At 39.7% G+C, this 288,358-nt stretch overlaps 1 protein-coding gene, 1 non-coding gene and 1 pseudogene across 3 annotated transcripts; 1 reads left to right on the top strand and 2 right to left on the bottom strand.

The window, feature by feature from the left end:
• The first annotated feature begins 99,964 nt into the window (after positions 1 to 99,964).
• MPPED2 (metallophosphoesterase domain containing 2) lies at positions 99,965 to 283,035 on the top strand. Of its 2 annotated transcripts, none has more exons than XM_040980303.1 (7): positions 99,965 to 100,283; positions 105,822 to 106,070; positions 152,650 to 152,831; positions 196,212 to 196,437; positions 274,929 to 275,044; positions 278,861 to 278,974; positions 281,661 to 283,035. In XM_040980303.1, the coding sequence occupies exons 2-7, from the start codon at positions 105,943 to 105,945 to the stop codon at positions 281,777 to 281,779; spliced, it is 885 nt and encodes a 294-aa protein (XP_040836237.1). In that variant the 5' UTR covers positions 99,965 to 100,283; positions 105,822 to 105,942; the 3' UTR covers positions 281,780 to 283,035. The 2 variants fall into 2 exon arrangements, with proteins under 2 accessions (XP_040836237.1, XP_040836236.1); XM_040980302.1 differs by lacking the exon at positions 99,965 to 100,283 and adding an exon at positions 102,175 to 102,249.
• Positions 139,627 to 139,733, bottom strand: LOC121156584. The gene has a single exon (XR_005883888.1). It is a non-coding gene; the product is annotated as a U6 spliceosomal RNA (small nuclear RNA).
• On the bottom strand, positions 214,213 to 272,537 carry LOC121156477 (annotated as a pseudogene).
• Positions 283,036 to 288,358: the final 5,323 nt, after the last annotated feature.

Genomic DNA, 288,358 nt, shown 5'->3' with positions numbered 1-288,358 from the left:
AATCTACTCCCTCCTGAAACTATGGTGGGAAAATGACTAAGAAGGAAGATTAAATATTCATCGGTTGTCACATGACATCCTGACAAAAGAACAAAACTCAACTTTCTCTCTGAAATATAATAAAAGTGTATCAGACATGAATAAATATGAGTATTGGGTTTCTCCACAGATAATTAATGTTACATGATATTTTTAACCAAATACTAAATAATAATTAACATTTTTGCGAATTTGGAATAATTTGAGCAGATGCACTGAGACCAATATGGCCCAGAATTGGTTCAGGAATATGGTTCAGGAATAGTCGGATCATGATTGTCAAATCCTAAGGAGGAATTAGTCTCTGACTATACTGCCTATAGGAATGAATTACTGTTTGATCTTTACTAATCTTTATCAAAACTAAAAGAAGAAAACAAAATATTGAATCTTCACAATGTAAGGGAAAGAATTTCTTTGCATTAGAGAGAAGAGGCTCAATTCACTGTCGTCATTATGTTAAGTCACCACTACCTTTACATCAAATATACTTAGATCATTACATCTAAACAGTATTTGCTTTAATAACATACTTAATATGAGCACCTGCTGAGTCTTCCCATGATTTTTTCTCTTTTTCCCCACTCTCCAGACCCATCTGTGCCATCACCACCACCCACCTGTGGAGCTTACTGAGTACAAATATGGCCGCCTATAAAAGTAGAGGAACTGAGATTCACTGTCTGAGTCTGAATGGAAAAAGTGGAGGAAGTTGCATTTCTTTGATAAGTATTATTTTCCTTATCTGGAAAATGGGAGTAATATCACATAGGTAAGTAGAAACATACCTGGCATATAACATGCACGTGATCAATAGCAGTCATCACTCCATGATATCAATTGCTATTGAAAGGAAAGGATATAAGACATGATCTCTTCTCCCTGGCAACTTAAACTTCATTTGAAATGGAAAGACTTACATATAAGATACAAACAATGGAATCTGGATTGCACTAATTGCATAATGATTCAGGCAGACAGTAGACAGGAAAGAAGTTCTTCGTGGTAGAGCGAGTCAGGAAACAATGCTTGCAGAAGCAGAGCCCCAGCAGGGCTTCCAATGTGGGCAGGAAGAACAGGGGTGTGTTCACAATAATAAGGCTGGCATTCACAAGGCACTGTGGGCACAGAGAACCAAAGGCATGCAATCCCTTAAGGAGTCAATGAAATCTTTTATTGAGTTACATTTGTCGGTGTATACCAGCCTTTCCTGCTCTATGGTTTGGCTTTCCAGGATTTCAGTCACCAACAGTCAACTATGATGTAAAAACTTTCCATTTTACATTCCAGAAATAAGCAACTCATAATTTTAAGTTGTGCATCATTTTGAATGGTATGGTGAAATCTCATATCATCTTTCTCCATCTTACCCAGGGAAGGGGATTAATGTATCCACGCTGGGTCTACCTCATGCCTTCGGTCGTCACCCAATAGATATGAGTCATGAGATCAACTCTCATGGTTTTCCAGTGCTTGTGATCAAGCCACACCTGCTTTACTTCTTAATGACTACAAGCTGGAAGTGCAGTGCTCCTGACAATCTGCGTATGACAAAGAAAAGCTGCAAAGTTCTTTCCTTAATTGAAAAAATTTAAATTTACAATAGATGGATATGGATGGGCAAAATGTCACTGTATATATAGGCTATAGTACTATCCAAAGCTGAGGTTATTGGAACATATTCTCTGTGGTTAGAGGGGTTTAACATACTCACAAATTATGAAATGTAATCTTGTATTTTAAATAGAAGAAGTCCATGAAGGCAAATGTTCCTAGGATTGACATGTATCGTAACTTATACCTCACTTGGCCAGCCTACTCTTGAAGGACTTTGTGACCCAAATTAAAAAACGATGGAATTGAATAGAAAAAAAAAACCCTCAGTATTATTTTAAGGAGAGTTCTTTGTACCAACTGAGACTTTTTTCCCCAATTCTTCCAAACTTGCCTGTCATTGTAGCTTACAAAATCCTTCCAAGCTTATTCTAGACTCTTCAATGATCTGGAGGCCAGTCCTTCAATACAGGATCCAGGAGCAGGTGGTCCCTATCTGTGCCCAGGAGTTCCTGGGCTGTCACCAGATGTTCAATTGAAACAGATGTCACTGATTCTTATCCTTCAGAAAAAGCAAGAAAGCAACCAGAAGCTATGGCAGAGTCCTTCCCAGAGTTCTCCACACCACTGGAGAAGGGACATCAATATCATTCCTCACTGGAGACAGATAGAAAAAAAAAAGCCTGAGGATTATTTTGTTTCACATAAAAAGCTTGAAATTACCTCTCATACATTCTTCTTTGTTGAAAATTAAGTGTTGTCTTTCTACACTTGCTGTTCCCAAATCCATTACTGATAGCAATAAATGAATAAATGGACTTGGTGATTTAAGATTCTCTTGTTTCAGGCTGAGCTCAGTAGGCTAGAGGCTAAAGTCTTTGCTTTGCACATGCGTGGATCACTTATGGGCACTGGTTCTAATTCTGGCGGCCCCACCTCCCATGTACCTTCCTGCTTACGACCTGGGAAGGCAATTGAGATCAGCCCAAAGCTTTGGGACCCTGCACCCGTATGTGAAACCCAGAAGAAGCTCTGGGCTCCTTACTTCGGATCAGTTCAGCACCGGTTGTTGTGGCTACTTGGGGAGTGAATCATTGGATGGAAGATCTTCCTCTCTGTTTCTCCTTCTCTCTGTATATATCTGACTTTCTAACAAAAATAAAGCAAATCTTCCCAAAAAATACCCATTGTTTTTTTTAAAGACTTCCTAGGTAGTATTTTAGAGCCAGATATCACCAATGTTTTAAAACCTCAAGCACTTTGTTCTCTTGCTAGCTTTAAAAAGAAAGCTAATTGAATACTCACCACCAATTTTTTCCCCTTCTTCTTCCACTTAGCCCTTTACCTGTGCACAATCAGTGGTCTTTCATAGGGTATTTTGTAGTTTCTGTTCTTCCGCTTAGTCATTCTATGGTAGTTTTCACCAGAGTTCTATATCCTTCTTTTTCTCTTTTTATATTATTGACTTGTGAGGAGCACTTTCCAGATTTTACTTGTTCTTGCATCTGTATGAGGCCCGTGCCTTTACATAATCATGATCCATCCATCTGTATACAAGAACGTCATTGCTTCACCGTGGTCATGCGCTATGTCTTCAAATCAGTGCCATTCAGCTCACTACTGCTGAACCTTTGAAGTGTTCGCTCTTGATTTTGTATTTCCTAGCTACTAAATTCTAATTTCACCTGAAACCTCAGCTTTGAGTCCTAGCTTCAGATCCTTCTTGATTTTCACGTACTACATTAGACTTGACTTTTCAATTGGACTTTGATATTCTCTGATCAACACTGGTCCTAGAGAATCATGCTTTACTTCCTCTGCTGAGACATGTCTATTTCCTACCTACGTTTCATGGAATCAAACATGCTGACTTACTAGCCTTACAGAAAGCAAAACTGGAGAAATGGTTCCTTTTATCATATCTACACATGGGAATCCTAAATCATTAAGCCAAATGTCTCTGTTAAGTTTCACATTCTTGTGGCCATCTCTTTACTGCTATTTCTTCGTAAGAAGTGCCATGTTCTCTGCAACATGTACATAGTAGAATTGACCTTCCTTTTTTTTTTCCTTCCTTGATTCCTTGGCCTTACAGTCCTTTAAGGTTCCCAAATTTGACACTTGGTTTCACCCGCAGAAAAGGGATTTTCATCACTACTATCTTTATGGGCTCAATACTATCACTCCACCTCTTACTTAAACTGTGTTATTCTTTTTTTCCAGAAGAGTTTGTCACCAACTAATATGTACACAAAGCTGTCAGAGTTCTCTAGCAAGACAAAAGAGAAATAATAATATAATCAGAAGGTATAGTATTCATTGAAGACCCAAACATGTCCCTTTAGCCCCTGTAACTTTTTACCCTAATCAACAATGTAAAGATTGCCAAAATATGATTTAAAAAAAGACCTAAACATGATGAAAGTTAGCTTATACAGGAAATTTCATGTACTTCTCTTCCATTCTGGTCCTAGCACAAGGTGCAGCCTCGAACACTGCAGAAGTGAAGGTAAGGAGGACCCAGGAACGATGGGATTTTCATGTGTCTTCTTGGGAAGACAAAACTGCATTTTTTAGTCAGTGAAGAGCTGCAACAGATTACAAATCTGGAAAAATCTGATTCGTATTTGGTAATGTTTTGATGTAGGAGGTGGCAGAGGCAATGAGGGAAGGTTATAATATTTTTGAACAGGGAAATTAACCTTTAACCACTGTCTTTTACCCCTCTAGTAGCTACATTCCCACTTCTCTTTCTCATAAAATCCACACAGAAAAAAGTGATCAACAGCTCTCAAAGACTCAGGACATCAGCACTGATTATACCAAAGCAAAATTTTAATCTCATATCCCTTTGCTGATGATTGACTTAAGGATAGTCACAGGATTCATGTTTGTCCAGTGTGCTAGTAACTTCTTAGAAAGACTTCTGTCCAGATAAAAAATGAGAATATGACATCTACAAGTACAGCAGCTGTCTTGTGATTATAAGGAGGGAAACTTGACTGAAAATGGCCAAGAGGTTGTGCAAAACAGAGCAGAAGAGAAGGAATCCTTAATGACATCACAAATTTGTTAATCCACCTCCAGGTCCTTGATGACATCATAGGTTTTAGTTAACATCATTGAGTCATCAAGCTGACCCTGAAACCACCACGCTTTGAAATCCCTGTCATGCGAGATAATAAGTAACCTAACTCTATGGCTATTTCTGGGTGATATGAGTAGCTATATCCACCCTGACATATAATGGATTGATTAACTACACACATGTTTGACTGAACTTATTAAGTTCACGTTTTAATTGTGGCATTTTACCCTCTGGAGAGCTTATACAAGGGGCTTAAACTATCTGGGCTTCAATTTCCACATCTGGAAATTTGCAAAAGAAACAATGCTGCTTACTTTATAGTATTTAAGCAACAATAACAACAAAAATGTGCAATGATAGCAGTTAGAATATTATAATATTATAATGACTGTTGCCACATAGTGCAGTTTAAATCATTGCTTGTGATGGAGGCATCCCATATCAGTCCCAGCTTCTGTACTTCAGATTTAGCATTCCAGCTAATATGCCTGGGAAGGCAGCAGATAATGTTTCAAGTACTTGATTTCCTGCCATGCCTGTGGGAAACCAGGATAGTATTCCTGCTTGTCTTGGCCCACATCTGGCAGTTGCATGTATTTGGTGAGTAAATCAGTGCATGGAAGATTCTCTCTCCCTATCTACACCCGCTGCCCCCCATCTCTTTGTCACTCTGCTTTTCAAATAAACAAATCTGTAAATCGTAATATTCTGATGTATGGCAAGTACTGAGTGAACACTGTCCACACAGACACTTTTATTAAAGCTTTTACTAAATTTACTTCTGGATAAATAACCTTAGTTCCAGACATACTAAGTAATCCATTCAAGATGACTGAAAGTACTGAGAGTAGTCTCAGATTCAGATGCAGCAGTGGACTGAGTGAAAGTCTCCTGAAGTTATCCAGAACGCAAAACCTTAAATCCATCAGGGTCAGAAATGTTTGCAGATGATAAGTATTCAGAACCTGTCTCATAATAAAATTTAATTTGAGACAGCATTTTTAATTTTATAATTTAGAACAGCTCATATTAGAAACTGTAGTTCAACCTTATGCAAAAACTTTGAGGTCAAATCTTCTCTTCTAAATAAATCAATCTTAATGATCCGGTCCATACAAACACTACTACCAAAGACAGTGATTACTGAATAAATTGTGTGTATTTAACAGATCATATATAATGAAATAGAAGGTCCAGTGGCTGCTTGGGCAGCTGCTGGCCACCATCAAGGGTAGGGAGAAGAGGCATCTTTCCCTGCCCAGGTCCAGTTGCTGTTCAGGTGGCCCAAGTGCCAACAGCACTGGGTGAAATCCTGGGGCGGCCTGGCAGTCTGCTCTGGGGCCTGAGGGACTGCACAGGTGAGGGAGAGTGATAACCTATGGATTCATGCCCTAGTGAGGAATAGCTGCTGAGGGACATCCTTGGATAAGGCAACCATATGTGTAGGTAAGGAATGGCTCCAGAAGGTCTCCCAAACACAAGGCCACCATACTTGTAGGTAAGTGAGAGGACTGAGACCCGGTGGCTTGGAGAGGAGAGACTGGAAGACCTTTGTGAGTCAGACCAGTGAACAAGACCACATGGGAGTTCTAAGCTGGGTTTGTTAGCATGGAATATTGCTGACCGCCATACGCCAGCCCACACGAAAGCTAGAGCTGTGGGCCTGTCTGGCAGGGTTAGATCCTAGCACCTGACAGTGAGTGTCACAACAGTGGGTGGGTCAGACAAGGTTAGGCCGTAACACTAACCAGCACACAAAAGAACAAGATCTGGGGTAGATTCTGTGGTGGACATATGGGCCTAATCCTCTGGAAAGAAAAGTCCTACTGATTAGCTTAAGAGTTGAGGTGGTAAGGGGCTGAGATAGGCGTGACCATGGAATCTGCCAACACTCACGGGTACTGGGGCTGGGAACAGGCTAGGAATAGGTCCAGGCTGCAGCATCAGCATGTTCACCCTAAAATGGAGTGTGGCGTGAGCTGGGCTATAACACTCACCAAATGTTATAAAATGGCCTGAATTGGAGGAGCAGACTGTGCCAAGCTACGAGCTTGGCACCCACTGACATGTGTGAGATCCTGGTCTGAGAGTGAGCTAAGGGAAGGGGGTAAACCTGGGCTACTTTCCCATTGGGTCATAGCTCCTGCTGGTGAACACCTGGTCCAGGCCTGGGTAATCCGCAGGCTGGACAAGGTAGCTCTATCCATTGGCTACTGTGTGGGTTGTTTTGGAAGGGGGCACACTGTGCAGGGACGAGTAAACTTTAGCCCACTGGCAAGTGCAGAAACCAGGCTGGCGTGCAGGTAATTCTGGGCTAGGCTATCATACCTCCCACTTTGCATGAGCCAGGGATGGGAGCAGACTGAGCAGGGCCAGGTTCCAGCACCCACCAGTGTTGAGAGTGGGAACTGGTGGCCAGCCAGGTCAGGCCAGGCTGCAGCTTCCAAAGACAAAGGCCAAAACAGCGGAAGGGCTATGCCAAGCTGAGTCAGAGCCACCACTGGCATGCACTAGATCTGTGGCTGGGAACAGGCCTAACTGGGGATATAAGGGGATGCCCTGGCTAGGTTGTGGCTCCCACAAGTGAGCGAGTGGGAAATAAGGGCTGCGGTCTGGTCTGGACATGGCTGCAGTCTTCCTCAGCATGGATGTGGACTGGGTCTGGGGTATGCCAGACTGGGCTAGACTACAGCACCCACTGGAGCTTGTGAGAACCAGGATGGGTGTAGGATGTGCTGGGCTAAGTCTCTGTACTTGCTGAGCTATGTGTGAGCTGGGACTGGGTGTGGACCAGTAATGGCTGGGCTGTAATACCAACACTGAAAACCAAAATGGTGAGAGCCAGTCAGAAAAAATTGCTGTTTCTGTGAGGATGGAAAGTGGACTAGGTAGGGCTGACCCATGGACCCCACTGGTGGGCACGAGAACTGGCACTGGGAGAGGATCTAATGGATGAGCTTGGCAACTCCTCTGTTGGGACACAATTCTTGCAGGTGAGCACAAGAACCAAGATGGGGGCCCAGCATGACACCTAGCTACTAAAGTCCTTTCCTTGCATGCCCTGGGATGCCATATAGGCACCAGTTCTAATTTAGAAGGCCCCACTTCCCATCCAAGCACTGTGTTTGTGGCCTGGGAAAGCAGTTGAGGACAGCCCAAAGCATTGGGACCCTTGTACCCATGTGGAGACCTAAAAGAAACTCCTGCCTTCTGATTGGCTTTGGATTGACTCAGCTGCAGCTCTTGCGACAGCTTGGGGAATGAACCACCAGACAGAAGATCCTCCTCTATCTCACCTCCTCTATATATCTACCTTTCCAATAAAAATAAATACATCTTAAAAACAAACAAGCAAAAAAGAACCAAGACAGTGAGCAGCTTAGACCAGGTCAGATAATGGTACCCATTGCCAATACATTTTGCTCAGGTCTGGGGCAGGCCAGGCTAGGCCAGTTTATATCACCTGATGGCAAATCTGAGAACCAGAATGGAGAGTCAGTCAGGCTGGGTTGGGCTGCCAACACAATACCAGCCAGTTTACGTTAGGGCCAGGACTCGGGCTGCTTGGGATAGCAAGACTGGCCTAGGGTTTAGCCTATACCAACGTGAATTGGAACTGGGGTGGGAGTGTCAGGCTACAGCACCCACTGGCAAATGCTGAGATGAGGCCATGCCAGGCTGGGCGGCAGCACTCAACCAGCACACGTGAGATCCAGGAGTAGGGACCGAACACAGTGGGGGCTTTGTGTCCCCCCATGCTGGGCCACTACTCTCCCTGGTGAGCGTGAGAGCTGGGATCTAAGGCAGATCAGGCTGAGCAGGTTTACAACACCTGTTGGCCTGCATGTGAACTGGACTGGGCAAAAACCAGGCTGGGTTGACTGTTCCTACTGGTGCATGCATACGCCAGAGTGGGTGGGAGTTGGTTGGTCTTTGTCACAATATCAGCTGGCAGATGCTGGCACTGGAGGTTAATTCTGTTAAGCTAAACTGCAGAACCACCTGGAAAATGCAAGATCTAGGAGTGGGAGTGGAACCATCAGGGAAACAGTGGCTATCACCCTCTTAGGCTACCACTCCCACTGGTGAACACAAAAACCAGGACTGGGGCAGGCAGGGCTAGACAGAGAGTCTCACCAGTGTGGACTGGAGAGTGGGGCTGGTTGGGTTGATCTAGACATAAATGTCCATTGACATGAATGAGAGCTAAATGGGATGTGGGACAGATAGGACCAGTCTGCTGTACATATTGGCAAACAAGGAAACTGGGCCAGAAGTGGGCCTGGTGGGGGTCTCTCCAATTATGCTGCAACTTCCACTGGTTTATGTGAAACCCAAGTGTGTGGTGGGCAGGATCAGGCTGGGCTGCAACACCCACTGGTTTGCATAGAAGACAGGACTGGAGACAGAAATGACTCAGCAATTGCAACCACCAGTATGAATGCAGACTGATTGAATCAATGAACTGTGCCAGAACCTGATTTGGCAAGCACGCACAAGAATCAAGTCTGGAATCAGCTCAGATGGAGTTTCTTTGGGGATTCCCCCCAACTGAATCGCTGGACTCAGAACTCCAACCATGGAGTAAATTTCATGTCGGATGGTCTGACTGTGGAGTGCGTGCGTCCAAGCTGGGCCTCCTCAGTGACGTAGAGCAGTGTACAGCATAGCCAGGTGCACATGGATGATATGGCAGTACATTAGAACCTGCAGAGGACACCTGGTACCGTACAGAGGACAGAACAAATTTTTCAACTACCACAACCAAGTGTTGTCAGTGAAAATCTGGGCAAGCGGAGACTCTAAGGTGGACTGTGTCAGCCAGTGGATTCTGGAACGATTTCATCGTGCTTGGAGTTGCAAGATCAGCAGCAATTCAGAACTGTTGAACTATCTAAACCACTTGAGCAATGCCCTCGGAGCATGCCCCACATCGGGTGGTATCCTGGGGTGGCTGTCCTCCATTCCAGGGTGCAGAAGTGTTTGGGAATCTGGGTGTGGTTTCTCCCTTTATCTCCTCCTCTCCCCCTCGCCCCCCGCCTGCCCCGATACAGGAAGAAAAAAAGAAAACGTGTAGACAATTATCTTACCCACTTTCCTCTAGGCCTTGACCCTTTACACCCTAAACATCTATGTTAAAATTATCAAAAAGAAAATGAAATGGAAAACACAATAGTTAGTAGCAATGGTATCTATTTAAGAGTCTGGTACATGGTATACTAAAATGGTTTGGTAAAATAATTGGTCTCAGTTCAGATATCTTATATTCAGGCCCAAGTTGCAAATAAATTGTGCCAAATCACTTTATTTCTTTGAGATTCATTTTTCCTTAGATGCAATATCGGATGAATAATAACAATATAACACAATTTTGATGGAAGATAATTGTATATAAAATAAAAATTGTTATGCAAACATTTCACTCACATCTTAGCTTGCATAAGTGGCTTACAATTTTACTTATTCAGCTTTAAAACTTTATAGATGTGGGAACAGTTCTGAGATAAATAGTTCTGCATTCCTTTTGATGACTTTCATGATTTCTTTCCATGTGTGTGTTGAGAAAACAAAGCATTAATGTGTTTTTCATCTTCACCCCCTAACAGTACATGGGCAAAAAAAAATACGTGCTGAATGTTGACAATTGTGAATTTCCAGTGAAGTAACAAAACCATTTTTGTGATAGTATTAAAGATGAGAGACCTATAGAAAGCTAACAAAATATTTTATGAAGAGATTAAAAACGTGAAGCCTATGGAAAATAAATTAATGCTAATCTATGGAAGAGAGGTAAGAAATCTGGACCAAAATATGAAAACCAAGGCGTTGGCAGGAAGAGGAACTTACTGTTCCCCAGAGGACACCTTGGAGCAATGTCCCCATCCCTAGCAGGGAGCGCTTTGATTCAAACTCACGCAAGCATCTCTGGCCAGCTGCTCCGCAAGTCCCGCCAGCTGACTGCCATCCTGTCTGTCACACCTAGTCCCCGCTGCTCTAGTTCTACCTGACTTCTCACTTCTTTTTCTTGCCTGCCTTGTATCTACCCTTCCTCTCCTTCACTGTATAAATATTTTCATATTTGCATCTCCGTTGTACAGGGACATGTGCGCGCGCACACACACACACACACACACACACACATACACACTATACTAAAAAATGAAAACCATTGAATTCAGTAAAACTCTATTGTATAGGATAACTGGCTGATATTATAATAAGATAACATCAATTATCTCTTAACTGCCAGAATTTTTTTCCTTTCTTTTTTAACCCTCTGGAGGCTTCTGCCAGCTAAGAAGTAACCAGGGTATTCCAGACTTTCTGATTTAGGAAAGAAAAACACAGCTGAAGTCAGTTTCTTGCGGAGGTTTTGGGAGAGCGTCTGTATTTGGACAAATACGGAATTTATCAGAATTGTCATGCCCTAATCCAAAGTTGATGTAGCTTTCAGGAAAGTAATGCGAATTAGAGAAAGAATAAAAATCATTGGATATGGCAGAATCACAGGAGGATTCCCTATTAAATTTTGTTACCAGAGAACGGAGGGTATCTATGCTCTCCTTTACTTAGGTAGGGTTAACAAGGAGGCAACATGGGGCACAAGTGATAGAGAGAAATGATTGAGCGTGTTAGTTTCCTGTTACCACTCTAACAAATTGCGCACATTTCGTGTCCTGTAACAATTCCAAGTTTTATTCTCTAATGGTTAAAGAAGTCAAAAGTCCAACCTGGGTCTCAATGGGTGAAAAGGAAGTTGTAGGGGTAGCTGAATTTGTCTCTAAAGCTCCAGGGGAGAATTTGCTTTCTTACCATGTCCAGCTAACCTCCAAGTGCCGGCATCTCACTTTGGGGCTAATTTGTTTCCTGGAAAGGGTAGTTTTGCTGTTGTATAGTTAAAAACAGCATGGAGACAGCTCTGATATGGAGCCTGCAGACACTGTGCTGTGAAACTCAGAACACAGCAGATGAGTGACATCACATGCCAGTGACCAAGAGTGGAAACGCAGGTGCTCGGGAAGCTGATGTTCATTTCAGTAGCTGCCAGATGGTGGCCAAGGACCAGGCAGTCCTTCATCCCTTAAACTTAATAGCTTTATGATACATAATCCCAGACTCTCCCAACCTCCCTCTGTTAATTTAGAAGCAACCTGAGAGAGAAAAGGAAACAGAGAGACTCAGATCCACCAAATTTGCCTGAAATTGACAAAGACAAGTGTTTTACCATCAGCAGTTTGAGGCTTACATTAAAGTAATGTATTGTCATAGGAAAAGAAACAAACATACTTCATGCTTGATTTAATTATCCAGTATTGATATTTCATGTATGTTAAACTCTCATTTTGAAAAAAAATTAGTGTGAAAATGTTTGCTTTTCTTACTGAACTCATTGGAAGTCTGCAGTCCCACCTAGCTTCCATTTCTTCCTTCAGACATCATGGGGGCGGGGGAAAGAAACCAATAGGTTCTAAATCTCAATCCCCATATCCCATCACTTTTAGAAGCTAGCAAGGGAGCAAGACTGAGAAACATGAAGAACAAAACAGGGAAGAACAAACCAGTATAGGAATGGATCATAAAGTTGACCACTTCTGCAGAAGACAGAGCTGGGCCTGTTTAGGCCTCTGGTAAAGCCTAGTACAGAAAGCTGCACACTTGAGTTAAGAAAGAAAGGTATACTTATCATTGGTCTTCTATTTTTGACCAGTTTAGTTGACCCACAGTTGCGGCCTCTCTTGCCCATTCTGGTTTGTAGGCTCAAATGCCCAGAGTGTTCCCATAAATATCCCATAAATCATTGGTCAGGATGCTAGAAATAGGATTAAAGTGAGATAAAATTGTTATCCTATTCCACATGCATGAAGTTGGCTGAGCCAGGGTCAGATACAACCAGGGCAACAGTGACTATGGCAAAAGGTGAGGCGGGGAGGACATTAAGTGGTACATAGAGGAGATTGGTATTAAAGATTATATGCAATTCAATGATAAAAAGTCAGGACTGTGTGACTGCAAGATCTGGGTGCCTTCCAAAACTCCGATGAGTTCACAAAAATATGTTTGGCATGGTGTAATTTAAGCATGAGTTTATTACTCTGGGCAATTAGTTGAAGATCTGATATTGATTTTACACTGTATCAGAAGTGAAGTATTATCCAACAGCCCTGTGTGTCTGAAGGCACAAATTCTTCCCTCATTAACTTCCAAAATGGGTTTGAAAATAAATACGCTAAGTATAGATTCCAGGACAGCTCTGCTGGGCAGAAAAACAGCATGAGTTACACTAGCGATTTTGATTTTTTTAGCAGTCAAGTTAAAAATGTGGAAAAAGAAACAAGTGAAAATAATTTTCACAATCTATTTTCAACTCATGGTTTCTAATTTACTACCCAACATTTTAACGTAATCAATAAGAAAAATTGCTAGAATATTTTACTTGTTTTGGTTTGCTCTTTCATACCAAGTCTTTTGAACCGGGTACATATTTTGCACTTACAAACAAATTTCATTTCAGACTGTATTTCAACGGCTCAGTAGTCAAGTGTGGCTCATATTTCCATTGTTTATGACCTAGAAGAGGTAATCTGGCAAAGGTAAAACCACTGCACTTTGGGATAAGATGCAGTAGGGAGGATTCTTACATACTTTCCTGACATTATGACTGGAGTCTATATTATTTCTCTCTAAAATAAACAAAATGTCAAATTGACAAGGTTCATGGCCAGAAATGATCAAGGACAGAAATTTGAAGACTAAACCAAGCCATACATGAATTTAATATTTCAGGGTTTATTTCCCCTGTCCCCATGTTTTAAAATTGAAAGACATGCAATTTTTGACTTAGAAAAACAAAGAAAACTAAGCACATTGACATTTAAACCATCGAAGAAATAAACAATTGAGACTCTAAAACTGAGTTACAAACAAGGTACTCGGTTTGTTTGAATTGTCACATGTATCTACCTTTGCTAGCACATTTACATATATATTTGTTTTCAAGGTTTTTTATTCTATACAGACCATGTAATTTATATAAAATTTGACAGATATGAACACTATAAGTTCTAGAACTCGATCTGGATTTAAATCCCAAGTCTACAATTTTGAACCAGTTGCTTAAGGTCCTTGATGGTCAACTTTACCTTCTTTGAAATGGGGATAGTAGTATCTATTCTGCAGCGTTATTGTAATCACTAAGATAAGATACACTGGAAACTCCGCACAGTGTGAGATACATACTAAACACTCAAAACTCACAGCTTTTACTTTCACTGGAAAAAAAATTCTAACAATAAAGCAAAGAGCAGATGTACATTTTGGCTTCAACTTTCCTTACAGCCTGTCAATTATACAACCCATGTATGGAAGTATGAATTACTGTAGGTGCCACTTCACTCTCTCATGGTCAGAAGTGTGTCTATCAGAAAGGGCATTTTTCTTTCAATGCTAGAAAAACAGTTCATAAAACTCAGTAAGTTCAAAGCAAGTTGGGTGGGAAGGTGTTATTTTCGCCCATATTCTTTTTTTTTTCTCTCTCTTATCTTCATATGATGGCTTGATTCCCATAACAGCCGAAATTAGCACTTTGATTTCCATATTGTCTCCTTTATATTAGAGATGATAAGGTACAGGAATGAAGAAAGGAATGTGAGGGGGAATTACCAAAGATAAAAAAAGGTATTCAACAGAACAGCCTTTTCCACTTACCACTTGGACTTACCACTGGCGAAGAGGAGCAAGTTTCTATCAGTCAGAGTGTTATCAAATCACAGCTGTGCCCCGAAACAGACATCTTCAGAGAGAAACCTCCAGCACGCCTTGTTCTACATCCTCTTTTCACTGCCCATTGGCATTGTAATGATAAGTACAGCAGTAATAATAACAAAAATAGCTAAAATTTACTAACATTTTCTGTGTTAGACATTGTGGTAAGCATTTCACACACACACTCTCATTTATTCAGTCAGGGGGTTGTCTTAGAGATATAGCAACTTAACATGGCTTAACTTGCCCACAGCGGGTAAATTGTGGAACCAGAATATCAGCAGAGACATTCTGAATCCAGGGCCTGCTCACAGCAATCCTCTGTGTGTCACAAAGGAGATTCAGCATATTTACAGTCTGGTAACAATTTCTTCTAGCTCTACTTTCAAAATATGTTTCCAACCCATTCATGTTTCTCCATCGTCATCAATATCACCTTAGTCTAAGCCATCATTGTCCCTTGTTGGAGAGTTGCAATGTTTTCCAATTAATCATCAACAATCCATGTCTCACATAGCGTCCAGGTGAACGTTTCAGAGTGAAGATCAGACCTTCCTTCTGATATTTCTATGTGTTAGCCCTCCATCTGTTTCATATAAATTTGAAGTCTTTATCATGATCTCTAAATCTGTGCCATCTGAGTGCTAATGACCTTCCCTTATCTCTTCTTCCCTCCTTCTCACTCATCACTTTTCTTCTCTTTGCTTTAAATGTATCATGTTTAATCTTTCTTTAGGTCATATACACTTACTGTTCCCTTATATTGTTACCCAGGTAAATACTTTTCATCCGCCTTGTGAGGGACACCTTTCCTCAGCACCCACACTAGCACCACCCGCTCCATTCTCCACTTTCCTATTTGTTCTCATGATGACCTGTTTTGTCTTCTTCATAGCAGTTACTGCTAGACAATATTGTTGATTCATTTATTTCTTAACTTTTCTCTTATTTTCTGTCATGTCTGCACCACCAGCAGACTATGATAGTCCATAAAGCCAACACTGACATGCCATATTCCTGGATTTATCTGCCAGGCCAATCACCTGGAAATTAACAGAAATGTCTTCAATAGAAATTTTATACATTAAAAAATGAATGAATGAAATCTATGATCAAAGCAGACTCCCTTTAGCACGGTTCCTGTAGTACTCCTATTAATTTCAGTACTGTAGTGAGAAATGAAATAGAACAGGAATACTGACAGAGAAGCTAAGCAGCGGTACGAATAAATGGACTGTGGTCCAGCTAAGGCCTGGGAAATCATCTTGCTGGCTTTGCCAAGGCAGGATTAGGGGAGACTCAAAATATTGCAGGTCTATTGCAGGATAATTTTTAAGTTCTTAATTTCATAGGGCCCCATAAATGAGGTTCTAAATACACAAATGGCCTTCATAGAAGCAAGGTTTCCACCCTTAGGAGAAACAGGAAATCTGACACAACCCATGTTAACCCTTTGCATGCTCCCTGTTTTATCTCTATCCTGAAGACTTTTTTCAGTTTCATTCTGTTTGTGTCACAAAAGAATACTTTGGCAATGGTTATATACCAGGTGCTGTATTCAGTACTTAGCTTTGTAAGTAAGGAAGGAATTTTGAATTTCTTATAATGAAACAAATGATCATGTGTGCTTTGTTCAATGAGTGTTTATGAACGGTGAGGCATTAAGCAGTATTTAAAATACCTATAATTTCAATAGAAGTGAAATAATTATACTATGTAGTTTTTTTTAAAATATGCCTCTGATACTTAAAATATACACTGAAAATGTCATGAAGGAAGTGGCTAATATTATTTACTTCCTAGTACTGGAATAACAAATGTTCTTCTCCATCTACTAACTTCCCCTCGTGTCCTTCCTTATTGTTCTAAGTCTTCCAACTTGGGTTATATTATGCTTAAAGAAGAAATTATTCTCAGATCACACATTTTTGTTATTTTCTTAACCACCAGAGGCTTAGATACAGCCCTACACCACAGTCTCTTCTCTCTTATCCATACCTACAGATAAGTTTCTGTTTAGAACACTATAGTCTCACAACACAGTTAAAATTTTTTTTTCTTAAAAGTGACACCTGTCTTTTCCTTCACATTTTATTAGTCTAAGCAAATCACACAGTTATACCCTGTGTGCTTGAGGAAAGAACTACATTCCTCCTGTAAGAAGATACCCCCTCCCCTCCTACACCTACCCAAACACACACACACACACACACACACACACACACACACACACACACACACACACACTCACACACTCACAGACACGCACACTTAGAGAAATCAAGCAGTCTACCACAGATTGCATGGTAACCCTGCAGATTTTCTGCAGTGAGTGTATAAATCATTTATTAACATAAAAATGCCTGAGATGTGGCTTTTAAAGGAACTTTATTTTTCTTGAGATACAAAAACACACTTAGCTAGAAATTATAGAAAATTTGACTTTCAATGGTCCAAAAAATAAAAAATTACTTTCTTACAGAATAATAACTTGGATAGCTGAGGATTTTGCGCTTTGATTTGCAATTCAGTCATGTCAGAACCAACTTCTCATTGACTCTCTCGACTTTTCCCCTGTGTTTACAGCCCATTTGCACAAAAGGCTGCTGTGGCTGTGGATGTAGCATTTCTAATTAAGGAAAGAGGAAGGGGATGGGGAAAACAGAACAACCACACCATCTCCTTTTATCAGGAAAGCAAGGATTTCCAGGACCAGCACGTGGAGCAGCTGATTACGCTCTGGCCTGCAGTGTCAGTATCACACATAAGCGCTGGTTCAAGTCTGGGCTGCTCCGTTTCCAATCCAGCTCCTTGCTTACGTACCACATGAAGATCCTTGCTCCTGGCTTCAACTTGCCCAGCCCTGACCCTCCTTGTCTTTGGGGGAGTGAACCCAAATGCAGGATCCATCGCTCTAGTTTTCTCTCCCTGAGAAAATTTTTCCCCAGAAAATGTGTTCTCATCTCCTATTGGCCAGTGATAACCATGAGGTTTAGAAAAGCATAAAAAATATTGCATGATTGGTGAAGAATAATCATTTTCTTTCCTGAGGCTTGGCATATTGAAACCTTATAATAATGAGTTATGCTAAAAAAAAAAAGTATTAGTGGCTGGAGCTTGACTTTGTGGCCAACACAGAGGCAAAGAGAATGACTGGTGATTCCGATAGACAGTGGAGCTAGAGCAAGAAAGGTAAGTGGACTTGTACCACAAAGGAAAGAATTCTGTTTGTGTAGGGAGTATAGTTTGAGAAAAGAATCAGTGTGATATGATCAAACAGTATTGACAAGTATCACAGCTTGGAAGATAGGACAGAATCATGTGACAGATCTTAGTAAAACTTTCACTCTCTTTATTTCATTTAATTTTCACAACTCCATGATGTTAGTGTTACTATTTTTCCACATTTTACATATGGAGAGTCTAGAGGTAACCTAAGCTGTTAAAGGTGCTGTTAAAATATATCTAGTAAATGCAGGACTAGGGCTGAACCTGAGTAAAACTGTAGTGCAGGAGAATCACTCTGCCCGCTGCCCACACCCACCTCCTTGTTTCATTCACAATTCAATCACACTGTCCCCTATGATGACTCCCAAGGAAGTTCTTTGTGATCATCGAAGACAAATTTAAAACCAAAGCACAGGGTGAGGATTTGGTATAGCAGTGAAGATGACAGCCCTGCTTACGCCTGAGTTAACACCTGGCTCTATACTGGATTCCAGCTTCCTGCTAATGAACATCCTGAGAAATAGCAAGTATCTGTTCAAATCCCTCAGTTCCTTCCACCAACGTGGGAGACCTGGACGGAGTTCTGGTCTGGGCTCAGGTCAGTCCAGGCATTTAGAAAGTGCACGATTGAATGTGATATCTCTCTTAGTTCTCCACATTTCAAGTAAAATAAATACATAAATAATTTTGTAAAATATGGAGACAGAACTCTTGGTTGTGTGCCAAGGAAATAAAAAATAATAGAAAAGGACAGAATTGGGATGAATATTGTGGAGATGGAATCATCCAAGGAACTGTTTCTCACATCCCATCTCAAATCAGAGCAAAAAAAAAAAAAAAGACTCTTTTAGAAGGTTCAAGACATTTTCTCCTTCCGTTCCAATTTATACTATCTGACATAAGCAAGGACCCCTAGGCAGACACCAAAAGCCAGACTGTAACTCATCCACTACAATGCACAGGTATAAGCTTAACTACAAGACTTCCTAGAAACATTTTTCAAAAGCTAGCCCAATGATTAAAAAGTATTATATTACCTGAAACACTAATAAATACTGGAAATAAAGACAGACAATAGATCTTTACCTTCGCACAGTACATTTTTTCCAGAATGCACAAGACCTAAGAGTCATAAAATCCTGTGCTTGCTCTATTTTTTTTTCTGCTCTAAAGATTTATTTAAATGGTTGCAATGGTTGTAAATGGTTACAATGCCCAGGGCTGGATCTAACTGAAACCACGAGCCAGGAACTTTTCCCAGGTCTCACACATGAGTGGCGGAGGATCAACCACTTGGTTCACCCTCCAGTGATTATTTCAGGCATATTAACAAGGAGTTGGATAAGAAATGGAACAGCCAGCACTCAAATTGGCACCCATATGGGATGCCCACATCATAGGCAATGGCTTTACCCACTCTGCCACAGCCCCATCTTAAACTTGTTTTAGAGATGGCAATTTTTTAGTTTCAACTCTCTGCATCCATATCCATAAAATTTCTTTATAAAAATCCAACTTCTTCCCCCACATTTTAAAAAACAGGTATAGATAAATAAAATTCATAAATCAATAGAGGCATCAGTATTCTAATCTTCCCTTCTAAAGCAATTTGATGCACTGAACTTTATTTTAGGGGACTACAAGTCAGTGTTCCTTAATAAGCACTATAGGTAGATGAATTCTTTATTACGTCAGACTGTTCAGAGCATCGCACAGTGCTCAGTATTCTCCATCACCAACGGTACCCTTAAATCATTCTCTCTCTCTCTCTCTCTCTCTCTCTCCCATTCTCACACACATCCACAATGGCACAAATGTCTCCATTCATTTGTAACCATATCCTCTTGAGAGCATTATTTCAGAATATTTTTTTTTCTCTCTACTCTTGACAAAAACATTGGTAAACTTGCAAAAGTGGAATTGGTACTAGCTTTTCTCCACAGAAAATTAATTTATTTCCTTATCTATAAAATGGCTGTAATTTTAATATCTACCTTATCCTACAGATGAAATTAAATGGTAAAATGCAATTCTTGATGCATAAACCCTTCCAGTTGAATATGCTTGCTGGATCCAAGTAAGTCAGATAAACTTTTCCACCCTCTTCTCTTTTTTTATTTTTCTAAAGATTGATTTTTATTGCAAAGTCAGATATACAAAGAGCAGGAGAGACAGAGAAGATCTTCTGTCTGATGATTCATTCCGCAAGCAGCTGTAGTGGCTGAGGCTGAGCCAGTCCGAAGCCAGGAGCCAGGAGCCTCTAATATATTATCTGACTTTATCCCACAGAGGAGGGAAGTCTTTAGGCCACCCATTATCCCACACAGGGTTCCAGGCCACAAGCAGGGAGCTGAATGGGAAATGGGGCTGGCCGGGTTAAAACCGGCACCCATATGGGATCCAGGCAAGGACTTTAGCTGCTAGGCCACGGTGCCAAGCCTCTACCCTCTTGTTCAGAAATGCTTAAATGGGTAAAAAGATTGGTAATTCACTGATCCATTTTCCATTTCTACATGTTGGCTCCTGCTCATTTAAGAAATCAGGTAACTTAAAGAAATATTTTAAGAAATTAAGTATAGCTTCATGATTGATATTAAGTAGGATATATTGGAAATAATAGTGGGAAAAGAGGAAAGCCCATTCCGGATAAGGTGAAAATTGCAGAGCGGTAATGTTATAGAGTTCTAAGAAGCTCGATTTCCTTGATCTATGGGTACACAGATTGGAAAATTCTAGGCTTTTTTAGAGAATAGTTACTGATTGAATTGAGGGTTAAACAAAATAACCAAAAAAAATGTTCTAATTGCTAAATCTGTATGGAATGTCTATGGTTGAATTTACTTAAAGAAGTAAATGACTTCAATTACAGAATATGTGTTCTTTTACGTATGGTGTCGACTGCCCACAGTAAGCTCAAGATGAATCATTATTTGTTTTTTAAAGTAATTTTATTTCTTTCAAAAGCATTAATTGACACCTGAATTTTATACATATTTACAGGATACTATATCTGTGGTTACCAATGGGTTGGAACCAAAGTAAATCTTCCAACCACTGAGTTCTGTCTGCAGACTCATACGCATAAAACTGATTTTGCCACAGAGATCAGCACACGACATGTGGAGCCATTCACAAAAACCATATCAAAGCCTGTAGCAGTGAAAACAAGGAAGAGAGAAAAAGGATTGTTCAGTGAAAAAGGACCCTGTTTTCAACATGCTATTTTTGTTTTAGGTAAATACAAGCTATTTTGTAAATATAAGCTATTGTAGTATGAAAAATATTTTATTAATTAAAAAAAATCAATCTACTGGATATTTCCTGTTATTTCTCTAAGATAGGTGCCACTCTATTCTGGGAGGCCAAGCTTTATAGACAAACCAACAGAACCCTTAGCTCTCTGGCTTCTAGTTGAATTGGGGCATGATTTTAGTGTGTCCTCAAAGACTGATGCAATGAAAGCTTGGTATCCATGTGGAAATACTGATTCGTGATGGGATCCTTAGCAGGTTGGGTGTAGCTGAAGCTGATTAAGGGTTTAAAAATGATTGATGTTTTTCTTTTGGGAGTACACTTTCTTGCTGTGGGAATTTCCACAAGAATGGGTTGTTGCAAATGAAACCGGAGTCTCCCCCAAGTCTCCCTTGCTTCCTGCCTAACATGCACTCCCACCATTGTTATACCGTTTTCCATAATGTCATCACAAGAGCAAAACAGATGCCAACACAATGCTCTTAAGTCTTCAAAACTGTGAGCTAAATAAATCTGCTTACAGAGTATACAGCTCCAGGCAATTTTAAAAATACAAAATATGAACAGACTATACAAATTTTAAAATACATGCAGAATAGACTAAATCAAAAGATAAGAAAAGGAGAGAAGTGATCCCTTCTGTTGTCTCCCTCATGGTGTGACTCATGGAGAATTGGCTACATTCCTCGGTCAAATGCCATAGCTTTTGCTTGGCAGACCCTCACACTTGTAGCTAGCACAGCACTTTGTAATCATCCCATATTCAAGGAATGGTTGCTTTGTCTTGTTCTTGTAGGCCCAGTCATGTTAAGTGGTAGTATCCCACTCTCAATAGCCATGAGTCTTGCACCATCCCTTCTTATCTTTCCTAAACTCTTCCACATATTTATTAATTAGCCTGCAATTAGTGAGTTTTGAGCATGTCATGTGTTTTATGCTGGAATTAGTATTACCATTTTGAAATTAGCCTCATAGTTATCTCTGAACTACATGACTGGCTCAGTTTCAACACAACAATTCCAAGTGTTGGGGATTTCAAATACCACAACTGAAGTCACAGCACTACCATTGCTTATGTGATTTCCAACAAGTTTCTTAATATTTCCACATCTTCCTTTCCTCTGGTATAAAGCATGATGGATATTAACTAATAAACTCCTCGTGCCAGTATGGTATTTCAAAGATTGTTTTAGCCTGGAAGGATACTTAACATATACTCTTCATGAACTCTGCATCATTCTTGGTAATGGACACTAAAAATATAGTAGAAATTGGAATATGTCTAAAGACGATTTTAGGTGAACCATAGCCTTAATTAAACAACTTTTGCAAGCAATTACAAATATAGTAAATTTCAACAAACTGTGGGTATGGTTTTAATAACGTTATTCAAAGCTTAATAGATTCCATTACAATTGGTGACAAACACATAGTGAAAAAAAAAAAAGATGATGCTTTTACAGCAGAATAATTGAAAAGAACTTAACAAAGGGACTCCTTACAAAGGTGCTGGCATGCCTAAGAGAAACTGCACAAAAGGATAAAATATCCCAGTGCTAACAACATTTCAGATCTGTTACCATCCTAGGGCCTGAATGGAAAACGGAGAGAAAATTAGGAGAAAATGGCAATCTGAACTTGAAGTTACCCATAGCCCTTGTTGTAGGAAAAGCTAGTCAACAAGTATTGCGGTCTTCCATAAATATCAATCCTAAGAAATGGCTGAAAACAATTATTTTTCTCCTTCCAATCTCATACTGAACCTTCCCTTTAGGAAAGGGTTTAGTCCTCCAGTTGACTCAGTCTGCAGCATTGCCCTCCCTGGAAACAAAACAGGATACAGAAATGTAGAAAAGTAGAAGACAGGCTTGAAAGTGGTCAGATTCCAGAATGCCCAAGACCAAGAAAAAAATGCAATTCTCTTACTTTTTTTTCTTTTCTTTTAAATAAAGATTTACTTTTTATTTGAAGGGCAGATTTAGAGTGAGAGGAGGAGAGAAATATATATATATCTTCCACCTGCTGGTAAATTCTCCAAGTGGCCACAACCATCAAAGCTAAGCCAAACCTAAGTCAAGATACAGGAGCTTCTACAGGATCTCACAGTAGCTGGAAGAGCATACCAAACACAAAACATCTAAAAAGAAGGAAATTATAGAGGCCCAGTTTGGCAGCCTAGAGGCTGGAGTCCTCTCATTGAATGAACCAAGATCTCATATGGGTGCTGGTTCATGTCCCAGCAGCCCCGCTTCCCATCCAGCTCCCTGCTTGTGGTCTGGGAGGATTACCCGAGGCCTTGGGATCCTGCTAATTTCAGATAGACTTTGACAGCATTGAATTGGATTAAAGGACATCTGGTTGGTATCCACTGGAGAATTACAGCCATGCGCATCTGGTCTTATAAGCACTCTTTTTTTATTTCTTACTGCTAATAAACACAAAATGAACAATAATAGCTAGATGTAGAGAATTTTAAAAGAACGTATCAGATACGTCTTTTGGGACAAGACTGCCAGATTGCAATCTGTTGTCTCCTTTGCAATTTTATCAAGCCCTGTTTCTTCCCAGTGGCATGACAGTAGTAAGTACATTTGACTTTTTGAGGTCTGAACCTTTCTCTTCTGCCAAATCATTCCACATTGAAGAATTAATTGATTGATGGACTGATTAAAATTTAAGAAGAAAACAGCCTGAAGAAAGTGCTTGCAATTATCTAGACCCATAAAAGACGTCAAGGAACACTGAAAATCACATTTGAACATTCACAGCAGCACTCTTATGTGACAGAGATGGCAATGCTGTCCCCTTGCATTCATTTACTGTGTAGATGTATATATGTACACATATACAGACATAATACATACTGACATATGCATGGAGCTTGTACAACCTAATACAAATATTTAGAAACATAAGTTTGTGCTTAATAGAAAGAAGCTTGAGAGCATTCTATTAATGTCAAGAAGGAGATAAGGTTACAATTAATGTTCCTCTACAGATTTGGACAGTACAATAAGGCAAGAAAAAGAAATACAATATATGAGACTTAAGAATAGACAAAAATGCCATTCTTTGCAATAGTAAGGATTTATTTACATAGAAGATTGAATAAAATCTATCGTTATTAAAATGTATGAGAATTCAGCAAGTTTTCTGGATATACAATCAATAGCATTCCAGTAACCAATCATTAAATAGTATGGAGACAATAAGATTACCATACAGAATAGAATTAAATTAAATCTTAAATTATCCATGGTATAAGAAAATTAATTCAATATTGATTAGCGACTAACAAGGGAAAAAAAAACCTCTCCACATATCAAACAAAAATAACTAAGTTTATGAATTCAAGATAAGGGAAAACTTTCAAAATGTACCAACAGCTCAGAGCTTCAAGGAATAGTTCGATAAGTCAATTTCTGTCATCACTTGTCATTCTCTAGTTATCACAAGACACCAAAAACAAAAGAAGACAAAAAATCGTGGACAGATAAGATATTCACAATGTACATAATCTGTGTGAAATTGGCATCACAATACGTAACTTCAAAGTACATGAGAGAACTCGCTGGACAACGAGGAAGCAATTGTGAATACACTTGGGAAGGGGAAGCAAACGAAGCAGATGAATTTTGAAAAAGGTATTCGATGTAGAATTTTTAAATGTTAACATTTTTGTCACAGTAGCTTTAGATTTCTTCTTTAAAATGTAAGTAATAAGGCATTACTGAAAAGACTGATATCCCCTTTGTCCTCAGTTCAAAACTGTCTGGTGCCCAGATTCATCTTGGAACTTAACAATCATATGCTGTGTACATGTAGTCCAGCACAGGCTGTTGTGTACACACAACAGGTAGATTAATAAATAGTTGAGCAGATACTGAGGTTAAAGTAAGGGCCCAATGCCATGGCTCAGTGGCTAAATCTTCATCTTGCATCCACAGGGATCCCACATTAGCAAATGGTTTGTGACCCAACTGCTTCACTTCCCCCCCAGCTCCCTGCTTGTGGCCGGGGAAAACAGTAAAGGATGGCCCAAAGCCTTTGGATCCTACACCCACGTGGGAGACCCAGAAGAAGCTCCTGGTTTCAGATCGATTCAGATCCTGCCACTGTGACCACTTGGGAAATAAGCAAGCAGACAGAAGATCTTTTTCTTTGTCTATCCTTCTTTCTGTAAATCTGCCTTATCAATAAAAATAAAGTAAATCTTTAAACAAATACACAAACAAAAAAATTAAAGTGAAAGTGGTCAGAGTACATTCGATCCTGGGTGAGCCTGACTGTAAAAGCCACACTCCTCTCATCATGAGTAATTATATGCCATTTCATGAACCATGAACAGCAAACCTAAGCAGTAGATTCAAACTTTTTGCTAGATCTGAGAACTCTATACTTTATTAGCTGGGAAGTGTGCATCTGGGGCCAAGCAAAGTCATGAGGGAATCAGGGCATCTGACAGTCAAATGTACAACTCCGGTGAATACACCTCAGGAAAATCCAAGACTGGAGCTTTCAAACACTCAGTCTGACCCTGTAATTCATCAGAGGTAGAATATAAATGTGGGTAGCAAAGAGCAGGAGTCCATGGTAGAAACAGTAGTAGCTCTCAGCATATGAAAATCCCAGCCTTACTTTACACAGTGCCTGGCATTTGTCAATCTGGAACTTGGTACCAGCACTACAAATGCTTAAAGGGTTGGGGAAGGACCTAACATCCTTACTAAATTAAATGATTTATGGCTATAGAAGATTTTCATTTTGCTTCATAGAAAGATGGAAAGAAAATTTGTCTTTCCACTCCCATTCCCCTGTTTTCTTCTCCATACTATATTAGTGACTGTCAACATGTTATCTCCAACCCTTTAAGCAGGTCATAATAGAACAGAAAATAATGACTGGCAAGATGTATTCCACCCATGGTTGCCTTGTCCACATAAAAGCCACCATTTCATTGGTGAAGGAATAAGAAGCATGATCTTTTTGATGAAAGTGGAAAAGGATTATAGAAAACATTAGCCAGCAGGCCTCACTGTGGGTCTACCAGATGGAGGCTTGATGAGGAAGAGAGATGAGCAGGTGAAAATAGCTTATACAGAGGTTAAAGAAGTCGATATAAAAAAATGAGACAAAGGTCCTGGGAGCATAGTAAAGCTCTTCAGCTTTCATAACCCCACCACAATTGTGTCAGCTTAGCTGGGTCAATTAGCTGCCTCCTCTATCTTCCTCTGTTGTTAATAATGGCCAATATCCTCTCCCTTTAAAGAATGAAAATGAGGGATTTGTGGTTATAGCAAGCTATCATTAAAAGCACATGAATTCCTAAAAGCCTCTGAAAATAAATTAGTCTTCACATTACCATCTGCAACCATTTCACCTCAGCTAGTGATCCCATTAGCCCTTGTGCACTCTAAATACGAGTGGGTTTAGATATTACTTAAGGAAAGATCTCCAAGGGAAATCAAGTGGTTGCAGGGATCAAAAAGAGAAATTCCAAAGGTGACTTCTCTACTCTCTTATCGCTCTAGAGTCAGGACCCCTATGCCACACGAGGGGCACCAGCTGGGCCATCTTTCAAAAATACAGACTCTACAGGACAAGACAGTAATACAACTTTAGAATGAATAGAAACAAGACTAAAGTCTCTACATTCAATGCAAATGTATTCTGCTTAAATTTGGTGAGTCACTACTTTCCAACAAACCAGGATCAGTTGAAGCCATTCCTTGGACCCCTCAGTAGCATCCAATGCTGTGGACAATACCTGCTTTTGAAATTTTGTGTCCCCTGTTGTACCAGGTTGGATAACGTCCCTCAAAAGCCTCAGAATGTGACCTTATTAGGAAACAGTCATCATTGAAGACTGAGAGGTAGATTTTCGGAATACTTGCGGCTTCCGCAATGCCGAGTTACTTGGCCTTGCACTTTCTCTGATCAATGTCTCGCTTGGACTCCTAGCCCTGTGCTAGGTTTCTTCTTGTTTGTCCTCCAGTCTGTCCATACTCATTCATTTGCTTCCTTCCATTATACTCATCATGCAGTTCGGCTTACACTCATACCACCACCAGTGCACACATGTAACTTCTCTCTGACTTCCTCTCTCGGCTTGCTCAGAGCACTTTAAACATATGTACCAAATCAAACTCAGTACCTCTCTCCTAATTTCACACTTTCCAGCTTAGGAATGTATGACAGTGCTTCAAAAGGTTCGTGGTAAAATGGAATGAATATATAACTTTGTGTTGCTGTAAAAATGTTTTGGCAAATTTATAATTATTTTTCATAATATGCAGTTTGCATAAACTTTTTAAATACATCTGGTGGAACATGCTGTTACATACCCTTCTCCTCCACTGCATAGGTCAAAGGCTGCAAACTTTTTCTCTGAACACCCAAATAGCACAGTTTTGATCAATTCGGTGAGTCACATTCTGTCACAATGACTCAATTCTACATTGACAGCACAATAGTAATCTCACAAAATATAAAACAAATGAATATGGCTGTGTTTCACTAAGATTTTACTTTAAAAACTAGCAGCAGGTAGGATTGGACTGAAACACTGTGGTCTATTCTGTAAAATGTTGGCCTATGCTGTTAAAGAATCCCCCTCCCCCAGTGTCACCCACCCATCAGCTGTGTTACTTACTACCAGCAAGAAATCTGCATTTAGCACTCTGCTGCCCATCACATTTCTCCCATAATACTCCAGTCCTAAGTATTTTGCTCCCTAGGCAACTTTCACCCATCCACTTCACATTTCCTCCACGATGTCTCATCCTCTTTTGCCCGGATCGCAGCATCACCTACTGACTTGTCTGCGCTCACCACTGTTGGCACTATTCCCTTTGTGCCCTGCGCATGTATCCAGAGTGATCACCTCAAGATGCAGATTCAGTCACGCCACTTACATTCAGTGGCGGATTATTGTTTTTGTGTTATAGACCTAGTTTAAACACCATCAACCATCTCTTCACAGCGCAGCTTTTACTTAACCCTCCAACTCCATCTCTGATTGATATATAGACCTATATCTTAATTTCCAACTCCTCTTATTTACCTATAGAGATAAACTTTACACATACATTTCCCCTTGCTTGCATACTCTTCATCTGTTTTTCAGTTAGTAAATTTTGATTCATGTTTCAAATCCAAGCTCATTTTCTGGGTGAATATTTCCTTGACAACCTGAACCAGAATATGTCCCTCAATTTTTGATTTCCTGTTCCCTCCCCTAGATAGATTATATGCCTCATGAGAACAGGAAACTCCTTTCCTTCTTTCTTCATCTGATTCCTTTCACCAAGCCCCGCAAGAGCTTAGTGATACAAATTTGTAAATGCACAGGAATTCAGCCACCTCTCAGCTGCGCTACGACTAAATATATTCCAACCTTCTCTATTTTTGAGAGATTTATTTTATTCTTATATGAAAGGCAGAGTTACACAGATGAGACACAGAGGCAGAGACAGATCTTCTATTTGCTTCTGCTCTCAACACTGAGTTGATCACAAGTTGGTAGCCACGAGCTTTGTCCAGGTGTCCACAGGGATACAGCGGCCATGGACTTGGGCAATCCTTTGCAGGGAGCTGGATTGGAAGTGGAGCAGCCATATGGGATGTCAACGCTGCAGATGTCGCAGGCTTAGCCTACTATGTCACAGACACTGTCAGCAGCCGAACCCACAGCAACCTTTCTCTGTTTCATAGATTGACGTTTTATCAGGTATGGTTTAACGTATGGTTTAGTATGTTTGCCTGGCATGAACTAGGAACTCCTTAACCTCTGTAGGATCTCTAATTATAAAGCCAAAAGTGTGTGGGTAAACTTCTATGCAGAGATGGCTTTTTTAAAAAAAGAAACTGGACTTTATATTTGGAAATGTTTTGGGTTTTTTTGTTGTTGTTGTTGTTCAGTCAATGATTGTGTAAATTTATAATTGGATTATATCAATTTATATTTTATTTTAGAGGCATGACAATTTTTAAAGATTTTTAAATTTTTATTGCAAAGTCAGAATAAAGAGAGAAGAAGGAGAGACAGAGACGAAGATTTTCTGTCTTCTCTCCCCAAGCAGCCACAATGGCTGGAGCTGCGCTGATCTGAAGTCAGAAGTCCAGAGCTTCTTCCGGGTCTCCCACGTGGGTGCAAGGTCCCAAAATTTTGGGCCGTCGTTGACTACTTTGCCTGGCCACAGGCATGGAACTGGATGGGAAACGGGACTGTCAGTATTAGAACCGGTGCCCATATGGGATCCTAGGGTATGCAAGGCAAGGACTTCAGCTGCTAGGCTACTGCATTGAGCCCAAGGCATGATAATTTACATATCTCTGTATATATATATATACGTATATATATGTATGTATATATATTATTTTTTAATATAGCAGCATGAACAAGATATTATTCTCCCTTAGGACTTCATGTCTTAGTGGACACCAGTGTAACTGTACTACATTATTGAGAAAGTACTCATGAAGTAATTGAAAGTAACAACTATCATCTGTCCATGATGAGTTAATTTGTCCACTGTGCTTGTTTGAAATGGTCTATTTTCAGCATAATGATGAAATTATATGCCTAGCCTCATTAGAACCTGGCATCATATCAAAATTACATGTGTTGAGTCTGACAAAGTAGTGAATCTTATTTGCATTCGTTGCATTTATGTTAAATGTTACACATACGGTGTTTTTTTTAAGAAGACTCCTTTCCCTGTGCTTTGGAAATTGTATAATGTCCAAGAAAAACTTCTGAATGTTAGTTGGGAGAGTCAGCCTCCGCTCTGCTTCTACTGCCAACCACCTTTCTAGTTTTGTGGCTAAATTATCTGCATGTGTTTCTTCCCCTATGTAATAATGAGAAAAGCAGCATTTCCTCTGGACTTTACAGGGGTGCTTTGAGACTCTAAGCTGACGACACGTGTGAAAGAATTTAAAGAGTATTCAAATAGCTGAAAATGCTATAGAAAAGCAAGGAAGAACTATTGTTATTATTAGCAATCAAATATTTGTCCACTTGAATAGTAATAACAAAATCCTGTGAACTGAATTATGTGTGAACAACAGAACTTTATTTCTGTCCAATCTAAAAGCTAACAAGTTCAGGGTCCAAGACACCAGCAGATTCTGTGTTTTATGAAGGCCAACTTCCTGTTTCAGAGGTAGTTCATTTTGCTCCAACCTCACGTGGTAGAAGGGACAGGGAAGGTCTCTGAGGTTTCCTTTATATATGGCAATTCATTCATTCATAAAAGCTTTCCCTCACAACCTCACCACCCAGCGTCCCCATCTCCTAATATGATTGTCTTATTAAGTTTTAGCACAGGCATTTGAAGTGGAGAGGGTAGGAACACTCGGGTCATAGCAGGATTGCTTAAGAAGACAAATCACACCTGGAGAACAGGCACATGCTATCTTGCAAATACTGGTGAATAATACTTGGTTGATGAGGAATGTCAAGTTAAAGGAGGAGAGTTATTTACTGACTATTAACCCAAACATCACTATTGTGCAATTTTTCTAAATAATTGAATAGTTGATAAAATGAAGACAAATTATCTCTAGGTTTAAAACCACCAAGAGAATAGTTTAAAATATTTCATTTTGGATAAAAACAAGTGAAAATCCAATCTAAAACTATTCATGTCACTGCTAATGGGATTTAATTGCATAATTTTGATGGGATGAAAGGTGGCCATGGGATTTAGGTGACTTAGAATGGATATAACCTTGGACCCCAGAAATTTTTCTAGAAATTCACTTAAACACATGATCAGTGATACCTTCAAAGTTTTGTGGCACTGGGAGTCAAGTCACTAACCGCATTGCTGACATCCTATTTGAGCCTGGACTGAATCCTGGTTACTCCAATTCTTTTTTTTTTTTTAAGATTTATTTTGGTTCTTGATTTTCTTTTTCATTTCTTCAGTGACGTATTAGTTATTCGATAGCATGTTATTTGATTTCATGGTGTTGTAAATTTCTTTCTGCTGTTGATTTTGTCTTGTGGCTATTCAGTTAAGTTGATGTACAGTAACTGTGTAATGGAGACTATGATATCCAGATGTGAGTATACAATACAGTATGCATCTCTACTTCTGATTCAAAGATGAACTCCCAATGAAACTGTTAACCATATCTTGACAATAGAAAGCTTGACTCTCTACCATTGTCGATGCCCACAATGATGGACTTATAACTGCTTATGAAGAACTATACTATTGCAATAATATAGGTAAAATCAGTGGAGGAAGTGGGATTTCAGGAGGGGGTAAAGGAAATCCAAGAATCTCTGAAACTGTATCATAAAATAATAATAATAATAATAATAATAATAATAGATCTTATGGGGATCAAAAACAAAAAATGATTTATTTTATTTTTATTGGAAAAGCAGACTTACAAAGAGAAGAAGAAACAAAGATCTTCCATCGGCTGTTTCACTCCTCAAGTGGCTGCAATGGCTGGAGCTGAGCTAATATGCAATCAGGAGCAGGAGCTCTTTTTCTGGATCTCCCACTTGGGTGCAGAGTCCCAAAGCTTTGGGTCATCCTATGCTGCTTTTCTAGGCCACAAGCAGAAAGATGAAGGGGAAATGGAGCAGGCATTCTAATGGGATCCTGGCACATCCAAGGCAAGCTTTTAGCCACTAAAGCCATGGCACTGAGCCACTAGGTGCTCCACTTTAATCCAGTTCCTTGTTAATATTTTTGGGCACCTGAATTCACGTGGGAGACTCAGATAAAACTCCTGGCTTCAGTGTGGTCCAGCATGGCCATTGTGGCCATTTGGGGAATGAGGCAGTAGACAGAATTTTTCTCTCATGCTCTCTCTTACACTGCCTTTCAGATAAATAAAAATATTTTTTAAAGTTATATGTAAAAATTCACAAGGATGAATTATACAAAAAAAAAATCACAATAATATCCCACTTAACACCCATTAGGATGGCTATTATAATAATATAAACAATAAATGTGAATAAAAAAGTGAAGAAATAAGAACTGTCATGCATTGTACAGGATTGGAATTTAGTGCTACACCACGGTAGGAAACAGTTCACTTCTCAAACTACTAAGCAGAGCATCCCCATATAACCCAGGAATCCCACTTCTAGGTATATATGTAAAAGAATCAAAGGATAAATTTAATAGATATTTGTGCATTTACATCCAAAGCAACAATATTTGTAATAGCCCAAAAATAGAAAACTAAATTTCTACCCTCAGATGAGCAGATAAACGAAATGTGTTTGAGTCAGATCCCAGTTTATATTGATTTGACTTAGAATTTTCTCTAGAATGATGAGAAATATGAAGAAATTAATTAATACTTCATATTTTTTATTTTGATCATCTCCTGAACTCCCTTACAATGCTGGGCAGAGCCTCAAAATACACAGGTTGGTCAGTCAAATGACCACTGTGTTAGAGGATCAATACTCTACAGTGTGCTGTGTTGCCAAATCATATTGTTATGGAAGTTAGGGTATTAAACACAGTTTAATTTAAGGTACTTTCAACTTGTGATGGTTTAAATAGGAAGACATCTGTATATCTCTATAAGGAATATTATATAGCTTCCAAATTTATTGAAATCTTATTAGTGTATTGCAGCATGAGCATTCCAAGTGAACATCATACAAAGTGAAACAATCGGATGCAAAAGAATTTTATTATTATTTGCATTATTTTTTTATTAATTGCATTGCATTATGTGACACAGTGTTATAGGCACTGGGATTCCCCCTACCCCTCCCCAAAACCTCTCCCCATGGTGGATTTCTGCACCTCGTTGGAATTAATTGGGACAATACTTTGCCGGCTTTACCTTCAGACCAGAGATGGTCGCACCAAGAAATCGTTGAACTCACTAGAACAATAAGATGCTGGACTTTATGCTTGGTAAATACTTCCAATGAAAGAACCTCAACTGAATTTGAATTTTGTTATTTTTAATAAGGATAGAGTTTCAATTTGAGATAATGAGAAAATTCTGGGCGCGGATAGCAGCTGTTGTTTAAGGTGAATATACTTAATGCTAAAGGGCTATACACTTCACTTGAAAGGATGCAATATGTTGTATTTATTTTATCATAGTTAAGGAGAATAAAAATCCACAGGGTTACACCATACCATTCTTTAAGTGGATAAAACAAGGAACAATATACTGGTTAGTAGTAGGGACTGAGTAAAGTTCCTGTGTTATGCAAATTCAATTCTATTCTATGAAACCACTGAAAATGAGGTGTCAGTCCAAAAAAGACTTATACAGGATTTCTTCTAGCAAGTGTACTCTAAATAGTCAAAAGCTAGAAATAGCCCAAGATTTTGCCAACAGAAGAATAGAAATTTTAACTAAATGATGACCTACAATGAAATTCTACTCAGCAATTAAAATTGAAACACAGTGAGAAACATCGTAGACAAATTCTAAAAGCCCTGTATTTAGCTAAAGAAGCCAAATATAAGAAATAAAATCACCACATTGTACCCTACAAAAATCAGCTCACAATGGACCAAGGACATAATCCTAAGACCTTGAAACCATCATATTACTAAAGGAAAACAAACAGAAAACACTGAAAGGCATTGACATAGGCAAAGACTTCTCGGATAAGATCCCAGAGGAACAAGCACAGGATAAATTAAGCTAAGAAACCTGCAGACAGCAAAGAAAATAGGCATCAAAAGGTAATTGACAGAATCAGAGAATATGTTATCAAAGTATACATCTAATAAAGATGTATGCATCTGCTAAATACTCAAGACAAAAACAATCACGCTAGTTAAGAAGGGTGCAAAGAATTTGAACAGGCATTTTTAAGGATGAAATACAAATAGCTACAGACACATAAAAAATTCGCAAGATAACTAGCATCTAGGAAATACAAAAAACACAACCGAGTTTTATTTCACTCCATTTAAAATTGACATCATCCAACAAATCAAAATATAGCAACTACTGATGAGAGTGTGGAGAAAAGGTAGACTAATGCACTGGTGGGAGTATAAACTAGTTCAATTAGACTGTGGAAAACAATCTGGATATTCCACACAGAATTTAAAGTTCATATTACCATATAATCCATCTATTATGCTGCTGGAGATAGACCCAACAGAAATGAAATCAGTGCATGAAATAATTCTGTGCACCCTGGGTTTGTTGCAGCTAAATTGGCCAATAGCTAAGATATGGAATCAATCTATATGTTCATTAACCAGTAACTGATTTTTAAAAATGTGGCACACATACAAAATGGAATACTAACAAGACAGAGAAAGAATGGATTATTGTCTTTTGGGATAAAATAGAAACAACTGGAGACTATTACGCATGGTGAAATAAACCAGAACACGCACACACACGCACAAAGTCATGTGTTTTCTCTGATTACTTGCAGATATTTCAGCAAAGTTAAAAAAAAATCCTTAGTGTTTATAAAGCTAAACTGATGACCTGCAATATAAGTGCTGTCTATGGTACCATCTGCAACCCTGTGGAACAGTTGCCTGCCTACATTTTACTTCTAGACCTCTTTGTTTAGAACAACATAGGTCCTGTGATTATAAAGTAGATTGAAAATATATTAATGCAAATTATCACAAGACGAAAAAGGAAAGAAAAGGAGGGAGGGAAAACATCATTATATTTTGGGGATCAAAGGATATCTGTCCTCAATATATTATTAAATGAGAATTATAATGATAAAGAAATAATGGCACCATTAAATAATTAAATAAATAAACTCAAGAATATTCAAAACTAAAGACTTGGAACTAATGTATGGAGCATGTAGAAAACAACAAAAACACCACTGGAAGGAGTCAGCATCATGCTTTAGCAAATTAAGCTGCTAACTACAAGGTTGACATCCCCCAAGGATGTTGGCTCAAATCTTGGCTTCTCTGTCTCTGACCTAGCTCACTGTGAATGCATTTAGGAAGGTAGTGGAAGATGATTGAGCCTCAAGTGATTGGGCCTGAGCCCATTTGAGGAGACTCAGAGAAGATCCTGACTCCTGACTTTGTTCTGGCCCAATCGTGGCCATTACAAACATTTGGAAAGTGAACCAGTAGATGGAGAATCTCTCTCTCTTTCTCTTTATCTCTTTCCCTCCCTCTTTCTGTAACTTTGCCTTTCAAACAACTAACTCTTTCTTAAAATTGGGATATGTGTGTTAGTTACAAATATATACAGATTTCAAATATTTTTGCACATAAATATTCTTTTAAATCCATTTTTTCTCAAGCGCTTTTTGAAGAACTCTCACATTTATGGATTTTGGTGTTGGTACATGGTTGCACTTGTTTGTAAGTCTTATTAGATTGCACAGTCCATATCATGGCATGAAAGTTTACCTCAATACAAGATTTTTAAGAAGGAATGTGTCTTTATTATTGTAGTGAGGTGCTAAAGGTAAAACAGGGACAATATAAAGTAATCAATGTTTCATAAGGCCACAGGGACTGACAAAAATCAAAAAGGAAAGGCACATGCTTGCATTGAAAGAAACAAGACTAGATTTGAACTGTAATACTGCAATAAGATAGAACAATTCAGCATGGGCGGAGGGCAAGGGGAGGGGAAGGGGGAACATCAAAACAAATAAATCTTAAAAATTTTTTTTCAAAACTCTAAACATCAAAAACTGAAATGACATTTAAATTTAATTTTATAAAGATGAAGGAAAAATTGATTTTTGACTTGCCTAAACACCACATTATCAGGTAGATGGATTTCAAGGAAACAACATTCAATTTTATTAACTTTTCTTTTTTCCCATGTTGTAAATCTATTTTGAAGCTATAATGACAGTTTTTCTTGAGAATTCCATTAGGTTTTTCTTAAGGAAGAACTCAAATCTAACTTTGAAAACAGACATCTCTGCAAAATTTAAGAACGAAGTCTTCCTGACACATCATCTGCAAGTCTCCTCTTTGTTCTGACAGAAAGAGAAACTTCTCTAATTATCAATTGAATAGAAAAACTGTAGAGCTGGAGTGACACATGTTTATTTTTAAACAAATATATTAATATATCTTGAATTATCTTAAACCCACTGATGACTCCAAAGATGGCAAAAGTGCAATATTTTAATTTTATTCCACCAAGCAGTATTTAGTAAAAACACATTGAATATGTAGCTTGATCCTTATGAAAACATAGCTGTCTTCTTAAATTCACACTTTTAAGCATATTCTTGATTTCTTCTCACTATCAATGTTGTATAAGTAAAACACAAGGAGAAAAATAAATTTTTTTCCACCTAGAAGTAGAAACACACTTTTATGTTCATGTACATTTCATTTCCTCTTTTTCTTCTTTCCTTTTTGATTTCTGTCAGGTGCAAAAATATTTGAAATCTATATATACAGGATTCCAAATAGGTGCACCTGTTCTACACCCAGTTACTCAACTTCTCATCCAGCTCCCTCTCTGTGACCTGGAAAAGCAGCAGACGATGGCCCAAATTTATGACCCTGCATGCACATGGGAGACCTGGAAGAAGCTCCTGGCTTCAGATTGGCTCAGCTCTGACTATTGTGACCACTTGGGGAGTGAGCCCAAGTGAATGGAAAGTTTATTCTCTCTGTCCCATTCTCTCTGTAAATATGCTTTTCTAGTAAAAATAAATAAATCTTTTAAAAAGTGGCTGTAATCCTCAAGGATAATAATAGAGCTCATGTGTAGAAAGAAAAGGGGAAAAAAAGGAGACCTGGGTGCTAAATACATATAAATTGTGCTGCTCAACCATCATGTGGTGACTGAACATCAGAAATAGTTTTATTGTTCTTGTTCATGGTCAGCTGGATGTTTGGGATGACTGGGACAGCGAGAAGAATGTGGAAAAGGTGGAAATGCCATCTTTGCAGTTGGCTGGTACTTCTTCCTGGGTTGGATGGTATAAAAAGGCTTCCCTCACTTGCTGAGTGGTTAGATGTCAGCTGATCTTGTCTGTGCTCCATGCAGTCTCTCTCTCCCATCAGCTATGCTCAACTTGTTCGTAAGTTCTCAGGGTTACTAAACATACACCGCGAAGCAAACACAAGGAAGCACACAACACCAGAAAGAAGGGATGAAGGGAAGCATAGCTATTTAGGAAGCATAGCTATTTGATTCAGAAGTATCTCAATATCCTTTCTGCTGCCACATTTCTGCTGCCTACTGGACAAAACAACTCCAAAAAGAAGATACAGCAGGTGATACAGATGTTTTGTAGTGTGGAGAGTAGATAAGTAAAAAGATGCTAGGAAGAAGGACAGGAAAAGTTTAGACAAAGGAGCAGACTATTTTTTTTTTTTGGCAAGGGATTGGGAAGTAATAAGATTACCGCCCCTGTTTCCGTGTACCATAGTTTTTTCTGTATCCACAAAGAGTGGTTTCCACTCAAGACAGCTACAAAGAAACTAATGTCCTAGAGGATGAGCAAGTATTTTTAAAAAGCAGACGACTTGGACATTTAAAGAAAGAGGGCTTTGTGGTTAATGCACTGTGAAACCCCTGGGAACCCTGTAAAAGCAACTGGGAGAAGGGGGAAAAGGGGACAGATGAATTGGGGAGCAGCGAGTACACAGATTAATTTGAGTATCTGGAATACATAAGAAACTTCCTGCAGCACTATCTGCAAATGATGAAGTAAGACAGAGAATCTAACTTCATCATTTCTAGTACAAACTTAATCAAGGAGTGATTTTTTTTTTCATGCCAGTACTACAATCGCCCCATATTTGGGAAACATGTGCATGTGTGTGCACAGGCTCTAGGTATCCTTATGGCAGGGGAGAGGTGTAGTTCTTAGACTCAACAAAGGAACTCCAAACTCCAGTAAAATTTGAAATTCATAAACATGAAATACTTTTTGATGTAAGTATTTCTCATACTTGGAAACCATTTCTACTAAAACATTCATTTTTTTATTTGATATTCAGTTTGAACTGAGGGTTTAGTATTTTATCTGGCAGCCTTAGGTTGGGGGAAGGAAATGGCGCAGACACTAACACAAGGCTGATCACAGCTAGTGTTAACTAATCAGTGATAGCTGATGAGTAAAGAAACAGTTTGGAAGTCAGTGAATCAGACATGTAATCTGGCATCCCTTCCATATGCCATATCGATTTTTCTTATTTTCCTCACTTCTCCCTCCTTCTTTCCAGTCCCTTTCATTCATTCGAATCCCTCTTCAGCATTTCTTACGTCAATACTTGTATATTTTCCTCATTCACATTTCTAGAGCTTCAGAATCTCCTGGTGCCAAACCAAGGGTGTCTATATATTTCCCTATCATTCTCTGACTGATCCTGCCAGTCAACTTTAAATTCACTACAAAATCAACATTTCTATCATTAACCGCATTAACCACATTTCCAGACTTTTTTTTACTTAATGAATGGGGATAAAATAGACATCCACTGTAATTATAGAGAGGGGATAGTTCAGTCACACTCTCAAATTCTCAACCTTGATGCTGAACCTGAAAGAATAACACCATCATTTTACAAATTGCAAATGAAGATGGCCATTAAGTAATATCAAATAAAATATTTAAATGTATTTGGATTTCAGAATCTGGGGTTGAGGAAGTCATAGTATAACTGATTATGGAAACCCTTGGGGTTTGTAAGAAAGGCTGCTCCTTTTAGTAAGTAGTGAATAAATATCAAAATGAAGTACTTAAAATTGGTTTACAATACACCTCAGTGCAGAGCCAATAAATTAATAAAACCTGATAAGTTTCCACATCCCTGGAGGGGTGAATATGCAGCTTGTAACATAAAGAATTCACAGCAATATCACAGAACAATGTAAGTTAATTTTTCCACTCCCAACATAGAAAGGCCCAGATAATTTTTCACTGCCAGGCCCCTTTTTAAAAATATATATGTGCTTCTTTAGTGCATGTTGCTTAGTAGTAATTTTCACGTCACTCTTTTTTTTTTCCAATCACTTTTGAGGAATTCCAACTTACAAATAAAGAGAACTGCCGGTGGCTTTTATCTTATTTACTCAAGGATTTTGAATGCACTCAGTAATCAGTAGGGTCCACTTATCCTGGTGTTGAGCAGGGAATTGCATACCCAGCTCCTATTACAGTTCATAAATTATTGTTCCCATATGTATCATGTAGAAAATGTACTCCAATGGGGCTTTGTTTGAGCATATATTCCTGCAGTTGGTAGTGCTAGGAATTGTACCAGAAATCTGGAAAAGCCCCATTAAAAGGCAATTCCTGTCTTCCCACTCCAATAATGCTGACCAAAGCAACTGAACATAAGGAGATAAATATGAGTTATTTTCCACATTGTGTATAAACATTGTAAATTTTAAAAAAGCATTTTACTATTGAACAGAGCATACAGTTCCCTAGAGAGTTCTATGTGCAAACCACTAAGACACGTCATGCAGACAATCCACCTTTATAATTCTAACAGTTTCACTTATTTTGCCTGAAAGTGGTTCTCATAGTTACAGCTTGAATGATTACAGACTTAAGGAATAGCATAAAGAAACAATTTCGTCTTTAGAGAACAAGTTAAACACTTTGACACTGGTAACACAGTGTTCAGAACAGGATCCACTGTCGACTTCAGTCATTTTACTTAATGACTCTAATTAAATGAAGTTGTTAGGCAGTTGGGGTAATTTCCAGGGTTTTCTCTTGGGGATGATCCCATGTCATAGAGGCTTATAAAGGTATTCCATAACGGTTTGTAATCAGTCTTCTATTTACTGATTTTCAGAGTACATCATACCATTCTTACCTGTCAGGTGGCTCTCCATCCAAGGAAACAACTCAACAGGAACACCTGAGCCGGGGAAGGTGATGTTAACAACAGTGCCAGACTCTTTGATAAATCAGACACTTTTTTTCCTTTTTTAAGGATCTTAATCGTTGGAGAAACATTCCATTTTTTCCTGTAGTTCTCACATACATGGGCTGTTTTATTTATTTACAAATAAGAGGTTATTTCTGAAAAAGTGTCTTCATCTAAACAGCTATCACATCAATTAAGAAAATCACAATATACAATAATTGTTCAAATATTGTTCATTAGAAATAAACAATCTAGCTCAAAAATGAAACAGTTGTCACTCAGATGAGAGAAAAGAGAAATATTTTGGTACTAGCAGTGAACCTTGGTTCTAATCATGTAAAATATGCCACCGGATTCATGAGCAGTTTCCTTCTTTCCACATATCCATTTAATCTTTATTAGAGAAGTTGATGAAGCCTTTGATGTTCCAAAAGTGCAATATGGAATGAATTAAACATCATTTTCACAGTCATGTGTGCAGATTTGAACTTGAGAGGGTTTTTTTTAAATCCACTCAACCAATGTCTAAAGCATTTTTCATTATTATTAGCATTCCCTACCAATCCCTTTCCTAGCGCGATGCCTTATTCTGATTAATGGACTAGTAGAAGGGACTACTTTTAAAAAATGATGTTTTGCTTTGAGTATCTATGAATGTTTAAAAAAACAAATAAAGTCAAGCATATAAAGGAATAGGGTGTTTTAGAAACAAAGGAAAACAACCAAGATGAGAGGAAAGTTAACTGTTCCCTGGGGAGAAACCCTAGTGGTTAAAGTGTTTCATCAGCAACAATACAGAAATTGTTTTAATGGTGTTTTGAACATCTTATTCTTTCAAAAATAATAGCCGTGCTCACAAAACACAAAGGTTGAGATCAGAGCTATCCATCTGGAAAGTTAGCATTTATTGAGAACCATATTTTATAATGTCTGTTAAAGGCAGTAGGGTAAAGATATGGAAACCATGATATGCATTCTTACTGAATCAAATATTTTTCATGCTAAACTGGTCTAATAATGTCGAAAACAATGAAGCTTATTCAGGATCCGAGGGGAAGTTTGCCATTTCGTACTCAGTTACTGGGCAAAAACCACATCACAAACCTTATTTAATAGCAGCTGAAGAGAATTCAACACGGAAGAGGAGCAAAAAAATGCCCGTGGAGTTTTCCTTTGCTTTCTTTTTCCAATTAAAATAACAATAGTTCTTGCTGCCTGTTTTTATTCTCGAGGCTTCAGTTTAAAAATGGAACTATACAAATATTTTGAGGGAGGCATTTTCTTACATACTGAAATGTGCTTCAGTTTTACTGTCTTTTGAACTGTGGTCATTCAATGCATATTACCATCACAAAAATGCCTTGGAGAAAAATTTCTAAGATTTGTCACACAGCAGAAAACTCCATCATGGAGATTGCTATTTGCAAGTGGATATGCAAGGTCCACCTAAGGCAACATCCGGGTTAGAGTCCTTAAAACTTCTGTCTCCTCTGGTCTAACCTACAGGTTGATGTCCTTCCACAAAATGTGTTGATTTGTCTGGATTAAGGCTGTTTGTCACAGCCCTTGCTTGGGGGCAGAAGTTTTGGGGTAAAACTTGTCATGATTTATGCACAAGAAAGGAAAACTCTGTGTATTAAATTAATTAGAATGTAGCCTGGAAAGGAATATTTTTGATAAGGGAAAACAGAAGTCTTCGCGTAAAGAGGGAAAAGAAGACAGAAAGGTTCAAAATACAGAGCTGCATTGTTTGCTGGGAGCCTGCTGCTTCTTTTATGCCTAACTGAACCATGCCAGGAGCCCTCTTGAATTTCTGCAAGAATACAGTTTCAGATCATCTGCATTCAGGGCCAGAGTCATGGCCCTGGAACCGATAATTGCCTCTGACAGGATTTAATTACCTTCTCTAGGACCTTTTCTCTGTTTGATTGGAGACCACCCCCTGCCTCCGATCAAATCAGACAGTAATAACACGCTGAAGCGCAGCAGCCAATCACGAGTCAAGTCTGAACAGTGACCTTGCTGAGCCGAAGCTGATTGGTGGTGTCAGCCTTGTCAACGGTGTCAGTGAACCATCAGACAAGAAAGAGCAAGGGGGGAGCAGCAGGGAGAGAGGGGGAGATAAGAGAACAGCATTAATGCTAATGGAGGCTGTCAGCATTCAAGGCTCCAGACCGCCTCACCAGCAATCGTGAACAAAAACAAAAATATTAGACAATTCATACAAGTCTGAAATATTACGAAAGGGCACAGTTTTGCTTCTCCAGTTTGGGGCGTCTATTCAAACTATGATTCACATGCAGTTCAGATAAAGTGACAGATACACTCACAGGATGAGACACAATAATTTTCATGGAAGTAAAATGCCCCCCAAAACTTAGCCAGATGAATTTGGAGAGTGACAGAGGGTAGAGTGGGGAAACAAACTACACGATTTTATTTAAGCTATAGGACTGAGTGTGCAAGTATTTAACATGCACCACATATCTGCATTTACTATTAACCTGACTTAGCAGTCACTTTAATTATTTATGACCATTTCAGGGAGGAATGTAAGCCTACCTATAATTTTAGCAAAGAATAATACATTCATTTATGGCCAATCTTTATGTACATAATTTTATGATAATTTATAGTAATACACAATTATAGTAATGCAGAACTGCTATAACCTAGACATAAAATTCATTTAACTTCTACTTTGTTTTTAGAAAAAAGGTACCTTCTCTAGAAAAGCAGCATACATTACTAATAAGTTATAATATGCAGAAAACTCCATTGCAAAAAAATGTAATACATTAAGAATGGAAAAGAAATGAAATGGATTATTTGGTTGGTATTAGAGTTTAATTTATTTCTATATTTGCGTGTAAATAACTTCTGCAAAGCACTATTTTGTTTCTGACTCCCGTACTTCTCTGCAAACATAGCAACTAGTAAGGTAAAATGCTTTTCCAAAGATATACTGAAGTTAGTCTTAATATAGAAACTCCAATTAATTTAGATTTAGGATATGTGGAATGTTTATCTGTTGAGATTCACAGTATTTTTCGTAAACTGTTTATAGAAACTGTAGTCTTCTTAAACTCTAAAGAAAGGAAGGGCCACTTTGTTCTAGCACCCTGGGACTTTAAACAAGTGGAATGCTATTTTTAAAAATAGGGGCCTGGTGGTAGCCTAGTGGCTAACGTCCTAGCCTTGCAAGCACCAGGATCACGTATGGGCACTGCTGCTCCACTTCCCTTCCAGCTCCATGCTTGTGGCCTGGGAAAACAGTAGAGTACAACCCAATGCCTTGGGATTTTGCACCCATGTGGGAGATCCCAAAGAAGCTCCCGGCTCTTGGCTTCAAATCAGCTGAACTTGAGCCACTGCAGCTACTTGTGGAGTGAACCAGCAGATGGGATATTTTTCTGTTTCTCCTCTTTGTAAATATAACTCTCCAATTAAAAATAAATCTTTAAAAAATAGTTTTGAGTCCAGCATAATGGTTAGTGATTAATCCTTCCCTTGCAAGGGCTGCGATCCCATATGGTTGCCAGTGCATGTTCCAGATGCTCCTCCTCCCATCCAGCTCCCAGCTTTTTGCCTGGGAGAGCAGCAGAGGACAGCTCAAAGCCTGGGGACCCTGCACACATGTGGGAGACTCAGAAGACACTACTTGCTTCAGGCTCAGGCAAGTTCAGTTCTGGCTGCTGTGGTCATTTCAGGAGTGAACAAGTTAGTGAAAAATTTTTTCTCCCTGTAAATCTGCCTTTGCAATAAAAATAAATCCAAAGGGGGAAAAAAATTGTATCAACTGATTCACCTTTGAAAGAAATTTCCACCTCATTCCCGCATACATCTCTGAGTCGAAGAATATTACTGCCAAGGAAATTGTAGAAGCTGATTTGGTGATTTTGATTCTTGTTCTACTGTTTACATACCTCTGTTCAAAAAATGTATTTGAATAAAAAAATTTGCTTTTGTTTTATCTACAATTATTTTCCTATATTGTTATGGGATTTAAAGGAATACTTATCAACATATGTGTATCTTACGTTGGATCAAAATATAAAATAGACTTGTTAAAATCATATAGTTATTTTAACTTTTAAAGGGGCTTGTTAAGATGATATGGTTATTTTAACATTTAAATGCACTTTCTAAAAGAACTTTTAGGAATCTAGTGCTACTTTGAATATATTGCTTATTATCAGAGCTCTATAGTTCGAACAAAATAATTAGAGGGAAAACATTGAACACAGGAAATCAAAAACACTAGAATTTAATTCCAGCTTTGCTATTGAGAAACTGTCCATTTCAGGTCAAGTTGGTCTGTCGTTATGGGTATTAGTTTTCTCTGCTACAAAAGCCAATTAATATAATGTTTGCTAAAGAGTTAAAAGTGTGTAGAGCACAGGTATAATTAGTGTACAGACAGGGCAACGGAGCCATTTAGCATCACAGGGTCATGGTTAGGCTTTAGTGAGTTTCATTCTGCCTCTATGCCCTTTAACCCCATTACGTAACACACTCTCACACCATTCAAAATGCACACACTCTCTCTTCATCACACACACACACACACACACACACACACACACACACACCCCTAAATCTTCTAAATATTAAGTCTAGATTCTTTCTGACCTCGCTTTTTGCCACTTTGAAATCCATCTATTACTTATACTCAGGAAGTGCTATTTTATTTTATTTCAATAGTTTGAAGTTTCCCAGTTGTAGACTCTACATCCATCATGCAATCGTACCTGTTTAATGAAACAGATGCTTAACAAATTATTCTTGAGCATGTCAAAATTAAGCTAATCTGTGCAAATTATGAGCAGTATGAAGTACTAGTTTATGTACTCTAATTTCTGTAGCCACTATCTGCAAATCTGGAATTTACCTGGCTACTTCAAAATGGATAATGGCAGTAAAAAGCAACTTAACCATTGGGTGCTTGGCCTAGCTCAGGGATGCTGGTTAGGACCTCCACATTCTGAGTTGAAATGGATGACTTTGATTGATGCCTTCTTCCCTACTCATGCTTCCTGTGAATGCAGACTTGGTAAGCAGCACCTGATGGTTCAAGTAGTTAGGACCTGCATGGAATTCCCAGTTGTATAAGGGAGCTCTCTCTGTGTCTCCATCTTTGTCTCTGTGTTGGCCTGTCTCTCTTTATGTCTATCCGCCTGCCTCTCAAATAAATAAGCACACACTTTAAACTGTGATTAAGCAACTAGGATCTGTCTATATATCTCAAATGAATATATCATAAAAATCGTTCCAAATAAAAGTTGTTTTGATAAAAAAATTTTCTGAAGTTCAAACATAGGAGTTATCGTCAAGCTGTTCACCAAAAATACATACATATTACAAAAAAAGCTGTGAAAGGATTTCAGACTTTTATGCAAGAAAATAAGCGTATCTTTTAATTCTATTTTTCATCAACTTTCTAAAGAATATTGATTTGTTTGTTCATTCGTTTATTATTTGAAGGAATTAGAGAGAGAAAGAAAAAGAATGATCTTCCCTCTTCCAGTGGCTCACTCCGCAGATGGCTGCAGTAGCTGGGGCTGGCTCAAGGAAAACCAGGAGCCTGGAACCTCTTTCAGTTCCCTGGCATGGATGGCAGAGACCCAAGCACTTGGGCCATCCTCTCCTGTCTTCACCCAGACTATCACCAGGGAACTGTACTGGAGGTGGTGCAGCTGAGATGCAAACCAGCTTCCACATGGTTGGACAGCTCCACAGGCCACAGCCCAACCAACTGTGTCACAAAGCCAGCACCACCATATGCTTTTGACAAACCCTTATACAGAACTTTGAAAATGAAGAAAAGTCTTTTTAAAAACATTTTTAAAGCATTGAAAATACCAAAACAAAGTCTTTCTCGATCCCACACATACAAAGGTTTTTATATCTCTACCCAAGTACCAATAACAATTTATTCCAGTGGATAAAAATACTTCACTTTTCACAATCTATCCCCAGTTGTGAACGAAAGGGCAAATGTTCATCCTTTCCTCTTGTGATCACAACTTCAACCTGCTATGATCAGAGGAGACTCAACAGAAAGGACAGGGAAGAAGCAAGTATTGTGCTTTCTCTCATTTCTTTAGCAACAGTTCAATCCTCACCATGGAAAGAGAATAATTAATACCCATCTGACTCCCCCTAATTACAGCCACAGTTTCTTGTTCTGTTCATTTGGACATGTTTTCCTCTAGAGAAAATAGCCTTTGCTTATCTCCACAGTTTATATTTCTTAAATGAACACTTTGGGAGTTGAAGAGATGCTATAATAGTCTTGTAATGCCTTTCCCCTTTTGTGCTAATCATTAGGAATCAAGACAAAGTTACTAGTTTTCTAAATGGGAGAAGGGATTTTAACAAATTTGCTCTTTTGTATTATTAAAAAAAAATCTCCTACTAGATTATGTGTCCCATCTTTTTTCTAGAGAAATGAAAAAAAAAAGATTTGCTTCTTTAAAAACCAAATATACACACACATGAGAAATGAAAGAGAAGCCACACTAACTTCTGGGTTATATCTTGGTTGCCTTTCCAGAACAATCCTTGTGTAATCTGAGATACACAGAAGAGTGACTCTAATTGCAAATTCAATCATCCTTGACTGAAGTTCAGAAATCAACCCCCAGTAAAATATGATGGTCATTCATTCCAAACAATAGAATGGTCAATATGTCACTGTCAGCATCTTAGTTAAGACCTATTTCAATACACTATAAATTCAAATATTTTAAGGGGCCAGGCAATTTTTTTTATTCTGTAAAAACCTGCCTAATATTCTCAGTAACCAAAACCATGATTGTAAGTTAAATACACTGTGAGGTTGCCTGGGACAGTGGAGAAAAATGATTTCAGACTTCTAATACCCTCCTTAATTCATATTGATCGTTAATATTACTTGTTCTGTTTGTGGCTTGGAAGCTTTTGTTTAGGAGTAAATCATCTGAATGAAAGGAGGAGAGAGTAATGTAGACTGAGATGGGAGAGGAAGAGGGACAAGAAGCTCTGGGTTTACTGACTTGTTCTAGAATCTGTTCTGTGATCATAGAATCCTGAAGTTCACTGCTCCTGCAAAAACTAGATGGGATTTTCAGTAGAATTTTCCAATACAATCCAGTTTGACATTATCTTCTCTAAGTCATGAGAGCATAATACAGAAGGATATAGCTCAGACATGTAATTAAAAATCAAAGTTTGCTAGAAAACTGATTACATGAATGGCTAATTTTTAAAGACTTACTCATTTATTTGAAAGACAGTGGCAAAGACATTTTCCATCCTGTGGTTCAGTCTCCCAAAGTCTGCACTGGAAAGGGCTGAGCCAGACTTAAGTCAGGAACCTAGAACCCCATCCGGGGATCCACAAGTTTACAGGAGCCCAAGAACCTGGTCCATCCTCTGTTGCTTTCTCAAGTACATTACAAGAGAGCTGAACCAGAAGCAGAACAACTGGGACTTAAGCAAATGCCCACAAGCATGCTGACATCACTGGTGGTGACTTAACCTGATACACTACAATGCCACCCCACTTGGATGGTTCTGAATTACGTTTCCAAGATGGGGAGATCTGAGGGTTGACTTAGTTCTCATGTGATGACCTGACTCCCAAAATAGCAGCTTCAAAGTCTCAGTCCTGAACTCTGAGGTTTTAAGACATTACTGTCTGGCTTAAACTTTTACAATCCTTAAATAAAATAGCTAAGCCTTGCACTGTGCAATCATACTACCATTGTTACTATTGCAACAATATTGGGGTTTGTCATTGTGTTTAGAAAGGGGTGTTTCTAAAAGGAATACATTGGATTAAGTGCATTGTTTATTTACTTTTGGGTTCACATATTAAAAGACCTGCATACAAAATGCTCAGAAATGCTTCCAAAACGAGAAACTCCAGTCAGGAGATTACTCAGCTGGCAAAATGGAAATTTCATGTTGCATAGACAGCTAATTGTGGCCTGCCTCTGGAATGACAGGTCTATAATTTTTGGTTTTGTGTGCATTGAAAGGCAGTCACCTTGACACTCAGTGGTCCATTATCCATTGGCCACCAACCATATGATGATGTTCATGGAGTGACAGGCCCTTTCCATTATGGATGATGCAACACACCATAATAGTTTATTTGAATAAAGCTCTCCTAAAGGAAAAAGAGAGAGCAGGTGCTTACACCTCCCCATGAGCAACAGTGATAACACCTTTAATTCCACAGAATCAACTTCTTTTGTTCTTATATAAAAACCACTAACCGTTACTCTTGGTGCTCTTTGCCAATATCCTTAAAATTCTCTAATATATCACCACTCTGAAATATCAATTTCACCTTTTTCTCAAGAAATGTCCCCATTACATTGTAAGAACTTGAATCCTGGTAATACCTTCATTCCAGAGATATCTTAACATATTGGTGCTTTTCCATTTTGGTAAACAGAGTTATCCATTCCACTGTTCTGAATCTTAAGCAGAGAAAGGAATATTATTACATCAATAATACTGATGAAGATGAAAATTTCCTGTCTGGTAATTTTTACACTAGTGCAACCTGATTCGAACCACAAGAGAGCTTCCTTGGGAAGAAACTAGCAAAATCTCTGGAAGCAAAACCTCTGGAAGACTGACCAGAGCGTACCCATTTCATCAAGTGTGTGTGAGTACGGTGTATCACACAGTCTGATTCTTTGTTTCTATTATTATTATTATTATCATTCTTATTATTATATGATACAATTTATAGGACCCTGGGATTCTTTATTTCAACTGGTATTTTTTGTGTCAAAAATAATTCACATTCCCTGCCATTGTGTCAATGTGTTATCCTACAGTTGTTGGAAATGGACCCTGTTCAATGTGTTATGAAGGAAGAAGGGAGATGTTGAAAACAAGTCCCATTGCCTAATTAGTCAAAACTCTAGCTAACTGATTTTTTGCTATTCTGACAACAAAGTGAGGAACAGAGAACTCTTTGGAGAAGTCATATCTGTTGATTAAATGCATAAAGATAGGCACTAGGCTCCACTAAATATAGACCTTGTCCACAGTGTGCTCAAATTTATTAAATCACACTACTGTTTCTTTTTAAGAGTTCAATACTTATTTTCCCACACTGCTTACATCAAAGTCACTTGCTGTATTAGTTTTAAAAGAATACTATTGGGAGTGAGTATGTATTGTCTTGCAGAAGGTTAGACTACCATCTGGGACAACTGTATCCCATACTGGAGTGGAAGCAATGGAGTCCCATCTCCATTTCCACTCAAGTCTCCTTACAACTTGCATTCTGAGAGATATTTCTGTCACCCATATGAGAAAGCTGGATTGAATTCAAGGTTCTTGGCTTTGGTTTGGTACAAGACTATTGCTAACATTTGAAAAGTGGCCAATAGGTGAAAGGTATTTCTCTCTCTCTCTCTCTCTCTCTCTCATTCTTGTATGTATTTCCCTGTGCTTCAAATAAAGTATTCCTGGGTCATATTCTTGAGTTATCACATCATATTTTCTTAGAATGTAATTAGACCAACAATTGCTCAAATATCATTGCCATATACCAAAACCAAATATAGGTAGTCCTGACTTTTCATTCATTTGTTTGCTTCTAGTCATTTTAAAATTCCACATGGACACTCACCCTTTCTTCTATGTGTATTTAGTAAAATGTTTTGCTTACTTCTTATTCAATTGGATATTGCATCAACTGAGAAATCCCAGGGCCATCATCTATGCACTTTTCTGCAGCAAATAACTAAAACACCATTTATGCCACAAAATAGCTTACATTTGAGGAATTGTGTTTTATCTAATTTCTTACCATTTATGAACAACTCCTATCAGTTTTAGTGGTGCTATCACAGGTCCACATTTTGATGTAAATTATTTATCCTACTAATGAAATGGCCAACAGTCTTCAAGTCAAGCTTAAGGCAGTAATTTCACACACATGTTGGTTAGAGGTTAATTTTTTAGATGCCACAACCAGATTTGTAATAATGAAATCTGCTGGGCAGATCCTATAAAATGCATTCCTCAGCCTCAAAAGAAAGAATCCCAAGTTTTAAAATTTATTGTGCTGGGATTTATGTAACCTTATGAATTGCGCTGAAATTTTAAGGAAGGGAAGAGAAAATACTTGTGTAAAATAAGATACAATGAGAAGATCATGGTGAAGGAAGAAAAATCAGGCAATTTTATAAAACATTTATATGAAAAATGTCTGGGAAATTTTCTCAATTAAATAAACTAATCAGTGGATTAAAAAATGAAATACTTGGGGGTTGGCATTACAGCGCAGTGAGTTAAGCCATCACTTACAATGCCAGCATTCCAGATTGCAATGTGGTAGCTGGGAAAGCATTGGAGGATGATCCTAAAGCTTCAACAACCAACTTCTAAAAGGGATACCAGGGTGGAGTTCCTGGCTCTTGGATTCTTCAGATATATATGACTATTATGGCCATTTGTGAAATGAGCCATGCCTGTCAAATAAACAAGTGAATCTTGAAAAAAAGAAAAAACTTGATCTTTTAGCATGTTATCTTTTTAAGGTCTCCATCCATAATACATGGGTTTAATTCTTATAGGATCTTATGCTCTATTTAAATCATTCATTCATTTAACCACAGTGAGTGGTTAAAGCAAAGTATTTTGAAGGAGCAGTGACTTTGTGATGTGATTCTCTCATATACAAAGCATCTTCTGCAGCTGTGTGACAAGTTTAATACTTTGGAACCTTCATTAATGACAAAGGAAAACGATATTATGAGATAGAATAAGGAGCTAATAGCTCATACCATGGGGGCTACTACAGGATAAAAATTGTATGGAGGGAAAGACACAATGTTTTTATGTTTGATAAGTTTGCCCCTATTTATTTAAATAAGAGAGTTAAATTCCCTCTCAACCATCAACATAATGCTGAATGACAACTTGGTAAGCAGAGTGGTAACTTCTATTAAAAAAAAAGGTAGAATGGGCACTTTGTCTAGTAGGTAAGATGCCAGTTGGGTACTCACATCTTTATTGAAGTGCCTTGGGCTTGAGGCATATCTCCACTCCCGATTCCAACTTCTTGCTAATGAGCATCTTCAGAAGAAACAGATGATGTCTTATGTGATTGGGCCCATGCCACACATGTAGGAAACTCAGACTGCATTCTTGGCACATTGGTCTGGCCCAGTTACACCATTGTAGGAATTTGGAACATATACTTGTGAATGAGAGATATCCGTCTCTCTCCCTCTGTCTTTGCCTCTCTCTTTGAAACTCAAATAAAAATTAATAAAAACAAAACAAAAGTGTATGTCGATATCCATTGACAAATACAGTGGTAAGGTTCATGGCAGAGTTACATGAAGGAAGGACACTTTTTTATTTGTATTTGTAAATAGAAGCAAGGTTTTTCCTGCAGCAATTGATGTTTCAGAAAATAGTTGAAGCCATGAAGGACACAGCACAAGTGTAATCTGAACCAATGAGCAGAAAGTCAGGCAACCCCTCAGTGGAGAAAATAGGTACTCAATGTATTGGGAAGAAAAAATTGTTACTGCTGTTAGGGATCCAATACTCCCATTCCATAGTTAACCACATCATCTCCAGCTCCCGCTCCATTTTCTCATGCATAGAAACTAGGTGTACATTACTTTGTTCCTGAGACCTGTTTAGATTTTTGCCTGTGCAAATCTGGGTCAGATATGTAAAATGTGAAGTGTAACCTTCTCAAAAGTGGATCCTGACATAAATCCTCAAATTATCCTGTGTCATCCATTTGTTCAATCTGTAAACTTCAGGAAATATTTTCGATTCTTCTACTCTGTCAAGGTCATTAATTTTCCTTTGTTTCTTTGCTGTGCACCTAGAATGGATCTTAGTCTTATGAGTCTCCTCTGTTGCAACTCCACAGCCCTTCATGTCTTCATCCATTTTACTCATAAGATTCTTTGGTTAGTCAGAAATAACCCCACAATTTTATGAACATTACATGGGTTCTAAATTTGCAGATTTCTTATATTCATATCTCATTTTAGTGTTTTATCTTTTTACAGATATTGATTAAAGGGTTAAAATATGAGCTATCATATCAGTTCTCTGTTTCTGGAAACTCTGATCATCACTTACTATAGAATACTCTAACTCAGCATATACATGCTTTTCACACAGCACAACATTTTATCTCCTAACACTATAAATATATTATAATGGATGGGACGATCACGTAAAATGTTTACATTTATGTAATTTTAAACCTGGAATGCACATAGGCCCACAATGAGAAACTATTAGTCTGTGTGAAGGAATTCTATTTCAACATGAATGAATAATTGCAACAGTGCCTAATATATGACTTCTACTTATTATCTGGGAAGTGGGGAAAAAAGACAGAGAGGCAGACACGTTTCATCTGCAGATGCGCTTCCCAAATACTTACAATGGCCAGGCTGTGCTGGACTGTGCTAAAACTGGGAGCAAGGAATGCAAACCAAAGCCCCCTACATGGGGGCAGGAACCCACTACCTCGTCTATTCCTACTGCCTCCCAGGATTGGCCACTGGGGTCAAGAGTCAGTGGTAGGAACCAAAACCAGGGCCTGCTATGTGAGACAGGCCTCTTCACAACTAGGCTGAACGCTCACTGCCTTTATTTGTCACTCCTTTTTTAATTCAGTTATTAAAAACATAACAAGTGTGAGGCTGTGGCACAATGGGTTAAGCCACTGTCCCGCAATGCCATCAAACGATGTGAACATAGTTACAGTTCCATCTGCTTCACTTCTGACCAAACTCCCTGCTAATGTTCCTACGAAAGCAGTGTAAGATGGCCTTGGTACTTGGGCTCCTTCCACCCATATGGGAGACCTCAGTGAACCTCCTGGCTTTGGCCTGGCCCAGCCCTCATGGATCAGCAGATGGAAGGTTCTGTGTGTGTGTGTGTGTGTGTGTGTGTGTGTGTGTGTGTGTGTGCGTGTGTGTGTGGGTGTGTGTGGGTGTGTGTGTGTTTCTCTCTTTAAGTATTTTTCCCCAAAAAAATAATATCCCATTTTATTGTAAAGTCAGATATATAGAGAGGAGAGACAAAGAGGAAGATCTTCTGTCCATTTCTTCACTCCCTAAATGGCTGCAATGGCCAGAGTTCGCCAATCTGAAGCCTGGAGCCTCTTCCAAGTCTTCCACATGGGTGCAGGGTCCCAAGGCTTTTGGCCATCCTCAATTGCTTTCCCAGGCCACAAGCTGGGAGCTAGACGGGAAGCAAGCCACTGGGTTTAGAACCAGCACTCATATGGGATCCCAGCACATGAAAGGTGAGGACTGTGGGTGCTAGGCTGCCACGCCAGGCCTTCTTCAAGTATTTTTTTTAAAGAAAAAAAAAAGATTATCAAAAAAGAGTGCTAATAGTTTCATTGATGTGTGTATGTTAAACACTAGGTAAATAGGAAAATAAAGTAATTTAAAATATATGTGAATACATTTTTCATGAGCTGCAGTAAACCAATTTTCATTCTAGATGAAAATCAGTGTACTTGGATCTGATTTGTTCCTGGTAGCCTTTTTGCTTAATTTGTAAAAGCAGATCATCGTTGAAGATACAGCTGCATTCATTTACATGCAATGAATCTGAGCCTTGAAAACGTAAATGCCTTCACTTCTAGTTTCTAGCCTAGCATGTAAGTAGCTGAGAAGTCTGGGTTCCACCTTATCAGGTTTAAAAAAAAATGGAACTTACTGAAAAATCAGTGCCAGACTTGGAATGATAAATGAATAGTTAGAAAAAAATCACAATTTACCAGAAGTCCATAACCAGAAATATGCAAGGTATCCGGCACTGGCATAGGAAGACTAGACCATATGTTGGGGGTTGGCTGTGGACAAATCTCAGATACAAAAACTCCACTGGAGCCCAGTTTTTACAGTGACTCACACTTGGTGAATTTTATCTTGAGGAATTCTAACAGGTATTGAAAGTAACCATCAGGGAAGAATCTCATCATGCTTCCAGAGGGAGAACATAAAAGGAATCACCTTGAAATATTTCAGAGCCTTTTTTAACAAGGAAAATTGTTTTGCCACTGCATGACCTGTTGGGGTTCTATCAAATACTTGTGGAGGAGAAATATTCAACTCCCAACCTCGCTAGATTCCCCATGGATTAAGGGAAACAACACAACTCCAGACTTCTCTGGAGTGGAGCTGAAAAGTCCTATTGATGTTCACCTCTGGCACTTGTGTGTGTGTGTGTGTGTGTGTGTGTGTGTGTGTGTGTGTGTGTGTGTGCTCGTACATATGCCTGTGTGTGCCTATGTATGTACCTGTGGAAGGGTGTGCTTACTCACGCCTGTGTGAGAGTAAAATGAAGAAATGGAAACAGCAAGAATACAAAGGAACAGTGCTGTCATTAGCAATATGTTATTATTGAACACTTGCATTATCCATAAAGTAGGATAGCATCATTTAAAGTGCAATCGGCTTAGTTATAAATGTATACTGCAAACTTTGAAGTAATCATTTAAAAAGCAAAAAGAGAAATTCTAAGCAAGAAGAGAAAATGGCATGAAATAAATGCTCAATTAAAACCCTAAATAAAAGAAAAGGTGTGGAAGTCAAACATAGAAGGAAGAACAAGAGAATTAAGTAGAAAATAGCAACAGATATAACAGCTATTAATCTAATACTGTCAACAACCACTTTTAAAATTGTTTTTCATGATATGATTCCATAGACACAGGGACTCCCCTCCACCACCCCTCATGCTCCCCCTCTTCCCCTACCCCCTGTTATAATAATAGCAGAGTCCTTCAGCAACAGTCACAGTCCAACATCATAGCACTGCAGATACAGGCAGTGGTAGAAGCTCTGGTATCCTATTGTCAAGGTGTATTTCACAGTTTCATTGGGAGGTCTCCTTTTTAAAATCAGTTATATTAGTTAACCAGCAGATTATAAGAATGGAGCAAAAAGCAACATCCAACTATGTTCTGTTTATTAGAAAAGCACCTTAAGGATATATATATATATATATATATATATATGAAGTAAATGGATAAAGATACATATTTCATGATATCCAATAATTCAAATATAAAAAACTGGAGAGCTTTATTAATTTTACACAAAGCAGACTGCAGACAAATGAAGACGGCCTGTAGGCAGAGCAAGAAGGGGCAGGGGAGGCACAAACTGCTCTTTATGGTACTGCAGTGATGAAAAAGTGTCGTTATATATTCGTTAAAATCCAGAGAACATGCAACCCTAAGAGAGAACCTTAATGTGATCTATGGGCTCTCGATGATAAAGCATTAATGTGAGTTCATGAATTCTAACAAAGGCACTGCTAGGAGAGGATTTTTGTAACTGTGCAAGACAGAGCTATTCGTGGAAACTCATGCCTCGTCTCTTTTTTTCGGGGGGGGGGGCGGATCCTGAGATGTCTCTAAAAAGTGATGTTTATTAATTTGAAAAAAAAAACCTGCATGACTTAGACAAGATCACACAGCCAAATATTTTGAAGAAACAATTTTAGGTTCTCATCTAGTATCTTTCCCCAGATCATAAGGACCCCCTTCCTCTGTCAGTCACTATTTTTGTTTTGAATTCAGAAAAATTAGAGAAAATATTTGTCACATTCCCTTCCCTGTGTAGTGTATAACTTATTCTTCAACAAGTAGATCATAATTTTCCAGCTGTTCCACCAGTTACATTCTGATCAATGCTATTTCATTAATGCGTTCTTCAGAATGAGATAATGGGGCTTAGGCTTACTTGAATTGCAGGATTTTCCTAGGGCCCCGACCTTATGTTTCAAGTGTTTATAGTTCAAGTGTTGTTGTTTCCTTTCCTCAGAGTATCTGATCTCTCTCCTCAGGTGCATGTGGTCTTCAGAAGCATCAAGATGATGATTTTCATTCCAAGAGTTGTTCAGTGCCATAAATTTTAATTTCTTGATGATCTGTTTAAGCATAATCTGTATTTCATTAGTATTACTTATTCCTCCCCAGAGAAAGCTACAGACATCTTGCATCTGTTTCTCATAGACTGATATAAATAACAAAGGTAAGCTGTCCGTATGAAATGACAGCACACTGTTTGGAAACGGTTTCCACTGTAGTCTTGTAAATGCAAACTCTTTTTCATTGAAGTTCATCTTCTATCTTTAAATTCTTGGTTATATAAGGATTTGTAAAAAGCTATTGTGAACAAACTTATTTATTACCATCCATATGCAATATCTGTAGACAGTTTAAGCTTCAGCAGGAAGTAATGTCTGGTGGTTTAGACGGAGTTCACTGAGGTTCTGTCCATTGGGTTGAAGAGCCAAAACCACTTCATCCTTAAGGCAGAAGCATTATTATGTTGAAATGTTCGCAAGTAGGCTAAATAGGAATCTTATTACTTAATATACTTCCATACCTAAATGAGAAACTTGAAGTAAAATTACTGTTTTATTTTTTTAATGTGGTAAGATATGATTAATGTAATTTCATTTGAAACATTATGTTTATGTGTGTTTTAAAATCTAGTTATGGGAGACAGGTATTTAGAGCAGTGGTTAAATGTCTGAGACCCATATCACAATACCTGCATTTAAGTCCTGCCTCTGACTTGTGACTCCAGCTGCCTGTCAGGACAGGTGTTGGGAGTCTGCAACGGTGACTCAGTCCTTGGTACCCTGGCATCCACATGGGGGACCTGGATGGCATTTGAAGCTCCTGCCTCCAGCAACAGTCCCAGTCCAGCCATGGTGGCTATGTGGGCAGTGAACCAGTGTATGAGATCTCTCTATACCTGAATTAATAAGATCACATTTTGATACTGAAAAAAGTAGAGAAAATCACTGAATAAAAGGAAAATATTTGGTTTTACTTTTGAGATCAGATTATAAGTTTTAGCTTAGTCATAAAGTATACAATCACACAGTCATCTCAGGGATAATGTTAGAATACAATAAGAAAAATCTTTCGACAATCGCACAACGGGAAGTTTGGGTGCCTCTGCTTTCCAGGACTCAGAAAATCAGAAAAAAATTAAATGCTATTTTGGTAAAGAAGGAAGGAGTAGTTGAGAGGTTTTGATTTTCTTTTGGTTTGGTTTGTCTTAAGAAGGTATTGAATAAAGTATCTCATCTAAAATAGTACTGAACCCCAATTAGACTGCCTTCATTCTGTTGCCCTTTGGTGTCTAATTGTAGACGTAAAAGCTGGGCTGAGATCTATAAGATGAGAAGAGAGCCAGGACTCATGATTAAAAACATTCCAGGCATAAAGAATATCATATGTACGGGCCCAGCGCAAGTGGTTAAGGTCCTTGCTTTGCACGCCCGGAATCCCATATGGGCGCCGATTCTAATCCCGGCAGCCCCGCTTCCCTTCCAGCTCCCTGCCTGTGGCCCAGGAAAGCAGTCGAGGACGGCCCAGAGCTGTGGGACCCTGCACCTGCGTGGGAGACCCGGAAGAGGCTCCTGGCTTCGGATTGGCGTAGCATCGGCTGTTGTGCTCACTTGGGGAGTGAATCATCAGATGGAAGATCTTCGTCTCCGTCTCTCCTCTCTGTATATCCGCCTTTCCAATAAAAAAAATAATAAAAAATAAATCTTAAAAGAAAAAAAGAATATCAAATGTAGAAGCCCTATACCTAGTGTACGGAAAAGAAAGGCCAGTGTAGCACCGATATGAAATCTATGTGGAAGCCTCATGTCACACGCCATAGAGTGTAAACACAGGGTAGACATTTGACCTAGGTGCTAAATTTTGTCGGTTCAGGCAAGGCAATCCTTCCTCCAGAGAGAAGGAGTAGAAAGGGTGGACTTCCAGTGGTATAGAAACCTTCTTCTTGTTCAATTTCTCTCAACCTCTCTCTCTCTCAACTTCTCTCTCTCTCTCTCTCTCTGAATAAATAAATAAATAAATAAATAACAGAAAAATTTTACTGAAACCGTCATTCATAAAAGCTTGAACAGCTTTATAGGGAAATTGAATGATTGTCTTAATGCCATTAAGAATTACAATAGGAGGGTCCAGCACGGTAGCTCAGCAGCTAAAGCCAGGATCCTATATGGGCAAGGGTTCCAGTCCTGGCAGCCCCACTTGCCATCCAGATCCCTGCCTGTGGCCTGGGAAAGTAGTAGAGGACGACTCAAAAAGTTGGAATCCTGCACCTGTGTGAGAAACCAGGAAGAGGCTCCAGGATCCTGGCTTCCAATCGGCGCAGTTCCAGCCATTGTGGCCACTTGGGGAGTGAATCAACAGATGGAAGATCTTCTTCTCTGCCTCTCCTCCTCTCTGTATATCTGACTTTCCAATAAAAATAAATACATCTTTTTAAAAATGAATTTAAATAGTGTGTGTGGAGTGATGAATAAAGCTGCCACCTGCAATGTCAGCATCCCATATTAGCAAGAGCTAAAGTCCCTGGTAGCTCTGTCCAACACAGCTACCAGTTAATGTACCTGGGAAAGAAGCAGAAGATGATGAAAGTCTGTGGGCCTGGCACCCACGTGGGAGATTTGGATGAATCTTCTGGTTTTAGCCTGGCCCAAGTCTGACCATTCAAGAAGTGAACTAGTAGATGGAAGATATCTTTCTCTCTCTCTTCTGTTGCTTAAAATTAATGAAACAAATATTTCTTTTAAAAATTTCAATAATGACAGCCTACAATTTACATATTACAAAAAGTTTTCTTTTGTTTTGTGTAATGGATTAATAAAGACAATAATTCTCCACAAAGGTAGTTTTGTTCCCCAAAAGACATTTGGCAATGTCTCCACTAAAAAGGTCATTTTGCTTATCATACCTTGGGTGGGAAGGGGTGGTGGTTATTGGTCAGGGGTGCTAACCTTGGCACAAGGCATTCTCTTTTCTCCATCTACAATGAAGAATTATCCTGATCCATAATGTCCATATCCCCAAGACTGACAAAAATCTGAGGCAACCTGTGACAAAGGGAAATTAAGTTATTGCTGTAGTACCTAGGCAAGGAGCACTAGTGTTCAGGTAAGAAATGGTGCTCATAGTGAAATGGGGAGACGGGATAGATCCCAGGTACGATTTAAAAGGAGATGATGGCATTTTTGCTTTGATTAGTAGCAGACTGCATCATTTAAATTATTGTTATTTCTAATAAAAGTGAAGCATTTTCTAAAGTCTTTTTTAAAAGATAATCAAAAGCTCACAAATAAGAAAGCAATGGCTAACATCTTAAAAAGAAAGTTAGGTCCAAAGACATGAGTCAAATATTTGAGATTATTGTTTACACTATATTTTCTCATTTAGGTGAGGTGGAGATACAGGGACTGACTTATGCTTTTATATATTTGTATAAAATTGGGGGGTCTCATTTTTCTTTTTTAAGATTTATTTATTTTTATGGAAAAGGCAGATTACAGAGAGAAAGAGATATACAGAGAAAGAGCTTCCATGTGCTGGTTCACTCTGCAAGTGAGCTGATCTCAAACCAGAAACCAGGAGCTAATTCTGGGTCTTCTGTGCAGGTGCAGGGTCCCAAGGCTTTGGGGCATCCTCTACTGCTTTTGCCAGGCCACAAGCAAAGAGCTGGGTGGCAAATGGAGCAGTTGGAACACAAAGCAGTGCATACGGGATCCCACTGGAAACAAGGCGAACTTTTATCCATGGGGTCATCACACCAGGCTCTGACGTATGCTTTTAATATTCTGAAGAGCTTTAAGAAATAAAGGAGTCCAGCAATTGGCATGAGTGCAAATTCCGCTGAGCCAGCTACCTCATCTTGGACCCAGAATGCCTACATCATGAAGACAGGAGAACTGGAGGCAAATCAGTGCTTCCAGAGACGCTACCTAGCTTGCAGCCATCTTGTTTATCCAGAACAGTTGCAGATGCAGAAACTGGATCAGGACCCATTGCTAATACTCAGGTGCCTGCTTGAGGCAAATGAAATTCTCCAGAGAAAGGCCGTGTTTTCCACAATTTTTTTTCCTCCAAGTTTTTTTCCAATCCAATGTAAAGTGAAACCTAATTAAATATGTGATAAAGCAAGGTAGATATAGATGTGGAGACGTACAGGCAACAATAAGAGACAAGGTAATACAACAGGATTATATTTAAAGAGATAAAATTCAGTACAAACGGTTTCAACCCAGGACTTAGAAGCTCTTTAAAAAGTAACAAAATTGAAGGGGCACATGAAGCAAAATTAAAATTCAACAATGGAGAAATTGAACAACTAAAAAGCCAACGGATGGCCGAATCATCTGAGTTGGGTATTTACTGAATCAGAAGAAATTAGCAAAGGTAAATCAAGGAAGGAAATTCATTACTTGCCTAGAGTAGGCAAGTAAACCTATGTTGAGTAAATTACAGCCTTAGAGAATAAGAGTTAATAAACAGAAGCAACATTGGAAGAGAAAACAGATAAGAGATTTGAACATCTGCTGAAAGATATCAATCCACAGATTCAAAAATTTCAACTAGTCCTGAGGGGACAATGAAATTACTTCATAGCTAGGCATATCCCCAAAGACAAATGATAGAGAGTGGGGATTACTTACTGACATAAGGAAAAGTGAGGTAAGAGAAATGGAAGGTAAGACTCTAATCCTGTAAGTATGATGAAATGGAACATAGTAAAGTTCATTAGCTAAATCAGGATTGTGGCCAAACAGTATGACAACTTTTTTAATTAAAACAATGCCTCAAGTGAAGCGGAGTGTGCCTGTTAAGTGTTTTCCCATCACAGGAGTCATCTATCACACATTATTACAGCCATCTCTTTGCTCACACGTTGATTAAACACTTTGAAAGTAAAAGTAATACCTTCCATCTTGTTATTTTCAGAGCAGTACCTGACAAATATAATGTTATCAATAAATTTTCATTATGTCCTGTAACACATCAGACTACTATTTGGTTGCTACAAAGGCCTATTGGGTCTTTAAACAAGATTCATGTTTGCTTAAGTGAAGGCTGAAAGAAGGCATCCTCAGGACAATGAAGTGACTCTGACTTTCATCCATTTTCTAAGCCCCATCTTTCGTCTTCCCATGTTCAGAGCATGTCTTCTGTGCTTGGAGTGAGCAAATAATTACAGGATAACCACTGAAGCACCAACATTAACAGCAGGAAAACAAAACAAAAAAAGGAGTTAACTCCCTTATAAACGGCTCTTCTAAAAACCCCACCCAATCAATGTTGATTACATCCATGGCTGCCACATCTAACTGCCCCTAGCATTGTCCAGTCCTCTGCAACTTCCTCTCTCATTGCTTCTATCTGCACTGCCATTCTCTCCCAACACCTAACAGACCACTAGGGTTATTTCTTCAATAGCAAAAAGTATATTCTCAGATGTCAGAAAAAGAAAACAGTTTCCCAGAAAACTATTATCACTACCAATTATGCTGTGTAGCATCATCATATATAATAGTCAAGTTTGTTAACTATTAAATGGATTTTTATGAATTAAATTTATAAATTTAGCTTCTTCATAAGTAGAAATTATAATATAATTATTCACAATTGTCATGGAAACAAATTTCTGAAACACAAGGACTCAGGAAATTCGAATATTTTAGGCATGTTACAATTCTTGTCAGTGTATTTCTGAATGTTCAGTCATCATTTATTGCTATGTATTTTTATTTGTTTTTCTTTTTCCAAAGGACATAAGATTCCCATTATGATCTGATTGTCTCCTTACCCAGACATTCTTGAAACTCTTACTAATTTTTATTTCCCTTGAACTTTCTAGAGAATTTATTTTAAAAGTTGTGTTCATTGAAAATATACAGTTTATTCTTTAGTATTTGGAGTCAGTGCTGATACATGTTTTTCCAGATCATAAAATCAGATTTTTAAACATTGAAATCGGAGGGTTGAGGAAGCTAATTTAGTGGAAGCCTACAAAATTAGTGAATTCTAGGTGTTGCTAACTACAGGAGTAATAGAATTTAGGCACTGAGTTTGACAAATCTGACTACTTAAGACAAATCTCACTTTTTAGAACACAAAATCTAGAGTTGCTATTATACTATTTCTAATATCTAGTATCCAATAAAAACTTATTGGACAAAGAAAAATTAATATGTGTGATCATTGTCAAAGGAAAGAAGCAGTCAACAGAAAACCATCCCATGATAATCTAGGTATTACAATTAGCAAATTAAGCTTTGTGTGTAATTCTACAAACATATTGAATGTTAGAGAACACACATGCACACTTTGTATGTATGAAATAATCATGGCCAAACTGGAATTGTATTAAATCCTGACAAAATAACACTTATGACATGCAGCATTAACAACACAAAGAGGACAATTTATACTGATCAAAGTATTGACAATTGGGGGATATAAAATTTGCAAATGTTTACATACCTACTAAAACAGCCTAAATTTGTAAAATCATAAGCATTACAACTATGGTATTAAACACCCCACTGTCATTAATTGATATAAAAACTAGATTTAAAAATTGTATATTCTAGAGGGCAGCATTATGGTGTAGTAGGCTAGACCTTTTCCTGTGATGCCAGCATCCCCTATGAGTGCCAAATTGTGTCCCAGCTGCTCCACTTCTGATCCAACTCCCTGCTAATGGCCTGAAAAAACAGTATAGGATGGCTCAATGCCTTGGAACCCTGCATCCACATGGAAGACCTGGAAGAGGCTCTAGGCTGACTAGCCCAACTTGAAAGTGAGCAAAACATTTGACAGACATTTTTCCACTAAAGCAGACATATAAATGACTACCAAGTAAATGAAAAGGTGATAAATATTTATCATCATGTTCTTCAAAAATTAAAAGTAGGATTACTGCATGGTCTAGCTTTCCAACTTCTTAATATTCACATAAAGGAGTTCAAATCATAATCTTAAATGGATACTGTAGTCTCACGTCGTGGTAGCATTATTCACAATAGCCAAGATATGAAGGCACTGAAAGATGCATAATATTCAGCATTAGAAAGAAAGCATACTATCATTGTAACAACATGTATGGACTTCAATAGCCAGTGAAGTCAACCAAAGAAAAACATTTATCTCATATGTGAGGTTTACAACAGTCCCATTTTCACAGAAATGTAATGCAATGGTTGTGGTTTTGGGGACACAGGAGTAGGAGAAAATAGAGAGGTGATGGCCAGATGTCTAATTTCAGTTATTTAAGACAACACGTGCACTCCATGGCACACAATTCCTGTATCTACCCATGATGTCACATGTATTTAAAAGTTTTCTAAAACAAATGGCTTGCAGTTAGTGTTTCTACCATGCACAAAAATTAACAGTAAATACAATTATGAAGTAGGTAGAAAGAAAGTTTGGGAGGTGATTGAGTGGTTATGGGTATTATGATAACAATGGGTCCAATGGTGTACACTCATCCTTAAATACATGCAACTACATACATTGAAAATATATATATAATACCATATATATCATATATATCAATCATTCTCTTTAAATAAATTTATAATAAATTTCACTGAAGTGAATTTACTGAATGCATTTTATAAGCAAAAGTAAATTTAATCCAAAATGAAATAATAAGTAAAGTATATATCAAGTAGAAAAATCAGCAGTTAAACATTTAGGCCTTTGAAAATATTAAGAAAAAATTGAAGACAGTAAAATTGATCATGAAGAGAACAAACACAAAGGCCATGTTTATTAAAAAAAAAAAAACATCTTTGCAGATGTCAAAAGGAAAATGTAGAAATGTTTAAAGCAACACCATGCAGGAACATTAGACATCTTAGATAAAATGGGATGCTTGGTCAGCCAACTTTCTCTCAAGAGAAATAACTTGTTGTCAAAATATTCCTAACAAAACATAAGATAAAAATGTAAAATAAAGTGAAAGATACTGGGTTCAAATATTTTCTTAAGTAAATTCTGTCAAATATCTAGGGAAGAAACAACACCAATTTTATACAAACACAGAACACAGATGAGAAAAAATACTCAATTTCATTTAACAAGCATACTCCTAATGCCCAAATTCAAGAACAAAACTAAAGAATGAACAAGTGAGTGAGGAAATAAGGAAAAGTTGGAAGAAAAAATTATAGGGCCTGTTTACTGGCTTAGTGCCTAAATCTTTGCCTTGAACGCGTTGGGATTCTATACAGCTGCCTGCTTGTGGCCTGGGAAAGCAGCAGGGAACAGCCCAAAGCCTTGGGATCCTGCACTGGTAAGGGAAACCCAGAAAAACTCCTGGCTTTGGATCAGCTGGGCTGTAGCCATTATGACCACTTGGGGAGTGAACCAATGGTAGGAAGACCTTTGTCTCTCCTTCTCTCTGTATATCTGCTCTTCCGATAAAAAGTAAATAAATGCATGTTTAAAAAAAAGAAAACACATGAGAGAAAAAGAAAACCTCAAAGATATATAAAGAAACCAAGTACAGAAATACATATAATGATGAAGCATCAAACCAGTTTGAAGTATCACGAATGCAATAGTCATTCAATGTTTGAAATTAACCAATATAGTAAAATATAGAGCTATATAAAGGGAAATATCTATAGTATTTAACAGATGGTTTAAAGTATCCCTCATTCATGACTAAGAACTCTCATCAGCATAAGGTACAGAAGAGAATCTCCTTTAAGTGCATAACTTTAAAAAAAAAGAAACAAAAACAGCTAATACGCTAAGATGTGCTTCCTCCTAAAACTGGTAAAAAAAAAAAATAAAAAGGAGTTTGGGCCCTGGCGCAGTGGCCTAGCAGCTGAAGTCCTCACCTTGAATGCACTGGGATTCCATATGGGCATTGGTTCATGTCCCAGCAGCCCCACTTCTCATCCAACTCCCTGCTCGTGGACTAAGAAAAACAGTAGAGGATGGCCCACAGCTCTGGGATCCTGCACCCGGGTGGGAGACCTGGATGAGGTTCCTGGCTCCTGACTTCAGATGGGCACAGCTCATACTGTTGTGGCCATTTGGGGAGTGAGTCATCTGACAGTAGCTCTTCCTTTCTGTCTCTCCTGCTCTCTGTGTATCTGTTTACAATTTAAAAAACTAATAAATCTTTTAAAAATAAAATGGAGTTTGATTCTACTCCCTTACTCAACATATGACTGGAGATTTAAGGAATAAAAAGATAAAAGAAGAATAAAAGTGGCTCTTTATGCAGAAGAGCATTTATATTTTAAAGATCAACAAAAAATGGTACCAGTACTACACACAAATTCAACAAGGTGTTAGATATGAGGTTAGTTTTAGAAAATCTGAGTTTTTCAGAATGGCCATTTTCCAGTAATTCAACCAAGTGCTAAAAACAAGTATAAAGGAAATGTTTGATAAATTTTTGTTGGCCTTTTAGAAAATGTGAAGTTGTCCATTTGTCCAAATACATATGAATCTTGAAGAGAGGTGACAATATAGAAAACAAGGGAATATATACTGTTCACAAGGAGTGTCTCATAAATCTCACTATGGCAACACTGAGAGACACTACAATGTCTTTCAGCATGCTATTGTCAATGTTGTAAGCAAAATAGAGTAAAATGCTTCCCAAAAGATTTAATGTGGGTTTTCAGCATATTTGAGCAGTCTAACAGCTTACATAGTTTCCTGAAACATGGGGGGGGGTGGGGAGTGATTTCAATTGCTTTGAAAATTGTTAAAATCTATTTGGTCTGTAAAAATATTTTTCACTTGAATAGAAATGGGATGTTGTGGTCTATCAAAGAATTAGGAAAATTGAATTATGATTTATAACAGGAAATGTTTAAAAATAAGATGTTTAACTAAAGCATAGGAATTAAAGTAATAAAGGTGAAAGACATCTACCTTGAAAACCAATAAAGAAACATGGAAATACATACCATGATCATAGATTTATATGATCAATTGTGTTAAGATGCTAATTCTTTCTATGTAACTATAGACTTAACACGAACCCTGTCACAACTGATAAAAAATTAATACAATCCCTGTTACAATTGATAAAAAATTTATAAGCTGATGTGTAGATTTATTTTAAGGAGTTGGTGTTATGGTTCAGGGGGTTAAGCTGCTGCTTCCATCCTATAAGTGGATGTCTCTTGGGATCTCAGCTATGCTACTTCTAATCTAGCTTTCTGCTAATGTTCTCCCTGAGAAGCAGCAGATAATGGGTGAAGTGCTTGGACACCTTCCACCCATGTGTAAGATGAGGATGGAGTTCCCTGATTTTTGGTTTTGACCTAACTCATTCTAAGCTGTTAGAAGAATTTGAGCAGCAAATTAGTGGAGGGAAGATCCTTCTGTCCTCACTCCATGCTCTGCCTTTCAAATAGATGAGAGTAAGCATTTGAAAAAATAATTCATATTGTGTAGTCTTGGCATATTAACAGAAATGTAGATAATTAGATATATGGAAAAGAATATAGAGTCTAACAATTGGCCCACTCAAATACAGTTAATTTTTGCCAAAGCCTCCAAAGCAATTCAATACAGAAAACAAAGTCTTTCTGTAAGTTGTTTTTGAACAACTGTATCCATATGTAAAAAAAAAAAACCGCAGCTATTATCTTACATCATGTACAAAAATTAATTTGTGTTTATGTATAGGCACAAATCTAAAAGTAAAACCATAAGCCTATTAGAGGAAAATATTAGAGATTATCTTTGTAAATTTAAAGTTAGCAGATTTATTAGGATGTATAAAATATCCATAAAAGAAAATGCGCATAGATCAAATGAAAATTTAAAGTTCCATTTTCCAAAATCACCATTTAAAATAAATAGTTGAGGGGTAGTCATGTGAAACAGCAGGTCAAACCACTGCTTGGGATACCCACACCCTGTTTCAGAGTGTCAGTTCAAGTCCCAGCTACCCTGCCTCCATTCCCCTTCCTGTTAATGCGTCCTGGGAGAGACCCAGATGGAGCTGGGGGCTCCTGGTGTCAGCCTGCTCATATGCTGGCTGCTACATGGAACTTGGGGAATGAGCCATCAGATGGTTCACTGTCACTTTTTCTAATCATTAAAAATGAACAGTCACAGACTTGAAAAAATCTGTTTATGAAAGATATATTCTGAAAATATAAAGAAGTCTCATAGCCACTTATTAAAAAAGATAGTCCAACTTAAAAATTGGGCAAAAGTTTCTTAAGAGACTGTTCAAAATATGAAGCTCTTTTAAAAAGGTACTCAACATTACTAGGCCTTACAGATATGCAAATTACAATCATAAATGAGATGCCACTTCACATCTACTAGAATTGTAAATGTTAAAGATCATGACAATATCAAATATTTGCTAGGTTGTGATAGAGTTAGAACTTTTATGCATTATTGTGAGAATACCAAATTGTCTGAATACCGTGGAGAAAGTTTTAGCAATTTATTATCAAGTCAAAATGCACCTTTGACCCGCTAATTGTATGCCTTTTTATTTACCAAAGAGAAATGAAAATCCATGACCCTAAAGCAACATAAGAATATTCATAAAAGACATATTTATAATACACTAATTGGAAAACAATAAAGTAAGTCTTGATATATCTATAAAATACAACACAAAATAGTCAACCACACTGGATATGCTAGACAAAGACAGCCAGATGTAAGTATACAAACTTACTATTCAACTTAAATGCTGTAATTTTTTATTCCATTTATTTTAGAACTGGTAAAAACTAATACACACCTGCTCCAGGGAATATTATTTAGCCATTAAAAATACTAACATTCCTCCATTTGAAACAAAATGGTAGATCATTATGCTAGAGATCATTATGCTCAGTGAAATAAGTGAATTCCAAATGGAAAAATATCATATGTTCTCCATGACATAAGTAGCCTTCATGAAAAATGCCAGATAGATGTATAGTTAAACAGGTACATACATGTTTTCGTCTAAAGAATCTTTATACTGGAGACAGACCCTGTGACCTCGGTCTGACACCATCACCACCGTCTTACACTGGCATCCCATATGGGAACCATGTCCTAGTTGCTTCATTTCCAATACAGTACCCTGCTGAAGGCCTGGGAAAAGCAGCAGAACATGACCCAAGAGATAAGGTCCCTGCTACCCATATGGGAGACTTTGAACATGCTCCTGGCTTCTGGCTTTGGTCTGGCACAGCCTGACTTTGGAAACAAACTGGGGAGCAAACCAATGGATAGAAGCTCTCTCTTTTGTCTTCCTTCTATGTATTTATTTCAAATAAATAAGTATTCAAAAAATGTTCATGCAATTAACCTATTAAAATCATATTTAGCCTCATGTTTCTATCTGTGTTCATACTGAGAACACACAACTTTTAAGAATCATATTTAAGGCTTACTTTGTCATTTCAGTATCTCATTCATAAGATTTCCTCTGTAATGAAGACTGGAAAGTTGCTCTTCTATACAACCATAGTTTATATAGGATTCATAACTCAAAGATATTTCCAAATAATCAAACTAGCAAACCAACAAATAAACTTCAAGACTTACAGAATTTAACAGCAAAAAATATGAAGACTCTATATTAAGAGTCACCATTTATAAGAATAGATCATAGAATTCTCCATTGCTATAATAAATGAATAAAGCTATGCAAAATGTCCTAATGTTAATCAATTTGTCAAGGTCTAATAACAAAAAGGAGTATTTAAAATGGGATTTTAATGCAAGAAATTGATGATGTGAATGACAGAGGAGCAGGAAAGCTGAAGAAGGAATGAATACTGGAGGAAAAGAGGGATTTGCAGCAACCAGATATGTACAGCATTCCTGTGCAATAGAGACAAAGGGGAAAGAGCCCAGGGGCAAAACCCAGGTGTGAACAACTCTTGGAAGCTTTATCCACAAAGGGTTTGTCTCGCGGAAGCTGGAGACAGGAGCAGATGCAGCTGTTCTGGAGACACTGCTCAGACAGAGAGATCTGGGTGTAAAATCCCCTGATTTCCCCCTCTTCCCACCCTCATACTCAGAAGTAGCTCCCATTGGCCAAAGCCAGCTGACATGGGAGCCTGGGAAACTTGAATTGCTGGGGATTTAAGAATTCTTAGATCCAAGGAGAGGATTATGTTTGGAATAGAGTAGGCAACGAAGGAAAAATAAAAGTATGCCTTGGCACAAAGCCTTATATTTCAGTTTTTATCAACTTGTTGAACTTTAGTTCTTTAGTTTCATGTTTGACATTGCAGTAAGCACAGATGTTTAATGTCAGAGTGATTGCTTATGGAGTTTTCTGTCTAACTTTCTCACTCCCATCAGAGGTGATCTACAACAGACCTAACGATTCTTAAACCTTAAGGCTGCCCCTGTTCTAGCCTCGTCTAAGACACGGGAAATAAAACAACTTGAATTTTTTTCCAATTTTATTCCTTTGTAAAATATAGGACCCCAAAAGTTGTATAAGCTTCTTCTGCCATTAAAAACATGAATTTTATCATTTCTTAAGCATTTCATGTCCTTTAATTATATCTAAGACAATGTCCTTCCATGAATTTCTTCTACTAACACTTGCTTCTTCAAGTGAAACTGGGATGGAGGTTCAGAGAATTTGATTTCAACGTTACCTAAAGCAGCATGTGAAATGTATTTCTCTTCTGGAAAAACCCCTTACCATGGATTCCAAAGTTTCCTGGGACCCAGGGAGGGAACGAGTGAATGAAAATGTTCAGCTGGTGGCCAGAACAACCCCAGGGGCTGGTGCCAAAGTTGAAGTAACAGTTACTCTACTGCAGTTAGTTGTTACATGAAACTGAATTCACTGCCTACAGATCTCTTCACTTTAAGAGACTCTGAAGCCGTTTCTTTTCCCCAAGCAAAATGTGAAATCTTTTGATTTTTAAATGATCTCTCTTAAAAAAAAAAGTTCATTTTAATGTGCTCTTAACAAATCACATCCAAATGCTGCACTGAAGCCTTGGGCTGCTAGCTCATAGGATTTGATTTACTGAAAATATGCATAACCTGAGAAATAAACAATCTTTGTAAGAAATTTGATTTTTCTGTTCCCAGTATTAAAAACAAGAGGAATAAGAAAATAAAGCTATTCCAAGAAACCTCTAACCAAATTCTCTAATTAGATTGTTACTGTTCATTATAAATTAAAAACCTGGTTGACAAAATCAGTTTAGTACCAATATTGTGTTTGGATATACATATGAGAAAGATGAAAGAGGCTAACAGATATATAACTAAATAGAGTATTTAATGTACACAGTAGCTAACAGCTATTGAGCTACCAATGTGAAAAACACAGTAGTTGGTGCTTTTGTCAGAGAGTCGATCAACAAGCATGTGTCAGGTCAGACGCTGTTCTTTCTGCTGGGATAAAGTAATGAACAAAACAGCAACCTACCTCCTAGGAATCTGAAGCTCATTGGATGCAGAGAAAATCAATATGTAAGCAAAAGATATCTAAGATGACTTGAGATATTCTGAAGGCAGGACACATTCTGCATGGTAGACCACAGTCATGAATATGGGTGTTCACTTACAATGTTCTAGAAGTCACTAGTCTCAGGAAGGCCTGGTGTTTCAGATGTAAGTATTAAGAGTCCCCGGAGCATGTCAGTGGAGGAGGAAGATTCCTGAATTGAAGGCTTGGTTGAAGGTGGGATGGATCAGGGAGTGGCAGGACTGTTATTGAATTTGAAAGATTTTGTGTTTATTTTCTTTTATTAGACTTGAAGTATAGCCTGAAGCAAGACCTCAAACAGAACTATCTTGGTGTGGAGCGAACAGAAGGCTACAGCCATTGGCACCAGGCACCACCTCAGTTATGATCATCTGCTGAGGAATCACCACCAAGTGACATATTCACGCCAGCACTATTCTCAAGTCTCCCACCGAATATCATAGCTGTGACTGCAATACTCTAAGGCCAGTAAGTATGTCTCTTTAGCTAGCCATGCGTCAATGTTTCAATATTGTAACGATCAGGCTGAGTTAACACATGTGTGTAATTCCTGCACTAAGTCTGAAATCTATCGTTTTTGCCATGAAGCATCAGTGCAAATTTCTAACCAGGGGAAAGAACAAATTAAACTTGGGTTTCCAGAAGGTTCCATGTGCAGCTGAGTGCAGAATGAAAGTTAAATGAGAAACTAGAGCCAAAGAGATCAGTTAGCAAGTTATTCCAAAAGAGGCAGAAGATGAAATAAGCACAGTAACTGCCCAAAGGATTTTGCTGTGAAAGTTAGAATCTGCCTTGATAGGAGAAAGATAATGTAATCCGTTCCTCCTTTAAACTGATTTGTTGAAGCTTTGTTTTGCTACTGAGGATACTAAGTGAATATATCACTGTCAGCTACACGCCCTGTGGGCAAATGATAAAATTCTATCCCTGTTTCCTCTTCAAAGAATAGACTTCAGAACTCTGGTATGAAGTGAGCTAGATTAGGAGTGAATTGCTGAGGTACTTGTGTGCTTTCCAGTGACAGATCTTCTATGAATCTTTGCCATGTTAACTTGGGAGACCAGAAAACATTCATACCTAACATGGGCAGTACTTTAAGACCCTCTTTAAAGACTCCTAAACTATACTTTTGTTTATTTTTAATAGCAACAGAAGAACACATCTTTGTTTTCTATTGCTTTAACTAAAGACCTAAAAAAAGAAGTTTTATTTCTTACATTTCTGGTGAATGGAATTCTTAGCATAAATTGTTCTTTTTGCTTGAATTTCCACATTGCTATGTGTGAACAATGGACTACAGAGTTTTCACAGGAGAGAGGGTCATCTATTCTTCTCTCCAATTCATTGTTACTCAGACACCAAAAAAAAAACAATCATTAGAGACTTTGTGGTAACTATTTACAATTTTTAAATTCATATTCATAGTAATTTTGAAGGCAACTACTGTGTTGAACAAATATGATATAATACCTAAGAATGTCAAAGGGTACTTGAAATTCTATTTATTTTTCATACCATCACTTCAAAGCAGTATCACTGAGTAAAAATTTTCCAATGTGGGCTTGGTGTAGTAGCCTAGTGACTAAATCCTTCCCTTGAAAATGCCAGGATCCCATATTGCATCAGTTTGTGCCCCAGCAGCCCTACTTTCTATCCAGCACCCTGCTTGTGGCCTGGGAGAGCAGGAGAGGACGGCCCAAAGCCTTAGGACCCTGCACCCATGTGGGAGACCCAAAAAAAGCTCCTGGCTCCTGGCTTCACATCAGCTCAACACTGGCTGTTGCAATCTCTTGGGGAGTGAACTGGCAGATGGAAGATCTTTCTATATCGAATTCTCTCTGTAAATCTAAATTTCCATTAAAAATAAATAAATCTGAAAAAAATTCAAATTCTCATAGCTTTTGTAAACTTGAACAGATTTCAATGGAATTCTAATTATTTTTAGAAGACACGAAATACCACATTTGTGATTTATTCGTATCTCAAAATATTTTGTTGAATCTTATAAAATCGACATTTTGTAAATAAAAATGAACATTGATCATTTTATAAAATGCACTCTACTAAAATCAGTATTTTTATTTCAGTGTTGATATTAAATGAACTTATTCATATTGCCTATTACATATTATTTTCTCTGTGAATAAACGTCAGAGCGTATAGAAACTTAAAGCGTCATTGTCTCTAGAACCTCAGATCTCAATAGATTCCCACAAAACTTCAAAAATAATTTATTTTCTATGTAGCTTCATATTAACAGCTTTTCTATATCTCTAGACCAGAAATATTACAAGAGCATAAAATTGTTATGTTCCTGATGTATAATATTTTTCTATTTTTATTATTATGGTTATTTTATGATACAATTTCAAAGAACTGGGATTCCCCTTAAACCTTCCTTAAACACCACCCCCACTGATTTCCCCTATATCATTACAATAGTATAGTTCTTCATAAACAGTCATAAGTCCATGGCAAAGAGTCCAACATCCTATTGTCAAGACATATTTAACAGTTTCATTGGCAGTCCATCTTTGATCTGGAAGTAGAGATGTATACTACATTGTATCCTCACATCTACTTATGATAGTATCCATTACACAGCTATTATGCATGCCCTTCCATGAAAAGCCACAGAAAACCAACAACAGGAAGAAAAATAGAAATTTACAATGCCTTGAAGTTAAGTAGCATGCTACTGAATGACTAATGTGTCTCTGAAAAAATGAAAAAGAAAATCAAGAACCTTTTGGCAGAAAATGTGCGTACATATGCCTTATGAGTCAGTAAAGAGCTTAATATGAAAATAAACTATTTGAATAAATGAAAGTAAAAACAAAAACATGTAAATCCATGATATAGTTTACAGTGATCTTTGTAAGTGAAAGGTGTTTTCTGTATGCAACAGATAGATGGGTTTTGTTTTTTGATCCAGTCTACTAATCTATGATGTTTGGCTCATGAGTTTAAGCCAATTATATTCAGGATTAATATGAATAAGTGGTAATTTGGTTCTGTCACTTTAGCAATGGGTTGTTCATTGTTTGATTTAGTCTTTTATTGCCATTTTACTGGGATATTCTTCACATTTGCCTTTGGTTTTGGTGGGTGCTATTCCTTTTCTCTGTCAAGAGAATGTCTTAAAGTATCATTTGTACAGCAGGCCTGGAACAAATTCTTGGAACTCATCTTTACTGTGGAAGAATCCGATTTCATTCTCCATGACAAAGGAAAGCTTTGCTGGATATTTTATTCTGGGCTGATAATTTTTTTTCCCTTTAGAATCTGTAATATGTAGCTCTATTCTCTTCTAACCAATACAGTTTCCTGTGAGAGTTCAACTCTGAGTCTGATTGCCATTTCTCTATATGTCAACTGATTTTTTTACATGTACGTGTAAATATCTTTTCCTTATGTTTAAGTGAAGAAAACTTGATTATCATGTGTCTTGGTGAAGATCGCTTTTGATCAACTCTTTTAGGAGTTCTGTGATCCTCCTGTATTCTGTTTCCTAATTCTTTCTCCATATTAGGAAAATTTTCCTTTATTATTTCGTTGGATATATTTTCAAACCCAGCTTTTATTTCTGTGCCTTCTGGAACTCCCATAACTTTTATATCTGGCTTTTTAATAGTGTTTCTTAATTCTTGAACACTCTTCTTACTTTGACTCAGTTCCTCTTCCAGCTTTTTTATTGTTTCACCACTGTGAGAATAAATGTCTTTTAATTTTGTGATTCTTTTTTCTGCCTCATTCATTCTATTATGGAAACTTTTCACTGATTTTTAATTAGCTCCATTGTGTCCTTTATTTCTAATAAATCTGCTTGATTTTGTTTCAGTGTTGCTGTTTCCTGAGTGAAATATTCCTTAAATTTCTGCAAGTGCTTCTCATTGTTAATAAGAAGCTTTATAACAAATTTTTAAAGTTCTTTACCCCCCAGTTCCTCAATGTATTCTTCAGTTAACTCTGAGATTGGCAAGGGCTTTTGCTACTTTGCAAAGGGGTCTTCAGTAATACCCATTGTGCCTTTGTCTCTCTCTCTCTCTTTTTTTTTTATTAGTTGCTTTGTATTTATGTGACACAGTTTTATAGGTACTGGGATTCCCCCCATCCCTCCCATTACCCTCCCCCCATGGTGGATTCCTCCACCTTGTTGCATAACCACAGTTCAAGTTTAGTTGAGATTCTTTCATTGCAAGCATATACCAAGCTTAGTGTCCAGCCTCTTATTGTCCAGATAAGTTCAACGACAGAGTATCATCCCGATCAATTAAAAGTCCCAACATAACATCAGCAACAATTTAAAACATTATGGAATTAATTGACATAGTATTGAGCAACCAATATATTAAAAAAAAAAAAAAGCAAGTTCTTAACCACATTCTGTGACTATTTCATTGACATTTCTATTTCAGTTTATATGCAACCGGGTTCTATACATCTTTAAATGGCTATAGATTACTGTTCAACTGTCTTGTGTCCATTTTCATTATAATATTTGGCATTTTATAGTGTTGAAGCATAATTTTGCTGAATCTGGCTTTTTTTGGGGGGGTAGTCTAGACTGGATTATAACTCTAACAAGACATATGTCAAGAGTTTAGGTGCAGTACAGTTTTAGGAGGGGTGCACAGAGAAATCCTCAATACCCTAATGAGGAGTTACTAATATTTCACATCTTCCTCACACCTGCTAGGGTGATGGAGGATTTCTCCGCTCTCCCGCCCCATTACGGAATAACATAGGGTCTTAAAAGTATATTAGGTTTTACAATTCTTTGATGTAAATCATAAGCAGTCTGACTCACATTGATTGTTGGTTCGTTGGTTACTTCACAATATCTTATTGTATGTGAGATAGGCTGTACAGGTACTATTTTTATATTGACATCATTTCATCTTAAATTAAGGCAAACATGTGGTATCTAATCTTTTGGGATTGGCTTATTTCCCTTAGCCTTATGGTTTCCAGTTGGGCCCATTTGGCTGCAAATAACTGCATTTTGTTTTTTTTAATAGCTGAGTAGTGTTCCATGGAGTAGATGAACCATAGTTTTCTTATTCAGTCTTCTGCTGATGGGCATTTCGGTTGCTTCCATGTTTTTGCAATTACTGATTGTGCTGCTATGAACATAGGGATGCATGTTGGTTTCTCATGAAAGAGGTGTTTTGGATATATTCCTAGGAGTGCTATTGCTGGATCATATGTTACTGGCACAAAGATAAAGAGGAGGATCAATGGAGCAGAATAGAAACAATAGAAGGGAACCCACACAGATACAGCTAAACAATCTTTGACAAAAAGACAAATGACAATCCAAGCAAATGGGAAGTTCTCTTCAATAAATGCTGTTGTGACAACTGGTTGAGAGCCTGCAGAAACAAAAAGATAGACCCACATCTCTCACCATACACTAAGATCAAATCTAAATGGATAAAAGACCTAAACCTACATCCAGAAACCTTCAAACTTTTGGAAGAAAATGTTGGAAATACCCTGCAAGATCTAGGGGTAGGTCCTGACTTCCTAAAAAGGACACCAAAAGCAATAGCAATCAATACTAAGATAAACAAATGGGACTACATCAAACTAAGGAGCTTCTACACAGCAAGGGAAACAATTAACAAAGTAAAAAAGCAACCCACAGAATGGGAGAAGAGCTTTGCGCACTACATAGGTGATAGAGGGGTAACCTCCAGAATATACAAAACAACCAAAATACCAAAACAAACAAGCCACTCAAAAATGGGCATGGGAAATGGGCAGACATTTCACAAAGGAGCAAACCCAAATGGCAAACAAACATATGAAAAAATGCTCAAGTTCCCTGGCAATAAGAGAAATCCAAATTAAAACACAAATGAGGTACCACCCAATGCCAGTAAGATTGGCCCACATACAAAGAAACACCAACAACACTTGCTGGCGAGGATGTGGGGAAAAGGGAACCCTACTCCACTGCTGCTGGGGCTGCAGGTTGGTACAGCCTCTATGGAAATCAGTGTGGAGAATGCCATTGTCTCTTTTTTTGCTCCTTGTCATCACACTTCTCGTTAGCAAATTCTTCTCATTAGGGAAGATTTCAAAGCTGTGTCACCCACAGGTCTACAGTTCGATTTTACTTACTGCAGTTGGTACCCAGTTCTTTGCTAACAGTTGCAGTTCTGGTTTCCACATGGTCTCCATAGCCCCAGCTCCTGGCTCACCATTCTCCACCTCCTATGATCCCGTGCTGAGTCTGTACCATTGTCTGTACAACTTTTCTCCTACTTCCAGTTCAAGTTGTTCCCAGGATTAGGGAGACACTAATGTGCTAAATAACTAGGTTTTTGGTGGTGCTGATCTTTCTGAAACCTGCTGGTTGTCAGGTCTGAGGGCCACTAGGAAGTATTTTGATTCATAGGATAGCAAAGTTGATATTATTTTATATACATACACACACACACACACAAAATTAAGTCCATATCTCTTACCATAAATGAAATTAACCCAACATGGATCAAAGAGCTACATTTTAGATCTGAGACTGAAGTCCTCATCCATACGAGATGTTGGCAGGCAGTCAAAAATTCAACTTGCTACTCCATACGAGCACCAGAAAGAGGAACTTTTACACACTGTTCATGGGATTGTAAATTAGTATAGCTACCGTGGAAAAGAGTATGGAGATTTATTTGTTTAAATATTTATTATTTTTACATTTAAAGGCAGATTTACAGACAGAAGGAGAGACAAAAAGCAAGATCTGCCATCTGCTGGTTCACCAAAGGGCCACAATAGCCAGAGCTAAGCTGATGCAAAGCTAAGAACCAGGAGCTTCCTCCAGGTCTGCCACATGGAGGCAGGGTACCAAGGACCGGACCACCCTTTGCGGCTATATCAGGCCACAAGCAGGGAGCCCGATTGGAAGTGGAGCAGCGGAGTCCAGAATTAGCAACCATATGCAATATCAGTGCTTACAGGAGGAGGAATAGACTGTTGAGCCACTGTACCAGTCCCAGTATGGAGATATTTAAAAAACTAGATATAGATTTGCCATATGATCCAGCAATCCCACTATTGAGTATGAACATACTGCGTGAAAGAACCTACTGATTAACTGTGATGCTTTCTGCCTGTCTTGTTGACATGTAAAAATTCTAAAACTATTTGATTATCTTTACAATGGATCCTTGATTATCACTGCCACAGTGTATTGCTTCTTTATTTGTCCAACAGAAACTTCACTAAGAAGTTGAAATTTCACCTAGTAGTATCAATCTATTGGAAAAATCTACTTTTTTCTTCTCGTTTTCTCTGAATTACAGCTTCCGATAACCCCTAAAGGGTGAAAAACCACCTATCGAATTCTTTCACTCTTTTTAACAAGTGGATATTTTCAATTTGGCATGTATCATACTTAAATGCCAAGTCCTGAACATAACACATGATGCAATAGGGCATAGATTATCCTAACTGTTCTGGTAAGTGCTATAAAAGAAAAAGTCTGTGAGTAATTCTCATAATTTGGCCCATTTACAACACTAGAATCTTTTTCTTGACAAAGAAAATGCATTTTTGCCATCAAATGATTAGTGTCTCCTTTAGTTATTTCTCGTTAATATCCTTAAGTATTGTAGTCTTGAGAATTGTAGTTTTTCTAGAAGCAGCAAGTTATATAGATTTTCTATTGGAATCACACTGTTAGCAGAGCAAAAAAAATATTGTAGCTTTAGTACAATCTACCTAGTCTTTCTCACTTCAAAACTGGGCTGGCAAGATGAATAAACAATGAAGATCAAGAGTTGTTTACTTACAGAATTCGCATCACAGTCTTTTTTTGCCACAAAAGTTCACTATTCTAATCAATAAATTTTTTTGTTTGTTTCTTTTGGCAGAACATGCATATACTTCCTATTCTTACCTAAATATTCCTATAATAAAAAATAGCAGATAAGAAAAGGAACTGAATTTTAAAAAGCATAGTAGAGAAGGGGCTTGAAGAAGCAGGACTATTATGAAGGAAGCAACAAAAGACTTAGGTGAGGCTAGGGACTTGCTAAGAAATTTGTAGACCCAAATCACACCCACAAGCACTGGCTTGGATACTGGCATGGCACTGCCAGTCCACATCCTGGCTGCAGTTGGGCAATCTCAGACAAGCTGTTTGCCCTCTGGGTCTTAGTTTACTTGTTGATAAAATGAATATAAGAAACACTGTGTATGGGGTTAAGAGAACTGAATGTGATGTCCCAGGTAAAGCACTTACTTCCTGGCTTTGATTCCTTGCTAACGAATGTTAACCATCAAAGTGACAGCTGCATCTTAGTAATTTCTTTTCTAACCTTCATGGTAAAACTCCCCAAAATATATGAATAAGTTATTATCTTTGGCAACAGTTTTTGGAAAATCAGAAGAACAGTACAGAATCAGATTAAACCAAACTATTTGGAGTACATAACTATCAAACAATTGTAACTTCATTAAGTGTAACTTTGAAAGTCAGGCATTTCCAAGGTCTACTTTACACTAGGTGATATTGAACAATTTATCTAATCTTCCCTCTTTTAAGATTTTTACAGAAAGGCCCGGCACGATAGCATAGTGGTTGAGGTCCTTACCTTGCACGCACCAGGATCCCATATGGTTGCTGGTTCTAATCCCGGAGGCTCTGCTTCCCATCCAGCTCCCTGTTTGTGGCCTGGGAAAGCAGTCGAGGACGGCCCAAAGTCTTGGGACCCTGCACCCGCGTGAGAGACCTGTGAAAGCTCCTGGCTTCAGATTGGCTCAGCTCCAGCCGTTGCGGTCACTTGGGGAGTGAACCATCGGACTGAAGATCTTCCTCTGTCTCTCCTCCTGTCTGTTATCCGTCTTCCCAATAAGAAAAAAGCATATAAATCTTTAAAATAAAAAAGATTGTTATAGAAAAAAATCATAATAACCTGGAGGATACTAAGTATACTGTAGGCATTCAATAAATGTCAGATATTATTTTTAATTGAGGGAAGTGGCCAATGAATACAGTCAGACCATAAAATCAGAAAAAAAATTAACATACAGCATACTTAATTCAACAAACTTTTGCATTTGCTCTAAGATCGAAATTGTGAAGCCTTTGACTAAAGCAATATTTCTGATTTACTCCATTTCTTTGGATCACACGCATTTTTCAGTTTTGTCTTAGAAATATAATCTTCTACTACTCCAAGAAATTTGAAATTGTGTTCCAATAAGATTTTTTAAATCCCTCCCAACAACCCTATGGGCCTCATTATTAAGCCTTTTGCTATGTGTCCTACACTGAGTTCTCACAGCAGAACTGAATCAGGTCCCTCAGTTCTCAGAAGATGTTAGACACTGTTACTTAATAAACAAAACAATTGTGTTTCAGAGAGGTGAAGGGAGCTGCCTCTAAAGCTAGTCAAATATGTTACCAAACTAAGTTAATTACTTAGCAGATATCACCTTGTTTAATTCTTGGCCTACTCTTCAGAGGCATATTACCCTTAATTTTATTTATAGATAAGAATATTGAGTCACAGACCTTCCTTGTCCAAGCAATAGTCACTAGCTACCTGTGGTTAGCTCTATTTTAAAGCAAATACAATTTAAAAATCTGTTCCTCAAACAATCCAAATTTCAGGTGTTCCAGAACACTACTGCATTATTCAGTTCAAATTATAGACTATAGAACATCATCTCAAAAAGTCTGTTAGCATTGCCCTAAGAGTTTAAGTGTTTCATCTAAGTTCCAATGATGAACACTTGGTCTAACCAATGTTGAAGTCTAAGGATGTTAATTCTGAATTTGTCCTCTTACCTTAACCAAAACAGAAATGTCCTTATTTTCACATCCAAATTCTTTCAGTTGTTCACGATTTCTTCACACACACACACACATCACAGATACACACATACATATACACACACATACACAGCGACACATACAAACACCCACAAACACACACACACACACAGACATTTTTATACAAATATGTGTATCTCCCTTGAAGAATTATTTATTAAACAATAGTTTCCAATCTTAGAACATTCATGTATTATTTCATGATTTTTGACAATCCACATGAAGACTGCACCAATACTCACTTAATTTTACATATTTACCCATGTGTGAATTTGAATTTATCTAAAATGTAACATATCTATAATTAATATCTTCACTATAATAAGTTTTATAAGAATGAATAGAATGAAAACCAAATATTTTATAATACTCTGGTAAGAAACAAAAATATTTTCATTTTATACAACTATATTTGTATATTGTATAGGGGCTAAAATTATACTAATGTCAATCAGATTGCTTTCACTTGTCCTAAGTCCAATTACTGAAAAAGAATTGATTTTCTCTTAATGTGATACAATGGCATTCTTCAATATTTCCATAGAACCCCCCAGGATTCTCCTCCATGCCCACCAAAGAGCTAGGAAGACTAGAACTACAGGAACCCACTGGAGAATCTTGAGAAATACAACCAAGTAAGTTTGATGTGTCTCTGTAGGTATTTGTTATGCTAAATTAATGCAGACAGTGAAATCAAAGTTATCTGAAGAAGTGACTCCTCTAGTTCAAATTAAGGCCAGTACGTGGGGCTGGCTGCACCAGGCTAGCCTGTAGTACCCACCAGCATGAGCTGAAACTGGGACCCAACCAGGCTACAGCACACACTGGTAGATGCTGAGGTGAAACAAGCCATGCCTCTGGGGTGGGTGAGTGCTGCATCTGTGAGCCCCAGGGGTAGGGGATCTGGAGGGGTGTGGATCACCTGGCCTGAGTCCTTGGGCCCACCTGTGAGAACTGGTTCTCCTCAGAGAAAAGAACAGAGTATGGCAGGCCGTGATGCATATGGAGGATATGGCAGTCCATTTGGGTCTGCTGAGGACGACAGGTACCATAGCAGAGGAAGGAGGACAGAACAAATTGAACTACCCCAGTCAAACAATGACAGCAAAAAACTGGGCAAATATAGACTCTAAGGTCAACTATGTCAGCCAATGGACATTGGAAGGATTTCCTCATCCTTGGATCAGCAAGATCAACAGCATTTCTGAACTGTACAAACCACTTGGGCAGAACCCTTGGAGTGCCCACTACATTGGGACTGAGCTGATAGTGGGTGGCTGTTTCCCATCCCCGGGTACTAGGGCAATTGGGAGGCTAGGCATGTCTTCTCCCATATATTCCTCCTTCCCTAGAAGCAGGAAGAAGTAGAAAAATCGGAAACAATCATTACACCTACTTTTCCCTAACCCTGATTAACTATGTAAACATCATCAAAAATAAAAATTTTAATTAAAAAAAAGAAGAAAAAGGGTTATGCGCAACGTATCAGTGGCTAAATGCTTGCCTTGCACTCACAGTGAGCCCATGTGTGTGATGGTTCATATACCAGCTGCTCTACTTCCCATCCAACTCCTCACTTAAGGCCTGGGAAAGCAGTGGAGGATGGCCCAAGCCCTTGAACCCTGTGCCCACGTGAGTGACGCAGAAGAAGCTCCTGCTTCAGATCAGCTCACCTCCGGCCTTTGTAGCCATTTGGGGAGTGTACCAGTGGATGGAACATTTTTCTGTCACTCCTTCTCTCTGTATATCTGCCTTTCCAATAAAAACAAATAATTAAAAAAAAAGAAGTGAGTTCAACTTTTGCAGAGAAGAATCAGAATGACAATTGTATACGCAAAAATAGCTATTGCTGATTCGGGGCTGGATATGAGAAAATGCAATACTATAGCCTTTGCAGTTTCATAAATGGTACTTGTACAGGAGGATATAGTAACTCATATTGTTATAACTGTTTAAAATCATGCATATAGAAAAACAAGCATATGCGCATGCACACATACACACGCTTCTCAGGAGGCTCATACTCCAATGGGGTGACTGGTTTATCATATTCCCCAATATTAGCTATACTATTTAACTATTTATCTGTATGTATCATCACCATCACCTGATTTTTAAGCCTTGGTGCCAGCTTTGGCCTTCGGTTGCAGACTCCTTCACCTAATTGTCCTGGGTTAATCCTTGTTTCCATTGTTATAAACTCTTTCCTACCTGAGGATCTTTGCATCTATTAAAGCTTCTTCCTTCAGCAAATCATTCCCCATTCTGCCTGGCTGAACTCAGTCTTCAGATCATTGAGAAGCCTTCCCTAAAGTCTGATTTAAATGAGCCTGTCTGAACCTAAATCTAAAAATATAAACCTACATCTGTAACTGTCATCAGTCACGCAGTGGCCTACCTGTCTTTGTGTAGTTAAGATTAAGAAATTCCACAGGTATAAACAAAGTTTTGTCCTGGAACAAATCCAAGTGAACATGCTCTCCAATGACTAAATAAAGACGTCATTTTAATGTTAGTTATTTCCCATTCTTTGTGAAAATGTGGATTTAGAAGGCAAATAATAAAGGAAGAGACAGAGAAAGGTCTCTCATCATCCAGTACATCCCTGAAATGCCTATAATAGCCAGTGCTTGGCCAGGCCAAAGCTAGGAGTTTGAAACTCAGACCAGGTCTTCTGTATAGGTGGCAGAGATCCAAGTATTTGAACCATCCTCAATGTCCTCCCCCAGTGCACATCACAAAGAAGCTAGAAACAGAAGCCAGAGTTGGTTATGAACCCAGACATAACAATACGGGATGAAGGTGTCTTATCCAGCATCTTACACATCAGACTAAATGCCATTTCCATAGACAAATACTCTAATCTTGTATTATCATAGAGAAGATAGGATACATTGTATTCACATGATAGAATACAGAGGCAAGTCATGTACACATATTGAAATTCTAAAATTATATGCTTGGACTCAAACCTAAGTACTCTGCTGTGATATTCAGGCATCCCAAAGAGTGGTTTCACTGATGTGCCAAATGCTTGCTCATCCCTGTATCTCTTTTTCTTTGTTCTCTTGTGCTTACTTAACTCTAAGATGTTTTGTATTGTTCATCTCATTATGGTCCAATACATGTACCGGCTGAGAGAATGATGAGCTACTAATTAATGACATAAGATTATTACACAAACAAAGTGAAACTTAACTTTTTCATGTGCCCTGAAATTTTTCATGTCTATGTTCATTTTTTTCATGGAACTAAATTGGTCCCTGTGACAAAAGGACCTCTTAATAATCCTTAGTAGAATTAACTCGTTTATTCTGTGTTACATTTGTGGTTACGTTTTAATCCCCCTCTATCTTGCTCTACAATAAATTTCGTGAGTTTGCAAATCAATTCTTCCAGGATCCATCAATGTCTCCAAATAATTGTAATGACTTCTAATGCTAACCTCCTGGTGTTGAGCCTAACATCACAATTTAGGATATAATCCTTCCCCAAACTGCCTTTATTTCTTCAGATTTCCAGGCTTCCCTCATTTCTGACTATCTGGATATAAATGTCAAAGTTACTGTTACCTTTTCAGGTTTGATAATTCACCAGAACAATCTGCAGAACTCATAAATTCACTATATTAAACCATTACAGTTTCATTACAATCAGAACCAACAGAAGGGTACAGCACAAGGCCAAATGTCTCAGAAGACCCTGAGACAAAAGCCTCCTTGTTCTTAAAATGAATATTAGCCAATCAGTACACCATTGTGGAACAACCCACCAAGTACACCAACCAGGAAAACTCACCTGAGCTTCAGTGTCCAGAGTTCACATTGGATTTCATTATAGCGACATAATTGTCCAATTGTTGCCTATGTGACTCAATCTCTAAACCTAGATTCAGTCCTAGAAGTTAGTCTAACATGAGGTTATAAAAACCTCATAGTTCTGGGCCCGGCGCGGTGGCACAAGTGGTTAAGGTCCTCGCCTTGCACGCCCGGGATCCCACATGGGTGCCGGTTCTATCCCTGCAGCCCCGCTTCCCTTCCAGCTCCCTGCCTGTGGCCTGGGAAAGCAGTCAAGGACGGCCCAAGGCTTTGGGACCCTGCACCCGCGTGGGAAACCCAGAAGAGTCTCCTGGCTTCGGATCGGCATAGCATCGGCCGTTGCTCTCACTTGGGGAGTGAATCATCGGATGGAAGATCTTCCTCTTTGTCTCTCCTCTCTGTGCATCCGCCTTTCCAACACAAAAATAATAAAAATAAATCTTTAAAAAAAAAAACCTCATAGTTCTGTTCTGAATATATTTTCACTTTTATTACTATTTAATTTAAACTATATATAAGCCCCCTGGAATCATCATCTTAGCTCAAACTACAGCCCAATCTGACAGATTTTCCATGAGTAAGATATTGCTCTCACTGTAAAATGCGAAGGGTAGGGAGGTTACTTTCCAGGAACCAAAGACAAAGGCTATACCCTTTGCTACACAATGACTCGTAGCGGGTACAAAAGTACCGAAAGTCAACTGTACAATGGCACTGACCTCTTCACTTTTGCATCTGTTCTTTCTTTTTTTAAAGATTTAATTATTTTATTGGAAAGGCAGATATATAGAGAGGAGAGACAGAGGAAGACCTGTCATCTGATGGTTCACTCCCCAAGCAACTGCAACAATTCAAGCTGAGCCATCCAAAGTCAGGTGCTTCTTCAGGGTCCCAAGGCAGGTGCAGGGTCCCAAGGCTATGGGCAATCCTCCTCTGATTTCCCAGGGCACAAGCAGGGAGCCGGTTGGGAAGCAGGGTTGCCAGGATTAGAACCGGAGTCCGTATGGTATCCCAGCATTTACAACGCAAGGACTTCAGCCACTACACTATTGCACTGAGCCCCTGCACGAGTTTTCCATACCCAGGTTAGTCTCCTGATTCTGCTGTATTTCGCTCACCAAATGAAGATAATAAGAACAGGTGCAAGAAAAAGAAGAGGAGAAAAACTCTTCTAATCCTTAAAATATGAGGGGCATCAAAAAGTACATGGGAAATTGAAGTAAAATTCAGTATTTTCTGAAATTCATATATTTTTACAAAAAGGTATGCATTTTTATTTTAAAAAAAAAAACCTTTATAAAATTTTGGAATTCTCGATTTTTGAAACATATACGAATTTTGCTTGCAAAGTTTGAAATTATAAAAGATGCTTGGCATGAATTCTTCATATTTTTTATATTCCCAGATTCAAGAAAATGATAATAAACTTACTTATCAAGGATATATTGTTTCAGTATATGGTGTGCATAAACAAACGTGATTTGATTGAAATCCCTGGGAAAATGTAAGTCTTGTGCTTAGGCTTTTTATGCCGCAGCAGAGATATCCTTTTTTTTTTTTTAAGTCCTCATTTCTCCTGTTTAATATTACAGAAAAATTTAAATGTTGAAGCATTGTTTTCCACTACTTGTTATTTTAAAAGGACTTATATTGCAAATAACTATAGCAAATTAAAAACTTGAATGAGCAGTGACAGGAAGGAAAAAGTCTCCTCTACATTTTCTATGCGTAGGGTCTCAGAATCAATGGCAATTTATTTCAAAGAAGCTCCTGATCCAGTCCAACGCGTGGATCTCACTCTTTTCAAGCGACTGAATAGCTTATTTGATTGAAAATGATTGAGGCAATTGCACATGTGTATATTAGGCCATGGCATTTGATACAGGTTAAGTGTATATGCAAAAGGAATAGAATTTGGGAAGAAATGGCCTTGAGCAATTTTTGCACTTTTTATTAATTTTCATTATTATGCCTCCACCTTGCTTCAAAAGAGAATTGCTATGGTTTGAATATGGTTTGTCCCTGCCAAAATTCACTCCAATTGTATCAGTGTTGAACTCTTAGGAGACGTTTAAGGGTTAGTTAGGTCTTAGGAGCTCCACTCGCTTAAAGAGATTAATGTAGTTCCCATATGACTGGGTAAGTTATCATAAGACTGATTGTTATAAAGGGAGATTGGGGCTTCCCCTTCACCCTTCTTATCCACAAGCTCCTCCCCATGCACCTGCCTTGCCTTTCTGTTTAATGATTATGATATAATTCAGTTCACAACTCATACAAGAAGCTAAGCAGTTGCTGGTACCACACTGTGAGACTTTCAGAATGAGATAAAAGGAACCTCTTTTCTTTATAAATTACCCAGCCTCAGGTATTTAGTTTTAGCAACACAGAATAGGCTAATTAATAAGGACTTTAAGGCAGCTCTGAATGTTTTTATAATTAACGAATCCCTGACTTAGGTTTGTGAGTATTTCCTAGACTGGATGTTAAACACTCAATTATTAAAATGATATTTAAAAAGACATAAAGACAGCAGCTTAATATCTTTTTAAAAAGATTTATTTATTTTTATTACAAACTCAGATACACAGAGAGGAGGAGAGACAGAGAGGAAGATCTTCCATCCACTGATTCACTGACCAAGTGACCACAATGGCCAGTGCTGAGCCAAGCCGATCTGAAGCCAGGAGCCAGGAACTTCTTCCAGGTCTCCCACACGGGAGTGCAGAGTCCCAAAGTCTTGGGCTATCCTCCATTGCTTTCCCAGGCCACAAGCAGGGAGCTGGATGGAAAGTGGAGCTGCTGGGATTAGAAATGGCACCTATATGGGATCCTGGCTTGTGTAAGGCGAGAACTTTAGCCAGGCCCACAGCTTAATATATTTAGACACCTAGTGAATTACTTTATTTTGAGGACTAATTCAATAATTTGCTAATGTGATTAGCACACAACGTACATATCTTATTTACAATTTAGTTGTGCTCAAGGATAGCATATAGGAAAATGTTTAAGTAACATCAAATGTGATCTGAATTCACATTTACTGATTTTGAACTTTCTGGCATCAAATTGTCATTCTACAAGCCACTCCTATTTGTTCTCAGAATATTTTTTTCTCCAAAGTTTTAATCTGAATGAGGGTGAAAAATTCAGGTGACATGAAGTTAGCCCTTCCTTCTGGGGAGTCCTGAGTGCCGCTGAGGGCTGTTTCTGCCTAATCTTTCCTGCGTGACTCCTGTACAAGGAGACCTACAGTCTCTGACTTGGCGTGTGCATGTGTTCTCCAAGGTTTTCAGTGTAAAGGATGATGCAGAATTGAGACCTCTGCATTTAGGTCATCCTCGTGGCAGGAGTGCCGCCACACCAGTAGCATCATAAAAGATCCTTCTAGTGATTAGTTCTCAGTTCTCTCAGTCTCTCTTCCTTCATCTCTATATCCTGACCTTACCATGTGAAATATTCCTATTAGTATAGCCAAGTAACAAAAACACCTCCAGCTTAATGATTCATAATGCGAATGGAAAGAAGTATTTTGCTCAAGTTGTAGGATAACACAGGGATCTGAAGAGACAGCTCAGCAGGGTTAGCTTTATTTTGCTCTACTGTTTGTTTGTTTGTTTGTTTGTTTGTTTTTAATGTCAAGGCTTAGCCCAGAGGATTCAACCTGCCCTACCTGGTCAACAAGACTTAAACAAGTAGGGATGAGGTCAGGTGGAGTTCCATGAAAACTTCTGACAATCTTGATATGGTTTGTCCTGCTTCTTGGTCAGAGAATGGTTTCTTAAAAGGCAGCTAGGGACCCAAAGATACATGCCCCAAGAAAAATCACCCCAAGGCGCCACCTCTTTGTGAGCTTACCTCTCTAGTCCTGCTGCACCTTTGGCTGAAGCACTGAAGAAGTTCCACTGAAGGATGCAGAAGAAGGAATACGGACATGCTCTCCACGAAAGTGAGTACAGTAGTTGTGACATCATGAGACAAGCAGGTAGATAAGGTATCTATTGTTATGGTCATCTTTGGGAAATTTACCCAGCCCTCTCAGTCTCTTGACTGATGGAATCCTGCTACTTTTCAATAAACTTCCTATTGTTGACCTTAGTGAAGGTCAGATTCTCCTACTTAAAATTAAAGAATCCTATCTAAAATCTGTTTTATTAACCCCTTGGCAAATAAATGTCACTTTAGTGCTGGATATTTAATTAATGTTACCATCAATGGGTCAGTACTTAGCCATCAATTGGTTGCTAGATACACCTACACAACTCAGAAATCTTTACTTCTCAGGAGAAAGACTCTATTTTGTCAAGCTTCACTCCCTTTGCTGTAAAATCAACACGATTATAAGAAAACAGTTGAGGCAGAGAAAGGTTATTTTGTTTACCGCAGAAAGCAACGGGGAGTGTGATGCTGCCAGAAACAGGTCTAGATGTTTCAGGCTGCAACTATTAAATCACATAGAAATACCAGGAAAAGATAAGCGACTTGAACCAGTGATTGCTAAACTAAACACTCTAGTGAGTTCAAAGAGCCCTTAGGGCCTGCTGTTTATTTGGAAATACAGAAGGAAAAAAGCAGTGAGAGCATGGCAGAATAGAATTCTAGCTACATATTAGCTTATGATGTTATCTTAACCAGCCTTGCTTGAAGAATTTACATATTAGGGAAAGATGAACTTAGGTATATGTATGTGTATTTGTATATGCTTAGATTTCTTTAATCATTTTGAAAAAACATTTCAGGGCATGTATGTACACATTTTAAATAACGTAAGTTCCAGAGCAGAAGTTTAACCTAGTAGCTAAGATACGTGCATTGTATGTTGGAGTACCTGGGTCCGTTCCTGGCTCTGATTCTTGATTCCAGCTTCCCACCAGTGCCAACCCTGGGAGGCATGTGGTGAAGGCCTGAGTGACTGAGTCCCTGCCACATCCATGGAGAGCTTGCATTGTGCATCTGACGCTTGGCTGTAGCCCCCAAGACCAGCCTTAGCCATTGTGGGCACTTGGGAAACTAGCCAGCGGATGGGAATGTGTGCCTGTCAAAACAGACACAGAGAAGACAAAACTCGAAACAAATGGTATATTCCAAACAATTATGCCATCAAAGTTACTCCCTAAAGAGAAAATAGTTTTGGCATAATAGCATATGAATAACAAATATGCATACTATAAAAATAGCAAATGAGATCATTAATATGTAGAATATTACGTTGCTGTACTAAACATAAAAATAGATAATGGAGCAGAAGATTGTGTTTGTAGGAATAGTCCTTCCCTCTTTCTGGAACTAATTGGTTAGTTTCCCTAAGAATTAGGGAAATTAAAAGAATTTTTTAAACTGCAACTGTGTGATTGACCACCCACACTCTTAAAACTCTTTTAAAGGAAACTTTTAATGGATTTTAAAAAGAAGAAAATACATGCTTGTGACGGTCTCCATGCCTGCGATTTTATCCATGATATTCTCACAGTTTAATTTTTACTATTAACTGATCACATGTTTTATGTACTTTCTTTCCCTAATTGCATTTCTTTTTTGCTCTTTTGGTTATGATCCAGAGGCCACACTTTGCAGTGACAATTTCATGGGCTGTTCTTTGTGATCACCGGCTGTGTTGTGAGAGCTGTTTTGGTCTTGCTTTTCTTCTTGCCTGTCAAAGGCCATGGAGTGCGGAGGCCTGAAAACACAGCCCAAATCAGCATGGGCCCCAGAGATTCTAAACAGCATCTCAGGAAAACTTGCAATGAGCCTTTTTTATACACAGCATTTCAGCTGTGGAAGAATACTTTTCATCTGAACCAAATGTTCTTAGATGGCATTTTGCAAACATAAATGATACAAGACACTGGACTTCATATCCTGTTTTTTATTATCCATTATAAACAAAACCACGACTAAAATCCAAGGAAAATCATACACGTTGTTTTCAGAGTCCCATGTCCTTGAATCTCTGATTTGAACCCCCCTTATGGCCTAAGCCATCGGAGAGAAAATTCTATGTCTGCAAAATCACTTACAGCAACTATTTTTCCAAAGAAATGATTCTTAAGTTATGTTACTGAAACATCTTTCATGGATTAATTTTGGAGATATTACTTTAATTGTTACTTTTTGTCTCATTTGTTAACAACTTGTTGCTGGATTCAGATGCACTGATGTTTGCTGCACGGAAGTTTCATAAAAATATGTTATTTTATACCATGATACTAGTTTTAAGACGTGACACTTTCATCTCTGTGTAAGTGCAGTGCTTCTAAGTTAAACAACGTACACAACGATCTATTATCTGCATTCCCTTTGCATTAGGTGTAACACTGGCACAGGAATCAGCCCCAGCTCCAATTTTTCCAGCTGTCCCTGTTGCCCTGTGATCTTCTGGTACACATTTTCTAGCCTGTTGGAAAAGGCAGTCTTCACCCCCCTCTTTGATTGTGTTTAGGCATCTTGCCAGCCTGAGACATGGATTAATACGAACAGAATCACAGACTTTTCTGAACATAAGTCATTGGCGTGTATTTAGTAGCATATACCGAGCAAGAAAAAGGCGGACCGTCGGTGCCTTTGTGTAGAGTCTGGGTAGGTTTTGATTTCACTCAAAGTCAAGAACAAAGCGACCTCTGACTTTTCCTCAAATTCAGCCCGTATGGAATGACTTTTAATGACTTCACAAACTGCTGGCCTTCAGATGACTGGAGGATTTTTTTTTTTTTTTTACTTCTTAAGTTTTCTCCTTCTATGACGTTTTACGATTATACCTTATGCTACAGTTCTATTTTTGTTCTTCATGTTTTCCTGAGTGCTTACAGTCTAGAGGGATTTTTTTTTTTTAATCATTTGGCCACCATCAAATGTGTTTTTCAGTTTGGGGATAATGTAGAGAGAAGCAGTGAGTGCTGTGCCAACATGGCATTCCCTATTGAATGAGCCAATTCCATCCCCTGAGTCTGAATAATTTAGAGGAGACGTGATGTCATTGTCTACTTAGAGATAAATGGGAAGGAGTCTGGGTGTAGAATTTTGGAGTGGCCTTTGTAATAATAGTAATTAAAAAGAGCATTACCTCATGTATTTAAACTTTTTGTGCATACCATGTGCTTTCCTCATTTCAACCAATATTACTCATGTAGGCCTAGTATTTCCGTTTCATTATTTTTGAAGCACTGTTTGATGACACTAACTTAACAGTGTCTCACAGTTCACTGCTTCAGTTTTCATCAGATTATTTTTTCTGGTTACACTAGACATTTTCATTATCAATTTCCATATTTCTTGAAGACAGGCAAGGACCAGTTTGCCAACAGCAGATTCAAATACCAGAAAATAGCTGATGTAGAACACATTTCTCTTTCCGTACAACCTTGGCTAAAAAAAAGTTTACAACTCGGGCCCGGAGCGGTGGCGCAAGTGGTTAAGTCCTCGCCTAGCACGCCCGGGATCCCATATGGGCGCCGGTTCTAATCCCGGCAGCCCCGCTTCCCTTCCAGCTCCCTGCCTGTGGCCTGGGAAAGCAGTCGAGGACGGCCCAAACCTTTGGGAACCTGCACCCGTGTGGGAGAACCGGAAGAGGCTCCTGGCTTCGGATCGGCATAGTATCGGCCCGTTGCGCTCACTTGGGGAGTGAATCATCGGACGGAAGATCTTCCTCTCTGTCTCTCCTCTCTGTATATCCGCCTTTCCAATGAAAAAATAATAAAAATAAATCTTTAAAAAAAAAAAAGTTTACAACTCAACAGGCCAACCCTTTGACACTCACACACACTATATTTAACTTGATAAGTGAATATGTATTATGAAGATTGAGGAGTACTGCAGACTTTCATGTGCAAATTTTAGGAAAAGGTAAACATCAGCCTTATACACTTCCATATACTTAATATTCAGCTGGTAAAAAAGTAGCAGCCATATCATTTGCCAAGGAACTTTCAAGTTCTAAATAATTCTGAAATCCTCCCCTCCCTTAAGAGCTTGCTCATGTTATCTCTGTCACATCTTGAACTTCTTGGTATCGGATGAATGCTTCTGATTCAGGTCCATTATATGTTCTGGATGACTCTGAAATATGTGGGCAAATTTTATATCAACAATTAGTAACAAAGTTTAAATATCAGTTAGTTATTACTATCAATGAACTCTCAGCTTCCCTGTTTCGCTGATGTGTTTAAAATGTCATAATTAAGATTGGATTGCAGGGAGCAAAACATTAAAATCCTGATTGGGCATTTTGGAATATTATTCATTTCTGTAAGCAATAAGGTCTAAGGTAATCTGTGCTAAATTAACAAAATAAATAGGCATCTTCTGTTTTTTCAAACATCGTTCCGTCAGTTTTCCAAACATGAATATCAATACTTGAGGGACTTTTAAAATATGTATCAGGACTACTGAATGCTAAAGGCAGCATCTCTTAAAAATAATCTCTATAATCATAAAATATATGAATATATGAAATTACAGTACTCAAAGAACTTCTAGTCATAGAAAGATGCTTAATAAAATGGAAAGGAATTCACAGGATTTTATTCAGATGGAAGAATAGTCTATATATAGGTGATGGGATAAGACGGTGAAATAGGTATTTTATTTCTTAATTTATATGGACTATTAATTTTGTATTAAGATATTAAAAATTAAATGATAAAATTATGTAACAGGCCCCATTCAGTAGCCTCATGACTGAAGTCCTCACCTTGCATGTGCTGGAATCCCATATGGGTGCCAGTTTGTGTCCTGGCAGCCCACCTCCCTTCCAGCTCCCTGGTTGTGGCCTGGCAAAGCAGTACAGGATGACCAGAAGTTTTGGAAGCCTACTCCCACGTGGGATACATGGAAGAATCTCCTGGCTCAGGAGATAAGCTCAATTCCTGCTGCTGAGGCCACTTGGGGAGTAAATCAGTGGATGGAAGAATCTTTCTGTCTCTCCTCTGAATATCTGATTTTCCAATAAAAATAAATAAACCTTTGTTTTTGAAAACCATGTAACAATGTCTTGCTATGTATTAGGCATTATTTCAAATTCCTTAAAAATTCTTCAAGTACATTATGTGGTAGGGTTACATCTCGTCATATCCAAGTGCCTGGATTTGAGTTCTGCCTCTGCTTCTCATCCAGCTTTCAAATAGGCAGTCAGTGACACAGGCCCAAGTATTTGAGCCTTTGCCACCCACGTGGGGGACAGGATGCAGCTCCAGACCCCTGGCCTTGGCTTGGCCTTGTGCATCTCTCTCTCCTTCCTCTCTCTCTCTCTCTTCCTTTAAGAAAAAAGAAAATTAAATAACTCACTTAATTCTAATATCAATTCTATGAAATGGGTACATTTATGATCTTTTTTTTTTCTACAAAGGATGAAACCATGGCAAAGAGGACTTAAGCAATTTATTCACTGTCACACAAATAGCAATAAGGAGAGACAGAATTAAAATACCGTTCTGCTCTCTGTTTCTGTTTTTATTCAACTTTTTGTAAAATACACTTCATTTAAAAACTACATAACAAACTAATAGCAAGGAACATTTAAGAATATTGATATTGCAACTGGAGTCTGAATTTCTTTTTGCTTGTTTATATTTTTCCATTTTTCATAAGGCAACCAATAGCATGATTTGGAAAGGGAAAAAAATTCTTCCTGAACTAAGCAATAAATAAGAATTTTAATGTAGTACCATGATTTTTCCCCTTCAAGCTACCATTCAGTAGCTCCATCTATATAATGCATCTAGTAAGACAGTGTGCCCTAATCTTAAACATTCCTTTGGGTGCAAATATTACTTTATTTATGAATGGTCATTCTAGAATCATAAGAAGAAATTAATGGAAATCTCAAAAATATAGAAATGCCAAGCAGAGAGATGAGTTAGAAAATAGATTTGTAGTTGTATTCATTCTATAACATTTTTTATACTTGCCGTGCATCGTTTCTGGGCCTTCTGGGTTGCTAAACATGATCATAGTGATTTAGTTTGTATCAATAAGTTAACTAGCAACTGGACATCATTCCTACAGTATATTCTTCAAGTCTCATAGAATTCGCATGGAACAATTCCAATGCTGAGAGAATAATGTTTTTACTTGTAGTTAATGTCTCTGCGTTCCTTCACTAGTATAATGCGGCTATTTAAACATCTCAATAATAATAATAACAATAAATCTTATGAATTATTTAAAATAGTGTGTGGAATATCAAGTAAAATGGATTAGCACAGTCATGAGGTGTTTAATTTTGGTCTATATAGGGACTTGTTGTTATTTCATATAAAAAAATTAAAGTAGGAAATAAGTGGGCTTCGATGCCACTTAACTGTCCCCATGTTCCATGTCGGGGCAAATGACACGGTCTTCTACTACAAACTTCACAGACTACACTTCGGTAGCCCGTGCTTTTTATAGACAATTTACTAAATATTTTTTATCTTTTCCTCTAGAAGTCTCCTGGCAAAGGTCATTATCACCTCCAAACCAGTAGCCCCCCACGTTCACTCCAGCACTCTAAAATCCATTCTCCATATTGGGGCGGGGCAGGGGGTGAAGTGAGGGAATCTTTGCAAAACACTAATCTAATCATTGCAAGCTTTCCACTTAATGTCTTCAAACAGCTTCCAGTGGCTCTTAAGATAAACTCACACACCTTGAACAGGGTCTTAGCTGTAACCTTCAAATATCCTTGGCATGGTCTTATAATTAGGACCTCTATCCACAGTTCCAGATTAGTTCCAGATTCTTCTTGCACTGAGTCTTCATTCTCAGTGCCCAATGAATGTGGCTTCTTTTTATACCAAAGACATCTTGAAACTTTTTTCCTCCACCCCAGAAGCCTTCACTGAACCTCAAACAACAGTTCTCCCCATTTTATATTTTCTTTGCTCCAAGTGCTTTTCTTTTCACAGTTATAGCATGTAGTTCTTTGTGCTATGGTCAGTGTCTCACCAAGTCTATGAGACTAAATTCAGCTATGCATTGCATAACAGTAAGGATATATTCTGACCAATGAGCTGTTGGGGAATTTCATTGTGTGAGCATCATATAATGTGCTTCTATAAACTGAACAGCTACCAAGTCACTGGGAGTACCATCTTACAGGACAATTGTAGAATATGTGTTATGTTATCAAAATGAATCTTGTCATATACTCATGACATGAGAAAACTCTCAGTGATTTTTGTTTGTTTTCAGTATAAGACAATTGGCATGGTTAAAGAGTTGTGCTTTCTTGGCACATAGTAGAGCTTTAACAATACATGTTTGGGTAGGCGTTTGGCAAAGAATTTAAATTGCCACTCGCGACACCTGCATCCTGTACCAGAACGTCTGGGTTTAAGTGCCTTCTGCACTGCCAAGTTCAGCTTCCCAATAATGAACACCTTCAGAGGGAGCAGGTGATGGGAAGTAACAGGAACTGCCTACTGCCTCCTGTGTGCAAGACGCAGATTGAATTCCAAGCTCCCGGCTTCAATGTGGCCACCGGTCCTGGTCCTAAGAGCATTCTGAAAGCGAGTGTAGTGTTTTGTTTGCCCTCTCTCCACTTTTAAAATGAAAGAATAAATAAATGCAGAGTATTCAAACCATTACACTAATTATAAATAACAAGTTTTATATTCTACTTGAAATTCAGTTTAAGGAAAGTTTTTTTTTTTTTTTGCTGAAAATAACATTATAGATTGCATTCTCAAAATATTGATTTATCTTTAGCCAGCTTGTGAAACTGAATTATTAAACTTTTTTTTAAAGGTTTAGTTATTTTTATTGCAAAGTCAGATATACAGAGAGGAGGAGAGACAGAGAGGAAGGTCTTCTGTCCAATGATTCACTCCCCAAGTGACTGCAATGGCTGGTGCTGCGCCTATCTGAAGCCAGGAGACAGGAACTTCCTCCAGGTCTCCCATGTGGGTGCAGGGTCCCAAGGCTTTGGGCCATCCTCCACTGCTTTCCCAAGTCACAAACAGGGAGCTGGATGGGAAGCACAGACACTGGGATTAGAACCGGTGCCCATATAGGATCCTGGCAAGTACAAGACAAGGACTTTGCCAGGCCCTGAATTATTAAACTTTAAATATCCTCTTACCTCTATTGTTTTCTCCACCGTGGTTCAAGAGAGATAACTAAAGCATTTATTTCAACAAAGATCCTCTCTTATTCCATGACAAGCCTGTACTGGTCATCCTAAATTCTACTTTTCCAAAATTGAGATATGTTATAGAGAAAGACTGGAAATATTAAGTTGATAACAATGATCATGTAAGCCTGTTTGGGGGGGATATTAAAATTAAAAGCACATCAAACTATGTTTACTTTCTTATTCAGATTTTTAAAAGTACTTGTTACATAAGCAATACTTCTCTAATTTAATGACACATGCTAGACCTTGACTAGTAGATATGGTAAAAAAAAAAAAAATCAACGTGAAATTTTAATGTTTGTATGCCTCCCAATGCTTACGATTTAAGTTTAGAGCAAAACTGGCTAAATTGAGTCTAAGCCAATTGAGTATAAAATTACTTTGTGAAACAAAATTTATTCACTTCTAGTATTTTTCTGAATCTTTTTTAAGTGATAAACATTTTGTGTAAGTTAACCAAAAGGAAATTTTAGTTGCAAAGAAAATAATGTATATAGTTATTCTGAGAACTTAAAGGAGGATCTTTTAAGAGAGATTAATCACAGAAATTTCTCTTGAGACTATATCTTAGTCTTGATATGCTTAAGTCCCAAATTTTACTCAGCACTCAATTTTGACATCTCTCCTGTATTTTTAGAAAGACTGTCCTTAAATGGACCTGATGTATAATACCCCATTTCACTGTGAACAAAAAAAAAATAGACTTGAAGGTCTTGTGAATTATTTCATGTTCCTAAGGCCATTTGCAAACCCATTAAAATGTGCTGTTTCCCGGCTCCATGGGAAGTCTTTAACTCTTACCCCTCCAACACTGGTTCATGACATCACATCCTTTCCTGCAGCTTCAGAATTTTCCTGCATTGTGAATTTGCCTCATTCACTGATGTACTTTCTTGACGTTGTCATTCACAGACCCTTGGCGCCTCTTAACAAACATTTCCAAGCCTCTACTCTGTGCATAGCATGTAAGGAAGAAAAACACATAGAGGGCAAAAGTCTTTCTTCCACACAGGCAGAGATCTATGATCAAAATATTTGAAATATGTAAATAATAATAAAAATAATTGCTGAACTGTGGAAATTCAGAATAAAAATAGTATATTGACTCAGATATTTTTGCTAATTGCAAGTTCCTAATTTTAGTTCCATTTAAAAAGATATGTATAATTTCTCATAATATGCTTCTTAGGCTTTGTGGAAATAATAAAAATATAGACAACTTTAAAAGGTAAAAAGGTTGTTATTTGCTATGAGAGTTTGATGGTGTACATGACTTTAGTGAAATTCAGTAACTTCAATGGTTTTTTTAAGAATAACAGAGTTGAATTGAACAGAATTGAACAGAGTTTTAAATTATATTCATGTCCCTGACACACGGTAAATTCTGTTCTAAACAGCAGATAAAAGCCAAGTCCAAATAAAGTGTTGGCCATCCAAAGGAAGCATCATTTGCTTTCCAGCCTTCCACACAGATGAACCACACCCCCTTCTTTCATGGTCTTCCACAATACATTCAGAAATCACACTTTAAAAAATATTTCAGTGGGCTATCAAGACGCGTGTTTCCCAGTTCCTTTAACAAAGTCACTGGAAAAAGAGTCCGGCTTTAGTTCCTCTAAGGGGAAACATTGGCAACACTTGTTTAAAGCTAATATTGAACTTGCCATTTGATTTTTGTCTTTTATTTTCCTTTATGTAAAATAAAATCAGTAAGAAACATAAGTCATTTGTGTAAAATACAAACAATAGTTCGTTGTTAGCATTTAAAATTAGATATACAATGACAATATTTGGAAGCTTCTGTGAGGGGAGAGTTCACAGCCAATCACTAAAAAAAATAAGTTTTCAGTATAGGTCTCTATAGAGAATATAATTTAACAGAATGCAATATGTTCCAATCTATGTAATGAGCATTATTTGAAAAGTGAGTTCTTCTTATTTCTAGTTGTCTTTTAAATTCACTGAAAATCTTACAGATTTTATTTAGTTACTTAATGGAAATAAAAATTCATAACAAGTCCAATTTGGCTACTACTGGATAATTAATTCATCAGCAAGGGACCCCATAGGGTCTAACTTTTTCTGCTCTACAAATTATGATTTGGGGCTTTTTATTCTCCCCTCCCCCCGCCCCAACTAAAAAAGCAAGGAATTTTCATCTACTTTGTAAAGGATCACCCACTTGATTTTTCATGCCACTAAATACCCTATGAAGATGCATGAGTAATACAGAACACATTATTACTCACTATGCGCATGTATTAGATTCAAAATCATATTCAAACTAGTTGCACTGTTTTGATTGATCACCGGCTTGGTTTATTTTAAATAAAATCATAGAACTTATTTGGCTAGTGATTATCTGGAGGGGCACTAATTAATCAGCCCAAACCATTGTAAAAATGAAAAATTTAGATAAGAGTGGTGCACTGGTAACACAGAGGGCAAAAGAAAGAAAACCAAGCTTTTCTTCAAAAAATGGTGGTAGTCAGTGTTTGCTCCTGGGCTGAAAAACAAAAGAAAACACAAAATAAAAGGACTCATTCACCCCTTCTTTGGGATTCTTTACCAACCACGCTTGGTGGGATTTGTTCTGCACAAGGAAAGGCCCGTCTGTGAGACACCTGCGTATCTGACAAGTATGGACACTCTTGCCCACACTGTATAATGAAATAAATATATTAGGAAGGCCATTTCCCTTTCATTTCAGCCAGGGCATCAGAGATGGGTTACTTAACATTCAAGTGCCAGAAAAGCCCATTGTAAAAGGGAAATATTTTTAAAGTGAATTCCGTTTGATCTCTCTCTGTGTCTCTCTCTCTCTCTCTAAATTTTTTTTTTTTTAACAGGGGCTCCTACCAGCCTCTTTCCTTTCCTCCCCAGACCTTGGAAACCAATTAGTTTCAGCACAGACCAGTTTGAAATGGCTCCCTTTTAATTTTTAGGGGATACAGTTTCAGTCAGGCTGTCTGGTCAGTTGTCACACTGTATACTTAACACACTTCTCTCTTGCACACACTTAGACTGGATTTCCCATTGGAGAATACACAGATCTTTAACTGTGACTCCTGGAAAGAAATTAGATCGAGTTGCTGGCCAAATCCTTCGGCGCTGACAATGGCACAACATCACAGGCCACCTCATTCCTCACACACAACACAGCCAACCAAGTTTTCCAAAAACCTCCTCGTCCTTGTTTCCTGACTTTCAGCATCTTCACATCTCTCCCTTTCCTTCCGTTGTTTGCATACAATTCTTCTACCTCCCAAAGAAGCAGAGAAAAGCCGGCTAACTTTGAATTTTCCAATGTTTTTGAAGTGTTTGTCTTTGGGGGGTGAAGCGGGGGAGGGATGTGTACGAATACTAAAAAAATAAATAGATAGGCAGATGAAGGAAATAATGAAGAGTGTTTGCCTCAGTTCATCTTCCTGTCCTGAACCTGCCTTAATTCATGGAGGTGAAAGAAACCATCAGCTTGGTTGGCCTTTTCTCTCTCGGAACAACATTGCAGACCGAAAAGAGGTGAGGTGTGTGCTGCCTTGGAGGGCTCCGGGAGGAACCGAACGCAGAGCTGCCCTACGAAAACCTCCGCTCAAGGATGGGAGGCAACCTAGGGTCGCCCTCCGAGGTCTGGGCGAAGCGCCCCAGCCTCTCCTCCTTGTCCCCGCAGCCGAGTTCTGCGCCTTGGAGCAGTGCCAGGACCACTGACAGCGCCTGGCAGGTCGATGGGTGGGGGGCCTGGGTGTTTCTTTTGCAGAGTCCGCCCATCTGGGGGGACATTTCCTTCATTTTCCAGGGACTCCGTGGCCCGTCCCCCAACCTCCGCATCCCCTATCTTTTTTTTTTTTTTTTTACGCCGATCACACATGATGAACTTGCAGCTCAGCTTCCTGCCGCCTGCTTGACCCGGGAGCACCAGCAGGCTGCCGGCCTCGCCCTTGGCTGCCTCCTCCTCTCGAAGCCCTGGGGCCTCGGGGAGCCAGTGGGGGTTCGAGAGGGCCAGGCCCGCAGGAGGGGGCGTGCAGGGGGTGCGGGGTCCCGCCGGGGAGCGCGCACGGAGCGGCGCCTCGGTCGCTCAGCTTCCTGGAGCTCTGCTCCTTTGACCCCAGTGGCAGTCCCTGTCACTGCACCGCTCGCGCTCCCTCCGGCTCGCCGCGCCCTCGCTCCCTCTCCTCGCCCCCTCGCTCGTTCTCTCCCCACAACGAGGCTGTCGGGGGTCCTTTCTTACTTCCCCCCCGCCTCTCCTCAGCGCCGCGCCCCCGGGTCCCCGCCCCAGCCCCGCGGCGGGACCTCCGGGGTCGAAGGTTCTGGCCCGCCCGCGCCCCTCGTCGCCCCCGCGCGCCCCCAGCGCGCCTCCAGCCGGCTCGGGCCGCTCGGCGATGGATCGCCTGCTCGCCGGGCGCTGAAGGCATCCCCGGGACCCGGAGCGCTGCCCGGGAAAGGTAATCCGCCCCGGGAAGGGAGGCGGAGGGCGGGGGAGGGGGAGGAGGCGGCCGGGCGCCCGGTGCCGAGCGTTAGAGGAAGGGGGAAAAAAATGCACACACAAAGCGGTGCGCGGGTGAGAGGTGCCTTGTCAGAGGCGCGTGAGAGGCTCGGAGGCTGCGGACCGCGGCTGCCCCGGTGCCCCTGACGCTCGGCGAGCGGCCCATTCGGGACCTGGGGAGGACTTCTCTTCCAGCCCCGAGCGAAAGCCAATTCTTTTGGCGGAGCTGTCTTCTCTCCCACTCCCCCATCTTGCCCCCTTTCTCTTCTCCCCTCCCCCTCAGCCTTCTGCACCCCCCGACCTCTTGGGGTCGGCACCTCGCTGACCCCGTCCTCCGCTGGGCTTTCTTCGGAGGGGAGGAGAGGAGTAGGGGTATCCACAAGAGGCTGGGGCGAACGCCGGCCCGTGGAGATGGGGGGGCTGGGGACGAGGACCGGGGCGAGCTGTTTACTAGAAAGTCCCGAGGTTGTATGTTCGAGCCGCGCCGGCCTAGGCCCGGGTGCATTGTGTGTTGGCCCGAGCCCCGGCTGCCCGCGGCGGCCCGAAGCCAGGTGCAGTGTGGCTGGGAAGGCGCCGCGCAGCTTTGTGCTCCGGCTCTGCGCTCCGTAGCCACCCCGAGCCGCCTGCGCGCGCGCCGCTCCCGCACGGGGCTTTTTTCTCACCCGGTGCCCGGCGCCCCAACCTCACTCTCCGCCACCGCCTCCAGTCTCCGCTCCGCGATCGCAGCCTGCGCGTGGAGAGACCCGGCGACCCGAGCCCGGGCCGGGAGACGGGGACTGCGCGGCAAGCAAAAAAAAAAAAAAAAAAAAAAAAGTAACCGCTGCCGCCCTATTTCTTCTCTACCGAGGCAGGAGTTTTCTTTACTGTTTGCCTGAAACAAGGTTATCTTTGTCAAGCTTTTGAATTCGGGGTTTCGCGGCCTACCAGGTGAAAGGGGCATCCACCCCAGCCCCGGAGGTTCAAGAGGGGATTGGAATCCATCAACGAGAAATATAAATCAGGGATGTCCCAGTGGGGTTGATTTATTGCACATGCATTCACCCACCCCCCCACACACACCCTAAATTAAGTGCAAATGCGGGTCATGAAAAATGTGTAATTGATTTGAGGTGCTGCAAACAAATGCACACAAATAGGTCAGGGTGGAAAACAAACAAAAACTTAAGTGGCAGGAAAAAAAGCTGCAAGAAAGTGAGGGTGGAGGGACTCCCCCTGCCTCCATTTCTTCTTCCAGCGCTCGCTGGCTCTCTCAGGTCCATCCCCCTTCGCGCTTCGGGCAAGCTGCCTGGGTAGCCGCAGGGCACAGAGTGGGCAGGCTCTGTCTCCGCTCTGTGGGCTCAGGGATGCCAGCGCGCCCAGGAGGCTGACGTCGGGAACTGGGGGCTGTGATGCCCCACCAAGGGTGGCGCGGCGTCAAAGCCTTTAGCTACCAGTGGTCATCAATCCTGCCCGGGGGGGGGGGGGGCTGGGGAGCACGAGAAAGGGGGGGATTAAAAATAAAAGAAATAGAAATAGGCAAGCGCCCAGGGGAACTCGGGGCTGGGAGCGCTAGCGCCGGCTCTACCAGCAGCTGGAGGCGACGGCGGTGGCAACGGGGCACTGGGCGAGAAAGGCTGGGTGGCTATTCCAAGAAGGAAGGGCAACGGAGGCAGAACCCGCAGGCCAAGGGCGGGAGGGTAGGGCGCGCGCACGTGCGTGAGAGAGAGAGAGAGAGAGAGAGACCGACCCCCATCCTCAGCTGCCCACCCCAGTTTTAAAACAAACAAACCAATCCAAAGTGGAGAATTCCCGCGCCCCCCACCCCGCACCGCCCCCACCATATATAGACTCCACGCGTCGCTCGAGGTGCGGGAGAAAAGTCTTGCCCTCCCATTCGGAAAGAATGTGTCAGTCGGGTGTCCGCAGTGCTGGAGACAAGTTCAGGTGTAAGTGCAGAGGGAGGGAGGGAGGCGGGGAGGGAGTGAGGGCTCTCGGTGGACCGAGGCACGTGGACCATCGTGTCAGCATCTTCCCCCACCCCTCGCAACTGTGCTGGAGAAGTCGCCGTCCGCCTGCGAGGCGTGTGGGCTTTGCTCCTGGATTAGAGGCAGGGATGCAAGAGCGTGAAAGAGCAGGGGCGTGAGTTTTAAGAAGGCACTGTTTCTGAGAGGCAGAGGAAGGAGAGAGTGAAATTTGGCAGAGTTGAAGGAGGGGAGTGCTCAAGTTCCTCCAGGCTCTGGGCTGGGCGATCTTCCTGAGATTAGTGGCTAAAATGAGCAACGGTGGTTTAAGGGTAGCGGTGGTGGCAATCGCGGGCTGCTGTCTTTTAGGCTATGCCGGGGGGTGCAAAGGTAGAGAGGTCGGGAGTCCTGGCTTTGAAACTTTGGCAAAATCAGACTTCTGGTGTCTAAGGGGTGGAAACAGACACTTAATTCCTCAGACTGCCAGCCGCCTTTGAAAAGTTTTCCAACTGGATCCCTGGGAAAGAGCATTGCTAGTCGTTTCCTTTAAGGAACAGGAAAGTGATTGCTGTCTAGGAAATGTGAAGTGTGTTCTCCAGTGATTTTGCTTTAAGAGAAAATCAGACTGATTCCAGCGTACAAGTTTGGCAGTGTTTGGTCCTTCTTGGATTTCTGTTTAGGTTTCTTAGGGCTTTGTACTGGATTCTTTTGTTTTCCAGAGTCAATGTGTTGAACTGTAAAAGGGATATTTCAGGAGAGGATACTGCCCTTTTGAAATATTGTGTGTCAAAAGTGAATTAAGTGTGAAGAGGGAGAGATACGCCCCCCACACACGTGAACACTTGGAAGGTTTTACAGCCTAAATATGTGAGGCATGAGAATAAAGCTTCTCATAGTTTTCTGCAGTGTCTCTTTCTGTGGTTTTCAGCTCCCCCCCACCCCCCAGGTTAAAGCAGGTGCCTTTGCCCATTGTCTCCTGTCTGAGAATCAGTAGGGGGATAAAAGAGTATTTTCCATGTAGTGTTTGTGTTTAATATTCTTGGGGTATGTTCATTTGGAGACTTAGGGAGGGGGAGGTGAACACAGCATTTTTTAAAAAATAAACCCTTTCTCGACTTGTCTGCAAAGGTGCTGTGAAAGTTTTGAAGCTCTGTACCTCAGTCTGACATTTTCTTCAAAGAACTCCAGATTAAAGAAGATAGACGCTGCAGGTGCACTGTTTCGATAAAACATTTGAAAGGGAACATGGCAAAGATGAATTCAAATGAGCCACCTAGTTAGCCCTTCGAAGTTACAGGGTGCTTGCCGGTGAAAGGATGTTCTGTTTGGATGGATGGAGCAGAGGTGCAGAGAGGCACAGATATGCTCACTGCTAGAGTAAGTGCTTGGCAGGTTGACGTTAGCATGAGGGGACCTCTTAGGACGGTGCATTGATCACCTTTTAAATTTGATGTCTTCTCTGCTTGCCTTGAAAGAACTTTAGAGCGTATCGTGCCAACTACAACTACTTACTGCATAGGTATTTAAGTATCAGACATGTGTGTTTTGTTTGTAGAATTCACTCCAGCATCATTCAAATCCTTCCCGGCATCAGGTGCAGAGATTGTTACCCAGAGGTCAAGGTGATCTGGACAGGAATTGAGTTTCCTTTGCTTCTGAATGTTCCGTGCTGCACACAATAGACATTGATGGAAGGAACATAAGAAATGCCAAGTAATTTTTATACGGTTCTCTAATTTATGCGAACACCAAGTTCTCTCATAGTCTGAAGAATGTGTATTTTTCCCCTCTGTGCTTTGATGGCTAACATTCTTTTTAATGACAGTCATTTCTATAACAGGAAGATGTTTTCATTTGTATTTACTTTTCAGCGCCACGCAATTATGCAGTTTTGCGCTTCAGTAGTGTCTCGGTACTTTGTGTCTCAAAAGAGAATTACAGTACTTAGAACAGGGCTGCAATTTGAAGCAGGTGTTGTGTTTTACTGTTATGCAAAATAACAGTAAAATATAATTGTGGGGGAAATTAAGGAAACAGCTGCAAACTTGGTATGAAAACTGCCACATTATGATTCGCAAGCAGTTCTTACAGATATCTTACATCAGAGGAGCAGGGAGTGATTTTTAATTTAGTTAATCCTACTGGCCTGGTTGTCTACCAACTGGTGCTTAAAGGACTTCTACCTCCCATGAAGTCTGAAAGAAGAAAGAGAACCCAATACTTTGCTTTAAAATACCAGATTTTAAACACTGGGGATTCAACTCTTGGCAGTTCAGTTATAGGTTAGGAACACAGGCAAGGTAGATGTTGTTTAGCAAGCTTTGCTAATATGAAGATGGCAATGATTTGAGTAGAATGCTGTGGAATTTCTTACCCCAGCTAGCATATGGAAGACTATACAAGCCCCGGGTTGTAAAATAATAAAATAAATGGCCTATGGCAGGCCATCTGCCTTTTGCTCGATATTTAAGGTGTTTCATGCCAAATTTAAATCTAATCTTATTACTCTAAATATTTTTATTTGAAATAGAAGCTAAGATTCCTGGAGCTTAATGGTGCACGTGGCACATGTATTCAGATGCCAAGTGCCTTATCTAAGAGTCTGGATTACTCCAGAAGTGTGTGCTACTCACTATTTCTCTTCTGCACTGATCAGTTTATAACAGCTTCCACACAAGAATTCACTTCTCTCAGTCTTGAGTTATCATACAAATAGATATTGTCATTTCTCAGCCTAGTGTAACAACTAGTATGATGACATTTATAAAAACAATCAGAACTGATGGATATTTTCAAATAAAGAAATCAATGATGAGAATTACTCAGCCCTGAGAATGAGGTGGTAAGTGTAATGGCTGTGTTTAATATTGTTCTGGCAGGTTCAGCGGAAGGGAGGAAATGAACCCATCCAAAGTGGTAGTACCACCATGGCTGTGTTTGAAGGCACTGTGCCACATTTACTGAAAGGATTTGCCTTGTCATAAAGTTCTTGGCCAGAAAGGAATGTATGTGTATACCAGGAATCATGTATTTTGGAAGCTGTTTGTGAAATACAAAGTTGGATTACTGCATTCATATTATGTGCCTGTTTATAGTTCTGTGCAGGTATCTGCTAGAAGCATAGTGTTTTGGGATTACTTTTGTCGTGGTATTGCATGGCTCTTGTAAGCACTGAGATTTCAAATGATTACCTGACACCAACTTTGTAAAACCCAAATGTTCCAATTAGTAGGGATGGTTTGGAAGAGTCTCCACTTTGAGCACAAACCATTTATAGCGGACACCATGGCAACTGAGGATGTGCCCCTTCCCTAATTCACACTAAGTGCCATCATTATAATTAAAGAGGAAATCTTCATTTGAAATCCATTGAGATGATTTGGTAATGCCGAGCAATGTCATGGAGTATAATGTCCACATTGAATGCAAGGAAGGAAGGAAGACAGGAACGGTTCTATCTACAAGGAAATAATACATATTCGTGTTTTTACTGACCTAATTTCATGTCTAGACATCACACTTCATATCGCTTAGAACTGTCTTTCTTTTTCTTCCAGAGACGCACAGTGGTATTGATGAGTAGATCCTTATATTCAGAGGTCAGCTGAAAAGCACCATGCCTGCTTCCATCTTTTGCTCCAGACAGTTGTGAATTGCTCATGCCTAAAGGGAGGAAGGATGGCACATGGGATTCCTTCTCAAGGCAAAGTTACCATAACGGTGGATGAGTATAGCTCAAACCCCACCCAGGCATTCACACACTACAACATCAATCAGAGCAGATTCCAGCCTCCACATGTGCATATGTAAGTATTACGCATGCATTTAAAAAAAAATTAGCAGTAGAGAAAATAAGAACATCCACTAATGATTTCGGCTAGGGATTATAAAAGGTAAATGATTTACAGAACAGATGCGTATCTGGGGTTTCAAATAAAGCTCAGAAGGAGTCCCTTACCTGTGTGTAACACTTCAAGTTTTCAGACCACTATCAGTGATAGGTCGTCTACATTTTGTAGATGAGAACAGAGAAGTTAGGACGGTTGCCTAAAGGGATTACGTTCCACAGTTTCCTGATTCCCAGTGCACTTTGCTTTTTTATTGTGTTACTTGTTTCCATGATAAGACAATTCTTTAAAAATTCTGTGGTTCCTCCCCCCACCCCCCAGCCTCACCTCACCCAGCTACCCCTTTACATTCAGCTGGGAAATAGGCCTAATTGGGACTAATTGTCTAGCTACTGCTCAATCCATTGTCTTGCCTGTTGCAAGCGAAACGCGTGCTGCATGCTGCAGGACTCAAACAATATGAAGAACAAAGGATTAAGGGACAGTGGAACAGTTGGTTCCAGGAATTGCACTTTTATCTCACTCCCTAATACTACTTAGGCCACATCAAGGCTTAAACTGTTTCAGAAACAAAGTGTGGGAGACGCAAGGATTTTGTAGCACCTGGTTGCACACCAACTTTTTTTCTTCTTTGCTCCTTTCCTTCAGGATGTGCTGGGCTTTCAGCAAAAGGGAGCAAAAGGTCACCATCTCTCTTGTTTATTCAAGGTCTGGTGCTTATTCACTCCAATGTCTAACATGAGTCTTTCATGGTAGGACTAAACCTCTTTGAAAACTATTGTTCAGTCAACACAGAAAGGAGGTTAGGGCTCTGTTGACTGTTTTTACCGCAGTTGGAAGAATTGTACTTGAGGTATGCTTAAGTCACAAGCTTTTTTTTTTTTTTTTAAGAAACTGTTTTATGTGGGCATTTGAAGAATTAGGAGAATTGTCCTGCTCCCACCCCCAAACACTCACACACAACCCACCACTTAAATTTAGAAACACCAGCCACACACAAAGGTCATTTCCTTGGCTGCTTTGGGACAGTGTAAATGCTAGGAGGCCGGTTTGCAGGAATATTCTGAAGAGCCACTCAGTTACCTAGGATGATTTTCTGCAAAGTGGTAGTGCTAAGACAGTGTGTTTAAACAAGAGCAAAAGGAACAGGTAGGAACAGCACACTTGCAAATGGTTAATGCTGAACTGTTTTTAAGAGTTTTGTACTTTGTTAAAACCAGAATGACAGATTGCTATCATGAGTTTAAGGAAAAGTTTGTAAGGTGCTATTTCTTAAAATGGGTCTTCTAAACTATCATCATGCTTTGTTTCAAATATTTTCTTGTTTCTGCTTATTCGTTTTGCTTCCAAGGTGCTACAGGTGTTTAGGATGCCATTAACTGTTGTGTTTCTGTGACTTTATCTGTCAGAACCTCGTGGGTCCTGTTTACAGCCGGGCAGATGAGTGCTGGGAAACCTCAGCTTAGTCCTCAGGCAGGAGATATCTCTGCTCATTTACTCTTTGGCATTAAGTTCCCACTGCCTGCAGATACTTTAAAACCATGTAGTAGAATGGTCTGCTTATGTCTAGTTACGAAAAGTATGAAGGGTCAAATTATATCTTTTAGGTGTGTGTGTGTGTGTGAAAAGAAGGCTTTCAAAATATGATTTTTGATGACAATCTAGACACCTGCATGGGACTTTTATCAGACTCGTTTTCCAGAAGACAGGGCTCACCCACAGTGTGGTCCGCTGTGTCTTCTCACTTTATTACCAGAGAGCATTTCCTAACCCACAGGCTCTAGCCACACAGGTTTGCGCCCTGTCACCTGAGCACACCATGGGCTCTTCCATCTTGGGGCCATTGTCATTCCTGTTTCATGCAGCAGCAACAGAGTTCTGCCATGCTCAGTAAGTACCTTAAAGCTTCTGCAGGTCCTTCCACTTCCAGACAGAAGCCCTTTTTACTTGTCTTCCCATTCCCAAAATGGTTGTGCCTGCCCAACATGACATCTTTGTTTAATGTGCATTTACTTCACACAACTTCCATGAGATTTTTTTTTTAATCTGTTGGCTATCTAGTGTACTTCTCTAACTAGTCATCTGCTCAAATCTACATTGCTTCTATTTCTTAAAGCAGGGACTGTGCTTCTGAACAAGTGGAACTAATTCAAAAATACCGACTCACTGATCCTTTAACTGTGCATTGAAATGAGAACTTTTTATCAATGCTTGCAGACTTTCCTTGGAACTGTTTTTTAGGTCACATCTTGATGTTAGTAAGGAGGTGTGTTTCATCAAGATGCTGGCTCACTCTCTTTTCAGCTTCACATTTTTTTTTAATTAAAGAATATGCTCTTGTTTTGTAGTCTTGACTAGACAGTGACTGATCTATACTAAGCATGTAGGTGTCATGATCTAGTAAAACAAAAACAAAGAAAAAGCTTTTGTCTAAATTTGAAACTTAGATTTCCTGGAAAATAATTACAAACATTTAGTCTGAGATTTCTTTAGGTTTTCCAGCAATTTTCAATGGGTTTTGGCAGAACTTGGTTCTTCTTTCGGAAGATCATTTTTTTCTACTTCAGTGGTTGGTCATTTATTTTTGATGGGATTTACTTTTTTCTTTCACCTACACCTGATGAAGTGCATGACTGACTCCTTGGCTTACAGTTAAAATTCCATTCCCTGTTTTCTTAGATACAACCTGATGTTGGTAAGAGTGTTCTCATCTTAATAAGTAACCCACTTCCTTTTTGAAACTTTGTGGCTGACTCTGAACAATCTACTTAATTTCGCTAGACCTCAGTTTACTCATCTGCCAACAAGTGCATCAGATGTTTCCTAAGGATCTTTTCAGTTGTAACCTATTACAATTAAGATTTCAGTTAAGACTATGTGTTGCTGTGTGGAGAACAAAGATAAAACACTGCCCATCCTCATCTTCCTGGAGCTCGTTATTGATTTTAGAGTTGACATTTCAACTGATTTTAGGAGGTCTTGCTCCTGTGAGTTCTAGTAAGACTGCCTTCCAGCTTTCTGATAAACACTGGTCTGAATTTCTGCTTGTAACACAATGATTTTTTTCTTAAAGAAGAAACCAATCCTATCTGACCTTGGGAAAGAAAATTAAATCACAGCTGAGGTTGGCAAACACAAATTTAACTTAAATTTGTGTTTCCTTTTACGGTGAATCTTGAACATACTAATGGATGTTATGATTGAAACCTAACAATTAACAAGGCTTTACTTTCTCATAACCCCTTCATCTTTTCCAAACAATATGTTAAAATAATTAGATCCTATTTTAATGAAGATGGAAATAGGTATTGAAAAAGCCAGGTCTTAAAATACCACTCAATTTTGTCTGTTTAATCATCCAAGGACTCATAAAATACTCCAAAAGAATTTTAGAAAGATAACTAGATTTCTTAGTTTTTTTCCTGCAAGATTTATGTTAGGGTAAAACCTGCTGTCCCACGTAAAGTAGAATGGCTGATCAGTCTACTGGGATTAGTTTTCTCATCTTTTATTGAAGAATGGGCTGCTAGGAAGCTGAAGTCCAATTTTGTCTTCCATTTTGCCACTTTCTTTGATTTGTCTATGCTGTTATTATTAACAACTTTGGGATGTTAAGTTGCGTTCCTTTACTCTTGTTTTAGGGAAACCACTTGCAATAGAGGTAATAACATCATCAGAACCAGCTTGTTGGGTTGTAACTGGCAACAGAGAAATGGCTTACCTTCTCTGTATTTTCTTTTTCCATCTGTAAAATGTGGATGACGAAAGCAGTGTCTACCTCAGAGGTTGTTGTGAAAATTAAAAGGATGAAACAGATATTAAATGTGAATTTTGCAGGTGTGCTTAGTCTGTGTCCAAATGGTAACTGCTGTCGTTAATGATCTGTTGCTTCTGGTTTTGTCAATTGTAAATTGTCTTCATTTGTTTTGTAAGTCGGTAAAGGTTAAATAGATGAGTGAACAAGAAAATGACTGATGAGTTTTGTGCTGTTTTACTTAAGGAGTCATCACCAGCATGGTACCAAGGAAGTTTTCCAAGTTGGGGTTTTGGTTGTAAGGCTTGGGAAAATGTAAGGCTAATTTAGTGCCAGTCAAGGTCCTAAACAGGCGCAGAGTACCTCACCTATCTGACTTACTCCATGGATGTAGCCATCCTGTGAGCCAGGTGCTGCCTGGTGTCTCTTTATGGAATCACAAAAATCTTTCTCCAGTTGGGTCGGACCTTGGTCCTTGGTCTCGATTCCCACTATCACTGTCCCCCTCACCCTATATTAACTAAAAAAAGCATCAGTGTGTAACCATCATCCAACTAGGATTGTATGCAGAGGGCCTGGTCTGGGAAACAAGGACCTGGTAACAGAATGTGATCTGAAAGCGGAGATCTCTATATAGATGTTGACACAGGCATGTCTGGATGATGATGGAAGAATTCTGGCCCTCAGTCTTCACATCTGTAAAATGTGTTCAAGGGTGTTTTATGATGGCTGTGGAAGTCAAATGAGATTTTATGACAGATAGTCATAAAAGGTGTTTGATAAGTAGATGCAGCCTAGTTTCTGTGGTTTTGTCCACTGGCCAATGAGTGTGCGATAAACATTAGTATCTTTCTTTCTGTGATCTGTGTGCATATAATGTGATTAGTTGAACTTGTATTCTTCTTATGCTGTTACATTGTGTGAAGTCCATCGTTGCGGCTTAGGCATTTTTAATCAAAAATGGCCTCTAGCCTAGGCTCTCAGGATGAACATTCTGTGCCATATTCTTAAACGTGTTTGATCTAAGGTGTTTATTTTTATCCAGTTCCAGAATGTGCTAGGAAGTAGTAACAGTTGATTTAGTGCTGGATTAGATATTCCTAGTTCAGAAAGAAAATTGCAGAGAAATGTTACAGAAAGCAGCCCTGTGACTTAAAAATATGTAAAAGTAGTAAAAAGATAAATAGCAACATTACGGTGACTATTTAGGGAATAATTTTGGAAATGAATTTACTTGAGGGAGTTTTGGATGAGGACCTGTAGCATTCTATTTTATACATTTTTGTATAATTTAGAGTATGTTTACATCAATTTTGTCATACTTATTTGATAAAAGCTATGTAAAGGAATGATAAAAATTTAATTTGCCTGCAAGCACTACTTTTTCTGCAAGATTTGCATTGAAGCCTTGCTTTGTTGCAAATATTCTGCTTTATTTTGGCCTTCCTTTTTTTTGCAGCACCATTTGTTTTCTTATGTATTCATGGTACAGGCCAAAGGCTGTGTTCATTGGCTCAGTATAATTTAACTTGCTTCTGTATGGGAAAACATGGATAATACTAGGATGTTGTCTTCAGCTAAGTCTTCTAATTGAAGGAATTTTTGCTTTAAAGTATCATCAAATTTAGTTTTTGAGAACATATGATCACCAGATAAATAGCCTGTTATAGTAGGCTACCTGACAGTGATCCAGTAACCAGCGTGCTGGATCTGTTGTGGTTGCTAATGAGTCTAGAATCTTCAGTTAGGATTGTTTCAGAATTTCAGCTTCTAAAACCTGATCACCGTTAGCAGCACCCTTCCCATTCTGACAATGCAGCATTTCTCCAATTTCTTATCTTTGCCTTTGTCTATTTAAAAGTAGGAATATGAATTCCACATCATTTATTATATTCCTTGGGGAAAGAGTATTTTTGTGAGATATGATAGGAATATAGTTGGGGGGAGGCAGAAAGAAATGAACCTTTGACATAGGGAACGGATGTATCAATGAAAGAATGAAAGTCTGGGGCCCTGTAAAATGGCACTTCACCAATAAGGTAGAAATTTAGTCTTTGCTTTAGAGCTGGCTGCATTAGCTGTTAGGAAGAAATTCTAAATACATATGCCTCTTGGTAAGCCACTTTCTCATTCTCATTACAGATTTATCACTGGCTTGCACATTAGCATGGCCATAATTTTTTTTAATGTTTTTCAATCTGAAATTCATCTTGGAGATGCTGAATGGCTCTTTTAGTTTGCAGTCGCATATAAACAGAGGGTATTTCTCTTTTCCTCTTCTCATTTCTTTTGCAAAATAAGTTCTTTTCTCATACTCTCCCCGAGGGTCCCCATCTTGTGGTCTTTGACAGTTGAACTTTGTTTTACAGCTGACTCTATTTGGTAGGGTTTTTTTTGTTTGTTTGTTTGTTTGCATTTGAACAATCAGAAGGCAGTCTGAAATTAGGCTTTTGTTGTTGTTCATATAGATTTGTCCCTAACGCTGTAAGTTGATTTTTTTTTGTTTGAGGTTTTGACGATCAACAGTTTTGGAGGGTGCAGAATTTTGACAAATCAAACGTATCTACCATGTTATACCTGGATTTTGAATTCTGAAAACAGTTGCCTACATTCGTTAAGTAAAGATGCATAGAAAAAGTGTGACCACGGTCAATGAAAGGACATACCCGTAACCTGAGGAGTTCTACGTTTACCTCGTAGGCATTGAATGTGCTTCCTGGTTTAAACAGTTTTATATTTTTTAACTTCTTCATGGAGGAGCTTGGTAAAATTATGTACGTGACAAGAGAAACTCAGCAAGCTATTCTGCTGTAGATGATCTGCATTTGAGACCCTGTAGGTTTAAGTCTGAGATTTTAGAGCTTGTAAAGATGAGAATGTAAATGCAAAAACAAAGCTAATGCCGCTGCATGTCCTGTGCCTCCCGTGACACATTCTGGGTAGTTCTGATCCATTTTCAAAAAGGAGAGAACGCTGACCAAGCCTTAGAAGGTATATTATTTAGCTTTTTTTTGTTTTAAGTTTGCCATCTTTTCCTAGCTCTCTGCTTCCCAGGCCTCTCCCTCCTCCTTTTCAGACTTTCAAAGTATTCTAGAAATTGATGTTTCTGTAGCTATTCTAGCATGCTTAGGCTATTATTTCAATATCAGTACCGAAAAAAAAAACAAAACCCATGACACTTTTGCAGACCACCATGTTAGTGGGCTTTATGTTTTCTTAACGTAAAAAGTGTACTTGGAGGCTTTGTGTGGAAATACTAACGCTGCAAGAGGAAACTCTGTTAAATTCATTGGCCTTTGCAGCGTTTGGGTCTGCATATTTTGTTCTGTTTTGCTTTGAATAAATTTTTGTTTGATTTCCATCCTATAGAGTAGTAAAACCTATGCGAATATAAAAATGGATTTTTTTTTTAGGGTTTTTCTGTGTCTTCTTTACGACAAATCCAAACTGTGTGCTTTATTTTTGGTTTAAATCTTTGCAGACCTGTTATGTACTGAAAGTGCCAAAGCTATTTTTAAAAAGACAGAAAAAATAACACCATAATTTAGGTAAGCAAACAGATACATTTTGCTGCTTAATACTATTTGAGCTTTGAATCTGGAGTGAGGATTAGGTCATTATAGAAATGTGTCTGTTGTTAGTAACTTCCTTAAACTATTGTGACACTGCGCAATAACGCGGTCTCTATGAAACCCATTTATTTCCTGTACAACAGTTATTAAAACCTATCAGATCAAAGAATTGCTAATTTCTGGACTGAGAAAATGTTCTTTCCTGACTTTCTTTGGGGGTATTTTTGGCATTCAAACTGACTAAGAAAAGTGGCTCCTCTGTGATATTCTGTTTTAGGTATTTGTCCCTAGACCAAGCTTCAAACTTTTTTCTTCATGGGCTCTTAACAATGTATTTTGAACAAAGACTTAAACCTTAACTCAAAATGTTCTGTCTCTACTAGTTAAGCAACCTCTGAACATTTTCCTAATTCCCTGAAGGTTTTACGCCTTTCACTCCACTTCAGACATTTTACCAGATCTGTTTAAGTTCGAAGTTTTATAAAATTTTTCTACATTTGGTTGGCTTTGCCTTAAGACTGCAAGGATAACCACAGATGTATATCAAACCGTATTAGACGCTTTTTAATTACAAAAATTGTACCCATTGCTCCTGTGCACTCGTGTTTAACATAAGATGCTCTTCAAAGTTACAGAACTATTGTGTACTAGTTCTGCCTCAGGAGTCCTTTAGTCTGAATAATTGTGCCCCTCCAAAACTGCTGCTGAAATTCTCCAAGATGACAGTATTCGGAAGTGAGGCCTTGAATCCAATAGGATGTTGGAACCTTTGCAAATAGGATTAGTGTCCATATGGGAGGCCTTTAGCACAGCTCTTACCCCTGTCCCCACGTGAGGACACTACGGTAGGGTACCGGCTGTGCACCAGGGAACAGTTCCTCATTAGACATTGAGTCTATTCATACTGGCTTTGGATTTCCCAGGCTCTAGAACTGTGAGAAATAACTTTCTGTTGTTTATCAGTAACCTGATTGGACCAGCACAGGTAGGTAGGCACAGCAAAGAAGTAGGAGATAGTGTTTTTGTGGAGAAGAGAAATGGGAATTTGTGAAGGGAAGAAGAAGACGGTTTGGGGGAGAATATACAGCAGGTCAATCTTGTGAGGTCATAATTATGTTGGCAGTAATGACAGACCAGATGCTTTCACTTGGGAGGGTCAGTATCCCCAAACATCAGGCAACAGGGAGGTGAGACTTTAATTGTATTTGGTTTCTTGGGTACAACTCAATGGAAGAATTAGAACTTAATACCCAGGCTCGTGAAGTAATTTGTGAACCCAAGCATTTGAAAGAACCAGAAAAATATTTTTGATAAATTGACTTTTTTTTTGACCACTGAGAAGGAATAATTCTAGACCTATTTGCATAATACCTTTTAGCTCACAGTTCAATATGTTTGAAAAAGTCTATTTGACAAATAGTGAACTAGGAACTGACTTATGAAAAATGTAAGACTCTATGCAGTTGCAGTCTCCCAAGGTTTACCATCTGTTGTAATCTAGGAGATTTACCATATGTTATTCTCAAATTTTGACTTTTATAGGTTAACGTGTTTTCATTTTGTTCTTAACCCCTGCACTTTAGGCAAAGCTGGTAGCAATGGAGTATATTTTGATTCAGCAAACTCTGAGAAAAAAATGGGGAAGGCTAAATTTTTGCAGATCTCAGAGTGGGAGAAAGTGTTAACTCCTAAAGGATATTAAGTTCTAATTCTTCCATAAAGTTGTTCAAAGACGAGTCAAATATTTCCCCCTGTGAAATATAAAGGCAGGATATTCTGTTCAGAGTAGTGGTGTAAGCCCTGTTTGATCCTCTCTGCCAGCCAACCCCTGAGAATTAAGAAGGGCAGTGATGCCCTCCTGGTAGGCTGTGTGTTCCACTTTGTGCCCCTTGCTGGTGGATGGCTCTTCTGTCTTACATCTGTCCATCCCTGCCCCACCATGATGTTAATGGCAGTCCGGCACGCTCCGCTGTTTATCTTGGAATTTGATACTGTCATCTTGGCAACCAAACAGGGACCTTTACTGCTCAAACTGTTTGTCATTTGTTGTTAATTATCTGTTACCATAAATTCTGCACTTTGAGAAAAAAAGAGAATGTTTTGAAATATTTCCTCCAGCATGTAAGTGGAGCTTCAGTTTCTGCGTACAAAAGAAAAGGAGGGAAAAAGAGCCCTTTAGAGAACTCATTTCAGGGAAATCAAGTGCCCTGGTTTTTCAGACAGGCTCTGTTAGAGCCTGGTGATTCAGCCAGGATTTGCACTGTGAAAGGACCTTTGCAAATTCAGCGATGGTCTGTGTTAATGAGAGGTGCCCCATTGGAGGAAAAAAAAATAATTTAACTTTCCACAAAGAGTTATGCTTTTATCCTATGCTCTTTATTCCATAATTATAGTGTGTATTTGTATGTGTGTGTGTGTGTATGTGTGTGTGTGTGTGAGAGAGAGACAGACAGACAGAGAGAACGCTTGTTCCCTTTAGCTGGCTCCTCCTTTTCAAAGGTTATTAAGACAGAGCCGTCCAGAGTGAAAGGTAGCTTCTGCTTAGCTGCTTTTATGGGGTGTTTATTTTGTCAAGTGTAGAATGAAAATGAATTTTTCTGGCCATTAGTGGATTTTAGTCATGCTCTCACACTCTGTGGGAAAGGTTGTGTCGCATTATAAATGGAGAATGCTGTTTTGTGAGGTGTTGTACCAGAGGCTGCAGAAGCAACTGCTGGATTAAATGAGCAGGTCAAGAGAGGGAGAGGGAGGGAGAGAGAGAGAGAGAGGGAGAGGGAGAGAAAGAGAGAATGAAGGCTTGTATTTTGGAGAGGGCGAGTTTGGGAGTGGCATAATTGCTAAGCAGAAATCTGGACACAATTAGAAAATACAAAAATATAAAAATATATCCAGATATAGTCAGTTCCCTCTATTCTGTCTTCCATGTGTACTTAAAATGTCTACTACAGATTCCTGCTTTTTGCAGTGGGAATCTTAATTTGCTTCCATTGGTAATGGTATGTGTTCTGTTAAATGATGTGAAGTGCTTACCTAGGCTTTTGGCATAGCGTCTGAGTACTATATGGTTGCTTCCATTATTAATACTACTCTTGTTTACTGTCATAGCTTCTATGACGTTAACACCTGAGCTTCAGTGGTTCTGTAGTTTGGAGGTAGCTTGGAGTCTTCATCCGTGTAGCTTTTTTATTTTATTTTATTTATTTATTTTTTGAGCTGTTAGGTTTGATGTGCTTTTTTTTTTTTAATTAGGAATTTTTTAGGGTTGTGCTGCCTCCTAAGGGCTTCCCACAGCAGGATGTAGGGAATAGGTCCCTGTTAACTTTCTGATAGCCTGGGGCACACACACAAAAACACTGAGCTCAGCTTCCTGCCTGCTGCCTGGAATGGTGTCACTGTCAAGGATGTGTCTTTCACCGGAGTTGTTGAATTTGCCTGGGTGAAATCGTTTGTCCAGATTCCTAAGGAATCATGACAACAATGTTATCACTGAAACAAAGCACCATCTGTAAATATTCTGCTTTGAATATTCTCATTTGGTTTTTTGTTAGTGTTTTTCAAAGTGGGTCGAGTAGGTGCGTGTGCCCTATTCCACAGCACAGATGACTATCAAACTTTAGAATTAGGAACAAAATATTAAATGGATTAAACTAGTGACTCAATAACTGTGAGTGTGAAGCTAATAGACTGGGAGAACGTAGTGAGCACCCCCTGATTGTTTTGGGGGAGGCTGGGAATTGGATTTTAACACTTTGGGTTTTTTTAGAGGTCATTAAAACTCTGATGGGATCAGATTACTTGACTGCACATCTGAAATCTGAAACTTGCCCTAAACCATGCAATTGAGTTAAGCTCAAAATTCAAGGCCTCCCCCTAAGACTGGCCTTTGGGTAAGCCTCATTGTTGATCACAAAATGATTTCCTTTGAGAGGAGCAAGACAACAGTGAGGTTTTTATGGCCAATTTTGTCTGCACATTGGTGCCAGCCAGACGTTTGGCAATAGTTAGTGCCAACTTTGATGATCTGTTCGCTGATGATTTTCCCAAGGTCTTCAAAACTGTCTGGATTCAGCGCTGACATTGGAGGCAGTGTGGATTCTAAGTCCAGCTTTCTAGGCATGCCTTCTGCATTTTTAGTTGTTTCTTTCTTTGAGTGGAGAAACACCGAGGGGTGTGGAAAAGCAGCAGGTGGACCTGCTACCTTCCACTTTTAGAATGCATAACCTTTACAGTATTCCTCCCAAAACTCTATTTTCTCCCAACACTTTTGTCAATTTCTTATCATATTTATTTGAAGGGGTTAATGAGAAGGAGCGACACAGAGAGATTTATTCACTGATTCGCTCCCCAGATGATCCTGATCACTGTGATTCGGCCAGGCTGATGCCAACAGCCAGGAATTTCATCCATGTTTCCCTCCTGGCAGCAGGGACCCAAGCAATTAGACCACCATCTGCTGCTTTCCCATGCACATTAGCAGTGAGCTGGAGCAGAAGTGGCGCATTCAGGACTCTAACCAGTGCCCATATTGGATGTTGCCATCATAGGTGGTGGTTTTACTAGATATGTTACAATGCTGGCCTCACCTTTGTCACTTTATTAGGAAATTTCTACCACTTTCTTTGGCTTAGGTGTCCATATATAAAAACCCAGGGTACCTACAAGTCATGGTTTCCCTTGGTTATAATTGACACCCATGCATGCTTTAATTTTTAAGTGAAACTTTTGTCTTCTGCTAAGCTATAAACATTATGAAGACTGCAAACCCACCATTTAGGGTTTTTGTTGTTGTTTCTGCTGCTATTGGCTGTATCTGCAATACCTTTCAAAGTACAGCATGTTGTAGACAGTCTATGAGTTCTTGCTGAATGAATGGGTGAGTGAGTGAGAGTTGAGTTTGTAAAATGATTCAGAAGATTAATAAGTGCTTCTGTAGGAAGTTGTGTTCCCTTTTAATCATCTATTCTTTGGAAAGAAAGTATGTAAACTTGCCGATATATTTGGCTTTGAAAAGGGTAACTTACGTAAGTCTCCCCGTATTTTTTTCAGGATGGAGTTGGATGAAGCTCAGAGTGAGTATTTCTGATAACTCCTGCACTAATGCTGTAACCTCTCTGCCTTCAGTTGAGCTTGCTTTGACTGTAGTAAGCGCTCATTTCTAACATAGGAAAAAATCCAAGTTGCTCTGTGAACTTGACCCTAAATGTTTGGGTTTTCTATATTCTCCTAAGAACAGAGACATCAGAAAATATATTGTTTCGAGTCCTTCTAAAATGCTTATTCATTGATCCTAGAGGAGTCATCAATTATTGGGTAGAAGAATGCAATTAATTACAATATAATCAGTCTACTCACCAGCAGTTTAACAACTTCCTTTAATGCAGAGGTGTTCAGTAAGTACATAAAGACTGTGTATTGTGAAAAAGCACACATGGATTTAAAATACTATTTGAGTGAAAATAAAGTTAACTTTGAATTATATTTGCCATAAACTTTTTCCCTTATGAGTGGTATTTTCTTGAAATGAAGGCCATGAAAGCAGGTGATCTAAGACTCCTATTTTCTGCATAGTTAGTGCAAAGCCATCTTTATTCTCTGCTCTTAGGGTGAGCAACCTTACCATGGTCTCTGAAATAATAAACTCTAAAGTTTGTGATCTGGGTTACATACAGGTAACACCACCATAACAGCACTAGCGTTATAGCAATTAGAACCTTTTAAAAGAAATTTCCTTAAAGGCAGAACAAGTAACATTCGAAGTCAGCATGTAGCAGAAATCTGATTATGGGTAACTGAAATACAAACTCTCTGAAAGCCAAATGATTGGAGTAAGAGACCCTAAAATAAAATGTCAGACTCAAGAAATACTTCTACATGGGGCACAAATTAAAAGAGGGGAAGTAGGAAGAAAAGTCTGCAAAACAAGCACTTTGGGACAAGATTTTTTTGTTTTTATTGATTACATTGCATGATGTGACACATAGGCACTGGGATTCCTCCCACCCCTCCCCAAACCCTCCCCCCATGGTGAATTGAAAGGGGTGACTGCTTTGAGGTTTTCTCCCTAACTTTCCCCTGTTTGCTAAGGATGGTGTTATGTAATTAGGGTACTGGAGTTGCCTTGTGGCTGAAGACCTAATTGAGTCTCTGAACTTGAATGCAGGGTTAGAGTTAGAGCGTTTTGCCCTGGAGGTAGAAGTCCTTTGATGAACCTGTCTCTTTGATAAAGACCTGCAGGGATTGGCAGTGAGATTGTTTCGGTAGAGAATGGTCCAGTAATTGAAGAGTCAGTGCTCCTTAGTATATGAAAATTGTTCTTTAAAACAGGGAAGACACGAAAATCCATATGCACAATCTAAATGAGTCTGTATTCAGCTTTATAAGTATGCACCGGACGCCAGTAGAAAACCGGAACACTCTCTCAGGATGCGGTTAGGGCCAAGCAGAATCTCATTAGGGACAGCTTCAAAGATCAGTTCCTCGTGTCCATAAAAACAAGTGTAAATTATCTGGTGCACGCCTGCTGTTAGCAGTTGCGGTGTTGCATTATGCATGATTCAAGATTGCACCGAGGAGACAGAGGCTGCGCCAAGCTTCGTAGGTTGTGCTGAGTTCCACGGTGTGTATGTGGCAATTGCTCCACCCACATTTATTTATTTATTTATTTGGTTGGTTGCTGAGATCTACATTTTGGAAATTTATGGATGTGTTTCATTGCACGGAGGGTGCCATATATAACCTGCCCCTATATTTTTGATAAATTGAAGTCAGTTCAGAGAAGCATGATAAGGTTCTGAAGTGTTTATATAAGCCACCAATCCGCTCAGATTTATGTATCTTGTTTTCTCACCTATGGAGCCAAATTAGGGGTCTACAAAAGGCTGCCTGGGCACATAGGGTTGGGTGTATTTGCTTCCGTCATTCCCTCCCTCTTTTTGGTCTCTTGTTTCGATTTTTAAAATGAGGTGTGAATGCTCAGTAGGATGAGAAAATGTAGTGAGCTTTAACATGTAAGGCATCAGTAAATAGGTTTGGAATGTATGCGTAGGGTGTGGATATACTCACAAGCATTGTTACATGAGAAGGTAGGGAAGTAACAGTGTCTGCCGTATAAGCACATGGAACCATACTACCAAAGCCAAATGTTGATATTCCTCTCACTGTCTGTGTAATTTGGGGGAGGGGAGTCAGTTATTTAGTCTCTCTGAGGGGAAAAATTGGCACCTCTCTCAAACAGCTGTTGCTTGCAAAGGTTAAATGGTTCATTTATGTAGCGTACTTAAATTCCCTGGAGACATAGGATGCGCTATAGAGGTGCTTGTTCGTGATGATGTTAGTAGTAGTGGAGTAGTAGTTGTAGCAGTAGCCAGAGTGGTGGTAGAAGGTAGAAGACTTTCCGGTGCAGCCAGGCCTGACTAGGTGTGGAACAGCTGGAGCCTGGGTGCACAGTTGAAATGTGTGCTGGAGTAGGCATACAAAGTGAAGTCAGAGCAGGTAATTCAGGAAACCACCACTTCAGGCTCCACTAGGAGGTTCCACTAAATAGAAAATATTGAATAGGTGTGTCCTCTTCTGGGCCAGATAGCCCAAGCAGGTAATTGTGGCATTTTGGGAAGAGGTTAATAAGTAGCAAGAAGGATACATCTTTTTCCTAACTGGAGTCAAAGAAAGTGCTTATAGCATCTTTTATTTCTCAAAACCTATTCCAGCACCAAAAAGCATATGGGAAAGATACAAAAAGAATAGCATTACATAGACTCATTTGATTTTCTTCTTTTTTCTTTCCTTTAAAAATATTATTATTATTTTAGATTTATTTATTTTTCTTGGAAAGTCAGATTTACAGAGAGAAAGACCTTCCATCCGCGGGTTTACTCCCCAAGTGGCCGCAAATGTCAGAGCTGAGTTGATCTGAAGCCAGGAGCCCTACAGGAGCTTCTTCTAGGTCTCCCATGTGGGTGTAGAATCCCAAGGCTTTGGGTTGTTCTCCACTGCTTTCCTAGGCCACAAGCAGGGAGCCAGAAGGGAAGCAGAGCAGCCGGATAAAGAATGGATGCCCATGGTCCTGACATGATAGCATTACGGCTAAAGTCCTTGCTTTGTACACACAGGGATGCCACATGGGCGCTGGTTCTGATCCCAGTGGCCCCGCTTCCTATCCAGCTCCCAACTTGTGGCCTGGGAAAGCAGTTGAGGATGGCCTAAATCTTTGGGACCCTGCACCCACGTGGGAGACATGGAAGAAGCTCTGGGCTCCTGGCTTCGGGTTTGCTCAGCTCCAGCTGTTGCGGCTGCTTGGGGAGTGAATTATCGGATGAAAAATCCTCCTCTCTTTTCTCCTCCTCTCTGTATATCTGCCTTCCCAATAAAAATAAATAAATCTTAAAAAGAAAATAAAATTGGTGTCCATATGGTTTCCCAGCACATGCAAGGCGAGCTCTTTAGCCACTAGGCTACCATGCTGGACCCGACTCACATGATTTAAATACACAAATGTTACGCATCTGTGACCTCTATTTTGAAATTTACATTTGTCAGTGTAGGGAGGAATAACTACTAATCTAACAAAATCAATTTCTATATTGTAAGTTTCATGAAGGACAGAATTAATGCTGGCTGACCTGGACTCTTCTGTGATATCCAAGTACTTGATAATTAAAAGCATCTTCCATAAATAAAGAGTCTTCATTATGTATTTATTTTATCATTTTTATCTCAGAATGAATTTGTTTTGAAAACGACATCTCTCTGTCCTCTTTAGAGTCATCTCTGCTACTAATGTGTGTGCCCCGACACTAATTAGCTGTGCTCCTTGCTTGCTTCAGTGTTTTTGCTTGGAATCTGCTGTAAATGCCAGGCACTAACCAATATGTTGAGAATGGGTTGTTGGCAACGCTCGTGTTTTGGCATTAAGTGATTGAGGCTGCATTTGGGCTTTTGCAGTCCTCTGATGGCTTTGCTTGAAAATTGGAAGCGCAGTCTGAAGTTCTTGTGTATGGGATAAAACTGCTTCTTCAGGGTCTTAGGAACCGCCAGCAGGAGAGAAAGGATATGAACAAGGAGTAGAATATTTGACGGAATGTTGATATCACTAAAAATGTTACAATCAGTGAACCAATACATATTTATTGGAAGGGGCATGGAGGGCAGAGTTCATGGTTTTGTGCTAGATAAATAAATTGTTATTGATTAACAAATGAATACATGAGTGCCTTCTTAGGTTCGGCAGTCAAAATAAGTAAGAACCATAAACCCTCTGGCCTTAGTATGCTGTGCAGATCATGTCTATTGAGAGAATCTGCAGCTTTTGACCTAAGTAAAATTTGACAAAACAATCACGTTTTAATAATAGCATAGCAAGTTTTCATATGTGTGCTGTAAGAAAATTAGTAAGTACATGACATGGTGGGTGAAAGTGGTGAGAGGTTGAGAGACACGATGAAGGTCACGTGCTACTGCTAGTTTTCACTATGGTTTGTCTCTTTATGATGCTTTAATGGCTGCAACTGCCCAAGAACCTTACAGTTTGGGACAGACATTAAATGGTTACTGAGTTGGAGGAGAGAACTTTTTCAAGAATTAGACAATAAGCTTTTGTGGAACATCTGACTTAGTTTACCAACGTTATTTCCTAGATTTTCCCCTTGGTGTGTATACCAGGATAGTCAAAAGGTCTTTAGACTTGATTCTTTTCCCAAAAATGAAAAAACGTAGGCTTCCCATGAAGGTAGAATGAACTGGAACGGTTACTTCTGTTTTGGAGAATCACATTTTACTTTGAAGACTTTTTACTGCTGTTACTATTCTGGTGTCCCCTGCATCCTTGTGAGGATCTGTCAGCATCTCCTGGCCTTCTGGACTCTACAAAACAACCGTCATTCCCCACTCAGTGATTGTGCACACTGGATGTGGGAGTTGAGAAGTGTGCAGCCATATGCTGTAGGCTTAGATGATGATTTGCATTCCAGGCAAATTGCATGGCTTCTGGCCCATTGCTTGCACTGGTTGGAGATGAGCAAACCTATATCTCACAAGGTTTTTTTCCATTTGGAGATATGAAAATGGAAGATTGGGTGTTTCAACCCAATATTTTTTTTTAAAGTTCACTATGAACATAGTTTTAAGATGATTATGGTGGAATACTGCTACTCACAGGTAAATCAAAGTCCATTTTTTAAGAGTATACTCGTGTTTATTCATCTTGAAAGCAGAACAGAGGACTGGGGAGGGAAATTTTCTGGTTCCTGGTTCACTCCCTAAATGCTTAGGGCAGGCCAAATTCAGGATCCAGGAACTTCATCCAGGTCTCCCATGTGGGTGGCAGAGATCCAAGTACTTGAAGTATCCATTGCTTCTCGGGTGCCTAACAGAAAGCTGGACTGTAGGCAGACAGAAGTGGGACTCTGTACATTCTCTTCCACATGGAGTGAAGGTGACTAAGGTGGGTTAACCTGCTGTGCTGCCGGACAAACCCCTGAAATCTCTAATTTTTCAGAAGTTTGCAGAGGTCACTTTTGGAAATGATGTGTCTGGTGAAAAATGAAAGGTTGATATGCAAGTCCTAGGTTATAGCTAGAAAGAAGTACAGAATTCTAGGTCTCTAAATCAAGTATCATCAAGTGACTATAGATAATGTAAAATATGTTCCTCCAGCAAAAGAAAGTCCTAGGAGACAGAATTTTGAATGATTTATCTATAAACAACAGGCAAATGCTAGAATGGATAAATTTACGTACCCAGACTGTATATTAGACATTATGTTCGTGTAACAAAACAATAAATAAAATCACACAAAATGCACAATTTTTATATTTGTTGAACATTTTCAATTAAAATTTTTTAAGTTTTAAGAAGCGGTGCTATTGTCCTTTTTTGAAAGGTAGTTATTGCTAAGTATATTTGGTGTTTGCATTACTTAGTCACTGTTGAAGTATGTCTTCTTTCAGTAGGCTTGACAAACTCTGTGGCCACAAATCACTCTACAAGGAGCATTTGTAGCTGCATATATTTTTTCTCTTGGAAAATGCTATGCAGCAGGTGTTTGGTATCATATTGAACTTCTTTTGGTAGCTGGACCCAAGATGACTTTGGCCATTATCCTTTTTGCCTAGGGTTCTGCAGATCCAGCTGTCTGTAGGGCTGTAGCTAAATGCTTTGGATGCTGGCAGCAAGACTGGCAGCTGGAAATTGGTTCAGTTGCTGCTGGTGAGTCAGTAGTACCTGTTAGATTTCTAAACACTGAGGCGCACAAGAGGGAGGATTCTTCCAGCCGTTTTTCGGGAAGTTCAGAGATGGCATCTGGCAGCAACTCTCACATTTAGTTGAAACTGTTGAATATCGCTTTCAGTTGAACTGCTGAACTTCATAAGAGGAAAATTATCTAATCAAGGCTGTAGTTTTGGTGATGATTAAAAATAGCAGCTCTGGAATACTAAGACTTTGACTTACTAAGCAGACAAGTTCATAAAATATGCATCGTGAAGATTCCCACTAGTGAATATATTGGTTGCAGCAATCTTCATTTCAATGCAGAAATTATATGCCTGTATTTCCTAGGGACAGACATTTTTTTGTGTGTTCACATGTAAAAAAAGGGAAAGTTGAAAGTTGAAGGTAGATGACAGTGCTTACCACATACGCTCGGCCATCCGAAAAACAAATAAAACACTGGGCATGTTTGCATGTGGGTTGAGCACCTCAAATAACAGTTGCTTCCACAGCTGACCTTGTTTTCAATTGAGGGCATGGAGAAGCCACATTAGTAAGCATATTGGGTCAACCCAAGGTTCATGTAACATCATTTTTCTTTCTAAGGAGATGAAAAGGTCTTTAGCTAGATTGTTTTCTTTTTGCACCTCACCGGGTAGGGGGTAGCATGATTTTTGCATGACTACAGATCTGCTCTACAAATAAGCACATTCAGTCTTTTGTTTAAAATGTAATCAGCAAGATTGCATTTGCATTGCTTGTAAGTGAATCACATAAGTGAAATTACATCCTCTGCATCTCATTTGGTATCATAAAATGTTATGGGATGCAGGCTGTTTTTCTCCAAGTAAAGTGTCTTGAGTTAGTATTAGAATGCTTGCTTTCATTTTCCTTTGTGACCAAATTTGTTGCATTCTGCAGAGCTAAGGCTCATATTTTCACGCACGTTAGTTGCTAGAGAAACACTTGTTCCGGCCTCCGAAATGAGCTACGATATTGGTTCAGTAGGGGGTAAATGGGAGTTTTAAGTCTATCTCTCGTTGTATAGCAAGTCATTGCTAATCACTTTCTGTTGCCTGTGAGAGCTTCTGCTTACTAAGAGTAAATGCGATTCAGTGTTCCTTGGAAGCACGAACCAATCTGAAGCTTTTCAGGCAGTTGGCTACAGAAAATGTTTTGCATAATTTAAAAAGTTAGCCCTTTTTTTAGTGACTGTTATGAAATACGTTTCTTAATTAGCTCTTTTGAAAGGCTTCCTCAAGGCAGAGGATTCCAAAGTCCTTTTGAGGTTCCCCTACCAATTTTCTTTAAAGTAAATAATTTAGCACAACAATAATAATTGCCAACCTCAGAAGTCAGTGATTTCAGTGACAAATGAGACTGCCCTGTTCGTAAATTGTTGCCCCTCTCCACTGAGATTTTCCTAATTCATTAATCTTTCAGATGGAAGTCAAAGCAAAGGTGTAAGTTCTTAGACACCCTGTTCCAATGTGGTTACCTACCAAGTCTCTGTTTTTAACAGCATTATTAAAAAAATCTAAAAGGCCACAGGCAGCTAACACACTGATTATACCATTTGCTTAAATGTGAAAACTGTTTTCCAAAAGTCAAAATCGTACACCAACACAATGTGGGTACTTGAGAACACATGACATCGTTGAATTTTGAAAGCAGTATTAAAAACCTACCTCACTGAGTTTGAATAGTGTTACAAAATAAGGAGAAATAAATGTAATGAATGGTAAATTAAAATATAAGGGTAGAGATTTTTTTTTCTTTTAAAAGATAATGTGAAGAATTCTAAATTAAAATGAAAGCTTTCTAAATTGTTTACAGTTTTTGCTTAATAATACTGGAAGGGAATTCAGTTTTCTGTTTTTATGTTATTTATAAATACGTCAAAATCATTTCATAAAAAAAGGAAGCAGTGTAATGTATTTTTAATTAAGACACTTTTGGGCCTGGTGGCGTGGCCTAGCAGCTAAAGTCCTCCTCGCATAGAACGTGCCAGGATCCCATATGGGCGCCGGTTCTAATCCCAGCAGCTCCACTTTCCATCCAGCTCCCTGCTTGTGGCCTGGGAAAGCAGTCAAGGATGGCCCAATGCCTTGGGACCCTGCACCTGTGTGGGAGAACTGGAAGAAGTTCTGGCTCTTGGCTTCAGATCGGCACAGCACTGGCCATTGTGGTCACTTGTGGAGTGAATTAGTGGACAGAAGATCTTTCTCTCTGTCTCTCCTCCTCTCTGTATATCTGACTTTGTCATGCAAATAAATAAATCTTTAAAAACAAATTAAGACACCTTTAGTTCAAGAATACCGTCCAAATATAGAAATGTTCATGTTTACTGTTTGAGGTAGCAAATTTCTACAAAGCAAAATATCTGTGTGACTAGTGTCAGTAGTGGTTTTACGCAGTTTTTTTTTTTTTTAAAGACATGTATCTTTATTGGAAAGACAGATTTACAGAGAGGAGAGACAGAGAAAGACCTTCCCTCTGCGAGTTTACTCTCCAACTGGCTGCACTGGTCAGTTGAACTGATCTGAAATCATGAGTTAGGAACTTCTGGGTCTCCCACACAGGTGCAGGATCCAGAGCTTTTGACCCATCCTCTGCTGCTTTGTAGGCCACGAGTGCTCAATGGGAAGTGGAGCACCTGGGATACGAACCAGTGATCATATGGAATCATGCCATTATCAAGGGGAGGCTTAACTAACTGAGCCCAATTTTATGTAGTCTTATAGATCATTTTATTTTAGGTTGCAAAATAGTATCATAGAATCATAAAAACAGTAGGTATTTTTGCAGTCTACAATTCTTGTTAATAAAAATTGAAGCCACCTTTGTTACCATTGCTTTATAAAATTAGTTTACAAGGAGGATAATTATCCAAATTGCAATCCCTATGGACTCCCAAGCGTCTCTCCACAGCACGCTGCTCCAGGATGTGAGACAACTGTCATTTTCCTTTAAATTGCTCTCCTAGGCATATTTCTCACTGCTAGTCATTTATGATTTCCTGAAAACTCCTCTCTGCAATTTGAAAAATTATCTTGATAATATTTCTAAATTGTTGACCTCCTTAAGTTAAAACATGTTTTTTTTTCTAGTTCTAAAGATATCTTTATCTTCTATTCCATAGGTCACTATTTTCTCATTGAAAAACATTAGGCATTCATATCCCACTTCAAATGAGCTGCTGCCCTTTGAAACTAGGTTCTATCTCTGGCTGTAATTGTCCAAATCAGAGCACCAGGTTTGCTAGCTATTTGAAAAAACTTACTTGGGACTGTAAAATATTTTTGGGTTTTCAATTTTTTCTTTTTAATTTTCTTTGTGTTACCAAGCTAAGATAAAAGAAGAAAGGGAGGGAGAGAGTATGAAAGGAAGGAGGGGAGGAAAGAAACAGAGGGAAAGAAAGGGAGGAAGAAAAGGAAGTAAGGGGAGAGAAGAAAGAAAAAATAAAAGAAACAAATAAATCTTTTGTAAATATAATTTACAGAATGATGTATAAGAAAAAAAGCTGGGAATAGCTTTGAGACAAAACAATATAGGATGAACCTAAAAACTGAATCTAAAAAAATTTTTTTTTGATGTGCAGTTGCATGTTACCGGTCAGAATCAGTTTCTTCTCTTTTTAAATACAGTTATAAAAATAAATAATTAAGGGTATAAGGAATGTGTGTGTGTTCTCCTTGGTGTTGTTATTCCTTATTCCTCAGTATCAACACTGCTGAGCTGCGAAATGACCTCTTTTGAAGCCAGTTCATGGACATTTGAGGAAAGATTTCTCTGTTTTTGAGCCAGAGAAATTATGTTCATTTATACCATCCTAGTAAAAAAAACAAAACAAAACAAAACAAAACAACGTGAGTTCCAGGTCAGTATAGCCTAGAAATAAAATTCACTGTTGAGTTCTCATATTTGGCTTTCACACTGTGGTCAGCAGCCCCTTAGACTCAACAGGCTTAATGTTTTCTTTGATTAGATCCGTCATAGTTATAGCCACAAGTTCTCATATTACTAATTCTTGTAACACATAAGCATGACTAGAGTAACCTCCTACTTATTCACCAAAAAATTAGACTGACTACAGAAAAGCTGACCTAAGAATTGATCTAAACAACCCATATTTTCAGAGGAAGTATGGACTATTGAGCACAGACACTGAAATTGTACATTCTGTTGTGGAGTGTGACATGATGGTTGATGAAGTGCTTACTAATTGGTTGCTTACGAAATAGCTTATCTTAAAGCTAATTATAAAATTATAAAAATTATTGGGAAATTATTATGGGAAAGTAACAAACGTAATATACTGTTTGGCAGTATATTTTTAACTAGAGAAGAACGTTTCCAAATGAACATGACTTATGGCTTTGTTTATTATTGCTTCAGTTAATTCAGAGATAGAACTCTCATCTGTGGATTCACTGCCCAAATACCTGAAGTGGTTGGGGCTGGGCCAGGTCAGATCCGGAGCCAGAAACCTAATAAGGGTCTCTGAGTGAGTTATAGAGAACCAACCAATGGAGTTATCCCTGCTACCTCCCACGTGTGCATTATTAGAAACCTGGAATTGGAAGTGGAGCTGAGACATGAACCCAGATCCTGCAATACAAAATGTGGACATCTCAACCAGTCACTTAACTTCTAGGCCAAATGCCCACTCTCTACTATAGCTCTGGGTTTTTATGCTATTTTGAAAGATCATTACTTGTCTTGATCTAATATCTGCTCTCGGTTGATAATTAGTTACATTGACACATTTCCAAAAGAATATTAAATTCTTATATTTCATAATGTACAAAACTGTAAAAGAAAAAAGTTTAAATTAGTACCTCGAGGTTTTATTCCTAGGCTTTTTGTCTTAACTTCATTAAACACTGCTTTTGGGAACAGCCCTCATCTTCTGTATTGTAAGGCATACACCCCAAGTTAGAACAAGGAAGCTAGCTTTAAAAAGACTAGTCAGCCCAAGAAAAAAAAAATCACAGAGTAACATTAATGTTATTATGGTCATTTATTATACTAAATGTAAATTGCCTTAATATATTGTCCTATTTTTCAGCAAAACTTTTTACAAGTAGGTTATTCTCTCTCTCTTTTTAATTTGGAAGGCAGAGTGCCAGAGAGAGAGAGAAAAAGAGAGAGAGATTGATTCTATATCTGTTGATTAATTCCCCAAATGTCCACAATAGTTGGTGTTGGACCCAGCCAAAATCAGGGGACAGAAATTTCATCAATCTCTGACACCAAAGTTTGCATGAAACTTGCTAGTTTGTCAAGAAGGCAGTGACAGATCCATGGATATTAAGGATGAGTTTTTCACTTTTCTTTTCCAAAACAATGCTCATGATAAAATCATGTGGAGTCATGAAGAAGCATGAAGTAAATACAATCCAGACCCACAAACATTTTGCAATAATTCCACTGACTGAGACTCTATAAAAGCATGGCTTATGATGACTTCTTTGTACAAAGGGAAACATGGATATGGAGGAATTAATTATCCAAAGACTGGGGAATGACATGAAGAAAAAACTGGATTGAGAAACAAGTTGTGTAGATCAAAGTTTCCTCTTGTAATATGAGCCAGCTGATTGTTAGAGCAGTCTCAAAGATCTTTGCATTTTTACGCATTCTGAATATTTCAGATAAAGTTTTGTCAAATTCCTAGGGTTAGTTCCTGCACTTTCCACTCACAAGGTGCAGAGATTGGTTGATAATATGGGAGATTTCTCTATGGAGACATTTTACACGTGGGAAAATTCAAGACTATTAACTTACTCACTTAACACCCAATTCTGAGTGGAAAAAATTTAACAAGGTTTTCTCAACATTGAAGTGTACTTGGAGACCTGTGGAAGAAAGGAATATTCTCAAAGGACATGTTAACAATGGAAATATTAAATAAAGATGTAGTGTTCTGGCCCTGTACTGCCTGGAATGAATAATTTTCTGCCCATGGGGATGTATTAGAGCTATTTTTTTGCATTGACTCCTGGGTAAGTTCACCCAAGGAGCATGTGAATGATGCCCGAGAGAATTTGGACCTGGGAGCCTCTAACTGTCAGCATTGCTGCTGACTCATGGTTTGATGCCAACATCAGAGTCTCCTTTTCCTCTCTATTAGATAAAAAGTGTGTCCCTAAAACTTTTCTCTTGTTAAAAATAAGTGAATTTATGTATTGTTTCATTTCACTGATCGAAAGAGAGTGGTAATATTGAGGTGGTATTTGGACTAATTTGCCTTCAAGTAGCATGAATTATGGTTGGGTAAACAGTTCAGAGACTCTAGACAGAAATTGTTTCTATTGGGAGGAAGAAAAAAAATACTAAAATACAAACCGACAAGCAAACAGCAACAATGAAAAAAAAAAAACCAAAAAAGTTTAGGTGGAGAAGAACTGTTTGTCTAGTTACACAGATCATGAAAAATTGAGAATTCTGCTGCTGAATAAAGTGGCATCTGGGAAGTAGCAGAGAAAGTGGAGTGGTCTAGACCAGCTAGGCTGGGGAATCCTGGAAACTGTCTGCTTTTTGACGCTATAGATGCTGCAAATTTAGAAAGGAGAAAAGATTGAATGTGTGGAGCTCTGCTGTAGTAAACTGAGCAATGCAGGGGCAGCAGATGCTGGGAGGCTTACGTGAAGGCGTGTAGGGGATTCTTCTTGCAGAGGGGAACGTGGTAGCAGACCTTGAAGAGATAGTCTGGAGTATCAACATAGGAATTTTGAAGCGTATGAATACTTAAAGAATGGAAGCAGTAGGTAGGTTATTCTTTCAGGGTGCAAGAGAGGTCGTGCCAGACAAGTCTAGGATGTACTAGGGAGTCTTTATTAACCAAGCTTGGTGGTGACAGGACCCAATAGAAATTAGCAAATGACAAGTCTATGTGGCAATCCAATCTGATGTGAAACCCTGAGAACAAATGGTCGTTACCGTGAAACCTATCTGTTACACTGAAGACCTATGTCACAGCTTCCCCAACAATGTAAATTATCCTAAAAGACATACAGCAAACAATCTAGACACACAAAGATGCAGACATTCACCTTTTCCTGGCTTCTCTGTCCATATTCCATGGCAGGTGTGGCTTTCAAGCTTGTGACCCTGAACTAGCTGCTGCGCTCACAACAGTTATTTTGGTACAAAAATACTTGAGATCTATGTATAGTTCTTTTTTTTTTCGTAATATTCATTTTCCATGAACTTTTTGAAGATCTCTTGTAGGAGCCTAGCCTTTAACAGCAAAGACACATGATTGTAGTCTCTGGAATTTTGGTATGATGTCAAAACTTTGTAATAGGAAGAAGGCTATCTGTAATAGGCAGAGGCTATCTGTCTACAGTGGAAATTCTGGAAATCAGAGGTTAATGTCAAATGATTTACCACTGGGATGCTGGAGACCTTGGTTTTTAGGATTTTCTGAATGCTACTTGAAGTCAAGGCCAGTTCAAGAGTAGTGGACATAAAACTGTAATGCTTCAGGGTAGAATGCTGGCATGGGAGCAGGGAGCAGAGAACTCAGCTGTTCTGTTGTTGGAAATGCACTGAGTCCCTGCAGGGCTCTAAATTGGGAAGGCTGCCTCAAGAAAAGCCAGCAGGTCCAGAAGCTTTTCCCCCAGCTTGTGGTTTGCTCATAGTGAACAAAACAAGCAGTGGAAATGAATCAACCTACTTCTCTTTCTTTCTTCCTTCCTTCCTTCCTTCCTTCCTTCCTTCCTTCCTTCCTTCCTTCCTTTCTTTCTTTCTTTCTTTCTTTCTTTCTTTCTTTCTTTCTTTCTTTCTTTCTTTCTTTCTTTCTTTCTTTCTTTCTTTCTTTCTTTCTAGGTTTATTTATTTTCATTGGGAAGGCAGACTTACAGAGAGGAGAGAGAAAGATCTTCCGTCTGCTGGCTCACTACCCAAATGACCACAACGGCGGCTTTGGGCTATCTTCCACTGCTTTCCCATGGCATAAGCATCGAGCTGGATTGGAAGTGAGCAGCTGGGACACAAACCAGCACCCATACGGGATTCCAGTGTTCTTAAGGGGTATATTAACCAATTGAGTCATCATGGAGGAGCCAGTGGTGATCCTAATTCTACAGTCTCTAGGCCTTTGACCTTATGTTTATGCTTATTTACAGTTGTGCTATCTGACTCCTTGAAAGAGTCGTTCTTCTTGCAATACATACTTTTGGTGCTGTCATTAGTGAGGTAGGGATGGTGCTTGTAGTTGCAGATAACATATGTAGTACTCAGAAAGCCTTTTGGCTTGGCTGTTTATTCCTTCTTCATGAGGCTTGCCTCAGAATTCTAGCTCAGCTTATTAAAAAGGCTGTTTTTACAAATTTGCTTATCATGATTTTCAACTTGAACTAAGTCCTTTTCTCTTTTTGAATTTTTTTCTAATTACGACAGTTTCAAAATTCTGGCTGTGGTGCCTAGAAAATTTATAAATGCCATCTTCACTGCTTAACTGGTAACCTTCTCTAGCAAAAATCCATGTTTGTTTGTTATAATGCAAGTTGTTTCTTCGGGCTATGCTACAATTTCTGAATTGAAATTTGGATCTTAAGGTGGTGATTTGGCATAAGCATGAAGGTGCTGAGTGAACCTTGATAACTGTGCTTTATGACTTTGATGTCACATTCTGCGTCCATAAGCAACCTCTACATTGTTTTTCCTCCTAACTCTTGCCCTATTATTTTTTCCTGAAAAAAATACAATGAACATGATATATCACTTAAAAAGTGGATTTTAAAGTGAATTTGGTGGCAAATGATGTTGTGTGGTGAGGGAACAGTGATTTGAGGAGATTAACTTTGTAGGAGAAGAGGAGAGAACGTATCAGGCATCTGTGCTCTTGGTTTGCATTGGAACAGTGACTTCAAAGGTGGGAGGTGTGTTTGCTCTTCCCTGCTCTCACTCTGAGTGGCCAGGGCTGTAGAGAAGATTATTTTATTTGTCTTAGAGGAGTTGCTGTAATTGTTGACCAGAATTGCTGGCATTTGGGGTTCACACATCACGGGACTCATGGTCTGCTGGCATTTGAAGAGCAGGACCCACGCTGTTTCTCACCTACGGTGAGAAGTTCTGTATCTAGTTCCACAAATGGCCTGGTTCAGGACCCCAGGCAGCCTCCATTGTTAGGACTGTGCATCTAAAATCTTTGTATGACATGACAGCTTAAAAGCCTTTTGGGGGAGTTCTGCAAAGGGTGGCGGTTGAAGGAATTATGACAAAACTAAGCCATGAAATATCCCGCAGATAGTGAAAGCTCCATAATAAGTACTCAGTAACACCGAAAATGCTGATGTTATGATGGCTTAAGTGGAGGGAAAAAAATTAAGAACAGATTATAAAATCTTGAATGCAGGGCAGTCTCAATTATGTAATGCAAAACAAAAAGAGAGATGACACCAAAATATTACTAATAGTTCTTTGAACTCTGAATTTTACTAAGGTTAATTATTCCTAACTTTAGTGCATATATGTCTCATAATTATAAGAGTATATAACTTTTTTGTAGAAAAAAAGTAATTCTAATTTTGGGAAAGTTCTTTGTGAATCTGGGCAGTTCTATTGTTCTTACCATCTTGGTTTCTTGGATCACTGCTGGTTGAATGAATTAGCACATTGCATTTTATAAAATAACACCTATTTGAGTCGAGCACTGAAGTGATGTACAAGCTTTGACAGTTTTAATAGTATCAGGTGAATGATAATTTTAAGAGATGCATTTGACTTATGAGTTGCAAAGTGGGGAGTCCTTTCCCAGGTCAGGTGCCAGATGCTTTATTATCTGTTTGTATGAGGCCTACATACAGAACACTTCATCAAGAGAGGTTCTCATACTTTGTTGACCTGGTGAAATCAGGGCAGTCTTGAGGAATTTTACAGATACAGAAATCACAGAAAAGCAGCAACCGTTAGAAATGGCTGTTGGTCCCTTGCACTGTGTTCACTGATTCTCAGCCTTCCTTCAGAGCATCCTTATGACGGATTCTTTATGTAAACATGAGAAAACTGTATATAAGTTGGGAAAACTAAAGCACAAGATTTACTAACTTGCCCATATTCCAGAAGTTGTCATTTTGGGTATTTGGGATCTAAATCTATGTTGTTGGTCTCCAGAACTTGCTATGCTCATAAAGTTTTCTGGGGAGTCTAGTAAAGTTCCTGCTGGAATTTATATTAACCATCTGTTTTTCTTTTAAATGAAATAAGAAACAGAAGCCAATGATATTTGGAACAGTAAAAACACCTGATAAAAGATAGCACTTAGAATTTTTAGAGCATTTTCTTTTCAACCATATTAAAACTATGTGGCTCAAACTAGGATTTCAAAAGTTTCTGAAATATTTAAAAGTGACTTGTTTGAAATATGTAAAAACTTTTGTTTTGTCAGGTTAGTGTTAAGTATAGAAACGCATTGGACTTTCGGGCAGTATAGTAGCGAATAAATCCACAGGTCAAAGAGACTGCCTTTAAGTAGGGTTTCACCATTTACTGCATTTTTGACTCTGGGGAAATCATTTAACCTCATTAGCCTAGTATTTCCCATCTGCAAAATGGGATTAATAGTATCAAGTTTATTAGGATTCTTGCAAGAAGTATTTGCAGTTATGTTCATAAGGTACTTGGCACAGAGCCCAAGTCATGGCCTTAGCATTCGCTGATGGTGGTGATTATTGTCATTCCTGAGAGTTGGGGAGCCTGGAGTCTGTGTATGGCTGTGTTGCTACTGTTAACCATGATGATAGGCTCCAAGGGGAATAATAAGAGTGCCCATTTTACCTGTAAATTGAATATGGGATGAAATACATATGCAACAGCTTTTAAACAAGTGTGAAGGCCTCTGTCCGTGTACCTGATCAATTTGGAAGGACACAGAGGCAACTGGATGCCCCTGCCCAGAAATCCAGTTTGCATAGAATTAGTTGAGTGGGTGCCATTCAGTGACAAGTAAAGAAAAGCTTTCACAAGGAGAGCTAGTAACACTATTCACGGATTTTTCTGATTTGTGGTCTCTCATCAACAAAGGGCCAACCCTGACTTGGACTGATGGAGAATCTAATCGCATCTTTTCCCAGACTGTGCCTTTTGGTTAATAAATCTGTCTGGGGTTTACCCCCTTCTCATGGGGGTGAGAAAAGGATAGAAAGAGCCCGTTTTCTCAACCCTGAAAGCTGTGGAAGCATCAGGGTAGCCATGTGTATGTGTATGTGTGTGTGAACTTGTGATTCTAAAAATTATCTACACCTTAAATCACCACTAGTGTTCAGTGAAGTTTTGCTTTGGCAAACTCACATCACATCAAAATTCCTGGCTACTCTCACATCCTGTCTACAGAACTGTATTGGGATAGCTGACCAGCCCTAGGTCCTGTACCAACATCTAACAGTCAGGACAAATGAAGAGAAATTGTATTCGAGTCCTGTTGCACTTACTGATGGATTCAAGATTCTCAACGTGTTTCCCTACCAAAGGTGGCGGGGTGACGGGGCAGAATAAGGCTTTGGCAGCAAAGGCTGTTTGGTGACTCGCTTTATTAATCTTTGCAGTCACTGCTTCTAACATCACCATTCACTCCAGATTCTGACAGCAATCACCTAGTGCCCACAGAAGAGTATTAGGTCCAGTGCTAATCAAATTTAATCTGCTTTTCTACAGTGGACTTCTGGGGCATTGCATATTATATGATGAGTCTTCAGCACTGTCTATTGGGTAAATCTGAAGTCTTGGTTGGTTGAAGCTAACTTTCTTATTCTTAGTCTTACTATTGTTATTTTAAAGAGCTAGTGAAAAGGGGGCTAATTTGAACTTCACATGCGCTCCTGGCCACCTCTCCTCAAAAGATGATTTAAAAACAGGCAATGAGCCAGAGATTTTCCAAGGGTAACTTTCTCGACATGGAAGAGAAAAATTATTGCCGTGCCCTTTAGCTAAGTACACTCACTGCAGCATTTATGGATAGCAGAGACCAAGTGTTCACCTCTTTGGGAGGAGGAAAACTTGAAACAGCCATAAGGGTCGGAGCTGGAATGACATCTGATAGTAAGACACAGGAAGTACCTGTAAGGGTTTGTTTTGTTTTTTAAGTTATGTGGCTGCCAAAAAGCCAAAGTTGACTAACCTCTTTTCCCTCTTAACCATCATTGCTCCAGGAGAGAGATAGCTTACGTTCCAAAGACCTCTGTAAGCCTCCACAATATGCCATTTTGCAAAGTGCATGCCTAGAGTGTAACATTCATGTGAGTGCAGGCAGGAGTGAAAAGAAACAGACAGAATTATGCAAATATGGTGGAGGAAGTCTTTTTAGTAAACTTTTAGTAAATGTTGACACACAGCTGTGCTTGAAGTTTATCCCCTTTCCAAAGTACCCAGCACTACTGTTCACTCTAACAACACAGGTGCTAACATTGAAACCACACAGAGATCAGCAAGACCCCTGTGTGAGGATGACATATTGTTCCTTCTTTTTCACTGTACCCTATAAAAGTATACAAGTGTTACATGTTAACAAAAAATTAAAATTTCCAGGAAATTGGCTAATTTGAAATAGAAACTATGAAATTGTAATTGGAGACCAGTAATGTAGAAACGACATATGACCAGGGACAGAAAGAAAGTGGACGAACCTGGTTATACTGGATTTAGTGTATGACTTTCAAGTATGGGTAGGGTGATGGAGTCTTGTGTGGATGGGTACACACTGACTTGCACTTACTCTCAAAGTGAGTTGTGTCGAGTTTGATCTGTGTAAGACGTGATCTGTACCTTGGGCTCATTCTCATCTAACACAGTTTTGTTAGTTATAAAGTTTTGAATAAACTATCTACTCGGCCTTGAAGGATTACTGAGCCACTTGAGTAGCTATAACTGTGTTTAGGATGATCTTATGTCCAAAGTAAAAATTAGTGCCTGGATGCATTCCTACTTGGTTGTAGTGTACCCTTAACACAAGTTCACAGAGAGAAGAAGTAAAAACTTTAACCAAGTTAAGAAAATTTAGAACACGTGACAATGTGTTGTTCTCCACATACTCACGTGAGAGACCCAGAAGTTCTTGTCTCCTGGCTTCTGTTGTGGCCACTTTGGGAGTGAACCACTGATGAAAGGTCATTCTCTCCTTCTCTCTGTAAATCTGCCTTTGCAGTAAAAAATAAATAAGTCTTAAAAAAAAAGAAAAGGAATGTGTTTGTTCTGTTTACCATCCTGTAAATGTGGCACTTTGACTTGCCTTCTTTGACATTTTCCTATCTCACTTCTCTTTCCTTTTCTGTCGAATGCCATTATGATGGTTCTCTGGTGAACTGTTACACTTCCTAGACCCAAGTAAAGACACCCCTTTTGTGGAGACTTCTCTATCCCAAATAGTACTAAATCCATCAGGATTTCTTACAAATCAAACTTAATAATGGTGACTGAGACTTGAGCACTTGATATGCAGTAGGGCCTTTTCAAAACAAATTTTAGCTTATTTTGCACTGCTATAACTGACTACAGATGAAGTAATTTACAATGAAAAATAAATTATCATTCTTCCGAGGCAAGGAATCCCGGTGTCAAGGAGCAGACATCAGGTGAGGCCCATCTTGTTGTGTCATTCTGTGCTGGAAGCTAACAGGGTAAGAGAGAAGTGGTTGATTTTCTTTTTAATAACAAACACTCTGGTGCTAAGAAAACCAGTATTGTGGTGTTGACATTGATCCATTTTTTTTTCATCTTATGACACAGTTTCATAGGCTCTGGGATTCCCCCAATCCCTCCAAAAAGCGCCCCCCCCACTATTGGATTCCTCCATATTGTTATAGTAGTACAGTTCACATCCAGTCATGAGTGGACCATGCAGAGAGTCCAGCATCTTATTGTCCAGATAAATTGAACAGTTTCATTGGTATACCATCCCTGGTCTGAAAGTAGAACTGGCAGAATATCATCCCCTCCAATGAAAAGCCACTACACAACTTCAACAACAAATTACAACACCATGAAGTTAATTGACATGGTATTGAGTTACCAGTATGTTAGAAAATGTAAGTTCTTAACCACATCCTGTGACTACTTTATTGACATTTCAATTTTAGTTTATACACAACCAGCTGCTATACACCTTAAAATGGTTGTAGGGTACTATTCAGCTGTCTTGTGTATATTTTCATTTTCACATTTAGCAGCTTATAGTATTCAAGCATGATTTTTACTGAACTTGGAGAATTTTAGCATAGTCCAAACAGGTTTATAACTCTAACAAGGCATATGTTAACAACTGAGGCACAGAACAGTTTTAGGAGGGGTGTGCAGAAAAATCTTCAATACCTTAGTGAGGAGTAACTAATCTTTGTGTCCTACCTAGTAAGGTATATGTGAGTCCAAGCTGACTGATTCCTGTTTGTTCTAAGCTTTCCTTATTGGTCCCTGTCTATATGATGTATTTTTTGGAGAGTTCCAGAGCAACACTGATGGTCATTGCAAGAGAGGGTAGAGAGCCAAAGTTGGAAGTAAGGACCAGAGAAAGCTCCTCTTCTGAGTTCTGAAGGAAGTTTACTGTTCTTCTGTTTCTGAAGACTGTTCAGGGCTCCTGGCTGTTGTTCCAATTACGTTAGATCCTGTGAGGAAGGATCTGGGCTTCTTCCATCCCATGTGGGAGGTCCAACAAGGAATGGATGTCCTCAGAGTTCTCGGCCTACGTGGACACTCCAATTCCTAGCAGTCTCCTTGGCAGTTGTGATGTAGTCCTTGGTGCCCATACTGATAGTCCTTGGTGAGGATCCAGGAGTGCCCAGGGTTGGGATACAAGCCTCCTCCTGTCGCCCTGCTCCACTCTGGGGTTCCCAGCTCTGTGCATATGACCTCCTGTTAAAAGGATGTCAGGATCGCTCTTGGATCCCACTGTATGTCTTTATAATTATTGCTAATGTCTAATGCAGATTCGAGTCTGCTGTCTGTAAGTTACCTGTTACACTCTTGATAGGTTACACTTAACGTCAAAAATATGGAACGCTTCATGAATATGCTTGTCATCCTTGCACAAGGGCCTTGTTAATCTTCTCTGTATCATTCCAATTTTAGTATATGTGCTGCCAAAGTGAGCATGACATTGATTCATTAATGAGAGTAGAGACATCACAACTCTTAAATGCCCCAGCCTTCAACTTTGTTGTATTAAGGATTAAGTTTCTAACACATGAACCTTGTGGGGGTGCAGTGGATAATACAATAGTAACTTCATACATATCACTTTATGGAGCACAAGTACTATAATTGGATGAGATAACTAAAGCTTAGAGAGATTTAATAATTTGTCCTTGGTTTCCTACCCTGGAAAATTGCAGGACAATGGTCCAAGGCACGTCTTATTAGTCTTTTAAGTGACCTAAAAGTGATGATACCCTAATCATTTTGTCCTTTTTCAATATATATACATAGTGATATAATTTATGACAACATAATTATAGGCTCTTGATTATATTTTGGTATGTGTGTTGTCCCAAGTGAAAATCTGAGGCTCAAGAAATCAGAATTGACATCTTAATAACTTCTATAAAAATGGTATTTTAAAAAATGTTAATTTTCATACAGATTCAAAATGAACACCTGTCAAATGTTTATATATCTACATAATGAAAGAAGGAATTGAAGAAGTTGCTATAGGTTTATAGGAAAACCACACGTGCATATGAGACAAAGGAGTGCTAAGGTGAATTTACAAGTGGGTAAAATCGAACAGGAGTCCATTGAACTGCCACTGAACAGAATTCGTTCATATCTGCACAAAAGGTTCATTTGGATAGCTTTTAGTTTACAAGTGACACATTTGTAAATTGTTATCACTTTCTTTCAGGGATTGGGTCATTCCCAGAAGCTCCAGCTTTCCATCAAAAGGATGTGTGCTGCCTGGTCTTAAGAAAATCATTGCATAGCAGAGAATATACACTTGTGTTTCAAACAGACCAGGGTACAAACCCAAACTCCCCAGCAAATGTGTGTGCTTAAGCTAATCTTGGAGGAGAGTATAAGAAAGCACACATACACATGCACAGAGACTTTGAAAGAAGTAAAGATACTGATTTTGTACTATCCTGGGCCCATAAGATATGTGCCCTGCCAAATAGTGTTAGTAAGTAGAGACCTTATGAATAGAGCTAACATATAGTTATTTCTAAACTAATGTTTGTTGAATGACTGAGTCAGGACTGGACAAAGTTTTTTCTTAGAAGGAGTTTGGATAGACCACTCCAAAATATGCCACTTTGGCATATTGATTATTTTGAGCTGAGCCACTTAGAAAACAGCAAATGCTGTGAGAGTTTCCTCTGACTCTCACCTATCTGCATAAAGATCATTCCTCCATGAGGAACGTGAGGAAGTCAGCTGTCATCAGTTTACTCCCTGGGACTTTTGTCAATCAGAGAAGACAGAGTCTTCTTACCAGGGCCAAGTCTAGAAGTTGACAACATTCCCAGAAAAATTTTGTAGCAAACTACTATGTCTCTCATCCATTCTTCTAAGCCCATTCATCTTTCCTAGAATTATTTACTATTTTGTATTGCCTATAGTCCTACCCACATCCGTTTCCCTATGAAAATGGCTTGTAAGCGCCTGAGTTTACCACTTTTCCAGTTTTCACTCCCCCATCCGTCTTACAAACTACATTTCAAATGTCCAAGTCATAATTGTTTTAGCCCTTGCAGTGTAGATGATGTTTGGTACAACTGTGAAACTCTGCTGGTTTATTTGAAAATAGCCATAAAAATATTGAAACAAGTGAGAGTAGTTATGTTCAGCATGTTACACAAGCAAACATAGGGTCAGGTCTTGTCTATGATTTGCTGACTCATAGACTAAATGAATAATATGGGTTATTCAGAAGTTTAAGGAAGAGAATGAACTATCTTATCTCTTAGAAGACCTTAGCAATGTTACTCAATAGAAACATGGGCAGAGTTGGGCTGATGTTCATGAGAAACTTAACACAACATTATACATTTCCTTTTGTAATTCGCTTAAATAAATTGACTTCTGGAATTTTAGTCAGGCATAGATTTGGTATTTTTCTTAACCACTTATTAATTTGGTGATCATGGACACAAAGCTTATCATGTTACAACTTGAATGCAGACCCTGAGAGGTCATGGGAGAACAAATCATGAAATGATTCTATCCAGGTAGTGTTTATTTTAAGAGGGAAGAACTTTTATGGCTTTTCAGATGTGTGTAATCTAGGGAATTTTTATGACTGATTGATGGAGCAACTTTTCTGACAGGGGATAAAGAGTTTGGGCAGGATAGATTTTTATTAACATGAAGCAATCTCAAGAAAAACAAGTGTTAAGTCCAAAAATTATTTTATTGCATTGGTTTTGATAAATCAATGAATACCATCATGCTAAGCACTCTTATGAACCAGCATTTATCTTGAAATGTACTATTTCCAACTCCTTTTTGCTGTAGATTTTACTGAATCTTGGAAAATAAGTCTATCAACTCAACAGAAAGTTCGAAAGAGAACACAGACCTTGAAAACCCAACTTAAATACAAGCACTTTAAAAACCACTTAGTCATGCAAATATGAAGTTACTGATTCTTCTGATAAGCACAATTAACTAAACAATGTAGTCCATTAACAACTACATGGGAAAAATTAAGCTTTGGAAAGCTTGGTTTTCATGAAGAAGGTAGAGAAAGAACTGCCTCTCATTTCACTTTTTTTTTTAATAGTTAAAAAAAGGCTCATATTATAATCTGCTGGAGCCAACATTTTTAGAACCCACACACAACATTAAAACAAATAGTAAGTGCTCATGATGGCCCTCAGTGTTCTTTCTACTGGGCTGAACTGGAGGATAGTGTGCAGAGTTTGAAAACGATCCATCTTTTGTTTGTCAATTTGCTAAGTGTCATTGATTTTAAAACTGTGTGCCACGTTAGACCAGATCTGCTCTTAGGTGTGTTTTGCGTGGTGGAAGAGGACAAAGTATGAGGTTAAACTGAAGAGAAGAGCAGATGCTAAGCTGATGAAAGGTACCCCCTAGCTCTGTGTCTTTGCCATATTACTTAAAAATCTGAGTCTCAGTTGACTCACAAAAGATGAGAAAAAACTGGGGCCTCTGTGTGTAAAGATTAAATGAAAATGATCCATGTAAAAGCATTGCACAGAGCCTGGCTTCCGTGTGAAAACTGCTGCTGTTCCTCTTCAGCATTTTGTTTGTTAGTGTGTTCAGCCAAAAATTTTTCTATGTTAGTGTCCTCATCAGTGCAAAATATGTACAAGACATAACTGGGGGAGAATTAATAGTGTAGGATATTGTTGTGCCTTTTTTGACTACATTTCCAGTCCTCCTTTGCAATATGTATTTACCCGATTATGATTACGGTTTTTGTTTATGATATCATAATCAATTTTCTACCGTCTTTTCTTCATGTTCTTTCTTTTCTGTTTTCTTTTTGACAAAGTTTCACTTTATCATCATATTCCTGGATTTTATTTTTACAGTCAATTCTGAGCCAAACTTGCCTCCAGTTTTCTCACCAACTAGTTTTCCTGAACTCAGCTTTTTTAATACCCCTTGTGTACATTTTCATTGTGTGAGTGGGTAGAGAACGTATTCTGAGGTTTCCAGGTGTCTGACAGTCTTATGCTCACAGTGAGATCCTCTGACATTCATCTCCCCATCCTATCAGGCTTTCCAATATGATACTCAGCATCACAGAATCTCTGCACCAGCCATCCCATACTAATTTTTTTTTAAATTCTCGAGGCATCCCTTCATTTCTTCCTGATATTCCACATTCCGTGATTATTTCAATCCCAACTCAAGTCTCAAGTCTCAGGCTGATGTTAGGCCGTGTGTGTGTGTGTGTGTGTGTGTGTGTGTGTGTGTGTGTGTGTGTGTGTGTGTGTGTGTGAGAGAGAGAGAGAGAGAGAGAGAGAGAGAGAGAGAATCACTTAGGAGTATTCATGCTTCTTCCCTGACACTTGATGTTAATATGCTGCTCTGGGCCTACTAGAATTCCCCATTCTTCTACCAGATACATATATTTTTTTCTTTATAGGACAGCACCTCAGAACTCCTTGAGTATTAGACTTTTCATGTCGTGTCATTGTAGGACATGGGCCATCTTAGAATTTGCTAACTAAGTCACATAGAAGATGCTTAATCAATACTAGTAACATAACTGACTGAGGAGTTGCCAGGCATGTTAGTAGGCATTTGTTGAGTAGTGAATTGATAGATTAAGAGTATGGTCCTTGAGGGCACTATCCCTATTGTTGCTGCATCTTCCTAGACTGAACAATGTACCTGGCATACAGGTGGGCACTTAATAAAACAGCATTGATTGTCCATTCAGTCGGTAGTATGGAATAATGTGCATTCAGTACATTGTCACATGCCTTCCTTTCTCAAATGCAAGACCGTATCCAGAATTTTAGGTCTAATTCATATGGTTCTAGCAATAGAAGAGCAGGAAGCTTTTAACCCTGAACAGTACATTTCCAGTGGAATGTTTATGACCCCATGATTTTCATCAGGAGAAGCTCCAGTGGCTGACAGAGTAGTTAGCTTGATGGGCATGCAAACACTTCAAATGGCAGCAGTCGAAGGAATGTGAATTCATATTGCATGCAGTGTTCAGAGAATTAAATTGTCACCACTTAATATTCATTGAATGTCAGCACTGTACTTTTGTACTTGAAAAAATAGACGAGACTCAGTCTGTGCAGTGGGCTTTGTTAGCTATAATTGGTTGGTGATAGAACAGTGTTGATACAGCAGTTCAGCAGTTAAAGGAAAGCAGTGCCCTTGGTACAAATGTGAATATATTTATACATCTGGATCTGTTCTGCTTACTGTGTTTCAGCACCATTACTGTTCCAGAAACTGATGGTTAAACAGGAGAATTTCAGTGGCTTGTAGTTACAGGAGAATGATAACCCCATCTCTGAAGCACCTTTCTTGAAGCATACATCCTTTCACTTTTATATTATTTGTAACTTGATTTCTTGCATATTTGCTTTCCTATACACTGGATATACCTGGAAATGCCATAACTGTCCACAGTTCCAGATGGCAGTTTCACTTCCATTCATGTAAAGTCTCACTGAATCTGATTCCATGTAGATGGAAGTGAACTGCATTTATCATCGCATTGAATATTTCAGACTGAAATACAGTGTTTCAACTGACTTCTGAGATCGAGTTGTTTCTGAAGTCTTTCACCAGTACTAGCAGTGGATAAACAGGTTGGCTGCTCAGGGGACCTTGTGTCCTTTGATTCACTCCTGTTTTAAGACTGGAGAAACAGAAGTTAGAAGAGGGCAAGTGACCTGCTCCTGTTTGTAACACTGATAGATGATAGTATTGAAAAGGCACACAAACCTCTGGAATACATACTAGAACTCTGTAAAGAGGCTCAACTAGCAACTAAAGTAATCCCTCCAAGAGACATGTGTTTGCAAACTCAATCAGCTTGTCCATGTGACCTGATAGCTGTGAGATCAGCTTCTATCTTCATCAGGATTCTAAGAAACAAATTTTTATAATATTGACTTTGGCAATGAATTTGTGTTATACACCTTTTTAAGTCTTTAGGAGACTCCTTTTAACTGGATAACATCATGTGCATTTGACGGAGTAGTATGAGGAGTGTTAGACCTTGGATTATTTTACAATTTCAATAATTTTGAGTAGTTTCTTTAGATAATAATTACTATTAGCACCTAGAGGACCGATCTACTGGCACTTTGAAATTTTAAAAAATAATTTTTATTCTAAGTGAGAATGTATTTCAGTCTCCAAAATTAAGTGCATGGGAAGTCAAATGAAATACAGATTAGGAAACCTGGGTTCTGATTCCAGTTCAGATTCCACTGGTGTTAGATAAGATGCATTTTAGTAGACAAAGACACTTCAAATATTTTAGTATTTTAATACGTGTGTGTTATTTTCCATATGTAGTTGGAAAATTAGGCTACATATCCGATTCCTGAAAGCAAAGCTGCCAATGTGGAAGAGCAATAAAACATTTAAGCAAAATTAGTTAATAGTTCAGGTTAATAAGGCAAAAACAACATAGATGATACTTAGAAGAGTGAAACACCAGATTAGATCATCTCTAAAATCCAGTTTGGAAATTCTGATTCCATTAATGTGTGCCTGCCTTTCATTTATTCATTGTTGGCCTAGCACGTTTTGCATACAAGTTCATCAAGCAGTGTGCCCAGATTGGACGTTGCAATATAACACGTATGCTTAAGTTTCATGCTACTTAAATTTTCTGAATAAAAAATTTTCAACATCACATTAGAAGGCTTTTAGAGATAAATTCAGTGAAATGCAAAAGCATAGCATCAGGATTTTTAAGTGGAATCGCGATGAAGTATATTAAATCCCATTAAAATATTTTATGAAGTTGATGTTTTATCCTCAGACTTTATTGTAGAATAACACCCATAGTCTCCAGAAAATCAAGTCACAATAAATCACCAGATGCCAGTCTTTCTGGAGCTCAATATGGCTTTCAATGCCAGATGAATTTGTTATTGTAAAAAGAAATAAAGGATATATCAAATAGAGAACTCCATGATGGAAGTAATAATGATACCTTCATCTTAATTTGTCTGAACACATGTATGATTTGTTAAGAAGACCTAATGTGTCAAGACTGAATAGGGAAGAATGGTTTAATTGTATGAATATGCAATGAAGGATATGAACATTTGATGGTCACAACTTTCAAGATGTAAGATTTAAGTTTTGGCACAAAAATTGGGAAATTCATTAAACAACAGTTGAAGGTTAGAACTAAGGTCTTTAGGAAAATCCACCAGTGTGCTCAGCATTGTCACCTCTCCATGGCCTGGACTCTGCATTGGTCTTTCTTTTATTATTATTATTATTTTTTTTATTGTTGCTTACATTGTATTATGTAGTACAGTTTTATAGGCGCTGGGGATTCCCTCCACCCCTCCCATACCCCTCCCCCCATGGTGGATTCCTCCACCTTGTTGCATAACCATAGTTCAAGTTCAGTTGAGATTCATTGCTTGCAAACACATGCCTAGCATGAAGTTCAGCGTCTTATTGTCCAGATAAGTTCAGTGGCCTCTTGGGGAGACCTTCTCTGGTCTGAAGATAGGTCTAACAGAGTAAAGATCCGGTCAGTTAAAAGCCCCAACAAGGCCTCAATATCAATATACAACATTATGGAATTAATTGACATAGTATTGGGTAAACAATATGTTAAAAATAATGCAAGTTCCATTCTTCGAAACCTCTGGGTTGAGACAGTATCAATGACAGGTTCAAAAAATAACAAACAACCATACAAAAATTACAGGTTAAATCAAGGCAAACATGTGGTATCTAATCTTTTGGGATTCACTCATTTCCCTTAGCATTATAGTTTCCAGTTGTGCCCATTTAGCCACAAAGAACTGCATTTTGTTTTTTTTAATAGCTGAGTAGTATTCCATGGAGTAGATGAACCAAAGCTTTCTTATCCAATCTTCTGCTGATGGGCATTTCGGTTGCTTCCATGTTTTTGCAATTACTGATTGTGCTGCAATGAACATAGGGATGCATGTTGGTTTGTCGTAAAACAGGTGTTTTGGATATATTCCTAGGAGTGCTATTGCTGGGTCATATGGTATGCAGATTTTGAGTTGTTTGAGTGTTCTCCAGACTGATTTCCATAGAGGCTGTACCAATTTGCAGCTCCACCAGCAGTGGAGTAGGGTTCCCTTTTTGCATTGGTCTTTCATGAATGGCTCATTGGTTCATGAGCTCATATGGATCATGAATTCCAACACTGAACATGGGGAGGGTTCTGATGAGTGTAATGTTTACGGAGAAGTGGATCACCAGCTTTCTGAGAACCCCAGACATTGTATCACTCAAGGGGAAGCTGGAGAAGCTGAGGTTACAAAATTAGAGAACATTTCAAAGGATTATATATAGACATTTTCAAATATCTGAGCTGTCAAATGGAAAAGGGACTTCATTTTTATTCTCTTGTTATTTCAGAATGTAGAACTAGGGTTAAGAAGGTATGACAGGAAGAAAACAAGTGTATTTATAGACTATATAATTACTTGCCCAGTACTGTGCTTGGTGTTGTGTTTGTGATTTCTTTTAATTCTTACAAACTCCCTGAGTTGTAGCTGTTATTATCTCTTCATAATACAAGCAGAAAATGAGATCATAGAAATTAAGTGATATGACTAATGTAACAGAAAAAGACTGTCAACTGCTGATTTAAATATTCACTAAATATTATATTAGACACTATTTTAAAGGTTCTTCATGCCTTTCTCATCTTGATAGCAATCTTAGGTTATTAGTACTATTGTTGTATCTTTTATATCTTAAGGCACATGCAGTAACCTTGCTTTGAATCATAGTCTGAATAAATACGAAATGGGATACAGAACCTTGAACAACATAGCAACTAGATGTATTACTTCCATTTTATAATAGCAAAAAAAAAAAAAAAAGAAAAAAGAAAGAAGCTTGAGTGAATTAAGGAACTTACACAAAATGAGTGACTAACCAAAAAAATGTTGCTTGGTCTTTAGGTCAGGTCTGTTAACAATGCTTAGCTTTCTCAGGGGCAGCAAATGTACAACACAAACTTTCCAAGGAGTAGAATAGGTAAAATCCACAATGGGCTGCACGTGAGGAGAAAAGTGAATTTACAGCTCCCTTTCTCTGAAAACCTTAGAATTAAGATTGATGCTAAACAGGCAGGGAAGGTGTAGGTGGTATTCAGAGATTATATAAAGCTTTGGACCAGGTGCCTCTTAAGGTTTTGTCCTGTTCTGGGATTTATAGTGGCTATGTTTTCTTCTCATCTTCCCATGTCATCTTGTTTTCCTTCTGGTGTACTTGAATGTATGAGCAAATCTCACTCTGATATTTCATTCTGGCTCTTGGGTTTATACTGCTTTGGTAAGACGCTCACTATTTGTCAAATATTTGACATATTATCCTGTGGAATATGTCGGGCCATTGGAGAAGTCAGCAGCTTATAGAGTGAGTGGTGAAGTTCTTAACTAAATGGAAAAATATGACGTGATGATCTTCACACGATGTGAACAGGTAGATCTACCAACTAGTCAAGATCTCTCTCAGTTGTACACTTGCAACGAAAAGGTTGAGCTCTCCTGATTTTTGTTTTCAAGTTATTTATCAAACTCCAAGTTTGGGAATGGTAGTTTTCCTAGAATTGTCTCAACTTTAATTATTTCTACTGTGACTTGCCTGCTTTACCAGACATGTTATTTTCAAGTGCCTTCCTCCCTGTGACACCTGGGTGATATTTGCTATTCCATCCTGCAGTGTGGCCCTGGTTTGCTACATTGTCTTGGGTCAGAACCCGTTTTTTTGCTTTGTCATTAGTCCTGTGAGTAAAAAGGAACCTCAGTGCCAGCTTGGCTGATCTGTATAATTTCTTCTTTTGTGCCATGACATTTGATACTGTCCTTGTACACACGGATCAATCCTCTACACATCTCCCAAAAATCTACTAATAGGAAGCAGATCTCTGCTCAACTTGCTGTCTGCTTTGAATTCACTAGCTTCTCTCTGTTGTAAGGTTGAATTTATTTTTTTGAAAGAGCTAAAGAGAAAAAGGGAAATATGCACACACACACACACACGCGCACACACACACACACACACACACACACACACACACACAGATCTTCCATCTACTAGTGTACTTCCCACAAGGTTGCAGCCACTAGGGCTGAATCAGGCTGAGGTGAGGATCGAGAAGCTTCATCTTGGTCTCCCACTTGGGTGGCAGGAGCCCAAACACTTGAGCCATCTTCCATTGCTTTTCCCAGGCCATTAGCAGGGAGCTTGATTAGAGTGGAGCAGCCAGAGCATGCGAGGTGCCAATATCACAGGTGGAAGCCTTATTCGTTGCATGACAATATCAGTCTCTACTTATTCTATTTCAATTTGAAATTGGGAAAAAAAAAAGCACTTTCTCCCATTTTCGTGTCCACATGCCTTTGTGTTCCTTGGGCTTCAGTGAATTTTTAAATTTAATTCTGCCAGATGTTTAAATGTTTCCCTAGGAGGTGAGAAGCTGGGCAATGAGGTTAAAGCAACTCAGAAAGTGGTAGATCTTCTCCATCTCAGAAAACCTATTTCCCAGTATGAAATTAAAATGGGAAGCAAAGCATGTACAGTGTGAGGATTAGTTGCTGCAGGGTGGGTGTTTTGGTAAATAGAGGCTTATTCACAGTGAAAGATTAACACCTGTACTGCCTTCTCTCAAAATGACTATGCTGTCCCTCTGGTAAACTGGGAGGGACTTGCAAAAAATTAAGATATAGCAGCTCAGCCAACTTATGCAAAGGAGAAAGAGATTGTGTCTATCGTTTTATTATTATTAGATTGATAACTGAAAATTAAATACATACATACATGATACTGAATGCCTTAAAATATTGGCTTACTAAATTCTATTTCAGTATTGACTGCTGAAGTATAAATACAGTTCATTCCACCCTAGTGAGTAACGTAGCTTCAAGTCAAAATATCACCTATGACTTTTAGAGGATGACAGCCATAGCAGGCAATAATCATTGATTCTCTGGGAGAACTTTTAGAAAATAGATGTTTGTAAGTTGAAGCCACTAAAAATCAGGATCTACAACTCTGCACCGGGAAGGAGGAAAAGCAACATTGGATGCAATCAGGAGCGTTTCCAGGTTACCACTGAGATCTCAGTGGATTAGTCAATTTTCTTCATGGTAATAAATAACATTAGTTTTAAATACATGCATTTACTTTTTAAGTTTTTTTTTTTATTATTGGATAGGCAGATTTACAGAGAGAAGGAGAGACAGAGAGAAAGATCTCTCTGCTGGTTCACTCCCCAAGTGGCTGTAATGGCCAGAACTGAGCTGATTCCAGGCCAGGACCCAGGAGACTCCTCCGGGTCTCCCATGTGTGTGCAGGGTCCTAAGGCTTTCTGCATCCTCAGCTGCTTTCCCAGGCCACAAGCTGGGAGGTGGTTGGGAGATGAAGCAGCCTGGACATGACCCAGTGACCGTATGAAATCTCAACACATGCAAGGTGAGGATTTAGCCACTGAGTTATCATGCTGGGCCAAATATATATATTTTATATATATGAAAGGAAGAGAAAGAGAGAGAGAGAAAGAGAGAGAGAGAAATAATCTTTTATTTGCTGCTTTACTTCCCTAAATGGCCACAACAGCCAGGGATGGACCAGGCCCAAAGCAAGAGATGGAAAGTACATCTGGGTTCTTCCATATGGGTGTAGTGCAGCTAGGACTCAGACCAGCGCTCTGACATGAGGTGTCGCTGGCTGCACAAGCAGCGTAACTAGTTGCACCACAAAACCAACCCGTCACATATATGTTTCTAATATGTACAAGAAAAAATTTTTTTGCAGGAGATGAACTTTCTTTGGGGTATCTAATTAATGGCCTGTGTAATGAGCTCACACTTCTTCCTGCTTCCTTTTCTGTCTTTGTCTCCCCATTTCTCATTTCTCTCTCTGTTCATGTCTTTCATTTCCCTCTTCCTCCTCTTCCTCTGTTCTACTTTTCTTCTGACAAAAACAAAATAGATAAATTGTTGAGTAAATATGAAACTACCCATGTTGCACAAGATGTCTTTATTTTTTCACTGAAACGTCATTGTTAAGACGGATTGATATTTTAAAAAGGAAAAACAAAAAGGGAATTAAACAAAGGCTTTAGAGGTTCCATGTACAGGCAGTATTTTTTTATTTTCCATGTGTTCTCTGCTGCATGTTAACTATCAAGAGTGAGACTGTGATATGAAATATTGTTCCTTATTTAATGCTTCACACTTTAATCTCTGCATTGCATATTTGCTTCGCTCATGACCTTCTCTTTGCATCTATAATGGCTTCTGTTCACCCGTAATCCAAAAATAAGCATATATTCCTACAAAGAAATTAAAGCAAGCTGTCAGGGTAGAGTTAATATAGTTAAAGCATCCTTAACTCTGCTACAAATCCTTTGAATAATTAAAACTGTATGCTTGAGGAGTCAGATTTGCATTTCTTTACCAAGTTTATTTAGTACACTTTGTTACACTCAATTAAATGAGAATGTTCTGTTTCATTTTCTTTGCTTTGGGTTGAACGTTTTGCCTTTTGATTCCTATGCCCTAGTGTAATTTCACAGTGTGTAGGTTTCTAAAACTATACATATATTAATGCATATGTAGACACTTATACACCCATTTAAAAGGCTTATATTTATACTGAAGAGAAACCTGCCCAAGACATTAGGGCGTTTCTTCTAGCATAAGGTATAACAGGGACTGCAGTTAATTCATCATGATAAAGAAAAGCTCGCTAAAATTATTTTAATAGCCTTTTTCTTTTTTTAGAAAAGCGAAAGCCCTGGTAGTTTGACATTGCTTTCCCTCTCCCAAATTTGACTTGTGACTGTCTTAGCAAAAACACCAAATACAGGTGTCGAATGTCTGTGGAAAGGAAATTAAATATAAGTTCTGTCTTTCTACATCTCATTTGGCAGAGTGGGTGCAGTCTGCGCTCTCTAATTTAGTTCACTGCTTAAGTTATGCATGCTTAATATGGAATAAATTAGTTATCCATCTCCTAACGAGTAGTGGGATCAATTGAAGATGAGAGAAAAATAGTGTAATTTTGCTTCCCCAGTTGGGGATTTAATATTCCTAAACCTCACTATTAATCTATCAGTTTCCTGAGTTTGTCCAACTCCATGTATAAAATAATCTTTGCGTTTAGTTTTTTTCCTACCAAGGAAGTAATAGTTTTGAGTTTTCCCAATTTTGTTGTAGATGAGTGGTGCTGTGCACCCCCAAAACATCCCTTGTTGTAATGGGTTTGTCTGGCTTTGCGTTGGTTTGTTTGGGTGCATTGTGGGATAATAGTCATTATGTATGTGTGATGTCATTTGCGACAGTTCTTATGTGTTTAACTGTTATGGGATCTGTTATGTTTACTTTAGGGTCGACCCCATCCCATATGATACTCCAAAACCAGCGGGCCACACGCGGTTTGTCTGCATCTCAGACACACACTCCAGAACAGATGGTATCCAGATGCCTTATGGGGACATCCTTCTCCACACAGGCGATTTCACCGAGCTGGGACTGCCCTCAGAGGTTAAGAAGTTTAATGACTGGTTAGGTAAGGAATGATTGCGTTCTGGCGGCCCCAATTAACCTTTCCCGTCCGAGTGTCACTCACTGTGTCCTAATTGAATTAGAGCACTTGGAAACCAGCTCAGCCATTTCTCGTATGATATGCGGTGGTGTCTAGCTTTAATCCAATTCTGTTAATTAAAGATGAATTTTTAGATATTTAATTTTACTGTGCATCCTTTCAGTGCCTGGCCTTGGCGGCTCTGGGGCAAAGGGATGGAAAGCTTTGAAACCGATCTCTTCTCACTCATTCTGCTTTAATGAGGGCATTCATTGGCACACATGAGACCAAGAATCATATTTTTAGTTCATTGGCTCTGCAGTCTTTCCCAGACATTATGATCAAAGCTATACAAATGACCTAGCAGGGAGAGAACATTTATAAGAAGGAAAGGAGGCTATGTAATTCCTGATATGAAGATCTTCCAGTAGAATGAATCTTGGAATAGCTTTGCTAAGGTGAATTGAACAGTATCCTACAGACCCTGAAAACCTCAAGCGGACACCTTGGTCCAAGTTCCAAAAACTTACGACTGTGAAACTACCCTGGTTATAGCAAGGAAGATGGTAGCAAACATTTGGCTGCTGTTGAGGCTACCATAAATGAATTTCTGCTAAGTACTGGGTCCTAGATGTGACAGTTGCCAAATGTTAGTATTGCATAGAGTTACTCTTACCTGAATTTAGAAGAAAGGTGTATGTAAGGAAGGAACTGCTGACATTCTAAGAGTCTCTGTAAGATAATCTCAAGACATTCTACTATTACTATAATAAAGAGGTGAAATTACTCTGGAAAACTAGTGTCATGAATAAGATGTCAGCAACAAATTACCCAAGGGATTTAGGCATAAAATTTAAAATTCTGTTTCCCACCTACCCAGAGCAGGATTGGAAATTTTTTTAAATTATTGGTTAAGCCATTAAAATGTGGATAATGAGATAATAGTCATTAAAAATGTTTACAAGAAGCCTGGTGACTAATATACCTGGTTTAATTTTTTTATGTTTCCTTGCGTATGTGTCACATGTTGTGTATAACTGATATCCGAGTTTGCATCTGCTGATTTACTTTTGGCTTTTTTGTCTAATAGTTTTGGCAAGAATAATTGTTTTGCATAATTTCTATGGTTTTTTTAATTGCAAAGTGATGCTCGCATTGCATTGTATTTCTCTATTTATAAAGATGCCTCTTCGAAAGCAAACATTTCAGTTGATATCAGTTTTCCCCCATGTAGCTTGTACTGAAATTATGCCTTTTGTGCGTTTTATTTTTTGCTTTTACTGTTTAATTTCTAATGGACGATGCCATGCATGAGTTAAATCACTGAGTTAAAGAATGTGAAACCTTTTCTAATTTGTGTTCCATATTGGCATCTTGCCTCCAGAGGACATTGTAGGTGTGTACTTCATGGGCTGTAAGTGAATATTAGCAGTCTTGCCATGAGCTTGACATCATTGAATGTTGGGTTTTGTTTTTGTTTTTTCATTGTGGGCTGTTTGAGTAGGTAGTCTGTTTTATTTAAAACATCAAGATACTCTAAATATCTTAGGATAACCTTCTTAAGTTTGCAAACCCCGTCAGGGATTCAGTGAATTCAGATGACACTTCTCAGTTTCATTTTGGCAGATTTGGGTCTACAATCCAGATCTTTTTGCTTCTATTGTCCTTTTTTTTTTTTTAAACTTCTAGAAATTTTGCTTTCAAGTACTTCTATCTTTTCATTCAGGCACTTTTATCTGTGAATTATTAGCAGCTATAATTATTTTGGGGTGAGTTTTGATAGTTGTATATGATTCTGTGACAACCAAATCTCAACATGGTAGTTACCGACCTGCACTGACGGTGTGAATTTGACATAAAGGGGACAACACTGTGGGAAGTGTTTACAGAAACACAAGACAGGTGAGATCCTGTTTAGAATCTTGTCTGGCTACTGACCTTGGGCAACTGAGTTAACCTCGCTTTTCCTCTTGGTTTCCTTCTGCAGAACCAAGAATTAATATTACCTTTCTTTCTGGATTGTTGTGCAGATTAATCAGTGAATGATTGCTGCTAGTAAGTTTTTGTGGGCCATTAATAACTGAATGGGGAATGTGGTGAATGAACCAGCAACAGATAATTAAAGGATAAAAACAAGAAAAGGTCAGAGGAATTATTTAGTAGATTAGAAGCAACACTTGGAGATTTTATAAAGGAAAATATAAGTGGAAATGTGCCTTGGCTAAGGAAATGATGAGGAAATAAAATGTGAAGGCCCAACTGCAGGGTCAGTTGCTTCTCTTTTCATGTCCCCTCTGATCTTGTAAGACGGGAGAGAGAGGTCTTAGCATGTGGTGTAGAAGATGAGACGAAAGAAAACCCTGGGATATGAGTAGAGCCATAGGGATCCCATGGAGATTGCCCAGAATAGCTCATTGTTACCCAGGCAACCTGTCAGGTCTCATGGGGGGGTGGGGAGATGGTGCGCGATTACACTCTGCCACTTGGCTCAGTCAGGAACCTCTCACCTGAAAAGGGTGCTTCCAGCAACAGCTGCCAGGTATTCTGGCAAAGTAGAGTCAGGGGTCAGATAAGGTTTGAGTTTTTGCCATTCGAGGGCATTCAGCTGTCACCAATTTAGGTCTCACACACTGGCAGATATTTCAACAAGTCTAGTGAGTCTGTATTGAGATCTCCATCGTTATACTCTCATCTAGACCTGTCTGATTATTGGAAACAGCTCCACTGTCCCCCAAACCTTTTGACCGTATTACTGGTTTCATGTGTTCCTGCTACAAGTCATGCACTTCTATAGCCATAACATACCTCTAAAGTTGTTATTGTTCCTCCCACTTTAGAGATGAGAAAACCTAAAAGCTCATCTAGGCTGATTTATCTAAGGACAGTTAATGGATAAGGATCGCATAAACACAAAGCAATTCACCTTGGCTGGTAAACCTGGGGCTCTCTGGCTGCAAAGCATGAGTCCTTTTGCTTCAGTGTAATGTGATGCTTTGAGTGGACTGGAAAGCTTGTAGCATTTTAGGCTTCAACTAAAAGAAATGCTGTAACTTCGGGCAGTCTGATGTGGAAGTTGAGAATTGCTATTTATCCAAGGTGGATGTGAAAGATCACTTAAGTAAAAGATGTATTGAAGCCATGACTGTCTTGAACCTCATCCTCACCTACCAGCTTAAGGCATAAGAATTGCATCATCACAAGTTTGCTGTTGATTCAGAGATGATAATCCCTGGTTAAAATGTGTATGTGTCACATGACAGGTACAAAATTCAAAGTTACTAGTACAAAGTAATTTATGAGATAAGCTAGCACAGGTGCAAAGCATGAAAAGGAATTACGACTGGTAAAGAATACAAGCATCCGGGAAGACCTGACTTGATTTGCTGCCTTTGATAGTTTTTGAACCTTGGTTTCCTCTTTTGTAAAATGGATGTCATATAATACCTAACCTTACGAACGTTGTGAGAGTGCTGTCTGTGATAAAGCTTGTACCATCTGCAACACACCCCCAGCCTATATACAGCTACAGCAAATAATGTACAGGAAGACAGCAAAACCAGTAGCTCAGACTCTAAAAGAAACTGGAAGGGTGTGGCAATGGTTTTTTAAAAGAAGCATAGGAGGTAGCAACAAAAATATGGGCACAAAGGCCAAATCTTTGCAGTTACACCAACTATGTAGAATATGAGGCCTGGAAGCGGCCTGGTAAATGACTGAGCCCATCTCCTAATTTGATAGAACTGGATTCCAATTAAATATTAATTTCAATGAATTGTCTTGGATCACTGAGATAATGAGTGGCCAAGCTGGAACTGAAACTTGAATGGGGCCGGTGAAGTGGTTTGGGTACAGGATGAGTTTATGTACAAAAGCTGTTTAGTGGAACTGCCTCTTCCTGTGCGTTTGCTATAAGAGGCCATTGTGGTTTATTTCCGTTCTATTTTATTTTAAATTTTATGGTACAATTCCATAGGTGCTTGTTTTCCCCCTACCCTTTCCCCAAAATCCCTCCCCCAACTTATTTCCCCATATTATTGCAATATGTGCTTATGAAGTACTGTACTTCATCAGTCCATCATTCTGTCATGACATTGCATTGTAAGTTTGTCCTGACATTGCATTGTAAGGTGAAGCATTCTAAGCATTTAGTGTAAGCAGTCCCAATGGCAGTTAACTGTAGCAGAGTAAATGGCCACATAATACACAGAAGAAATTGTATAAGCTCCAAATTTTATTGCACCTGACAATTCTTGCAATGCACAGATATCGATTTAAGCTGAAAAATCTTGTTTTCCATGGGTTTTCTGTCACCTGTGAACACTTGAATTAGAAATTATCTGTGCATCCAAACAGTTACATTTGCCACACATGGAGACATGAAACTTTAAATCCCTTATCTGCCACCCCGAAGGAGGCACCAGCATCCTTGTTTCCCCAGTCTGGCTGATCAGGATCCCCGCCTTCCATCCTCACCAATAAACTGCCCATTCCTCATCTAAACATGGTCCTTGGGGTTCTCTTAAAACCAACTCGGGATCAAAGACACAGGCGACCTCTTATTTCCAGAGACTACAGAGTTGAGGGAAACACACATGGAAATGTTTCCCAAAGAGATACTCTTAAAGTGATGGTTATATCCTGCAGTCCTGTTCAAACTTCAGCTTTGTTATGTGAGTTGAACTGAGGCCCTGCCACTTAACCATTGTAACATTTTTCCTTTTTACTATGGTAAAAATGTATCTCAACTACAGGCTTGTTTTAAAAATTAGTTTATTTGGGCCAGGTGTGATAGCCTAGTGGCTAAGGTCCTCACCTTGCACGGGCCAGAACCCCATATGGTTGCCCGGCGACTCTCATTCCCACCCAGCTCCCTGCTTGTAGCCTGGGGAGGAGTTGAGGACGGCCCAAAGCCTTGGGACCCTGCACCTGCGTGGGATATCTGGAAGAGGCTCTGGGTTCCTGACTTCAGATTGCCCCAGCCATTGCGGCTACTTCGGGAGTGAATCATCACATGGAAGATCTTCCTCTCTGTCTCTCCTGTCTATCTGACTGTCCAATAAAATAAATCTTTAAAAAGCTAGTTTATTAGCTCTGAAACACTTATCTGTTAAAATGTGATTTTTTTATTGCTTTTGATTAAATTCTAAACTTCAGTAGCTTCTAATACACTTTTCCAAAAGTTAATTTTGCAAGGCATTTCCCCCCTGTGTTAATTTCCTTCACGCTAGCCCCGTGTTCTTTGCATCTGTGCCTCTTTGATATTAATTCTATTCACTTAATTATTGTGCTTTTATCTTTGGAATATTCCCGTTCGCCTTCTCCTGGATTATTGCATTGTCAGTGTATCCTCATGAGTGGATGGTAAAGGTCTTGTCCTGTGGTTGCATGTCAATCTACATTCAGTTTCTCCCAAGTTCCCAAATGAAGTGGCCAACTTCATATGCATTTTCACAAAGCCTGTTTTGGCTTCCCGGAATGACCTTCTCCTAGCATTTCTCCATCATGACATCCTCTTTCTGGGTTAGTTGCTTCCCTTAACAGGTGGGTCAGATATCTATGTAGGCCTTAGCATGTTTGTATGTAGTCTGTCCATTCCAGATAACAAACAGGTATGTGACTAATGAGTGCTCTTCACATACATGGTTCTGAGTGCACAACATGGAACACAGTCAGTGTTCGCAAGTCTTTGTTGACCCAGTTGGTGAGCAAGTGAACATGAAGGTGTAGGGATTTTTTCCAACCACATTTTTTAAAAGATTATTTTTATTGGAAAGTCCAAAATACAGAGAGGAGGAGAGACAAAGAGGAATATCTGACTGCTGGTTCACTCCCCAAGTAGCCACAACAGCCAGAGCTGAGCCAAGCGAAAGCCAGGAGCTGGGAGCTTCTTCCAGATCTCCAACACAGGTGCAGGGTCCCAAGGCTTTGGGCCATCCTCAGCTGCTTTCCCAGGCCACAAGCAGGGAGTAGGATGGGAGGCGGAGCTGCTGGGATTAGAACCAGTGCTCATATGGGATGCCAGTGCATTCAATGCGAGGACTTTAGCCACTAGGCTACTGCTCTGGGGCCCCCATTTTTCTAACCTAAATTTTGAAATAAAGTAGTATTATACGTGTAGTGTCTAATCCTTCCCTTTCCTTCCCATTCCTCCCTTTTATCCTCAGGTCTAGTTGGGAATTGTTAGTGATTCCTACATACTGCACAGAATTATTTGAGAAAGTTTTGCTGTTGCTCTTTATTTTCCTATACTTTAATTGGAAAGACAAGGTTTTAGGGTGGCCTGTTATTTCAGCCAAAAGTTTGTAGATAGTGATCTAGTTGGGCAAAACTCCTTTTTAGTGTCAGCGCCATGAACTTGGCATTATGGTGTGTGCTAGGGCTGGACTGTCGGATAGCAGCACAGCATTTCAGATCCTTCAGGCTTACGAGGAATGACGAACATGCTCCTAAGGACAGTCTGAAAGAATTCCTGTCTGTGCAGGAATGTCACATTAGACACAGCCGTAGTTGAGTATGACTGTAACAAATGTCCCAGATGTCTTGCCATCGGCCTAACATTTTGCCTTCATAGCCTGAGCTATGGACTGTGTTCTGATGCTGAGTACTCTCTGTATTTATGTCTGATAACTTAGAAGATACAAGGTTATGGAAAGTAAACAGAATTACCTCTTTACAGAGATAATGACTGCTAATGTGTTTGCGTGGATTCTTACAGAAGGCTTTCTGTTCACTCCCCTACACAAATACTTATCACACACGCTGGTACCAAAATGAGCATAATTATAGTAGTACTGTTTTGTGTTTTTCCTCTTTACACACTAAAATAAACAATTTTGCACATCAGTTATATGGCAGAATACTTTTTTAAAAAAAGATGTAATATTGTAAGATACCCATATTATAAACAGTCTAACATCTGACATATATAAAATAGAAAACATGCATTCCTCTGCAATCCTGTCTCCAGGGTAATTACTATTTGGTGTGCGTGCAGCATTTCAGAATATTTTTGCCTTCATCTTTATTTTGAGTATCCTCAGTACTAAAAAAAAAAAAACTTTACCCTTTAAGGGCTTTTCATATAATTGTATTTTAAAAATTAATAGGTTATGCATATTCTCTTGTTACTTAAAAAATTAATGCATCATGCTCTGTGTCAGTGCAGAGTTTTTTAAAAAGGGTTTATTTTAATTTATTTATCCTGACTTTTATTACTTTACAACTAATATGGTTCCATTCTTTTATTGTTATATACTGGTGTGATGGACATCTTTCTGGCTTTAGTTTGCAATACCCTTAAGTATAGTTGTAGGATATATTCCTAGAATTTGAATTGTACCTTTATGCAATGTGTGTTTTTTTAAAAAATGTTTTTGCTACATATTGAGCAATTTAAATTTGTAATTTCTCTTTCATATTCTCAGTGATATTTAAGAATTTTCTCATATTATCTAATATTCTTATTAGCAGCAAAAATCTTCACTCTTTGAATTTTTTAATGACTACAAACTTTTCTAATTGTTGAACTTAAACTTTAAATAAAATGTTCATTGTAAAAAAATGTAGCTGCTGTTAGAGGTAAAACAAATAGCTACATATGTTACATTCGCATTTAATCACTGCTAATAGTTGCTATGTACGCTCTGACACGCGCCCCTGTGTGTACTGATGTATGAAAGGTATTATGGTCTCAGGTTAAGAGCCTGAATACTTGATTTAGTCTACCTACATTTAAGTTGTATTTCAATGTTGTGAATTCTGTGAACTCCAATTCATTCATGTGCAAAAGAAAATTATGAAATCTTAGCGTGTCCAGCCTTTAAAGGGGTTATGAGGTTAAGATCAAGGCTGTCAAACACCCAGTGAATGTTTCTTGCTGCTTTTATTTCCTATGGAAGCTTGCTGAGACTCTTTTGACTCCTTGGTTGAATTTCCCTTTGTCACTGATTGGACGAAGAAGGAAAGAATTAGGGAAGGGATAGCTTTATGGAAGGGGCCTTACAGCTTCTTGTGTCAGGCCCATTGGCCTGCGGCTGAGGGCAACGCCCAAGTCTGTGACATTGCCTGGCCACCAAAAACCCGATGCTGTCCCCTTCCCAAGCACCCCAGACTGAAAAGAGAGCCCTCCCTTAGATTGCAATGGGTGTCTGAGCCACATGCCAGAAGTCCGGACCTCTCATTTTCCTGCCCCTCTCTTGAAATTCCTGTCATCACCCTGGGTACTTTTTTTTTTCTTGTCCCTGCCACTTCAGTATCACCACCGCTTCCAGAAGCTATCCAACCACAAGCTCTTTTTTTAAATAACACATCATGCTTTAGCTAGCCTGTCAAGGTAATTTTCACTTACTTTTTATAAAAGACTTATTTATTTTTATTGGAAAAGCAGATTTACAGATAGAAGGACAGACAGATGTAAAGATTTTCCATTCTCTGGTTCACTCCCATGTGGCTGCACTGGCCAAAGCTGAGCCAATCTGAAGCCAGGAGTCAGGAGCTTCTTCTTGGTCTCCCACATGGATGCATGTTCCCAAGGCTTTGGGCTGTCCTCGACTGCTTTCCCAAGTCACAAGCAGGGAGCTGAATGGGAAGCAGAGCAGCCAAGACACAAACTGGTGCCTATATTTGATCCTGATGGTTAAAGAGGGAGAATTAGCTAATAAAGCCATTGTACCAGGCCCGATTATCACTTGCTTTCTAAAACTTCTTTTACACACAGTATTTTCCTGGCGTGGTTTGTACTTTGAAGGCTTTTAGTTTGGCAACAATTGGAGATTATTAAGAATTGGAGGTCATCCACTGGGCATATGTTATTTTTCAGTTGAAAAGCTGTGTTACAATAACAACTTTTATCTAGTAAAGTGCCTAGAATTTCTCAAAGAATAATTTCAGAAGTGATTTCAGCAGAAGCAACCACACTAGAATGTTTGATGTGTAACTTTATGATCACTAAGTAGTCATATGTAATAAAAAGGCCAATGTAGGGGGGTCTATGGGTGACAAAATAAGATGACGTTTCCCACTCTTCACCAAGCACACTGTATCACAGAGTTGACCCAGATGCTTGTTGCTCTGTTGAGAGTTCAATAGCTCTATAGCTTCTTACTTAATCTTTAACTTGCCTACAAAGCCAATATCTGACCCTCTGTACTTTTCAGTTTGGTTTCTCCAAGTATCACACTGCAATTTATTAAATATATTCATTTTCTATTTCAAATAATTTATATAGATTTCTTCTTCTGAGTGTGTCATTTTGGAATTTTACGGTTCATCCTTGAGTTACCTATATATTCTAATTACAGCACATCCTGTTGCATCATCAGCAGTCGTGTAAGACAAAAGCATTTACTTATGGAATGTATATTTAGCCTTTTTGTAAGACATCACTTAAGATACCTGCAGCTAGAATCAGAGTATCTGGGTTCAATACCTTGCTCTGAGTCCTGACTTCCACTTCCTGGGAAATTGGGTGCTGGGAGGCAGCAGCAATGTCCTATTCTCAACTTGAGAGGATTAGGGGACTGAACCCGCTGATGGGAGCTCTATCTTAAATAAAAGATGAAAAATTTTTTAAATGTGCAATTGCTTAATCTAAATGACACTGCACCATTTTTATTATCTACTTGTCTTTCTTCACATCAAGGAGTCTTTTCCTTTAAGTAAATTACTTCCTGGTGTAATGCACTTGTAAGTACTTTTTTCCCAAAAGGGAAAAAAAATAAGTTTAAAGTATAGTTAATCCTGATATAGAGTTAAGTAAACTACTAGGAAAAAATGCACTCAAACGTGGAATCATTGAATATGCTCAGATAAGGAAGATTGGATTTTGTTCCATTAAAATGATCATTCATGACCTGAGGACATGATGACTGGGTCTATGTGATCCATATGAACCTAATACTCCTAAGTTATGGGCAGCTATTTTCCTAAATTACGTTAATTATTATGCCTCTAATTTATATGACATCTCCCTTCCAAAGGACTCATAATACCTTTGAGTGAATTAAATCATTAGCGCTTATAATGTTCTGGGGAAGCCGATATGGGCAGACAGTATTATCCCTGCCCCACTGATGAATGAATAGATTGAGATCTAGAAAGGTGGAAGGATAGACTGGGGTCACATTGGAGCCAACACAAGAGTTGGGCAAGAGCTAAACTCACTAGTCCTTTACTCCATTTTTCCAGACTTTTGAGAAATAGATATGGGCATGACACAGATAATCATTGATTCAGTGCTCAGTAGAAAAAGCCAACTGAACACTTTGCTTAAAGAATGAATGAAAATTTTTGTACTGCATTAAGATTGTATTGCTATTAAAATCAAAAAGGAGCTATAGGAAGATAATCTTAAATGTCCCTAGCTTTTCCAGACCATCTTCTGCAAGAGAGAAAGCAGAGGCCCCAAGCGATGTCATCATGAATCTTAGGATCCTTACATCCCAGCGTGTTAGGGGACATCATCCTCAGATGGTTACTTGAATATGCTTTAACTGTCTTTAGAGCCAGGTTCTGCATTATAATAGGCTCTGAGACTGCAGAAATAGCAAGAGACTGAAATTATAGCATTCGGCATTTCGGCACGATTGTCTGTGTTATGTCACTATTTTATAAATGAAGCAGGGAGACCTTGTGGAGTTTAGATGTCATGATTACTAAAGAGATGACCAAGGCTCACTTTCCAATTGTCTTCTCTGGAATTGTCTAATAACGATAACTAATTTTTTAGAGCACTCACTATTGCCTCACCATTAACTGGCACTTACTCATTTAATCCTTCCAACACTCTGAAATTGGTTGATATTTTTATCACTATTTTTACTTTTAACGGTTTGCAGGAATAAGACCTTTTTGATGATGGAATTTTTCCTCATATTCATATTTCGTGAAATAAATTTTAGAAATGGTCAATCCATGAATTTATTTTTCATTTTTTATACTTTTTATTATTTTATGATACAGTTCCATGGGCCCTGGGATTTCCCCTACCCACTCAGGGTTAATATGAATAGGTGGTAATTTAATCCTGTCATTTAGAAATGTGTTGTTCATTGATTTACTCTTCAATTGCCATTTTACTGGGACATTCTTTACATTTGCCTTGGTTTTTGTGGGTACTATTCCTTTTCTCTGTCAAGAGAACATCATTAAGTATCATTTGTAGGGTAGGTTTAGAAGAAGTGTATTCTAACTTTTCCTTACTATGGAAGAATTTTATTTCATTTTCAAAGACAAAGGAAAGCTTTGCTGGGTAAATTTTTCTGGACCAATATTTTTTTTTTCCTTTTAGAATCTAGTATATGTTGCTATACTCTCTTCTGACCTGTAGAATTTCCTGTGAGAGAACAGCTGTAAATTTAATTGCCATTCCTCTGTATGTCAATGGGTTTTTTTCACGTGCACATTAAAGATCTTTTTCTTATGTTTGACTGAAGAAATCTTGATTATCATGTGTCATGGTGAAGATTGCTTTTGGTCAAACCTGTTGTGAGTTCTGTGCTCCTGATGTGGTTTCCCAATTCTGTCTCAAGATTAGGAAAGTTTTCTTTTATTATTTTATTAAATACATTTTTAAACCCAGCTTTTCTTTCTGTAGCTTCTGGAACTCCTATAACTCTTATATTTGATCATTTATAGTGTGACTTAATGTGTGAATACTTTTTTTTTTTTAGCTTAACCCAACTGTTTGTCCAGCTTTTTGATTGTTTCACAATTGTGAAAAGAAATATCTTCCAATTTGGAGATTTTTTCTTCTGCCTCCTTCATTCCGTTATTGAGACTTTCCATCAAATTTTTAACTTGCTCTATTGTGTTTTCATTCCCAATAGTTCGGCTTGATTTTGTTTCAGTGTTGCTATTTCCTGTGTAACATAGTCCTTGAATTATTTCATGTGCTTCTCATTGTTGATAAGAAGCCTTATAACAAGTATTTTGAATTCCGTACCCCCCATTTTCTCAGTGCATTCTTCAGCTAACTCTGAGGCTTGCAAAGGCTTTTGCTGTTTTGCAGGGAAGTCTTCAGTAATATTCATTGTACATCTGTTTTTTCTTTTGCTCTTGGCCATTATATTTCTGGTTAGCAGATTCTTCTTAGAGCAGGTTGCTAAGCTGTGTCACCCACGGGTCTGCAATTCAGTTTTACTTATTTTGCAGTCACTTGTGCCATAGCCTCCAGTGAGTCAGATCTGGGCTCTTATGTTAGATTTCCAGCATGGTCCCCATAGCTCCAGCTCCTGGCTCAGCACTTCACCTCCTGTGATCCCAAGCTATTGTTGCATCAGTCTGCACATTTCTCCCACTTAGGTTCGTGCATGTGCAAGAATTAGGGAGATATCAGGTGTCCTAAATAACTGTGCTTTGGCGGTGCTGACCTTGCAGGAACAAGCTGGCCATTAGGTCGAGGGCTACATGGACCTATTTTGAGTTGTAAGATGCCAAAGTTGGTATTATTTTTTATATGGAACCAGTGCAATGCACTTGAACTCAGTGAGTTCACTCCCAGATCAGTGCATGTGCCAGCTCACTGTTGTTCCTGCATTCTCAAAGTCTTTGCCACACCATAAAAAATGGCTCTTGATGTGTTGCTGCTGGAGTTCTTGACCTCCCGCTGTTAGGTCTGGAGCTACCTGCCCTTGTTTTTGGTGGAATTTGTAGGATGTCATGTCATTGCAATTCACTGAGCCAGAAATGAGTTCGTTCCCCGTTCAGTGCATGCACAGCCCTGTCCCATAGCCCTGGCCTTCCTACAAAAGATGGTACCCAATCCTGCTCTACTGGGGGTTTGGGCTGTGAAATCCACTCTGTTCTTGCACCGCCTATTTGGAATCTGCTGCTCTGTCTCCGTTCCTGGTGAAATCAAACAACCAGCAGGACAGGCAGTTCGTCTGGCTTCACCTGAGATCCTGGTGAACTCCCCTTTCCACCTGGCTGCTGGTGTGGTTCATATTGCCGCTGGCTGAATGCTGCTGAGATGTCTGTTCATTGCTACATCACCCCATTTTTTCAACTGCTTTCCTGTGTCCGTCAGTCTCCAGGTGCCCCTCTGCCATTGTTCTGTCCACTCCTGTTTCCTGGAATGTGTCCTCTCTCCTTCATCCTGGCTAATGTTTCTCTGTCTGTTTAAACATGTGCTTACCCTATTCGGCCATGTTGATTCTTCTAATCCATGAAGTTTAAAGCCTACTGAGGCATTTCAAGGTGGTTTCAAGTATCTGTTCAACTTCATTTTTCCTCACATTCTGTCTTACCTCCCTTTGTCTTGGGACGTGTGTATTTCCATTTCTTCTGTTGTTCCGTCTTATTGACAACAGTGAGTTTTTGGTCCACATCATTCCCAAGTTGAACCTTTTAGTTAGCATCTCTTCAGTATGTGCGTGTCTGTTAAAACATCGTCTCTTTGGTATGGTATATGTTCATATTCGTTATCTGTCTTCCTCTATTGAATGCAAGCTTTGTGCAGGTCTGGTCTGTTTTGCCATTGCAGCATAAGATCAAGGGAAATGTCTCCTTTTCTCCTTATTATTAATGAGGACATCAAATATATTTCTGCTTAACAAAGAATATTTTATCCTATTAGTCCCACTGCCTACCTATCAATCTTGCTACATGTGTATGTGTGTGTCTGTGTATGTAGTGTGTGTATAAAATCTCATTCATTGTTTAAATAATAATTCTTAAGTTGTTTCTGAACTACATATTTTAAAACACTGTTGAGAAAAAAGAATACAAACATATGAAAATTATTTCTGAGCATTTAAAAAACCCTCCAAGCGTAATGCTGTGCAACATTCTCTGGTAGAGGAGTTAGGATTCAGCCCACTGGCTCTAGAGTCAGATGCCTACCTTTGAGTCCCAGTGCTTCCACTTACCAGCTGTGTAACCTTATCTGATTAAGTTCTTGGTGTCTCTATTTTGCTTATTAAAACAGATATGAAGCAGCTTCAAAATGCTAATGGGAATTTTTTTTTCTTATCATTTAATTTCATTTTCCATGAAATTCATGTTCCCCCTCCACATTAGGAAATTTCCTGGCTTTTCCAGATGGCTGTCATTGCTCTTCCCACCCCATCACTCCCTATCAAGACCATTGCTCATACTGTTTGTAGGGCTCCCTGCCCCTTCTTCCAGCCCTGTGTCTCCGCAGAGCCCACTCTGAGCCTTCTGCAATAAACAGGCACTCTACTAATGGTATGCTTTCGCCTAATACTAGCCAAGCTTGAGTAAACTGAACATGTTGCTGCCCTGAGTATCAACAGGCTTTTGTACATCAGGGGAAGGGGTCACCAAACTGGAGGACAGTTTAAGCAGTGTCATTAGATACTGCCAAATGACATGGATGCATTGAGGTTTTCATTTGCTATAACATCCTATCCCATCATTGCTCATACTGTGGAGATCACGAGCTATATATCCACATCCTGCCATAGGTTTCTGAATAGTGAAAATCATCTTTGTACCAAAGTGGTCTTTTGATTTGGCTTTGAACTGGTTTGTAATGCATGCATCACTTCCCAGCTGGCCTGCATATTATTTCTGGGAATTTCGAATTCCCGTCGTCCCCTGGGCTTTTGAATGCCATTTCCCAGGTTCTTCAAGCTGCCATGAGAGTCCGTTTTGTCGCCAGTCTATCATTTGAATCACAAACTCTTGACGCCCCCTCCTTGCCCCACACTTTGACTGATAAATTTTCATTATTGGTTTTGCGTGAAAGTCTTCAGGGTTCTACTTGGCCTGACCCCTGTGGTCACTAAGTGATTACATGCACCAGCTGAGGTAATTTATTCACTTTGTTTTGGTGTGAACATGTCCCATGGGGCTTGTAACTGCTATAATCACTTGACCCTGGTGACTGTTAAATGCTTTAAACACAGTTATTTTAAATTTATAATTGTTTTCATTAAAAATCCCTCATAGTAACTTAAATGAACTTGCTGTCAACGTGGCATTATGTAGAGGGGAAAATGAAAATATTATGATGCAAATAATATAGTACTCATATGTAGCAAATCATTAGCTCACGCTACACAGTGTAACCTGGAGTCCTGCAAGGCAGATAAAAAGGCACTGTCCCCGTAATTCAATACATTCATTCCTGCATAAAGGAAGGTCACTAGCCTGGGAAGTGGAAATAGAGTGGAGTCCAGCGTGAAGTGCTAGAAGCGCCTCACATCAGGTCTGCTAAATGTGCAGACAGCCCCTTTCACACCCATGGATGGCTCCCATTTGCAGTAATTTTTGAAGAATTATTTGGTGAGACAGAGTAAAAGAGCACTCCCATCTCTTGGTTCATTCCCTGAATGTCTGCAACAGCTGAGACTGAGCCAAGCTGAAGCTAAGATCCAGAAACAGAATCCACATCAACCCCGTGGGAGGCAGGCACCCAAGTACTTGAACCCATCACTGCTGTTTACACATCTTTTTAAAGTGTTCACTAGTCCTAGTCATTTCCTAATTTATAGCGAATTTTTTTCTCTATCCTGTGATCTAACCTAGAATAATGCATTGCAATCAATTTTTTAAATGCAAAATAAAATCAAGTTAAATCAAAATGCTGTTTTTCATTTTCTTGCCTTAAGGAGGTAAGGAAAAATAATGAATACTTCATCCTTATATAATTAATATTTTGATCTACATTTCTAAATAATAATTATAGGAAAGAGCTGTATATGGTAAGTTGGTATTTTGCAAATACATTTATTGTCTCATTTAATCCTCTTAGATATACAGGAAATTCTTGGTCTCGGTCATGAAGCTGTAAGGACCTCTTTGCTCCAAAGTTTATGTCCTATGGCATATGGGAAAGCTGGGAGTCCACTGTCCTCAAGGCCAGGGGCCATGAGGAATGTATTTCTTTTGTGTCTAACTCTTACTTTCTCCTAACAAAAATCAGAAAATCTATTTAGATTAGAAAGTACTGAATCTGTGTTTTGGCTCCTAAAGCATTGCCTGATATCTTAGCTAACTTTAAAATTCAGTGAAGTTAGTAATAGGTGTTGAGTGAACAGGTTTGTTGGTTGGATGACTGCTGACTAGAAAGTGCCAAATAACAACATCAGAAGAGATGTGGAAGCTTGGGTTTGTGGCACTAGAAACTTGGACACCAGTTACAGTGAGTGAAGGCATTTTTTAAAGTTGTGGACTGAATGGTTTCTTCAAAGGCAGTCAATTAGTCAGCATTTATAATTTGACCTAAATAAGAAAAACGCATTTCAAAACTCATAGTTACATTCCTGTATTTGTTTTTGATTTTGATTTTCCTCTTTGTCTTTTATTGTGTCAGGTAGGAAGCAAGGTAGAATGGTTTGGGGGTTGGTAGTAGTTTTGCCTTTTCCTTTGAAAACATGTAATATTTTGCCAATATGTTTTTGTTAGTTAAAATTGCTGTTTATCCGTACGATGTCTTTGCACAAAGTTGAAACAGGTTTTCCTGGGGCCATGCGATACATTTGTGGTGAATGGCAGACAGCTTCTCCTTAATCTCCCCATATAACCAACACACACTGTGACAATTGTACAACTGAAAGTCTTTCCAATATCATACAACAGCCTTTAGTTGTCCATTTAGATTTGTCTTCCAAACATTTGTTTAATTTGATTTTTTTCTACCTTTGTTAATGATCTTATATTAGCATTTAAATTTTCACCATGTGTCCTTTTTTTTTTTTTAAGATTTGTTTTTATTGCAAAGTCAGATACACAGAGAGGAGAGACAGAGAAGGAGATCTTCCATCCTTTGATTCACTCCCCAAGCAGCTGCAACAGTTGAAGCTATGCCAGTACAAAGGCAGGAGCCAGGAACCTCTTCCGGGTCTCCCATTTGGGTGCAGAGTACCAAGGTTTTGGGCCATTCTCAGCTGCTTTCTCAGGCCACGAGCAGGGAGCTGGATGGAAGTGGAGCCACCGGGATTAGAACTGGCACTTATATGGGATCCCGGGTGAGCAAGTCGAGGACTTTAGTCGCTAGACTATTGCACTTGGCCTCCATATATCCTTTTGATCATCATTTTCATGAATAAGATTTTGAAAACAGAGTAGTTAGGTCATTTGTAATAACTTTTAAAAGAATAATTATAACAAGCTGTTAAGCTTTAAAGTCAATATGACACTTAGTTTTGAAAATTAGAGAACTTTCTTCATGTTCCAGAAAACAATTACTTTGAAGGGATATGATATTTAATTTTGGTTATTCCGATTTGATTTCTTATTTTTTGACACCAGGAATTTCGTTTAAAACCATGTTTAGTACATTCAACATGAATACTTAAAGAGATAATTGTAACATGCATTATTGATTCAACAGATTTACATTTTATTGCAAGTAGTTTGAATTTGAAGCGAGCATTATTTGAACAGTTGATTTTCAGAACAAGGAAAGAAATAGAACTGTGACTACAGTTTCAAGGTTGTACAAGATACTGTGTTATCTCCCTCATTTCTGTTACTCACGTGAATCGTACTTTTCCTCTTTCAGTTTTTCTTACTTATTTGGAATTGAAGTTGTAGTACAATTTCTCTGAACATGCAGAGAAACTTTCCTTGGCTTTGAGAGAGTCAATCATAAGACTTCAGAGCCCTCATTTCTTCTTCAGAAGTGGAGAATTCTGTTGTTGGATTTTTCACTTGCAGATTCTACACATTAATTACCCAGGGTTTTGTTTTGTTTTGTTTTAATGTTACAGTATGTTGCAGTTTGCATCTTCCCTTAAATTTTATTGTATTAATTTTTTAAAAATTCTTTATTTTTCAGGATACATTTCCTTAGGCTCGGGGATTTTCCTTTCCATCCTCCCTACTGCCTTCCCCCACTGTTTTCCCCTGTGATGTAGCAATAGTTTAGTCCCTCCACAACAGCCACAAGTCCGTCATTGTTCTGTTTATGTGTGTCCTGACATTGTAGTTATGGAGAATGGTATGAAACCAAGCCTGCTAGTGTCAAGATAGATTTAACAGTTTCATTGGGAGTCTAACGTTTATTTAGAAGCATACACGCATGCTGCATTGTATGTCCACTTCATAATCCAGTCCTAGCCCAGGATGTCCATTTGCGTTATGTACCTGGAATCTGGGACTGAAAATCAACTGAAAGGCACAGAATCGAATTTCTAGTGGTGGTAGCGGCAATAACAATAATAGCGTTAATGCTCCAGAGAATGAATCCTAGATCAGTCAGCTGTAATTTATGAATTTGATAGGATTTTAGGAATTTTCATTGTATATTCTTCATTTTATGAAGCTTTGCTTTGTAGAAAACCTTGATTCAGGAAGTTAGTAGCCTAAAAGTGACATATATGAACTCAGAAATAAATCGTCAAACTTGTATGTTTAATACTGTGAAAGCAAGTAAGCTACATGGTCCTTATAAGAACAGGTAGAAATAAAAAAAGTCCATGTATAGCTTTCATAGTACATACAGAACTTTCTTTTTTTTTTTTTTTTTAAGATTTAGGAGAGGAAGAGAGGAAGATCTTCTGTCTGCTAATTCACTCCCCAGGCAGCCACAACAGCCTAAGCTGAGCCAGTGTGAAACTCAGAGCTAAGAACCTCTTCCGGGTCTCCCATGCAGGTGCAGGGTAAAGGCTTTGGGCCGTCCTCGGCTGCTTTCCCAGGCCACAAGCAGTGAGCAGAATGGAAAGTGGAGCAGTCAGGATGCAAACCGGGACGCGTTTGGGATCCTCGCACATGCAAGTTGAGACTTTAACTCTAGGATAACACGTGGGACCCAGGAAATGCTTTTAAATAGTCAGAGATACAGCTTTGAGCCTGAAAACACGATTCTACAGAAAACGGTGTACACAGATGTGTTTCTAAATTTTTTGTTATGAATAAGCAAAAAAGTATGACAGAATAAGATGCCTTAGACTAAGATATCCAGAAGATTCCTAAGATCTCTTAAAAATATCTTCTGCAAGGTTTCATTTAGGTAAACATGGGTACTCCCTTTCCTATAGGAACTCCCACAACAGAGAAGGAGAGATCATATTATTACAGAGCAGGAGGGATCCCATTAGTAGTCACAGACATCCCTGCTTTCATTCCTGGTGTCTTTTCATCCGGGCCAAGTCACATTTCCACTATTCAGAGTTTGGTTTTCACCTTCTCATTGTACCCTGTCCCATTGCCTACACTTTTCAGGGATGGGGTATGTGTGATCCATTGGGCATAAAAGTCCCATTGGATCATGTGGGATGGCTCTGACAGGAAAAACATAGGTATGACTCAAAATTCAGTGTTTCTGGGCCTGACACGATAGTGTAGTGGTTAAAGTCCTCACCTTGCAAGCACCAGGATCCCATATGGGTGCCGGTTCTAATCCTGGCAGCCCCGCTTCCCATCCAGCTCCCTGCTTGTGGCCTGGGAAAGCAGTTGAGGACGGTCCAAGGCCTTGGGATCCTGCACCCTCATGGGAGACCTGGAGGAAGTTCCTGGCTCCTGGCTTCAGATCGGAGCAGCACTGACCGTTGCACTCACTTGGGGAGTGAATCATCAGATGGAAGACATTCCTCTCTGTCTCTCCTCCTCTCTGTATATCTGATTTTGCAATAAAAATAAATAAATCTTAAAAAAAATTCAGTAAATCTGTAGTAGGCTAATTTTTAAGTGGTAACTTGACGCATAAGTAATGCTGTAAATATCTAAAGAACAACTCTCCCCCCCCAGAGAGAGTGAGCGAGACATCATAACTGAGCAAAGCCTGTCCCAGACAGAGACTTACATGTCCTGAGGCTTATACTGCCACTTAACAGATTTGAACAGTTTGGAATTTCTGGAGGATAACTGCTTTGTCACATAGAATGTGTGCAATATTCTTTAACTCCATCTGTAGAATTTAACAAAGCTTCTCAATACTTTCTCCTTAAAATCCCTTTTAGCATACATGCATAATTGAGTCTTTTAAAAAAAAGGTGTTTATGGTATTAGTAAAATATACACAGTGTTCGTAATACTGTTTTTAGTGTGAAACACAGATACCCAACAACTAACAATGACTGTAAAAATGAAATCTCACACAGAGTTATGCCCTGCCTTCCCCATCAGCATGAACAATGCTTTGGGATTCAATGGAAGCTTTCCCATTGGGGATATGCTTTGAGAGGAAGGGAGAAAGGGAAGGATAGCAGCTCAAACAGCGGGAAGAGGGGGATCCCTGAGAATTTTAGTATAATGCATATTGTTGAAAGAAATTGTATCCCGTCGTAAAGATTAGCAGGCTGTGTAATTCAATTTAAAATTGGTCGGCGTGTCCTGACTACTATAATGCCTTCTTTCTTTTTTTTTGGTTTTTTGTTTTGTTTTGTTTTATCACCATACCATTATTTTATGTCGTGCTCCAATACAGAATGGAGCATACAGCCAAACTGTACAAAACCTCTTTCTGCGTTTTCACTCATTGGAGAAATTGTTGGTGAATGTAAGAGATTATCTTAAAATGAGTTAAGAAAATGCTTGCTCAATTGAATGCCTCCTTGTTCTCTCTCTCTCTCTCTTTCTCTCTCAGAAGAGGAAGAAAATTAATTTCTTCTGAGCAAGTAACCATTGAGAGTGAGATTCCTTTAAACACATTTGCTGGACACAGGACTTGGTTCTCAAAATTCCAGCGTTAGCACTTATCTACAGTATCATGGGCATTACTGTGCCTTTGAAAGCCAAGATGCAGAAGCTAATGTTAATACAAGACTGACAGATCTACATCTGATGGCAATTACCCGTACTAGGGGGTTAATAAATGTTCTTAGAATTACTGTCTTTATTTTCTTTATTATAAGAAAAATGGGCAGCTTCCGAGCTGAAGCTGTCCCTCCTGCTTCTTGCTACCAGCCTGGTGACTTGCTAATTAACTGTTTTGGCTCCAGAGCTTCATGGGCCCTGCTGAGTTTAATATTCATGTTAGGGAAATGCTAAATCCTGTGGCCAAAGCAGTAGAAACAAATTAGGTGAAATTCAGCAAACGCTTATCTAAGTACATTTGATGAACAAGACTTGAAGAGTTACAGAAAAATAATACTGAAACTTAGGCATATTAGAAGAGAATAGAAAATGAATGCATGTTACTCTTTTCCACATTTGTTTTGTTTTGCTAGTAGGGAGAGGTCTTAATTTTTTTTTTTCATGCTCTGAGGGAGTTTTCTGTGCAAGGGTGGCAGAGAAAGTTCATCACATTTGCTAGCTCTGATCAGTGAAAGGGGCTTCCTGAAACACTTGGTCAGGAAGGCTCCTCAGGCCACCTGCAGACTCACAAGAAGTGACGATTCAGTGGCAATGTCTCCCATGCTGTAGAGTGTACTCAGTCATATCACATATGTGAGCTATTCCTGCTTTTGGATTTCACAATCATACTTTATGGTGGGAAGAAAATAACTACAAGACCTGGTGCAATGGCTCACTGGCTAAATTCTTACCTTATAAGCGCCAGGGTTCTCATATGGGCACCGGTTGATGTCCAGGCTGCACTCCCCTTCCAGCTCCCTGCTTGTGGCCTGGGAAAGCAGTAAAGGATGGCTCAAACCCTTAGGTTCCTGCACCCTCACGGGAAACCTGGAAGAAGCTTCTGGCTCCTGGATTCTGATTGACTCAGCCCTGGCTGTTGTGGCCATTTGGGGTGTGAACCAGCAGACAGAGGACTTTTCTCTCTGACTCTTCTTCTTTGTGAAATCTGACTTGTCTTCCTAATAAAAATAAATGAATATTTTTTAAAAAGAACTACTGTGAAAAAATTATTTTGACATCAAATATATTATATTAATTATATTTTGACCAATTTCTGCCATTAGGGAGACCTAGACTTAGTAGGGTTCTAAAGTCTCCATCATTTTGTAGGCTGGTTCATGTCTGTTACACGAGGCCCTTGTTCTGCCTGTGAGGCAAGCCTAGGTTAGGACATAAATAAAGTTACCCTGGTGTTAAGGTATAGTAGGTAGAGCTGCTGCCTAAAATGCCAGTTTCATATCCTGACTGCTCCACTTCCCAAATCTGCTCCCTGATGATGACATGGAAAAAGCAGTGGAATATGGTCCAAGTGATTGTACCCCAGCTACCCATGTGGGAGACCCAGTTGAAGATCCTGGCTCCTGGTTCCTGGTTTCAGCCTGGTTTCACCCTGGTTCAGCCCTGGCCATTGGAGCCATCTGGGGAGTGAACTAGTGGATGTAAGATCTCTCGTTTTGTCTCTTCTGCACTCTCCCTGGTTCTGACTTTCAAATATAAATCTTTTTTTTAAAAAAAGTCAAGCTGTGAGGAAAACAAAAATACACATAGAATGGGTCATCATAAAGCTCATGGAAAATATATTTTATAAAAAATATATGGATTTAGAAATGCTTTTGCATTGAAGGAAAATTAGTTTTAAATTTCATTTTCCCATATACTTATCGAAGCATCCTCATGTAACATTTAGTGTTGCATAGGATTTAGGAAGAAAACAAACTTGAATTTGTGATCCTAAATCTATGAAGAATTACCTCTAATGAGGTTTAATTTTTTTGTATAGATTTTATTTGTTTCTTTTAATGTCAGAATTACAAAGATGGAGGGAAAGCTGGAAAGAGAGAGCTATCTTCTGTCTACTGATTCACCTCCAAGTCTCTGGGCACGACTAAGGCCAGAAACCAGGAGTTTCATCAGATCTGATGTGGGTGGCAGGAACCAAAGTACTTGGACCATGTTTTACTACTTTCCTATACATTAAAAGCAGGCTGAATTGGAAGTGGAATGGCCAAGACACAGACTGGCACTGATATGGAATGCCGGCATCGTGTAGAGCAGCTTTGCTTATTGCACCACAATATGGGTCCCTAGTCATCTTGCTTCAACTCAGAGTTTGACATGATGTCAAAGAGAAAGTTCTGTATTGCTATTACATGATCAAATTTCAAAAGTCTGAGAGCTTAGGCCATCACTCAGTATTATGTTTGGCAGATTTCTGTTTTAGAGGAGCTTAAGCTCTTTCTCTTAAACATCTAAAGTTGGGTACATTGAGACTTCTGATGACAGTATTGGAAGTGCCCTTTTCATGATCCTTGGTAGTTATTTGTTGTCATCAATTGGACCTGAAAAATGTGAAGACAGTTTGTTAGAAACTGAGCCTGTAATACATGATAGCAAGAATGCCCTACTAGACCTCTAGAGAGAGCAAAGCTTACCCTACTCCAAGAATCATCTCAGCATCCATTCCACCTTAATGGGTTTGAGCCCAAATGTTTGTGTGAGTGAACCAGGCTTAACGTTAGTTGGACTGAAAGATCTGTCTTGTTCTATATTCTAATACAGTTGGGGCAAGAGGCCTCCACTGATCCCTGTAGTGTAATGTTGGTCACTAAGATTTCATCTAATGAAATGATAACAAAGAAAAACAAATGTTCAGAAATTATTTTTCCTTTAGGTGATGGCCCACTGAGACCTACAATTTCAATATCTCCCAAGAAGAATCCTAGAATTTGACTGTTTAAAAAACTTCCCATATGGTGCCAACAATCAGATTAGTTTGGAAACAATCAGCTTGCAATTGCTATCAGGCCTTATAATAATGAAATAAATTGAACAATCCTGCTTCCTGGATTTATCAACTATGATTCCAAGAATTCCCTTCCCCTAACCTCAACCTATCTTCAAACATGGAAAACTCACCTGAATTTGCTTTCATTGATTCAAGTGTCTTCATACACTTTTCATGGCAAACAATTTCCTAAACTTCTCCATTACCTTTTGCATTATCAGCAAACCAATTTGCTTGTAAGTGGTGTGATGTTCTGTACACCATTTCCCATGCTAGCTTTGGAGATGAGACAAAAATCCCATCACAATTCCTGAATGTCTAAGCTTTCATGAACAAAGCATGAAAAGTTGGCGATGGTCAAGTAGAATGACTATTTAAGCAGATACTGCGGTCTCAGAGCAGGGCCTCTCAGGAGGCCTCTTCATCCCACACACTCCTGTGGCCCACCGATGTTTAACGGCATCCTCACCAGAGCATTCTGGTACTGCCTACCTGACATCTCTCAGTCAATGCATTGTGTTATGACGGATTCCAAAGGGAAGCCCGAGCAAACAACCAAATCACCCCTTAACAACTGTATTACCCGACTTCAAGGTAGCACCTATCCACCTCAGTCTTGTACATTTTTATTTCCTTATGGTTGCTATAACGTTACATCCCTATTATGCGTTCTTTAATAATGCACAAAATTGAATATATGCATTTTTAAAGATAATCCAACAGAAGAAAAGACCTTTAAAGTCTCTTGTTAAACTAATCAACCGTAAGAGGTTGCTATATTTGATTTTCTTACGAAAATTGAGAATTTAAAGAAACTGTGTTTGATATGCTGTTCTAGACATTTCTAGCATGTATGTGTGCATATGTGTGTAGGAATGCATGTATATGCATCTTGTCCTACCTTCTGTTTTCTTCATCTTATTACATGTGATCAGGGAAATCAGTTTCTCATCTCTGCAGATTGTTAACAAAAGGCTATTCGGACCAAAAAATGTTGATCCATCCACTTAAAGACACAGTCATTGATAGCCACATTTCAGTCATTTCCTTTGTTACTCTCTTAGATTGCACCTGTTAATTCCCTTTCCTAGCATTTACAGTAATCGGAGTCACCTCAACAGATACTCCTTTACTGTCTGATACTCCCACTTGAATGTAAGCCTCATGAGGACAGAAATACCTTACCATTTTGTGCATCATCTTTACTGATCAACACCAGTCATACTGTCTGCCAAATTGCAAGACGCCATGGAAAATTTGTTGAATGTTATAAATGACAATGATCATTTCATGAGAATTCTTGGACCCTATTTCATTATCAGTTTTCTTCTGCCTTCTGACAGAGTCACAGATCCAGCATTATTTATTGGGATCCATAAGCCTTCTGACTAGAAAATTAGGTAGAGATCTGATTGTTCAGGATTCTTAAAAAGAGCTTGATTTGAAAGGAAAAGGAGAGTTAATCCATAAAGTGAGTAAATCTGAGTTTGGAGATAAAAATGAAATACCACATAACAGAGTTAAAAAGAATGATATATTTTACAAAGAAAACCTGAAATCTCCCCAGACTTTCCTACTAAGGAATCAGCTTTACAAGCTTTGGGTCTGTTTGAACAGAAGTGATGAGTATTTTCAGTTCTGAAGAATTATATTAAACCCTATAAAACTACATCTTCCCCCTACCAGTGTATCCAATCTCCACCTTCCAGTCAAAACAGTTCAAAATAAGCAAATATTTTTAAATGAAGGTAGCCTTTTTTTTTTTTTTAATAAAAAGCTTCCTCTGTATCCAGGCATTTATGAGCCAGTAGTCCCAACTGTAGTTCACTGTTTCAGGAAAATATCCCCTATGAAAAAGGAAAGCTAGTATTTCAGAGACATGCAAAAATGAAACACTATAGCTGAAGTGAGCCTACATGTTATATAACATGTCAGCCTAAAAGAAATCTTTGACTCCAAATCTTGGAAAGTCGCCCGGGTAGTTGACAAGAAAGGTTACCATACTGGCTGAAGGTAAACAAATATATCCTTTTGCTGATGATGGAAAAGAAAGATAATAAAAGTGTGGATGATGGCACCACAAATGAACTTAACCTTTGCATTCCATTAAAGAGTGCCTTGATATGGGAAAATAATGATTGCATCTAGATAGGCTATCGTGTCTGTTGTCATCTTAAATAACTCTTTTGTTTAACTTCTCAACTAAGGTCACTACAGATGCCTTCAATGAATGAAGTGGAAGAAAACGGGCCCACATCATAATAGCAGATTTTTTTAAAAAGAGCAAAAATATTGTCCTAGCAGTGAAATTTGAGCAGTCCTCAATGTCAGTGAAATGCACAGGAGTAAATGAGTGTATATTCTGGGTGTCGTTTTCTAACACCAACTGGCAGTGGCAGATTAATTTTAAGAATCAGAATTCTTGGGACCAGTGGTGTAATGGGATAAGCCTCCACCTGCATTGCCAGCATCCACATGGGCACCAGTTCAAGTCCCAGATGCTCCACTTCTGATCCAGCGCCCTACCAATGTGCATGGGAAAGTGGTGAATGATGACTCAAATCCATGGGTCCCTGCCTCCATGTGAGAAACTTGGTGGAAGCTCTTGGCTCCTGGCTTTGGACCAGCACATATCTGACCATTGTCGCTATTTGGAGAATGAACCAGTGGATAGAAAATTCTTCCCTCTGTGTCTCCCTCTATGTAACTCTGCCTTACAAACACAACTAAATCTTTAAAAAATCGGAATTGCCTGTCCATTTCTAAGAACTAAAATTTCCAGGTGTGAAAAGTGAATTGTTTATTTCTGGGTCAAAAACTGGACCCTGTAAATGTGCACTTTGATAGAAAAGAGGGTCAGTCTGCCAATTCTGTGTTGCAGCAAAGTCATTGGGCGACCACGGAGGAGTCAGGTACACCTGCTAAGTCTCAGTTTCCAGTTTCATAGAAGGAGCGATTATGATCTCTGAGAACTCTGTTAGGTTGGACCGTCAGTAAGCCTAATTGGAGGATACGAGGTCAGGAGCACTCTGCTAGCCTTTGATTTTCTGTTGGAAGCAAAAGTAAAAAGCCAGCCCTGTGCATAAATTGGCATGGATTCTTTCATCTAACCCAGGGGCTTGGGACCCTGAGAAGATGCACATACATGTCTCATTTGAGTCTGAGCAGTAAACTCATTTGTAAAGAATGGCCTTCGCAAAGCCAGCTGTCAAAACACCAGTGTTTTGCCTGAAAGCCTAGGGCTGAAAACTTTCAGATGAAGGGAAACGATGAAGAAAAAATACAGGCACCTTCGTCAAATGAAGGTAATCCCTTCACATCTTGATAATTTGAGTTACCAAATCCTGGGCACATGTTAACATGCAACAACAATTCTCTTTTTTTCTGAAATTTCAACACTTTGTTTGGTGTATACAGCCCATTCATTAATGTATTTATCCTTCATGTATTCATTCATCAAACAAAAGTGAATGCTCACTGGGTATTGGCCAATGTCAACGCCTGCTTTTGAATGACCTCTTTATAACAGGATTTTAGAATTATATTTAGTTTGTTCACAGCAAATAAACGAAGTGCTTTCTGAGCTAGGTTGTTAGTGACATCCTAATAAAATAAAAATAGATTAGTAACGCATTAAGCCCATCCCGAATCCGATACCGAGATATCAACTGCTCATTCCACATGATTCTCAGCCAATATAAAAGTACTGTTTCATCACTCTTTCACTTGCTTTAACAGTAATTCCTGAAGTCTTACAGGAATACCAGGATGAAAACAGTCCCGCCTGAAATTTCTTAAGTTTTTCTTCAAGTGAAATACAGACAGCACTTAGCAAATTCTATGAAACTGCAAATCTATGAACTGCTAGCATTTGGGAAACTTGGAGCTCAAAATGGGAGTGAATTAGTGAATGGCTGATAGGGTTCAGCTCATAGTTTCCCACCCCACCCTGGGGAGCTTGGCCTCTGGTTTGTAGGCAGTGATAGAAAATGTGGGAGGATTTAAAGTGATTGTTGTGTGTGTGTGTGTGTGTGTGTGTGTGTGGAGAGAGAGTGTGTGTGTGTGTGTGTGTGTGTGTGTGTGAGAGAGAGAGAGAGAAAGGGAGACCAGGTATGTGCTTTAGTAAGATCATGCTGACTTCAGAGTAGGAGGGATTTTTGACAAAGGCTGTCCTTACAAAGTGCCACAGATGAGTGGCAAGGACAGTGGGCATCTACTTTCTCACAGTTTGGAGGTTAGGACCCTGAGATGAAGGTGTCCTTAGGTTTTATTTCTCCTGAGACCTCAGCTTGCAGATAGCTGTCTTCTCACTGTGTCCTCATGTGGCCTTTCTTCTGTGTTATCACATCCCAGATATCCTTGTATGTCCAAATTTCATGTTACAAGAATATCAGTCAGTCTGAATTAGGGCACCCAACCCACCATATTTAATATAATTGTGCTCTACAGATGATTTTCAGATGTAGTCACATTATGAGGGGCTAAAGAGGAAGATCATAGTATATAAATTTGAAGAGTACACAACTCAGTCCATAATAGAACTGAATCTAAAGGTAGGAGAAATCTACATGCTGTCAGGAGTTATCAATACATATGTTAAGCAGGAAAAATGGACATGTATTGTGATGAACAGCTTGAAGTTAACTGACCTCATCTGTCAGGGACAAGCACACTCGGGGAACAAGGACTACAACAGCTCTTTACAATTTGCTCTTAATTTGCTCTTTGGCTGGGGACGGTGCTCAGGGGATAGGATGTGTTTTCCATCTGATTACCGGGATTTCTTGAAATATTTCATTGAATTACTTAAGCCAGAGGTTCACAGAAATGCCTCAGGTCCTAAACAACTACTTAAGAAAAAAAAAAAAAAACATGGATTCAGGAAAAAGACACGGTGGAAATTTATCTCAAGCATTACTTTTGTGTTACTAAAAGTTGATTCTCTAGAAATTGGGGAACTGTAGATAAGGAAGAAAAATGCATAAAGTGATATAGACCTCCAACTCCATGGGTTGGAACCTTTGGCCTCAGAGACTATGATGGACTTCCCAGAAGTTGTCTCATCCAGTGGAATGGGACTAAACACTTAGCATTGCCTTCTCCTAGAAGAGAAAGAGGCTATGGCATTCTGCCACAATGCTGTTCCCAAAGAAAGACACTGTACACTGTTGGACTTGGTTTCCCAGTGGAACTAAAATCTCATCCGAGGGAGATTTCACTATTTTGCACCCTGCAGGAATTCTCAGCAGGTCTGATTAAGTGCAGTTAATATAAGAAAAGGAGGTTGCTATTGAAGGTTAAGAGAAAATAAAAAATGGGAGAGGAAATATATGTGGCCTCTAATCTTTCTACCTTTATGATTGTCACTACTGATCAAAAGAACCTTCCCAAAGAGGCTTCTGTATAAATTTTATCCTTAGAGTCATTTGTTAAAATTTTGAGTCATAAAATGAGAAAAGTCAATTTTATTGGTTCCTAAATTTTGTTCTATGCAGTTTTCTTTCCAGAGTGCAAATTATTAAAATTGACAGAAGATGTGTGTGCAAGGTAATATTCCCTTTCGTAGGCACTTCTCTAAATTTCAAGAGATTCGGTAGAGTGGATTAGATTATGTAGTGAGTAGAGACCCTGAAAAGGAAATAGAATTGTGTATTGATGCCTTCAGAAATATTATTTGATGGCAATAAAATATTCCATGAAATTCCCTTCAGAGGGAAGAAAATGGAGTTTGTTTGCAGTAATTGCATTTTCTAGCATTTGCTCTCACACTTTCCAATATAAGCGAATTGGAACCTGTGATTTGGTTTTGCTTATTGGCAAAAGTACCATGTAAATTGATCTGTGATGCATTTTAAGAAGATGCTTTGAAAGTTTGGAAATTGAGACGGTTTTTTCTTATTAGATTCTGAGAGTATTAGGGTTCATTTCTATATTTTAGTCTAATGTAATATTATCCAAATATGTTCTTTTTCAATTTAGTTTTAATCAAGTTCTAGAAGACCATTTTCATCAAGCCCCAGTGGCACTGTTAAGGCAGAGCTTTTATTTCCTCTGTCAACCCTCGGTTCTGGCTACTGCAGCTCAGCCCCTCAGAATCACTGCCCGTGATAGTCTACATTCATCTTCCCAAGAGCTGTTTCAGCATACAAAAATAATCCTATTTACTACGGAAAGATTTTTTTATTCTGATTTGTGAGGTTAAGGGGGGGAGGGCCTAAAAAGCCTCTTCAATTGTCATTTATTTTAAAAGATGTGCCCTTTATGCCTTGTGTTATTTTTATTTAATTTGATCTTCACCATAGTTAATGGTTTAAAATGCAAACAGAGAGGATTTATATTTATTCCTCTAATTATTCGATAGAATAATTGCCACTTATTTTATAATTATAGCTTGAAGGAATACCTTTTTCTCAGTTGCTTTTTAAAGGTTTTATGGGACTAAGGAGAATTCAGCACTCTTTTCATCATGCCATATTCTTTGCCAGTCAACAGTGGGAATGTATTAAATACATTTATTGAATATATTTTAAAGTGGTTTAAATGTAGGAGGTGGAACACTTATTCTGAATGACATTATGATGGCAAAGACAAAACAGATTTAGAATATAGTTGCTGTTTGTTTTTAAGGTTTCTTTATTTTTATTTGAAAGGCAGATTTTGTTTAGAGAGAAGGAAACAAATAGAGGCCTTTCATCAGCTGCTTCGCTCCCCAATTGACTTCAGTGTTCAGAGCTGAGCTGATCTGGAGCCAGAAGGAATTTCTTCCTGTTCTTCCATGTGGGTGCAGGGGTCCAAGGACATGTGTCATCCTCCATTGCTGTCCCAGGCTGTAAGTAGAGAGCTGGATGGGAGGTGCAGCAGCCAGGACACAAAGTGACACCTGTATGGGATGCTGGCGCTAGCAGAGAGAAGGTTGGCCCAATACACCACCATACCGGTCCCAGGGTAAAAATAGTCAGAATCATCCTTCCTGTGTTGGGTGTTGCATTCGTGTGTTTCCTAACCCCACTTTGTCCTAACATCTACTTTGTAACATAGATTGTGCAATTATACTTGTTCATGCTGTGCAAAAATCTGAAGTAAAAATAGTACATTTTGAGTGTGTGTTTCACAAATGATAAGCAACAGAACCAGGGACTTGATCCCAAATCTATGTGAGCCAAAGCTAGTGCTCTTATCTTTGTGCTGTACACTCATCAGAGTCAGGGATACCTCTAAGTTCAAGTGATATACACATTAATACAGCTAATTGACATGAAACTTGGCACGATCTCTACAAATTTTTTGTGACAATCCAATGAAACCCAGATTTTTTTTTTAATTGGAAAATCAGATATACAGAGAGGAGGAAAAAAACAGAGAGGAAGATCTTTCATCTGTTGATTCACTCCCCAAGTGGCTGCAACAGCCTGAGCTGTGCTAATCAGAAGCCAGGAACCAGGAGATTCTTTCAGATCTCTAACATGGGTGCAGGGTCCCAAGGCTTTGCACCATCCTCAACTGCTTTCCCAGGCCACAAGCAGGGAGCTGGATGGGAAGCAGGACTGCCAGGATTAGAACCAGTGCTGATAAGGGATCTTGGCTTGCGCAAGGCGAGGACTTTAGCCGCTAGGCTATCATGCCAGGCTCTTGCTTTTATTTTTAATATGTACTTACTTATTTAAAAGAGTTCTAGTAAGTGAGGTATAGACACAGAGGAAGAGAGACGGTACTCTTCCATACAGTGGTTCAATCCCTGGATGGCTGCAATGACCAAGGCTGGGCCTAACCAAAGCCTTGCGGGTGGCAAACACTTGTTGTGGGGCCCAAGCACTTGAGCCTGCTTACGCTGCTTTTTCCCAAGGTCTTTGGCAGGGAGCTGGATTGGAAGTAGAGCAGCCAGGACATGAACCAGCATCCTTATGCAATGTCAGCATTGCAGGCAGAAGCTCCACTCACAGTGCCACAACTCTAATTTCCAGAAACCTGATTTGTATTGAGTTTGTGAAGCTTGAGGGTGTAGATGGACAGTCTTTAGGAGTTTTAGATCAGCTTTCTGATAGATAGTATAAATGTTTTTAAACAAGCCAAAGCTCACATTTGCAAGAGAAAGTTTAGATAGTTTAGTGGAAGAGACTGCACGATCCCTGTGATCCAGCCTGGTAGTAATATTTATTTTTAATTGATGTTGGACTTCAGTGGATAGACATCACTGCAGCTTCACCTACAGAACATAGCATGTCCATCTGGATGGCGGCATGTAGAAACTCAGTTGGAAAACAAGAGGGACACTGCCATTCTTGTTTACTGCTGCATGGTTGTCTTTTAAGGAGTTTTCAGCGACTGGTTACGTATGCATGTGCTTTTGTATGTGTATGTGTATGATGTGTGTGTGTGTGTGTAAGTCATAATAAGTTAAATAGTGCAATAACATTTTGGCTGAAACAGGAATCCATAGTAAGAATTGATGATGATTGTCAGTCATATCTTTGAGCTGTTTCCTTGGTCCAAGAAGATCATATGTGCTAACCATGTAATCTATTACGCCATGGATTGCACTTCTTAAATATGTTACCTGTTCTCAGCGTATTGTACTGGTGACTGCTCAGGTTCAGAAGGCATCTGCTTTCCTGGAGGTTTGAGGGAGTGGATTTTGTCCCATTTGTGTGGACTAAGGCTTGTAACGGCCTCCATTGCCTTGGATTTCTTTTTATGGAAAAGGCTGAAGGGGAGGAAGGAACATTTCCACTGTGGCTCCCTCTGCCAGCCCTAACTGCTGCCTTGGACCTGCTGGACATTCACTCAGCATTCCTTGCATTCCCCAGGGGATCTGGCTCAGCGCTGACATCATTGTAATATAGTTTTCTGTGTTTAATATTTCTTAGACTTGGTTTTCCATTGCAAGCATGGAAGAAACCCTAATGCATGAGTTTCAGAGGAGAAGTTAGCAGTCTGAACCTGCTGTGTGGCTCCATCAGCATGTGTGAGTATTAACGATAGAGCTGTCAGGACTTGTGAAAATTAATGGAGCCTGACGGGGGACAGACTGAGGTCAGAGATGGAGCTTGCCCTGACTGAATGCTCCTTGTGGTTTGGCTGTCGAGGCCAGTAAGTGTAAACTGTGGAGCCAAGAGGGATTGTTAGGGATCCATTCACTCACGAGTTAGTAGGCGTTTGTCATCAACAACTGCCAAGGGTGCTTCTAGGTGCTAGAGGTGAAACTGGAGAAAGTCAGCTTTGTCCCTCTTGGCAGAGAGTCCCCTTGCTGCCTCGAGGCTAGACTCAGACCTTCTCTGCTCTTAGCCCCTGGTAATGGCCAGAGAAGAATTCAGATATATTGTCTGCTTCACTTAGCCCTGACCCTCTTTGTTGCAGCTTCTTACATAGGTGTTCTTTTTCTCCTTTCATCTTCCTGCAAGATTTTCTGCTTGGTCAGTTTCAAGCAGGTTGTTGTGATGCAGTACACAGTGGAATAGAAAAGTTTTAGTATTGGAGCATTTTCCTCGTCCCTGCTGGAGTTATGATATTAAAAATATAATCATTTTAAACAGGAAGCTTTCTCTTTTTCTTTATGCCTCCAGGGTGTGACAAGGTCCATTTATATTACTGATATTACGAACAATGTTTTCAAACAGGCCCCTGGCACTGTCCTATTCCCACTGAATGTTTCAGAAATGTGATCAAATTGCAATATCTTTTTTGTTTAGAAATAGTCCCCTTATATAGGTTTGAATCAATACATGCTTGACTCTTTTTAACCCCGGAAAGCTAGGCATTTCCTAAAACATTAGCAGAGGGAGATGGACATGAAGGTTTTGCCTGGTGAGTTTGATTTTCCTGGAATATGGGCACTGAAGCAAATTCTTCTTTTGTCCTGACTCTCTAGATCGGTTTTCTTTCCACTACAGAGTGAGCTGAACGTGTGTGTGTCTGTGCTGCCCAAGTGGGCACACGTGTGGGCTGTATGTGAATATTATGCAACAGATGTGTTTTGGGTTTTCTCCTTTTTTATGATTTATAAGTTAGGAGAAAGAAATTGTGTGGGCATAGTGAGTGGAAGTCTTAGAATTTGTCACCTTTACAGAATTGGGTTTTCTTTTACTTAGGACACTTGGCGAGTCATGTTTGCCTTTGAATGCCCTCTCATAAAGAGCTCCTCAGTAGTGCAGACTGATGCTTCCTTCTTGGCTTCTAAAAGAAACGATGGCAATTAGCCTTGCTTACCAGACATCTGGTTAGGTGGATTTAGACATTGGCCACAATCTGATGGGCTGCCTTGGTTGCCCCTGTTTCTCATACTTCTCATTCTTTGAGAGAGTTTGAGGAAACAGACATCTAACAAGTAGCAGACAGATTTCTAGGAAGAATTGACACTCTGGAACTCATGGTAGCTTATTTGGTTAATCTGAGCTTTAGTTTTCTTTCTCTCCCTCTCTCTCTTTTAAGAGAGAGGGAAAGGCAGAGGTTTTCCATCCGCTGGATCTCTCCCGAAAGGGCTACACTGGCTAGAGCTGGGTTGCTCCGAATCTGGGAACTAGAGCCTCTTCCAGGTCTTCCATGTGGGTACAGATACTCAAGGCCTTGGACCGTCATCCACTGCTTTCCCAGGCCGTAAGGGGAATAGCCACGACTCGAACTGGTGTCCATATGGGATAATGATGCTGGCAGCAGGAGGATTATCCTACTAAGCCACCCCAGTGGTCCCTGAACTTTTATAAGGAAATATTTGCTATAGTATTTTTTTTTTAATTTTTAAAATTCTCTTCATTATTTTCCAAGATACCTTGTTTGTGGGTATAGGGATTCTTGCCTCCCATTTTCTCCCTCTCCATTTTCCGCTCTCACCATTTACCCCCATATTATTACAATAGTATAGACCTTTATTAACAATTACAAGTCCTACATTCTGCTATTTAACTACATCTTGGAATTGCAGGCCTAAACAAAGATAGAAAATCTTGTAGCATATTGTCAAAGTATATTAACTGTTTCACTAGGATTCCTTCTTGTATTGGGGAGTAGAAATGCCTACTGCAATGTGTCTTCACTTCCGGTTGTGCTATTCTCCACCATACAGTTCGTCTACCAGCATATATGTACATGCTTGTTCACCAATATATCCGTTTTGTGTTTTGCATGAATGTCGTCCTATGTCAGAGAGAACATGGTATTAGCAATTTGCAGCAGAAAAATTGGTTGTAGCCACATGTTAGTTGCACTTGAGTTACATTAATCTTCATTAGGAGGAAGGGGAGGCCTTGCAATGGCATCATAGTTGGTTAGAGCAGGGTCTGTGCGTGTTTGTTTTGAAATCATGGTGTACGTATGCCCAACTCCTCGTGGCTGTGTTATCTTCCATCTAGTCCAATTTACAATGTTGTTTTACCTCTGCACTCACACAGATATTTGAATTATTACTTGGAACTCTATTGTCCTAACAATGTTTCATTCCAGTTCTCATAATATAGCCAATGAAATTTTAGTTTCTGAGACCTCCCATGAAGTTGGCATTCCCTTGCTTGGGTAAACTCCTAAATTCTCCTGAGAGCCAGTGAATAAGAAAGTACAGCAGGGCAGTTGCATTTGGAAAATGACTTAATCGAGCCAAGATTTGTGTTTTTATAGTGTGAGGCTGACACCGCCTTATGATCCATGGAGGAGAAGTCTGTGACATAGTCAAGGAAGCATCTGGAATAAAGAACTCTGTTTCGTGGTATAAACTTAAAGGGCCATCACTGCCCAGATTGGGAGAAAGGATTCCCACAAATGGGGTAATGGCAAGACTGAACTGAGAGCTAGACCTTCATCTAGACGTTGCAGGCTGTTACACGTTTGCAATCACCTGCCCTGGAAGCCAGAAGAGCTAGATCCTGTACTGTGACTGACACTAACTCAGCCTTTGATTTTGCTCAAACAACGGACAGCTTTCTTCAAATGAAATCTTTCCATACATCTGTAAAGGTGAGGCAAGAAGAGCTGCTCTGGAAAGCACAGGGGCAGGTCCCTCCCTTCGGCCCTGTGGTTTTCCTCTTGTTGTCTTGCTCCAGGCCTGGGAGACTTCACGGAACACAAATTTCAAGCCAGTAGATGAGAGTAGAAGCCACTGGAAATAACACATTCAGTATCCACGGTATTTTACAAAGGGGAGGCTAAGCTTGACCACAGTCTCCATATGTTTTCTTTCATGTTGTTATAGATTTACATCAGATGTATTCATTCTTTTTTTTTTTTTTTCATTACAAAGTCAGATATACAGAGAGGAGGAGAGACAGAGAGGGAGATCTTCTGTCCGATGATTTACTCCGCAAGTGACCGCAACGGCCAGTGCTGTGCCAGGAACCAGGAACCTCTTCTGGGTCTCCCACACAGGTGCAGGGTCCCAAGGCTTTGGGCCGTCCTCGACTGCTTTCCCAGGCCACAAGCAGGGTGCTGGATGGGAAGTGGAGCCGCCGGGATTAGAACCAGCACCCATATGGGATCCCGGTGCGTTCAAGGCGAGGAGGACTTTAGCCACTAGGCCACGCCGCCAGGCCCAGATGTATTCATTCTTAAAGATCTTACGTATTTCTATCAACCTGGACTGTTACTACATGCATACATACCCTAGATAAGCAGGTGCCTTTGAGAGAAACAGAGTATGGATGTTATCTCTCAGGAGTTACAGTACTCACCTGTGATAGAGGAGTCCAGTCTGGATCCTTTTTTTTCTCTGCGTATGGGAAGAGGTGTCTCAGAGAAGGAAGAAAGTTCTGTGTTTCAAGGCACATACCATACAGGGTTAGAATCCCCTTGGAGGTGGTGGTTGTGTTTGCACTGTGGACAAATCGAGGCTTCTGAGTTTCACTCACCTTTCCCTCTAGATCCAGATCTTACTGGCCATTAGTTTGAATAACATGGTGGACCTTGCTGTTTTTTCCCCTAGAAAAATTATATATATTTTATATTATTAATTTTATATATATATATGTGTATATATATATATGTCTCCAGCTTTGGATGCTTCTCTTCAGGATGGGTGATGTTGTCACTAGCACCAGAGTGCTTTACGTTTCCTTGAACTAATGCTTTCTTAGATGACCACTGGGAAGGATTGTCATGTTCATCATCATCCTTAAAGTCATAATAATAACATCAACAGCACAGCTAATAGCTGCTGTCCACTGAATGAATATCAGTTGCATTGGTGGAAGATATTGAGCCTAGTGGTTTTGATGCTGATTAAGATGCCTGTTTCACACAGGGAGGACCTGGACTGATTCCTGGCTGTTGGATCCTGACCATAGGTTTCTGCTAATGTGACTGCTGGGAAGTAGCAGTGAGGGCATGGCCAGCCATGTCATGTAGAAGACCTGCCGTGGGTTCTCCCCTTCCTACTCCATTCCTGGCCCAGATCTAGTCATTGTGGGCACTCTGGGAGTGATTTAGCAGATGGGAACTCTGTCTTTCTGCAGAACACAGGAGGGTGAAAGACAGGAATTCTGACACTTCATGTAAGAAGTTATTTAATCCTCACAGCTGACAGAATCAAGTGAGCCCACAGCTATGGTATTGTTCGGCCTCAAATTAATTTTATAATTATATAAAATTATACATGATTTTGCATACAATTTTATATACAATTATACAGACTTTATTTTTTCTGTTTATATTTAAGGAAACTGCAGTTTAGAAAGGATCATTGCAATGTTTTATAGTGTGACTGGATGGTGGAATGAGAAAATAAGGTACTTCATGAGGGGCTGAACTTGAAAGAAATGTCAATATATTGATCATAGTCCAAAATGACAAACTCAGTTTCTGGAATGCCCGGGAATATCTTGGAGACTCTTACAGGGGTGCATTCATTTCTGTAGTTACTCAATAAGTACCTACCATTTGGAAGAGATTGGATAAGTACTTGCCACATACAAAATCACAAATCATGATCCAGATCGAGCCTAGGGAAGAAAAGGCAAGTTGCATATAAGAAGCAGACTAAGGGGTCCCATACCCTAACTCAGATGACTGATCCTCCATTTTCAAGTGCCAAGATCCCATTTGGGAACCAATTTGTGGCCAGTTTCCATTCAGCTTCCTGCTTGTGGCCTAGAAAAGCAGCAGAGGATGGGCCAAAGCCTTGAAACCCTGCACTGATGTGAATGACCCAGAAGAATCTCTTGGCTCCTGGCTTTGGATCAACTCAGTTCCAGCCAAGGTGGCTATTTAAAAAATGAGCCAGAATTCCCTATCTCTATCTTTATCTCTATCTCTCTCTCTCGCTTTATCATCTCTATCCCTTCCTCTCTCTGTAAATCTGCCTTTCCGATAAAAACAAAATTTTTTAAAAAACAGACATGTTAAAGGAGAGTGAAAAAGTATTCAGTATTATCCGTAGATGTAGAGATGAAGGAGAGTGGTGCAGATAGAGGAGGCTGCAAATGAGATACAGTGCATGGTAGGCTGAGGAAACGGGACAGTGAGAAAGAATTCCTAGCCAGGGAAACGGAGGGGAGTAGTGAGTACTTGGAGTGCAGTGATGCCACAGTGGCATGATCAACAGAGCGATAAGGAAAAAGGCTCTCAAGAACATTTCAGGCAAACTCTTAGAGGAGAATAGAGATAGAAATCAGATTGCTTTGGATGAATTCCAAGTGCTCATTTGTCTGTAAGTTGTTAAATCAAGCAGTATAACTTCCCATTTGACAAAGCAAAGATCATTGAGGCAGGCATGAGAAGAAACAAGCACAAAGAGGTCTGTTGATTCCTGGATTCAGTGTTGTCCTGGTCTTTGGCTTTTCCAGAAAAATCTAGAAATAGTGAAAAAAATTTGGTTATTTTATGAACCTAAATTTAGCTCAATAAAAAAAAAAATTATGAAGTTAATTTGAGGCCTAACAATACCATGGCCGTGGGCTCACTTTAGTCTGTCAACTGTGAGTGTCTGGAACCCTCTCCTTGTAGTGAGATGTGAAATGAGGAAACATTTCAATGAGGAAACAGTACTAAAGGGTGTTCAGAATCAGAATCATGTGTGAGGCATGTATGTGTATACAGATGTCAAGTGTTGCTTATTTTTATCTCCATGAGTGGGAAAACAGATTCATTGCAGAGGAGGACTTAGCATATATACAGAGAAGTTCACAACGCCAGAGATGTCTAGATGAGAAGGTGTTAGTGGGAGTGGTAAGAATAAAACTAGGAGACTAATAATTAGAGAGATAAAAAGATGCAAAATACGGAGATTCAAAACTGAAAAGATCCTTTAAAAAAGAATTTATTTTACAGAGATGGAGAGATAGTGATAGAGATAGAGAGAGAGATAGAGAGAGAGAGAGAGAGAGAGAGAGAGAGAGGTTTTCTATTTTCCTGGCTCACTCCCCAAACAGCCACAATGACCAGGGCTGGACTAGGCTGAAGTCAGGAGTCAGAAACTTCTTCTAGGTCTCCCGTTTGGATGCAGGGGCCCTAGCACTTGGGACATTTCCTACTGCTTTCCCAGCCATGTTAGCAGGGAGTTTGATCAGCTGGGACTCAAACTGGCACCCACAGAAGATGTCAGTAGGCCCAACATGCTTTCACTGCAGTACAGGTCCCTGGGAAGACATTGCACACACGACTTTCTCCATATAATTGGAGATCATGGAGGCAGTGACAGTGAGTTTGAGAAATAAAGAGGAATCTGGAAAATGGCTACCTTGGGGAGTAAGGAATGCAATACTGTGGGAAAATTAGCAATTAGTGAGATTGCAGGTGACTTTAAATTTTCTGAGTATTAATTTATGGGACACCACTTAGTGCAGAAGATAGCAGAGCAGAAAGTACTCAAATGGCTTTGAGAGCTAATGATATTGCATATGGCCTGTAGCTGTAAGTTGAGTTGATGGGCTCCCTTCATATGTTTTAATCATTCACTTGCTGCTGTCATCACTTCGCTATATCTATGAATTTCCTGTGTTGCTATTGTCTCAAAATATATATAAAAATAGATAACTATATAGGTAGAAAACTATCATTACTTACATGACTATATTATTGTATTTTCCAAACATGCATCTTTTAAATATACCAGAGTATTTTTTTTATCCAAAGTTCTTCTCCAATGTACCTAAAGCAAGCTTGTCTACCATTAGCAGAACATGTACCACATCTCGGGAAGAATAGAGCTGTTCAGTTAGCAAGCATTCTTTAGGTCATTTGGAGCAAGGATTTTTCCATTTTACAATAGCTATAAGTGATCTGAGTTTTTTTTTTTTTTAATATTCAACCAAGTCAGCTTAGATGGTCGGATTTGAATAAAATGGATAAAGACAGGCACCTCTTTGTCTGACAATTTTTTAAGTGATGATGTTTGAATACCAAGAAGTTTGAAGCTTGACTGCAGAGCCTTCCAAATTAATCTAGTCTGGAAAAAATGAAAATGCCATCAAGTAACAGGAGATTTGTCAGCTGCCTGGTGTACACTTTTCATATAAAACATAAAGGTTGGCAGATTATAGATGAAAGGTCAGTTCAGAAAAAAAAAGAAAATATGTCAGACAATCTCATAACACAGGTAGCAGAAGCTGGAGGCTGGAAACTACTATTGGATCCTCAGAAAGAGATGAGTTTGCTGGCGAAGTGTAAATATCATTACTGTTTCTGCGGCTGTTCATTTTGGAAGCTACTTCTTTATGCTGAGTCTCCAAAATTTGATTTAAAAGACACCAAAGATACCTGTCTCCCTGACGAAAATTTACTTTGCAGCAATTTTATCAAAACCACTATGGAGGGGGAAAATGTACTTCAATTGCCCTGTGTCTTAGTCTCACCTGTTCCAAACCAGAGATTTAAAACAGGAGCAAATTGAGAAGCCAAGCTCTTGTAAGGGAGATGGTGCATACTGAGAGGGTCTGGAGTGATTTTTCTCTTCATGGATGATTAAGGAGTAACTGGACACCTACATGCAATCTGATATGCCCACGTAACTGCTCCAAAATTCATACAGATAGGATCTGCCTTGGAATAGCTTATTGTCCAGAAGGGCTTTGTAGTTTCCTCTGGCTTTGGGAGCACAGATGAATCTGGGATGCAGTATTAAAGGGGAGGGGTGTGGCTTGCATATCTGTAGGGTGGGAATGTGTGGTCCTGTTAATACATCTATCATCTGTTCTTCAAGTGCAGGAGACCTGTGATATAGCATCAGCATTCTGTCTGCACTAAACATCACCCTAATTGCAAAATTCATGTAAAGGCACGCTAAAGGAAAGGCTTTCTGATTTCTGCAAGTTTTTCAACATAGCCTCTCTTAATAGGCTCCCAGTTACATCCATTGATGCTTACCTCTGTGTTTGTACTTTCATCTTTCTGCAATTTTATACACTTTCTGACATTTTGTTTCTCTTTAAGACTTCTTCCCCCCCATAACATATGTCATATGTACAATTGCATCTCTATTTGAAACACAAAAATTAAAAATTAAAAAGATTAAAATATTAAAAACTAAGGAGTGGGCCCGGCGCGGTGGCGCAAGTGGTTAAGGTCCTCGCCTTGCACGCCCGGGATCCCATATGGGCGCCGGTTCTAATCCCGGCAGCCCCGCTTCCCTTCCAGCTCCCTGCCTGTGGCCCGGGAAAGCAGTCGAGGACAGCCCAAGGCTTTGGGACCCTGCACCCGTGTGGGAGACCCGGAAGAGGCTCCTGGCTTCGGACCGGCATAGTATCGGCCCGTTGCGCTCACTTGGGGAGTGAATCATCGGATGGAAGATCTTCCTCTCTGTCTCTCCTCTCTGTATATCCGCCTTTCCAACGAAAAAATAATAAAAATAAATCTTTAAAAAATAAATAAATAAAAACTAAGGAGTAATTAATAATGTTGTAATATATAATCTTCAATGTGTTTTGTTAGTTTTTTTAAAGATTTATTTATTTTTTGGGGGCCCAGCGTGGTGGCGCAGTGGTTAAGGTCCTCGCCTTGCACGCCCGGGATCCCATATGGGCGCCGGTTCTATCCCAGCAGCCCCGCTTCCCTTCCAACTCCCTGCCTGTGGGCTGGGAAAGCAGTCGAGGACGGCCCAAGGCCTTGGGACCCTGCACCTGCGTGGGAGACCTGGAAGAGGCTCCTGGCTTCGGACCTGCATAGCATCGGCCGTTGTGCTCACTTGGGGAGTGAATCATCGGATGGAAGATCTTCCTCTCTGTCTCTCCTCTCTGTATATCTGCCTTTCCAATGAAAAATAATAAAAATAAATCTTTAAAAAAATTATCTTCCTTACTGTTAAATTTTAAAAAAAAAAGATTTATTTATTTTTTATTGGAAACTCAGATTTACAGTGAGAAGGAGAAACAGAGAGAAAGATCTTCCAGCCGCTGGTTCACTTTCCAAGTGGCTGCAATGGCCAGAGCTGAGCCAATCCAAAGCCAAGTGTCAGGAATTTCTTCTGGGTCCCCATGTGGGTGCCATGGACCATCCTCTACTGCATTCCCAGGCCACAAGCAGGGAACTGCCTAGGAAATGGAGCAGCTTGAGCATGAACCAGCATCCATATGGGATCCCAGTGGATGCAAGGCAGGGATTTACACTAGGCTATTGTGTCAGGCCCAAAATCTGCTTCAGTATTATCAGATGCATTTTTGCTATGTTTCTGAGATTATGGGAATGCTCCAGTGTTATCTTTCAAGTTTGCTTTGCTGAAATTCAAGTGGATGAACCACAGAATCCCTGCCTCCATAATCCCCCATTTTCATCACCCCTAAAAAACTTCTCTTCCCTTCCAAACTTCCCTAAGGAAATCATAACATTCTGGCTTGCCAGCAAGGACGAGCTCTTACAACCAGTGTGTTCAATTTCCTATTAGTGGTCACATTACTTCCTCTCGGAATAGCAGGAAACATTAATTTTGCTTTGAATCCAGGATTCGGAGGACGCTAACATTATAGGCGCCATTGCCCTGCTGTTTTTTCTTCCGGAATGCAGTAAGATATAATGATTAGCAGCTCAACAGTGATGTCCAGGGGACGAGTTGTGACCTGGGAACAGGGGAAAGGGCTTTCATTTCAGGGTGGGGACAGCTACCAATCCTGTCTCCCTTTGGATTCTGGTTCTTAGGCCATCCGAGTGAGTTATTAATATGTATGATCAGTACATTATTCAAACATAATAAAGTATGCAGAAGTCTGGTATTTGGGTTTTCCTTTATGGCTTTCATTCTTCTTCCCAGAATTATCTCATTTTGATCAGGAAACTTTTGCATAAAAAGCACACACGGAGAACTCACATTTCCATACCATAAATATTAAAAGAGGGTTAAGCTTTACATCCCCTTCTCCGATCCCAATGGGAAGAAAGTTAGCCTTCTAATGAGAGGACCTTTAATAATGTTCTTTTTATTCAGAAGCCAAAAAGTAAACTTAACGTTAGAATCACAATATGAAATCGAATCATGTGGTTCCTTCCATTTATCCAAGTTGTGGAATGCTTGGTTATACCACATCTTTCATGTGAGTGCTATAGTAAAATTTTGACAATCTGAATCCTGAGTTGTTAAGAATAGTTGGTTGTTTCGTGTTTTGAAGGTTACTCTGGCTCTAGATCTTCTTTCAGGGATCATGATTTACTGGATCAGTATAAAGTGTAGACTTATCGCCATGTAGATTTTTCACAGTGAATTTGTAGCAATAGAAAAGAGACTTCTTTAAATGAAACTGGGGAATTTATTGCCTTCTTTGTAGCTTTTTAGCTTCTTCACAGCCTCACATCTTATGTTTATTGTCATGTGTTAGTATAAAGGAGTAGTCTTAAATTTTGGTTCACATGGAAATTTAAAGGAATGAATATGTGAGCTGTTTCAATTTCAGTATACTGTCTGCTAATCACACAGTCTTGGCTGTTGTACTTTGTGATGGGAAATGAATGTGCTAATTGATGCTCTTTTTTTCTTCTTTCAGGAAACTTGCCATATGAATATAAAATAGTGATTGCTGGAAATCATGAACTGACATTCGATAAGGAATTCATGGCAGACCTTGTTAAACAGGACTACTACCGCTTCCCCTCTGTGTCCAAATTGAAACCAGAGGACTTTGACAATGTTCAGTCCCTCCTGACAAACAGTATTTACTTACAAGACTCGGAGGTAACAGTGAAGGGATTCAGGATATATGGTGCACCTTGGTAAGTCTGAATTCCAACAATTCCCCTCTCTTGTTTTTAAGCTCTGTATCAAGAAAATATGGATCAGACTTGGCTACTTTAAATGACAATGGCTGGAGCAGAAGGAAACCTTGTGGTTTTATTTACAATAAAACACATGCTTTGATACTGGTGTAGAAAACAGCATTAGTTTTTCTTGGGATACAGATCCCTCTAGGCAAGATGGGAACAGGATGTGCATACGTTTATATGACCATGCTGCATAGGTGTCTGTGACCCACAGCTGGATCTCAGAGAAGGTTACCCACCATGCTGCACTTTGCTCAGATTCAGGTGCTCTGAATGATCCTTCAGCCTTCGTTGACTCCATTCCCCCCCCACCCCCTTTTTACAATGGATGTCATCACAAAGAATCTTGTGTAGATTACAGTTTTTCAACTCTCTCTATGACTAAGAATGACCAGCTCTGATGAAAGGCAATTTTGAAGTCCTACCTCCTTTGAAGACCCCGATTCTCTTTACTAAAATGAAATCCAGCAGTTTGTATTTTTAAGGTGCCAAGCAAGGCAGAATGGAAATTCCAGGTTGACAGCTCAGCACTAGAATTCTCAGGACTGAGGTCCAGAAGGCTGGAAGTAGACATCTGATCCTTTGAAATCAAATAAGAAACATTTCAATCTTGCCACTGTTCATTGTTGATTATTGGGTTGTAATGAAGTTTCTCCCCAGCAGCCGAGCCATAGTTGTTGTATCTTTAATGTGATAAAAAGAATACCTATTTCAGAGTTATTATGAGGATTACATAGGTGAAGTTTTCAATGAACTTGGAAAGGTGCCTGAAAGTTAGCTTAGGATAATAATTACCATTTTTCTGGCCTTGGCTCTGCCCCTCTGTATTTATGTCAACTTGGCCAAGTGACTCTGCCCTGGAGTCAGAATTTTTTCACCTTGAAAATATAAAATGAGAGATCTGATGATTATATCAGAGTATTCTGGCATTTATCCTTTGAGGACTCTATATATTTAGCAGAAAAACTCACCTTTACTTGAAGGTACCTCTATAGGACCAAGGCAGTACTCCTGCTAAGGCAAAGGTTTCCTGGGTACTTTTCTGCTAAAATTTTGGCTCTTTTCAAAAGTTGTAATCAAAGGTTATCTATCAGTCTTTGGCCCTCCAGGAAGTCAGCATGCACAATGTCGTTTGCATTCCTAGCATTGCTGTGACTAGCTCTTGACTAGCCAGCTTTTGCTCAGACAGTACCACTTCCTCCCCTTGGTAGCCTTTGTTCTGATCTGTTTTCAGAATCTTGACCCTGTTTGTCTCACATGCTTATTGAAAACTCTGCTATTGTCTGCAGTTAATCTGGGTGCAACCACCGTGGTGCAGAAGTGTGCTCAACGTTAATGCCTCAGTCAGAGCTGTGTACACTGAACCAGTTCGGATGTCTGTGGTGCTGGCTGTTGTTTCTCTTGGTAGTCAGCAATCAGGCCTCTTCAATTATGGCAGACCCCAAACTAAATTTTTCCTTAGAAACCGAGGTGGATAATCAGCGGATTTATATCCAACACTGTGTCTTCTCTCTTTTTGAAAAGGTGTATTTATTTTGTTATTTATTTGAATCACTGAGTTAGAGAGAGAGAGACATAATGTATTTAATTCACAGGACCTAATAAATAGTAAATGATAAAGTTAATATAACAAATGATATTAAAAGAATAAATAGCCTTCACTCACCCAAACTGGACAAGTATTCCAGGCCTTCCCTAGGAGTTGTAACTGATCATACCCATTGGGAAACCTGCAAGTCTGACTGCAGGAAGCACAGAGTGACTGGGGTGGTGGTGGTGGTATGCCAATTGCGGATTCAGAACTGCAGATCCAGTTTGTATCATGCTGCTTAATTAATATCTATCATTTTTAATTTTTTTTAAATGTGTGAGAAGATGGCAAGGTGAAAGAGGAAAAGAAAAAAAGTAGCAGAAATGAGTCCTGTGAAACTGTAGCTTGCCAGCGTACCGCGGGGTCAATAGAATGTTGATGTTTGTGTTTCTGGGTACAGAATCAGAGAGAGCCTTTCCAGCTCCACAGTCCACTCTGGAACACCATGCAGTCATTGAAGACAGACCTCTGATTTTCAGAGAAACTTCCTGTACTAGAAGATCAATCTTTTATCAGTATCATAGGATGATTTTTGAAAAATCTTTAGAAAGCACACAGCATTTAAGGGGATCCCTGAGTGAGCAGGGATCCCTAAATTGACTGCTGCTGAAATGATGGCAGCAACACACTTCTACCATTACCTGAGCTGACTGACATCTGTCAAAGGAGATGGTATAGCTAAACCAGATTACAACTGCCATGAGAGGGGAATGATCCGGAGTCCTGAGGCAGATCTTTCAACGGCTCAAGAAGTAATAAAAGAAAGCAGAGTAACCTGATTAATTTTTATGGTACTTCACACTGAAGTTTGTATGTGAACTGAGCAGATGGTATTTAAATATTTTATCTTAATATTGGGGAAAGTGGAAAAGCCACAAGACAGGTAGTATTCATTCATCTTCTGAAATCCTTTCCTGAATATATATTTTGGTATTTCCACAAAGCTTGACTTGGCTACTACTGGGCACCAATTTAAAATGAGGAATATCTCTGTTTGGGATTTACTATAACCAGTGGAATCACTGGCGCTTGATGTTTTGACCAAGAACACAGATGCTGATGAACAGAAAATTTCAGCCACATCAGGTGTTTTTGGAGATTCAGTAGTTGGGATACCGCTATGAAAATATTCTATTAAGATAAATATTCTCAGAATTATTGATAACATTAATATTAATATAGGAGTTTTGTATTTCTGGGCACAGTGGATACTTTTCTATATTCTGCCACTGATTCAGTCCTAGAACTTTAAATAAATTTGTTTCAATGTTTCCATGCCTCTATTTTTCCATCTTTGAGATAGGGGATAATGGTGGTTATGAAATTAGAATTAATGCATCCATAGCACACATCAGATTTCCTAAAACAGAATAAGCATTTGATAAGTGTTAGCTCTTGCTACTAGCATTGCCATATTGGTGTTTCCCCCTATACAGTTGTCAGCCTTCTTAAGGAGACTCTTATACCAAGAGTCAAATGGGATGAACTCCAGTCATATTTCACCCTTTGTTAATTGTATAACAGTGAATGAATCAATTGCCTTCTCTATTTATGTTCTTGATGAAGTAGGTCTGTCCTAATCTTTCTTATATGCTACCCACATTGGTCACCAAAGTTAGAATCTTCAAAGAGAATACTTATCTATTGGGCATGCCTTCTACAATCTTTCACCTCTTTTACTGTTAAGAAAAATGTTACTGGAATCAAAATTTGAAGGGAATTTACTTATAGTCACCATTTTTTCCCCTGCATAAGTTGGCTTTTTCTATCCCTGATAGTCTTCTACCGGAGAATGCTGTTTGGTAACCCAAAAGGTATCATTCATTAAATAATGTAAACTAATAATCACATCTGATTTCCATAGTTTTCTAATGGCTTTTATGTAGAAATTTAAAGTTCTGCATAACCGATATTGCTAGTGGCTTTAATTTAAAACAAATCAAATTAGGACCTTGATATGAAAATGTCCATCCTGTTAAGCTTCTCAGTTGCAACTCATGGTTTGTGACTTGATTTAGGTACAGAAAAGTAATAATCTGCATTCATTATATATTGTTAATTTGTACAATGGCCTGAAAACCAAAAAAGAATGAAAGTACTATTCCCTAATTTACATTTTAACAGGAATTAGTGTGTAGAAAGTAATTTACAGCACATCAGAGTGTTCACATGCATTTGCAACCAAAATGGGCTGTGATACTCATTACGTACCTTAGGAAGAGCATCTGAATGTGGTTTGGTGGGTCTGGAATAATTCAGTGGCCTAACTGAAAGGGATTGTGAGTGGGTGTGAGGGAGACAGACCCCTTGTCTGAGATGGAAACGGATACCCGTTCAAGGAGAGAAGAGCTGAGTTTCCTAGGATACCCCTGCCTCAGGAGGCTGTAAGCTGGGCCTTGCAGCTTGTGTAGTATGTTTCTTCACCACGTAGTTTCAACCACAATGTTGAATGTGGGAATCAGGAATCTTCTTACCGGTCGTAGACTTGCTTAACTTCTATGTGTCTTATTTTTTCTTCTTCATTTTTGGAGGCCAGTGGGTCTTGTACTGTCAGGCACTTAGGGGACTCTCAGACTGCTTTTCCCACAGTAGAACTCAAGGATCCCACTTCCCTCTAGACTTGATTCTCTGCCACCAAGTTAGTTTCCAGTTTCCTCTTTGTGACTCAGTGTCAACTCTGTGATGTCTTTCCCGTAGGCTGAAAGGATTAGACAGAGAGGACCAGATTCTGTGAGCTTTTCACTTCGGTGGTAACAAATTGCTTCTTCTACTGGAGTACAGGGGAGGTAGAATTTGGAAATCATTTTTGTGTATTTTGGGTTACTTTAACTAAAGCCAGAATTTTTGTGCCAGCACAGATTCAGCTAATTCACATCTGGGAGTTGGCACTTCAAATCGACCAGCCTCTTTGATTTCTGCTGTTCTTTTGAGATCAAGAGGGTGTTGGGAAAAAACAATCCACGTACTAACTGCTCAACAACAAAACTGCAGAAAGTAAAAAGTTCATATTTCACTGACTGGAATGAAGCAGTTGTGTTGTTCAGTGAGAGCCCACACCTTGTTCTCCTCTTGAACAGAAATACAGAGCAGGTCTCCTGTGGCTTTTAATGAATGTGAGTGGTGCTGATCTGTGTCCAGGAATTTGATCTCCAGGCTGACCAAGAGGTCAGGAACAAAGAGCACATTTTTTACTCACCTTAGAGTGGACCCAGGTGTAATTTGTCAGATTTAGTAACTGTGGAGGAAGTGCCTTAACTTCTACAGCAGTAAAATTAGATCAAACCTAGGCAATGCGATTTTAAAATAGCTGAAATGAGACAAGAAAGTCCATTGAGTTTTTGTTCCAAAGGAATTGTTAAAATAGGGGTTTTTCTGTTTTCTCTTCCCTCATTTCATATCATAAACATGTTGAGTTCTTTCTTCCATTCATTTAGATGTAATTTTCTCAGCATTTTTCAAAGTGGGAGCTGAGAGTTGATTCTACTCTATGCAGCATTTATAATTGTGTTTGCACACAAATAGCTACAAGGTTGATCGTGTTTCTTTGTTCTGATCAGTACAATAGTACTTTATGTTTACCCTGTCAGAGTAGCTTCAGATATTTTTATTTCCAATTATAAGTTTTGTAATGCATCATGTATTTTGCTGACAGTCTTCAAGTTCTTGAAATAGCGAGCAAATTAACAGCAGATACCGAGTGCAAGGATTAGAAAGCCAATTGGCAACTCATGATACAATTCGGATGTGCGGATGGGTGGAATGGGCTCATTTATTTTATTTTCACAGTCGTACTTTGTAATTAACTAGGGCAATGAAAAAAAAAAGAGAGGAAGGAGAAAAGGAATGGAAGAAAAGAAAAAAGAATCTCTATGTTGGCAGAAAAGTCTTTTCCTGCTGCAGAATTTAATGATACAAACAGTGTTAAGACTGTACTGTTTTCTGGGATTCCAGCTTTTATGCAGATGGTTCCATAAAGCTATTGGCTCAGAAAGAGATCGTGGTGTGTGTGTGTGTGTGTGTGTGTGTGTGTGTGTGTGTGTGTTAAACAAATATGCATTCTGCTTTTACATGATTCTGTTTAAAGGCTCAGGCTAGCATTTCATTTTCCTTGGCACAGGTCCTATAGACTCTCCCATTATGAAACCTATGGCTGTTCTGCCCTGGTCTAGAGTTACAGAGCTCTGTTTACATTTTTGACTGCTTCAGAATGCAGCTGACTGTTCTTAAAGCTGCACTGGATCGGATTCACTTCTGGTTTAACAACTGTCCTGTTTATTTGAAAAGGCAGAAAGCAAAATTGATCACTTAGCTTCCTACCTCCATTGATAGTCAGTAAATACAATTTTGAAGGCTGGTTTATATAGAGCTTATCAAATTGGATGCACTTTGGATCTTTCTACCAGTTCTGTACAGCTCAAATCTTTCCATCCCCGTGTCTTTATTTGCAGAATCTGAGTGGTATTAAACTAGGGTTTTTGTTTTTGCTTATGCTTCATATCAACCATTAGCATCACCTCAATTTTTTTTATACTTTCGGAGAGCAAGTTAATTGACAAACAACAATAACCTTACATTGGAAAGTATATTTTACTTGAAGAACTTTGAAATGTGTTGCGTCATTGAATCTCACGAGTCTTTAAAATAAGCAGTGTATGTATGAATAATAACAATAATCAACAGTGTAATGCTCACTTATAAGTTTTTATACATAACAAAAGCTGCTAGTCAGTGTTGCTTCCTTTTGATAAAGGAGCCCAAGATCAACAAAAGTTTTAGATAGCAAATGTGACTTTTCCAACATCACAGAGTTAATTTGAAGAGTGAAATGGGGCAAGAATCTGAAATTCCTTCACTGATTTCCTTTGATTACACTGGCTATTTTAATAACCACAGAAGTGTATCTAATTCTTGACCTGAAGCACCTTGGGAGGGGGCCCATGTCATCCTAGAAAAGTTAGCTCTTACCATCCACTTGCAAAAACAGTGCACACAAATGCAGCCAATATTTATCAGGAACTTTCAGGATTAAGTGGTAAGGCGTGCATTTAGGAAAAGACAGAAACGTAAAAGGAGCATAGGAAAGAAAAGATTCAGCACCTTGCATGTTATGCTCCTGAGACTAGGAATTTTAAAAAAGAAAATTTATACTTTATTGTGTTGTAAGACACGGGTCAACTACTCCTGGTCCTTCTTCTAAGAGAGAACTTCACACATAGCACACATCAGGAGTCAAGCATCGGCGGCATGTGACTTTTTCTCCTGAATCACCAACGAAGCAGCGAAGAAAGGTGACAGTCTGGGTATATGCAGCAAGAAGGCAGTGCTGGCGATGTGCCCCAGCTGCAGTGAGGCTTGGCAAAGGCCCACACACTGTGCTCAGAGGGATCTAAACCTTCACATTGAGATACTACCAGCTGGCTGCTGCTGGGCATTCCTTCATTTTCCTCATGTTTTGTTCACAGAATTCTTCCTTCCTTTGGTGCACAGTTGCTGCTAGTAGATAGTAGAAGATGATAAAGTGGCTGTATACTCCCTAAGGACAGGGCTTTGTTTGCCTTGCTCTCCATACTACCCCAATGACTTACAGTAGGTGCTAAGTCCCTAGCTAGTAAATGAATGAATGAATGAATGAATGAGTGGTGGTGGTTGTAAAGACACCGATGTGACTGATGAACTACAGACTCACACACAGGAGACACTCAAGTGCAAAACAAGTAAAATCTTTCCAATATGAGATTTTATTATATGTACGGTCAAGCATAACTATGAATCTACAATGTGGAAGACTGGAGATATTAGAGGAAATGGAATGGATCAAAGTCCTAATCTTTGTCCATGGGTTTCAAGCACAAACCTGGATCACTCAGAAACATAGAGCTTTATTGAGTCCCTCTTCCCTTACACCATGAGGTCTTTAGGCTAGCACAGGATGCCAAGTATTGTCCACATACAGTTATCATACTATTGCTTTTAAGTCTCACAGTAAGCAACAAATGAAATAATTCTGCCTCTGCTTCTGAGATGAGGACATTAAAGATTAGAGAAGTTAAATAACTTATCCAATAGCACTCATTAGAACTGCAAGTCAATCCCAGATATGTTGGCCAAGCTTTTGTTTTTTTATGACTTGTCATAGATTTTACACATGATTGAAAAAATCATGTATGTTAGGTTCCTGGTGCTTAGCAAATGCCCAATAAATGTTGTTATCCTCCCTGAAATGCAACAGTTATTAATTTTGTGGTGGCCATTGCTAATTATTTGTTTGCTTGATTAAGTTTTGGTTCTTTGGTGATATACCAGGATAGGAGATAAGAGATAAAAATTCACAGAAACAATGTGAATTGGAGACTTAGTTTAAGAAAATGTCTACTTTCATGTGTGTAGGTATGAAGATGGGTGAGAAAATTTTAAATGCGAATATTTTGCAGTTTCTTTGTATGGTGAGTGGGTTATGACCTGGTTAAGTAGAAATCATGTGGGGAAAAAAATTTATATATTTGCCACATTTGATCCGAAGGCATGGAAGAGTGAATAGATGTCTGTTAAACTGTTAAATGAAGACATATGGGGCATTTTTAAGGTCACTTACATGCACTATCATTTTCTATGTATGAATAACGCTTGGCAGTGTGTTTTCACCCAGGAAAAATAAAGGTGATGTTGAATAGTGACTATAAATTGAATGTGGAATGTTCCATGGGGGCCGCTCCTAGACGAAGTGTGTGGCAAATTTGAAAGCCTCTGGGTTAGCAGAATGTGTATAGATTCTGCAAGGAGCAGAAAAAGGTGAACTGTAAATCTGTTTTAATTCAGGAGAGAATATAAGAAGACTGTTTTGCTCAAGTATTAGAAAATAGCACCTTGGTTAAATTGTAAATACAGTTACCATGACTAATAATATCCACATATGAGATTTGCAGTAAGCAATGAGATGAAATGGCAATGAGAAGAGAAGCACCTGGTATAAAAGGACAAGTTAGCGGAAGTGCTTAGGATTGAGCCTAAATAAGATTCTTCTAAGATAAAATTTCCTACGACAGGATGTGAAGGGGCTGGTGATATGTGTGGATGAATTTAGGTATTTTAAGCCCTGGGTCTAGAATGGTGGGTTTATAACATGTATCAGTTTAAATAAAAAGTTGTGCCAAGCTTTCATGTAGGTCTACTCTAAATCAATACTGAAGGGTGAGTAAAATCAATGTAATGCTTGCAAAGGAAGAGTGGGGCGTGGCTAACGCTGATCTTCCATTTGTTTGCTGAAATTGATTATGTACTTCTTTTATATAGTGTATACAGAATCATTTTATATTCAAGTAAATGACTCTGATGGCTGCCTGGCTTAAGAAACAGTGATGACTGTTCTACTCACTATATTTCAACTTATTGTGTGTATTGAAATTCTGGGATACACTAAACGTGAATATAATACACTGTACTGATATTCTTTGACACGTGAGAAGTAGCTTAGAACAACATGATACTCTAAAGAGGATTATTGAAGATGTCTTAATGATTTAAAAGTCCACTTCCTAAACCACTATTCATAAATGGGTTTTTATTTTTATTTTTAATCAGTAATCAATAGAAAAAGTCTTCTCACTTAGATATTTTCAGAATAAAATAGAATACGTTAGAATAGAACCTCATCACAAAATTGTTGAGCAATGGGGTACAGTCTGTTAAGCTGCTGTTTAAAATACCCCTTTCCATATAATCACACTGACACAATTTCCAAGTACTCAATTTTAGACCCCATTTCTTATAACTGACTGGGAAGAAACCAGATGCTGACCTAAATACTTGGGTCCCTGCAACTAACATAAAAGATTTGGATGGACTATTCCTTCCAGGGCAGGTGGCTGACCAAGTCCGTTTGGGCCAAGCACCTACTGGTGTGCATAAGCTCTGCCACTCTGAGGTGACCTGATAGAAGAGCTTGAAAACAGGAAACCATCCCTGCCAGTGAGTGCAAGAATCAAGGCAGGGAGCAGTCCAGCAGCCCAGACCAGGCCAGGTTACAGTACCTGCTAACATACCTGTAGGTCAGATCTGGGGTTGAGCCAGGCTAGGCCAATTGATAACACCCACTGACAGATCTGAGAACCAGGACAGAGTGCAGGATAGGCCGGGTTGGGCACACACAAGCACATGTAAGATCTGGGAAGAAGATGGGGAGGAACGAGTCTGGTAGGGGTCAACAAGGACTCCCCTGCTGGACCACTGCTCCTAATGGTGAGCATGAGTCCTGGGAAGGGGACACACCAGGCTAGGCTGAGCTACAACACACATTGGCCTGCATGTGAGCTGAATTAGGAAGAAAGCCAGGCTGGGCTAAGCTATCATACCTACTGGTGCAGGCATGAGCCAGAGTAAGTGCAGACTGGTCGGGATTTGTGACAGCATCAGCTGGCAAGTGCTGGGAATAGGGGCAAGTCCTGTCAAGCTAGACTGCAGAACCTCCTGCAAAGTACAAGATCCAGGGCTGGGAGTAGGTCTAATAGGGAAACCATTGGCATCTCTCTGACGGGCTGCAGCTCCCACCAGTAGGCATGAGAACCAGGGCTGCGTGTGGACCTGCTAGACAGATGTTAGCACCCACCAGCATAAGTGTGAGTTGGATAGTTGGGTTGCCTGGGCTGAGCTAGGCTGCAGGATCCACTGGTGTGTGCAAAACACAAGTGGGGTGCAGGACAGATCAAACCAGGCTGTTAGACATACTGTCATGTCCAGGAACCATGGCCAGAGGCAGGCCTGGTGAAGGTTGTTGGGGGTAGCTCCAAATGGGTTAAATTCCCAAAGGTGTACATGATGAGTGAGTGTGTGTTGGACAGGGTTAGACTGGACTGCAGCATTCATTGGTTTGTGTAAGAAATGGGACTAGAGACAGAACTGAGTGGGCAATTGCAACCACCAGTGTGTGTAGGCTAATGTAGGTGATGAACTAAGCCAGACTTTATACTGGTTAGAACACACAGAGACAATTCTGGAGTCATCTCAAGCACAAGGTTTCTTTGGGAATCCCTGGCCAACTGAACCCCTGGGCTCAGCACTCCAACCACAGGGAGAATCGCAGGATCTGTGGTGTGTGTCAGAACTGAAGACCTCCTCAGTGGCTAAGACAGAGAAGTGGACAACGTGCCCAAACGCTCATGTGGAATATGGAAGTCCATTCAGAGGACATCTAGTACCATAGCAGGGGATAGAGGTTAGAACATATTGGACAACTCACCCAGCCAAGCATTGCCACCAAATATTTGGGTGAATGGAAACTCTAAGATGAACTATGTCAACCAGTGGACCTTGGAAGAATTCCCTGATCCTTGAAGGAATGAAAGCAGCAGCATTTCAGAACTGTTGAAACCACTTGAGCAGAACCTTCAGAGCGTGCTCGACGTTGGGGACCCTTGGAATGACGCTGGGTGGCTGTCCCCCACCCCTGAGTGCTGAGCCGGTTGAGATGTTGTGTGGTTTCTCCCTTTCTCTCCTCCCTTCATCCAGATGCAGGAAGAAAAAAAAAATGAAAAGAAAAGAAACTTCAAAACAATTGTCTCATCCACTTTCCCCTAATCCTCAACCCTTCCCACCCTGGTTAGTGATTCACTTGGGCATATATCCTTGTCAATTATGTGAACATCATACAAAATTTAAAAAAAAAGAAGATCTGGGTGTAGTGCTCCTAGCTTCAGCCTGGCTAAGCCTTGGGTGTCACAGTATTTGGGGAGTGAACTAGTGGATCAAAGATCTTCTTTCTGTCACGGTCACTCTGATTTTCAAATAAATTAATGAACCTTTCAAAACCATGCTCATGGAGGAGCTGTTTGGGCTAGCAGTGGTTAGGACCCCAATTAAGTAAGACCGTAAGGTCTGAGTACCTGAGTTAGTTGGCAATAAAGATGGCTCAAGTAATTGGGTTCCTTTCACTGACATTGGCAACCTGGGTTGTGTGCCTGGTTCCCGGCTTCAACCTGACCCAGATCCAGCTATTGCAAGTCTTTAACATATTTTAGCTGATGGGAACTCTATCTCTCTGCCTTTTGCCTTAAAAAAAGAGGGAATAATAACTTGATAATGGCAAAATTTTCTTATAAAGATGCTCCTGAATGCTATTTATCACCTCAACTCTTCCTTTGGTTTTATGATTTAAGAAAAATTGTGTAAAACTAGTTTTTTAAAAGACTCATGGGATTCATTTGTAGATTTTGCTTTTATATAACAAGTGAGTTTATATCCTTGTAAATTTATATAATTCAACAAGATTAAAACAGAAGCAGCAACTGGGAATGAAAATTTTAAGCTATGCTGATGCTGGCTCTGTTACAGTTCCTTAATGCTTGGCGCTTTTTAAGATGAAACAGCAAAGACTTGCTCCTTTCCTCAGCTAACTTCAGCATTCCTCTTAAAGCCTCAGCACTGTGAAAGAAGTACTTACCTTTCGGGTCACCAAAATGAGCAGACAAAATGGGAAACTCTGTGTGTGTGTGTGTGTGTGTGTGTGTGTGTGTGTGTGTGTGTGTGTGTGTGTGTGTGTGTGTGTTATACTGGAGATGACATTTGTGCTTTTAAATAGCTCTTATCAGGGGCAACTTGTGTGTGGTTGTTGGCTCCAACAGCAGGCTTCTGTGCCTGTGTTGGCTTCAACAGCAGGTCCACAGGCAGACATGAAAAGCAAGGACATTATCAGAGTCCTGTGTGCCTTCCTACATTCACAATGTAGATGCTGTGTGATGTCAATACTAATGAGAAAATCTGATATTATGCAGGGGAAGGATTTTTTAAGGTAATTGACTGTAATTCTATAGAGGTAGAACTTTGTTCTGAAAGATCTGAGAGAGAGAGAGGGATCACTTCTTAGGCAGTTTTGAAGTTTGACTATCCATGAAAGAGCAGGTTTGATGGGCTATAATGTTGCTTCTGAGACTGTGACTGTTGACAGTTATGAGTTTTCAAGAAGAGTCTTGCAAAGAACGGAATCATTTGATTATTGATAAAGCAGTATGTAAATATGACAGAGAAAAATCCATTCTCTTTGTCTCATTTGAATATATTGAATTAAATATTCTTGTGCTGAATGAGATCTAGAAAGCTTTTGTGGGTTTTTTTGAGTCTGTACAAACAAAAAAGAAAAGAATCAAGAGAAAATAGTTAATGCAAAAAATTATCAAGGATAGAAATCATGCAAGAAGTCAGAGTCGCGGTTCTTAAGGTTATTTCTCTTAAACTGTAAAAACTCTTATTAGTTATTTTCTCTTCCTGGAAGTTCTATTTTATTTCCTCCTCTCATTTTACATTTCTTGTAATTTTCTTGCTGTGAATAAGTTTCATTTTATTCTCAGAAAAAAAAAAGATAATAACATCTGGCTGCAAACTATGTACCTAGGGGTAATATTGAATTAAACTCTCCTAACTCCATCCTGTCAGCATATATTTTGTTGATGATAGGGTCCATATCATGTACACACACTTCACACATAATCTGTGAGCAGATCATTCCAAAAGATGGGGTGGTAGAAATATATACTCATCAACAAGCGCTGTGGTTTGCCTGACCATCCTTGCAATGGAAGGATTCCCCCAAATCCCCAGATCTGTGTGTCATTCTGCTGAAAACTTTTGCTTGCTCTTATAAATCAGAATTGACAAAGAAAGAAGAGCCTAGAGGTTCGTTTGCTGCTGAACTGGCTGATGCAGACTTCTTGGGCCTAAAGTTTGATTCAGTCCTGAACTTGCCACTCTGGGATGGGGGTTATTGTGTCTGACGTTTCACAGGGTGCTCCTTTGGTCAAGGGAAGCCTAGCGCCTGCCTACCTTTGCTTATTTGTATTCCAGTGCAGTAAACTCCCCTTCCCTTGTGTGTCTTTGTTCTGTTAATCTGAAAAACAGGGCTCGACTTGTGATTAGTCCTTGGAGCTTGTTTCTATTAATCAGTCTGCAAAACGGAGTAACTTGGATGCTTTTGTGTAAAAGCTTAATGCAATCTACTTGTCAGGCTCTAGTTTAGGCTGCTTGGTTGGCCTTAAACACTACCAGTCAATGAAATTTGATTTTTATATGCTGACTGCATTGTCAAGGAAGAAAATATTGTTTGAAAAGACAAGGAGGGGGAGGAAATGCTACTTTTGAATTGTGGAGCTGTGTTGAAGGGGGAAGAAAGGTTTATAGAAAACAGAACTTTGTAACCTGGTTGTGTTATACAATAAACTTCATAGTACAGTTGAGTGGAACAGAAAATAAGGCATCATTCCTGTTACAATCTGGAAGTATGGTGTCAGGTAAAGGTTGTCTGTTAATAATTTTACATGAATTTGAGATGTAATTCTCTTTTGATACTTAAAGTGGGAATATCATCCTTTTAGCTACAGTATTAGGTAATTATAAAAAGACCTAGCACAATCTTGAGACCTAGTACAATTTTTTTTAGCTTTTTTTCTTTCCACTTTCCCTTGTGTGAAATGACCTTGCTAAAGATTAAAATTATTCTACCTGTCATATAGGGAAAACTCTGTATCTCAATTTCCTTATCTTCATCACCAAGGGACAGGAACTGACCTACCTGTGGAGATAAAGTGTGGGTTAACTGAGTGATTATAAATTGCTTCATAAAATGCTCATTATCACCATCTTTAAAAAAAATCTCCCAATGCAAATGTGCAGAGGACAGCATTGCTGGAAGAGAGTTTTTAATACATAATTTTTCCCAATGGCTTCAGTATTCTAGGAGATACATAATTCTACTGAAGTTGCCTTTTAAATCTATAAAAATTTCTAGTAAGTTTAGCATGCATTGCTTGTGAAATAACTATCACCCCACCCCAGCATGTGAAAATTTGTCGACATATATGCGAGGAGTAAATTCACAGAGGTTCAAATTAAATTTGTCATCAGTGATAAATTTAGTTCTACATGATAGTTTAATAAGTGCTTCAGCTTGATTTATTGGTTTTGTTAGTTAACAAGAGTGTATTATGTCTTGTGCTGAACTTAGCAGAGGCATTTTCTGACTAAACCTGCCTTGATTAAATACAAAAATGAAGGTCTCATTTTAGTCACAGAGGTAATTATTTTAGGACTAAATTGGAAGGTAAGCACACTGCAGTCCTGTCATTAATATTAAAAAAAAAAAAAAGGAAGGAAGAAAAAGGAAAGAAATGTCAAAATGTGAAAGGAAAAGTGCTAAAAAGACTCTGGTTCTTTATGTTTGTACATACTTTCTTTCCTTTGTGTGTATGCACCCTGTTTTACTGGCAGAGGCTTAAGATGCAGCTCTTGCATATATAATCACTAATGAGTGTCAGGATTCAGCTGCTAATTTGAAAGGCTTTGTGGCTCTTTCACCCCAGACACTAGCAGCTTCATTAGGCACTGCTTTGTCCAGCCCGACCTTTGCTGGCCTGCAGATCACAGCTAAATAACAACATTACACCAACACCCTCCCAGTTGAAACAGTCCAGACACGATTCCTTGGGTGCGTATCTTATCAGAATCTCCTACTGACATAAACTTGGGTGTCCCTGCAGCTTGCCACATAATTGGGATTACCTTCCCCCCAAAGAAGTCCTATTTACTCACACCCGTGGGGATGTTCAGTTGATTAGAGAATTGAGTTTTAGGGCAATTAAGAAACTTCTGGATACGTATAAAATGTATGTATAAGGCATGGCTTTTAAAATTTGTTTTTGGGGATGGTTTTTGTGAAACCAGCAGACAGCCACTGATAAAATGGGTCTATACCTCTCTTGACTGGGGAAAAGTATATGCATCCCATCAAATGATATTAAGTAAGAATGGAAAATTAAATCCAATGAAGTTTCTTCTTTGGAGCTGTGCCTTTGGGACAGAAATGTCCTTACAATTAAATTGTGGAGCAAGCAGCAGCAAGAGGCCTTTCTGTTTGCTGGAATTTTCCAAATACTCTGACAAAGGAAAGGAAGGCCATGATGTTGCAAACTTTGGATTGTAGGGACAGAATTATTATTATTTTTCAGTGACATTTTGTGAATTTCCCCTTGTACTGTTCCCAGTTCCCAGAGAGATCATCCTGCTTTCATTTAAAACTTTCATCATCTTTTGCTATGAAGCAGTAGACAAGAGGAGGCAGTTTGTCACACAAAATCAGCAACCAGAAAAATGGATCCTGATAAGCTTCTTTCTCCCAGATCCAGCCTTCCAGGTCAGGTTTCCAGGGATCTTATTTTGAAGTGATTTGTATTCTGTGTCCTTTTTGCAGAGAGTCATAAAATTAGAGATGGGAAAGAGCTCTCTGATGACATCACTTTTTCCACCCCCTCGGCCAGTGTGGTCTCTCCCTCGGCGTATTCCCTGGTGTTACATTCAACTGAGTTTCAGATAGTAAGTCCAGGGAGGCTTCTCGTCCAGGCCCTTCAGGGACGGTGTCCCACGGTCCTTGACATGTGGATAGTTTTCAGGCATGCAAGCTGACGGTTTTAGAGAATGTTTCTATGTTCTTCTGTGCAATCTCTTACTGTTAGCACTTGCCTCTAAGCCTTCAGGAGGTTTTCTTTCCTCCATCAAAAGCAGCCTGTTCATGTTGCGAACAAAGAAAGAATACACACAGGCATGGTTTCGTCCTCTCGTTCAGAATGACGACATGATTAGCAGGGGGTTCTTCATTATTTACCGTGTGCCTGAGACATGCCTAAATTTGAATGGTTCATAAATTTTACCTATAAATGAATCTCGTAAATCCTGAGCAATGTCATAGACCCCGTGACTACAGCCATTCAAAACTTCATTGCTTTTTGAGACTTTTCAAGGGTCTAGAATGAGATAAGCACTTTGTGAACATTTGTTTTTCGTTGGAAACAATTAAATTAGTCAGAGTTCTCAGTGCACGAGACATTGTCATCATTTGCCTATGCCTCATATGCTCACCCTTAATGTTATCATGTTATTTATTCTTTTATGAATAACATAGTGAGCTTCCTAGATTAACTAACACACAGCTTGAGATCAAGCACACTGACAATAAAGTGTTTTGCCCTCTTATTTCCTTGCCTTCCTTGTACAGGTACACATTATTTTGAATTTTGTCTTTGTGTTTCCTTTGTTTATTGAGATGCTTCTGCAGCACACAAACACGCACATGTAGACAATGAACTGCTATTGTTACTTTATTAAAAGTGATACTGTGAGTTTCTGTTATGGAGGAATAAATTGCTATGATATTAGCAACCAGCTACAAACTTTGGGGAAAAAAAAAACCTACCTAATGGCTGTGAAGAGTGTGCAAAACAGGCACAGTTGGGGGAGGGGGTGAATTGAAACTCAGAGAAGATGATAGAGGAGTTTTCTTTTTTTCTGTGGTTTTGTTCTGAGGGTAGCCACAGTCCAGTGGGGTTGTGAAATGGGTGATTAAAATTCCAACACAGAACTTGTATTCTTTTTGGCAGGGAAACACCTTTGAAGAAGCTCAGAATAACCACATTATTAGAGAGTGAATGGGAATCCTTCCCAAGCCTGCCCACCGTTGCCATCAGAAAGAGGGGGCTCAAACAGGAGAACATCAAGTACAATGCATAAATGCTAGAGAATCTCTGCCCCTTCCGACATGCTGTGTGGGCAGATTGTAAACAATATGAACTGAGATCTTGGCTGCTGCCTGCCACGGGCATGACAGAGTTTAGAAATGCCCTTCCAAACAATGTAATCTAAAATCCCCACAATTTAACATTTAAAATATCTGCTGTTATCTGGCATGAGAAGAGTCATAATGGTCAGTGTGCTGGCATGACTGGCTAATCTTCCACCTGCATATTTGTATGTGCCGGCATCCAATATATGTGCAGTTTGAGTCCTAGATGCTCCACCTCCATTCCAGCTTCCTGCTTATCACCTTGCCAAAAAATAAAGGTTGGCCCACAACTTCGGTTCCTGCACCCACCAGGCCCATAAAGCTTTTGGCTCATGACTTCAGATGAGGTCAGCTCAGCTCTGGTCATTTCTGCCATTTGGGGGTGAACCCATGGATGGAAGATCTCTCTCTCTCTCTTTCCTTCTCTACATAAAAGAGCCAGAATAATGTTACCCATTGTCAACAGAAAAGACAGTCAGCAGTGGCAATCTTTTTTGAAAATTATTATCTAGAAAATTATATATTTCAAAAACCACCAAAGATGCTACTCTCTCGTTTCCCCATCTACTTCCTCTTCTGCAACACCTCTGAAGTAAAGGACATTATTACACCTTATTAACAGTTCACCCAGATTCCAGACAATGCCCCATCTATGTATTCTGTATTTGCAAGCTTCATGTTCATGTCGCTGTCCACAGATAACAGCTAACCCTTTTACTCCATGATCCACTTCAGTTTTACCTTTACTGGCTTTCCTGTTACTCCATTGAGTAAAGATTTGCAGTTGAGGGGTGCGTGCTACAGATTCCTCACCACTGACACAGATCCAGCAGAGGCAATCGGAAAGAGTCAGGTGTTAGAATAATCAGACAGGACTCCTGAAACAGCTATTATCATTACACTAAGTGAAGAAGACATGTTTAGAATGATGAAACAGTTGAGAAATCTCAGAAACAAAATAGAAAGCAGAGAACCATGTGATAGTTTTGGAATTCAGAATGGGATACCTAGATGTATCACTCATTGGATGATTGAATAGCAAAGTGGCTAATAGAGAAGAGAATGCATAAACATAAGGTAATAATTTTCCCTTTTCTGTTACATAACTTTCCATGGTATCAGTTATCTCAAGTCGATTGTCATCTGAAAATATTAAATGGATGATTTCAGAATTGAAAACGTATAAGTTTTACTAGCTTTGAAAAATATGTTGAATTCTCACACTGCCCAGCTCCATCTCATCCACAGTGGGAGTTGCACGTCTGTCTAGTGTATTGCCCTGCAATGGCTATAATAGTCAAAGCTGGGCTAACCTGAAGGCAGGAAACAGAGACTGCATCCAGTTCTCTCACATGAGTGGCTGCAGCTTAAGCATGTGGTCTTCTGCTTTCCTGGGTGCATTCTCAGGGAGCTGGATTTGGGAGAACAATGGATAGTCAATCCAATGCTCCATTGTGGGATGCCAATATTGCAAGTAATAACCTAACATGCACCGTGACACCAGCTCTGAAAATGAGGAATGACTGGGAAACAAACAGACCTATGTGACAATATCAAAAGACCAAATAGAGAGATACGAAAAATAAAACAAAAAATGACAGAAATAGGTTTCTAAAGTCACCAAATTTGGAGAAGACATAAATGTATAGATTGAAAAGTTTATTGGGGGCCTGCACTGTAGCCTCACAGCTAAACAGCTAAATCTTTACCTTATATCCATCAGATTCCCATATGGGCACCAGTTCATATCCTGGCTGCTTCACTCCCTATCCAGCTCCCTGCTTGTGGCCTGGGAAAGCAGTCAAGGATGGCCCAAAGCCTTGGGACCCTGTACCCGTGTGGGGGACCCTGACGCTCCTGGCTCCTGGCACTCAGCTTTGTATCAGCTCAGCACTGGCCCTTGAAGCCACTTGGGGAGTGAACCAGCAGACAGAAGATCTCTCTATCTATTTATCTCTATAAATCTTTCTTTTTAATGAAAAATAAAATAAAATAAATCTTTTTTAAAAAAGTTCTTCAGATCCCCAGCAGGGAAAATATGCATAGAGGCATCATCGCTGAACTATAAAGACTAAAGAAAATGAGAAAAGAGTTAAAGCTGTTAAGTTGAACATAATAGATAGTAGCTGTGAGAAGGCAGTAGAATGGTTTCCTTAAAGAACTGAAATAGAGAAGAACTTGTCAACATAGAAGTAGTAGACCTGCATCTACTCACAATAATATATTAAATGAGTTCGAAAGACAGAGATGACTCAATTAGAAGAGAAAAAACAGCATGGTATTTACAAAATGAGTATTCTGAATAGAAAGATGTACATTAAATGTAAAACAATAAATAGGTTGATAAAAATTAAGGAAAATATTTGTTTTACATTTCATTCAACAACTGCAAAATATGACTTTTGTGGCACACATGGCACTTTAACCAAGGTAGACCATATGATAAACCACAAAACAATATCAGTAATTTAAATCATATAGACTGTATTTCTCGAATGCAGTGAAATTTGTCAGATTCAGTAACCATGAGCTTTATATAAAAACCCCAAATACTTACAGGTTAAATGTAGTTCTGAAATGAGTCATACGTTACCATATGTAAAACGATGAAATTGGATCCACTTCCAAAAAACCTTTCTCCACAGAAAAACATTGGTTTCAGTTAATTTTTAAATACTGTTTATTTTTTATTTGAAAGGCCGATTTACAGAGAGAAGCAGAGAAAGATCTGTACCTTAGTTCACTGTCCAAATGGCTGCAGTAGCTGGGACTGAGCTGTTCTAAAGCTAGGAGCTTCCTTCAGGACTCCCACGTGGATGCAGGAACTTAGGAACATGACCAACTTCTGCTATCTTCCCAGACCGTAAACAGAGAGTTGAACGGGAAGTGGAGCAGCTGGGACACCAGCTAGGGTCCATGTAGGATGCCAGTGCAACAGGCTGAAGCTTAACCACTTACACCACAGTGCCATGTCCAGTTAGTATTTTGTTTTAAGCCATCATTTTGGAATGACAAATAGTGAAAAAAATGTTTTAATATGGATTTTAATTTCATGAGATATTTTTAAAAAATAGCCAAGTTCTACATGAACATGTTTATGAATTACAAAGAAAGAATATTTCTTAACATAATATTTTCTGGCCAACATAACAGCATCAATACCAAAATCTAACAAAGATAGTACACACCTAAAATATTGACGAGTAATAACCAATTTTGGCATTTTATAAGGGTACAAGATGTACTATAAAAAAAGCCAGCCTAATTCCCTCCATTAAAGAATAAAGAAACTATATGATCGTTTCAACAGACACAGGATCAGTGCTAGGAACAATTAAATGCTCCATTTATGATAACTCTCAGCAAGTAGGAGTAGAAAGGACTTCATCAATCTGGTAAAAGGCCACAAATGCCATAGCTAACAGTAATATTGAACGCTTCCACACTAAGCTCAGGAGCAAGGTAAAATTCCTGAACCCATATTCTATTTATCTTTGTAATGAAGGTCCTAAACAATGTAATAACACACACAAAAGAAACAAAGGAATTCACAGTTGTAGGCAAAAAAGTAAGATTGTCTATTTGTCAAATGAATTGTCACTAATGTAGGAAATTCCAAGGACTTCTCAAAACATTTGGAAGTAATAAATGAGAAAAGGTTAGATTGTAAAATAGGGGCTTAATATACAAAGCTGTATGTATTTATATACAAGCAATATAAAGTTGAAATAGAGATGTTTTAGACATTAATTGCATTGGCAAGAAAAGTCCATAAATTAGTCAGATGCAAATATAACAAAAAATGGGGATAGGGCACGGTGCGATAGTATAGTGGTTAAAGTCCTCACCTTGCACGCACTGGGATCCCATATGGGTACTGGTTCTAATCCCAGCGGATCCGCTTCCCATCCAGCTTCCTGCTTGTGGCCTGGGACAGCAGTTGAGGATGGCCCAAATCCTTGGGACCCGGCAACCACATGGGAGACCCGGAAGAGCTCCTGGCTCCTGGCTTTGGATTTGCTCAGCTCCAGCTGTTGCGCTCACTTGGGGGGGGGGTGAACCATCAGATGAAAGATCTTCCTCTCTTTCTCTCCTTGTCTCTGTACATCTGACTTTCCAATAAAAATAAATAAATCTTTAAAATATATGCCCTTTTTGGCATTTTCTTAAAAAGTTAACCTACACCTGCTATATAGCATAATGATTTTGCTCTTGGGTATTTAGTCAAGACAAATAAATATCCATGTCCATGCATGCATGGATACTAGAAAATCAGATCCTTGGTAAGGTTGGAGAAGCTGCCCATCTCAGCAGCAGTGGCTACTGAAAAAATAGGTTGTCCATCTGCCTTGTCATTGAGGTTTTTCCTTGGGAATATCCAATTGCGGCCTGCAGTAGAAAGAGGTATTCTTGCAGCCGGGGAGATGTTTTGGCAGGAGGAGAAGTTCATGTTCATCGTTAGAAACACAAAACTCTAAAATTTTAAATAGCTTGTGGGCTACAAATATGATTGCAGAAACAAGCTTCATAAAAGGTTTCATAACAATACATAAAATAGAAATGCAAATTTATATTTAAGAAGGTTCATCACAGAGAAATAACTAAAGAGAGGGATGAATAAAAAATGAAAGGAAGAAGGAAAGAAAGAAGGAAGGGAAGAAAGGAGACTTGATTTGAATATTCAGAAGTATGAGGGTACTTTAAACATTGCACTATATCCTGATGCTGAAATTCCATGTAGTAGTTAAAGAGAAATATTTGGAAAAGTGAGTTTTAACAGCCTTTTACCATAATTCAGATTTTAAAAGGTGAGTGTTAATGTGAAAAAATGTGATACTCAAACTTTTAGTTAAAATACGATTTTCAAAGAACAGATTTATCCTTGGTTCAGAGGTACAATTTTGCCTTTCTGATTCTATTCATGTGCTATGGTGGTGAAACATATGTAACAGAACATTTTCCATTTATAATCATTTAAAACATTCAGTGAGCACTAAGAATAATCAAACTACTGTGCACAGTCACCATGATCTAGCTTCAGAACTCTCTTCTTCCTCAACATAAACTCTGTACCCATTAAACACTATCTTGCTCACATTTTCTTCTCATAGCAATCTCTGGAAACTGCTGTTTTATTTTCTGTTTTTGTAAATTTGGATACTCTAAGTAGCAGAATAATTGGAAATTCAGAGTATCTGGCCTTCCTTGATAATGGCAGTCAGCTCCATATCCTCAAGCTCCATCCATGTGGCAGCACGCATTAGAATTTCCTTCCTTTTTAAGAGTGAACGATGTTCCATTCCTTGTTCATCCATTCATTCATTGATGGACACTTGGATCTTGGAATATTCTTGGAGGGATAAGGACTTAAAGTAAAAGTGTAAGACCACCCCATGAGCTTTAGGTTAAAGTTCCTTTGGGTTATAGTATTGTAAACTACACCTGTAGTCCATGCTTCTCTTGATTTTCATGCTTAATTTGAGAGGCTAAATCCTTTATGCAGAAGTATCCAAATGCAGGCTACATAAATGTAACATTGCAAATATTGCACTTCCACCTTATCCACCTTGGTGGCAAATATTTTTTTCATGTCATTTTATTACATGAAATTTGAGATACACTTCTGAAATTGATGTTTGCCCTTCAGAGAGCCTTAAATTAATTTTTTTAAACTTATTTTTATTAGAAAGCTTTACAGAAAGAAGGACAGACAGAAAGATCTTCCGTCTGCTGGTTCACTTCCCAAGTGGCCCTTGGGATTAGAGCTGGACTAAAGCCAGGAACCAGGAGCTTCTTCTGGGTCTCCCACACTGGTTCAGGCTCCCAAGCCTTTGGGCAGTACTGTACTGCTTTCCCACACCACAAGCACGGAGCTGGATGACAAGTGAAACAGCTGGGACATGAACCAGTGCCCATAAGGGATCCTGGTTCATTCAAGTCAAGGACTTAAGCCATCAGGCCACCGCCCTCAGCCCAAAGAGAGCCTTGACTTCTAAGTCCAAGACAAACAGGAAGCAAGTTATGGAAGATATCTACTCTGTGGTGATCTTTCTAAAGCTCTGCCTTAATGTTAGAACCTTAGGCTGCCTTGGGTTTCACTTGCTTATTAATTTAGCTAACATTTACTGAGTACCTGTTTAGTGTAGTTTTAGGCACAGTGTTGGGTGCTTGGATCAAAAAAAGAAAAAAAAGCAAAGCAAACTATTAAACTTAGAAGGCCTCATTTGTCTCCTAATAAAGTGTGAGTAAAGTAGATCATTTAACAGATTATCACAAGTGTAATTTTTTCAAGTTCCCTCTGAAAGGCAGACATGATGTGCACGGGATTCAGTTTTGGCAGTAAGGAGAGACTTCAAGAAGATAAAGAATCTGGAGAAGAGTATTTCCAGCCAAAAGATCAGCACATATTGTGCAGAGAAGCCCAAATAAGATTTCAGAACGTGCAAGTAATTTCATTGTAACAGAATGTAAGGCGTAGTAGAATAAAAAGGTTGTGATCAGACTGATGTGCCAGCTGACAGAGGTTGGATTTTTATCCTGAGGTTGTGATGATCCATGGAAAGATTTTAAGTGGAGAATTGCTTGGCTGTAACTATCTTTTAGAACTCAAGCAACAGTGTGAATTATAATGAAATGAGAAGAGAAGGGGATGATAGCAAGAGCAATCATCAGTAATACTGTAATTGCTCAAAAACAAGACATTGAAAACCTAAATATGTTTTTAGGGAAGATGAACAGGAGAAAAAAAATACTCAAAACATGTTGAGTGGATGGAAATAAAGATTTAAGGCTAATGGGCTGAGGACAAGGGAAGCTTATGATAGTTCTGGTTTACATTAATGAAGGGATTCTGATCTCCTGGTAACGAGCCATTAATTTGAAACAAAAATGAATCAGAATCAACCAAAAATCTACAGAATGTAGTTTCTCTTAGTGTAGAAAGAACAAACCTAGCCCCTCCTGCCGACTTCACTCCTGTTTTGAAATGACTTCACTCTATAGCACTTATCAGAGCTGACCAATACAGACACCAAATTTTTTGAATCTCCAAAACCAAGTAACTAAGTAAATGTCTTCTTCGTACATCTGGTGTCAGCTGTATCTTTAAAGCAAAGTTGAATAACATGTACAGTCCCTGAAAGACTGTGCATAGCATATCCCTCTATTTAATTCTCATAGCAACCTGTTAACTTGTTAGTATCCCTAACTACACAGGAAGAGACCACAGTCAAGATACGTGAAGTGTCACTCCTACATGATGTTTATTGGAAAGGCGAAATTAAACATAGATCTCTCATCATGTGATTGCTGCATCTTCATTCACAATTTCTTCAGCTATAACAAAGACATCTTTATCGGTTTGTTGGCTCTGAGTAATGGAGTGAATACGTGTAAACTTTCTAGAACTATGCCTCTCATCTAGCTAGTGTTTCAAAGAACATTAACCATTATCTAATGTTGTTGACATTATCATTCTGTACTACTTTTGATATTAAACACAAGAGGAACCCTATTTTAAAGAAAAAGTGCGTGGTAAGGGAATAGAAATTCACACACAGAGTTAGTGAACACTCTGCTTCTTTTCTGCTCCCATCAAAGGCTATTAAAATGTGGAGCCTGCTTTTGTATATTTATTCAGACATCAATCTTAATCAGCTCCTTTGCTACTTTGGTGGTAAGGGCATTGTAATTCTATTTTTATCGGTTCCTTCCTGTGCACCAGACATTCAAAATAGCATGAGTAAGGATCAAAAATATCTTAATGGATTTTCTTCCCAGAGATATCAGTGGCTAGGGGAAGAGTTTTTGCAGAAATTTCTTCCTGAACTGATAAGGAAGGTAAGTGGGAAGGTGAGGAAGGGCTGACTCAGTGCAGTTGGCTGTTGTCAATGTGGAGAAAAGGCCAAAATCAAGTGAAGAATGAGCTACAGGGTGCCCTGGAAGAATCTGGAGAAATAGAGCATAAATGCTTCCTACTTCAGCTTTAAGTTTGTGGTCTGTATTGGGTAATTGTTCAGGATAAGACTGCCTCTTCATGAGGTAACTCTGTTTTTGATAAACATGCTTCCTGCTGTGATTGCAGTGCTTAAATGGATTTGCATAAATAGAGACATGGCCATGCCATTCACATTTTTGTTTCGATATACTGCCTGGAAAAACTTTGCTTTCTTTCTTTCCTCTTTTTTTTTTTTCTCTCTTCTTATTTTACCAATTCAACTTCTTACCCACCTCTTCTCATCCTACCTCTCTTTTTCTCTTAATATGATTTTATATCCAAATCATTGTCAGAACATTTTCAGTTTGGAAGCTGAGATCAGTGGTGAAGGAAAATGCAATGAGAACATCCACAAATAAGGGTAGCTTGTAGACAAATATCTGTAGTACAGAATTCCCAAGTCATGTGTGTTATGCCGCATGGTGAAGCATGTCCTCTTCAGCAGTTCACAAATGTACGTGATTCTGTATTTAACCTATGCATATTGAAGTGTTTTTGTGTGTGCACATGTGTGGATGTTGCACCCCACACTTGTGACTTCATGAAAATTATTGTTTAGGATGAGGATACATTTAAGTAATGCAAGTAAGTCTGTGTGTCGAGAAATGTTTAGTAAATATTAGTACAGATGGTACACAGATGTGGCAAATGAATCATGCATCTTGTACAGGAGGACTGCAGCTTGGGACCCACTCTTGTGATACATGGCATTTTTACTTGAATTGGAGGCCTCTAGGGAGCTCTGTAAAATGTAGGCATTGGTCCAGTCCAAATGATCTCTAAAGAACATCTATGCTCCCTGGCCTTGAGTTTGCAGAGCATCTATGAGTCTGAGAATTAGGGATCCCGCAGCTGCATCTGTCGATGAAAGCCCAAGGCGTGAGCAATAACTCTGCACTAGTAACATGAGTTTTTAAACATTTAAATGTGTGTACCAGGTGTGAATGTTATTTCACTAAGCTATACAGATGCAAGAGACTGTGCCTGAGAGTATTTGTTTGCTTGTTTGTAAGGGTTGAAGTCAGGCCAGATCTGAGCCCTTGCTCTTCAACATAGGAAAGAATAAATCACACTGGTGGTAGAGGCTGCTCCTACCCTGGCTGCTGATTCAGGGCCTTGGGGGCACAGGGCATTTAGTGGGGACCTCAGGACTTTCATCCATGCTGTCCACTGCTGGTGGATGCTGTGTTGGCATTGCACGGATTCTTGAAATCAGGTGATGCTTCTGTTTTCCCTGTCATGTGAGCTTGTGGATCCCTAAGGCTGGGATTTGGCTTCTTGAGGGAAATTACTCAGCTAGCTAATCATCCTGAGAAGTTGTCACTCTACCCACATGCCCCACCCCACCCTAACCCTCCCATTAATTTCAGCAGAGTCCTCTCCAGTTCAAACTCTGCTTTTTCACTCGTATGGAGTCTACCCCTTGAACTTTCCTACAGTCCTTTCACTCTCGCCCCAGTCACCCAGGGCTCTCCTCACACTCCTTTCCCTTACTGATTTCATTCAGGTGTTCAATGGAAACAAAGCTGAGATTAGGAGGGAGGTCCTGGCAACTTCCTCTTCAACTCTCAGATACAAATATCCCTCAGGCAAAGACATACAAAGCCTTCTTAGAAGGAAGGAGAGAAAACACAGGGAAATCAAATGCAAATTAGGGTTTCTATTAGCCACCCTACTATGTGTAACAAATCTTTGAAATATTGCATATAGTATAAAGTGCGCATTGCAGTATTACACACACAATCTGTTCACAGGCTCAGAGCCATGTTCACAAAGTTTTAGTGTTACACAGGGTTTCCCCCATTCTTAGCAGATACCATGTGCACGAATTAAACAATCAAAATGTCATGGTGATTTAACCCAGAATAATCATCTCTGTCAATTGCATTTGAACCCAAAATGCAATAGATATATGAGGCTAAAAAAAAAAAATTGTTTCCATAGAATTTGCAAAAGCATTTTAAGTGGGAAATGAGAACGGAGAGCAGGCTCAGTTTCTTTTCTTCAGCTCAGATTCATTCCTGTGGTTGTCTCTTGTTATGAATGTTGTAGGACTCAGAAGCTGCACTGATCCTGTGGCCTTCACATTGAGATGAGTCCTGTACCAAACTGACCTATGCCAACAGGGTTCCCAGGTTCTTTTGCCAGTTGATTTCCAGCACCTGCTTTGGAGTCCAGCTTTTCCTGTATAGCCTCTTCCTCTAGGCGTATAGCTTCTGCTGGTCAGAAACTGTGATTTTGGCTGTCCAGCTTATCCTGGACATCAACAGCTGTGCCATCTCCCTGTGTCTCTCCAGTCCCATAGTAGGGAATGCTGTTCTTCTGACGGTAAATCCAAGTTCCTATCCTAACAATTTTGGAAATTCTTTGTATTAATATTAGCCCTTTGGTGAATTACCTGGCCATTTTTATTTTATTCTCTTCACTGAATTTTAACTCAGGGGTAATGATGAATAAATCTATTATGTTCCAAAGAATGTCATTCCTAAATTGAAAGTTGTGAATAAATGTTAATGTCTTCCATTTTTGTAATCGAAGAAATATTTATAGAACATTTTCTTTTGCTCCACTTAAAATCAAAGTCTGAGCTCTCAGGGAACTTAGGTTCTCACAAGGAGTAGACACAGGATAGGTCAAGCAAGTACATGAACTTCTTGTGAAGTTCCGAGTAAACATTTTGAGATCATTTAAATTTGCATAACATTGTTTTTCCTGTGTGAAATCTTGCCTCATTGAGAGTACTATGCTGAACATTTAATTCCATCTTTACAACCTTAACAGAAACTATACACAGTCTCATTTTGCAGACAGCACAAAACAGATTGAGGAAGTCTTTGTTGAAGCCATGGCACTAGTAAGTAGCAGGCAAGGAATGGACTGTTTACTGAGCTCTTATCTGAGCTGGCCTGAACCCCAGGGCCAGTGATTACCAGTCACTGTGACTCGGGAAGGTGAGTATCAGTTGGTCAACCCTGATATGTCACTCATCTAAATGCTTGTACTACCACAATAGAAACTAAACAAAAAATACATTACAAATAGTGATTTTATTAAATTATGAATTATAAAAGTAGGCTGATTAGAGATGAACCACAACATGTTATAGTATTTCATAGCCCTAGATTTTTCCTTGAGTTTGTTGACAGGCTTCTGATAAGCAAAAAGGCTCATCAAATTTATGCCCAATGATGAAAAACAGATGCAGGAAAGGCTAAATGTTTATCCAAGTGATTGGGAAATAGCTAGAATACATTAGTGAGAAATCTGAATTTTCTGTTATTACTCCAATGAAGTGAGAAAAAAAGGAAAATGTGTATCCCATGCTCTGTATTTTCATTGTATTCCTTGTGTATCAAACTTCTCCTTCTTGAGAAGCACTAATCTTTACTCTGAAATTAGATCCACATTATATTTTGGGCTTTGATTTAAAAAACTGGAATGTCGGAGATGATACTCAGATGTGGTAGATGTGGAATATGTTTGTGGGTATTGTATGTACACATTTGTGTTCTGACGTCCTTTCCTTTTAAAATTCAGATTAGCAAGTTATTAATACCTAAAACATTCCGTGACATTCTATCAGTTCATGAAAAGCAGAAGTCTGGTGAAACCCTGGTTCTGATGAGAGATCAACTCAAAGAGATTGGCTGGCATTAATCTTATCACCTATTTATAAAAAGTGTTTATGTAGCTATTGAGGCAGCTCAGTGTATATCTGTATAGTTAATTCAATTGTCATTTATTGCTCACTATATCACGGATATCATATGATCTTTTTGGATGTCTATTCTTAAGAGGCTGTGATGATGATGAACAGATTTCAACATGACCTACATTTTTAAAAACTCATTGAATAGGGTGAAAATGTATATTTTATTACATTATTATATAAAATATTATAAATACATAGTTTACATATGTTCTTCTACCAGTTAAAATTTGTCTGTTGCAAATGACATAAAATTTGACTCAAACTTGCTTGAGAAATTGAAGGATTCCAAATGTAGAAATGGCTTACATGGAGATTCCCATGCGGCCTTACACACAAGCATGGAAAACAGCTCCTGCCTTTTGGTTCTTGTGTTCCAGTTCTTACAGGTTGGCTCTGTTCTCAGCCATCATACTTACATGAGTTCAAGAGGACTCTCATTTGGCTTTTTTTCAAGAAGAATCCCATAAGGAAAAAAAGCCCTAGTCAAATCCTAAGCCTATGCCTGCCTGCCCAACTGAGTCATTTACCCAAGGGATAGATTGTGCTCATGGCCGTGGACTGTAGACCACGGTCTTTGCCTTGCTGCATCTGATGTTCAGTAGACTGACACGGTTCCCCAGGTGGAAGCCAGGGCTTCAGAGGCAACAAATGGAGCACTCAGTGTAGGGAAACAGTGAACATGGGTCTGCAGTGAGTTGTTCACAGGCGGCAGGAAGTGTACAGCTCCTCTCTTAGGTGTGTTTCTTTTACGTAATTATGATCACTTAGTCTCTATTTTCTTCAGTGTCTTGCAACATTCTATTGCAATTAATATTTCAGATTTGCCCTGCAGAGAGGACAGTGACATAAATCTGTACCTAAAAAGGGGATAGGGCACCTAACCTCTTGTCTCCCTTTATACATTCACTGTTTGACACATGTGTGCTGCTCAATTTCAGGATCACTGTTGCTGACAGTTCTGTTCTGTTTTTTAATGTTTTAAATGAGTTCTTTAGGAAAGTTCTTTTTTTATTCCAACAATTAAAATTCTTTCCCCCATATTTAAAATCTCTTTGTATGTGCCTTTTTAATCTTTTCATTAAACTTTCCATCCATTAAATAAATACCAGATGATAGGCATTGTGCCCTTTTGCATACTTTTTGCCATATGGGTAATAAATACATCTATTTACTTCAGTTTCCGACAATTAAGAACACTACAGAGACGTTTCATTTACTGAGCTTTACGGAATCTAGAGGGGATGGGAATGGTGCATTGTCGGATATGTTTTTGGTATTTGGATGTTCATAAACTTCACTTGGAGATCCCATCGAGGAAAAGATCACCGGCCAGAAATAGAAACAAGATTCTTTGTTGTACATGAAGGAAGTCATTGTTTAAGTAATACTTAAAAGACTTAAAAGAGACTAGTTGTCCCCTTCCTTTTGGGGTATTTCTGATAATATTTTTAAAATCTGTTGCTTTGGGCCCAGCATGGTAGCTTAGTGGCTAAAGTCTTCGCCTTGCATGTACTGTTAATAATACCTAAAACCATATGGGCTTCTGTTAGCAGCCCAGCGGTCCTGCTTCCCCTCCTGGTCCTGCTTGCGCCCTGGGAGAGCAGTCAAGGCTGGCTCAAAGCCTGGGAACCTGCACCGACGTGGGAGATCCGGAAGAGGCTCTGGACTCTTGACTTTGATTCGTCTCAGTTCTGTCCATTGCAGTCACTTGGGGAGTAAATCAGCAGATGGAGGATCTTCCTCTTTGTCTCTTCTCCTCTCTGTGTATCTGACATTCCAATAAAAGTATATAAATCTTTTTTAAAAATCTGTTGCTTTCTTCATATTATTTCCAAATTATGTGGTGATTTTTTATAGAACATAAACTGAAGTTTTGCCCCTTATTCCTATGCTGAATCTATAGAGCTTTGGGTGGTATTGGCTCTCTTTGCAGGTATGTCAGAGAATGAGTTTGGGGCAGAGAGGGTGCTTCTAGTTTCCACTTGGCTTGTTTTTTGTTATTTTCAGTCTGTTATTAAGGGCTGTTTCTATTTTTGATTATTCCTTGAGAATGTGGACAGCGTTGTCTTAGAAAGTAGATTCTCAATTTGAACTTTCATTTTCATTTTCGCAAAGAGTGCGCACAACCTGGGCAAAGCTTAGTCAAGTTCTTTCATGAAGATTGTCGCACTGGTACTTAGAGAATGTTTCCAGCTCTCCCTGCAGGTCTACTTCCCAGAATTATGAGTCTGACAACACTTAAATGGGAATAAAAATGTACTGGCTTACAGTTTTTCAGCTGATCAAATGAATTTCTGCAGTACAGTGTCTCTGCCTGAATGTTGGTACAGGACAACGTCCTGAAACACAGCTAAGTTTCCATTCATGATAGGAAATATATGCCCCTTCCCTCCAGAATCTGAAATAAGACCGAAGAGAATATCCTAGAGATGAAAGTGTCAGGATGCTTTTGCTTTAATATGTAGGGGCCAAAGAACATTACTCTTCATAAAGATGTAGTCACTGTGGTCAGCTTCCGCTGCTTTTTAAGGAACTTTTAATCATAAGTCTGTCTTGGGGTGCTGCACTTTGGACTCTGGAGTCAGGCTCATGTCCATCTTTAGCTTCTAACAGCTCTGCTATCTCTTGGGCTTCTTTTCCTGCTTCTAGCATCGCAGTGTGAATGGCAGAAGCTTGTACATATTTTCCACTCTGGCAGGGATCTCTTTGCTGAAACACAAATGAAGTTCTCAGCCATCTATCCAGTGACATCTCTGGTACAATATATTATCCTCATATTAGGTTTTTTCATGGTGAAAATTTATAACATAAAATTTACCATCATTTTATTTTAGTTTTACTGTTGTTTACATGGTTTAGAAGGATGCATGTCCATGGGGGCACTGATTAGGGTGGGCAGGTTCAGGTATGGAAGAAGGTGGGACACATGTTTCAGCAATTTTTTCTCTTATGTCTACAGGGGAGCTGGGGGAAGAAGGCCGTTGCTAATTGCTTCCAAACCAAGCCAACGCCTGGGGGAGGGTCCTTTAAAAATGACTAAAGACACTGATGTGGGGAAGAGTATCCTAGGGTGCTATTTGAGTGGTTTTGATAGTTCTAAGAAGTTATTGGTTTCGTTGTTCCAGAGTTGAGATCTTTCCATGGCTACTGGTCAAAAAAGTCCACATTAGTGCATCCACAGAGACCCAGGAACATACTGCTAACTTAGCCTAAAGAACTGTCCAACCTGTTTTGTAGTCCATCTTCTGATGAGGCAGTTGATGTCTCCTGCTGCCCTAGATGAGCTCGACATCATATCCCCATGCGCATTGGACATGCTGTCCACTGCATAGGCATCAGCAACAGAGAAGGCCCAGTACCGATATTCCAAGGTCAGAGTACACATCCTGTGATTTTCCCTGTGGCCATCTTAACCATTTTTAAGAGGACAGTTTAGTGCCACTAAGTTCCTCTACCTTATTGTGTAGCCATCACCACCATTCATATCCAGAACCTTTTCATCTTCTATGGCTGAAATTCCATGCCAGTTAAGCAGTAACTCCCATTTAATCCTGGAAACTACCCTCCTCCTTTTTGAATTTCTGATATTGACTACTCTAGGGACTGTGTATAAATGTAACTATACAATCTTTGCCATTTTTTATCCGGTTTATTTCTTTTAGCTGATGTCTTCAAGGTTGATCCATGGCATAATATGGGTCAGAATTTCCTTCCTTTTGGAAACTGAATAATACTCATTACTATGTGTGTGCTGCATTTTGTTTAATCCCATTCATCTGTCAGGCTGCTTCCACTTATTGACTATTGTGAACAATGCTGCTATGAACCCAGTTGTACAAGCATGTTTCCAAGTCCTGACTTTAACTTATTTTGGGTAAATACTCCAAGGTGGAATTACTAGGCTAGATGACAGTTGCATTGCATAATGCTTATAAGACTCACTTACTGATTCTTGAAAGTCAGTCTGTGGGGAGAGATCGAGATCTCTTCCATCCAATGGTTTACTCCTCAAATGGCTGCAACAGCCAAGTCTGGACCATGTGCAAGCTGGGAGTCAGCGGTTCCCATCCAGGTCCTCCATGTGGATAGCAGGGACCTAAGCAATGAAGCCATCCTCTGCCAGGATTCAGACACTCTGACACTCTGATATGAAATGTCAGGGTCACAAGCCGCGGCTTAATCCACTACCTCACAACACCAGCCTCTGAGGAATTACTGCACTGTTCCCCACAATTGCTACCCTGTTTCATAGTTTCACCAGAACTGTCATCTTCTCTTCAGCAGGCACAGTTCCCACCCTCAGACTCTGGACAGTGTAAGACTTGTGAACTCCTGAGTCGTGTCAGTGAAGGTTTTTCTCCCCTTGGGAATCAGGCTGTCGGGGTGGGCATCAGATTTCTTATTTATATTGTTGCCAAGATAAGTGGAGATCCATCAAAATAGGACAGGAAGGGAAAAAGCAAAAACTGTGGCATAACAGAAAAGAAAAGCCAGCACTCATGGAGAATTAGAATCCCCTGGGTTTAAATAGAAAATGTTGTAAACAGAGTGAAAAACTCCCATTTGCTGGTCACTGCTTTATTTTAGGGCACACCTGGTCCTATGTGTTCCAAGTACATAATGCTCTGTGTCCCTTTGTAACAGCCAAGCTGCCGTGTTGTCTGCTTCCTGAACAAGTGTCCATGTGGTCTACAGACTTGCACAGCTGTCAGCAGATTCCTAGGAAAAGCCTCCTAGCTGCTACTTGCCTCTATATGTTCAAGCCATGTTCGTTCATTCCTGGAAAAAAGAGAACTCCTCTCCCTCGTCCCCCCCACCAAAAAAAAACAGTGTAGGTTTGGTTTTCTGGAAACAATTGCCACCTGAGGGCAAAGCAGTTATCACACTATACATGATCTTTTCTGGATTTCCAAAGAAAAAAGATTGTTTCATGCTGGGACGTGGTGCCGCACTTTAGCAGACATAAGGCAGGTTGGGAAGAGGGGGAGGGGCAGGAGGAAGTTAGATCATATAGTTACCTCTTGTGAAAGAGAGAGAGACTGCCTGACTGTGTGAAACTTTGTGGATTTGAAAACTGCCAGGATAAAGATTTTATGACCTTCTTGTCATGGACTTTCACAACAAGACCTCGTGGTAGGGCCATGCTTCTTTCTTATGAAGAGTGGAATGTTTACAGTTGCATAAAAGCCTCAAGAGACTCAGCGTTTCAAAAGCTATCATTCCTATGCTGGGATGTTTGTGGGTTTTCTTATTATAAAATTAAAGTTGTCATAGTGATATTGTCTATTTCAAATCAGATACTCCATGGTTCCCAGAAAAATTCCACTTTAGGAAATAGGATTTATTTATGAATGTACTAACTCTGCGCACAGAAAGTAGCAGGCTATGGGTAAACAGGCATATTCACTTGATGGGGTGTTTGGATCAGTTTGAATCCCTGAGGATTAAACAAGAATCTCCTTTATCCTGATAACTGTTAAAATCATCCTAAAATGGTTCTCCCACAGCCCAGTAGCCCCAGGTGACTGTAGTTAGTGACTTTATTGGCCTCGCTGCTCTACCTTGGGTTCACTACAGCAAGCCTCAGCACCGACTCCAGTGCGTGTTAATCCAGTCGGGACCTTCTCAAATGTGAATCAGGACCTCCATCAGTGGGGCAGGAAATCTGCACTTTAGCACCCGGCGTGATTTTTATGCCCACTAATGTAGAAGAACAAGTGACTTTGAAGCAATAGGTTGTTTTTCTTGGCTGTGTGTGCCTTGCTGCTCCTTATAAACTGACTCCTAATAGGAGTTATCTTTCTGTCCCTTTTACATAGAAGTGGAACAAAGACTAAATTGCACTCTGTTTCATGCAGATTTTGGATTGATTGAGATATGGTTTATTATGGTGATGTAAAAAATCTTTCCCCCTGATTGTTGGCTTCATTTCAGGCATTCCCTTTTGTAGTATGTGTAAGGAGAGCGGCGTGAAGCCGAGTGGCCTGCTTGCATACACAGTTCACTTCCCAGTTCGGTAGTTCTAGTTGTCATCTTTTGCCTCTGGCCTTCAGGTGACAAGCAGGCACGCTGTGCTGACTACTATGCTCTGAATTTCTTTGCATCTCTAATAGCTCATGATTGCCACTTTGTAACTTTTTCTTTCCCACTCACAATACTTTCTTTCCCATTGACCTGGAAAGGATCTTTCAGATGATCTAATCTTTTTTTTTTTTTTAACCTTTCGTTGTTAACACAAAGGAAAAGAGAAAGGCAGGTGGGATGGGCTTCTTTGAAAGAGCCTGAAGGAAGACACAAGGCAATAGCTCTCAAATTAAGGATCCTTCCACTGTGGTGTGAATTGCATGTCACAAAGTAACTCCACTTTCTTTCATTCCAGAAACACCCCTGTACTATTAGATGGTGTAGCCCCAGAGATTGACCTGGACATTTGGGAATTAGGAATATAATGCAAATTGGCTCATTTGTGCCATCAAATTGTATCCTTCCTCCAGGGACAAAGATTCTGGGGGGACCCAAATATGATTATGGCAATCCTCAAGGAAACCCCAGGTGGCTCTTGTTATTACCGTGGAAAGCCAAGGCAGCACACACTGCAGATTTTATAGCAGTCCTCTGGTGTATTCAAAAGACCGTGGCCTTTGCCCCTAGAAGTGTGTTCAAACTCTGGTTCAGTTATTTACTAACTGTGTGTCCCTGCACATGTTTCTTTACCCCTTGGAGCCTCCTCAACCTAAAGGTTGTGAAATGGTTCATTTTCAGATTAAATTTGATCAAATTGGTAAAGGTTTCTGGGATTTAGTGAGCCCTAAGCAAATACTTGCTTTCTTCCATGGACCTTTATCTGTAGTACTTTTAGGGTTTGAAGTTTTACAGATTTTGAGGCTCAAATGACAATTTGTGAATTCTAACAGATTATTGTAAGTTTCTCCTAGGGCTCTTGGATGGAGTGTGGGGTGTGTGTGTGTGATCTTTGAATAATTCAATAAGAGAGAAGTATGTCTTAGTCCATTTTCTGCCTATTTTTAATATATTTACGTATTTGATAGAGTGACAGGGAAGGGGTGGAGAGAGACAGAGATGTCCATTCTACTTACTGGTTAACTATCATAATGGCTGCAGTGGTCTGTGCCAGATTCAGTCCTGGTTTCCTGTTTGAGTGACAGCAATCCAGTTACTTAGGCAAGCTTCTACTGCTTTTCCAGGTACATTACCATAACAGCCAGGATTGGAAACTCCACACTCTCTGACATTACAAGCCACAGCTTAACCTGCTATATCAGGATGCTGGTACTCCACCCATCCCCAGCTCCCTTTTTAAATAATGATATGTATTTGTTTCACTGGATACCTGAGGCTGGAGATTTTGTGAGGAACAGAGATGTAGACAATTCCTGGTTGTGGAGGCTGGGAAGAACATGCTGCTGGCCATCCACTGAAGGTCTTCCCCTGCAGCATAAGGTGGTGAAAGGAACCCCACGGTGAGAAACAACAGCAGGTGCACCAGCTCCTTGGGCTGTTCCTTCTCTCCTTACAATGCCTTCATGGGGGTCCCATCCATCCTAAAGCCACATTTCTAAATACCATTAAAATTTGCATTGGAGGATTGACTTTCCAACACTGGAGTTTCAAGGGTACATATTTAAACAATAGTAGATTGTTTTGAAAAAGTAGATGGTAAAATGTCAGGCTCAAGTATGAAAAAATTCCTTTGAACTCCTGCTTGCAGGTTTATGTGACCAGTAAGATCCAGCCCCATGGAGACCCTTGTGACAGGCCAGGTCAGCAAACCCCTCCTTCCTTCATCTTTTCCCCTACTCCTTGTTTTCAGGATCCTCGGAAGCATGTGCAGAAGGCTTATCCGACAAATTTGATGAGTCTTGCTCTCATACCAATTAAAGTACTAATCATGAACTTCTTCCTGCTGAAGAAAAGAGAATAAAATTTATCAAAAAAGATTACTACATGGCAGGAACATATTTTCTTTCAACATGTTATTCCTCTTGATAAATTACTAATTTTAATAAGATTTTTCCAGCTGTGGACTAATTCCTAGTGTTCATTAGTCTAAGCCACTTTTGTTCACACTACCAGTCATGTGATTAAATGAACACTTAGTGCTTTAAGAGCCTCAACTTTCAGGAAAGACAGTGCTTTTGTAAACAATTTTATCTGTGAACCATTATGTCATTGTCTAAAAACTTGGGAAGACCAGGATAGATTTACCATATGCCAGTAGGAAAAAAAAGTGTATGTTGAAAACACAGTAAGAATGAGCTTGGCAATTTCTTCTCATCCATATTTCTGTTTGGTTATTACAATTGTATATAAGCTAAGGATTGCACCATTTCTTTTCTTTTTAATATTTATTTATTTTTATTGGAAAGACAGATATACAAAGAGGAGGAGAGAAAGAGAGGAAGATCTTCTGTCCAATGATTTACTCCCCAAATGGCTGCAATGGTCAGAGCTGCACCAATCAAAAGCCAGGAGCCTGGTGCCTCTTCCAGATCTCCCATGCAGGCACAGGGTCCCAAGACTTTGGACTGTCCTCACTGCTTCCCCAGGCCACAAGCAGGGAGCTGGATGGGAAGCGGGACTGCCAGAATTAGAACTGGTGCCCATGTGAGATCCCGGCATGTAAAAGGTGAGGACTTTAGGTGCTGGGCTATTGTGCTGGGCCCAGATTGCACCATTTCTTAATGTTTATTGTCACCATTCAGTACATTGATCCCTCTACAACAGCCATCTATTATATATATTCGTTTGCATGAGTGTAGGGAGACCAATTAAGTGTGAATGAATTAACCCACGTGGCGCTTTACCACCCAAGGTGCATATATATATAAAATGTGGCCAGAACACTTGCTACTCCAACTTATGGTCAGATTTGTTTTTGATGGTTGGGTTGCCTCTTGCTCACCACTTCCATGCATTTGTTCCTCTCTGATAAGAACCATTCCTCATGCATGAGTGTGTGTTCTGCTCAGACCTCTCCCAGCTGAACAAAATCCACTGAGAGCTTTCACTCATGTTGGAGAACTCTTCCATCAGCCAGATGAAACTTGATATATTCTTTTGTTGTCTCATCTCCAGATGGAATTTCCCCAGATTCTTTATTTGTTCCTTGTTATTGGGAATGACTAGTCAGACAGAAGGGATTGCTGTCCCGCTATTGTTGAAGGATGTTCAACAGCCATTTATCACACTATGCCAGTAAACTTATTGTAAAAATGTCTTCCCAGTTGTTTATGAGTACAGATTTTCTATAGAGAAACAATATTTTAAAAGGGCAACTGAAGTCATGACTGGAGAGTTTGCGTGTTTAGTGTGCCATATTCAAAAGGTGAATTAGAGGCTTCAGATTCAGAGTGTGATAAGAAAAGCCATCCAGGCCAGAATTTGGCCAGTGTTAGGTGGGGAAATGGAGTTGTGGAGCCTGTTGATGGAAGCCTTGTGTGTCAGGCTCACAGAGTGGCAGGCTGGCTTAGTGTGGAATGTGCCCAGGGAAGCTTCAGAGCTTGGCATGGCATGACTGTCCAGGTGAAGAATATTCACCTTAGTGAGGGAAGAGCTCCCATATCTCATCATGTGAAGTCAGGCTGATCTGCAAAAGGATGGCTTCCTGAGGGAATAACGGTCCTTAATTGATTTATAGTGTTGATGAGGCACACAGACATGACTTTGATTTCTTCCTTTCCCATATGGGAAGGAAGACGAAGACATAGACATAGGTTGTAGAACCTGCCTTTCACCATTAAAAAAAATAATAAGAGAGAAGACATTGGCAAGGACACTGGAGTAACCTAAAGATACATAATCAGTGCCTTTTAAAAACACTGTGAATGGAAAGCAAGTTTTGCACATTAAGTATGTAGTATTTACTTATTTGAGAGAGAAAGAGAGAAACAGGAAAAGATACAGATTGAAGGAGAGTATCCATTTAAAGGGTCACTCCCTAAATGCCTGCAGTAATCCGAGGTGTGGGGGAGACAAAGAGAGGCCTTCCACATAGGTGGCAGAAACTCAACCAACACCACTGTCTCTCTGAGTATGAATTAGCAGAAAGCCAGAGCCAAAAGATGTAACCAGGAATTGAACCCAGGGACTTCAAGGTGGGCTACAGTGTCTTAACCACTAGGCTAAATGTCCTAAATGTGTAGTTTAATAGCAAAAAGGCAGTTGGGGCCAAAACTCATTCCAGAAGGCAGCTTTTCATTCATAAAGCACAAGGGAGAAGAGAGACAACGTGTGTTTTCAATGCTAACTATCCACAGCCCTCCTCTTTGACCCTTGGCAGGGTCACTCAGAGCTTTTGGATCTGCTTTGCAGTGCTGCAGAAGGGGCAGAGCGCGGGCCAGTGCCCCATGAAGAGGCAGCCTGAGGGTGCTGTATTGGCCCTGAGGTCTGTTTGTTCTGAGATCAGGGAAGCCAAGGTTGGCTCTGGCTCACCTGTCATTGCAGCAATATGTAGTGACATTTCAAATGGCTAGCATGGAAACAAAGTAAAAACTGCTTGGGACAACTGGGAAATTTCATTTAGATAGAATGTCAGACCTTAGTCTTCAGTATAAATACTAGAGGCTTTCCTCTGTCCAGTTATGTAACAGCACTTGGTATGAAATTGAATCAGAGGCAGGTGGAAAACCTAATAGGATCTAAATGTGTTGAGTACATTTAAGACACCCCCTTAATTTAGGAAACCTTATGCTTCTCCACCCTTTGACACCCATAAGTACATGGAAGAGACCAGAACAGCCTCCAGTAGTCCTGTGAGAATTAGATGCTTTATTGTGGACTGAAAACATGATAATCTGCTGATTGTGTGTGTGTGCGTGTGTGTGTGTGTGTGTGTGTGTGTGTGTGTGCATGCACACTCGAGTGAGGATCTAGCCTAGCATCAATTATTTTGACTTCCCAGCAAAATACTATCCCATATTCTTAAATAAACAGACAATATTTCAGCCTCTAGGACAACAAAATGCATATACTCACAAGTCACTATGTCAATTTCTTTATATACAGAATTTTTAAAACAAAAGGAGAAAGAATACGGTCATTTTGTTTCTATTGCTAATCCTTATCACTCAGGGATCAAATGATCAAATTTCAGGAAACTTCTGTTTTAAAGTGGATTTTTACTTTTTTTTTTCTTCTCCCCCACCCATACAGAAATGCTCAGGGGAAATGTTTGCCTGCACTTCCTGCTATTCAGGACTGTGCATTGTTAAACTGATGCAGTGTTTATACACATTGTGGTTATAGCTGTAGCCCAGCTATTGTTGAAGGATGTTCGACAGCCATTTATCACAGTACGCCAGTAAACCCATTGTAAAAATGTCTTACTAGTTAAATGAGGTTTAGATTTAATGAGGCTGTAAGAACAGAACCGGTTTTTGTCCTACTGTAAATAAGGTTCCTGCAGCAATGTCATCAGGATTCAGGTGCAGATCCTTTTGTCTTTCAGTTGCAGTAGTCTTCCCACCAAGGTAAAAAGAAGTCCCTTTCATTTAAAAGGAATCTTTTGAAGAAGTTGTTGCTTGTTTCAAGAAATGCATGAAACAAAAGTGTGTGACACACGGAAGACAAGATTGGAGGTGACCCCTTTGGCAATGAAGTGACACTTTCCTGAACCCCCATTGTGTTCCACAGCAGCATGGAGAGCCCCAGGCACCTTCTGTTAACTCCTGCTGCATGCAAATGCCGGTCCAGTGTGGCCCCTCTTTTTAGGGTGGACAAAGCCAGTCCTAGAGACACAAAGTGCTAGAGTCCTGATCAATCGCTGAAAGGAGGAATCAAATTAGACCTAGAAGAGGGCTTGCTTTCAAGGCAAGGAAGGCGAACAGGGGGGGTGAGAATCAGTCATTGCTTGGTTTGTCAGTGTCTGGTGAAATCTGACATCTTGAAATCACAGAGAAAAGTGTAGAAAATGACCAGAAATTTTGATACACTCAATTTTCCCCATGGGAAAGAAAAAAATCAGTTATTTTCCTAATGTCTAAGGAAATGCATTCAGTGAGACTATACTGCTGTACCCCGCCAGGAGTATGACCATAGTGTTTGGCGTTTCTCTCAGGGCTACACTACACTATTTACAGAAATAGCCAGTCTTGAAATTGCCCTATTGGAAAGAAATTTGATTGTCCCAGAAATAAAATAAAGCATTCTCTATCTTCATTTTTCTGGGGCTCCTGCAAAGCTTCAATTCAAAGAAATCAGTTTTGAAAAAGGCTAAATTAAAGGATACCTTGAGATTCAATAGTTGACCTTGCAGCTCATGCCCCTCTATGGTTTGCAGCATTTCTCTGGACATAGATCACTGCTTCTGCAATTCCACATATTAGCACATGCCTTCTTGATTGGACCTCAAGTTCTCTTGTCAATAAAGTGGTCCCAGGGAATTCTTTGTTTCTATTTTGGTGGTCACCAGATGCTGAATTTTAGCCCCTGCTAGTTTAGTCTTTACTTAGTGTACTAAGTAGGAAAAAAACATTCAAAGTACTTTGTTTCCCTTCTGAACCCACAGGGCATAACTCAGTGGTACATTCTCATAGGGAACACCTGCTGACTGCACCAGGAAATCTCGGTGAGACTAAGTGCAGTGGGTGCTGGGCATCCTCAGTTAGGAGTAGTTTCTTTGTAATGTATCTTTCTTTACTCACCTCCCAAGGTTCTTCTTTTGCAGACCTTTCTTTGTTGCAAGTTTCTGCCCTCCTCTTTGCAGTGGCACATAGAATAATGTAGGAACAGAAACTTAAAGATACTCTTAGCTCTTTCATCCTAACATTAGTTTGTGCAGCCCCCTACTGCTAGGCAAAATGTATTTCAAGACACATCCTAAGGTAAATCAGCTTCAAGTTTGAGCTACGTTCTGGAGCTAGGGATACAACAGTGACTTGAGCATGGTGCAATACATCGAAATCCCTGAGTCTGCCAGCTTTGAATAATAAATAAAAAGACATCCTGATGTTAATGTGGTGTAGCAGGTGACACTGTGGCCTGCAATGCCAACATTCCCTGTGGCCACCAGCTCATGTCATGCTGCTCCACTTCTAAACCTGCTCCCTGCTAATGGCCTGGGAAAAACAGTGGAAGTTGCCCAAATCCTTGGGCCCCTGCCAGCCACTTGGAAAATCCAGATGAGGCTCGTGGCTCAATGTTGGCCTTTGTGGCCATTTGGGGATGAACCTGCAGGTAGAAGAGCTTTCACTCTCTCTCTCTTTCTGCAGTGCTAAGTTTCAAAATAAATAAATCTTTCATTATTATTTAAAGAGAGAGAATACATTGGGCAATTGGGATCTCTATTATCCACCCTAACAAATACTGCTGTCTCATTTTGAGTTCCTGATTCAACTGCCTAAGAATCAGGCAAGCAGTGGGAATCATGTTTCTGGGGACTGACGGCCAAGATCCTTAGTTATGAGGGGCCTAATCTTCATTACACTGAATCCCCAACTCTCCTAAACGCTCCTGAAAAGCAAGGAAAGGAAACCTGAAGTAAGAAAGAGAAAAAGGTAAGATGTTGAGGTTCAGAAGTGAAAGGCAACTTCTGGATTGTGTTGTCAAGGTCTGCATGCCTGCTTTACCAGAGGAGGAGGCACAGACCCATGAAGGGATGAAGACGTGAGGTCCCCAGTTTGGCTTCAGATTGGCTCAGCTGTGAGCACTGTGGCCATTTGGGGACTGAACCAGAGGATGGAAAATCTCTCTCTATCCCTCTGTCTTTGTAACTCTGACTTTCAAAGAAAATAAATAAATCTTAAAAATAATAAATCTTAAAAACCTTAACAATCATCATCATCATTAACATCTCTACTAAAGATTATTGGTGGGATCTATGAAAGAATATGTGCAATGCCTAAAATGCAAGAACAACATATAAACAATGCCTAGTATTACTAATTATTGTTTTAGTTATTATAATTATTATTCTGGTCTACACGAAGACTGATACTGTAGAGTCCCAAGAGAGACAGGCCAAAGCTCTTTTGCTAATCTCTGCATCTTTAGGTCAGATAGGACGTGGCAGTAATAGATATGCAGTTACTATTTCATAATGAGGTAATCAATTCATATCATAGAGGAAGAAAAAAAAAAAAGCTATTCTATCCAGGGACTGGGGCTTGTGAACTAACCTGACAAAAGACAAATAAGCAAGAGGAAAGACATTAAAGTCATATTGTTAAGTTTCGATGCACAGAGGCGCCAAAGAAAAGAAGTGAAATCCCAAAGAAGTGGTTAAGCTTGTGACCTCATTGACCATGTTACCAAAAGGTGGTGAATTGTTAGAATGTTACTGTGAACTTAGGGAGTAAGATGTCTTTATGGAGACTAACTTAGGCACCATTTCTCCATCTTAGATGATAAAGGTCACAATGGAAAATGTAGGGTTGTGTTGTTGTTGTTGTTGCTGCTGTTGTTTTGTTTTGTTTGTAGAAGCAGATCTCCCTGTTCTTGTTTGACTCTAATTTGCCTTCAGTTGAAAACAGTTCTTTGCTAAAGTGGCATGTTTTGGACTTGATTGCTTGGCTCCCAAAATACAATCACAGCAGAACTTTGAGGCTCATGATATTCTGAGCAATTTAATTTGCAATTGTGCTTAGAGCCACGGAATCGTTCCACTAACATTTATTCTGCACTATCCATGTGCCAGGTAATGTGTTTGACAATTGACATATATTAAGTAATAAAATCGACATAGCTGCCTGCTATGCTAACTTTAAAATCTAGTTAGAGAAGATAGAGAAACCAGAAAGAAAAAGATCCTTAAAGCAAAATGATCCAGTTCTACATTACCATAAGAACTTTGAAGAACACATAGAACAGGGATTAATATGGTGGGCAGAGCCTGGCATGGTAGCCTAGCAGCTAAAGTCCTCACCTTGAGCATGCCAGGATCCCATATGGGCACGGTTCTAATCCCGGCAGCCCTGCTTCCCATTCAGCAATCTTCTTGTGGCCTGGGAAGGCAACTGAGGACAGCTTAAAACCTTGGGACCCTGCACCCATGTGGAAGACCCGAGTAGGCTCCTGGCTCTTGGCTTCATATCAGCTCAGCTCTGGCAATTGTGGTCACTTAGAAAGTCAATCATCAGATGGAGGATCTTCCTCACTGCCTCTCCTCCTCTTTATATATCTGACTTTGTAATAAAAATAAATAATTTTTTTTAAAAAAAAAGTAATGGGCAGTGCCCCTCTGGGCTGTAAAGGGATGCTTTCCAGAAATAAAATATAACCGTTTGCATCTTGTTCTTTGTGATGAAAACTGCAGAAAGGATCCATTCCTTCTTGGCCAGATTGTTGGCCATAGTAGCTTCCTTAAACACTGTAGGGATGTATAGGCTAACGCTGCAGTTCCTTGCTGCCCAAGCTGTAATCCCCAAAGTCCAGGAAGCCTCAGCCCAGAGACAGAGAACAGGCTGCAGGTGGGGCCATGGAACTGGTGTGTTTATGGAGCAGGTGATCATGCTGCATGCTCAAGTCTGAGGGCTCAGTTCACTCTGGGAACTGGCGAACCTTCCCTGGCTGACACTTCTGGTTCTCCTCCTCCCCTTCAATAACTGGGATGTTGCTGCAGACTGCAGAAGGTGATTGAGGTTCAGAATGATTGACATTGACGTGATCCCTAATCTCCCCATGGAAACCTGACCCCTTTTATGAAAATGAGGCCCTGGTGATGTGACTCATTCTACCAGGTCTCCTTGTAAAAGTACCTACCTTTAGATAGTAGTCATCTCGTTCTGAAAATGTAGTTGTGATGACTTCAGTTTGTTCATCCCCTGTAATTGTAGATGAATTTTGTGTTGCTTTTTTTTTGTTTGTTTTTTAGAAATATTTGTATTTGAAAGGTGGAGTTCCAGAAAGAGAAGGAGAGATAGAGATCTTCCATCAAAGGGTTATAATGGCTAGAGCTGAGCCAAATTGAAGCCAAGAGCGGGGAGCTTTTTCTGGGTCTACCACATGGGTGCAGGGGCCCAAGGATATGGGCCATCATCTGCTGCTTTCCTAGGCCACAATCAGGGAGCTGGATCAGAAGCAGAGCAATTGGAACTCAAACCAGTGTTCATATAGGATGCTAGCTGCAGCTAGAAGCTTATCTTACCACACCATGGTGCCAGGTCTCCACTTTCCTCTTTTGAAAGTATGTGGCTTTCTTTAATTTCTTAAGGGTGTCTGCTCAATTCATATGCATTGCCCTGGATCGCAGAGATGAGGTCCCCTGTATCTTTGCATCCCTAGCATCTCATGCAAGAATGATGGATGACGAGCTTCTCAGGAGAGACGGATCAAATGAAGTGAAGCTTCATTGGGAAGCATGCCCCTTCAGCTCTGGCCTAAACCCCAACTCAGCCTTCCCCCCTTTGTCCCTGCCTAGCTGTGCAAGCCCTGGTTGGCATTGCCATCCTCATTTGCTCGCCCCTTCCAGGCTCCTTATTTCTAAGCTATCAATATCCAGCGAGAGCTGGCTCTTGTCAGTCTAATTTCTAGTCGCTGTTGCTTCTTGACACCCTGCACTTTATCAGCCACACACTGCTTGGCTCCTATTACCACTGATCTCAGCATTGCTAATAAACAGCAACACTGAGGCCATATTTCCCAGTCCCTGTCAGGCTGCCGCTTTGCTGGGTGAAATAAAAGTCCTATTAACATGCTCCTCCTCATTGCCTCTGACAGATTGATTAATTAGGCCTCCTCTTTAGATGACCTCGGCACTGACACAACAAGGAGGTGAATTTAAAATGAATCGTTTGCCCACATAATGGGCTACTGTGGGTTTGGGATTTTGATCGAATCAGACCGTCAGAAGTAACGAACTTGCATGAAATTCCATGGCCTCTAGCAGTAGCAACAGCCTGGAAGGATGGGACTGGACTGCCAGGCATCACGTGGTAGGGAGTGCCCACCTGCCAGAAAGCAGCCTGGCTGCCCACAGTGGCCCTTTGTTTATACTGCCTGGTCCAGGGAGTAAAACCTAATTTTTCTATGTTATCAAATAAAATAATCTTTGTTTTTGATAATGTTTTCTTCCTTTCCATTCACCCTGCTAGCCATGCAGTGTGTTAACTTTGTGGTTGCTTTGCCTCTTGGAATTCTACTGTGAAACCATTACTACAAGAGTGCTTGAGTTAAATGTCTACATTTCCATGAAGTCTCCGTTTGGGGGGGAATCAGTAACTTGGACATAGAAAGTCATTTTCTACAAGAACTCCACTTTGGAAGGATAGGGAGTGGGGGTTCCATAGCCCTGGCAAACAACTGGGGCTGCTTGTTTTCCATTAGGGTGGGTGTGGGAGAATGGCGGGGGGCTCATTGGCTGCTTTTGCGGTTATGTACTTCTTTCACAAGGGAATGGCTCGGGAAGCCATTAGCCAGAATAGAATGTACAAGGGGCTCTCTAATTGCTTTTCCCTAGCAGAGCAGGCTCCATAGATATTTAAAATCCTGCCTCCGAGGAAGAGCAGAATCGCCTGGCAGAGCATAGAGGCTGCACAGGCTGGCAGACACAAAGATGCCAGGCATTGGGGGTGGGGGCTGTTCATTTCTCCTGCTTACTTGAATTGATTTTCTTTTTCCTTTGCCATGAATTTAGTCTTTTGAAATATGCCTCATAACATCTCAGAAACTCTCACACCCAATCCCAATGGGTGAAACAAGAGGAAAAACCTGCCAATCTTCTCTCACCTACCCCATTTTCTGCACACAGTTGGAATTCCCAAGGCTAGGATGGGACTCACAACATTTGACTTTTGAATGCAAGCCACTTCATTTTATATTTGTCTAAGTTCGGGTTGGATTATCAGCTATCGGCAGCATTCTGCGTGACATAGAGGATGGCCCAAGGAGAACAGATAGTACTATTAGTGAATGAGGAACTCAAGAAAGTATACACACCCCTGTTGTCGCCGACCAGCAGTGACACTACCTACAAGGAACACTCTTGAGGGTCTGGGAAAACAGGAACCGCAACCGGACCCCTTATTGCAAAAAGTGGCTTCTTTTCTCCCCGTTGGTCTTAGCTTTTCTCCCCGTAGGCCTTATTGCTTTTGTACCCCTCTCTGCTGCCCCGTTCTTCTTCCTGCCCATCTTATTGCTTTTAGCGGCTGCTTTTATACCGTTCTCCACCAATCACTTCTCCCTGTGGGTCCACTTGGTGCTACCTGGTAGGCCAGTAGCAATGACATAATCTCAGCGAGGGCATCAGCCTATCCTCGTGACTTCCTGTTTACCTGCTGGTGAGACCAACCCCGCCTCCTGGGCCTGGACCAGCCGCCATGCTGCAATGGCCCTTCCTATTCCTGGGAGTGACTGGGGCACCCCGCTCCCCACACCTATGCCCTACTCAGACATGACACCAGAGAAAGGAACATTAGCTTGATCAGATATTGCCTGAACTTCAAAAGCTACGTGGATGCCTGTGTTCATAGTCACACCATTCCTATAATTAAAAGGTAGAAGCAGACCAAGTGTCCTTTGATGGATAAATCAATAAGCAAAATGTATATACCTATATTGGGGTGTTATTGCAACTTATAAAGGAAGAAGGCCCTCTGGCTAAGATGCTAGTCTGCTGCACACATTCTCTTTGGGTGATCTCTGTCTCTGCCTCCTGCTAACACAAACCTGGAAGACAAGCATAGTGGCTCAAGTAGTTGAGTTTCTGCTACCCCCCATGGAAAAAAAAAAAGGCCAATAATACTAGCCTTCTAGCATTGCTCCTGGCCATTGTGTCCATTTGGGGAGCAAACCAGTACATCAGAACCTTTCTGTATCTCTCTCTCTTTTTCTCTCTCTCTCTTTCACGCACACACATATTCCTCTGAACTAATTAATTTTTTATATGAAAGAAAATTCTAACGTACTACAATATGGGAGTATGATAAACTTGGAAAAAGATATTTAACTTGAGTGGAAAAATTTTATTGAAAAATAGATTTTACACCATACATATTTCTCACAAAGTTTTAAAAACACTTTATATAGATAAATATTAAAAACTTGAAGCTATATAAAACAAATTAGACAGAAAATGACAAATATTATGTAATTCTTTTTGTGAGCTACCTAAACTAGTCAAATTCATGAAAGCAGAGAGAAGAATGATAGTTTTCAGAGTTTTAGGAGTGATTACTAAATTTCAGTTTGAGAGACAGCTCCTGGATAATGTGCCTGAGAAAAGAAGGCAGCTCAAATATTTGAGTCTCTGTCACCCAAATTTGAGATCCAAATTGCATTCTATATTCCTGGTTTCCACCTGGCCCCGCCCCAGCTGTTGTAGCCATTTGGGGAGTTAACAAGTGGATAGAAGATTTCTCTCTCTCTCTCTCTCTCTCTAAGTGCTTTTCACATAAATAAATCTGCTTAAAAATAATTTCATCCGCAGTTGATGAAAAAGTCCTGGAGAGGAATGATGGTGATGGCTGCACAATGACATGAATACATTGAATTCCACTGAACTGTACTCTTAAAAATGGAATGTCTGTGATGTATTTCACCATAATAAAAACATAAGGTTATACTAATCAATGACAGATGGAATGAGAACTCGATTGCCTGTTTCGGTTCAGAAAGATCTTTAGTGTGGGCCTCAGCAGGTGTGGAATCCAGTTCCTCCTGTTAGTCAGAGGTCTTCAGTAAGTCACATCAGCTCTTAGAACCGTGATTCCTAGTTGCAGTATGGCGAAGATGAAGAGTTTGTCAGCTGTGTCAGTATAATACATAGAGCTCTTTCTCAGCGAGCAAATTCTCCAACGGGTCTTGCCGGTGAGTCTGGCTTGGCCTTATTTACTTGTTATTTTTTACTTTTTTGCCACCCATCATTAAAGCAATGGCTGAAAATATAGAGTAGGTTTGTCAACAGAAAAAAAAAAAAAAAACGAGGGAAAACAGAAGTCTCCTTAAGACTTAATTTCACAATTCCAACAGAGGAAGGGAAATTAATGTGTTAATGTGTGTTATGGTCTTTCAAACAAGTGTGGTAAATTATTGACTCTCAGAAATCTCTGAGAAATAAGTCAGAAGACATACCAAAATCTGCTTAATAAAAGACTACAGGAGCTGCTGCTGTGTTGTGCATGATTTTGAGAATTTAAGAAAGTAATAATATTGTCAGGAGTATATTTAATTTTTTAATGTTCTGTTACAAACATTTATTATTTATCAAGTGGAAAATATCCAAACAAATCAGCACAGCCCCAAAGAACAGATTAAAAAAAAGAAGAAGAAAAGATGAATGTAGGAAGGTTTTTTTTTTCTTTTTTAATGAGTAAACTCGAGTTTTTGAGACCAGCTAATTTTATTTAGAATCCCACTAAATGTACATTTCTCTGTCTTGTCTCAGCCTGAGGTAAAAATATTACTGGGTTGTTTATTTTAAATAGATTAAGTCATCATAGAATTAGGTCATCTTGGAAAAATGTGTCCTTTCTAAAAAAAGCTATAGAGAAGGACATGTTGTGTGTTTGGGAGTAATTCAGAAACCACTGGTAATATCTAGTCCTGTTACGGGTTGTTCTTTAGGAAGGCAAGAGCCTTTGAAATGCTTAAAGTACTTTAGAAGCAGAAGGTTTGGTAGCAATTGAAAGTGACAGCTCTGCTCCAAGCACATGGCTTTATTTTCATGAATTTGCAATGCAGGTGGAATTCAGATCCTGCTGGTTAGTTCTCTTTCTCACGTTCATGTGGTGTACCTGTCTGTGCTTCAGGAGCAGGCTCTTCGCTGAACACGAGGTCTCCATCCTGTTTGGTTTCCTTTAGACGTTTTCAGAGAATAGCCATGCACTCCTTTATTGGCTGTTTAACTCATTACAATAAGCTTTAGTCAATTTTCTTTCTTAATAATTTTTTTTAACTCTTACGAGATGGCAATAACAGAAAATACGTTTAATCTAAGTTGAAGTGGTGATTTTTCCAGAAGAAGTTGAGTCTTTCAACAGTGTACATTCATCCATTTATTAAATCTGGATTGAGGGCAGCACCCTATTCCGAAATCCAGGTGCTGGGGAGAAGCGTTAGATGGGCCCACCTTTGCCTGAGATGAGTTTTTGGGTTAGTTATGAGATCATCATTATGAGGAGAAATGTTATGGATTCAAGATGTCTTCAAGTAGACAGAGAAATTTGTCAAATTACACACTGGTCGTGATAGAGCAGATCACTTAACTGTGTTCAAAGTGCTGCCTGCTACCAAAGTTCATTCCTCAGCACCAGGATTTGAACATAGATCCTTCCAGCTGTAAAGTCTTGCTGCTTTGCTCATACCATGCGCCTTGTTGGAGTAGTTATCCTCTCTCACCTGCGAGCCTTCACGTGTGTCTCTCTCCCACCTTCTTCCCTTCTGTCTCTCCTGACAATGGGACAGCGATGTACTAGGAGTGCAGTGAGACAGAACCCTGATCCCGAACGCAGACAGGTCAGAGCTTAACTCCCACTTGGGCGTGGTGACCTTGAGCAAATTATCTGGCTTCTCTAAGCCTCAGCTGCCTCTGCAACAAACAGAGGATAGCAGTACTCAAAGTAGTAATAAGCCCAGCACTTAAAGCTCTTACTCCAGTGCCTGCGTTGAGGAAGTACTCAATTCCCACTAAATACTGGCTGTTGCGTCTATAATCTCCTCATCATACGTGTTTTTATGTGTCAGTTCTCACTGGGTCTCCGGCAGAGTGGGTGCGGAAGTAGGTGTGAAGGACTGGTTTCAGGAATCTGTGTATTTGGGAACAGCAAAGGGGCAAGGGAGCACATGAATACTGTGTCTGAGGAATTTCTCATGTGACTGATCCAAATCATTTCAGAATTCAAGTTCTTTATTGCCAGCCCTACAAAAACTTATTTTTATTTTATTAGAAAGGCAGCAACAGAAATAAACAGAGAAAGAGCTTTCATCCACTAGTTATTCCCAAAATGTTCATAAGAGCTAGGACTTGATGAGGCTAAAATCAGGAGCCTGGTGCTCAGATTAGGCCTCTCACATGAGTGACAGGGACTCAACTATTTGTGCCTTCTTCTGCTCTCTCCCTGGGGTGCGCGTTAGCAGGAAGCTGGAATTAGAAGTGGAGCCAGGCACTCTTGTATGGAATGCAGGCATCTCTGATATTGCATTAACCATCTTACCAAATACCTACGCTAATTAATTCTTTTTAACAGCCTGAATGAAGGTCACAACGCAGTAGCCTGGTGGCTAAATTCCTCATCTTGCATGCACCCATAAGGGTGCCAGCTCATATTCCAGCTGCTCCACTTCCCTTCCAGTTCCCTGCTTGTTGCCTGGGAAAGCAGTAGAGGATGGCCCAAAGGCTTCGAACCCTGCACCCACATTGGAGACCTGAAAGAGTTTCCTGGCTTCAGATCAGCTCAGTCCTGGCTGTTGTCGTCAGTTGAGGCACGAATCAGTAGATGGGAGATCTTTCTGTCTTTCCTTCTTTCTGAAAATCTGACTTTCCAATAAAATAAATAAATCTTAAGAGAAACAGAAAAGAGTCCCAATGTATAGCCAACTGAAATGTCTCCTTTCCTGTGATATTTTCTGTAATTTCCCCAGGTGGATAGGGACTCAAGCTGCCAAGACACTAGTACACCAGGAGTGCTCAATAACATTTGTTGAACGGATGATTGAATGAACTAATGAATGAGTAATTCTAAACTATTTTCGCATCTGGTTCTCTTCCCAGATCATGAGATTTGTTTTATGTGGTGAGGAATCTAGAAGGAATCTAGAAGATTTTCAGTTCTTTTTCTTTTTTTTTTTTTTTTGCCTGACTCACTTCTTAAGTAGGAGATAATTAGCAAATTTTTTTTTCTTTTATTAAGATTTTTTTTTATTGGAAAGTCGGATTTACAAACACAAGGAGAGACAGAGAGTAAGATCCTCTGTCCACTGGTCACTCCTCAAGTGGCCACAAAAGCAGAGCTTAGCTGATCTGAGGCCGGGAGCCAGAAGCTTCTTCTAGATCTCTCCCACACAGGTGCAGGATTCCAACGTTTTGGGCCATCCTCGACTGCTTTCCCAGGCCACAAGCCGGGAGCTGGATGGGAAGTAGAGCATCTAGGACATGAATTTGCACCTACTTGGGATCCCAGTGCTACTACACCTGACGTAGCAAGTGTTTTTATATTGCTTTTGTGGCCTCATCTAGCAGACATTTCTCTAAAGAAGCACTCATGAATTTTATTTGGTTTAGTACCTACATTGGGAGTTAGAACTAGTTGAGTTCCAGAGACTGCTCTTTGTCTTTTTCCCCTGCTAAAGGAGTCAGAATTTTCTTCAGCTGCCATTCTTGAAGGGCCTTCTCTCTTCCTGCAAATCATTCCTTTTCCCTTCCATGACTTTCCAACCATTTTTACATTTGGACGCTTCAGTCATGGATCTTGAAAATATGTGAAATACTCCATTCTTGCCATTTCTGACCCAGTTTTTTCCAATAAGCTGACATGAAGAAACTCAACTGTTTCGCATCTTGATGCAAGGCACTGGATTAGGCTGGATGGAGTCACAGACCGGGCTGTGCTCCACGGAACTTAAACAGCAGTGAGTAAACAATCTCAAAGGTAGTGACTACAAGTAAAATATGAGTAAAGAATAAAGAGGCACAAACCTAGCTTGGCCTTAGACGTCAGGACTATTAGCTGGTCTCAGCACTTTTACCCATTAGGTGTCCAGAATGGAAACATACATGCAAAAAAATGAAAGAGGAGCAAGAGAACGAAGGCTATGCTGCCAGAAATGCATTTGGGCACCAAACCTTTAGACACATCATCTATTCCATAGATGGGGTTGAATTAAAAGAAACAGTGGAAGAGAAATATGACACTAAGACACAGTATTGCAGATCTGTTGTCAGTCAGAATAAGAGGGCATCTTTTGGAGGCATAATTAAGCCATTACCACAAGATTGTAGGCAATTGTAAGGATTTCATACATTACAGATGTTTCTAACAGTGATTGATTTCAAAGAAGGGGATTGTGGCAAATGTTGTAGAAAATATGATCTCTCACTTGTTCCATGTCTGATTTTCCACATGGAGCAGATGATTTTAATTGTCTCATGGTCAACCCAGAATTATGAAAGTCTGGGAAGATTAGAGAGAGAATAAACTGCTACTTAAATCTTTTCTCAACCGCGTTGGAAAGCATGTGTTTCTAGTAATAATTCTTGGGAACTATTTGGTCAGTAAATGCATCAGATGTAATTAAAAGGGCATTTCCTTGGTTTTAATTTCTTTTAATTAACTAAAAAAAAAATATGTCATATTGGTATGGGGAGGTATAGTCCCTTTCTAGAAATGTGAAACTACCACTTTAAAAAGATGAGTATTTCCCAGAGTTTTCTGAAGACCGCTATTGCTGCTTAGTAACTGCTCAGGTAGATTTGCCCAGAAAGTCCTGCTCGTTCTGTTTTCTTGGAGAGTCCCAAGGCCATTGATGCACCAAAGAATCAGACAAGTCTCAAGCTTAAGAAACCTCTAACACAAATACATTCAAACCATATGACCCTGTTCTTAATCCAAGGCAAGCAAGGAGAATTCAAAAAAGTTCATGGACAATGGAATTTTAAAAACACTTTATTGGGGCCTGGTAGGGTAGCCTAATGGCTAAAGTGCTCGCCTTGCACATGCCAGGATCCCATATGAGTGCCAGTTCTAATCCCAGTGGCCCCGCTTCCCATCCAGCTCCCTGCTTGTGGCCTGGGAAAGCAGTCAAGGATGGGCCAAAGCCTTGGGACCCTGAACCTATGTGGGAAATTGGGAAGACACTCCTGGCTCCTGGCTTCGCATTGGCACAGCTCTGACCATTGTGACTACTTAGGGAGTGCATCAATGAACAGAAGATCTTCCTCTCTGTCTCTCCTCCTTTCTGTATATCTGACTTTCCAATAAAATAAATCTTTAAAAATATTTTATTTTGGTATGAAATGTTTTTGAAATCCATCCACTTTTCCCCTCATCTACATATTTTCCATGAGATTTTTGAAGACCTCTCGCATGATCATCCCCAAAACACCATGGCAAGACATGCTGCATCTTAGCATCTTTTGCAGGTAGCACTGTGAGCATCAGGCTGCTAAGACTCATAAGCAGACTTACCCCTAAAGGAGAGATCTCAGCCACTGATTTGCTATCAGTCCTCATTGTTTGATGGATGAAATGAACATGTCAGACTGTAGAGGGGAACCCACCGAGCTTAGATCACATGATTGGAGCCTGGATTTGACCTGGCACCATGTGCTGTCCTGAGTAAGGAGTTTAACCCTGTTAAACTTCTCTCTTTTTATTTTTTAATCTGTAAAGCAGCTGTCACAATGCCTCCCCCAGTCCTGCTCTCATAACCATCATATGTTCAGTCCTTTCGAGTCAGCTGAATGTCAGCCTATTGGGGCCATATAATCTGTTGGGACAACTCACCAAGCATGGCTTGCTTGGAAACAGGCAGAGACAATACACAGTTGAACAGGTGTGGCCAAGTCCCATCAAACTTATTTACAAAAACAGCCAACAGGCCAGATTTACTCATAATTTGCCCACAATTTTCTGGCTGTAGTGTATTTCATGGACTTTTATACATATATCATCACTAATAAATGACATGAGGACTCTGTGATCTTATTTGTGTTCAGACTGAGACAAGCTGTGGCAAATACATATTAAGGAACTTACCTGAGGTGAGGCAGTTAGTAGGATCGAGACTTGCACTCCTGCAGACCTCCTGGTCTGTATTGCCTTAATGATATTACAAAAGCAGGTTAGAAATTACAAACAATATATGCAAATAGGATATTGGGTTATGCAGAGAAATGCCCTTTCCTTTGGGCCATAAGAGCTACTGTCTTCTCGTGTCTCTGCTCCCACTTCTGTACCCCTGTCTCACCTTCTCATTCAAAAGCAATTGAGATTTCTAGGGCATTGTCATTCAAAGAGACTGTATTCTTCTAACATCGCCAAAAGCCACCTACAGTTGATTGAACCTTATAGCCACATCACAAATATGTCTGAAATTTCAAATATCGAAGTGCTGGGATGCTATAGACTTGATTTTATAATAGCAAATGCAGACATTGTCTTAATAAAAAATAACCCTATGTACACTCACTTATGTTTTATTTCCTAAGTGGAGTAAAACTAGCCCTAGAGTCAAGTTTGAAATTATTTTCATAATTTTGGGTAATTAAGGCACTTCCCAGATCTCATTAGCAGAAGCTCAGAATAGAATAATTGCCATATAATTAGTGATTGGCAAACCTTTAGAGGTTTGGAGGTTTGTTCTTTTCCGAATGTGAGAGCATAAGGACCTAACCCGAGTTTATCGGAAACCAGGAAATTTCAAAACTAGGCATCATTCCGTTCCCACTTTATGTGTTTTATTTATCTTAAAGATCTATTTATTTATTTGGGGTCAGGGAAGCAGGGACAGAGGGATTTTTCCATATGCTGATTGATTCTCAAAATGACCACAACAGCCAGGTCTGGGCCAGCTGAAGCCAGAAACTGGAATCTAACCTGATCGCCTCTGTGCTTGGCACAGGCCCAAGTACCTGAGCTGTCTTCCACCACCTTCCCAGGTGCACCAGTGAGACCTGGATCCGAAGGAAAGCAGCTGGGCTTGAAGCTGGCAGCCTGACACAGGATGCCAATGTCACAGCACCATTTGTTTGATTTAGCTTCACCTATCTTATTCTAACAAATTCCATATACTTCTAAGAATTTCTTGAACACACTTCATGCTTTTGTATTTAAATCTTCCTGAATGGAGTCACCTTCTTTTACTAAATTGGCTCTATTTCTCCTTTCTGTGTAACACCAGGGGAAATGCTACAGGAATACAAGAAAAGGATCAAACCATGTCTTTGCCCTCTAGGTGTTTACAGTATGCTGAAGGAATTCTGATTGCAAAATCAGGAGCTCAAGATAAGACAGGTGGCAAATCATTTATGGAAGCCTGTTACACTCTGAGGGTTCAGAGTTAAGGCGTCTGACTTAAGTGCTTCAGCTGCTCCTCTGGCTGCCTGGTTAGCCTCAGTCATCTCAAAAGTAACTCTGGGAGCTAATACAGGTAGGACAGGGGTTAGTGCTTTCATCTAAAGAAGTTAAAGTCCTGTGGAGTTGGTGATTTATCTAAGGTCATGTGGTTATCCCTGAGTTTAAAAAAACAAAAATAGACCTTCTGCCCTCTGGCCCCCACCTGTTTCTACTCAAATGCATGAGCATATAGCATACGGCGTTTCCTAAGTGTCTCCTCATCCCTTTATCTTACCAACGGAAAGAGCATGAACTTTGAAGTCAGGCGGCTCTGTGACCAAATCTATGCTCAGCCACTTGGATTTGACCCTTAAGTCAGTAACTTAAACCTTTGTTAGTACTGTATTTAATAAGTAAATGGAGACTACAGTACCTGTCTTGTAAAATTCTTATAGGGATTAAGTACAGAGCCAATGTGAAAGCACCTGTCAGGCTAAATGTAGTTTATCATTGACAACTCAGTTCACTTTCTGCCGAATCTGACCCCACTATTAGACCATAAACTCCTTAAGAATGAGTCATTTCTTGGTCATCTCCATGGCATAGTAGCGCTCATGTGTTTTACTTATTGAACAAATGCTTAGCACTTGAACTGTGTCAGATACAGTTCTTGCTGTTTTACGTATTATAGCTAAGCTGTATGACCATCCAAGGGATAACAATGGTGTAGTATTGATAGTAGCAGTGTGAGAGAGGAAGGAAGAGGAGGAAGAAAGGAAGAAAAGAACCACTACTATTTTTTTCCCTCCTAGATATTAGGAAACTGAGACTCGGAGGTTTGTCACAGTTCACCAGCTATCACATTGGGGAACAAGAAGTCACATCCAGCTTTCTGGCTCCACATCTCTCATGTACTGCTGTCAGTGGGGCTGGGTTGGGTTGACCATGGGCATCAGCTTTGTTTTCTTCAAGATTCTTGTTTTTTGCCTCTAAGGCTCATTTTGTTAATAGATCAAGGAGTTCTCCATTAAGGTCAGATTCTCTTTTGTACCATGTTTATGCTTCTTTTCATCTTCCTGAAGTGAAAGTGAAGATGTGAGCTGAGGGGCCAGTACCGTGATATAGCAGGCTAAGTCTCTACCTATGGCACCAACATCCCATATGCGTGGTTGTTCATGTGCTAGTTGCTCCACTTCTGATACAGTTCACTGTTTATGACCTGGGAAAACAGCAGAGGATGACCCAGGTGTATAAACCCCTTGCTCCACATGGGAGACCCAAGGAAGCTTCCAGATTCAGACAGACTCAGCTCTAGCGTTGGGGTCATTTGGGAAGTGAACCAGCAGATAAAAAAATCTATTTCTGTTTTTCTCTGTAACCCTTGCTTTTCAAATAAAAATAAAATAAATCCTTAAAAAAAGGGAAAAAGAATGTGAGCTGAAACCCAATTCTAAATTTCAGTGCACAGAGTATAGAGGTGTTTTACAAGAAGGAAGACTGAACAAGAAGGTCAGCTGGCTAGGGGAAGGCTTGGGCTACAATTCAGGAAGGTGCTGATCCAGAGGAGCTGCAGCTCTTAAAGAAATGCCTAAGTAACAAGGTGAGTTCTTACTCACCTGAAGGAAAGAACATAGTTAGAGAACTAAAAGCCCATTGGAAGCCTCCTGCTCACTCTAGGGTTTGGAAATTGATGGGGAAGAGAAAAGCAAGCTTCCAGATCTTTCTTAAGAGTCAGTGCAAAACATGGGAATTCATCTCCCAGCTTGTAACTAAACTTCTATCAGAGTTATCTTGTACATTCGCAAAGGTGTGTGATCAGTTTTAATAAAATCCTAGAGAAGCCTAAGCCAACAGGGGAAGGGATATATTAAAGCAAACATAAGGCAGTAAAAAGAACATCAATTCTGAGTTGTGCATGGGTAACTCATTGTTTAGTTTTTTATTGCATCCAGTGCTATGAATCCAGCAACTCTTGAGGTAGGCCTGGCGATGACAATATCCATTAAAGTTAATTTCCTGGCAGAGGCCACTTAAATCTGATTGTTGTTTTAATTTGTTTTGCTGCTAATTTCCTTCAGCTTAAATAGAGGAAGCTCTCTACACCTCCCACGACCAGCCAAGGCGGTTTCAGGGAGATGATATTCAGCATGGCCTTGATCAACCAGACAGTGACCTTCATGATAACACTCTCTAGCAGGAGACATTGTCTTTATTTGCCCCTGAATCTAGGTATTGCCTGATTTGGAAATTATTTGCCTGCTTTAGAAGTCCAAAGGTCTATTGACTTTATTAAATAAAAAGTCTTCCCATTGCTTACTTCTTGCCCAAATCCACATAGGATTAGTTGGAAAAACGTGAGTTCTTGTAATATCTACAGTAACTATTGGGGTGAGATCCAGGATTCTCAAATTATACATATTCATTTTGTTGTTTGAAGGACTAATTGAAAACAGGTTAGAGCATCAAAGTAGGAGAGAAAAATCTCACAGTAACAATAACAGCACAAACAACATTTGTGAAATGGGGTATTCAAAATGCTTTACATCATGAGCCTTTTTAAACTAGGTACTGTTGTTTTCTGCTAACTTCCAGAACTTGATTGAAGGAAGACTACCACAGGCACTGGATGTTACCTTTGAAGATATTTCTCAATCTAGTCTGAGGAATTAAAACATCATCATTACATGAAACCTGGTTAAAAATAAAACTTTCAATCCCGTCCCTAGACTTTCAGAACTTTAGAGTGGGCTTTCTGGAGATTCTATGCATTCTTTTCTTCTTTTTAAAGTTATTTATTTCAAAATTGGTGAGACAGACTACAACAGCCCATCCACCTGTTTAACCCCCAAATGCCTGCAACAGCTGGGCCTGGACCAGGCTGAAGCCAGGAATTCATCTGAATCTTTCACATGGGTAGCAGGAACTCAAGTCCCTGAGTCATCACCTGGCGTATCCCATGATGGAAGAGGGCTAGCTTGAACACAGCCGTGCACTCTGATGTGGAATGTGTGTCTTAAGCACTGCATCAAGCGCCAGCTCCTCCTGATGCATTTAGGGCTTAAGAACCATTGTAATACATGATGCCATATTTCATTCTTTTACATTCCACAAATATTTACCCAAGTACATAATACTTGGTAAGTACCGTTGGAGTCATGGCAAAGGCAAAAATGGCCCTTGCTCCTGGAAGTTAAAATTACAAAGTGAGATAGAAACTTCAGCAAATTCAATACTCTAAATGCCAACCAGTATTATCTCACATTGGCCAATTATGTTGTCCAATAGTGGCAAAAGAAATACGCTAAGCCTCAATATAATACTGACTGGTCTGCAGATGAAAGATGTAAATGATGGTCTACATCATTTACCTCACGTGACCCAGAAGTGGTTCACATCCCAGTTAGCTGATCTTAGTACCCGTTCTTTCTGCAACGCCAAACATGTTTTCGTGATCTCATTAGAGGGAAAATACATAACGTTAGATGGACACCCTGACCTGAGACTAGATCCCAGTTCCACTACTTCTTATTTCATTCCACATGGTTTACCAAGGAAGTCTGACTGCTTTTGGTAAAGGCAGAGCTAGGAAGCCGTTGAGAGTACATACTTCAGGCCAGGGCTGAGAGATGAGCATGAGAGCTAGGTAGTCCTTATTGATCACATGTCTGTCACCGTTCCAAGATATGCAGTGTTCCTTAGTATTGTGAAGCTAACAAGAGCTAAGGACTTGGAAGCATTCAGCAGATGACTACCTAATTGTTTGGGTGGTAATAGAGTAATAAAATGGCATGGTATTAGTTAGAGCTTTCTATGTGTTGGGCACTAATCTAAACACTTCATAGTTATTAAGTTATGTAAATATCACTGTTACCATTGGAGGTTGATTGTATTGCCATAGGAAGAAAATGGACTATAGTGTAAATATAGGAGCTTGTATTAATATGAAAAACTTGATTTAAACCTTAAAATTCTCAACCTCCTGAAGAAAATTATGGGTCCAAGATGATAAATAAGGATGATAAATTTTAGTGATATCAGCATAGCACCATGCCTCACTAATGACAAACATCATCATCTAAGAAATTCCGTGTTATTCACAATTTCTGTCTCACCTCTGCTGTTCTAAAGCCATGATAACTGAGCTGGTAATGGTAAAATGAGCAACTGAGGAAGGGAGAAGCCTTGTAATCTTACCTTTCCCCACTTGACAAGCTTAGGAAATGGGCAACCCAGGAGAGTCTTAATCTTCTCTCCTTACCTCCTGCCAACTCCATGTTCCTGTCTCTGTTTAGACCAAGCCTTGCGTTGCAAATGAGGCAGCCAAAGAATGACTCATCTCATGCCCCAAGATGTCTGCATCCTGGTTGCCTAAATCTGTGAATGCTTCCTTACGTGGCCAAAGTGGTTTTGCAGGTGTGATTGAATGAAGGTCAGTGTAATGGGAAAATTATCCTGGGTTGTCTAGGTAGGAACAATATAATCACATAGGTGCTTGTAAAGGAGGCAATGAAACCAAAGATAAGGAGTTATAATTCTCAGAAACAGAGATCAAAGTAGTGCTAAGCCAAGAGTCCACGAATGCAGAAATTCTCCAAAAGCTGGAAAAGACGAGGAAATGGATTTTCCCCCAGAGCCTGTAAAGGAGCCAGTTCTGCTTGTATCTTGAATCAATCTGGTCAGACTTCACTTTGGACTTCCAGCTTCTGGAACCGTGAGATGATACATATGCGTTGTTTAAAGTCACCAACTTCATGGCAATTCTCATAGCAGCAATAGGAAGCCCATATACCAGGATAAAGTAAGCCTGGATTTCCTGTAATGTATGAGTAGATCTTTCTTCAGTTATTTTGTAAAACAAACTAGACTTTCATCTTTCTCTGTTACAAAAAGACGGTAATCTGCAGCCTGCTATAAATTCCTAAATCCGGTCTTGAAAGACTCATGACACATAGCAGTGAAGGGCCAATTGAAGAAAGGTGATGGGAACCATTCAAGGTAGATGTGCACATGCCCTTCGGAGACTTTCCTCCTGTAGCTTTCAAGGGCCCTGGTTTCCAGAGTTTATTTGGGGATGGTGATTAAGACTGGGTCTCCATGTAACTTTGTAAATCTTTAGCCTCTTTTCTCCTCAGCTTTTTTTCATCCGAAAAATAATGTTAATCATAACTTGCATCTCAAAGGGACAATGTGTTCATTAAATGAGTTATGTTCATAAAGTGCTTATCACAGTACCTGTCATATCACAAGCTTACCCTAAATGTTAGCTCTTATAAAGGTGGGTGTTTAGCCTAGCAGTTATTGTGCTCATGGGCCACATCAAAGTACCTGGATTAGACACCGTCTCCAGCTTCTGACTACAGTTTCCTGCTAATGTAGACCTAAGAGGAAGCACTGATGACTTAAGTAATAGGGCTCCTACCTCCCTTGTAGGAGCCCCTGGCTTTTGGCTTTGGTCTTGCAGTTACAGGCATCTGCAGACTAAACTAGCAGATGGGGACTCTGTCTTTGTCACTTTGAGTCTCAAATAATTTTTTTCCAATTAATATCAGCTATTATTGGTAAGCATTGTTTTGAAAAAGTGGGATAAAATTGACAGGGGTATAATATGTTACAAATGTTCAGTTCAGTAAGTTTCATTTCTGAGGGGCTTGTCCGAATCTTTCTTCTGATAGCAATCTCTCTGCAGTGGTAAGTTAGGGAGAACTCAATGGTAGAATGCTTGATCCAGAATACTCTCAGCAACTGTATTGGACACTTTGTGAAAAATGGTGCCCTGGAAAGTTATACCAGGAATCCGTGGTTCACAGCCCCTGTTCCCACCCTCTTAAGCCATTTGAACTAGAAGCTGCATCCCACAGGTGGAAAGACACGTCTCCAGCATCCAGTGGTAAAAAATCCATCCCATGTCCCACCTTCACAGTGTTCTAACACCGTCCTCGTCGTCGTGATATTATTTACCATATGTATCTGTCTGTCCTGGGGGTTCCTATGACTTTTAAGCTCCACCCAGGCAACCTAGAAACAGTTTCTAACACACCTCATCATCCAGTGGCCAGAAGGTTAATAGATCAGATAGACAGAGACCAATAAGGAAAGCTTAGGACAGACAGGAAACAGTCAGCTTGGACTCCCATATATACCTGTACTAGGTAGGACACAAAGTTACTCCTTTCTGAGGCATTGAAGATTTCTCTGCACACCTCTCCTAAAACTATTCTGCTCCTCATTCATTAACATATGACTTGTTAGAATTATAAACCTGTTTGGACCATCCTAAACTTCTCCAAGTTCTGTAGAAGTCACGCTTCAATACTACAAGCTCCTAAATATAAAAATGAAAATAGACACGAGACAGCTGAATAGTACCCCATAACTTTTAAGGTGTATAGCAGCCAATCGTGTATAACTAAAAGCGAGATGTCAATGAAGTAGTTACAGGATATGGTTAAGAATATGCATATTTGGGCCCGGCAGCATGGCCTAGGAGCTTTGCCTGTGCAGGGATCCCATATGGGTGCCGCTTCTAATCCCGGCAGCTCCACTTCCCATCCAGCTCCCTGCTTGTGGCCTGGGAAAGCAGTTGAGGACGGCCCAATGCTTTGGGACCCTGCACCTGTGTGGGATACCCGGAAGAAGTTACTGGCTCCTGGCTTTGGATCGGCATAGCATCGGCCGTTGCACTCACTTGGGGAGTGAATCATTGGACGAAAGATCTTCCTCTCTGTCTATCTGACTTTCCAATAAATAAATAAATCTTTAAAAAAAAAAAAGAATACACATATTCTAACATATTGGTCGCTCAATACCATGTCAATTAACTTCATGATGTTGTAAATTGTTGTTGAAGTTGTGTAGTGGCTTTTCATTGGAGGGGATGATAGTCTGCCAGATCTACTTTCGAATCGGGGATGGTTTCCCAATGAAACTGTTGAATATGTCTGGACAGTGACATGCTGGACTCCCTGCATGGTCCATGCCTGCAGTGAAGGAACCATGACTGGTTATGATCTGTACTAGTGTAACGATATGGAGGAATTCAGTATGGGGGGCGGTGAAGGAAGGGTTTGGGGAGGGATCAGAGGAATCCCAGAGCTTATGAAACTATGTCATAAAGTGAAATTTTAAAAAGCAATGCTGCTGATTTGGTAGCAGAAAGCCTAGAAATGGTGCATGATAATGACAACTGTGCTTCTCTAAGTAAGAAATGTTCAAAAAAGGATTGTGTGTTCCGCAGGACGAGTGTGTAGTGCCATTCAGTCATTTTCATCCTGTGATATATGGTTAAAAAAAAAAGAAGCAATAGTATGATGTTTTGGTTTACGCAGGCAACCATTGTGTAAACATAGAAAATTTACTTCTGGCAAGTTTCAACAGATCAGACCTGACTCACATAAAGATACCTTTCAAAACTAAAGTATAACTCATCTAGCTAAACCCAATCTTTTTGTTTTTCTTTTGTTTTGAAAGTTATAAAAAAGCAAAGTCTAATCTTTATTTTTAGTGGGCATTGCTAAAAACCTTGAACAATGCTATGTTTATAAAACAGAGTCTGTTTACATGCAGACTTGTTTAGTAATAATAACAAAAGAACAGGCTATAGTATCAGAAAAATAAAATGTTTTTGGTCTCAACAATTCTTAAATTCATCAACAACTTTTGAAAAAATAGTAAGGTAGTTGACCTGGGCTTGTTTATTGAATAAAGAGAAGTTACTAGAGAATGATAAACTGTGCTTAATATTCTGTCTGAGTCTATTGAAACTCAGTGAATATTGCCCTGTGATCAAAGACACCCCCAACACACACACACACACACACAAACTGGAATTTGAAATGAAGATTCAGTTTAACACTTAGGACTTATGCAGCTGTGAAAGAGAGTGAACCTAAATAATTCTGAAGTTAAATTATTTTAGTATTGGGCCCAGCCTGGCGCCGTGGCCTAGTGGCTAAAGTCTTCGCCTTAAACTCACTGGGATCCCACATGGGCACCGGTTCTAATCCGGGCAGCTCCACTTTCCATCCAGCTCCCTGCTTGTGGCCTGGGAAAGCAGTTGAGGACGGCTCAAAGCCTTGGGACCCTGGAGGAAGTTCCTGGGTCCTCGCTTCAGTTCGGCTTGGTGCACACCGGCCGTTATGACTACTTAGGGAGTGAATCATTGAATGGAAGATCTTCCTCTGTGTCTCTGCCCCTCTCTGTGTATCTGACTTCCCAACAAAAATAAATAAATCTTTAAAAAAATTTTTTTAATTTTTAAAAAAATAAATTACTTTAGTATCACATTTGGTAGATTATTTATACTTTCATTATTATAAAATGTATTTTAAAAATTAAAGAACTTTAGCTAAGTAAATTCCATGGCTATAACAGATTCTAGGAACTGTGGAGGGCAGGGAGGTTCCACCCTTCTACCTTATCGTTATGTTCAATGACCCATCACACTGCTCCAATTTTTATAGTAACAAAAATAAAAGCAACATTTATTTAGTTCTTACTACATGATAGGCAGTCCACTAAGAGCATTGTGTGCATGATTTTGGTATGTATCAACCATAGATCAAAGACTGCATTATCAACCATAGATCAATTGTCTGCATCTTACAGATGGGGAAACTGAGACTTGGATTCAGCAGTTTGCCAAAACACTGGAAGTGTTAGGATAGGTATAGACAAGCCACACTCCCACACTGCTGGTTCCTCATGTGGCCAGCAGTGAACACCTGTAGAAGGCCACAGGCTCAGTGTGGAGTTAGATGTTCACCTCCAGTCTGTCTTTTAATAATAAGAGTCCAAGAAAGTCTTTAAAACCCAAGGAAAACCTACATTAAGCCTGACCAGAAGAATCACTTTCTTCTTTTTCTTCACATGTTTCCCAGCCACTGCTTGTCCCAGGAAAACTTGGGTATGGTGCCCTTGCTTAGCCGTCTGACCTCGTAAATACTTCCATTTGGATCCACAGTTGTGTGATTCCCTAGTCACCCTTGGCTGTTGCTTCCCCTTGATACAGAGACTGGTGTATCACAGTCTCCAAGCAAATAAGTGATGAGTGAATGAAAGAGTATACAGGTTCAGCCTGTACCCCAACACGGACACTTAGAAGCAGGCATTGTTGATTTTCTCAATCAATATTTTGTCTTAAGAATTTTCTATGTTGCTGCGTTGTCTTCACAGTTAATATGCATAGTAGACATTTTACTGGACACTCCAAAAGTGGTTAATTTTCTTAACCATTCCTTTCTGCTACAGGGTGTAGAATAAAACAGTTCCCAGTATTTTGCTCTTGTGAAAAACCAACACTATAGCAAATAACTGTGTGCTTTTTTCAGCAGCTTTGAGATTGTTTTGTTAGCATATATTTTCTATGCAAAGATTCCTGAATCATAGATAAGCACTTAAGTGGTTTGTGCCAACATCGTCAAATATAGATGTGACATGAAATGTACATGTAATTTATAATTTTCAAACAGCCATATTAAAAATAAAATAAAAAAGCAAAGTTTGCTTTTAACATATATTTTATTTCACCCGATACTCCCAGATATTATGTAAATATCTGTTCAACATAACAAGTAAGATATTCTCTTGTGCTTTTTGTGTCTGTACTGTGCAAAATATACATTGCAAGTACACAGAAACCGCAGAGCAGCTGTCGTTGGGCAGCACAGACGTACAGTCGATGTAAGCCAGGATTTTTATTGATCTTTGCTTTGTAAAAACCTTACCTTAGTCTGGTTTTTTTCCCATTCTGCTCTCTAATCACATGTAATATTTGAATCACTCCCTTGGACACTCACTCTTTCTTTTTTAAAGATTAGCAGTATTTCCTTGATACCTATTTTGTGTACGACACTGTTTGGTAGATTTGGGGGAACACCAAGATAAACTGGACATGACTTATTGGTGAACAATGTCTAGAACGCAATGCTGACTTGACTGCTATTTGGAATTAAGTGGAAAAAAAAAACACTTTTTTAAATGCGTGCAAGCCTGTTATGCATAGTATGATGAATTCCAGGAACGAGAATTAAACGCCAAGCCGAGGGGGTAGGAGAAAGCTTCCAGTGGAAGATATAATTATGAGTTGAGCCTTGAGGGTGCAGTAAAATTTTAATGGGCAGACGTAGGGGAGAAGAGCGTTGCCTGTGTCTATCTTTTGATCCCAACCAGATGGCAGGTTGGTGGAGGGAGGGACATCGCTTTGCACTGTATTTAGATATCTCCAGGACCCCTTGCCAGGGTTTTGCAATAGAAGGTGCTCGTAATGTTTGCGGAGCCCGATTAATAATATATGGTTGGCTGGCACAGAGTGAGGGTGACACCGGGTCTGTGTGCTGTCTGTAACCTCTGAATTGAAGGGGCAGTTTAAGCTTTTCACTCATTCCTCTGATTGTGTGCTGCCAGCTTGCAGTCACAGTTTTCTCACTTTACTAAATTGATCTGGATTATGACTGGTCTTTTAGAGCCAAAATGGCAGACAAATGGGGGGCAACACTTTAACTTCCAATTGACCCCGCTGTCATTTACTCCAATTCCTCAGAAGTTCCAAAAGGCACAAACGGGCCCATACTGACAAGCAGTGACATGGAACTCTGAAGACACTTCAGCAGAAAGTGCTTTTCCTTTTGTTTGAAGCTTGCTTTACTAGGCAATTCTTTGATAACTTTGTTCTCTCCATTCCACAATTAAGGAAACAGAAATTTCAGAGACTATATAATTTGCTCAAGGATGAGGGCTGCACCGTGGCACAGTGCATTAAGCTGCCACCTGCGATGCTGGAAACCATGTCAAACACTGGTTTGAGTTTCAGCTGTTCCACTTCCCATCCGTCACCTGTTAATGACCCTGAGAAGGCAGCAGAATATAGAACTGAGTGATTGGGCCCCTGCCATGCACATGGAGACCTGAATGGTGTTTCAGGCCACTAACTTTAGCCTGCTCCTGTACTGACCGTTGCAGCCATCTGGGGAGTAAGCCAACAGATGGAAAGTCTCTCTCTCTCTCTCTCTCTCTCTCTCTCTCTCTCTCTCCCCCTCTTCCCCTCTCTCTTTCTTGTCACTATCCTTTTTCATATACATAAATCTTTTTTAAAAAATTGATCAAGTTATGTGACAAGCAAATTGGAAGACACACCAGGGAGCCCATGGCTTATAATTCCCAAGCCCATGTCTTCCCATTATCCAAAGTTAGCCCATCTATATATCAGATGCTGTCCTCCATTTCCTTGTAGTAGATCAAAATCCATTCTTTGGAATCTACATTCTAAACACGAGCAATGAGTGAAGCTAAATTGTCGTGATATTACGAACATATCTAAAAGTAAAAATCAAGGGGTATATGATATTAATATTTACAATGGTGTTAACATTATCAATGTTGATAACAAGAGCTATCATTTAATTATTAATGTAGAGCAGACACTGCTAACTGCATTATACATGTTGCCACATTCAGTACCTTCAATAAGCCTGTGTGGCTAGCATGATTATCTCTATTTTATAGGTGAGAACACCAGGATCGAGTGAGTGCACTGCCCAAGGTTACACTCTAAATTGAAGCAGCTAGAATTTGTGCCCAGACCTGTTTTGTAACCCTGATCACATAGCTACTACACTACAAAGTTATGTTTGTGCCACTTCCGTGTAGGTAATCTCGGGCATGTTGCTAATATTCCTATTCCACATTGTTTTTCTGTAAAATTAGTTAATATTTTGCCCATCTCTTAGGTTATTATGAACTACTAAATGTAGAAATGATTTGTCATAGTAAAATACTATATGGGTATAGAGTCGTATTCATGTTTAAGCTAATTTTTTTAGGCAGATGAAAGAAGAAGACCACTGCAGAGAGACCTGGTGCAAAGTTGGTGCCCAGTAAAGATTATTGAAATACTTGAATGAATGAAAGGCTTGGCTGCTGGAGATGTTTTCTTGTTTCTACAAATGGAAATGGGAAGTAGAAAGAGTCAGTTCACTGTGCTGAAGTCCCTCAAATCCACCAATCTCTATGTCTTTGGAGGAAAGTTGCTTTCATTAAAGGAGGAGAACTTAAGGATTAGGCCTTTCATTCAGTGGTTAAGATGCTTGCATTCCCTATCTGATCACTTGAATTTGAGCTCTGGCTCCAGCTCCTGACTCCAGCTCACTGCTAAGGCAACCCATATGAGCCAGTGAGTATGGCTCAGGTGGTTGCATTCCTTCCATCCACAAATCGGATTTGGATTGGTGGGACTCTGGTCCCACCCTCAAAATAACCATTTGTCACTTTGCTCGGTTTTATTTTAACTATTTCTTTTTCTGTTATTTACTCGAGCCAGGTATTTTTATTTTGTGTACTTGAGCTATCACTACTAACCTACCTCCAAGGTGCACGTTAGTAGGAAGCCAGTTAGAGGCACAATCGGGACTTGAACCCAAGTACTTCAGTAGGGGATGCAAACATCTCAAGTGGTTTCTTTAATGTCTTGGTGAGATACCTGCCCATATCATTTTTAAAACATTTTTCAATGCTTAAATTCATACTGCTGCAAAAATTAATAATTTGCTCCTCCTCTGACTGTCATGGAATACAGTTATGCTGGAAGTCACAAACTCTTTATGAACACACTGCCAGGAACTGGGGACTTAATGACCAACCACACTGAGATCCTTGAGTGCTCAATCTCACTTGTTATATGCAGTGGTAGCACAGGACATTGTTGCCAGTATCAGTTATTCTCATTGTGTTTTTTAGGGGACAGCTTTTCTCAACAGCCAAATCCCCCTGGCTCTGTCCTTCTGTTTGCTCTAGAATATAAAATAGTACACAAAGTCAGTAAACATTCACCACATAGATGCATGACAGACATGTAAACAGATCGAAACTATACCAGGCATAATAAAATTTTGTAGTATCCTGTGTAAAACAAAGTAGAGATTTCATTAACCTCTATCTATCTGTTAACAGCTACTCTTAAGGGTTCATTAGATATCAAGATACAATTCTGTAATTCCTAAAACCACCTCTTCTCTTTTTCTTCTCTTTTGGGTCTCCCTGGTTGTGTTCTGTGACCAGTGTGGAGGGCAGGAAAGGTTAAGAGGAGACACATGTGTTCCCCGAGGACCAGCAGGTCTTCCCATGCCTGCAGTGTCCTGCTAATCTTGTGCTTCAGAGACGAACAAGCATGTGACATGCACTGCCCCACCAGGGTTCAGTCTCCAGGGTATGTTTTTCTGTTTTGTGGTCCGGTTTTCAGCTGAATAGACTCAGAGATAATAGAGAAGGATAAAGAGGAAGCCCTCTCCACCATAGGTCTGCTGCTCACGTGCCCGGTCACCTCCTGGCCTGGAGACCAGTCTGCATTTGGAACTTCTGAATTAATTTTCGAATCATTGATGTTCCCCAAGTGCCTCAGAAATCAAATTACTTAGAAATGAAAGCGGGAGTTTAAAGACTCTGTTCAGGGCACCTTAGCTATGAAATGGTTGGCTGTGAGTTTGCCCTGAAAACATGTTTTGTGATCACAGCTATTAGCCTTGCCACAAGGTGCTTACTGACAGATACCTTGGTCATGTCTGGTGAGCGATGTTTTGCCCCAGAAGCACATTACTGAACCCATCATTGTCGAGCTATCAACCCAGTAACTTTATTTTATAAAGAAAGGAGACTTGTCTACTGCCAATCTAAGTGTTTGGCATATACCAGGCAGTCAGAAACCTTAGAGAAAAAATTGAATATCGTATGCCTATGCAACAGAATATTATGTATCCAGTGTTATTCAGCTACAAAAAGGAATACCTGACACATGCTGTACCATCAAAGAACTTTGAAAACACGCTGGGACAGGCATTGTGGGCAGGTTAGACCACCACGTGTGACACCGGCGTTCCATATCACAACACCTTTGAACCCAGGCTGTTCTGCTTCCAATCCAGCTTCCTGCTTATTCATGTGAAAAGCCAACAGAAAACGGCTCAAGTGCATGGGCCGCTGGTAATGATGTAGAAAACCAGAATGGAGGTTCTGGCTTCTGCCTTCAGACTGGGGCAGCTTTCACTGTTGCAGCCATTTGGGGACTGAACCAATGAATTAAAAAGAAACAAGTAAACAAACAAACAAAAACCACAAAAGCCCTTTTGCCTCTGTCTCTCTGTCAACTAAATCTTTAAAAATAACCATTAGACTGTGCAAAAGAAGCCAGATACAAAAGTTTAGCCATTGGCTGGTTCTATTTTACGTGAGTACTAGAGTAGTCACATTTGTAGACAGAGTGCAATAGTGGTTACGAAGAACTGAGAAAAGGGAGTGAGTAGCTATTGTGTCGTGAATTGTTCAAAGTAACTGAGTTGAAGAGAACATGTTGGGGATGTGGTTAGTAGTAATGCCACTGAATCAGACATTTAAAAATGGCTAAACTAATCAACTTTAAATTATGTATAATTTTATCACATTGAAAAAAAAAATCATTCCATCTACCCAGCAAAGATGACTGCAGCTTTTTTTTTTTTCTCTACAACCGTGAAGCTTTTCTTTGCTTTAAAAAAATTTTTTTTAATCTGACCCATGGGTGCTATGATTTCTCATTGAGGAATTCGCTCTGCCAGGGTTTAAACATTAGCACAGGTTCTCTTGAGGGCTTTTCCTCTCTGCAGGGCCCAGACTGGGCAGGGTGGGCCCTGGTTCCAACTGAGAGTACCTAGGTACCTCATTCTCCTTGAAACAAAGAACCACTTCGGTAAGCACAGGCCAAGTTACAAATCCACTTGCCCTGCCCAGCGAGACAGAGTCCTTTCCTACCCAATTTTTGCTCTATTATGCCCAACTCTCTTTGCAAAGTGGATGGGCACAGCTTCCCTCCAAGCCATATGGAAGGAAACAAATTGAACTTCTTCCTGCTGTAAACTTTGAAAATATCCCTCTTCCTGCTATGAAATTTGTTTATAAGATTAAAGGCAGGTGTTCTGGGGAGGACTAAGCAGGCTCTGTAATTATGTTTTATAATTCAGGGCACACCAAGTTTGGAAACAGGTCATAGTGTCCTGTTTCTTGATTCCTAAAGCACATGCTGCTTATACCACCTCCTCTCCAACAGAGAAAAGGAACATGGATAACAGAGGCTTAATTCTGACATTTGTTCCTTATTATTCACAAAAAAGGACACAGTTGCATTGTTGTCAAGATTGCTGCTTGTGGCTATCTTGGTTTGAGAAGCCCCATGCGTAACTCCTGGGGCTCAGGTGACTACGTCAGGTACAAAGTGTTCCTGTCTGCGGCACACAGACCACACACAGTAACTGCCAAGGCCTGTCCTTTATCAGAACAGTATCTTTTTTCATCCCAAGGAACTCATAAAGAAAGATCATGCTACCTAGACATAGTGAAAAGGGGACTGGTAGCTGGTCAGAGAAGCCAGTGCTGTCTGTGGAGCTGAGCTGGAGGTTAGGGGGCTAGGCAGGCTTCCTAAACAGATGTACAAGGGTGGAAATCTTACCCTGAAGTTACAGCTTCCTTCCATCTCCCAGCAATGTCAACTGTAAGAGTGTCTCTTTGGTACATGAGGTATGAAAATACTCCAAGCTCTAATGGAAGTTCTATTTTTAATTGTACAGAAGAAAAAATTGCAGTCTGCCAAGTGGGGAACTTGGAATGGTGGAGAGAAGGCTGGCCCTCGTATACAAAATCTAGAGGACTGAAGGGAAAATGAGAAGGGGAAAGGTGGGCGTGGTAGTTGGGTGTGGGACAGTCTGAGGAGGAAGGTGTCTGCAATTCGTCTGGATCTTCAGGATGACACATGTGCTATAAGGGAAACTGCTATTTCTAACTGACGGGGAAGCTTTGCAGTCAAGGGAGGGCTGAGCTGTCAGGTGAGTTTGAGATCAAGAGTTGTCATGACAGCTTCATGGCATGTGAAAGGTGCTGTGAAGTGCAGTATGATTTTAACCAGCAGTGCTTAAATTAGTTTCTTTTGGATCTGGAGTGATGTATGGTTGGAGGAGGCCAATGGCGGCTGAGTGCCAGGCGTGAAGAGGGCTGCATTGCTAAAGCGGTACCCTTTAAAAAAAGAATGTGTATGTGAAAATTGGCTTCTGGTTTCAGAGTTTCTCTTAATGCAGGTTCCAGGCAGCAGTGACAACATTAATTAGTAGCTTGTCAATTCCTCCAATGAACCTCAGTAAGCCCTCCATGATGAATATGCCAAGGACCTGGAATAACCCCTTCACTGAACTTTCCCAATTTAAGATTTTGTCAAAATCCAACCACCTGTACAAGCCGGCTAAGCAGCCTTGACTAACCAATTTGCCCTGTGCTCTCGCATTCCGCAGGATTGTCTATGCAAGACTGAGCCGGGGAGGGAGCAAGCTCCTTTCTTAAAAATTTCCACTCAGAAGTGAACTTGAGGAAGTACTCAATAAGTAATCAGCCAGAGGAAATCAGCCTCTGTTTTGTCATCCAGTAATGCTTGCCTATTCACACCGGGAACTTTTCGAAGGTCTGAAACAGGATGGTTTGTGATTTGATGCGCTCTTGCTTGTAAAATTTCAGAAAGAAGGGATAACAAGCAACTCTGCATGTATACATATACCATGTGTGAATATTGCCAATGTATTGCACATAAACCGAAAGCTGCATATTTATAGCCAATGTTAACACTAATTTAAATAAATTTATCCACTTAGGCAGATATCCTGTTTCTGTTTAAAAGATGAGGAAACTGGACTGAGTGTGGTAGCGTAGTGGCTAAGTCTTCATTTTGCATCCACCAGGGTCCCATATGGACGACAGCTATACTTTCATCTGCTTTACTTCCTATGCAGCTCCCTGCTTGTGGCCTGGGAAAGCAGTCAAAGATAGTCCCAATGCCTTGGGACCCTGAACCTGCAGGGGAGACCTAGAAGAAGCTCCTCTGTAAATCCAACTTTCCAATAAAAAATAAATAAATCATAAAGAAAGAAAGGTGAGGAAACTAAAGTTCAGAGCCAGTAAGTAATGGATCTGGAGCCTGTACATGGGTCTGTTTGACTTCATAATCCGTGCTGTTAATCGCAGCACCTAAAATAAGAATGGCTGTATTTTATAGCTCTTCCATGTCTGCATTGCTGTAAGTGGCATAGCTGGCCTGTCAGATCCCAAGTCTGGGTGTTCTCCTGGCCCTTGATTTTCCCCCTTCACAGTTTCAGTGCAGAACCGCAGTGTTTGCAAGGCTTCGCCTCTGCAGACCAGTGCCCAGGAGACCATATTAATAAGAACTTGAATCTTGGTGGTGCAACCAGCTCAGGACCATCTGTCCATGGAGAATTTGACCTGTCACACCAAGGCTGTGAGCCTAAGTAGCCCAGATAAGCAAAACAAGCACCAATTTCTGCTTTCCGAATCTTGTTTTCCTAGGGAGCTCCCACTGAAGTTTGTAGAGGAATAAGCAGCTCTTCACCACTCTGAGCCTCCCTGGATTTATGGCCCGGCAGCTCCCGTCTGCCTGCTCTCCCACACTGTGTGCTGCAAACACAGGTGACCTTTGCAGCAATTTCATTTCAACTTGCTTCCATATAGAAAAGCTGTTGTGTGTTGACATTGTTTGGAGCAAGTTCTGCCTATGTTAACTCCCTTAGCCCCTCTGCCCCTGGAATGTGAGCCCAGAGAGGCCAAGTGCTTGTAATTTCAAGAGCGTGGGGGAGGGAGTCTGGAGAGCATCCCCAGCTCCCATCCATCTCAGACCTCTGTCCAGTGGTTTCACGCAGCTGGAGTCACTCCCCTTCCTTCCAGGGTTTGCTAATCCCTCCCTAGGAGGGGGTAGTCTGCAGCCTCAGATTGGCCCACTGGCAGTAAGGTGCTTTGTGGGACAGTTTATTCCAAGTTGGTTCCCATGTGGTATTTGTTAGTCACAGCTAATTATTAAGTCCTTGGCCCAGGCAATAGACATTGTTCTCTTGGATTCCTCCTGCCTCCTTCCCTTCTTTGCCCCCCATTGCTATGGAACAAAACCCATTGTAGGGCTCTGGAGGTTGGCTGTGCACATATTTTCCAGTGAACCCCTGATGGGCTTACTGCTGGGGTTTCATGTTTCAGGTTGAAACTCAACTGGATAAAGCATTATTCATTGACGCTGACACAGGCTCTGTTCCCTACAGCTATTTCTCCCACACTAGACTTGGGGTCTCACAGGCAATTTAGGTAATTCACTGAGAGTAATTCACAGCACTTACTCCGAATCTTGCTGATCTGCACAGAATTATAAAATGTTAGGATCTTTACAGCACAGAAAGCTCATCAAGTGCTAGAGTTTCCCAGCTGCACTTCAAAGTACGGGTTAAGAGACTAGATGAGCAGGCAGGTCTCCCTGCTCTGTGGCCCTGCAGGAGTGTCTCTGCATTGGGCCACTTTGCTTTGTGTGGGACTTTTTCCTATAATTTCCACAAGCTTAAAGCAATCTTGAAATTTAGTCGTTGTCACTCCCGGTTCGCTTGTCAGAGGAGGATGCTGACCCACGGAGGATATTTCTCTTATTCCTGGTCCAAGTGAGCTAGTAAATTGAAACCAGAGTGGGAATTGGCACGGGGCAAGCAAAAGTTCTTCAGTGGTTTTTGTTTGTTTGTTGTTGTTTTTCCAAGCTGGGGAAATTCGGGAGCAAGCACTGGGCTACTTTTCCTGGTGCTTGCCACTGTCTTGTGAAAAGCCGTGACATGGAAGATTGGAAAAATGGAAAGTTTCCGGTCCGCCTTAAACACATGGCTGCATAGCACCTCCTCAAGTTGGACAGTACACAACCTGAGAAACCACATGGAGCAGCCACATTTGTCTTTACCTCTGAGGGAGCCAAAGCTTCTAATCAGGCTAGAATGCTGTAGGCAGGAGTGTGCAGGTAGAACACAGGCTTTGGAACACCCAGATCTGGGTTCAAATCTCGGTTGCACTAATGGCTGGTCCTGGGAACATGGATCAGTTATTTGCCATCACAGTTTTTATCGTAAACTAAAGCCGGCAGTAGCTAGATACAGGGTTGATGTAGGAAATTAAATTCAACAATCAATATAAAAAGCTTTATGGAAAGCATATCAGGCACTTGATAAGTATTTCTCTTCCTGTAACTTAACCACTTATATACATACAATTTTGAGTTGAAATAGAAGCCAGACGTTTTTAAACTTCACCCTTAACTTGGAAACTTCTGCATTTTGTCACAAGCATAATGTTAACCAAATGATTTTAGAGAATCCATAGAGCACAGGTTTGTCTTAATCTTTTACAGAGCATTTATAAAACCGAGCATTTCCTGGAGTGTGTGTGTATGTGTGTGCACGCCCGCGAGTGTGCTCATATGGCTGTACAATTTACCAGAAAAAAATTCTAGAAGGAAAACTGGAAATCTTGAAAAAAATTAAGCCCTGTTCCTTTGCCTGGATGGTGTCCTGATGACTCAGGGGCTGGCTGTTTTCAGATTGGCTCTGACAGCAAAATCAGAGGTCCTGCATGCACCAACCACTTGAGTATGCTGGGGTTTCTTTCAAACCCTCCTTTATTTGTCATCCAGACAAGAGCCATAGTCCCAGAAGTTTGCCTTAAAACATAGGAAAACAGATGTTTTTGCTTAGTTTTCTTTCTGTCCTTCTCTTGCCAAAAGGCTAGCTGAGTTTTGACTGGTTTCTAAAATTGCATTTTTGGTTTTTATTTTTTAAGACAAGCATTGAAAGAGGGTCATTGTAAAATGAATAAGAAGAGCAAGCATCCCCCAAATAAAAAGATTGTACCTTATAGCCTCTTGAAATGTAGAAGACCCTGAAGGCAAGAAGATCCAGAAGATCCGAGGGATGAAGATTTCCCAATTCTACCCTAAAAGGATCTCCCTGGCATTATCCCTAGACTTTCAGTAGCTGGTGGCCCCTTTAACAGACTGGCTTAAGAAAACAAGCACAGCTTTCTCAAAGAATCCCAAAGCATTGCATTCACTGAACAAGGCTGTACAGCTCAGAGTGAGGGAGGGTTGGTGCTGTGCTTGTTGAGCATATACTATACATCAGGCCATGTCCAATGCTACTTAGAGTCCCTTTATTTTATATCCAGTTCATTATAGCTACAGAACTTTAGTGACTTCAAACACCATCTAATATCTTACAAATAAGTTGAGAAGTCTGTCCCGTGGGTCTCCTGGGCTAAACATCAAGTGTTCACAAGGTTGTGTATCTCTCTGGAGATGTGTAGTGATTTTTTTTTTAAATCCTTACCTTGTCCAAGTTGAGGTTGCACATATTCCTTGGCTCTCATTTTTCTTCCTTCATCTCCAAAGCAGGTAACAGCAGATGTAGTCTTTTAACATGACATCAGTCTGACTTCCCCTTTCAACTCTCACTGTGACTTTTTGGTACCCATGTAGTTTCTAAGCAGTCCTGGGTAAGCCAGGGAACTTTTAAGGCCGGCTGAATTCTGTCAGCAATCTTACTTTCTTCTACCAAGTAACGGAATCCATACACAAGTTCCACACATGTGTTAATCTTTGGAAGGGTGGGCACTATTGCCTGGCACAGAGACATAGATCTTTTTTACCTTGTAGATAACAACTGTATCTATGCAGATTCTTTCAGTTGCAATGAATAGGTTCTATTTCGAGCTAATAAAAAGAAAGGGATCCTATTGGCTTATACACTTCGAAGGAAAAATTTGGTTGGATTCAGGTACAGGTGGTCAGTCTTCAAAATGTCATTAAAGTCCTGTTTCTTGGTTTCTTTGTGGTAACTTGATTCTGAGTCATGGACTCTGCATGCTGACTCAAAGAGCTCCCAGACAATTCTAGACTTTCACAATTCTCAAGCCTGTGGACCTGGAGAGGAATCAGTGACATTTTCTCCCAAATCACCAGCAAAAGTCAGTGGAGGATGAGTCTCATTGAACCAGTGTCCATTTTGAATATCTCTAAGTAGATCCCTGGTGAAGGGAGAAGAAAGGAGGATACTAGTCTCAGTCTTAAAGGAGAGTGAAGTCAACCTTCGCACATGTGCTAAGTTGCGGGGCGAGTGGTTCAGCAACGGCAATTCAGATGCTGTGCCCAAAAGGGAGGAGGGCAAGAATGTCTGAGTAGGCAGAAGCACCACAGTTCCACTCCACCGTGTTATTGTGTGATTTCATAACCGTGAAATTTATAGATGATTCCATTTTAGAGTTCATTTGGTTTCAAGTCATAAGACACATGAAAGTGTCCAGGAAAGTCTGGTTCAGGAAGTATAATAAACTAATTTAGGTAATAAATGAGAAGAGAAACTTCATGGTAGTTAAAACGATGGGTTTTGGAAACAGCCTACCTAGGTTTATATCCAAGTTATTGGTTGTGTTTAATTTATCTTGTTGTGCCTCAGTTTTGTGCTCTGTGAAATGGGGAAAATAGTAGCCACTTCTTGAGTTTGCTGTAAGGTTTAAATATAAGTAAAATGTTCAGAACAGTACCTTGACATGGAGTAAGATTCAATAAAGAACAACCATGGTAATAATGATTCTTATATTATTATTGTTATTTATGTATAAGTACCCTGAGGATGGCACGGGGATTTGAAAAGTGGTTAGGATGCATTTCAGATATAACTTCTTGTTTGCTCTTTTGCTCTCTGAGGCCACATAGCCTGTTTTCTCTGACATATGGTCTCAACCTCCTCAGTAGGAACTAAGGTTCTCATCCTACACCTGGATTTTCACATGTCTTCCTGACTTCGTATGCCCACCAGCAAAGGGCTGCTGTGTCAGTGTTCCTGAGGTAAAATGCTTGTCATAGCGACATGCTTAGGAATAGGCCAGTACTAGGAATGGCTTTGCACTTGTGTGATTTGGCCAGTGATATTTGTAGGAAAAGAATTAAGCATTCTCCCATTATCATAAAATGAGACATTTTCAGCTTCAATTAGAAATGATTATTGGCTAGAGAAAAATTCTTCCCTTCACACAGCATGGATGCCCAGCATCTCAGACCTGGAGCGGAAGTTCCTGCTGTGGTGAAACCCACACAGTCCTGGTCAGGGAAGTGGATTCTAGAGTGGCAAGGGCTGTCCCCTCAATTTTTCCTTTGGTGGTAAGAGAAAAAGCTCACATTTGCTTTTTGTTCACAGTGTCCCTTCTCATTGAAAAGAGCCCTAACATTTTTTCAGTCGTTCGTGTCAGTGTAGTGTATTCAGACATCTCACAGGAAGAGGTTTCTGCCTCAGATCCTTGTTCTTTGGTCCAGGACTTCAGTGGGCATTCTTTTTTTTTTTTTGGCTAGGTAGTTCCATAGTGATGGGGAGGGACAGAGTATAGATGGAATTCCTAAGCTCCGAGGCACTAAAGGAGGCTAAGGTGGTGATGCTTTGGATCAGCAATGGGTATCTTGTATCAGAAACAGAGCTTTGGATGAAAACAAAGCATTGTCACGATTTTGAGAGAGGCCTGCTGGGAAAGCTGCACTGTGAAGGCTTCTGTGTCCTTTCTACTGGAACAATCTGTAGGCTACACATTTACTTTCAAATAGATTGTTTTGAAGTAGTCAACAAAAAAATATCCTGCTGCCAGGGCCAGCCATCAAAAAGAGCAATCTAAGCCACAGGGAACGTGCGAAAGAAATATTGCAGAGTGAAGACGTGGCTCTGCGCCTGATACCCTGTGCGTTATCTCCCCCAAAGGACTCCGTGGTTTAATGGATGGGGCTTTAACCTACCCAGAGGTCAATCTCTGCTGGACAAGTGGAACCTCATCCCTGAGGGCATCGACATACTCATGACACATGGACCTCCTCTAGGTAAGTGAAGTAAAGGTGTCCTTTGTTCATAGGAGATGCCTTTTCCCCAGCATAATAAATAAGGGCTTTGGGGACATAATCACCCCTGCCCACTTGCAAAACAAGCAGATACCAGAAGAAAAGTCAATGCTTTTAGAGATACTTAGTACGGTAATTAAACTCAGCAGTTCAGCTAGGCATACAGGTGTTCTTGAGATTAAAAATTTTTTTTATTTGATTGAGTCAGGGAAAATCCAAAAGGAGTGTGGAGCACCACAGTCTTTGGAGCTTGATTATTTATATGAGTTACATTGACTTTGGAGCAAAGGAGGTGGCTTGGGGCATGGAAGAAACACATGGTTCTATGAATTGTAGGGCTTTTAAATGACAAGAAAACGATAGTAACTTGGGCTCAAAGAAGCTCATTTTGCTTTTTTAAATAATGTTGCAACCTGGGGGATTTTTGAAGTTTAATATTAGAAATGATCATAAGAGAAAATTACTTTTTAAAGCTAAGATGTTTGGAAAGGGTTTATACTTAAGGACACTCATACTGCAGTTACACTGAGTACACAGAATACCTAAAACAATGTGAATGTCAATGGGTAATTGTTATACTTTACTGTTTAGAGAATAAAGACAAAAAGAATGCAAACAAGAAAATGTCCATGTTTAGGGCACAGTATTTTTGGGGGGTGGGATATTTTAAATTTGTAGTTGATTGCATCAGCTGATTCAGAACCTATGGATATGAAAAAAGAGCTCCCTATAATTTACAATTACCCATAGGCTTGTTTCGCTTAGTCACGGGACAGTTTTCAACTGGCAATAGCACCCTGAATCATCCATCTACACATTACCCATTACTTCTGTCCAACTAAAATGTGTGCACTCAGGAAATTCGGATATGTCACTTCTAATAAGAGATTCTTTCTTCTTTCTTTTTAATTGTGGCAGAGTTATAGTTTGATATCCACTTTGAATGTACAGCATTAAAAGAATTTTTTTATTATCTCTATTTGGAATGAAGGGGACAACAGCTCATAACATACAAATGATTTTCATAGGTTTTCTTGTGGTTAAATGTCATTATCCATATCTTTCTGCTTTTTTCAACTACTCCTCTCTCCCACCAAAGAAAAACCTAAAACCTCCCCGTAATGCAAATTGAATATTTGCGGAAGTTTCTCTCGTCAAGCTGCTTGGTACTATTTCTCCCTTACAAGGGAAATGTTCTGTGTTTCACAAAGAAATAGTGGAGGAAAGATCCAGGGCACGGGTCATGGTGAAGCATCTGCTATTTTTTTTTAAGATTTACTTTATTTGAAAAGCAGAGTTATAGGGAGATGGAGAATGAAGGACAGAGAGAGGGCTTCCACCTGCTGGTTCACTTCCCATATGGCCACATGACTAGGAATGGGCCAGACTGAAGCCACGAGTCAGATGTTCTTCCAGGTTTCCCACATGAGTTCAAAGACCCAAGTACTTGGGCCATTTTCCAATGCTTTCCCATCCACATTAGCAGGAAGGTGGATCAGAAGGGGAGCAAAAGCAAGAACTTGGGCACCTATATAGGATGTTGGCACTGCCGGCAGTGGCTTGTCTTGCTATACCACAGTACTGGCCCTGTGACACATCTTAAGGCTGGAGCAAGCAAGGGGGGAAGAGTCAGTTCTGATGCCAATGTGGAAATGGTACAGAGTCATTCTCATGCTTCTTTCACTATTCCATAGCCTTCATCTCATGTTTTAGAAGAGAGTACTTACCCAATAGGTGATTGAGTCATAATCAGTTAGCTTCCCTATTTTGTGACTGTTAGGCTAGCTGAAGCACTCATTGTCTAGCTAAATATCCTGATCATCATGAAGTGTCCAAGGAGAGTATCTTATAAAAATATCCAGCCATCTTGATCATTTTCTGGAGCAACCAAGTTGAGTGCTGGCCTTATTTCTCTTAGGCCAATTTTGCAAGGAATTGGTACATCTTCAGCACAGTTTGCACGGCTGAAGTATTATATCTTTGAACAGAACAATCAGTTTCTACACTTTACCAAGTCATTCGTTGCAGTGTGGAAACAAATACAAGTGCTAATCTGAAGGATTCGGAGATCCTAACCACTCTTGCTAGAGAAGCATTCAAACCTCTGCAAAAGTAGAATTAACCACCAAGAGGTGCTGTGTGGAAGAGTGGGACCTAAATTAAGAAGCTGCAGAGTAAACGATCATGCAGTACTTCCATAATGGAAAGCAGAATCTTCGCTAACAAGTTTTGGGAATTCTTGTGAATATGTTATACTGAGAGAAGTAGATGGGAAGGTTGGCTTTGAATTATTTCCCTCTAGTGAGAGAGGCTGCAATGTCACAAGATCCTACTACTGTCTGTGAATAGTAAGCTTTCACAGGCATTGGGCAATGGGATAGGATATTTTCTTCCTTTAAGAAAAATGCATCCATGAGATGAGAAAATAATCACCATGGATAAAGGATGCTTTCTTTAATTGTATTTGAAAACTCTAGGACTTTGACTAGGGTGCCCCATTTTCTTTTTTTTTTTTTAAATCCATTTTTATTATAATGTTGGAGTTACAGAAACAGTAGAGATACAGAGAGATCTTTCATCTGTTGGTTCATTCCCAAGTGGCCGCAATAGCTAGTGCTGGGCTGCTTCAAAACCAGGACCCAGGAGTTTCTTCTGAGTCTCCCATGTGAATACAAGGACCCAAGGCCTTGAACCATCCTCCACTGCCTTCCGAGACCATTAGCAGGGAACTCCATCAAATGCGGAGAACTGGGGAACTGTCAGCCATATATGATGTGAGCAGAGCAGGCAGATGATTAGTTTGCCGTGTCACCATGACAGCTCTAGGACCCCCATTTTCATTTGATGTTTTCCCCTGACTCTGGTCACTCCTTCAACCTGAGTTACTATGTCTTTACTGAAACATTAAGTATTCATGTCAGCAGTTTGACCAAAAAAAAGTCAAAAGCTGTCCTTTTATACCCGGTCATTTCTAAATAGTTCACATTACCTACTGGTGCTGTGAAATGGATTTTCATAGGTTACACTGCAAACTTTCATCCCACCTGCCTTTTCTTGGCCCATCCCTCTGAGGTATATAGATTCCATTTCAGACCATAATCATCCAGAAAGCTGACTTTGGCTATAATTGATGTCAGTTTTTATAGATTTTCTGCATTAAATAGAAAACTAAGTGGCTTTTAGTTTAAAAGCAGTCAATTAGCCCCAGCTTGCTGCATACCACCTTGAGGTCATTTTGTTGTCTACCGCAAGAGAGGAGCTTGGTGGAGCAACTGGGCTTTCCAAAGCTTTGGTCATTGGTACCCACCAAGGGTTAAGAGATTTTGTACGAAAAAGAGCAAAGCATTTCTTGAGCAGCTTACAGGAGCTCTCCCTGTCCTTCTTGTTTAAACCATCTTGGAAGTAAGCTATTATATGAGAGATATAACAAAAAGAGAGAGAGAAAGTAACTGAATTGAGGGAGGAGGAGGTATTATGGTCTTGCCAGGAATAAATGTCATTGCACCCATGAAGAAGATTTGAAACTTGTGGCTGAATAAATAAATCAAACCCCTTACAGAAAAAAAAAGATGTTAATTAACAGGAAGGGAAAAAAGTGCAGCTGAAAAAAATTCAAGAGCCTAAAGAAGACAAAGTGAGGAGTAAAAAGTTTCTTAAAAGCCATAGTGAGCATTAATGGAGCATCTAGGATTACAGATAATGTAATAGACCTTCCATGAGTTATGGCTTCCTGAAAGTCTAAATGAAACCTTACCTGAAGAAAGAAAATTAAGAATATTGATTGTGTTTTGCCCCTAGGTTTTCGAGACTGGGTTCCAAAGGAACTTCAAAGGGTGGGTTGTGTGGAGCTTCTAAACACTGTCCAAAGGAGAGTCCGGCCCAAGCTGCACGTCTTTGGGGGAATTCATGAAGGTAAGAGCCAAAAGGGGACTCATAGCATGGATGTCATTACCCAGGACCCAGTTAACAGGGGTGCACTTTGGCAAAACTGGGAATCACTGAGTAGTGGTTTTCAACCTTTTCAGCAGTGGAACCCTTTTCTAAAGTGAAACATTTGAAGAAACCTCTGCACATGAAAGTAATAAATATTTTATGTGAAATTTCTGCCACACTTAAAAAAATTTTTTTTTATTGGAAAGTCAGATACAAAGAGGAGGAGAGGCAGAGAGGAAGATCTTCTGTTCTCTGACTCACTCCCCAAGTGACTACAATGGCCGGAGCTGAGCCAATCTGAAGCCACGAGCCCAGAACCTTTTCATAGCCAGGAGCCCAGAGCCTTTTCCAAGTCTTCCACGCAGGTGCAGGGTCCCAAGGCTTTGGGCCATCCTGGACTGCTTTCCCAGGCCACAAGCAGGGAGCTGGATGGGAAGCAAGGCTGCCCAGATTAGAACCGGCGCCCATATGGGATCCTGGCACAGGCGAGGCAAGGACTTTAGGTGCTAGGCTACCACGCAGGCCCGCCTGCTACCCTTTTTAGTAGGACATAAGAACACGTTTGTGCCCACCTCTGTGAAAGCCAAACACCTGTGCAGGCAATGTCTGCATGCTCAGGGTCCTAAGGAAGAATTTCTGGTAACTACTGCTGTAGAGCAATCCTGAATGCACTAAGGATAAATTTTCACTTTAAGAGAGAAGCTAGTGTGTGTGTAGTCATCTCTTTTGCCCATAAATACTGTTTTAAACAGAATGCACTCAAAGACCCAGGAAGACAGATTCTCTGACTTCAGACACGCAATGAAAGTTATATAACGAAAGTGGCAGGAACCTGAAAACTGCAGGTAGACCTTTTCTTACTAATCTACCAAACTGTTCGCGCATGCTCATTTTAGTAGACTAATCACATCTCCCCTGAGTGAGAACTGATCCGGTTGCTGTTTTCCGCCTTTCAAGGTAAGCAGAGTCAAGGTCACAGGGACTGGAAACCTGACAAGAACCTTCAGGGCTCTGCATTCTGTCTGCCAAGTCTTGTTTTAAGACAGGGAAAGCTGAACTTCTGGATAGGCACAAAAGCCTTTTCAGCGGTCCTTGGTTTTTCTGAGCCACCCAGAGGTCCCCAGTTACATCATACATTTTGTGTGTGTATGTGTGTGTATTTAGATAGGCAACCACCATATTCTCTTCAGCTCCTGCTTATAGCCGCTGTCTGCATTTATTTATGAATTTGCAATCCAACTGAGGTGTTGAAGCCTACGTGTCTGATGAAGCAAGAAGGCAAAGTTTGTTTTTCAGAGCCCACAAAGCCAGTGGCTTCCTGGTTAGGCAGGTAATAAAGAGCATATTGAAAATCATCCTCCTGAAGCCAGAGAAAATCCAGCTTGCTCCCCCGCGCTGGCCCCAGCTGAGGGGCTGGAAAGCCAGAGATGTGGCAGAGAGCAACCAGAGAGCAACCAGCCGGCCTCAGAGCCATGCGCCCTGCAAGGGGGGCACCACTGTACAGCAGGATGGGAGGGGGATGCCAGCAGGGGAGACCACAGAGACATGGCGCCTCCTTTCTGAACAGCAAGGCTGCAGGGCTTCTCTCTGAAAAACTGGTTTCCATTTCTACAGCATGCCTATGGGTTTGCCTTTCGTCTGCTCTTAAGAACAAAATCATTAATTATCCTTAAACTGGCCAGACAATTGGGAAATTCCACTGAAGCCCCTAAATAATCAACTTGCTTTAGAGGAAGGGATATCATATTCAAATAAACTTGCCTTGCTTTTATTCACTTAAGACAGCTAAAGAGGGCAGAGAGAGGGCAAATACCAGCCTCTTGATGGAGACAGATAACAAGACTTTATGACCTCACAACCAAACAGTGCACATTTGAAATACCGCTTTCTTAAGGGGTTTTTCGATTGACCCTCATTATGCTCCCCATATGCTTACTGGGGAAAATTGTACAAAATGAAAGAGAATTCAGAGAAAAAAAATCCCTTATTAGTTATTTGTATAAGTCCAGGTGCTTTTCTTTTACATGGTCATGTTTTTATAAGCGATTGCAACCTGATACCAACATAGAAGCACCCGCTTGGCTTAGAAAGCAGTAAAAGGCATCCAGGAAAATAGATGAACTTGCTAACATCCTAAAATTTTTACATATTTAATGTTATAAAAGGAAGAGGCATCCACAGACCTAAGGAAACTTTCTTAACTTTGTTCCAGTAGGTCGCAAGCCCCAGTACAGGACAGTGTATCTCCTGATAACCTGTTGGGATTTGGTTGTGTTTGCCCTTCAGGAGGAATCCACATGGCCCTAGGACTCCACAGTGTACACAGAGCTTGGAAATGAAAACACTGTCTTAAAAAGACGTAAAATGTTTTTCTTTATTTTCACCAGTAAAAAAGCCCTAGTTTTCCCCCAACAAGTTTAACACTCAAATAAGGGAAAATAATCAGTTTGTTGGCGCAGAGAATTCTACATAAAGAAAACAGAAAAAAAAAAAATGAGCAGCAGCAAGCTAGTGAAAGCCATTGTTTCTGGGGAGGTTAAGGTGAATTCTGTCTCATTGCCAGCTGACAAAATTTTGTATTTGTTTTTCTTGCTGCCAGCCCGGAGCTCAGCAGGTCACTGTGGTTTGTGTATCTTGCAGTAACTGTGACACTGTCTCCCTACAGGTTACGGCATCATGACCGACGGTTACACGACGTACATCAATGCCTCAACATGTACAGTCAGCTTTCAACCAACCAACCCTCCAATTATATTTGACCTTCCCAACCCACAGGGTTCCTGAAGTTCTAAAGGCCCTGTTGGAACGTGAGGGAAAGTCGATAAACTGCCATTTTTCTAATTATAAACTTACATTCTCTTACTCATTTATTTCCAGATTCTGTGAGTTCTTTTTGTAAATTGTCGGAACACAAATGATGCTAGAGGTTGTGCTTCTTTTTTATTTTTTCATCCATTTGAAATCAAAGGAGCCTTGTGAATTTGTAAAAAAGAAAAAAAAATGACTTCTCTTTTCTCAAAGGCCACGCCGTTGTAAATTGTTAGTGTTCGCCAAAGGGACAGCCAAGCTTTCTTTTAAAAAATGATGAAAGTCTTATTTTAATATGCTTTAAGCTGGAAAAAAAAAGAAAGGGAAAAGAAAACAGGTAGGCAGTGTTAAAAACCATTCAGATTTGCACAACTGTTTAAGAGTATTATTTGAAGTATTTTATATTTTGATATTTTTTGTTGTATTCTTGGAAATGTTTTCTTTCTGCAGATGTGGCCCAATTTAAAGAACCTTCTCACCAGAAATGGGCTTGGAAAAAGACTTCTCTTCACACTCTTGCTATCAAGAAAACCATGTCAAGGGAAGAAAACGGCCCTTGTTTAAAGGATGGCTTAGCTAGTGAGATCCATATCATGGTTATACAAAGTCTCATTGTCTGCTTCTCTCTTTTAAATTATTTTAGCTTTAAAAACATGGAAATGGAATCTGTCAAGAGCAGGTATTTCATGCAGTAAAAGGAAAACAAGTCTTCAGACTCCTTTTCAACATGGGTTTATATATATAAGTATTTTTTGTGTATTATGATTATGTTAGGAATTTAATATTGCCAAGGACAGTACAACTGCAAAGGAATGCTGTACAGCAGCGCATCAGAAGTCTGAAAAAAATTGACACACTTTTTCAAAATTCAAGGTCTTAAAGAGCTTGAGTTAAATCTAGGTACAATTATCAATGTGTATAGATGTACGTGGATGCAATGGAAGCGAACTAAAATAAGGCTTAGTTGTCCTTTCTATTTAAGTACCGTGGATTGTCTTCTTCCTCCCTTCGCCCACTCCCATTTTGCACTGTGTGTCGATGCAATCTTCACTAGCACAAAATATTGTCGCTAATAGTTATTTCTGTTTTCCCATTGTAAATGCTGTTGAGCTTTATTCTATTTTATGTTATCTTGTTCATGAAATTTAGGAAAGCAGTTGTTTCTTTAAATTTATTGTGATATTCTATATCTAGCGGCCTTTATATGCAAATAAAATTGCAAGATTTTTAAATCTGTGCTGTTTGGAGAAATGACTGGTAGAAGGATGGTAGCTTCTTCCTGGAAATGGGGGGGGGGGTGGTTATTCCACAGCATCAATAATCTTTTTGTAAGGAATTAGAATCAGTGGTTTTCCCCTAATTTTTAATCATTTTTTTTATCACTCACCAATCACAGGCTGACAGATAGATCAATAAGATATGCAGTGCACTCTTCTTCCATCACATTCGTCTATCTTGCCTTAGGTTTGTGAGGTTGAATATTTCATCTGGGGCCTTTGTGATTTCCACAGGAACACAGGAAGCGTACAATCAAGTCTATGAATGCCCTCGGTGTTGAGCATGTTTGTGGTAGTGAGCAAGGTGTGGGCATCTTGGAGATACATAACCACTGCACATTTGCAGCCTCTGAACTGCTACATTAGGTAAACTACTGGGTGGGCATAGCATCTGATTATTGAACTGGCAGCTTCTGGAAAAGCAGGCTTTGCAGAGCTAGGTGGGTAGCCATAATGACAAGTGTTTGTGCATAACCCTTGAGAGAATATCTGGACACAAGCTAATTAAGCTGAGTACTTACTAAAATTGCTTTCCATTGTGTGGGAGGAGGAAGCAATCCAGTCAGCTAAATCTAGAGGGTAGATGGACCCATTGTAGGAGCTTTGCTCCTCTGATCCCTAGACTCTGTGTGTTAATTATCTCTGAGGGAACTGTCAACACTGTCCAAAAGCTCAGAGCTTTCTCCTCTGGGCCTTGTAACAAGGAACCATGCAAAATTGCTCTCACAAGATGGACACTTTCCATCCCTCCAGTACCAGAATCGCTGCTGCTGAGCAGGCTTCAGATTTCGTTTGTATTCTTCACAAAATCCTCAAGGAGCTCACAGCTATGAAGGCAAGAAACCTGAAATCAAATGACTTTCCTTAGAAAAATCGGAGGTTCCAAAACAGGTCTGTGTAATTCCATAGCACTTGCCCTTCCTATCCCACTGGTTCCAGACCAGAGGAATTGAAGCTTTCCAGAAGCTGATATGAAACAGGCCTGAGTCACAGAACATTTCCCATCTTTCATCTAGCAGCCTGTGTGTATCCTGCAGTGTGGCTAAATAATAACATTGAGCTGGACCACTTCCCTTACTTGATCACTGTATAGGTCTGTGGGTAGGTAGGAGCAAAAATTCTAGGGCCACTGACCAGCCCACATCAGTGCTCCCCTAACTTGCACTGATGCCATTAGCTAAGCATTTTCCTTATAAAATGGGATTAGGAGGAGAAAGTTGCAAGAGTTCATACAATGAAATCATTGCTTCACATCCTGATAAAGGTGCACAGTGGGTGTGAAATAAGGTCACTTATTTTTAGCCTTGAGATTCTCCAGTCAGGATTCTGTGGGTTTCCTCACTCTTGGCACCGGTGGCACTTTATCTCAAGAAAGTGTTTGAATTCCTTAAAAACACCACATAGGCTTGACACTCACACTCAGGTCAAAATACATGACAAACAGCTATGACCGTTCTGAAGCACAGAGGGCAGAGGTGAGTGCCATCTCCAGTAGGAGGAGGAACTGGGTGCCCCCTGGCAAACTGCTTCAGGGAGGTGGAAATAAATCCTGGAAAGAACATCCGGGGGTCAGATTCTGAGATTTCTTTCAAATATTTCGGTTTTCTACTTACAGAGTGGGTGCTTATTTTCTGCTATAAAATCACATCAGTTACAGTCAGAAACTGCCTCTTCATCTTTGATGAATTCTGAATGTCAAGTAAAATAAATGCTTAGAATTAATAGTTCAAGCACCAACATATAGATATATTTTGATTTGCTGTGTGGCCATAGCAATTCCATGATCGTTTGCATGCCTCTCATGAACTACAAAGGTTGACTTCACATGGGCACCAGGCAGAAGCGGGGCCTCCTAAGGAGATTTTTATTTTTCTTTCATGGGAAGATAAAGGTGGTATTTAGAAAGAAAAAGGAAAAGGAACTCTAAACTTCTGGAATGGCCATGCCAGAGACAGGCCATCAGCAATCCTGCCATTGAACTATAAAGGAGGAGAAGCTAATTTCATGTTAAGAAGATGGTATTGAAACGTGGGCCTGGAACTCTGTGAAGCCACATGTTAAGACTGCCCAATCCTGGAATCCTTCGTGTCTGCATCTGCTTCCTGCTCACGCTGCCTAGCAGTGTTTCCAAATACCCCAGCTTATGGACCAATTCTTAACACAAAGTAAACTTCAAATCACGGTGTTTAATGATTGAACAAAAACATCTGAACACTTCTAAGAAAGTGGGAACGGGGCCTAAAAAGATACTGAAAATTAAAATGATATCTTAGTATTATCCACTGCACATCCTTGCTGAATGAGGGTGCAGAGCGTAGACATTGTTTGGGAGCAAAGCAAGTGCTCTGTCTGAAGTTAGCAAATCCCAAAGCCTCCTAGTTTTCATTTCTCCCTGTGTAAGACCTGGGCCAGAATATATATTTACTCAAGTAATGGAGATGAAGAAAAGCGTAACACTGGCCCCGTGTCAGAGCAGCAATAGCCTGTCTCCTAAAGGGCTTTGTACAAAACACCCAATCCGCCATGCTCTGTCTGCCACAAGCATGGTTATAAGATAAAAAGGGGGTGTGACAAAATTTTACAGAAAAAAAGCATTCACTGATATTGAGCCAGAAGGAGTTGAAAGTTTATAACGAGAGAGAGTCTTTAAATGAACAGATTTGGGGTTGTATTTTCAGTGATGTGAGAGTGGAGAACTCTTCCCATTCACAGATTTAAAAAGATTTGGCAAAATTAGATACCTGAATTGAAAAGTCAGGTTTGCTTATCTGCCCTTGGGGTTCTTGCTGCTCTTATAAAGAGAGGCTTGTTGCAGTTCTTGATGGCGTTGGAGGTCAGTAAAGAGCCCCACTTTTGCAGGGGAACCATGACCATGCAATTATATACATCTATATAATGTGAATAATTCTGACCTTGAAATGGATTTTTCAGGCTTGATGTGGTAATATGATCAAGGTCCTAGGTGGAGGATTTTATTGTTCTGTCAATCATAATTTCTTAAAGATAAAAAATATGGACAAAAAGATGCTTCTTACTTTCTGTTACCCATAGTAATTCCTTGAACTGGACTGAGTCAGTATGATGCAGCTGAAAACTCAACACACACACACACATACACACACACACACACACACACACACACACACACACACACACACACAAATTGCACTTTTTAAATTCCTGTCCCTCTGAGCTCTCTGGCAAAACATTTGTGGTAGGTTCTTCTCAACTCCCTTTCTTTTCCTTGCTGAATTAGGGATCTTACATGATGCAAGTCTGGAAGTAAAAATGCTTTCATTTCTGAGCATCTATATCTGGGTAATGGTGAGTGAGAGAAATGCATATCCATTAGGAAGCACAGCCACATTGATACTAAAAGCTCAAGTAGACTAAACACACAAAGCAGGGAGCCTCCTCCCCATCAATCAGCTCTGATTTTTATGAAGCTACAGTTACCGTGAGGTGCGTCTGAACACTCTCAGAGTTCACTTACCAACGTAAAGGATTTGTGATTTCATGGTCCATTTCTGCCCCCACCATAGTGGATGACCTTGGGATTGGTTGAGCATTTCCACAGGAGCTCCTCAAAGAGCAAATGACTTGGAACCAGAATGCTTTATGCTTTATGCTTGGGTTTGCCCACATGCCCTTGTACAAGTAGACTATAAGGCTTATGTGACAACAGCTTAATTTCCAAAGGAAATCGCATTTCCTGGAAGCTCAGATCCCCCATTCCCACTATAGTATTTCCATCCTAAACTGTCATAGTAGTATGTACATAACTCTGTCTGCACCACATTCTGGGTGTTTCTTTCCTATTTGGGAGCTTCCCAAGGCCAGTGACTATGCCTTTTGTCTACATTCCCAACATCTGTGACCCAGGTAATACTTTAATGAATGAGTTGATGTTTAGCAAATAATAGCTGGGTATGTGAGAAAGGTAGGCAGAACCAATCACCAATGAAAACAAATATTTACTCAATATTGTAAGTCAGGTCCTGGGCTGGTAATCCTCTTTTTAAAAACCCAGCACTTGCCAAGAAAAGGCCTTATAACTTGGTAGAGAAAACAAAATATTGATGTATGAAAGTGAAGAGCAAGAAGGCATTTAAATAATAGTTCTAGGTAGCATGAAATGAAAGTTGGGATATTTGAAACAGAGATTTGTCCGGTTATATGCATGTCTGTAGCAGTGGAGAAATTGCAAGGTGAAGTGTTATATGTCTGGCAGACACAGGCAGCAAGTCTAGGAAAGGGAGTCTGTGATGATAATGTCATTCCTACATCACTTCATTCCTGGAGGAAAAAGCCGCTATGACCAGCAGCAATTTGAAGTGTATCACGTAGCTGGTTTGTTTTCTTAATTTACTCTATGAAATGGTTTTCTCTAATGGCATGCCATTGACAAAATGCACCATAATGTCTCCATCCATCACCTCCAAATGCTCTTGCATGCATCAGTTGTTGACTTGTTTTCTCCCGTTCATCACATAAATGAGAGGAATGATTTATCCAAGGCCACCAGTTATTCTTATGTGGAATCTGAAATAGCTCTCTTGAGAAATAGTGCTGGGAGCACTTATTTGTGCTGCTTTAAGCTTATATTGGAAGATGACTTTGAAGTGGCCTATGCTGCTATCCTCTTAAGTGTTTTCTGGGAGTCGGATCAAGGTTGCCATCGTGGTATATGACTCCTGCATGTGAGAGTTTATATTCCTATGAGTGTCACGGTTGGTGTTGGATGCTGGGATGTATAAGTCAAGACCTTACCCACTGGTGGGAGTGGGAATTGGAACAAGCCCTGAGATTCCTCCCAGGAGCTTTCTTCCAATCAGACTCACTAGGAAGAAAAAAGTATTACAAAAGGTGTAATGTTTATAAATTATTTCCCTTCCTTTTTGTAATTTATCCTGTTTCTGTGAACTCTGTCTCCCTACTGCAAACACTTGTTTTCTTTGCCCTTAGCTTTACATGGATAATATATATCAGAATTTTTTTTAAATGAGAATTAAGGTAATCCATACCTGCTGAGGGTATTTCCTCATTACCAGAAAGTGTCATTTCACATAGCTTTTGTCTCATTGCATAGTGGTGGAACCGGAGATGAGAGGTTCAATACATGATATGACACAAAAAAATTGTAACATGAAACTCCTATCTGCGGAATTATTAAATTGTGACAAGATTTCAAATCCCAAGTTTATCTTCTCAACTCTTGTCTCAATAAGTTGAAAAGACATAACTTAGATGGTTTCACCTGAGAAAATTTGTTGAAATA

Source organism: Ochotona curzoniae, unplaced genomic scaffold, assembly GCF_017591425.1.
Source record: "Ochotona curzoniae isolate NIBS_2020 unplaced genomic scaffold, NIBS_Ocur_1.0 contig_3432, whole genome shotgun sequence".
In the NCBI taxonomy this organism is placed as follows: Eukaryota; Metazoa; Chordata; class Mammalia; order Lagomorpha; family Ochotonidae; genus Ochotona; species Ochotona curzoniae.
Note: the sequence above shows the minus strand (reverse complement) of the source record. Positions and strands in the feature narration are given on the sequence as shown.

What these genes read in the sequence shown, in the direction of transcription:
- MPPED2 (XM_040980303.1), top strand. Translation starts at nt 105,943, where the DNA reads ATGGCACATGGGATTCCTTCTCAAGGCAAAGTTACCATAACGGTGGAT. An exon ending in AGGATATATGGTGCACCTTG is followed by an intron (nt 196,438 to 274,928) that starts GTAAGTCTGAAT and finishes TCTCCCCCAAAG; the next exon opens with GACTCCGTGGTTTAATGGAT. An exon ending in GACACATGGACCTCCTCTAG is followed by an intron (nt 275,045 to 278,860) that starts GTAAGTGAAGTA and finishes TTTTGCCCCTAG; the next exon opens with GTTTTCGAGACTGGGTTCCA.